Source organism: Euleptes europaea, chromosome 5 (assembly GCF_029931775.1).
Source record: "Euleptes europaea isolate rEulEur1 chromosome 5, rEulEur1.hap1, whole genome shotgun sequence".
Lineage (NCBI taxonomy): Eukaryota > Metazoa > Chordata > Lepidosauria > Squamata > Sphaerodactylidae > Euleptes > Euleptes europaea.
The window spans coordinates 53,500,838-53,789,195 of record NC_079316.1 but is presented as its reverse complement, the minus strand read 5'-3'; the positions used below and the strand labels follow the sequence as shown (position 1 = coordinate 53,789,195).

The 288,358-nt window shown below is 42.2% G+C and overlaps 2 protein-coding genes across 6 annotated transcripts; both read left to right on the top strand.

Moving 5' to 3' along the window:
* The first annotated feature begins 78,500 nt into the window (after positions 1-78,500).
* On the top strand, positions 78,501-218,775 carry BTRC (beta-transducin repeat containing E3 ubiquitin protein ligase). 5 transcript variants are annotated; one of them, XM_056849712.1, is made up of 16 exons: positions 78,501-78,602; positions 98,106-98,174; positions 112,909-113,016; positions 143,673-143,750; positions 153,264-153,353; positions 187,157-187,388; positions 191,885-192,071; positions 196,240-196,336; positions 197,483-197,620; positions 198,157-198,275; positions 200,775-201,024; positions 201,136-201,254; positions 206,789-206,899; positions 208,291-208,369; positions 216,920-217,113; positions 218,053-218,775. In XM_056849712.1, exons 1-15 carry the CDS (start codon positions 78,555-78,557, stop codon positions 217,079-217,081), a joined length of 1,887 nt encoding a protein of 628 aa, XP_056705690.1. In that variant the 5' UTR covers positions 78,501-78,554; the 3' UTR covers positions 217,082-217,113; positions 218,053-218,775. The 5 variants fall into 5 exon arrangements, with proteins under 5 accessions (XP_056705690.1, XP_056705691.1, XP_056705692.1 ...); XM_056849713.1 differs by lacking the exon at positions 98,106-98,174; XM_056849714.1 differs by lacking the exon at positions 112,909-113,016.
* A 14,824-nt stretch (positions 218,776-233,599) lies between these two features.
* LOC130477960 (solute carrier family 2, facilitated glucose transporter member 9-like) lies at positions 233,600-254,685 on the top strand. Its single transcript, XM_056850055.1, has 12 exons — positions 233,600-233,635; positions 236,678-236,776; positions 239,395-239,555; positions 240,734-240,858; positions 242,416-242,561; positions 243,581-243,713; positions 245,634-245,821; positions 246,394-246,504; positions 249,554-249,655; positions 250,666-250,741; positions 253,291-253,418; positions 254,458-254,685. Exons 1-12 carry the CDS (start codon positions 233,600-233,602, stop codon positions 254,683-254,685), a joined length of 1,533 nt encoding a protein of 510 aa, XP_056706033.1.
* Positions 254,686-288,358: the final 33,673 nt, after the last annotated feature.

Genomic DNA, 288,358 nt, shown 5'->3' with positions numbered 1-288,358 from the left:
TCAGCTACAAAGGTAGACTATGCCCACACCCCAAAGAGCATTATGCTCAGCTGGTAACAACTTACTGGTGGTCCCTGGCACCAAAAGTGTCTGGCTGTCCTCAGCCAGGTAGAGCTCTCTATCAAATGAGACCCGCGCCCTGCATAGGGTTGCCAGTCTCCAGGTACTAGCTGGAGATCTCCTGCTCTTACAACTGATCTCCAGCCGATGGAGATCAGTTCCCCTGGAGAAAATGGCCGTGTTGGCAATTGGACTCTATGGCATTGAAGTCCCACCCCTCTCCAAATCCCGCCTTCCTCAGGCTCCACCCCAAAAACCTCCCACCGGTGGCAAAGAGGGACCTGGCAACCCTGGCCCTGCGGGACCTGGTTCAGTTCTGCAGGGCCTGGAAAACTGAGATCTTCCTCTGGGCCCATGGTTGAGGACAGCAACGGTTCCACTCTAGCTGGCCTCTCTCCTCCTGCCCATTGCCTTCATTCCCCTCCTTCTTTCTTTCCCTTGTTTTCCCTACCTCTTTTCCCCTTCCCCCCTCCATTTTCACCCCCTCCCTGATTATTTTTCCCTTTACAGGTATTTGTCTCATGGGGGTGCTGTCTTGTATTTTATATTGGTTAGGATTTTAAGTGTTAATCTATTCATTTGTATAGGGTTTTCATTTGATTGTATATTTTAAATGCTGTTAGCCACCCTGAGCCAGACTCTGGTCTGGAAAAGGTGGGATAAAAATCAAATAAATACAAAACAATATTAATGAAGTAAATAAATAAACCCAAAAGATAACGATGTTGGACCATCTTCTTTACAAAGAAAGGCTAAAGCATTTGTGGCTTCTTAGTTTAGCAGAGGGAAAGGTGACAAGATTTATGAAACAGAGATGTATAAAATCCTGAATGGTATGGAGGCAGTAGGAGAGAGTTTTCTCCCTCTCTCAGTAGAACTTGAGGTCACCCGACAGGATTGCTTGGCAACAGGCTCAGCATGAGAAAAGGGAGACCTAATTTCATACAAACCAGTTCATTTATGGAATAAACTGTCTCAAGGTGTGCCGGACACTGTCTTGGATGGCTTAAAAAAAATTAGATAAAGTCCTGGTGGGTGGATCGATCAATATCAATTAGCCACGATAGTAAAATATTAACCCCCATGTTCAGATACAATAGACCTCTGAAGCCCAGATGATAGGGACATATATTGGGTTGCCAGGTCCCTCTTCGCCACCAGTGGGAGATTTTTGGGGCAGAGCCTGAGGAGGGCGGGGTTTGGAGAGGGGAGGGGCTTCAGTGCCATAGAGTTCAATTGCCAAAGCGGCCATTTTTCTCCAAGCGATCTGATCTCTATCGGCTGGAGATCAGTTGAATTATCAGATCTCCTGCTACTACCTGGCAGTTGGCAACCCTAGACATATAGTGAAGAAAGGCTGTTTCCTTCAGACAATATTTATGGGCATCTGACTAGCCACTTTGGTAGACTGGATGCTGGAGTGGGATGGACCGTCAGTCTGGTCCAGTGGGACTCTTGTTACATTCTTATGAAAGTTGCCAGTTGCAGGAAGTGTTTGTGAAAGGGGCTGTGCGCTCCCTGTGGCCCCTGTTTGTGGCTTCTGGCAGCTGCCATAGTGACACAGACTTGGCTTACACATGCCTGTCCTTTGCTGATTAGAAAGTTTGAGATTAATTAACGGATTAATTAGATATTCCTTTCCACCTCAGCATTCTGTTAAAAAAAGGCACAAAATGGGGAGCAGCTAAGAATTAATATGACAGCAAGTGAGGTTCCTTCTCTTTTGATTTGGCTGAGAGAGAAAAAAGAATGGGGAACGTTTGCTTCAAATTCACTGGCACAGAAAAGTAACAAAGTAAATTTAATGTATTGATATGTTTAAAAATGAAAACCAGTTCCCTTCCATAGGATGTGATAGCCAGCTATATAACTGAGTTCAGTAAAAGATTATACAGATTTACATAAGGCAAAAATATCAACAGCTATTTATTTAGTGCCTTCATCCAGCAACCAGTTCCCCATGTTTATAACTTAACACTGCAGTTCACACAGCTATTTCTAGTTTAATGCTGGGTACTTGGGAAGAATCCTGTGTACTAGGGAAGAAATGCTGTTGAAATCAGTGGGACTTCTGAGTTATCTCACTGATTGGGTGCAGATTGATCAGTACATTTATCTTGTAAAGGGATTTATATCGAAGATCACCATCCAAGCTTCTCATGCAATTTCATATTTCTGTGTGTCAAATCATCTTCTTGCTTTCTAATCACCTCTTTTAGTACTTGGAATCTATTTCAACAAGAGCCAGGTGAATTTTTCTCATTAACAGTTGCTTGAAATGTTAATCCATATTTTCCTTTTACTCAGAGCTGTTTCAAAGCTGCTTAGAAAGGAAACAGGTGTTAAATTTGTTGGGGGGAATACATACACACTAGAATTTTCTTTTCTCCTGATAGAACAGAACTTAATTTCCAAACATTTGGTCAGCATCTGACCTTGCAGACATACTTTTGTTATGGTACCAATCACCACCTATATCCAAACATACAGTTAAGAAACCCTAAGTTTTCTTAGAAGGGGATGGTGATTTCCTATGGCCCCCATTCCCACTGCAGCTCACTGTGCTCTCAGCCCCCTCCCAATTTTCTTCCTGGGGATCAATGGACCCTCATGAGCAGCATAGTGGGAAGTCTGCAGTGGAAGATGGAATCAGCAGTAATTGCTGCCCTCTCCTATGAAATTTAACTAACTACCAAATCAATGGCCTATGGTGAGATTCAGTCCAGTGAGTGTATCCAACCAAAAACATTTCCCAAGTGTCTAAAAGAGTACTCCTTAAATGGTGAACTGAAGTTAGTGTTGACTTCACATTGACCGTTTCTAGATCTGATAGAAGGTGGTGCATGGGAAGAAATAAAGGCTCATGTCTGCTGTGGGTTTTCAAGTAGAAAATGACTTCAGTCTATGTCTCATTTTCAAGTTCACCTCATGTGTACCCAGATGTGAAACTCCCTGTGTCAGGGGGCAATTCCTTTTCTGGGGGTTCCGTCTTCCTTCTGCCACGATAACATCGCACAAGATCTTTGAGGAGGATTACAGCACAGAGGAGAAAAAGATTACTGAACAGAATAAGAACTTTTAATTACTTGTCAAGAATTCATCTAGGTAAAACCTTTACCTCAAACAAGGTTCACAGAACAAAAGAGGACTTTTGATTTCTGTGTAACCGGTTATATCGATCCTTGGTGTTAATGTGTTCCAATGAATTATTCAGATGACCTTAATTGCTTGTGCCCTAGAGCCATGTACTTTGGTCTGTGTTTTGAACCCAAACCTGACTCTTTAAAAAGCATAATGTGGGGTATGTCCGTAGGTTTAGGCTCACTACACCGATGCAGACCAATGATATCATGGACCTCCATCAGCACACCACGTCTCTCCCCTGGCTGCCACCATAACTGCTGCAATGAGGAAGCTCCACATTTCCTTTGCAATGATGACAAGGACTGAGACATGCTAGGTCAGGATGTAAGTTGCCATTGTAAGGCCGTTGACCCTCATCAGCACTCTGGGTTGACCCTCATCAGCACTCTGAGTGGGATGCACTTAAAGCCCTCTATGCGAGGGAAGTCTAGACCCTTTCCAGACCATTAAGGGCCCGTGAATGGACCCCAGAACACCCTTCTGTGTTATGGTTGTTTTTGGTGACCACTGGCAATGCTAATTGTGATTAACAAGCGGGCATCGGGAAACTTCTGGCTGAATAGTCAAGGTGCCAGCAGTATTTTTAGCTTGGCACATCCACACCTAGGCATGCCAGGTAGCATTTTCTGGCAGTTGATTTGATTTGAGCATATTGGTAACTAGATTAATTCTTGGCATGTCCCTTCACCATAATAACCCCAGCATGTTCATTCCAGTGCTAGAAAAACACCAAGCTCTAGCATTTCAGTATTCGAGGGTCAATAGAAATGGTGAGTCTTTGTTTTGAATTTCCTCCACCTCTCTGTACTTCCCGCTATGGGTTGGAGAGATCCCGCAGCTGGGATACAGAGGCAGTGAATGCCATTCAAGAAATTGGCTTCAGACAGCAGTAAAATGTTTTTGGTAATCTCAGTTAAAAGGTGGGGAGCCATTGCTACAGCACGCACACACACTCCAGCTCAGTAGCCAAGGGGGGCGGGAACACTCGCACAGCTGCTCCCATTCATTTCAATGGTGATTGTGCAGGCGACCTTCCAGTCCATTCGCGTGTGCTTTTTGTCTCTCTGGCCCAAAAGACAATGCGAGGGATCAGTCCAAGACAGCGAAATGGGACTGGAGTCCTGTGTGGCTGACTCACAGCGCCTGATCGCCAGAGAATCCCCAGAAGGACTTGGCCCGCTATTGTCCCGGCTCCCCCTCACACCAATTAGCTTAATTCATTTTTCCTCTTGCCTGTTCTCAGCCTGAGAAGGGGGAGGGAGGGTTTAAATAAAAGGATGAGAATAGTCCCTACTTGACCTCTCTTTTCCCCACGGAGTTGGCAGGCAGGACGAGAGGAAGCCGTGAATAAAAAGGAACCCGTGTTTACAGGAGTGATTCTCCCATTAATAGTAGCATATGTTTGCATTTATTTAAACCTGCAGGGAAGAGTGTGTGCATGTGTGGGTGGGCAAGGGGGGAGGGGGCAGGGGCGAACGGCAGCCACAGTAGCAGCAGCAATATTGCGCACAGCATGCCAGGTGCTTGCTGTCAGCCTGAACAAAAAGGGGATGTCAGCATTCTGTGTGCTTGGAGGCAGGGTAGGGGGAGCTGGCAGCTTCCTGTCATCATTGCCTTCTGGTTTAATGCTCAAACTCTCATCTTCCTAAGCACAGGCGACCGGTTCAGCCTGGAGGCCAGCTAGCCCTGCTATTTTGGCTCCAAGAAAGGCCACGGCATCTGCTCTTTCTGCAGCAGCAAAGTAACTCGATTCAGACTCTAGCATAAATGTGCCTACCTTTGCCACTGGAATCATGCCCTGTGGCCACTCTAAGCATACTGCATATTCTGCCACTGCAGTTATACCCTTTTGGTCATTGTGTGGTCCCGGTCGTTCTGCCCTCCTATTCCCTTGCATATGCCCTAAGGAATCAGTATCTGTGTTCCATCGAACCTCCTTCTCTAGGAGTTGTTATCTGTCTTCTGCTACATGTTATCTGTCTTCTGCTACATCTTTCTCTTGTTCCCTTCCCCAAGCACCCCTGAAGAGATTATTCCTGGGGCTGCAGTACCTACATGGATGAATAGCCACACAAGTTGGAGGGGACCGTGTTGTGGAGAAAATCCCCCTCTCCTCCCTCTTTCATCAGCCCAGCCCCTCCTCACCAAAAGGAGACTCAAATAACCCAATCAGCTTACCTACAAAAGTATAATCTGCCATCTTGGTAGTGATGAGTGTAATGGGATGGTGGCAGCATGGTAGATGAGGAATGTCAGATGGGCCAGGGTAGACTTTTAATCTTGGCTGCCTTCAATAAGAGAAAGAGATTTTGCCTTTGGTGGGATTTTGCTTAGGAGATGAGGCTTGTAAGTAAGGCATTCTTAGGCATTTCCATTAAAAAAAATAGAGCATTTAAATTTCTAGAGAGGAACCATGTTTCTCCATATTTCAATCTACCTAGAAGATCTTCTAATAAAATAAAAGGCTACAGTCCAGTGATCCCCAACATGATGCCCAGGACACCACAGCATCCGCTGATTCATTTTTTGGTGCCTGCTTGCTTTCTTCTTGAGTTTTAGGGGTATATTTCAAGTACTCTTGAATGGGACGTGCTTCAGAGGAAGCATCACCTATGCATTTGCTTGGAGTGCCCATTCAAAAGCAGCTGCCTCCACCATAGGAAGATTCTTGGCTTGGAACCTCCCAATATTTTGTGACTTGCCCCAGCCTCCATGGTAGCCATATTGCAGTGTTATCCATTATCCCTTCTCAAACTGCCAAAAGTGCTTACAAGGTTGGGGACCCCAGCTATAGTGTATAATCTTCTTGTTTATGGTGTGCCACTAGAAGAGGAGGTTGAAGTTCACAACTGCAAAAGAGGCTCATAGAATAAGAAAACATGCCACAAGTAAGGCAACAGTTCTATATTTTATAGAAAAGAGCAAACTGAAAAATCTCAGTATGGTCTTTAGGAAAATCCTTTCCTGATTGTAAGTACTGTCAGAATAACCCAGGTCATCCAGAGTGACCTGGGACCTGGGACAAGAGACTTTTGCATACTGAAAAACAGTTCCATCCTGCCTCATATGTTGCTTCCCATGTGTTATCATCCCATAAGAAAGCTTTCATCAGATGGTACATGGAAACCTTGCTTTGCTTTCATTTGTCCTATTCATATGTTTCAGTACAATAAACATGCCAACTTCATACAGGATAAGGTATGTTGTTTTCCCCAGGCAAAGATGCTATTGCTGTGGAAAAACTGTCATGTGCAAAATAGCCCTTGGAGAGAACAAATCTCTTTGGGCATTATAGGATGATGGCACACACTGACTATCCGGTGATTCTGCCCTAGAGAGGTGAGCACTGCATCGTCACTCCTATATTACTGTACAGTAGCCAGAAACGGATGTGAATTGTAGCCCTGGATAACTCCACAAAGGTGATCTAGGAGGGCTCCTTTACACATTGCAGTTTTCTTACAAAGAGATAATCCATATGAGCTGCTCAATACATATTTGTACACTGCAACCATACTCTCAATATAATTCACACTTGACAATAAGCATGGTTTTTCTTATGCAAAGATCAGCATTATATACAGGAGGGAGAATCAGAATGTTACATATGTAGTAGCCATGAGTTTCCATGAGGGGAATCTGTACCTGTGGCTGTCTCCATTGTGAACCAGTCCCATAATGCAGACTACAGTAACATGTTCTGTTTAGAGCTGTCCCTGAAGACAACCTATAATAATTGGGATAAGTTGATATGGCAACATTACATCTATCTTGAATGGTGTCCATTGGTTGCTTATTTGTGTCCATGTTCATTTCTTGGTCTTTTATTTTTAACCTTTAAAACCCTACATGGCTTGTAAAGTGCCGTCAAGTTGCAGTCAACTCATGGCGACCCCAGCAAGGGGCTTTCAAGGCAAGTGAGAAGCAGAGGTGGTTTTTCAGTGCCTTCCTCTGCAGAGTCTTCCTTGAAGGTCTCCCTTCCAAGTACCAACCCGGCTTAGCTTCGGAGAGCTGATGAAATTGGGCTATACCATGCTGCCCTCCTACATGGCACTGGACCCACATATTAGAAGGACTGTCTTTCCCTGTAGAAACCCATGTATTAGTTGTGCTCCTCAGAATGTAGTTTATTGTTCCTGCTCTCAAAATGGTTTGCTCTATTGTTGACTATACGTAGGCTTTCTCTGCATTTCCCCCATCATACGGAATGCCCTCTATTGAGGAAGCTGGGAGGGCTCCAACTTTGCCAACTTTTGGAAGAAAATATAAGGCAATTATTTTTCAGAGGGCATTTGTGTGATTATTTCAAATGGAAACATGGGCGTTTGAAACTTTTGTGGGGATTGGATTTGTGATTCATTCTACTTCCTTTGCTTTAGTTACACAGCTGCAATTGTGTTTTACATTGTTAATTGCCTTTGGGCAGACTGTCATAACCCTTTTTGGGTTTGTTTGTTTTTAAAGAAAGGTAGGATAGTAATATAGTAAAAAATAAATAATCACATGATGTGCTACAGCTTGTCTTATGGTTTGGATCATTCTTTTATGTGCCAGCACAAACAATCCAAAATGAAGTTTTTGGAGAAAATCATTCCTCTTGCCACTACACAAATACTGAACACCATTCAAGCTGCCGCTGCATACAAATGACTTATCATATGATAACAGATGCCTTGGAGGGTGATTTAAAGCTACCTTCGCATTGTGGCCTTAAACTAGATTATCTCTGTGACCTCATCTGGCCATAAAACCTGTGAATGTATCAAACATTTGTCAAAGCTAATCCATAACTTGCATTGGCTCTGCTACTTGCTTTTGTTTCTTCACAAGGTTCTCTGGCCACACAATCTAGTCTTTTTCTTCTTTTTTTGTTATTTTCTTTTGCAGGCCCTTCTTTAAAAACCTCTCCTTTAACCTCCCAAGCCTGTTTTCCCTCCGGTGTACTGGGATACATTCCTGGTTTTCTCCTTTTCTTCCTGCAATGCTCAGAGAAAAGCATTTGGGTAGCATTGCCCTTGTCATATAAATCCCGCCATAATTCTCTCTTTCCTGTTAAGCGAAAGAAAATAAACGTGTACGGCTGTTACTGGAAGCCAAGCTGTGGGACTGCTTTAAATTCTCTTCTTATTGAGTCTGGGCTGAAAATCATTCAATTCTGCTGAGGACACAGATATGCGTTTGCACACACACACACATGGGCGAGAAGGGGGGGGCTGGAGAACAAGAGGCAGGCGTATATAAATATCTCCAGCTCTCCAGATATCCGTCAGATTTATTCCTCTGCCAAGCCTGCAGAAAATTGACTTGTTTCATGGAGGCAGGCTATTGACACATTACCGCAAGGAGGGTTAGGAGAGAAAGCAGTGAGACCGGCGCCCCCTCTATTAGACGATAATGTAATCAGCAGTGTGGGAAATGAGTGTGGGTAAAATGGCATCGCTGACATTTATATTAGAGGATATTGATGGTGGGAGCTGTGACCGCATCTATCCTACCTCCCGTTTGCTAGGATTGACACAGACGGCTCTTGTTTGGCTGGATTCTCTCTCTCTCCCTTTCTTCTTAGCTGGGTGGCTGGATGCTGTCACAGCAGATAGATAATTGAAAAATGGATCTCACCTTTCCAGCAAACAGGAGTGGTTCAGGCAATTACTGCAGAGGTTACCTACTCAGTCTGAAGGCTTCGTCTCCGAGAGAGATTCAGAGGAAATTGGATTTTACATGGATGTTTTATTCTGGCAGCAGTTTTAGTATAAATAAAGGCAAGGAGACAGAGAATAGGTGTAAGGATGAGTGAGAAGCACACAACAGGGACTTGACAGAGAGACAGCATGTGTGTGTGTGCATGCATGCGCGTGCGCCTGGGTGAGATTAATATACCAGTTTCCAGTCCTCTAGGGAATTTCTGGTTTGTTGTGCATTGCATGTGCACCTCTCTCTCTCTCTCTCTCTCTTTTAATCAGAGGCTAAAAGAGGTTAACTTCCTCAAGGCCGCACAACTAAACCTGCCCTTAGAATAAAAAAATGAGGGGGGAATTCCCAGAAGAATAAAAAAAAGTGGGAGGGAGGAGAGATAATAAGGAAGGAAAACAGAGCCCTCTCAACAAAGCACATGAGCAGTGAGCATCTGCCTGCCTCCCCTCCACATACACTCACCTCTATCCACCATCCAGAAGACTGAACCAAACAATGGCCTGAATTTTAATATGTCCTGCTGAGATAGACCATCTAGGCCACAATTCCACCACCTGTAGGGCAATGGCCATTACTTCTTGAGAGACGACCACACAATGAGTGGCTAGAAGAATCCTCTGGTGCTTGGCAATCGCTTCCACTTTCCAGGAGTCTGAAGTTCAGGTTCACCCCTCAGAATAGCCCACATGACCTCTATTTTAGCTGCTAGCTTTTGACATTCTAGGGGAGGGGTTCCTTGCTTAATATGTGGAAATGGGTGGTGGAAACTTTTCATGGAGGCAAAGAGCATCCCCTGATAAATGATGCAGATCAAACTGCTATTAAATGGGCAGCTAGAGGGACCAGTTTCAAAGCTGGCAACCCTACCCCTAAATGTGCTTATTCCTGTGGGGATTCCCACCACTGGCAAGTTCTGTCTCCTGAAGCTAAGGGTGCAATTGGTGAGCAATTTGATAAAACCAGATGGTTGCTTTATTTTGACCTTGTGCTGTGTTACTTCACCAAGGAGGAGTCTGGTCCTAGCACCATGTAGCGCTATGTTTACAGTTTACCTATTTCCCCTATTTTTGAAGTATTTCTAGGGGGAAATACATTTAATGGAAAGTTACACATCTGCTGTTTTTTGCAGATGGATGCAGGGCAAACAGGGAACCTGATCCAGATACTCAGGGCTATCAAGAATAGATTAGGGGGACAAACTGCTGGAGTCCCTGGTTGCTGCAGGGGCCAATGGAGCCAGGAAAGTCACACATTTGTTTCCATTTGATGTTTGGGTTGAGACTCAGCGACGGAGGGGGGAAGAGGGACTTGGATGGCTTTCAACAGCCCTGGGTACACAGCCTAAGAAAGTGATTTGAGATTCTCTGTCCAGTCCCCACTGAAATGTAGACGGAGTGGCCAACTTTCATCTCCATCATATCATGGAAAAATGTGTCACAATGGAAATTCCGCACCGGGCCAAGCATTGCAGTGCAGACACCACTCTGGATGTGCTTCTGCCACCAGTCTCCCTGTGTTGTTCCTGATCCAGCAGGGGACTCCGTGCACAAAAGCTGTTTCCGTGTGCTGATTTCACTTGCTGTGTCAGGGCAATGTTGTCTAAAATGCCCTTGAGTAAACAGGTGAGGTTTTATTTTTCAAATAAGGTTATTTTCACAATTTTCAGGCCTATAAAAAAAACTTGCTTACACAGTAAATCTTTCCCAAACAATACTTGATTGTTTGTACATCTGCCCCTTTTACGACTATTCTTAACTGAAGAATTCAAATCTGTTGTGTTCCTTTCCCATTATCTGTCTGTAAGTCTGATAATTTTTGGTGCCCATCTGTACATTTCCCAGTTCGATTGCTCATTTTGTTTAAGTTTAAGGCAGTCAAAGTGCAGTGTCTCTGACACCTTGAGATGTTTCCAAAGAGTAATTCACATTAAGTCCAAGGTCTCTTTCCTGAGCAGCAACAATAATGTGTATAACTTAGCAGTGTGTGTCCACTGTTTACATTCTGTGCGTTTGCATAGGTGCGTTGGGATATAGTCAATATGCTAAGATCCTTGCAGGCATATGTGTATAACTAAAAATCATGAAAGGAAAGGTTCCAAAGAATTCCTGGGGCTGCATTTTTAACAAAATAAATGGGCTTCTTAAATGTGAACTCATGTGGCTTGCTGTGAATTTTAGCCTCTGTTACTTCTGTGCCCTGCCCACGCCTTGGTCTCCGTCCCTAACTCAGTTGTTGCCCCTGCCACAGTCTTTCCCTAGTCATCTCATCACTCACTTTTTTTTTCCACTCTCCTCTACCTGTCCCCTAGTGTCAGTGCTAGAGATTTCCGTATCTCTCTGGCTGATTAAATAATCTCTGACATGCACTGAGGTAGCCTCAGCCTCATGGGGAGAGACTGTCTCTAGGTGATTCGTGCCACTCTCCGGCGAGGCCGTGGTGTAAAGCCAGGTTCGGCACAAAGAAGATCAGGGCACGTGCCAGTCACAAGTCCAGGAAGACAGCTGTGTTAGTCTAGTGATGGGGAGAGTCTTGTGGCACCTTAAAGACTAACAGATTTATCATTGCAGGAGCCTTGGGAGCCAACGCCAACAATTGCATGAAGTGGACAGGGAAGCTGTCCTATGTATAACCTTGCTCTGCCTAATTTGCTTCCTCAAACATATTCAAGCAAAAGCTGTACTTTTATGAGGTAAAAAAGCTCCCAAACTGAAGAAGAAGAGTTGGCTTTTATATGCCGACTTTCTCTACCACTTAAGGTAGAATCAAACCGGCTTACAATCGCCTTCCCTTCCCCTCCCCACAACAGACACCCTGTGAGGTAGGCGGGGCTGAGAGAGCTCTAACAGAGCTGTGACTAGCCCAAGGTCACCCAGCTGGCTTCTTGTGTAGGAGTGGGGAAACAAATCCAGTTCACTAGATTAGCCTCCACTGTTCATGTGGAGGAGTGGGGAATCAAACCTGGTTCTACAGATCAGAGTCCACCACTCCAAACCACTACTCTTAACCACTACACCACACTGGTTCTCCAAAATTTCCACAAAATTTTGCACATGTTGACACCTTTATTCCTCCAATTGGCTACTGCTTCAGCATCACTTTCCCCCTGTAACTTGCATCAGCTTTTCCTCATGAAATCCCACCCAATCAGGAATTGCTTCTTGTATTATTCATTTATTGTGTTTATAATCCTTCTTTCTTTTTCAACAGGAACCCTCAAAGGGCCAAGGAGGAAATATTAAATACAAATTGACGAAACCAGGCTGACAGGAGGGACCTTGCTGCCTCTCCTTCCCTCTTCTGTTGATGAGCTCGCTGCAGAGGGAGGGGAAAGTCAGTGTTGGGCCAGTAAGGCCAGCTGAAGGGGTCTCACACTGCTATGCTGCAGAACGGCTGGCTGCTGATGGAGTCATCTGATGTAGAGAGCATGATTGTATCCCAAAGCCGTGCAGTGACAAGTGAGGGCAAACAAAACTGCCCTGATTTGGGTCTAGCTGCACCTGAGTATGCATTGGAGCAGTGGCGGACCTAAATTTTTGGGCCCCTGAAGCTTGAACTGTTATGGGAGCCCCTTTGCAACCATCAACAACAGGGCAACATCCAACAAGGTCCAAAGGGCCTTGCTGCCCTTGCAAGGACCTCGGGGTTCAAATGGTGGAGAACAGGGTGGTGGGGTGGAGTCCTTGAAAATGGGCCATACAGTGATGAAATAAAACTACAGAACTATTAAGCTATGCACCACAAAGGATCTGAGTATCCAGCTGCCAAAATGTAGGCTGTGAATGGATTCTGGCGAGCTCAGTGAACCCATACAGCTGGGGGTTCGGGCCCTGCAAGCCCCGAAGAAAATTTTGAAATTTAACCAATTACAGGGACACTTTGAGGCCATATGAAATGGGTATTAGAGCATATTCTAAAGTCAATATTAAGTACTTCAACCCATTGGCTTATGATTCTATCACTTAAAAAACTCCATCGATTTTATTCAGAAATTCACTCATTAAAATTTTTTGCTTCAGGGGGCCCCTCCGGAATTAGGGGCCCTGAAGCTTCATTAGTATATTCAAGGGTATATTCAAGCATACATCCCATTGAGAGGTGTATTGCAGACTGCAGATGGACAAGACAGCACTGATGCACATTCTGTGGCCCCATCAAAATTCCTGCTAGACAGGCAAGACTTGCAGCATCTCCTGAAGATCTCTAGCAAAGAGGCTCCTCTCACCTCTTCACAGAGAGCCCATTTCACAGAGCCAGAGCCATGATGGGAAAGGTCTCGACTCTGGTTAATCCCAGGCAGGGCACCTTAAGTGGGAGCCTGAAGGCAAAAGCTGGAACACATCTGAGGAGAAGGTGGACCTTCATTAGGGTTGTCAACTTCCAGGTAATAGAGATCAGTTCCTCTGGAGAAAATGGCCACTTTGGCAATTGGACTCTATGGCATTGAAGTCCCTCCTGCCCTCCTCAGGCTCTGCCCAAAAACCTCCCACTGGTGGCAAAGAGGGACCTGGCAACCCTACATGATAGTAAAACGTGGATCATCTAGTTATCTTGGCTTGGGGATAACCTCATAGACGTACCACATACATAAACACTGTCTGCAGAGCATTCAGTCACAGGATGCGATGGTGTCATTATGCAATGATGTGCATCTAAGGCTTCTATGCATATTTCATGAGGTCTAGCATAGCCTCAAGATCATGCTAGACCTACTAGAGATCTGGTTTCAGTTCAAATTAGGGTTTCCAACCTTCACGTGGTGGCTGGAGATCTCCTGGAATTACAACTGATCTCCAGACAAGAGAGGTCAATTCCCCTGGAGAAAATGGCTGCTTTGGAAGGTGAACTCTATGGTATTATACCCTGTTGAGGTTCCTCCTCTCCATAAACCCTGCTCTCCCTAGGCCCTGAGGAGGGCGGGGTTTGAGGAGAGGAGGGGCTTCAATGCCATAGAGTCCAATTGCCAAAGCGGCCATGTTCTCTGAGTGAACTGATCTCTATCGGCTGGAGATCAGTTGTAATAGCAGGAGATCTCCAGCTAGTACCTGGAGGTTGGCAACCCTACAGCAAGGTCATTTCCCTGTGGCCTGCCTGGCCCACCTCCCAAGGGCTGCTCAATCAGCAGCTAACCATTCTGGAAAACAAAAGAGGAAGACATAGCAAGGCCATTTGACCAGTTTGCATTTAATATTCCTTTGTTAGCCATCTTGGAAAAGAAATGCAGGAAGCAAATGTAATTATACAACTGTAATAAATACATATGCTCCTAAGGCTTTTCCAGTAGATAGATCTTGTTATGCAGACCTAAGCTCTGATTCTCATCAAATGCATTGTGGAAGAGGGTGCATTAACTACAGGTCTGCTTCCGTACCCTGCCACTTGTATAATCTGCACACCTGAGCCATATGTGAACTGCAGGATAAATTTTAGTGCTGACACTCTTTTAGATTACTTTCTGCCTTTCTCTTTCCCTTTGCCTTATTCACTTGAACTGCAAGAGCTTTACAAGACACAGCTGGCTTAAACAATAAGCTTTTGTCCATTACTGAATGAAACCAAGGGCCTGTTTTGTGCCACCGTGATAACCACAAGATAGTATAAAAGCCACTGAGGTATTCTGAGCCTGAGTTCATCACCTCGCCACGAGGTGGAGCTGTAACGGCGCAGGGATCCAGCTGTGGGGCACTATGCAGACTCATTGGGAGGTCTTGGTATGTCACTGCTGCCACCTACTGGAAGGAATCAGACCTGCGCAGGCTTAGGTATGGAAAAGAAGCTTGGCTGAAAGGTGAAATTAGTAAGGAAGACCTTAATAATTCAGACCGCAAAGTAGTTTCCTCCAAAGTAGAGGCACGATCACTGATCACACAAAGTGATGTCTTCTGTGCTGGGCTGTGAGGGCATTTTTTTTTTTCATTTCCTGCTGTCAAACTCTTTTCTGTGGCTCCAACCTTACCCTTTAGTTCTGCATTTAATGTAGATTCTTTGCAAACAAATTTATCTGAGGATTTGAAGTGCCAAATAGTAATTACCCAGTTGCTCCCTCTCTAGCCATTTCCCCATCCCATTCCTGTGGCCACTCCTTTCCCATGCATGCCAGGAAACTCACTGTATATTTTACCTGAACAATAAATACAACAAGAAGACTTTTCCTCCTCCTCCTCCTCCTCCGCCTGCCTCTGTGCTTTTACAGTGACAGCAGTCAAGACATTTTAAATGGAATTTTGACAACTTCAAAGATGCACATGTGGGGGGAGGGGGACACAGAATATACTATTTTCTTCCAAGATGTGAACTGCATGTGTGTAAATGCAAAATACAGGCAGCACTAGCCAGATCAGGGCCAGATGAGACACTGAGAATGCTGTGCGTGGAGCTTTCAGGATGTTTTTCTTTTAAATGGCCAGTATGCTTAGGCCACAGCTGTGGTGCAGAGGGGGCTACTCATTCCCTCCTCTCCCCCCCCCCCCGGTGGCAATTTCCTGACTGGAAATAGTGCTCCAAAATATAAGTCCTGAATCCAAGTCTCCCCTCCAGCACCTGAGCAACTGTGCTCAGATGGGCCCCAGTCCTGCCCCACCTAAGCTGGAGAAGTTGTTAATAATTGCTTTGCATTAAAAAAAAAAACAACACTACAAAGCATAAGAATAGCAGATTCAGGACATATGGAGCCTCGTCCCCTCAAACAATCCATGCTGTAAAGATAGAAAGAGCCAGCATGGTGCAATGGTTAAGAGCGGTGGACTCTAATCTAGTGAACTGGGTTTGTTTCCCCACTACTCCATATGAAATCTGATGGGTGTCCTTGGGCTAGTCACAGTTCTCTCCAAACTCTCAATCCCACCTACCTCACAAGGTGCTCTTGTAGGGAGAGGAAGGGAAGGCGATTGTAAGCTGGTTTGAGACTCCTTAAAGGTAGAGAAAATTGGGGTATAAAAACCAACTCTTCTTTTTCCTTTTCTCATTGTTTATGGTTGCATCAGGCAGAAATGGAGAGTTCCCACAGTACTCTGATCAAATGCAAGATTTATTTATCTACTTCACTTGTACCCTGACTTTCTCCCCAGTGGAGACCCAAAGCAGCTTATTTCATTCTCTTCTCCTCCATTTTACCCTCACAACAACTCTGTGAGGTAGATTAGGCTCAGAATCCATGTCTGGTCCATTGAGCTTCCACAGCATGATCCTAGTCTGACACTGTAACCACTACACCATGCTGGGTGGGGTGATTTGAGAGGGGTTCCAAAGAAAGTGAAGCAGCTGATGTGCACAATTTTGACACCTGCTGTAACTCTGTCAGAAACCTGATAAAGTTCATGCATGTGCTCATTGTCTCCAATCTTTGTTCTGAAGGCTTAAAAGAGCTCAGTGGGGAAAAAATGGAAGTTTACATGTTGAGCAGCTGTGAGATCAATTGACACTATGGGTCAAAGGCCATGAATTCTGGAAGAACTGGAACTGGAGGAGCTTGAAGCCAGCAATCTATAGCACAGCTTCAATCTATAGCGACTTGAGATGGAACACGGAAGAAGGGAACCCTTTGACATGGGATGGCAATGTTTTCTCAAGAAATTAAGCATAAGTGGAAGGAAAGAGCACAATTTCTAAAGACGCTTTGCACAAAATCCCTGCATCAGGAATACCCCCCATAAGGGTACTAGTCACAGCTGTGTTTAAAGACACAGGCTGGATTTTAGACCATTTCATTATGGATGGTTCACACTGCCAGGTTGTTCATGGCCACATGGATAAAGGTGAATGTCAACTAGGCTGTGAACAGCAAGAGACATCGTGAACAGTTGGGGAACAGCATTTTCCCCATAATAGTGGCTGCCTTAGCAGATGTTGCCCACTTATCTTGTGTTCCAACCAATTCATGTTAACAAGAGATCATGTACATTAGAACTAGGAACATGCGCAACAGAACTAGGAACATACGCAACAGAACTCCCGAGCTGAAAATATGCATGAAAATCACTGTTTTGGGTCACTACTTCAGGTTCCCAGAACAGTATTAGGAATCCAGGATTCTTGGTGAAACAAAACTACCCTCCCTGAAAACCCATGTTGTTTTGAGTTACGGTGCTTACTAATTCAGCAGGAGCATGCACACATGCTTGTCGTGTTGTTCTTTGATTCTGCTGTTTTCCTGGGGAATGGCATCCATCCTTCCAATCAGATCCTGGCAAAGCTCTAACACTCCCAGCTAATCATCTTTGCAGACAACCTGCAGAGTAGGAAAACAGTAACACAGAGCCACTTTGTTTCATGTGGGGGTCTGGAGAGGCAAGGGAGGACTGCATTCCGTGCCATTTTGGTGGCATTATGTTCCATGACTGCTGCATAGGAGACCCTCAAATTGGCCCTGCATAGAAAAGAATGATGTCTGCAGTGTGCCTGTGCACAGAAAATGGTCCCAGAAATCCAGAATACAAAAACACTAGTGTTGGTTAAAATTCATGCCATAATGCCCTACCTGAAATGAAGCAATCACAGTAATTCTCCCAAACCCAGATCCGAAACTATAACAAAAAGTTTCTTGCCACACACCCCTAATAAGTACATGGCAGATTCAACAAAAGATCAAACTAGTCCAGCACTCTGTTTCTAACAGAGGGCAGTCAGATATCTTTGGGAAGTCCACTTATCATTTTAATTTAAGGAATAATTACCCTCTTATCAGATCAACCTTTTCTTTTCCCATGGTGACTACTTCTGTTTTTAGCAAGGTAACTGGGCTGTGCTAGGGATGTGTGGGCGTATTTCATTAGCCTGTTAAAAAATTAGGAATTTATATAAAATTGTACATCCCTTTCTTTCTGAAACACAGCAACAGCTGACGATGGCAAATGCATTGTAATGATCTGTGCAACTCCACAAGGAACCAACAAATAAAACTTGAGTAAGATGGAAAGCAGGCTTGGGTAGTTACACACATTGCTATGGGAAATGGACAGTGGAGAGAGTGAATTGAATGGGAAAAGGACATAGTGACTTCTGTTCAAACATGACAACTGGGATGCCCAAGAGAAAAGGTTATGTGGGCTTCATCTGTAAGCTGTAGCAAGGACATTTGGTCTTCTGCAACAAGAGACAATTAGAATTCACTACCCTACACCCATTTTCACAGTTTTCTTCAATGTAGGCACTGGTGATCAACTATACAGCAAGAGCAGTTGTGATCCCACTGTCTTCTTATAAGCAAGAAAACAAGCCCTGTGACTTTGTATGAGAAAAACCTGTGTCTACCAATTGGAAAGCAGGAGGCTAATTTTGCAAGAAGCCATCATGCTGCCTGTGCAAACCATGAGGACTGCGGGATCCTGGCTCTTCCCAAGCAAACAAAAGAAAAGAGGGCGGCACCAAACCAAACGCAGACAAAAAGCAGCAATTGGTGCAAGGGGAAAATATTTAATAATTAAATTGTCCCTATGCACTTCGCATATGCTTCCTCAGGGGGATCTTTCTTAACTCAAACGTCCCAAACAGGCAGGCAATGAAACAATCATTGTCTCCTCCCAAGAAAGCCATCTTCACACAAACAGCAAAAAAGACTTCCTGGGTGTCTAAGGGACCATAGAAGAGAGGCAACTAGCAAATTAGGGTGCATGCAAAAATGTGCGTGCCCATCAGCACTCCCTTTGCAACTTCAATCCCAATTCCTACCCACCCAGTCAGGGCCATCTTAACACTTGGGCACACTGGGCAGTTGCCCAGGGGCCCCATGCTACTCTGTATGTTGTGACTTGCTGTCAATGAATAAATAAATACTATACTAAACTATAAATATTTGTTATTGGAACATGCATGTTTAGCATGTGTTTACTACAGATAATGAACAATATTAATGCTAATTTGCATTTGGATAAAGAATAAATACTGAAGTATAATGTAAGAAAGGACTTGTTCATTATGGAAGCAGAATGTTTAAATATTCCTGTGAGTTACGGTTGCCAACCTCCAGGTACTAACTGGAGATCTCCCGCTATTACAACTGAACTCCAACTGATTGAGATCAGTTCAACTGGAAAATACGCCTGCTTTGACAACTGGACTCTATGGAACTTAAGTCCCTCCCCTCCCCAAACCCCACGCTCCTCAGGCTCCACCCCAAAAGCCTCCCGCCGGTGGCGAAGAGGGACCTGGCAAACCTACTGTGAGTGGTTGTGTGGGTAGGGGCCCCAGTGCACTGCTTTGCCCAGGGGCCTATAGTGCTGTTAAGACGGCCCTGTGCCCACCCACTCCCCCCTGGCCTTTGCTACACATTTGTGATTTGACTGCCAGAGAACCAAAAACTGATTCAGTCATCTGTCTTATCCTTTATTTAGGGTTGCAACCTCCAGGTACTGGCTGGAGATCTCCTGCTGTTACAAATTATCTCCAGCCGATAGTGACTAGTTAGTTCACCAGGAGAAAATGGCCGATTTAGCAATTGGACTCTATGGCATTGAAGTCCCTCCCCTCCCCAAATCCCACCACATTGGAAGAAGAATTGTCTTGGGCCGCACATAAAATACACTAACACTAACTGATTCATAATGTTTTAAGTAAGTTTACTATTTTGTGTTGGGCCGCATTCATAACCGTCCTGGGCCACATGCGGCCTGGGGGCCACAGTTTGGACAAGCCTGCTGTGGATGTACTGGCCTCCCATGCTATGTTAGGGTTGCCAACTTCCGGGAGGGGGGGGCTGGATTTCTTCCAGAATTACAACTGATCTCCAGACTATAAAGACCTTATCCTTCTAGGGGGAAATGACAGTTTCAGAGGGCTGAGTCTATGGCATATCATAGATTCTGGATGAAATCCTTCCCCCAAATCCTTCCCTCCACAGGCACCACCCCCAAATCTCCAGGAATTTCTCAGTGTGGAGCTGGCAACCCTAAAATCCCCATACGATTTCTGACTCTGAATTTTCTTCTTTCCAATAATAATGCAGCCACTGGCAACAGGGTTACCCGGATATAAGGCTACCAACCTGCAGATCGGGGCCTGCAGGTCTCTCAGAATTACAACTGATCTTCAGACTTCAGCGATCCAAACTCCTGGAGGAAATGGCACCTTCTGAGTGAGTATGGACTGCAACGTATTACATCTCTGCTGAGCTCCCTCCACTTCCCAAATTCACATAACGCTGCCTTACACTGAATCGGACCCTTGGTCCATCAAAGTCAGTATTGTCTACTCAGACCGGCAGCAGCTCTCCAGGGTCTCAGGCAGAGGTCTTTCACATCACCTACTTGCCTAGTCCCTTTAACTGGAGATGCCGGGGATTAGAACCTGGGACCTTCTGCATGCCAAGCAGATGCTCTACCACTGAACCACTGCCCTCCCCAGGCTCCACCCCCAAATCTCCAGTAGTTTCCCAAGGTGGAGTTGGCAACCCTACCCAGATACAACGTCGAATATCCCTTCTACTACCTGGGACTGCTGTACTGCTTCTCTTTCCAAGGTCAAACACTTTTGTGTCATATTGTAGCCATCCGCCCGGCTCTAATTCTATCAGAATCATGTGCAGCCATGTGACTGGTGGCTGCCGCGCAGTCGGGGGTGGCAGCTGCCCTAGCCGCCAAGAGCGAAGTCTGCCACTCAATCTCTCCACCCAGTCCAGATTCTATTTCTGAGCGCGCCTGGTTGGCGGTCCAGTTCCTTCCGTATAGGGCAGTAAGTCTGCTCTTAGGCATCGGCATGCAGCTGGGCTCCGGGAAAGCGATCATGCCGGACATTGATCGCTCCAGGGTGCAGTGGTTTCGTTAAGACGCTAATAAAGGCTTGGTGATGGCATTTCCTGCAGGACTTTACCTCCCATAGGTAAATGTGAGCAGCTGCTGTCTTCACAGTTAGAGCCTTGGCAGAGAGGGCCAGAGCAGGGATGGTTCCAGAGAAAAAGAACGATCGTGGGAACTACAGCAAAACATACGCTTAAAGACAGAAAAGAGCAGGTAAGAGTGCTTACTTTGCAACCCATTTATTTTTACAAACCTCCTGCACCAGCAAAATTGCTCAGGATCTGAAAGTGACATCTGTCAGGGTGCAAGATGTCCAGATAAAATCAGATTGATCCTTCCCAAAGCTGGAAGGGGGTAGGAACTGTGGAAGGTATCCCATGCCAAGATCAAAGCACCCATCTGAAGTAGAGAAGGGAAAGCTTGGAGAATCCCAGGTGCAGAGGTCCAGGTGCAGGGGTCCCGGGTCAGTGTCAATCACTCACCCACAGGGACGACGGCTGTGTGAGGCATGCAGTACATGATGTTCAAGTGACCAGATCTGTCAAAACCTTGGTCTTGGCCCAACTGGCCCCTGACTTGAGAAGCATGACCAAAGGGATTAGGCTGCCTGTAAGGTGAAACTTGGCTCGATCAATTAATGGGGGGGAGGGTGATCTCTGCTCTTGGATACAAAGGTGGCTTTTCATCCTTTTTCTTGGCCTTCTGGTCAGCTTTCTGGCTTTTTTTTTTTTTACTGGCGTTGCATATAGACCTATTTCCTGTGACTGCCCATTTAAAAATCACATTCCACATCTTCCCCAACTGGCCATATGTTCTTCCACTGGATGCTTCTCTCTCTGTCCTTTGTTTTCTAGATACCACTCCACAAACTAGTGTTGTCCATTAAGGGCATGCAAAAATAAAGTTACCAGTTCACCCAGTTAGCTCATTTTCTTGAGTCCTTAACATCCATCATAATATTGTAGTGTTGAGATGCAGAGCAGCCGATTGCCTTTCCCCCCAGCTGCCCGCATTCTCTTCACTCTGACCGTAACACTTATGCTTTGTGCCTGTGTGGCCAGTTCAAAGTATTTTGTTGCTGCTTTTGGACTGTGGCATGCAGGAGTATAGTGCAAGCAATAAAATGTGCTTTGGGGCTAGGACTTTTTGGGGGGTTTAAATTATGACAGAAAGTCCTTAGCAGAATCCCATACCTCTCCTTAGGTGAGGATTAACGTGCTGCTTCCTGCCACAGCTGAAGAGCCACAATGCTTCTAGAGGAAAGAAAGCAATGCCTTTGTGCCCAAGGAACTATTAGCAAGGAAGGCTCCTCTGTTGCAATCTGTCATAGGAATGGCACAACACCTTCCTTCCTACTACCATACCTTTCTTTCCCCATGCACAGCAGCTCTCTCTCTCTCTCTTTCTCTCTATGCACTGCAAGGATGCATTGGCAGGTAATTCCAAACAGCCCCAGCGGGAAGGAAGTAATCAGCAATTTTCTGGTTCTTGTAGCCACCGCTGGCTCCAGCAGGCTTATCAAGGTAACACACTGCTATGTCGGTAAGCGCTCTAATAGCCGTTTCCTCCCTGGGGCACAACAATGATCACATCCAGTGGCATTCCCTTTATTTATGGGTGCCATGCACACACCTAAAAATCTGTCTGTGCAGGGCTGCAGCCTTCTAACTCACCACCAGTGCCTAGGCGTTCAGCAATGCAATCTGCATTCGGAAGCAGTAGGGCTCAGTGTGCCTGTAAGAGAGTAAAGAGGGGCTCTGTGGGAGTCCAATTAACAACATGGGAGCTTCCCAGACTAAACACCTGGATTCTATTCCTGGCTCTGCCACCCGTCTGCTGGGGGTCCTCATTCACCTCTGCTTCTCCGTGCAATCTTTATCTGTTCTGATTAAAAAGGCACATTTGTGTCATTTTAATTGCATTATTACAATTATAGGATGTCCAATTCTATAGGTACTATTATATACAACTGAACCCTCCAATATACCTTTACAATGAAAAAACAGCACATGACAGAAAAATGAAAGATAAGGTTATAGAAACATAGTAGAATCATAGAGTTGGAAGGGACCACCAGGGTCATCTAGTCCAACCCCCTGCACAATGCAGGAAACTCACAACTACCTCCCCCCACAGCCCCAGTGACCCCTACTCCATGCCCAGAAGATGGCCAAGATGCCCTCCGTCTCATGATCTGCCTAAGGTCATAGAATCAGCATTGTTGACAGATGGCCATCTAGTCTCTGCTTAAAAACCTCCAGAGAAGGAGAGGTTACCATCTCCTGAGGAAGCCTGTTGCACTGAGGAACCGCTTTAATGGTTAGAAAATTCTTCCTAATGTCTAGATGGAAACTCTTTGGATTTAATTCCAACCCATTGGTTCTGGCCCAACCTTCTGGAGCAACAGAAAACAACTTGGCACCATCCTCTATATGACAGCCCTTCAAGTACTTGATGATGGTTACCATATCCCCTCTCAGTCTTCTCCCCTTCAGGCTAAACATACCCAGCTCCTTCAACCTTTCCTCATAGGACTTGGTCTCCAGGCCCCTCACCATCTTTGTTGCTCTCCTGTGGACACGTTCCAGCTTGTCTACATCCTTCTTAAATTGCAGTGCCCAAAACTGAACACAGTACTCTAGGTGAGGTCTAACCAGAGCAGAGTAAAGCAATACCATCACTTCACATGATCTGGTCACTACAGCCACAGATTTCTAAACCCATCCCATAGGATAACCCAGTCCCAAAAGTCAGCAGGGTGCACTGTTTTGAATGGTCAATAACTCAAGATTCCAATTGACCAGGTAGAGAATTCTGAACCTAAAGAATTCCCTGCCTCTGACTCCTATTCAGGTCCAGTTTTAATGTTGCCAGCTGAAGAACTCCAACTGATTTTAATTCCCGAGTTAGGGATTTAGAACAGATATAGATATGTAACCCAGAGTTGAACGGAAGTATATGTTATGGGTGAGTCTGTGCATTTCCTCCCCAGATGAGTGTTTTTAACAGAATGCAGCAGCAGGAGCTACAATTTAAAGAGGGAAAGAACCATAAGGGGAGAGAGGCTGTTTTATTCTTTCCCCTCACACCCATTTCCTGCAGAGAAGTGATTCTTCTTCATATGGTCTCACTCAAATTCTGATGAACATTGCCCCCATTTACTGTTTGGTTTTGGAAACAATATTGGGTAACAGTTTGGAGAGGGTGCACAGCAAAGAAACAGGAATGACCTGAAGAGTGAAGGGCAATGAAGTGTGTTTTTGTTTCTCAAAAGCAGGTTCAGAATAGCATTTGTTTGAGAGCAGGAGTACTTGGTACTGATGGAGCAAATGAAATAATGAATATTTTGAAGTTCAAGTGGACAAATCTAAATTTGAAACAAAATAAGTATGATCCTGTTCCCAAGAAGTGTCATGAAGCTCCAAACATTTAAATAGGAAAAAAACCACACCACTCTGTAAGAGAAGTTTGCAAAATAAATGGCTTTGCCCACCCATCTTGCTGCCTCTCCTTCTCCGAGAAGCTGATTAACCACTGGCGCAGCAAGGGAATAGATTCTCTATCACTTGCACCCTGCAAACCAAGGCTAAAAGAGGTGATTTAGTTTAATGGGCTTGACCTAGAATGTGTGTGTCCTCAAAGAGTCTGTTACAATATCTCTGGGCATAAGCTGCCCCATTTATCTCCATAATAGGGTTAATACAGATGCTCAGAGATTATGATTTGGAGGCTGACATTGTTAACCATTTTATTCCTCATGCAAGACCGGGCGGTAAAAGAATGACACAGTGTACTGCAAGCAAGGCCCTTCTCTTGCAATGCAAACGTGAAGAGGATTGAAAAGTGCCGTTTCTGTACGTGTCATCTCTCTGTAACACACTTTGTATCCACCCAAACTCCGAATTGCACAGTCCAGAAAATCAAGGCTGCACCCAAATATTATTGGACAGGACACTGTGTTACTGTTGCACCACAGTAATCATTAACCACCAGAACTATAGGAAAATCCAGTTGGAACTGACTGTTATAGTGTAATGATAACACAATACCCAATAATGTGTGGATGCAGCACAAAGTTAATCTTTTAGAATTGCATTGTGCAGATTAAGTATATTGGCAGAGATTAGTTTTATTTTATATTATTTATGCTGCTTCTACGGTTGGGCTTTTAAAGCAATGTGGACTTGAAGGGGCAGCAAGAAAATGGCTGAGGAGAATGTGAGATGTTTCCTTTTTCTTTTCTTTCTTTTTTTGCTAAATATGAGTAAAATCCAATTTTAGAAATGGAAAGTGAAATATTCAGGTCATCAAACTGGCAGATAGTTACTTTGCTCCCCGTGGCACAATCAAACCCATCAAATGCATGCAGAATACAAAAAAAAACCCTGACAAAGGACTGCTAATTGAACATAGCACACTGCACCTTTTATTTATATCTTCCTGCTCTTCCTGTAGAAAGCTCAGCTCAGTCACCACAACCTTGCAGTTCTCTCCCATCCAGGCAATAGTGAGGTCCAGTCTATTCCTTCTCTGCTTAAGTGCCCATTGGCCAACCACTAAGTAATTTTGTACTGTGAATAATATTGACTGGCTGATCTGAAATCTCCATTAAAAATGCTTGAGGAGGCTACAACATTTAAAATAAAATATAACCCCCAAAGCAACTGATAACATAATAAAAGCAGCAGTAAAATAACAGTAAAACCAACATTGCAATAACTCAACCATAGAGCTCAGTGAATTAAAAAGTGTTCACCTGGTGCCTAAAACTTAACAGGCTAGTTGCCAGACAAACCCTCAGGGGAGGACATTCCACAGAGTTGTATAATGATTAGCATGTTAGGCTAGGAGGACTTGGGAGACCTGAGATCAAATCCTGCCTCAACCAAGCAGCTTACTGGATGAACTTTTGCCAATCATTTGTTCTCAGCCCATCCTACTTCACAGAGTTGTGCCATGAAGTCCCAGCTTACTTATGGAGACCCCATAGGATTTTCAAGGCAAGAGACATTCAGAAGTGGTTTGCCATTGGCTGCCTCTGCATTGTGACCCTGGACATCCTTGGTGGTTTCCCATCCAAGTGCTAACCAGGGCTGACCCTGCTTAGCTTCCCAGATCTAACGAGATCGGGGTAGCCTGGGCCATCCAGGTCAGGCCCCTCTGAGAGTTACAGTAAGAATAAAATGAAGGAGGAAAGCTCCATAATGGCTTGGTAGAAATTGTACACACGGGGCAAACTATCAATATGTCTACACTCAGTATGAGTAACTCAAAAAACTTCAACGTTTCCATGAACTGTAAATGGTCACAGTAAGACAAAAGTCAGTGATGCAGACTTAAAAAGAGTAGAACTAATACTAAAAGGAAAGAGAACAAGGGAAGTAGCTAAATAGCAGTAGCTAAATAACAACATTCTCTCACACAGAAGATCAATATCAGTTTCCCTGGAGAAAATGCCTGGTTTGGAAATTGGCCTGTATGGCATTATACCCTGCAGAAGTCCCTCCCCAAGCTCTACCCCCAAAATCTCCAGGTGTTTCCCAACCCAGAGCTGGCAACCCTACTAACAGCAGATCAAGCCAGAGGCAGAGTAGTGAACTGCTTATTACAAAGTAACAGAATCTAAAAACTGATGCTTTTTTTTTTTCCAGCCAAAGGAATTGGGAAGGTCGCCAGATAATTTCTAGGCCATGTGGATGCGCAAGACTGAAGGGCAGCAATTGACTGAGACCTTTGAAAGGACACAGAATAATGCCAGAAGTATCTTGGGCCCACCACAGTACTGGTCTCAAACCGCCTTTGTCCAAGTCACTGTCAATAGTCCTGCCTGCAGGGGAGAGTGGGATCAACGGACAGCCTCAATGAATAAAAGCTAGTGTACTGTCATGCTGAGCATATTGGACTAGGATCTGGGAGACTCAGGTTCAAATCCCCACACAGCCATGAAGTTTACTGGGTTATCTTGAGCCAACCACTCTTTCTCTCTCTCAGCCTAATCTACCTCACAGGGTTGTTGTGAGGATAAAATGTAGAAAAGGAGAAAGATGTACATCACTCTTGAGTTCCTTGGCAGAACTCCTAGCTTGGTTGGCTTATTTTAACCTGTTGATATATTGTTTTAGATTGTAACGGCCTATGGCCTTATACAAAAAACTTGACTTGACTACAAGACTCCTCCTTCAGTCCTACCCACCCCCTAGCATTTCATAAGATGGTGTAAGACTTCAGGTGTTAATTAATCCTGAGTGGCCACTGCAACTGAAAGCATGTTCAGTATTTATAAAGGGGAAAAAACTGAGCCTGCAATTTAAGGAGGAAATGCATCTGCACAGGAAACGTGTTACAAGTTGTGCTAGGAAAGCAAGAGGCCAAAGTGAATAACAAGCCAAGAAACTGGAAGGCTGATGCAGCTTTGTTCTAGGTGCTTCATCATCACCTCTGCTTTAGAGTGGAGGGAGGCAGTGGGTGGTCATTGTGCTTCATTATGTCCCTTCTGTGATTGGTCTACTCTAAATCTGCTTTCCTCGGTAGTGGTTCTTTTGCATTTTGAGAAATGATGTTGTTGCTTTTGTCTGCATTTGCATACGATAAGTAGTCAGCCTCTAAATATCACTCTGCTCAGCATCATTTTCTGGTGATGGTCACAGGTAAAATACCCATCATGGCACGGTATAAGAATTCTGTGAATGAACCCCCAGTTCTTTAACCTTCCATTTATTCCTTTGGAGGTGCACCAGATAACTGCATTCCAACTGTACGGATACTTGCCAGGCTTATGTTGAAATATTCCCAGTGATATGAAATGAGATTTCATTTATCACATTTGTATCCTGTTTGTCCAAGGACATAAAAGTTAGTCCATGTTATCCTCACAACAACTCTGAGAGTCAGGTTAGGCTGAAATATAATGAGTTCACCAGTGAGTTCATAGCTGAACAGGAATTTGATCACCCCAACCAACACTCTGTTCGCTACTTCTCATTGTCTTCTTCTGTAAGTTAAAATTTATCCTGGAAAACCACACTGAATATGGGTCTCTTTGGAAAGAACTGAATGTGGCCCGGCACGAAAATAAAAGTTGACCACCTTGTGTGGAGGGACAGCATCGAAGAAGTCAGCGAAGTTTACCAGCTTACACCAGTGCTGAATTTGCTCCTTAGGACCCAGAACGTAGTTTCTTCTTTTTGCAAGTAGGCTTTGGCTCTCTCTCTCATTAACATTTCTGTTTCTTCGAGAAACAGATGAGACACAGGGGAAGAGGAGCTGGGGAGTGCCTGGATGATGGGAGTACTTTGATCAAAGTCAGAGTTTGATGCATCCTTGGTTATTTCCCATGCTTTTTCGTCCCCCACCCCCCGCTTCGGTGTACCAGCTAATAGAGTTGTTATCCCTTTTAGTTTAAGGGCCGTTCGAATTCTATTAGAATATTAAATTATCCCGCTTTGTGCTGCTAGCAATAACTGCTACACAAGGTCGTATGTTAGCCTGACAGATAAGCTGTCATTCTTTGTCTAAGTTAGCTACATTTAAGAGCCTACATCTTTGTTTTATCTGAGGAAAGAGAGGGGCGTGGGACTGGAGAGGACCAGAGGGAGCCCGAGCTGTCTTTCTCCCCCTTTCCAATCGCTGGCACAAATCACGGCTGCTCTGACATTCTCATCCAACCTTTCTTCCGCTGCAGGTTGGTAAATGTGTCTTCCTTGTGTTTGATCGTCAAACGGCTCCCTTTATTGCATTTGTCACAGATGAGATTAAAGTCCCCCACAGTTTTCCAGCCTGCAAATCACGATGGTGCTGGGTCCCCAAAGAGCTGGTGGCTTTCGCTGGGAACTGCGGTGCTCCTGCTTGGAGCTGCACACTGTGGAAAGGTGCAAACCCAGTCTAGAGATAAGCTATACCGCTGTATGGGTACAGCAAGAAAATGTGGCTCTCTCTGTACTTTCCAGGGAGTGGCCACAGGAAGAATTCAGCTTTTACCAGGAAGGGTCCGTGCCTCATGCATTGGTCCTTCTGCTGCACTGCCCCCCTTGGAAAAGTTCAGTGGCCCAACTGCTTTCCTGCCCAGGCTTGCCACACAAGATGGATCCCAAAACCCTCTGAGAGGCATCCATTTTGAGGGGAGCAGTGTCTTGCTCTTATGTCAGTCTTTGGCCTTTGTGGCACCCCTTAATGGGAGGAGGGGTTTGACTGCTTACAACCCCTTCAGAGCTCCCCTTCCCCCAAATTCTGCCCTTCCTAGGATGTACCCCCAAATCTCCAGAGATTTCCCAACGTGGAGTTGGCAACCCTACACGTCCACCATTGGGCTACCTAACCTGGCACCAGTCGCACAGACAGCTACTCCCTTCCTACCAAAGTTAATTTCAAGTTTTCAAAAAGGTTTTAAGGATTCATTGGATAAAAATCTGCCCTCATTCCAAAGGTAGTCACAGGAGACACCTGTAAACTGGATAAAAGCAATAGCTTTTGACCACTGTCCTGCAGCTAAGAGCCAGTTCACATGTTGCTTCCTGCCATTCACAGATTCATGAAACTGGAAGGTACTGGAAGGTCACTCAAGTAAGGGTCAGCCTCTTGTGTACTAAGGGGATCTGTGTATGTGTGCTCTAGCCCAAGTATGGGCACTTTGTACATAAGGAGGGGGAACATTCAGGAACATTCCTGTATTGATCTCTAGTGGGACAACAATTCTGATCCAAAGAAGAAGCAAAGAGAAGGCCTCCAGACTTTTCTGTCAGGTTGTTTTCAATTCAATTATCTTAATAATTTATGTACAATTCATATTCCCATTCAGAAGAGGAAATGGAAAAATGCCCTGCTTTTTACATTTTTAAAAAATAATCTGAGAAGAGGATTTACTACTGTTTCTAGCTCTTGGGGAAGTACACTTGCTATTTTCATAGAATCATAGAATTTGAAGTGACCAACAGGGTCATCTAGTCCAACCCCCTACACAATGTAGGAAATTCACAACTACCTCCTCCACACACACACACAGTGATCCTTACTCCATGCCCAGAAGATGGCCAAGATCTTTTATCTCTTAAGTCAGTCAGGTCCTTTTTTTAAGTTTTATTGAAATACGCAGTCAGTCAGGTCCTGATCTGGATGGCCCAGGCTAGTCTGATCTTGTCAGATATCAGAAGCTAAGCAGGGTTGGCCCTGGTTATAGATCACAATGGGTAGAACTGTTAGTCTGTCAATAGCAGTAGAAAAGCGCAAGTGTCCACATGAAGCCAGCTGGGTGACCTTGGGCTAGACACAGCTCTCTTAGAGCTCTCTCAGCCCCACCTACCTCACAGGGTGTCTGTTGTGGGGAAGGGGAGGTGATTGTAAGCCAGTTTGATTCTTCCTTCAGTGGTAGAGAAAGTCTGCATATAAATACCAACTTTCTTCTTCTCTTCTTAAATATGGTGCTATATTACACCTAGGACTGGAGTAGTTCTTTACCATATTATGGTTTCCCTAAGCAACAGAGCACCTAGGACTTGTTTAAACATGTTGCTTTCCCACTGTCTATCAATCTATATGAAGCCAGTGTTTAACTTTTAAAACGATCTTGCTTAAGCCTGCTTCAAACTTCTCATCAGCCTTTCAGAATTGGAAAGCCTTTTGACTAATTGTAAGCAAGTGGGAGTTGGGTTTAGTTTTGGGTGTGTTAAGTGCCATCAAGTCACTTCTGACTTATGGCAACCCTGTGAATTAATGATCTCCAAAACATCCTATCGTTAACAGCCTTGCTCAGGTCTTTCAAACTGAGGGCCGTGGCTTCCTTTATAGAGTCAATCCATCTCATGTTGGGTCTTCCTCTTTTCCTGATGCCTTCAATTTTTCCTAGCATTATTGTCTTTTCCAGCGACTCTTGCCTTCTCATAATGTGATCAAAGTATGATAGCCTCAGTTGAGTCATTTTAGTTTCTAGATTTCAGGCTTGATTTGATCTAGAGCCCATGTATTTGTCTTTCTAGCAGCCCATGGTATCCATAATACTCATCTCCAACACCACATTTCAAATTAATCTACTTTCTTCCTGTCAGCTTTCTTCATTGTCCAACGTTCACATCCATACATGTAATGGGAAATACTATAGAATGAATTATCTTGATCTTTTGTAATTTGTGTAATTGTGTAATTCCCCAGTAGTCATTACTTTTGTCTTCTTGATATTCAGTTGTAATCCTGCTTTGGCACTTTCTGCTTTAGCCTTCATCAGTTGTTTTTTCAAGTCTTCACTGTTCTCTACCAGTAATGTGGTGTCCTCTGCATACCTCAAATTGTTAATGTTCCTTCAACCAATATTCACTCCACCTTCACTTAAATGTAATCCAGCTTTCCTAATTATGTTTTGCATATAAATTGAACAGACAGGGAGATAAAACATAGTCTGACACCTTTGCCAATTGGAAACCATTCTGTTTCTCCACAGAGTACAGGTTTTGCATCAAAGCAATCAGATGCTGTGGCATACCCATTTCTTTTAAAGCCAAACATAGCTTTTCATGATCAACACAGTCAAAAGCTTTGCTCTAATCTATGAAGCACAAGCTGATTTTCTTCTCAAACGTTTTTGTAAATTTGCAATATGGTCTCTAGTGCCTCTTCCTTTTCTGAATCCAGCTTGAACATCTGGCATTTCTCATTCCATATATGGTAACAGTTTTTATTGTAAGATTTTGAGTATCGCTTTATTCCATGATGGTCCAATAGTTGCTGCAGTCTTTGACATCTCCTTTTTCAGAAATGGAATGTAAATTGAGCGTTTCCAGTCTGTGGGCGATTGTGTTGTTTTCCATATTTGTTGGTGTATTCTTGTTAAGATTTTGATGGACTCTGTTTCTGTAGCTTGGAATAGCTCTGTTGATATACCATCTACTCCTGGTGACTTGTTTCTCCCAATTGCTTTGAGTGCAGCTTTCACTTCACTTTTTAAAACTGTAGGCTCTCCTTCATTCTTGGAAAGAATCTGTCATCCTTTCATCTCTTCTGTATAGTTCTTCAGTGTATTCCCATCTTTTCTTAAAGTCTTAAAATACCTTCTGCTTTTACAAAATATCTTGCAATACTTTAAATTTCCTTTCAGTTACAATTCAGAAAATACCCAGTTACAACTATATATGACTGAGATCGGACACTACAGTGAAATCTCTCTGCTATTTAACTAGGGAAATTGGATTTATGTACTGGTTTCAGATTCCTACTGCCCCCATCTAAAATGTTCATAGATGTCAAGGTTTTTCCCTCCATCAGTCTTTCTCTTGGGTTCATCTTTCTCAGCCTGTTGTATGCTGGACCCTTCCTTCAGTCACTTCACCTCTAAGCTCCCTGCCCCTTAGCTTTCATGAGCATTGGGACTTCTCCCAAGTCCTCAGTTACCCTGATAACATTTTTGTTTTGTGTAGGGCCTGTGTGAGATTTTAATTTCAGACCTACAGACAATATCCCCTTCCTTCCCTAATGGAAGCTGGGCTGCCAACATTCTGTGATGGCTTTGTTCCTTGAGCAGTTGGAATACTGTAAACATATCACTACTCTTCACTATTGCCACTAGGACAATATAATATAGACCATATAATATCACAGGGTTGTTCTGAAGGTTCGTATTACTGCAGAATAAAACTAAAATACTGGATAAAAGAAGTAATAATATTCTCATGGTAATCTTTGCTTTTTGATGAATTCAGCAAGTGTTCCAATAGTGAGCCAATGTTTCTAGAACATTTACAGTATAATCCAAAGTATGCTTTTCTGGGATTAAGCCTCACTGAGTAGACCTAATATAATTCTGAGTAGACCTGCTTAGTATTGCTCTCCAACAGCACAGTCCTGAGTGGGGGGGTAGTTGTGTTGGGCCCGGGGACGGTGCAGCCACACCGCCTCCTGAGTGGCATGCCGGCCCAAAAGTACAAATTAAAAATAGATTTTTAAAAAAAACCATGAAACTCCTCCTGCCTTTGCTGGTGCAAGTTCACACTGGCTAAAGGGGGTGTTCCTGGGGTGAAAGGGCTTTGGGAGGTGACTAAAGTCAGTCCCCACCCCCAGGAATGTCTCCTTTGGTGATGGCGCGAGCCCTTGTGCTGGGGAAACACTGCCAGCGAGTCTGTGCCAGCACCCGTGGCTTGCGCTGCCGCACTGCTCCCTCGAAACAGTGTAAGTGTCCCTGAGGAGACGTCTGTGCCAGTTTAGCCGGCGCAAGTGGCACTTACACCGCCGCAGGGGTCATGCTGGTTCCTAAGAGCTTTCGCACGCCCCTTCAGGATTGCTCTGTTAATCTAGTTTCTAGTTTAACAGTTGTTTCCTGTGGGGTCCCTAATCTCCTACGAAGTACCTTCCTGCAATGAAAGAGAATTTCTTCATGTTTTGCCAATGTGGTAGTAGCCTTTTAGAAACAAGTGAAAGAAACACCAGCAACACAACCTGATTCAGTCAGCAACTGTATCCACAGATGAATGGACCCATGGCAGCCCAGCATGCCTTATTCTCCACTTTGCTAGTGAACTACCAAGGAGCAGCTTCTGATACACTGTTAACAAATATACTGATAGTAAGAACTGTATTTTTATATTACTAGGCAATCATAGTACTAGAGGCTTTTGCTGCTATCTTCTTGTGCTCTTCTTAATGCCTCTATGCAAGTCCTGAAATACCGTGCTTCTTTACTATTCAGTTGTGAGGTGGGCTCCCTTCCTGCCTCTATTTGTCTTGCTCATACACATTCATAACATTCAAATTTATAATGTAATCTTACTTGCCGTTCCATATTTATGAGAGGTTTTGATGGGTGTTTCTTTATGTGATAATATCAGGCGGAATGCTAACCCATTGCCTCAAACCACTGTAAAGTCGTTTTCTTACATAATTGACATCGGCATATTCTTTCATTATACAAGATTTAGCACGCATCTGCTCCACCATTGCACGGCAATAGATGACTTTTTCCAGTGCTTCCTATTATCAATTCAAATTACCCCCATTTCCCGAAGCTACTGTATGGATTTTACAGTTGACAGTAAGGGAAAAACACAGGAGCATAATAACTCTCTTAAATTATTCAGGCCTAGTTAAACCCAGTTTGGTCTCGACTGGAAAGTGGATGCAGGAGGGGAATCAGAGAGAGGGAGAGAGAGAGGGAGAGAGAAGGAACGAGAGGAGCAAGAACCTCAGCCTACCACTGGTTATAAAATTCAGCCATCTCCACAGTGAATTATGAGACGTGCCACCTGCAAAAGAGGCTGGAGGTCTTTAATCAAAGTGAAAACTCTGTCATATTACAACACGTTCCTTTCAGTTAAGGTAATTGGGTTCAGCAAGAGGCTAAGAGGAAAAGTTGGTGATGACACAGGCGTCTATCATCTTTTACCTTTCTGATATCCTGCCCTTTGAGGTGGAAGCAGCATCCTCCTATCTAGGCTTCCTGTCATCACACCTGTCTTTTTGCCCGCAGTGGTGTGAGTCAGGAAGGTCGTCATCAGTCACTCAGCCACCAATCTGCCTGTACCTCTCCTGTCCTTTGTTTCTGTTTGCAGGGAAATCAAGAAATAAGCACTGGTGCAATCACATCATGAAACAAAACATCAGTTTTCCACCACAGAATAGGGTGCTTATTTTGAGACCCGGTGATATCTATTATTGTTGTTGTTGTAAATTGTGGTCCTTCTTGGATGCCTATAACAACCTGAGTACATGAAAGCAAGGTATGCTAAAGGCAGGCTCCTTGGTGGAAGTCTGAAGACATCTTCGTCAGGCCTTCAGCATCTATTGTTGGGGTTCATCACTCTCCTAAATTTCAAGACCTTTACCGTATGGGCCTTCTCCTGGACATGTTCCAGTTCCCCTATTCTTTTTTTGTTTTTGTTTTCTGTTGTTGCTATCCCTAAAAGAGCCAGGGTGGTGTAGTGGTTAAGAGCGGTGGACTCTAATCTGGAGAACCAGGTTTGATTCCCCACTCCTCCACATGTGTGGCAGACTCTATTCTGGTGACCTGGGTTGGTTTCCCCACTCCTGCACATGAAGCCAGCTGGGTGACCTTGGGCTAGTCACATTTCTCTCTGAACTCTCTCAGCCCCATCTACCTCACAAGGTGTCTGTTGTGGGGAGAGGAAGGGAAGGAGAATGTATGCCAATTTGATTCTCCTTAAAGGTAGAGAAAGTCGACATATAAAAACCAACTCTTCTTATTTCCAAGGGAAAAAAACGAAAGCTACAGCCAAGCACCCACATTAAGGTTGATTCTACTCACAGAGTATGGATTTTTCCCCTTGAAGTATCTAACTCCAGCCTTTGATTGATAGATATTAGAGAAACAAGTCTCAAATCAAGGCCTGCACAGAGACAATACGAATTAGTAGGCTATATATTTTAAAACTGGACAGAGTGATTATTAGTTTGTGGACTCATTGCTATTGTATGTTAAGGCAAGCATTTGTAAGTATCTAAAATGGATGGATCACATTTATGGATCACAGTTTAGTACTGAGAGTTTCCTATTCATGAGAATACATAAATCAATAAATACATTTGAATAGTGTGAAATATTTTAAAACTGCAAATTAAGTTAAAATGGGAGGTCTATCAGTCATGTGACTGGTCATGGGTAAATCTTTATACTATTCATTAACTAGTGTTGTTTACTGATTAGCACACTAATTTAAAATTTAAAATGCAGATTTTCTTTAAGTTTTAATTGGAATTAAAAGTATTTTGTGTCCTAGTGTAACTGTTGTAAATCTAGGTACACATCTTGAATCAAACCCATTATTTAAGATCTATTTATTTATTTTAAGAATGCCTATGTTGCATTTTCCCCAAAACAAAATCTACAACAGCTTACATGATACAATTAAATCAGCAAAAATCTTATCACTAATTTAAACATATAGTGAAGAGTAGTTTAAAATCAAGCTAAGAGCAGTAAGACTTCCTAATTCCCATGGAGTAGGCAAAAGAAAGTCCCAAACATCAGATGACGAAAACAGATTTTTGTCTGGCATGCAGAAAGTGCCAGGTTCAATCCCCTGCGTATCCAGTTAAGGATCAGGTAGTGGGTGATGTGAAAGACTTCCCCTTGAGACCCTGGACAGCTGCTGCCAGTCTGAGTAGACAATACTTGCTTTTATGGATCTATGGTCTCATTATAAGGAGCTTCATGCATTTATATTATTTATATTATATTATTAAGAAAACCAATCTGGTAATAGATATTCCCTCTAGGCCAGTTTAAACCCAACCAAACTCTAACCAGCAAAATAATGTAAAGACCAAGATTAATTATGTTTTCTTATTAGTAGCAGTGATTTTATTAGGTTGCCACTATCAAGAACTTGAAAACAGGATAAAAAGATGAGTATAAATTTCACCAAAAGATCTAGGAGACCATAGACTGAATTCCCTGCTTTGCATTGGGCAATTCTAATTACTATGAGCAGTTCTGTCTTCAGCTTATTTTCCTGTTTATTTAATAGAGAGAAGAGCCAGTGGAATCTCACTGCAATACAAGAGAGAATGGAGAAGGACAAATTTTAGATGTTATACATTCATGAGACCTACCACTATGTGTTCACATAGTTAGCTGGTTTTCTACAACAAACAACATTTGTTACTCATTTGAGGATACAATCCCACAACAATTTTTGAGGTCACACTTTGGCTATACCAACACTAAAACTGCCATATTTTATCCCTGAGAAGTATTATTCTGTCCCAAAACAGCACATCTGCTTTAATGTAATTTCATGGAAGTAGCAGATACTTGTTGTCTATTGTCTTTGACAGCAACAGCAAAGTGACACGTCTTCCTCCTCCAATGGATTTATGCTGGTGCAGCACGATGCAGACTACTTGTTACTTGCCTCTTATTTGATCTTCAGTACTGCGTTGCTCCAAGCAGGCTTCTCGTATCAAACCATAAGGGCTTAATAAATAATTAGAATTATGTTTAATATTATGATTTTATATATATATAGATATAGATATAGATATAGATATATATTAAAGGTAAAGGTAAAGGTCCTCTGTGCAAGCACTGGGTCATTCCTGACCCATGTGGTGACGTCACATCCCGACATTTTCTAGGCAGACTTTGTTTACAGGGTGGTTTGCCAGTGCCTTCCCCAGTCATCTTCCCTTTACCCCCAGCAAGCTGGGTACTCATCAGCATTACTCGTAGTTGTATTGGGAAAAGAACATAGTTAAGTGGTAGGACACTTTACAGAAAGTCCCAAATTCAACCCTGACATCTCAGGGTTGGATTTCAGCTGCTGGGCTGGAAAAATGGCCACTGCCTGAGATCCTAGAGAGCTGCTGCCATCAGGGTAGACAAAGGCCAAATAATGCTTGGTTTTTAACTGCACAATCCGGGCAGAACTTCCCTAGGTCTTCTTTTGAGTTATTCATGATTTTCCTTTCAGGGGTCACCGCGCAGCTGCCCTGCACTTGTCCTACTGTTTCAGGAACCTCTTTTATCACGAATTTAAAATTTGCCTTGATCCCAAAGTGAAGCTAATTGAGACAATTTCCATGAATGGTCTCAGCTTCAGGGTTTCTCTTCCCTGCCCCTTCTCGCTTGTCCCGCCCTCATCTAAGCCTTCCCAGAGAAGCCATTTTTGTGAACGGTTTAAGGATCTGGGAAAGGAGCCAGCTCCCCCACCCCTTAGGCATCCTCTATGGTCAGTTTCAGCAGTGTGTAAACATCTCTGGGAACGGAGATGATCAAAGGAAAGATTCAGGCTGCTGGGCTGGTGAAGGCTGCCATGGGGCAGGAAGTCTCCAGCAGGAAGCCACAGCATTGGGATTTTTGGTGTGTTTTTTACAATGCTGTTTTATTAATATAAAAGGTAAAGGTCCCCTGTGCAAGCACCAGGTCATTCCTGACCCATGGGGTGACGTCACATCCTGACGTTTTCTAGGCAGACTTTGTTTACGGGGTGGTTTGCCAGTTCCTTCCCCAGTCAACTTCCCTTTACCCCCAGCAAGCTGGGTACTCATTTTAATGACCTTGGAAGGATGGAAGGCTGAGTCAACCTTGAGCCGGCTACCTGAAACCAACTTCCCTCGAGATCGAACTCAGGTCGTGAGCAGAGCTTGGACTGCAGTACTGCAGCTTTACCACTCTGCACCACGGGGCTCTTCCTTTATCAATATACTGCTTAATATATTAATATTTTTGTGTATTATCACCAAAATATTAATAAATAGTTTTATCATTAAACTGGCATTGTAACCAAAAATAAATGTTGCGGCTCCCCACTGGAGACTTCCCGCCTTATGGTTGCCGCCGCTGCCTCCCCCACCCCCGTCAGGAATGTGCAGTGTAATGTGTAGGAGAGAAAGTGACTGTGAGAAAGAGATTACGGGGGTTGGGGTTGGAAGACTCCACTATACTATTTGGAATATGTGTGTGATTTTCAGCGTAGTAGGATATAAAATGGCCACTTTGATCATATCCAATGAAAGAATCCTATGGCATGGCTGGCCATGTAATTTTAAAAAAACCACATCCAATCACAAGGTAGAGTTTTTTGAGGGGAGGAACTCAGGCGTTCCGTTTTTTTGTGGTGATTTCTGCTTGGCAGACATTTACTCCTGGTATTCCTTGAATTTCTTTGGGGCAAGAAGCCCCTATGCATAGGGTTTTTAAATTTCGGTTTAGAAAACTGTGTGTCTGCAGAATGGCAAACCCAGTACAAATTTCCCCTGCATAAATGGCCAATGTAAGATCTGACTAGGCATAAGACAACACCATATATTTGTATTCTAGATTTTTTTTTAAGAACTTCAGTTTAAGAAGAGCTATGATACTTATACATTTACTCATGCAACAAAAAGGACAAAAATTAACTTCCATTCCAACTAAACAGTAAAAATGCTAGACAATTTCAGATAAGAGAATTGTATTATTATTATTTGTTTACAAGATTTGTACCCCACCTTTCTGCCCCCATAGGGCCACGAAGATGGCTAATATATTAAAACATACAAATTAAAATATTATCTTAAAAACTATTAAAACCATCATGTAAATACATCATTAAAAAATTAAAACCAAAGGTTAAAACAAGTAGAAAAGATTTAAAAAACAGTTAAAAGCATGGAGGAGGAAAGGAGGAATCACCGTGGGAATGCCAAATGAAACAAAAAAAGTCTTCACCTTCTGGTGGAAGATGGCAACAGAAGGAATAGGTGACTCTTTCTTGGGAGAGTTCCAGGGTTTGGGTGCCACCATTGAGAAGGCTCTCTCGTGGGTTTCCACCCACCTAATCTAAGAAGACAGGTCACTTGAAGCAGGTCTTTTGAAGATGACTGCAAAGGTCATGTAGGTTCATAAGAGAATAGACAGTCCTTCATATATGTTGGTTCCAAACTGGGAACCAGTGTAGATGGAAGAAGATTGGAGTTATGTGGTCCCTACCACTCCAATTATGGTTGCCAGACCCCTACTGGGGGTGATGGATCCTTTGCTTTGGGCTCCCTCCCTCTGGTAACATCCAGCTGGCCAGAGGAGGTCTTACCAGGCATAAAATGAGGCTTAGGCTGGTGTGATGATGTCACTTCCGAAAGTGTCATGTCACTGCCTACAAGGGAAACGCTGGGTTGCCTCCTAAAACTGGCACAGGAATGCGCTGTATACCACTAAACCACGCTGGCTTTCTTCTTCATTATTACATGTGCATTTTCACCTTTCCACCAAGCCATGCTGTAGCTGAAACTTACTAGAATGTTGAGTGCAAGTTCATGTTGCACTTAGCTAGAAATCTAGAATTAGGGCTGCCCCTCACAAGGGTTTCCCATTACAAGACATCTTTCATTGGTTTCCCATCCTTGTTACAGCTCCACCCACCTTCCTTTGTGGCCTTTTAAAAGTCCCACGTGTTCATAGATAGCCCTCAACCCACTCAGCTTCTCACAATTTGAAGAGTAGGTACAAATCTGTGAAATGTTTAGCATCCTTCCTAATAAGGGATGCTAGAGTGAAAAGATCGTAGAGCAACTGAGGGGGCTGTAGAGGATAACTTACAAGGACAGATTTTTAAAGTGCTGTTTATGGGAACAATGAGTCCATGGGGGATGTGACTGCAGGCTACAAATATCTGCAACACATTAGCAGCCAAGAGCAGGAAGGATTATTCCATGAGCTATACGGGGGGGTGTATAGGATGGATTTCAGGAAATCATGCCTGTCCTAGAATGAAGCACCCAATGGAAGTGGAGTGATAGTTTATATGTGAAGGACTACAGAAAGGGCTGACTAACCTAGGGCTTCATTCCTTCCTTCAGCACCAGGCCAAATACAATCCCAAACCAAGATGTAAACCACAGTAATAGACCAGGAATAGGAGGGAAAGAACAAGGAAAAGAACACACAATCTACTAAATGAAGTTATAATACAGTTATAATACAGAAGAGCCCTGGTTAAGATCTCATCTCTGCCCATAAATTCACCTTATCAGCCTACCTTATGGGGCTGTGTGAAACAATGTGGCAATGAATGTGAAGTTCTTTGAACCCTATATAAACAGAATGCTGAATTAATGATAACTATTATTATCAGCATCATTAGAGAGAGCCAGGGTGGTGTAGTGGTTAAGAGCAGTGGTTTGGAGCGGTGGACTCTAATCTGGAGAGCCAGGTTTGATTTCCCACTCCTCCACATGAGCAGCGGACGCTAATCTGGTGAATTGGGTTGGTTTTCCCACTCCTACACTTAAACCAGCTAGTCACGCCTCTCTTAGAGCTCTCTCAGTCTCACCTACCTCACAGGGTGTCTGTTGTGGGGAGAGGAAGGGAAGGTGATTATAAGCCGTTTTGATTCTTCCATAAGCGGAAGAGAAAGTTGGCATATAAAAACCAACTCTTCTTCTTCTTAGAGGCACATCTGATAATCAGAGAACCTCTCCATCATCCACCTACACCCATGTTCAGTCCATTTGCCTCCTGCAGGTATTGTTTTTCTAGTGCAGGCTAAAGCATCCTATTAAGCACCACCTCAGGCTGTCCCCGTCCATTCAACTACACTGTGCTGCCTTTTTGCAATTCATAATTAAATTCAGCTTTAGCCATTTGAATTTGTGTTTAAGCATACTGTCACCCGCTCCCCCATCAGTAAAGGAAGGACACCAACCAAAATGAACACAAGCCATCACTGTTGTGGCCACCTCATCATCATCATCATCATCATTTGTTTATTACGGTCAAAGACCAGCTTGCACAAAAAGAAATATCATAAGTAATTAAAAACAAAATGTCTGAAATTTGCTCAATAAAACGTAAATTTAGTTACATCAACTCTTGGTGAAATAGTATGTTTAACATGAAAAGTCATTATAACAGCTTCTTCTGCCTTATAGCGCATGCCTTGGCACAGAATCTCACAACCTGATAGGTAATATCTTTAACAGAATCATCTAATAATAAAGTAGTATAGCTAACTCTGTCTCTATCTGAGCGTTTTACGTATGCCTTGATAAAATGGGCAGTGTAATAGAACATGTTCAACTGTTTCCACCATTCCAGATTGACATGGACAGAGGCGGAATTCGTAAGGGAGACGTAATGTGGCCACCTCACATTACGGGTAGATTGACCAGAAAGGTCACTGGATAATCTTCTGACAGATCTGGTAGAGTTTACTTTGTGTTGCATTGTTTTTTACTAGGACTCATGAAAATAGACTTCACAGCAATGTTTGAGCTCAGGGTCTTGAGATTTAACTCAGACACGAGGCTGGGGTTGAAAAATGAAAGAAGACAAAGGCAGATACTGGTGATAAATTTTACTTTGATTGATACAGAAGAGGGATCATCTGCCGCCATCAACAAAGAAGTAATATAAGCAGGACCACAAATCCTGCTTAAGCCCTCCGAATCATCTCCTCCCTTGTAACAACCTTATCGAGCCACTGTTTGTATTCCCACTTCCAAGTGCTTGCTATAGACATTTTTGCATCTTGGTGCTCCCGGAAGAAAATGCTACCCATATTAAACTCCTCCTGTTGGAGTAGGAAAGAGAAGGATTGGGGAAATGCTGGATGGAGGTATCTGATTGCAACAGACAGGTGAGTATCAAAGTTGTCTTCTCTCACAGCAGAACTGCAAGCAGTGGGATGATGTAATGATCACTTACCATGGGGAACATTGTGCTTGTAACATTAATTATGGTTACTGCAATCTTTATCCACAGATCTCTCCTTTGTAGATGTAATACTTCTTTATAGGGAAGACATATAATTAAGGACATCACAAGGAAGCATATTTGAATAACTATAATTAAGGGGTTGCATTTAGAAAGGAAATAATCATATTCAAGATGAACATATCCTGTTTGCTAATCTTGCAAGGGTAGCTTATCAGAATGAAATTATCTCCAGCTTTTGGATCCAAACTTAGTCAATATCTGGCCATTTTTCTGGTGGCACTACAGTTTCTGGAGTAGAAGAATAAGAAGAGTTGGTTTTTATATGCCGACTTTCTCTACCACTTAAGGAAGAATCAAACTGGCTTACAATCACCTTCCCTTCCCCTCCCCACAACAGACATCCTGTGAGGTAGGTGAGGCTAAGAGAATGTGACTAGCCCAAGGCACCCTAGCTGGCTTCATGTGTAGGAGTGGGGAAACAAATCCTGTTCACCAGATTAGCCTCCACCGCTCATGTGGAGGAGTGGGGAATCAAACCTGGTTCTCCAGATCAGAGTCCATTACTCCAAAACACTGCTCTTAACCACTACACCACACTGGCTCTTTGTTTTCACTTTGCATTTATCCATCATGTCTAAATCTCTGTTTCTTAGGGGTGGTGAGCCAGCCAGTGAGGTGATATGTGCTTGACAGGCGTGCCATCCAACCAGAACACTTCTTCCATATTCACACTGTACAGCCTCATTTCTGAATAACACACAGTATTTTCCCACTCACAGTACTAGTTTGCTGAGTTAAGGAATGACTTAAGGAGTCTATATAGGCAGAAATGTTCTTTCTTTGAGTCATTCCAGTTGCTCCATGTTAACTTGATAGCAGGAAAGGGCAAATGCCTAGCTTCCAGGTAGGCTCAAACAGAGGCAAAGGCTTTGACCTCAGCCTAACTCCCACCACTAACCCATCCAGGTAGAGTTTCCAACCTCCAGGTACTTAGTACAAAATCATACACAGAAACCAATATGCATAAGGAGTATAACAAAATGCAAAAATGTATTACATGCCAAAAGAGCAAGATTTAATCAACTATATACAAACAATGAGATGCAAAAAATATGATTATGAAAGTCTCATGTCTGACACTTCTTTCAAAATGAGGAGACCCAAAACACAACTGACAAATGCCTTAGTGACATCCAGCAAGGTCTACTGTAACACAGGCATGCCCTTAAAGTAGGGTTGCCAACCTCCAGGTATTAGCTGGAGATCTCCTGCTATTACAACTGATCTCCAGCCAATAGAGATCTATTCACCTGGAGAAAATGGCCACTTTGGCAACTGGACTCTATGGCATTGAAGTCCCTCCCCAAACCCTGCCCTCCTCAGGCTCCGCCCAAAAAACCTCCCACTGGTGGCTATGAAGGACCTGGAAACCCCACATCTAGGAAGCCTTCTGCATTCCTAGCACCTTTGGGGAAAGAGGAAAACAATTTGTGTGTGCAGTCTGTAAGGCAGAAGGGCTGCTGTGCTATTGGGTGTGTGTGTGTGTGGGGTGGCAGCCAAAAAGCCAGAGGCCTGGTTTTCCTATGCTCTATTTTCCAACATTACCACCACCCCTGACTTGGAGTCTTCTACCCTTCCAAAAGTTTTTTTTTTTTTTTTAAAGAAACATATACACATAGGGTTGCTAACCTTCTGGGGTTCTTCTGGAATTACAACTGATCTCCAGACTAGAAGGATCCTGGAGTAAATGGCTGCTTTGGAGGATGGATTCTATGGCGTTATAGCTGGCAGAGGTCCTTCCCATCCCCAAACCCTGCTCTCCCCAGGCTCCAGCCCAAGTCTCCAGGAATTTCCCAAGTAGGAGTTGGCAAACCTACACATATGCAGGGCAGGACTAGGGGTATCAGACTTTTCTATATGAAAGGATCTCTCTCATCCTCAAAAAAAAACCGTCCTGGGGCTGGCCTTCATCTGCTCATGTATAGCATGGTTGGGGGTAGATTGCCCCCCCCAAAAAAAATGCACACATGGGCAAAAGGAAGGAAAGTTCACACTTTCCTGTGCTCTAACTGCCCATCCTCTGCTGTTGGAAGGATTTGATTTTTCCATGCAAGCCCCCTCCCTCTCCACCTGAAAATGAGGACAATAATGTTGCCCTATTTTACTATGCTATTTTAAGGATCGCAATAAGATAATGTATGTGAAACTCTTAGAACACAAAGTATTGCATAAATACTGATGATGATGATGATGATGATGATGATAAGGTAACAGAAACCCAACCCTCTGAGCTGAGAACATTCCTGCCACAAGTCCCCTGAATGTGTAACCATCTGGTTACTGAAACTGGTTATTTACTTACTAATTTTTGTCTATGTCTTTTTTTTAATTAATTACTTCCTTGTTTTATGATAAAGGGGTATGCACTTTTAGCAAATCCAGATGGTTTGAATACTCCATCTGATATAGCCCCTAGTTAAACATTTTGTTCCTTTACTTTTACTTTAAAAAAAAAAAACATTTTACCCGATTAAAGCCAGCCTGAACATGAAAGAACATCTATCACCCCCTTTGATCACCTAAAGAAGGATTCTGTGTAACTCAAAAGCTTGCTTCCATCATTTTGTTAACTGACACAGTAAAGGGATTGCCTCACTTGCTTTGTGTTTTCCTGTGGATTGCATGGGCTGAAATCCTTAGCTAACAGGGAAGAACAAAATGAAGGACCAATCTCAGAAGGCAGCATGTTGACAAGCAAGGCAGATGAATTAGTATCTCAGTGTTCCAGAGAGAAAAGAATCCCTCCTCTCACTGACTGGGCTTATGCAAAGTAACAGGCACCTGCCTTGGGCTGGGGGGAGGTTGGTTCTAGCAACAGCTGTTAAAAGGCCTAAATATGATTAATTAATGCTGCAGGGGAAAAAATCACAGACGCAATTAAGATTTATGGTAGAGTAGGAAGATGCAGGACTTAGAAGAAGAAAGGAGGAGGCAGGTGAGAGTGCTTAATAACTTTCCATGCTAAAAGGTGTAAGGAGGAGGTCACCTGAAGCTAGTGAAAACCTGAAGGATTTCGTACATGCGTTCACAGGGATAGCACAGAGTGGGTGAGGCCATCAGAATAATACATCACATCAACTTACGGCTAGGAGATAGATGACTGTCAATCTATTTGGGAGTCCTGTTAGTCTCTTGCCTTGAGATCCCTACTGGGTTGCCATAAGTCAGCTGTGACTTGATGGCACTTTGCACACACTCAAGGGGTATTAGCAGGAAGAACACCCTGGGGGATTGTCACAGTGACAAATTTATTTTAAAATATGTATCTTATGACAATACTGTAATTTTATTTTTGAGAAGTTAGATGGAATCTGAATACACACCCTCTGCCGAAAAGCACCATCTGACTGAGCCTCCTTGTATAGCATTTGCCATTTTTAAAAACACTTTTTACTCAAAATGGCAGCAATAAAGCGCTAGACCCTAGAACAGCACCATGGGCTGATTCGCTCTCCTCAAACTCTGTAACTGATTTTTGATAGAGAATTTTGACTCTTGCTTATAACCTTTGCTAATGAGGTAAGAGGAGGATTTGGGGGATGAGCAGATTTATGGCTTTGGGAATTCTAAAGCTAGATGTATATACTATTTATGGCTTTTGCTTTGCCCCCTACAAGTCTTCAGTCCATCTCAGGGGTGCTAACAATGTCCATTGGCTGGCTGCCATCTGCAGAATGAGGGGGCATAAAGGAAAGTTCTATTCTGTTGATACAAGATTTAGATGAGAACCCCCTCTCTAGCCTCTCTACCTGTCTCCTCTCTGTCAAATTGTCCACTCTTCTCTCAGGAGCACAGAATTCCCTGTTAATCCTTGAGCCCCAATTAAACATGTTTGTGCAGAAATAAGTTTCTCTGCATTCAGTGGGATTCAGTTCCAAATAGTTTGGTTGAAATCAAACTTGTATTCAGACATCACAAATAGACCAATTTGTTTATGACAAGTTTTACTAGGTATATACTCATGCCTGTATGTTAGGATTGCCACCGTCCATGTGGAGATCTCCTGGAATTACAACCCGTGGCAGACTGGGTCTAAAAATATTGGTTGCCAGGAGACAAAGGGGGCCCACCCACAACTATAAGGCTATAATTTAATTTTTATAAGAAATAAATAAAATTTTCAATATATACATAAGTGGAAAAAGTACAATTAAATTTTTTGTGAAATGTATATGTTTAGTAATTACAGTGTACATATATTGTACATATTACTGGCAGTAAACAGTAGATACTAAATGTAAATACAGATTGTTATAATTGGAACTTCTATTATATTTTCAAGCTACTAAAAGGTCATTAACATTTTAACATATTGTCTAATGTTTAAAGGGGGCCCACTTCATCAGGGGCCCACAGGAACCACTTGCCATCGGGCAAGCTGACACCCTGGCCAGTCCGCCACTGATTACAACTGGTCTCCAGATTGCAAAGATCAGTTCCCCTGGAAAAAATGGTCGCTTTGGAGGGCAAACTCTATGGCATTATTCCCTGCTGAGGTGCCGCCCCAAATCCCACCCTCCCCAGGCTCCACCCCCCCAAACTCCAGGTATTTCCCAACAAGGCGTTAGCACATTCCATTGCTACTCCCTGACACACAGAGCCACAGCTGAATATTTTGTGGTTTAGGAAGTCTTTAAGCTAACTCTAATTTGCTATTTTCAAGTGCCAAAGCATTGTGGTTAGACTAAGGATTTCCTAAATCAGAAAATCTTCCATCATGGTTCTGTGTGTCAGGAAAAGGAGGGACGGTGGGAGGGAGCGTGTAAAGGAGCATGAATAAACTAGGCTCAAATAAGTAGTGTTTCCCCATAATGCCTGAGTACTGTCATGGGCCCTGCCTTCGGAGCTGAGGACCGGGAGGACTCTGAAGCTGAAGTGGAGGAACAGGTTGCCTCTGGGCCTTCAGTACCTCCATTGCAGTCAGTAGTACAGGAGCCTGAAACAACTCAGCAGGAACCACAGCTAGGCAGAGAGATGGAACAAAGGCAGACAGAAGCTACTCGTCCCCCAACTCCTGCAGTGGAAGCTGAGAATGGCAGCCCTCCAAGCTCACCTGAACCTGATAGGCATATCAGGACTCGCCAGCATATAGTTTTGCAGGGTAGGCGAAGGAGTGCTTGCCTGGAAAGCCTAAGCAGACAGAGAACTGGTGCTGAGTCGTTGCAGGATGAAGCCTAGCTTGGAAGTGCACTGACTGATAAAGGCAGTGCAGGCACGCTTTCACTTTGCGGAAGCAACCGTGCAATTTCCCTGCCTTCTTGCTACTGCTATGATTGATCTTTCCGGCCGTTGACTCCTGCCTGTTTTGACTACGCCTCTGAATACTGATTTTGGGAGATAGCAGAATCCTTGTTGCCTGCTCCGAAAGGGGCTAGATACCCCCCTCCCCGCACGTCTGAGGACTGCGGGCACCGCCCAGCCCTTGACCTACGCCGGCACAAGTACAGATGGACAGCACAAGACCCCAACTAAGCTCCCCGTGCTACTTCTTGCAGGCCAGTTCACTGAGCCGCATGTCACTCAAACCATCTTGTGCCAGCACGCAACACCCTCGCATGCCAACTAACCAACCTTACTATCTCTTCTCTCAAGCTTCCTCAGCCCTGCAGTGCCAATGTAAATCAGTGAGGAGAGTACAGGGAAATCTTGTTCCAGCTGTACCATGTGCTCCACAACCATAAGGACTCCCTCAGTGGCATCTCTCCACTACGCTTCCATTCCTTGCATTTAATCACATGCGCACATCTGTGGGCTCCAGCAGAGTCAGCGAAGCAAGTAGCAGCAGGTGTAAGAAGCTGCTGAGTCTGGTCGCACCATGCAAATGGGGGTGAGGAAAGCAGGGAGGGGAGAATGGGCTGAATTAGCTGGGAGACTTTGGCGGATCACTGCAAAGATGGAGCAGAGGCCACAGCTTGGGTTCAAGCCCACCTGCGTCCTGTGAAGGCTCATTTCCGGAGGAATGCCTCCTTCGGTGTTCAGCAGCAAACAGGTAACTTTAAAGTTTTCTAAAAACAGGTACAACTGGGCTCAGTGGAGCAGACTCTGTGCCATTGCTTCACTTTGTGTGATACAATCTTTGTAGCCCATGGCTCTGGAAGATGGAGAAAATGAAAAACAGAGTTCATGCCAATTTAGCTCCCTGTGCATTTGAATCATGTAAACCCCTGCTCAAGAGCTCATTAAGCCGTGTTCCTTTGTCCATAAAAAAGCTGCTAGAGAAAAAGGTTGTGGGCCATATCTGGGCCCCTCCCTGATTATCTGCAGCCCTCCAGGGGGAATTCCAAGTATTCATTGTTTGTGGCGCTTTCCCGGCTTTTTGGGGAACATTAAAGGCCAAAATAAGACCAGCAAAAATAGCAGTGGGGATGGGAAGGTTCTTGTATCACCACAACTCCCCCCACAAATACACACACACTGGATTCAGAGGCATAGGATGAACTTGGCCCCAGTTTTCCCAGCCTGTGTCAGGCAGCCAATCATATTGCACAGTCTACATGTGTCGGAGACTATCTTGCTGTGAACTGATGAGATAGTGGAGTAGAGAAACAATTTTAAAAAGACAAAAGAATAAGGGAGAAGGGCAGCAAGAGAGAGGGATGGGAGGGGTTGTGGCTCAGTGGGAGAGCCTCTGCTTGGCATGCAGAAGGTCCCAGGTTCAATCCCCAGCATCTCCAGTTAAAGGGACTAGACAAGTAGGTGATGTGAGAGACTTCTGTCTGAGACCCTGGAGAACCGCTGCCAGTCTAAGTAGACAATACAGACTTTGATGGACCAAGGGTCTGATTCAGTATAAGGCAACTTCATGTGTTCATATTTAACTGTATGAGGACATCACAGAGTGACATGTGACAATTTAAAGAAGATTTTTGCAAGGAATACCAAAACACTGTAGAAAAGCAGAGACTTTTCTACCATTGCTAAAACTTCCATAAAAAAAAAAAACACTGTGTAATTTTGGACTTTGCCCTAATTATAATGGGGTTGCAAATGCAGAGAATAAAAATATAGGCACTTGCTCATTTATATGTGTTAGCGACTTTAAACAGATGCAAATGTAAAATTGCCTATGGGCTTGCCATTAGAGGGTGATTTTTTAAAGTCCAGTTATCTCCCCCCTCCCCAACCCAGTCAGGCTGGTCTAAAAACAGCCAGGTGGCAACCATATACTCTGAGGGACAGATGGAGTGAAGACTGATGAGATAATGGCCGTAAAGTGCTTTGTGGGTTTTAAGCTCCATGTAAATTGTTTCAGTTTTTGCTTTAACATTATATACTGCTGCTCAGAAAGGTAAGCTGGGAAAGGAAATGGCCACCAAGCTATGGTATATCATGTTGCTTCAGCACAACACCCATTTTGAATTAGTTATAGCCATGGCCACTCAGTGGTATTTCAGCCTAGTAAAAGGAGATGTTCAGGGCTTCCAGAGCTTTACTAATTAAAGAAAGTGCATCCTTGTCAGAATTAATATATTACAAATGTGTACATTGCCGTACACACATACATGTATATAACACATGAATTCCAACATTATTATTTTACTTAGTACATTTTATTTCACCTGTCCTCCAAGCTGCTCAGGATGACACATCTGGTTCTTCCTCCTCCTCCTCTGATTTATTCAGGCCAGGGATTGAGGGCAGGATATAAATAGAAAAATAAAATAAATAAATAAAATCCTCACAACCATGTGACATAGATTAGGCTATGAGAAACCCGAGGCCACTGTTGCCCAGAGAACACCCCTCCCCATTGGGGAGAGGCTACCCAGGAGGCCCCAACCTTGGAATCTGGTACCTCCAATGTATCAGAAAGGGAAAACAGCCAGTGGGGTCCTTCCCTCATTTTGGAAAGGATATTCTCTGTGATTTAAAGGGAACTCTAAAACTAGCCATACTTACAGAAGGAATAGAAAATCTTTAACAATTTCTTCATTATCAACCTTAAAGTTGTGTAATTCCCCAGTTGTCATTACTTTTGTCTTCCTGATGTTCAGTTGTAATTTAGCTTTGGCACTTTCTGCTTTAGTCTTCATCAGTCGTTGTTTCAAGTCTTCACTGTTTTCTGCCGGTAATGTGGTGTCATCTGCTTATCTCAAATTGTTCATACTCCTTCCACCAGTCTTCACTCCACCTTCAGCTAAATGTAATCCAGCTTTCCTTATGATATGTTCTGCATATAAATTGAAGAGACAGAGAGATAAAATACATCCTTGTCTGACACCTTTGCTAACTGGAAACCATTCTGTTTCTCCATATTCTGTCCTAAAGGTAGCCTCTTGTCCAGAGTACAGGTTGCATATCAAAACAATCAGATGTTGAGGAAAACCCATTTCTTTTAAAACCAACCATAACTTTTCATGATTCACACAGTCCAAAGCATTGCTGTCATCTATGGCCATTTATGCTTGGATATTAGTAATTGATGTATGCTGCTCAGTATATTACCAAATCCTGCTTGCAGAAAGCCTGATGTTCTTGTTGTGGAATATAAATATTGCTAGCACTTGGCCAGGACTAAACAAAGCAACACATTTCCAGTTTCGCCATTCACAAGCCTTAGGCTGTTGGTCAAGCCCTTCTTTGCTGCTCTGTATGAGGGGCTACTATATGGCCACACCCTGGCTCTCTAGTTCCACAGTGCCCTCTGCTGGACAGGAAATGGAGCTGCTCTGGGTTTCTGTACTGGGCTTCTATACTGTCCTTGTAGCTTGAGATGTCACTCTGCAGAGGAAGGCAATGGCAAACCACCTCTGCTTAATCACTTGCCTTGAAAGCCCCTTGCTAGGGTTGCCATAAGTCAGCTGCGACTTGACGGCACTTTACACACACACACAGCTTGTGATGTCAGCTCTTGGATTCAACTGTGGCCAAGAGAGAGTTTTAGATGGTCTTTAGGGCAGGGCCAAAAAGGATCTATAGATTCCAATGCAATATAGATTGGTAACGATGCAGAGTAAGTCAAGGGTGCTTGGTTTGCCTAAGGAGTCAGAGCCACAGCTGGCTGTGTTGCTTCCAAACACTTCACCAACAGTCCCTGCATTATCGCTTTCCTGTACTCTTGCTAGCATCTCTTTATTGTCAGCTGCCTGTCAATCTGATCTGTACTGCCACTCTCTTCCAGCTCCCTGACATAATACCCTTTGACAAGGGCAAGGATCTCAAGTGCACCCGATTGGAGCAGCTGGGGCTGAGACGGAGCGGGGGTGCAAAGGAAGGGCCACGCTGTCGGCTCTGGGACTCCCATCCCCACCCCATGCCTGATTAGGCACTCTCACGCTTCCTCTGTCTCCCAGCTTTCTCCCTGCTGAAGAATTATGTAGCATGAAGGAAGCAGGCGCCACCATCTTGAACTGAGAGTGAACTTTGCTTTCTACATATAAATACAGATAGCAATCACACCCCAATCAGCGTGCAGGCTTCAGGGCATCGTCTCAGCAACTCTAACTTTCCCATTACGATAATGTGATTTTCACTCAGTCTGTAATATCACCAGCCATGAATAAAACAACTGGCTCCCTCTCTCTCACACACACTTTCTCTGTCTTTCACTCCCTTCACATTCTTTGCATACTAATGACAGCTCAGCAGTGCTGAAGAGTGGTGCTGGCTTTACCTGCCCCAGATGGAGAAGGGGGCGTCATCTGCCAGCATCCCACGTCTCACCTGGAGCCAGCTAGAGTTGACAGAACAGCAGCAGGGCAAAGGGGATAAACCCAACTGTGAAGCTTTTTCTCCACATGATTACCTGTAGTCTTTTGAAAAGTGCTGGCTTCTGCTTTTTTAAAAAATCATGTCTATTACTTCCTTTATCCAAAGAACTCAAGATAGCATCAACGGGGGGGGGGGGGGCTATCCCATTTTATCTGTACTATTAGGTGAGACGAAGAGTTGCCTGACCTGGCCTTATCGTTAGGCAGGGGGAAGCAACTCACCTCTAATAAGAGATTTGGGAGTGCTATCAAAAGACAGTGAATTATTTATGATTTAGTTTATTATTATACTTCCACACCCATGAAGATTCTTTTTTCCCCTTTTTTTTAGAAACAGATACCTTAGGCTGTCTCTGGTCCAAGGTTAACCAATGAATTTTATGCTGAATGAATATTTGAACCTCAGTGTTTTTGTTTTGTTTTGCCATCAAGTCATGGCCAACACAATAATGACATAGGGTATTCAAGGTAAGAGATGTCCAGAGGTAGTTTGGCATTGCCTGCCTCTGTGTAGTGACCCTGGTATTCCTTGGTGGTCTGCTATCCAAATACTAACCAGGACCGACCCTGCTTAGCTTCTGAGATCTGATGAGATCTGGCTATCCTGATATTCTACCAGTCCAATAATCTGTCCACCAACATTTGTTGGCTCCCAAGAAGGGATGGGCTTCTTTTTAAATTAAACTAAAAATATCTTACTATGATATTCAGCGATGTGATTAGGATTGCCAAGTCTGAACCCAGAAAGGATCTTTGCACTTGTAAGAGGTTGTAGAAGGGGGTGTATTACCAGGTGCAGCTTTCCCCAATGGATCACTGCAGTAAAACAAGTGATTACACCTGATGAAATTTCCCTTGTAACACAATTTTTAAAGGCACAAGAGCCCTCTTGGGGTTTGGGCTTGGCAACTTTGCTAACTTCCACATGGGGTTTTTGCTCTGCTTTCAGCACCCAACTGCAGTGGATTATTTTCAAGCTTTCACACAGCCTCATTGACCATCTGGTTCCCTTTTGCGGTTTCCCCATGCTTTCTGAAACCACTGTTGTTCTGATGATTCCTCCTGGGGCACAGCTGAAATGTGTTTGCCTTCCATCTGGAAAGTAAGCTGTGCTTCAAGAGGTGCAACTCACATTCAGCACTGCCATTTTGTGTGGCAGTTGAGTAGCCAAAACTTTTTTTTAGAAAGGTAATCTCATCAGAGGAGGGAAGGCAGCATGGTACAGCCCGATCTCGTCAGATCTCGGAAGCTAAGCAGGGTCAGCCCTGGTTAGTATTTGGAAGGGAGACCACCAAGGAATACCAGGGTTGCTGTGCAGAGGAAGGCACTGGCAAACCACCTCTGTTAGTTTCTTGCCATGAAAACTCCATAAGGGGTCACCATAAGTCGGCTGAGACTTGACGGCACTTTACACACACACACACACACACACAATCCCATCAGATCTCAGAAGCTAGGCAGGGTCAGTCCTGATTAATACTTGGATGGGAGACCACCAAGGAATATCAGGGTCACTATGCAGAGGAAGGCAAAGGCAAACCACCTCTGTTAGTCTCTTGCCTTGAAAACCCTGCTGGGTTGTCATAAGTCGGCTGTGACTTGATGGCACTTTGCACACACGTGTACACAGAGTGACTTGACCATTTGAAAGGAATTTTTACATTTGTAGAATGTGTATATTTGATTTACTTAATAATAATTTGTTGTTAGTTCTTATAATTAATTACTTATTGTTATGTACTTCATTGGGGTGGTTGTTTTAATTTTTCTTTTTGGCATGTGCCACATGATGAAGAGCCAACCAGAGAGGCCTTCAGAGAAGCCAACCAACCAGAGATGTTTCTCAAACATTTAATGGGCTGAACAACCACAGGAACGCTTCTGACAATCCAACTACCCCTACAAGTTCAGAGATAGGAAACCAATTGTTCAATTATAGCAGACTTGCAGGAGGGCGTCATCACCACCCATTGACAAATGCAGTGTCATCTGTAAGGGAAAGGGCGCTACAGGAGTGCTACAGGAACAAGGAAAGAGCATAATCAGGGACAGGATGGAAGCTCTGTTGCCTCTGCTTCAGCAGGAACCTCAGCAGCATGAAAAATACTATTGAATACTGTTGAAAGAGCATTGTGACATGGAATACTGCTTTTTGTACAAGGCAGTAAATTGACATAATTGTTTACAAGGATGACCCATACACAGTGGACAACTGCCTCGGTAATGGGAAAAGGTGCAGTGCAAGACTTAGGACCCAAGCACTCAAAGTCTTGCACTGCACCTTTTCCCATTACCAAGGCAGCTATCCACTGTGCATGGGTCATTCATGCATATTGCAATGAGCTGAACTGCATTGTGTGGAGGACGTCCTCCAGAGTGGGATTAAGAGAGGCACAAAGGGAAACGAGGCTTAGAATCCAATATACCTTCTCCAGAGGCAGGCTTCAAAAATTTAACGTGCCCCCTGAAGTTGCAATGAGCTGTCTGTGGGAGGAAAAAAGATAGGTAGTGTCTGTGCTTGTCTTTTTCCTCCTGTAGGACTAATTGTGGCTTCTGATGGGAGAACTTAAATCACTGGAGATGCATAGAAGAAAAAAGTGAAACATCCCATTCTCCAGTAACCCTTCCCTGATCTTCAAAGCAGCCATATGGGGCTGCTAATTAGCTTTAACAGTATCCTAATTACAGATCTCACATATCATGTCTGCTTGGACTCTGAATGCTTCATTCCAGACATCATTTGTGTAGCATGGTTCATCACATGGTTCTTCCTTTTCACACAGAGAATTTTCACATCAGCACTGAATATCTTAATGGTTTTTTGGCCAAGCTGATGTTGCTGCTATTATGCCTTGATCCAATCCAACCTTCCCACCATGACATCTCCTTGCTTCAGGTACTCAGTTTTACAATCATAGAGTATGGTTCAATGTGTTCTTACTTTTATCAGAGAGGGCTAATATTGTTGACTGAAAACCCACTGTTGGTAAACCATATGGTCTTTTTGACATGCACAATCAATCAATCAGTAAGCAATCTGACCACGCCAACAGATCCATAAACAGAGTCCTTTAATTTCTGGTCCATAGTTGCAGCTGGGCCTTGGAAAAAGGGAAGACATTTTGAATAAAATACTTTTCCTTTAGGTCACCTTCTTTCCGGTTTTCCTTTCAGAACCCAACCACTGGAGTGAATTCCCACTACCTCTTTCTGTTCATCCTTCAGGTTGAATGAGCTCCTTATCTCAGGGAGGATAATTAATGGTCGCAAATGTCGGCAGCTGGTAATGCTCTGATATGGGCTGTACTGTGAAAACGAAATTGCAGCACTGAAAATTAGAGTGTTCAAAGAAAAAGAAGTCAGAGCAGAAACAGCTATTTTCCCACTGACTGTTCTCTCTGATCTCTTGGAGTTTACTGGGCCTTGCCTGCAGATGCATCTTGGGGTTTGCAGCCACTGGACAAGTTATTCAATATTGATTGAAAGGGAATATGTCCACCAAGGAGCTGAAGATCAAAAAGCTAAGCACCACACATTCCCACTCTCATAGACTTCCCTGAGTTTCATGTACAGTGGACAAAGTTGGTTGCCCAGTTACTATTCCTTCATCCACCCACCATTATTAGGCAGGCATGTTGCATGATAGGGTTTTTTTTTTTTGGTCTATTTGATCTGTCTCTGGAAAGCAGAGTTTGACTGCGTAGTGGCTGTCTAGACCCTCAGGGTCATATTCTGTTAAAAGTGGGGGAAATAATCACATAACTACACCTTGAACTGAACCCAAAGACATACAGGTAGCCAGTGCAGTTGCCTAACTGTTGTAATATGTTTACACTGGCTAATCACAGTCAAAAATGGGCAGCTGCATTCTGCATTAATTGAAACTTCCCAGTTCTCTTAAAGGGCAATCCCATGCAGTTTGTGTTACAGTAATCAAATCCTGAGGTTACAAAAGCATATATTTGTGTGGTCAAATCATCATGATCTAGAAGGAAAGACGATGTATAGAACTTTCCCAACAAACATCCCCTCTCTATCATCTGGATTCAGCTTCATCTTGATCCTTCCCATCCACTTGTATGTGGCATCCAGGAACTAGAAAATGGTGATGGACAGAATAACAGACAAAATCCATAACTGAAACAACTATGAATCCTGGCCTCTGCATGAGTCCGTTGCTGGCTTTATGACAAAAACAACTGCAGTACTTTTTTTTTTTTTAGCTTAGGAAGCCAAACACTGAGTATCCAGGTAATGCAGCTTTCTTAAATCGGGTGCCAGGCTTGTTCCAGAAATGTAAGAAAGCTGAAGTAGTCTATGCAGTCCCTATAGAACAGGAGACCACACAATAACCATAAAAGCTTTTAGTTGATTAAAAAGATTGTGATGCTTAAAATATTGGTGATTTTTGAGTGGCAACAATGGTATCTGAGTTCTTAAGAGTTGAAAACAAGCACACTAGCTTGTATGATTCTCAGCATACTTGTAAACGTGAATAGTTGTTTTGTGAACAGACAATATACATAGCATGTACATGCCTGACCAAAGTAATTTCAATGCCCTTAGGTCTTCCTAAGTTCCTCAGTACAGAACTGTCATTCAGAGGGTTTAAAATGTCAGCGCAGTGCCTTCACAGTTCTGGAGAAGATTAAGCAGCAAACATTGAAGGTTAAGTAGGATGTGTACAGTGGGCAGATGGGGTGACCCAAACTGCACAGCGCTGCAGGACTCATTTTTAATATCAGAAAAGCTTAACATAAGAGAATCTGGAAGCTAATGCAGCATAATGAGTTTGTGTGGAACTCTGGCTTCCTTCAGTTGCGTGTGTGAAGCAAGTTCCTATCTTCAGATCTGAGAACAAGGGAGCATAGATAGAAAAACAGTCTGGAGTTTGAGGGGAGAGGAGCAGGGAAGGTATATCTAAAACAGGGCTAGCCAATTTCTGTAGTCTCAGGGGCTGTTCCTCCATATTCAGGGGCTGAAATTCTCAGCTCCATAATAAAGGTGGAAAATCTATGAGTAGGGAATGCAATGTATAGAGCACTTGTGCTCACATAACAGATATACATATAACTACATATTTTAACAGAGATTTCAGAATCTCTCATTCATACAACATGTTTGGTAGGGCTGCAAGAGCCCAGAAAAAATAGCTTTGGGGGCCACATCCAACCACATTGCATATCCCTGCTCTTTAGAGAGGAACAAGTTCAATTCATTTTATGGAGAGAAACCCAGAAGAACATCAGTTGAGTTATTAGGCCAGTGAAGCCTCTTAATGGTAAAAGCAGTTACCTATTTGCTAACCCTATTATGATCATGCATTTCTGCCATGATATGTGCATCCCCCCTAAGTGACCTGATAACAGCAATTATTTATCCTCCAAGTGTGTGTAAGTCTAACTGGGGTTTCTCTAATTCCTCCACGTTAAAGAATTCAGCCAGTATCCAATAAGTCTTCACCACGTCTATGTCTCCTCTTAACCTTTTCAACAAGATGAGTTGTTTTGCCCATTGATATGGAAATCCTATATATGTTTATGAATGTGTGAGTTCCACTGAATCAAAAGTGACTTACTGAGGAATAATTAACTGTCACCTGAGGACAACTACACAGTGGCATGGTGCCACCAAAGATCATTGCCATTTAACAAGGGCTCTGTGTGCCTTTTAAAACGTATGAAAGAAGATGAACCTGTGGCTCATCACTGTTACATGGAAGTTGCAATCCTGCTTTTTCCCCAAGGGCTGGTGGTGCAGATGTGAAGACATTCTGTGTGGCAGCACAAGTTCAAACTCACCTCAGCCATGGGCCAGTCATTATCTCTCAGCCTAACCTAACTTACAGGGTTGTAACAATGATGAAATGGAGAAGGGAACAACCATGTGTGCCACCCTGAGGAAGATCCTGACAAATGGATCTAACAGATATCTGCAGGTTATTTTCGAACACTTAAATTGTTTTCAAGGTTCTTTTTATTTACCTCATTTATACCTTTGTCTCTAATGAGGACCCAAAGCAGCTTACATCATTCTCTCCTCTTCCATTTTATCCTCACAGCAAACCTGAAAGTGTGTGATTGGCCCAAGGTCATCCACTGAATCTCCATGGCAAAGTCGGGATCTGACCTGGGATTCCCACAGCCTAGTCCAACACTTTAGCCACTGCCACACACTGGCTCTTTGATAAGTTCAGGATAAACAAAATTACATCATCACCCAACACATAGTTGACTTGCGGAACTCACCACCTTGAGATGTGGCAATGGCCACTGGCTTAGAGGAATTTAAAAGGGGTTGGACAACTTTATGGAGGACAAGTGTATCCTGATTATTAGCTATGATAGCCAAACAGGACCTCCATGTTCAGAAGCAGAATACCTCTGATTGTCAGCTCCTAGGGAAAGGTCAGCAGAGGAGGGCTGTTGCCAGCAGGCCCTGCTTATGGGCTTTCCTGGAGAATCTAACTGGTCATTGTTGTAAACAAGACACTGGACTACAAGGACCATTGGCCTCCTCCAGTATTGCTACTTTTACATTATTTTGTTTCCCCTTTGCCCCATCGATTATCTGATTGTCTCCAGAAATATGAGCAAAAAAACAGAGTACACAACCAAGTAACTTTTCGGCTATATCTGTGCCAAGAGAGGCAAGCATCCTCCCACTCCCCAAACACTATCTTCTTCATAATGCACCACACAAATTATACTTGCCACAATATTACTCTGATAGATCATATGTGGTGGTCTGCTGGTTGCAAGTACAAAATTATTTCTCAGGGGTAAGTCAAAACAAGCCATTTATTGTCAAAAGCACCTTTCCCATCTTCCAGAAAGCTGCAACCATCAAGAGGTACTTGAAGAGGGACCTAGTTCCATTCTTTTCATCCCTAGAAAAAAAACTGAATGTATTTGGAAAGTGTTATGCCAGACTGCAAAAACCCCATGGGAATTTTACAGGAAACAGCCATGAGCAAGAATAGGAAAGAAGTTTTTTTTCCCTCCTGCTTATGTAGCTTTTCTCAAAAAGCTACACAGCATCCTCCATGGGTATCTTTGCCATATTGCTGGAAGAAGATTATGTTCTCACAGGGAACTTTAGCAGTCCTATTTCTGGCAGGCTTGCTATACTGCACTGTAAAGATTGTGCTGATGTGCATGCATGCACATACATCCCCTTCCTCTGGCTGTCACCAGAACGTCTCGTTCTTGCCCTTACTCTCCAGTCTCTGTGTTCCCTCTGCTGTTATAGTACAAGAACAGTGAGAGTCAGTAACTTGAAAATAATAACATAGGTTCCCTTTGCTAGAGAATTTCTCTTCATTTTCAATATATCCCTTATTATTGGAAAGGAAGGATATTATCCTGCCCATTAGAAACAATAACCAGAAGTTTCCACCAGCCAATGTACTTCTGTTCTGCCCCACCTCTCCTGTCAAACATAATCTCCAGTGGACAGTCAAACCCAGACCAGGCTGGAGCAGCCCCTCAGTATAGGAACTGGAGCTGGGTAGTAGGAGTTTGAGAGCTATAACCTTCCTGCAAGTTTTCCAGGATGAGTACAAGTCAGGATGAGTACAAGTCATCAAAGTCAGTATTGTCTACTCAGACCAGCAGCAGCTCTCCAGGGTCTCAGGTAGAGGTTTTTCACATCACCTACTGGCCTGGTCCCTTTAACTGAAGATGCCGGGGATTGAACCTGGGACCTTCTGCATGCCAAGCAGATGCTCTACCACTGAGCCACGGCCCCTCCTCAAAGTAAGATACTTGTGCAAGAAGCAAGAGAGTCAGTAAATAGGTGCAACTGAAAAGCTATGCATACACAGGAGAAAAGAGGAAGGGCAAAGGAGGAAGGGATTTTGTGATTCTTTACAGTTAGAGTGGGAGTCAGAGGAAGAGAATCTAAGTTACAATTAAATAACTCTCGTTTGTTCTGGCTGAGCTTACCCCATCCTCTTTCCTCACACCTCGTAGTGCTGCAATTCTTACTTAACCTATCACCACTGTTAAGGTAACTTTTGGTGTGTGCCCCCTACTCAAAAACGAAGTTTAGAACAGGATCATGTGAATGTCTTATTGTCTCCAGAGACCAAAGTTGCCCTCCCATCCATAGCATTTTGAGGAAAATTACCATGCTGGGCCCAAGGTGTAAATGAGAAACAATCAAGGAACAGGAAGACTTTCCAGAGTTAAAGACTGCGAGTGTAAGGTAGAGGAGCCACTGACATATTGCACCCCCACAGGGAGCAATTACTGCTGTCTAGGCTGCGACCATTTCTCATGGAGGGGCTCCATTTCCCTTTCCATTACGGTGCAACCAGGGAGGGTTAGATATACAACCTGCTCCCCCTCCCCAAGACAAGGCACAATAATCAAAGTGGCTAGGGAGCTGGGGTCATTCAGCAATACTCCCATCAGATGTGGAATCCGTTCAGCTCCCCAGCAAACCCCTAGTGAAAGGCAATCAGGCTCACCGCCGCCCAGCTAATTCTGAGGGTATAAAAGCGGTAATGAAATTCACGGCAGGATTAGCCTCTCCATCCAATGGGCCGGCGCGGCGGTGACATCGCTTGCTTCTCGCCCGAATGTAACACACCAATCTAATTTACGTCGTGTAGCGAGCGGGAATGAAATGTTCATAAAGAATGGCTGCATCTTGTCACCTTAACTGCGGCCCCGGGCTCTGAGGCATCTGTCAGGCAGAGGAGCGCTGAGGAAGCGGGGCCTGCTTTGCTGAGCAGGGGCCTGGCGGAGGCAGGGGAGGAATCTTTGGATTTTATAGACACTACTAGGGGCTGAGTGGGTGTGAAAGTTCATCATGGGGGGAAAAGAGGGGTGTGCAGATGGGCAGGCAGGTGTCAGTGTACATGGAGACGTGACCAAGCAGGTATCAGTTTTGGTAACATGTATGATATCAGGGCACTCTGAGTGTGACCCGATGCCTTTTCTCCTCCTCCCCACCTACACTACATCTTATGTGAGGCAAACAAGTTGTGAGAATCATTCATTATGATTCTGCACTCTCCCATGAGACATTTTAAAAGTTCCAAACATCTGGAAGGTTTGTGGTTTGTATTTGCATCAAGTGGTTTAGATAACCTGCTTGCCACCAGTGTGATGTAAACTGGTCAGGAGAATAAAAATACCTAAATGTAGCAGTCAGTCATATGAATCAGACATATGTTAGTTTCCCTAACAACCTAAATAAGATTGTGGAAACAGAGTTCTTTGCTGCATGGTTACAATTTTGAAAGCTCTGACATGATTGCTCTAACTATGTCAAGACATTGGTCATCCACTGGTTTTGGTCAAGTGGTGAGCTAAGTGTCACCATTTTAGCTATTTTTCTGTCAACCAGAACTGTCAAGAACACCCATGGGCCTCCAGACAGGGTTTTCCCCTAGACCTTTCTCACCCCACCTAGATCTATCCCAAGCATTGCATGAAAGCAAATCCCATGGCCTCCCAGGTCCATGGGTCTCTGAGATCTGTCCCCCCCCCTGAATTTTGTCCCCTAAGACCCTTCCCCACCCTGACCTGGATGGCCCAGGCAAACCCAATCTTGTCAGATCTTGGAAGCTAAGCAGGGTCAGCCCTGGTTAGTACTTGGATGGGAGACCACCAAGGAATACCAGGGGTCACTATGCAGAGGCTGGCAATGCCAAACCATCCCTATGGAGTCACCATAAGTTGGTTGCAACTTGATGGCACTTGACACACAGAGAGAGACCCTTCCCCCTTGACAGTCCTGCTGGTGAAATAGTACAGTTTAGCTCACCTGTCTCACTATATAACTGGAGTCTAAAAACAACATTGTTAAAAACAACCATCACATGACATGTGCAGAGGAAGTAACTAAAAAGTATGTCGTCTGTTTTCATCCACTAAGAAAGAATTTTTACCATTTGCCCAGAAGTGAACTTCTCCTCCAAAATCAGTGAACCGAAGGCTGAAGTGGTGAACAAACATTAATAGAAGGGTGGTTATCACATCTCAAACAGACTCCAGCCTGCCAAAGATCTGTGGGGGGGAGGGCAGGATTTCAACAACTTTTCATCCCCACAAATTATCCTTTTAACACTTGCATTTTTCCAGATTGGGACATGCTGTGATTGAAGGAGAAATGTTTGCATACTTGTACAGAGCATGTGCCATTCTGCTGCTACGCGTTTGCAACATGCCTTGCGTGTGTGGATGTGTCTGCTTTTGCAGTACCCTCCTGCCCTCTGGCTCACTCCTGCAGCCTCCTGCACATTTCTTTGCCGTTAATTTCCCTGGATCCAAATGGCTTGCAGCCTGCTGTGGGATGGGAGTTTCTCTTCCCTGCCTCTTCAGTCAGAAAGTTTGCAGCAGTAAAATAGCCCTTCCCGTCGCGTTAGGAGTAATAGCATTTTGGTGTCCGGAGGCGAGTTGGCAAGACAACAATAAACTTTATTAAGAGCAGGAGATTAAATTCTGCAGTGCTTAATTGAAATAGCATGAGTGAGCTGAGAGGGGGTGGAAGAGGGTCCTGCTAAGTTCCTCTAAAAATCCTTGCCCACCACCCCACCTCCTCAGTGGGAGGCCAAGTTGCAAAGTGGAATCTACAAGGAAGAGGATCAGGATGCTCTGTATGTCTAGTAGGTTTGGGCTTGTTACAATAGATAGCTCATTGCTCGGATTATTAAATCTAATGTACACAGAAAGGCAAGCAAAACAAAGAAACACCCCCTCGGTGTCTCTTAGAGGCAGCGGCATCTCCTTCTGGGTGCCTCAGAGCCCAAGATTGCATATTAAAAGCATTCAAAACATTTTCAATAATGGTAAAGTGCTTCATAATTATTATTCCGTTCTTCCTCACAAGATGAGAATCAAAGCCAAGCGTTTCCCCCACATCATCACAAAAAGCATACCTCAAGCTTAGTTTAGCTGTTGCAAGTAGGGTGGCCAGATACAAAGGAAGACCAGGCTCTTGTGCATTTAATTGTTGTGCAGCAGAGGAAATGTTAGCAGGCAAAGCTTTTCTCAACCTTGCATGACAAAATTCATAACCATAATCATGAACACTTTTGGACAACGATGAAAGACAGAGGAGCTTCTTTGCAGAGGTGGACTGACCATTTAATTGACAAGGAAATGTCCCAATGGCTCGCTGCCCTGGAGGGCTACTGGTGGCCAGGAGCAAGCAGTCAAGCCCCAGTAGCTTTCCTAGCACCACAGGGGCTACTTGGCCTGGACTCTTCTGTGGCATCAGTGATGCACTGGCTCACCAGCTGCCACCTCCAGCACCGCTGCCAGTAGGGGAGGCAAAGGGTACACTGATGCACATCACTGGTTCCATTGGGAGGTTCTGAGCAGCTGAGTGGCCCTTGCAGGGCTGGCTTGTACAGCCAGTAGAGGCTGCTCAGCCTGGCAGGCTCCTGGGCCATTGTAACATCCCAGCCCACCCCTGTGCCTTTGCAGCTGATCACCATACTCCCCAAATTCACTTTTCATTGACAGCTGTCTGCATTTAATGGCTCTGCATTTAATGGATGTGCACCACTTCAAAAGAAAAACTAACTAGATGTGGGAGGAGAGGGGTCTGAAGGAGGCCAGACAAGGCCTTTCTTTGAATTTCAAGGCCCTTGAAATTCAAGGCAATTCTTTGAATTTTCAGTGGTCATTTTTTTTTAAAGCAAGATTCTAGTCCTTTTACTTTGCAAAATTTTAAAGGAAAAAATGAACTTTAAACGTATCAGATGCTTTTAAGATGCTTACATTTTGCATGATGTTTAAAATATCACTAGAGTGCCTGCATTAGAATGATAGTGAGGAAGTGCACCAGTCTACAACTTTTTATTTACGTTCAGAAAATGGTAGTTGTTACATGGGGTTAGGGACGTTGATTTACCCACTCTTAGAAGAGCAGCGGTTCTTTGAGGGATGTTTTTGGAACTGCGCACAATACAATAAAGGCCTCAACATTCCCATTTTTCAGATTGGGGAACTGAGACAAAGGTGGTGGGAGAAAAAGAGGGAAAGGTTGCTCTCCAGATGGCCATATCCAGTTTTTTTTCTTTTCTGCTTATTTTTAAATGAATATTGCTCTCTATTTTAGGCCTTCCATATTGGTTAAGGTATATTTCCAAATAAGCAAATAATAGCTTTGTTGCTCCAGAACCAAGCATTTACTCTACTGCAGAGGAGTACCCCCAACTGCCTACCACTTTCGGCAGTGGCACTTTTCTGGCACACAGATGGTTCTTGCAGTCTGGCATATCTCCCCTTCATTGCTTTTTGATGACACATCAAAGAGTCTTTCTCTTTGTTCTCTCGCTATTGTCTGCTAGTGAGCCTTCTGACAACAGGGAACTCTATTCAGGACTGCCAAAAGCCACCCCAGACACAGATTTCATCTGGAGCATCTCCTGAAGAACACATATAATATCCTTGGTTAAAAAAGGTATGTTGCTATTAGCCCCCACACTGAAAGGAAATGGTTAGAAATGGTATGTTGCTATTAGCCTGGCACCTGGGGGCTCACAGAATTTTGTATCTCTAGTCCCCACCCCACAAGGACTGATGGTAACTTTTCTGTACATTAGCTCTGCCAGATCTTAAGTCCTTGGAATAGAATGCATTCCTTTCAATAATTTTAAGTAAAATAAATAAAGATTGTAACCGAACAAGGATCTGAACTCTTGTTTCTAAGACAAAGGCAAACTCTGGATTACCCTGGCTGCCTTGTTTTGAGATTTCATCGTTTGCCTCCATTGTTCATCATGGCACATTTCTGACTGGGTAAATTGTCATCTATCTCCTGTTTCCGCAGTCTGGCACATTTTCTCTTCATTGCTTTTTGATGACACATCTTGTACAACCCCTAATGAATTGAGGAGGCATTTTTCCTGATTTCATTCCTATGCAATGGCAGCTTTGTGAATGAGAAATTACTTAGATGCTATAAGCTTGGAAGTCATCTTTCGAATTAAATAATGATGCCTTCGTCTAACAGTGAAAGGCATTTTAAGCCTAGCTTCCTTTTATTGCTTTATGTTAATATGGAACAATTTCAGGTTTTAAAAATAAATTTCTGGTACAAGTTGCAAAATTTGAGTTCCACACTCCATAAGGAAATGAAATCTACACTGGGCAAGTTTTTTTAAACTGGAATTTCTTATTTTATGAACTAATTTATTCCAGATGTAACGTGATAAGTTAAGCATTCTGATGTTCTATTTGAAAAAAAGACTTTATGTATGTTTCCATATTTTGTAGCATTTGTAGCCTGAGAAGTGCAACCAAGTTGCACTGGACTTCCTCACTAGTAAGAAGGCTGAGGATTATGATTGCACTTAGAATTGTTTCCACTAAAATCTGTTGGGTATAAATTCCCAATCCGAGTATAAGGAACTCTTTAGATCGCATCTTAAAGAACTGAAAGCATTGGCATTAGTCATGCCAATCTACAGAGACATATGCAAATCCTACTAATTTCTAGTAAAAAGCTTGAGATCTTTAATAATAATTTTGGGATCTTCAACATATCTGTGTAGGGTCTCCCCCATTTAATTTTTATGTCTGTAGACAGAGATGGAACTCATAAGGGGGCACGTATAAGAAAAACGAATGTGAGACAATGTCAAACAATGCATGAAAATAAAATTCCATTGAATTTTCTGGAGAATAGTACTCTGGAAAATAACACTTGCATAGGAACACAGACGCTCCAGCTCAGTAGCCAGGGACATACAAGTTGCAATAGCAGATTCCTAATGTAACTACACCTTGACCTGGATGGCCCAAGCTAGCCCAATCTTGTCAGTTCTTGGAAGCTAAGCAGGGTTGGCCTTTGGTAGTTCTTTCATGGAAGACCACCAAGGAAGTCCAAGGTTGCTATGCAGAGGCAGGCAATGGCAAACCACCTCTGCTCATCTCTTGGCTTAAGCATCCTTTCCCCCCTGGCAGGATTCTGGGCATTTACCAGCTGCATCAAAAGAAATCCAACCGTGTCACCCTAAGCACAGTTAGACCCTTCTAGGGCCATTGACTTCATAGCTGGCCTCCCTGCCCCTTCCTCTCCCCTAATTTCATCTGGGTTGGTTTGGTGAGGCCCCTCACTGCCCTTTCCTTGGCAGGCTACAGACCCATGTTCCAATGGATGGGTGCCAATTGGATTTTAATGTTGAGACATGATGGTTTTAAATTCTAAATTATTTTTGTGTTATGTTATTGATGATTGTATTATGTTTTAATGGATGTTACCCACTCTGAGCCTGGCCTTGGCGGGATATAAGTATAAATAAATAAACCTAAAAAGAGCCCAGCTGGATCAGACCAGTGGTCCATCTCGTCTAGCATCAAGGCATAGAGGCCAAGGCCTTCCCCTGATGTTCCCTCCTGGCACTGAGGTTCCGTTTAGCCACCATGGCTAGTAGCCACTGGTAGACCTATTCTTCATGAATCTGTCTAATTATCTCACTATACTCTCTGTGGCTCTCACTATACCCTCTGGAAGCAAACCCCACAAGTTAATCACTCATTGTGTAAATAAGTATTTTGTTTTGTCCATCCTGAATCTACTGCCCATCATCTTCATTGGATGACTTAGAATGGTGCCACCCTGTTCAGGATTGTATTGACTACTGAACGTCTTTCCAGAGCAATACAACTCTCAAACAGGGTTGTAAACACCTTGGAGGAAAAATAATCCTGCCCCTTTAGCACAGGCTTAGTGAGATATTATTTGCCAGATTATGTCATTTACCTTCAAACCTTGGAAAGCTTCAGCTGCCCATTTCTACATTGTAAGCCTCTATTAAAGGAACAGGATGTTTTTCTCCAGGCCTGTTGGCAACTTTACTCTCAAAAATAATCATTTATTTAAACCATTTATATCCTGCTGCTTTCAGCATTAGAAGGTTGAGAGGCAACTTCCAGTAAGTAGGGAAATATTGTGACATGGCTCATTCCAAAGTCCTATCCCATGCATATGCATATAACAGTGATGGAAGATACACTGTTCAATTTTGCAAACAATATCAATAAGTGACTTGTTTCAGATCAGTGGTATGAATCAAGTCAAGGAGTGAGTCATGAATTATATCTTTAATGTTGAGAATTTTCCTGCTGGATTATATTTTATATGGTATTAAATTATATTTAGTTGCTTATGTTGTTCAGGTTTGCTTTTTTAAAGTGGGGAGATACTTTTTATTAACCCCCAACTTTTTTTAGTATAACAGTTGAGTCAGGCAGAAATTCAACTAATGACGTTTTTTCCACACAAAAGATGTGTTGATAGGAAAAGATACACCGCCTCTCCAATGCAACTGACAAATGAACAGAGCCTCTGGTAAGGGGGAAAAAAAAGAAAAGTAACTCATGTAGGATTAACATATACAGAGTGGAAGGGGTGTTTGTGGGCTGCAAGGGGACCTAAGGAACACTGGGAGAGACACTCACACACAGCCTGACTAGCTGTCAGTCACAGCTCATAGGAACATTCCCTTCCAGCTGCAAAACAGTGGTCAGCGCTATTAACACACATTTCTTCTCTTCCTGCTGTGCCCTGATCTCCTTTCCATAACGATGGCTCCTCACCTTCTTGCAGACCCTTTGGAGACTGTGATAGATAGCCAGGGATGAACTTCCCTCCCTCACCCACTCTGTCTTCTGTACTCAGCATGTTCCATGATGAAGAGGAGAAAGGTGAGGAACCATGAGAAAGAAGAGAGACCAAATCCATACTTGAAGCTGTGGATAGAAATGCAAACCAACTGAAAATTCAGACTTAGTTCTATCACAGCACATAAAATTTGCAGGCTGATTTTAACAGCCATTGCTCAAAATTAAATCCCAGTTAGCTGAATGGGACTTATTCCTATGCATCTCCCAACTTCCTATTTTGAACTTAAGCAATGTAAGCCCTATCCACTGATATGGCATTCCCACCTCCACTAGAGACCAAAAGATAGAGAAACACTTTGTAGTTAGCTAGTATTTGCTGAGCAAACCCTGAATGGTAGTTAATATGTAAGCCAAAAGTATTTACAGGAGATCTCAGCGTCTGTATCTTAAAGCATTAGCAAAACAAATTGGAATTGCCTTCTGGAGGCCGTTGTTATAAATTACAGGCCCAACATCTGCCCACATCTGCAACGTCTAGACAGATTGTCTCAAAGACAAGAGTAAGGAAGAGATCAAAATAAGATAGTGGCAAAAGACTAAACGTTATAGAGAATCACATACATAAAACTACAGCCCACTTCCCAGAGGAAGTTTGAAATCAGGATCTGTCTGTATTCCTGCCAGGTGAGATCTAATTCCTGCCCATACTAGGCAGACTCAGAAGTGGCTTAAGAGATATTAAAATCTGAAGAATGATGTCATAGTATTTTAATCCACATTGTTCCATGTAGTACCCAATGCTTTATCAACGCTTACAATCCTCAACCACTACCACACTATTTCTACAAAGTCACACAGAACCCCCAGAATAGCACAGAGTTTTCAAAATGTTCTCCGTCAGAAACATTTTGTCCCCCTGCCTCTCCTTTTCCACTCCAACCTAACCAGCTGAGCCACGTTCCCATCATCTCTTGCAACACAGTTAGGCCTGCTTACCTGTGGAAGGAGACACCTCCAATCTGTGAATTGTATCACTGCCTTCCCAAGCCTGGCTCCAGCTGTGGTTCTTTTCCTTCCAGTGGTTGCTGCTCTATGGAGGAAAGGGGGTGTAATGATTATGTCCTTCTTGCTTGAGATGGCCCAGGACATTCGGAGGTTCTCCCTTCAGGGCTAAGCATAGTTAATGAGCACAGTGGCAAAAAGGAGAAACTGACTGTGCCCTGACATTTCCAAGCATTTGTTAACTAGCTGGATTTTGAGGAGGCCAGGCCTTTGGTGTCCTCAGGCAAGTTTTAGTCCCTCCTTCCTCCTGGCCCCAGTACTTCAGTCAGATCAAAGAGGCCAGACCCTGCCAGTGAGTGACTATATTTTTTTTAACAGTTCCTAGCACAAACCTTCTCATTTATATGTAAAGTAGCCATTAGTCATAGCTCCGTTCCCTCAGACTGCCTGATGTACAATCACATTTTGCAGTGGATGAATCTTTCCACACAGCTGCTCTGCTATGAATAATCCGTCACTGGGCCCATAAATCAGAAAAAAATCATGCACCTCCTTTGCCTGATCCTTACACAAAGTCATATATTTTACATGAGGACAAGCTAAATATTCATGAGGCTTTAAAAAGCCTCTTCTGGCTCTAAGGGGCTTGTTGGGGTTGTTTTTTGTGATGTTGGACTGAACTGGCATTTCTGATCTTTTTTTTCTCTCTTTTGCTCTAATTTAAAACAAAGCAAAATCTGTATTCTTTGCAGCCATTTCTATCACATTTGTTATTCTAAATAATCAATACTTGTATATCCTGTGAAGTGTTACTATATTAACTTGTTGGGTGGGCTGGATCTACCTCTTCACGGGGCATCATGTGGGCCCCATCTATTTTACTATACCTGCTGTTCCTATCGACCAACAGCAGCCCAACCCCCAAATGATATATGTCCACACGAACATTGCCTATTAACATTTATACACAATGTTTAAAAAGAGGCCACTGGGGGGGAAATGGTCTACTGAATGTAGACAAACATAGGCAGCAACACATTCAGTTATATAGTTACAGTGTTGTAAAGCAATATAGTTACTGGGATGCTGGTGGTCACGGAGAACAGAAATGTGAAGAGGAGAGAATGTGAAAAGGCCCAAAGGGACGTTTTCAAAGAACTATTATGCTCTGGTGCAGTGGTGCCAGATGTGTCATGCAGGGGCATGTTATTTTAAGTTCCTGGGAAACTTCCTGGAGGGCTACTATCCTAGAGGGCAGCTTGCAGCCAGGTACAAGTTGAGCCAAGCTCCAGTAACAATGACAGTGCTGCAGCCATCGCTCAGCTCAGATCCAGCCAACAGGCATAAGCTTGGCCCCTGCCATTGACTAAGTCCAAGCCAAGTGGCCCCAGGCCATGCCAGTTATCCCTGCCACTGTGGAGAGAGTCCAAGGGACTGCTCAGCTCAGCTCACTCCTGGGCTGTTTTAGTGTCCCATCCCTGGATCAGTGGCATGATAAGGAAGAGATCATTATACTAGAACTCTGTGCATTGTATAGGGCATAGGATTGCTGCCGTCCTTGCACAGTTGCTTGGGAGTAGGAAAGAGCAAGAGTCCAGTAGCACCTTAAAAACTAACAAAATTTCTGGCACGGTATGAGCTTTCGTGAGCCACAGCTCACTTCTTCAGAGACAAGTAGAATGTGAGTCCATCTATCTTTAAGTAGAGAAGAGTGAACTAGACAAAACAATGGCAATGTTATTGTCAAATCAAGTAAATGACATTAGCAGTTACTTGGGAGTAAGCCCAACTGAATACAGAGGAGCTTTCAAATAAGCATGTGTAGAATCAGGCTTAGGATTCTGAACACACTCAAAGCTGTCCTACACTGAGCCACACCACTGGTCTTCCAATGTCAGCCCAAGACGAAGCCATTAAAACACTTGTTTCCATTTAAACAATCATCCATCGAAACATACCCACAAACTTCATCCTCATTGATACCAGTGGTTGGGGGTTGATGCTGGAGGGCACCACATCCAAAACTGTATGGTAAGTCATTGATTTGGATAAAGAGGAATGCTAATTGCATAAGGCTATCCTCCAGGGCTACATGTTGAAGCCATCTGTGCCATGATCCAGAAAGAAACCCTTACATCTTATTGAATTCAGTGGGAGATAGCTAAGCAATCCTGACATAGTTATTTATTTATATTCATTTACAAAATTTATATCTTGCCTTTTTTGCCCTTACAAGGGACACCAAGGTGGCTAACAATTTAAAACATTGGCTGCAAAGATTTAAACAGCCTAACTGCAGACCCTCCAAGATGTCACAGATTAAAATTGTTACACTTCGGTTCTCATACCAAGACCCCACTTCCTGAGCTTATCCCTTTGCCACTTTTATATATCAATGATGGCTCTATTCAATTTTTCTGTATGCTGCGTTCATTTACTCTGCAACTGCCTGTCTTTCACCAGTGTGAAAACTGGTGAAATTTGTTCTTTTGGTAGAAGATAGATTAAAAAAAACACCACTGTAATCCTAGAAGGTCAACAATTCATTAGCGCCTGCAGAGTGTACAATGACAGAACATGTACTATATGGAGTGTTAGTGCTCATTCGCATACAAAACTCTAGAAGTGATGCATCCATTCCTATCTAGAGGACCTGGGGAAGAAGCTGAAACCTAGAGAACAGCAAATGTAGCAACTCACACTAAATTTTTTAGCAAGTTGCCCTAAAATGACAAAATAGAGACAATTATTTAAGAGGAACAAGAAACTGAAAGCACAGATTGTCCCTGGTAATCAGAGGCACTTATAGTTTAGGTTAGGATTGCAGACATGGAAAAGCTTGCACACTGGGATAAATGGAACAAAAATGCTTAATTTGGTCTCTGTTGTACTTTTGGACAGTGAACTCACTAAAATTCAGATGAAAAGTCTTGTACCACAGATAGAAAAATTCTAATCATAAACCCACATAACAATGCTTGGGATGGATATGGCACTTTTGAATGTTCCAGCTGCTTCAATAGGGAGGGCAAACTGTCTGCTCCGCATCAGTTCTGCCCACCACTGCTCAGCTTAGTGGTGAGGGGGAAAGCTGGTAGAAATTGGGGGCGGGAATCAACATTGCACTTCCGACATCATTGTGTTGGGCGACACTCTAGCACTTGCCCCAAATGTTATGATACTGTCACTGAGCCCCCCCCCCCATTGTAAGTCTCCCACCTTGCATAGTCATTGCCTACCTTGTAAGGTAGGCAAAATCACTCCATGAGACTAGAGCTAATGGAGGGGCTAAGCCCACTGACTTAACAGCAATCCTGAAGGCTGCCAGAGCCATAGAAACTACAGCGCTGCTAGTCTGCTCCATATGGAGTAAAGTTAGGCAGCGGTTGGTAGGAAAATTGCAGGTTTTGTAGGTTGTCTTAGGGAGCAACTGTGTCAGCGTCCCCAGCAACTGTGCTGCTATGGTCTGTGCAATGTTATGGGGAGGTGGCGAGGCTCCAATGGACAGGGCATCCGCAGCTAATCAGAGACCAAGAGGCACAGGGGCCAAGCCAAGCAGCTGCCACAGCCAAGGGGCAGAAAGGGATGCATCCAGGGATGCTAGCTGATTGTCAGCGGCACCCCCACCCCCAAGTTCAGTCACAAGACCCTGGGCACCTGACAGTGTTGGTATGGGCTCCAGCATTCCCCCCCCACCCGGACACCCAAAGTTGGCCCCCTGCACATAGAGCACAAGTGGGTATGGGAGAACATCTGGTACAGGAGGTGCCCTGCCACCAAGGACATGTTTTGGGGTCCTGCACCCTCTGGCACCCTTGGGGAGGGATGAACTAGCAGGCGCGAAGTGATCATGACCCCACTCACGTGCTGCTTTTCATTGGGGCTCTTCACTATCATGACACTCTACTTCCCCCCTTTCTATCCCAGGTATCATGCTTCCACCACGATAATGGGGATCACTTGCCACGAGCAAGGTGGACAGATGACAGGGAGGCATCCCTGCTTCATGAGGACATAGATTTGTTTCTGCTGGCTAAGGACATTAGCAGAATCAGAACTTTTTAAATTAGCATCCAGCCAACTTGGGACTTAGAAGAACCCATACATTCCATGTGGATGGCCAGTTCCTCCATGGTGAGCTCCCGTGCATCCTCCTCACAAAGGGTGGGTGCTCCTAGGATGAAATAGAGGGGGCTGAAACTTGACACACCACCTATAGCAACGGCGTTTATTGTTATGGTTGGCATTTTCCCCAACGCAGCCAGCTGGAAGCCTGACACACGCAGTGGCCACGGCACTGATCCTGTTTTGAAAACAGCCCCCTACGAAGACCAAAGTCAGGAGCTTTCTCTCACTCTGTCCCTTCATTAGCATACCCAAATGGGGGCAAGGTTTCTGGGATCCACTTGGCTCTTCCAGGCCTCCATAGTGCAAGAGCCACCAAAACTGACCAGCATTGTTTGCAAGTGCTGAAAGACAGGCTTCCAATGCAAAAGGCGGCTGCAAGACATTTCAAGCAGTCTGCTCCACCCGCTGCATGCCCACACAGACAGAACAGGGACTCCAAGGTCCAACCCAGCTCTGTGGACCCATATAGCTCCTTCCCCGGGTCCCTCCAAACAGCTGGAAATGTTGGCCAACCCTAAATCTGATTTGCCCCATCCCTCTGTGCTATTGCTCTGGCCCCAAGAACCCAGCTAATTCTCAACTGATGGCAGCTGCCATGGAGCTGGTGCTTGAAAATGGCACAGCGGTGCTGGGGGCATGTGCTGGCATAGCTGTCAGTCCACTCCCTCTGCCTGTCCCCCCCTTTAGGATTGCACTGTAACTAAACTAATGGCAGAAGTGTTATTTGGACTGGTTCCCAACTCCATTCCACTAAGGGTTACTAGATTCAAAGTGAGCCTATAGTTCTCCTGGAATTATAACTGATCTCCAGATAACAGAAATCAGTCCCCCTTATGGGGTGCCAATTTTTGGTTGGGGAATTCCTGGAGATTGGGGGTGGGACCTCAGCAAGGATGCGATGCCATGGAGTCCACCTCCCAAGTAGAATATTTATCTAGGAAACTGGATCTCTGTAGTCTGGAAATGAGCTGTAATTCTGGGAGATCCCCAGGGCCCACTTGGAGGTTGACAACCATAGTTCCCCTAAAGGAACTTGCAGCTTTGAAGGGTGGCCTCTATGACATCACATCCCTGCTGAGCTCCTTCCACTCCCAAACTCCACCCTTCTCAGGCATCACCCCCAAATCTCCAGGAATTGTCATCCACAATGCCACTAGATTTCAAAGATTCTAGAATAAGTAGAATTGAGGGGGTGATTAAAAAACAAGTTCAAGGACAATGCACAAGGCTGCAAGTGAGAGCTGTATGAAGCTGCTATAGATCACTAGAAACAGAGTTCTAAAAGCTACACTATAACAGGGCCTTCCACTGTATATCACCTCCTTACAATACTGCTTGTTTTGAGTCTCCATTATTTATTCACAACACCACTATCCAGACTTAAAGGCTATAATAGTTTTATAACCTTTCCGCCATCAGAAGCTATTCCATCTCCTCCTTTTGCCCCATTACAATTACGTTTGTCCCTTTACTTTCCATTTTCTTCTTTGTAACTGAACATATATTCTGTATGTTGAGCAGAGACTGTGACAGCCACATGTATCCCTCTCCCAAGCTGGCACGTTCAAACCATCCACATTATGAAATAATTTGCCCTCTTTATAATTCAGAAAGCCCTATATTTTACATTTAGCACTGACTACACATACACAACAATTAACACTGCCCCCTCACAATAAGCTTTGCAAGGAACTATCTTATTAACTTCCTATTCCTCCTCACACGACTCCCTTTATTTCTCATTTCAGTCTGAAAAGAATTAACACAAGCAGCTGCCTGTGAGGATGGTAATAAAGTCTGAATGCATGCAGATGGCAGGCCTGCAAATTTAATTTAAAACCATCCTTCTTATTATTCAAAATATTATAATGTGGGGAATAATGCCCAAAGGACATGAAATGATGGAAACTTGCCAGTGTTTCATGGGTTAATTCTATCACATCCCCTAAAGGGTTATTAGTAGTGCAATCCTAAACAGTGTTACGCCCTTCCAAGCCCAATGGGCTTGGAATGGCATAACTCTGTTTAGGATTGCACAATAAGACCAGAAATGTAAAGCTGGGAGCAAAAGCAGCAGACAAATACCTGAGATAGACTGTTCACCAAATAGCTATATACCGATCCCAACGTCTTTGCCGCAGCATATTACCCTTGAGTTTATCCCAGGGATGACCATGGCCAAGGGACTCTTAGAGGCACTGAGCGACCTCAAGGCAATAACAGTATGTGGATGCAGCAGCTTTCACTTGGGATAATTATAAAAGTACATGGGTCACCTTTTCTTTCAGCACTAAAAGTAGCCTGCTCTTGAAGTTGTACAGATGATTGAAAAAAATGGGACTGAAAAATTAACTGCATGTTTATAATGAAGACGTATTAAAATGCACCCAAAGCTCAAAGGACTTTATACACATATACTTAATCAAAATAAATATAATAGTTAATAAAGTCATTAAGGGGGAGTATTGAAGACACAGAGTTAAAGATAATAGGTGCCCAATACACTAGTTTAGTTTGGGGAGGGGCTGTGGCTCAGTGGTAGAACATCTGCTTGATATGCAGAAGGTCCCAGGTTCAATCCCCAGCATCTCCAGTTGAATGAACCAGGCAAGTAGGTGATGTAAAAGACCTCTACCTGAGACCCTGGAGAGCCGTTGCAGGTCCCAGTAGACAATACTGACTTACATGGACCAAGGGTCTGATTCAGAATAAGGAAGCTTCATGCATTCATGTGTGTACTGGAAAAAGCCTTGTTCCTGAGGCTTATCAGAAAATCTTCAGTAAGATCTGTGACAGCAAAGAACCCTTACTAACCTGAAGTTTTCTTTCCTTCTCACTTCGGGTCTTACCCTGTAATAAACCTGGGGATGAGAGCAGGCTATAAATTTGAATAAATAAGTAAATAAACAAACAAACAAACAGCTGCTGGGAATGTTGATTGTATTCAGCACCATACAGTCTCAGTTCACACAGGTGACACTAAGGCCTACCAAGCCTAAGCTTGGCCAGTTCTCTGCACGAACTAAGCATAAGTGCCCCAGAAACGTATTCTGCTGCAGATGAATGGATGAGGAAAGTGTGCTGTGAAGGGTGAGAATGTGAGACCCACTGCACTGAAATAATATTTATTTCAAACATTTATCAATTTGCCTTTCTCCCAGAAAAGTGGAACCTAAGGCAAGTAACAATCATACAACCAACATATTATTAAAACATCAAAAATAATCATTAAAATGGTTAATAACAAATGTTAAATCAATGTTTAAAATATTCCTTACAACTTTATTTTAGTTAACAAATTGGAATGCTGACAGACAAGATGCCAATTTATAGTGCCAAAGATGCTAGCTTTTGGCTTTGGCTCCCTAAAGATGGATATTAGAAGAGATTATCTCAAAGGCTGCCAAGTCTCAAAGCATGAAGGGCTTTCTAAATGGAAGAGAATACCCAGAATTCGTTCTAGGTTTCTCAATGTCTACAGAGTCTTCTGCACGTTAGTTATTGCAGACGACTAGCCAGTATGGTGTAGTGGCTAAGAGCAGGCGGGATCTAATCTGGAGAACCAGGTTTGATTCCCAACCCCTCCACAAGAGTGGCTGAGTCTAATCTGGTGAACTGGGTTTATTTCCCCACTTCTACACATGAAGCCTGCTGTGCTGGGTGACCTTGGGCTAATTACAGTTCTCTCAGAACTCTCTCAGACCCACCTACCTAACAAAGTGTCTGTTGTGAGGAGAGGAAGGCAAGGCAATTGTAAGCCGGTTTGAGACTCCTTAAAAAGGTAGAGAAAATCGGGGTATAAAAACCAACTCTTCTTCTTCAGAAGTGTCTCTTGATTAATTGAAAGATGTCTGTGTTGTCACAGATGTTCCATATGATCATTTTAGCACTGGAATACCTTAATCGATCCTGGCCAGACAGTTACAGCTGCTGCTAGAGAGTATGGTAGATGTTCCACTGCTTTGGGGAAGCAGCAGGTGTTCTTACCTGGGGCCTGAAATTCTTAAGACAACTATGGAGAAGGGGGGAGAACTAAATAAAGTTTCTGGGAGATAAGAAAACCTTCTCCGCTGCATTCTAATCACAGCTTGCTCTAAAAAGCAGTTTCTGCATCTTCAAAAGGCCTTAATGCATCATTATAATAATCTTATAATAACCTCTAGGGCAGGTATTATTATTTTCAGACTGCAAGTGGGGAATTGAGGCAGAAAGGGGCTTGCCAAAAGTCAAATTGTTTTTATGATTATATAAAGTGCTACCTATGCTTACGATGCCTTGATCTCATCAGATCTCAGAAGCTAAATTGGGTTAGCCCTGGCTACTACTTGGAAGGGAGATCTCCATAGAATACCAGGGTTGTGATGTAGAGGCAGGCCTCTGAATATCTCTTGCCTTGAAAACCCTATGGGATCACCATAAGTTGGCTGTGACTTTACGGCAAAATAAGTGCTTATGATGCAATAGGAACAAAAATATAAATAACACAAGTGGGGGACCTGCAAGGATTTTCAGGAGAAAATAATTTCCCCCTGTATCCCCAGTATTTCCTCTTTTCCTCCTCCTTGCAGCCCCCATATTCTTTCCCCCTTTTCTGCTCCCTTCTCTTTCCCATCTACCAGCCAAAGTATCTTTACTCTCTCCCCCCCGCCCCGAGTTCAGCTTTCCTTCCTTCCAACCCCCCAGAAGCTTCTCCTTGGGAAATTTCTACATGGTTCTAGCCACTAGGCTGGGCCCAGTTCTGCAGTAGGCAACTGACATGGTTCCCCTGTATCCCACTTCCCCACAATATTTCCTTTTCTTCATCCTGGCAGCCTCCATACCTTTCCCTGCTTCTTTTTCTCCTTCCCACCCAACAACTAATCAACCTTTTATCTGCCATCCCCATAGTCAGCTATATTTATTACTAAGTTCATTTATACCCCACCATTCTCCTCTCCTCAATCTTATCCTCACAACAACTGTGAGGGAAGTTAATCAGAAAGAGTATGACTGGCCCAGTGTCACCCAGTAAATACCATAGCAGAGTGGGGATTCAAACCTGGGGGGCATGCTAAATGAAGCAAGAGTCTTCACCTGCAGGCAGAATACACTGATAGAGGGAGACAGACAAATCTCCCTGGTGAGGGAGTTTTGATGCCATGATTGAGAAAGCCACTTGGGTCACCACCCATCTAGCCTCAGATTGTCAGATGACCTGAGTGAATGGGTAGGTTCATATGGGAGATGGTCTTTAAGGTATGTTAGCCCCCACCATACAGGGCTTTAAAGGTCAATACCAGCAATATCAGTTGGCAGCTCAATATATAATTGTACTGAAGTTGGCAAGGAATATCCTAAGAACCTTTCCCTATTGAATAGACTTGAGTAGGGTTATGAGTAGTCCTTCTTAAAATTGTGTTATTAGTCTTTTAATCCGTAGACCACCCTGTTGAGAAAGCAAAATGTAAATATCGCTCAAATAAATAATTCAAAACTTCAGTACGCTACACAAGACTAATCTAAGTATGCCTGTGCAGCAGGCGACTTAACATTTTCGTGGGCTGCAGTTTTACAGCCTTATTGGGGAAATTGCCTTACAATAAAACGGCAACCCAGGCTATAAAGCATCATGTTGGAGTTCCTTACTACATAAAGTCTAACAGGAGTTTTTTTTTCCGTTTTTTTTTTAAGTCTTCAACAGAATATGGGTACACCTTTTGGTGCATATTTAGTTCCATCCAAATATACATCAACCTGCAGACTTCTAGAGCCTAAAAAATGGACATGTCTAAATAAGCGGCGGTGTTCTCTCAGCTACAAGACTTAGCTTACATTCACGTAATCCTAAAGAGCACAGTGGCTGAATATAGGGCCTGCTTTGCCTCCTCCAGTTAAATTAAGCTGCTCAGCATCTGCGGAAACGACAGCTTTCACTAGACCCTTTTATCGTAGTCTCGCTACATGAACCGCAAGAGATAAACCACGCTTCTGCACGTTAACTGACCCTGTCTATCCCTTTCGAATACTACAACACCCACCGGCCCTCAGTTCCACCGCCTCATACGAGGCGACAGGCGCAGTCTCGGCTTTCGCAGGGCTTCCTGGGAACCGTAGTTCTTTATGTCCCTTTCTCCACCACTCCGGAGAAGCGTCGGGACTACATTTCCCACTTGCCTGAGCTGCAGGAAAGCCCAGGTTTCTTATCTGACTGTGCGCAGGCTGTGGCCTTGCATTGAGGGAGAGGGTGAGGGAGTGGGGGGAGGCCTAGGCTCAGGCCCAAGCCTGGAGCTGGCGGGGAAACGGCAGCCACAGCAAAGGTGCTTCGGAGAAGGCTATGGACCCCGCCGAAGCGGTGGTGCAGGAGAAGGCCCTCAAGTTCATGGTGAGAAAGGAGACTTGGGAAGGGACGACTTGGGTTGGCAAGGACTATTTGCTGTTGGAGAGGAGGGTACAGAGGGGTGGAATTAGGGTGCAAGAGTGGGGCAAGGTGTGAAGAGAGGATGAGAGACTCTAGGATAACTGGGAGGGCCTTTGGGGGGGCAAATCAGAAGATGCTGCGGTGTGTGTGAGTAGGGAGAAGAAGGGTATCTAGCTCATACATTTCCATATCGTTTACGTGGAAGGGCACTGGTCTGTTGTACCGGGTTTGATTTGGGGTTTTCTTAAACAAGGGGTCCGGTAGCTCTGGAATGGAGTTTGTGCAGCCTTCTGGAGTAAGAGTGGTTGGAAGATTAAGTTCTAATGAACGGGGATGGGTGGTGAGGAAGGAGGAGGAAGACTGTGGTTTTGGGAACATTACATATAGGCCTAAATAGAAGGACTAGTTGAAGAAGTGGATGGGGAGGCTGGATGTAGGAAAGAAGGAAAGCTGTGTTTTTGAGAATGGGGTAGGGGTCAATCAGAGGCTTTCTGATTGGAGAAATACGAATAAAAAAGGGATGGAGTTTGCTTGTCTGTTTAAAGGTGGAATTTAGTAGCAAAGTTAAACTGTGTGCTGGGGCTGTGTTGAAGGATACCAATTTTTTGGTAGGGACAGGAGGGTGAGATGCTGGAGAAACTGCAGTTCCCCAAATGAACCATTAAAAGGAGAATGCTCACATCTGGAATAATTTCTGGGAATGTAATGGTCACTAAACCATTTGAAAGGGAGCATTGTACCGACAGGACTGTTTGTAGGGAAAAAATGTTCAGAAAAAGTTGTATAGTTCCATACTACAATTAAAGGATGACCAAGCATTACAGCCTAACGATTGATGGATTTTTTTACTAGGAATGCCAGTGAGCTCATCATTTGACTGTAGTCAAGTATTCCTTATAATCAAGAACTCAATTGTGTAAATGCCAACCTTTCTTATTGTATCATGATCACATGAGTCTCTTCTTCCCAGCCCTGCAGGGGAGTTTTGCATTCTTCATCGCCAACATGGTTCACTTTCTCCTGCTGGTCATGTGTTGTAACTGCATCATCCTAGCACAATATCCTACAGTTCCTAGCAGAGCGCAAAGGTTCAGGAAGGATACATGAAGTAACCATTGGTATAGATCCACAGCTGCCAGCTAGCCACAATATTATTGTCTTGCCCAATATATTAGTCTTTCAGCTCACTGCTATAATTTGAGGGTACAAAGATGAGAAACTTCCAGCTGAGCTACCATTGTTAAAGTGCATGTTGCACTGTTATAATGTCCACATAGAAATAAGGCATCACATAGGTGGGAATGTTCCACACAAATGTGCACTGAAAATGTGCTATGGACATACAGTTATGTCCCTTGTAAGAACCAGGGAGGTGGCTGGCACCATTTTGTGTCATGCATTTGGCAAGACTTCATGCATATGCATGTTTGCTGCACTTGCAATGTGGGCAGACAAAAAGTGAATCCTAGAATAGAGCTCGGATGTCTTTCAGTCAAATGGCTGCTTGCCCAAGGGCACCTCCAAAACAACGTTGCATCTGTGAGGGCTCTGCATGTAGCTCCTTGATAGGCATAGTGAATCACATAATATCAAATGCCACCATCTCTAGATAGGCATGCAAACATACCATTTCTAATGGAAAGGCTCAGTCCATTTTGAAATGCTGTTTTCTTGGCAGGGAGAGACTTTTGACATGGTCAGAGGCATTCCATTTTGGATGGTTTTTAAACTAAAGGTGGCACAGGTCTCTAGTGGGCAGGAGTCAGAACCTTCACAGAGTTTGTTACACATTGAAAATATGGTATATAAATATTTAAAATAAATAGATTTGTGTAGTAAGGAGGGACTTCCATGTGGTCTGGATTTATGTACTGTACAGTTTCTCAGAAAGCCTGCATGCAGTCTTTTGGAAAAGAGTAGTTTTGACAGGTAACATAATTCCCTGTGGTTTTAACTGGTTTTAAAATTAATTATTAATTTTTGATTTACAATATTTTACTTTATTTATTAACCCTCCTAGTGAGGGTTAATTTATTTAACCTTAAATTTATTTTACTGCAAATACAGAAAGATACTTCCACTAACAAAGGCCAAAGGAACGCACAGGGAAGGGGCTGAGTTGTTCATCTCACAGATCCTCTGAATTTCACTATGCGCCAACTTCAGATCCATATTATGAGCTACCACATACAGCTGGCTCGCTTATGGAATAATATTCATATAATTGTTGGGAACAACCATGTGGCTATTTGTCACTGGATTCCAACCAAAGACATTAGCTGTCATTAGTTGTTTTTTAAAAAGTGTCCCTTCTCATTCTGTTGGTAGGGGAGCAAGCATGCAGCAAAATGTTAACTTGTCCACTAGAAGGCAGGGCCAGCAAAATCTGTCCTGTCCAAAGGAGAAAACTCTTGTCTCAGTTTTCTGCCAAGAACTTCCAAAAGAGACCTGGGTCTTTCTGCTATTCCTAAACTGTTTCTGGGAACATAGCCAGTATTTTTCCACCTCAAAGCAGCAGTCTTTTCCTACCCTCTTAGGCAGACAGGAGACAGTCTTTTTCTCCTTAGGCAGAATAAGCCCATCTCTGGTGGATGCCTGAGAAATCAGAAGGTTGTGACTGGAGAGCCAGACCTTTCTGTCCCGCCCCCGTTATTCTCCTGAAATGCACCAACTGTATTTCATCTGATGGATCAGCAAAATGGTGGTAAGAGACACTTCGGCCACTTTTGCCCTGGATTCAAGGTGTGTAAGCAGAGGATAGAGGACAGAATTATCTGAGTCAGATATCGGCTCTTCTCATGTTCCCAGTCACAGCTGAAATGACACGAAAAGATCAAGCACAGATAGTAGCATACCCAACAAGCTTCCTTGTCAGTCTCCCTCTCCTGTCTAGGACTCCAGAGGGCAAAATCCAGTTGGCTCTGCTGCCTCACTTCAGTGGTCTTATGTTACCCTAAGGCATTTCCCCCCGCCCCCAGTTTGCCAAGGCTACAAGAACCAGTATGGCTTCCCTCTTTCATCTGGGAGGGATAACCCCTTCCAGCTTGACCCTTAACTCTGGAGTTGGTGACTTCCATCCCTGTGACTGCTGTTAGCATGTAGAAGAGCATCACTCTAAACTGGGGAAGGAGAATGTTCTCTTGCCTCTAGCCAGGGTAGCTTTTTAGTGCAGATTGTTTTCCCATCATCCTATCCAAAAGAGCCCCTTTCTACTGTCCTCAGAAAGGCAACAAAACTAAAAAAGAGTTCCTACTATTTCTATAGACTATTTATTACATTAAATGAGCCTTCAGTCCTTTCTGATTGGGATATCACTAAAATGCCAAACCTTTGTCTTTGCCCTCCAGGTCCAATTGAGGAAGTAGTCCACCAGAAAAAAGCTATCTCACCCTGATTGAGTCAGTGAAGGGTTGTGGCTCCTTCAGTTGGTTCACTACATTTGGGAATCTGCCGCCTCGGACAGATGGGTGCTATAGGTGATTTGTTGAGGCTTGTGAACTGTGTTTCTTCTGAAAGACCATTTTTTTCACTCCCTGTACCTGTCCAGAAGCTTTTGCTCCTTGGAGTGATTTTAGGCACAGTCTCAAAGAGGATGTTCTTTCCCACAAGTGGCAAAACAACATTGTGTTAACTATATACAGAATCCTGGCAAAAGGTTCGCGAATCTCATGCAGTTAGACCACATTCAGGCTACTGTGAGATCCTGTGCAGATAATCAGCCAATTTACCTGTAGGTCCTTAAGGTGAGATTATATGTCTACTGCTGAGCTGTACACTGCTTATCTAGCTAGGGGATGCCTCTGAAGAAACCCTTGTACATTCAGATGTCCATCTTCTGAGTTTCTTGGGATGGGGGTTTAGTGCTAGAGTATTGTAGTCCTAGGACAGTGGAGGATGCAGCTCATTTGATCCATTGTTAAAACATATGAAGCGTACATTGAGTCCATCTGGCCTAGTACTGTGTACTCTTACTGTGGATCTCTAAGATGTCAGACAAAGTATAGAGAAGTTTTTCCCAACATCTTTTTACTTGGAGGTTTCAGGAATTGAACCCAGGACCTTAAGTAAGCAAGTATGTGCTATGTCATTGAGCCACTATCATATCCCAGTTAGGGCTGAAGGTGACTAGAACAACCTTGCAGGGTTTTTTTGGCAGGAGCCATCTCAAGCACACACTGATTTGGATGGACAATGACCATTGAAGCTCACATTGCTGTCCAGAATGTATTGGATCCAGTGGCCCTGCTAGAGGAAGCATACAGTCTTTGGGGTAGAGTGGCTCATATCTATTGCAGTGAACTTTGCCCAAGGTGCATGCAGATTGGTAGAACTGGAATACCTGGAACAAGGGAGAGCTTGTGCTTTATCCTGAGGTTTCCAGCTTCTAACCCTTCAGTGGAATACACTGATCATCATCCCCTTTTTACTCTGAAATAATGCCAAATGGCTTGGTTTTCTCCATGTTCTGGAAACAGCATGCAGGGGTAACGGATGCAGTGTCTGTTAAGTGGTCACACAGACTCCTCTATACTTGTCCTCTCCCTTCTTTTCTGGCCTAAAAGATAATTGTTCCTGGCTCTAATGAATCATAAGGTCCTTGACTTACAGTCCTTGCCAACTAGACTACTTCTCCTCAGCCAAACACCAAGCATGGCTACAACTGAACGGAGAATGAGATATAATCAGTATGCTCCTATGTCAAGTTACTCCAGTGTATGCCTGTTGATGTCAGTGAGTATAGAATGTGGTAACTTTGCTTAGGATTGCAGCATGAATATACTACCTTAGCTCACAGGTCAAAGGGGAAATGTCTGCCACAGGAGTATGACGGCCACTTAGGGCAGCTGTTACGTGGGTCAGACTCAGTGCCTTTTTCGGTGAGTGGGTCTACGAGTGGAGTCAAGTGTGTATCTTTCCTTGGGATGTAACAGGTTCTCCTGACAATCTCTTTGTTGATGGCTCTTCTGTTGGCTAAATGAGAACAGAAAGTTGTGCTTACTATAAGTTTTTTTTCCTGTTTATCAGGCAGGTGAGCATGAAGACATACTCAGTTGTTGTTGGGGCTGTTTTGGAGAGGGGCGTGATTGTATGGACCCTTGCAGGATTACCTAAAGACCCTTGCAAGGATTACCCAAAGGACAGGTAATCCTTGCAGGATTACCTGTCCTTTGCCATTTGGATGTTTTCTCTGCTGTTTGCACCTTGTTCACCCTCATTTGGATGCTTTTGAGGTTAGTTTATCTAAGTTACTTTTTACATATGGTAAGTTTCTCAGCTGCAAACAACTACTGAACTAGGATAGTTCTACCTTCTGGAAGGAGGTCAGGTTTTCTGTCTCTTGTCAACTTTTCTTCCGTTATTAAACTTGTTTCTGCCTGCTTCCTGCTCAACAGAAGCTTGTAAATCCAGATGTGCATTTTACAGTCCAACAAATATGGAGTTGAAGCAGAGGGTCTAATTAAATGTGACAGAGATCTTTTAATGGCATAGTACAGCCATTCATATACTTCCACCTCTTCCTGGTTTCACTGATTAAATTCACTACCCCCTTTATTGCTGTTAGCCCTTTAAAGGAGAGGAAAGGCAGGTATAACACTTTCGACCATCTTTTAAAGGACAGTGGGGAGACTGGTTTCAGTTTGCAAGAATGTATGGAGGTGTGAGAGTTACACACTTCTCCCTCCCAAAATAGCCCTAATCTGAACCTGAGTGGCTCATGGCTGTAACTGAGCTTTAAAAGATGCAGGGAAGATCCAATCACAGATCTCAAAGTATCTCATTTATTTCGATCCTTGGACAGTATTTTTAGACCTCTGAAATGGAGAGCAGTGTTCAGAATGACAGTTCCTGTTTTTAGAATACAAGTCTATTATAGATTAATAGTTTTATAATACAAAATCTACTTTGTCACAGTATAGAAATTGGTTAACCCCAAACTTATTTAAATGCTTGTATAGTGAATATACTGAAACATGAGGTATGAGTTTTAAGTGGTAGCTGCATTTCAAAAGCATAACAATTTATAAGTCTTATTAGTTAGCTGTGCTTCAGCAAGGAGCACAAAAAGCAACTTACAGACAGAGTAACACATGTATAAATCAAAATACTGGCGCGTTTTAGTAAAATAATGATGTAGCACAATTGGAAAAACAGCAGCAGCTATAAGACCAGGACTGAGAAGCCAGACAAAGGGTTTTAAAAATTATAAAAATGTAGTATTTACTTTTCTGGCAGAAATAAGACGGAAGTGATGTGGTGAGGCTTCCTGTGGAGGGAGCTCTGTTCTCTTGTTAATGAAAGAGGATCATGAAGCAAGAACTCATCCCCTAATCTGTCAGGTTTATAAAAGGTATTCCCTTAGTGTTACCAGTCAATTAAAGATATATGTGACCCAGGAAATTTAGAACTTTAAATGTTATGATCAGCTCTTGAGCATGGAAGTAAGTTGGAGAACTAAAATGGGAGTGATACACCCTTCTCTTGCTCTTTCTTCTGTAAGAAGTGGTCCATACAATTCTGAGCCAGTTAATGCTTCCAGATCATCTTTAAAGACAGCCATTTACTACAAACACATTGTAAGCAGGTAGCTTGCCTCCTGCCACCTGAGAATCCAGCAGCTGGGTCCGGGAACCCTCAATCTCCAAACCCTTGGGTCCATAGGTCTGCCAGTTATCAATATCTCTGTTTTGTCTGGATCCAGCTTCATTTTATTAGCCCTCTTGCACCATTACCTAGGGCTGGTTTATGGGGATCATCATTGTTTCTAGATGAAAACAGAACAGTAAAGTTGAATGTCACAGTAATAATTAGCTGCTCTAGCTTGCTAAATGGATTTTTCTCCCTTTAGACCACTGGCCTTTTTGAAAGCTGGGGTATTTAACAAGTGTGTACCTCTGACAGTAAAGGCAGAAAAGTAAAACAATTGTCAAAAACTACTGGAACCAGAAGAGTTCCACTGATTTCTAATTGTTGAAGATTATCTCTCACAAGCTACAGAGCTAAAGTTGATATAGTCTTGATTCCATAGGGCATATGATAATTGTAGCTTTGTACCCTCACTTCCCATGCACAGAGCCACTAGTGTTTCTTGTACCTTCTGGGTTTTGACTCCCATGGAATTAGTTCAGCTCCATGCAAGGTCAATTCCAATCCTACTTTTCAAAGCCTTCCGTAAAATAGACACTGCTCCTGGGAATAAGTGACATCTTGAAAACATCCTAGGCACAGTTTGCTGTAATAATAATAAAACTGGTAATCAATAGGGAGAACATGTGTATGAACTTTTCTAGGGTCTAGATCAAATAGTTGAAGTTGCACTACAAGAAATAAGAATGATTAAAGGCATCATTAGTTTGAAATAGCCTCAGCAACCCACTCTATGAACTTGTATAGCAATTACAACTGTTGGTTGGAAAAGGAATGTGTCTTGTCTTGCCTACGGTATAGTCTTGGTTGATTATTGTACTGGTTAAGTATCTTGGGTTGGCAAAAACAAGATCCTTTTTTTGGGGGAGGGAGAACTTTGCCAATTTCCTTTCTTTTATCACACGGCTCTTCACACATCCTAAAACCAGCAGAGCCCTACCATTTCCCAAAGTAATCTCAAACAAGCTCTATCTTTTAGACATCAGGACTCTGACTTAATCCACACCAGGGCACAAGCAAACCCCATTCAGGCCTTTACCAGATGGCCCTTTGTTCCCCTTGGAAGAACAAGAGTGCCCACCACAAACCTAGGTCCTTAGCTTTGTCAGTGTTCTCCATTGAGCATGTCCCAAAAGTAACTGGCTCATTTCAGTTTCTTACCCCTTAATACACAGTAAACTAGTAATGCGTCATTAGCAAAATGGTTATGAGTACACAGCTACTGCTGCTCAAGCCTAGGACATACTGACCTGTCTTGGGGACACTGTCTTTTGGTTTCTAATGCTTGCTTAAGTCAGTCTTTAGGCAAGTTTTTGGTTTTATTCAAGCCCTACTGTGGTTCCCCCCCTTTCCTTCCCTGCTCCACTTCTTGTGACTGATTCCATTGGGAATCTCTACTAAGGTGTTCCATCTAGTCCCTTCTTTGGACAGGACAGATAAACATTTTATTGGCAGAGGGATTTCTCTAACAGTATTAATAAGATAAGACTAGGTGCTTAGAATAACCTGCAGAGGTGGGATAAATTGTGGGAGCCTTCTTGACATTCTTAGGCAGGCCTTTCCAAAGAGTGCAAGCCACTACAGAGAATGCACAAGTACAGGTAGTTGTTGTACTTGCCCATTTGTAGTATGGGCAAGAAGGACTATTCAGCTGAGTGAAGTTGTGGTAGTGGGGCACAGGAGGAGAGGTGATCCTGCAAATATGAGGGCTCAAGGCCATGAAGGGCTTTGTACCTAATGGCCAGTACCACGAATTGAACCAGGTAACAAATGGGCAGCCAATGATATGACTACAGAATGGGTTTAAAAAACATGCACTGCTTAGTTCCTGATAATAACCAGGCTGCGGCATTGTGGACTAACTGAATTTTCTGAGTTGATTTTGAGGAGAGATCTATATAGAGTGCGTTACTGTAGCTCTAGTCTCAATATTACTGTGGCATGGATTTGGGTGGCCAAATCAGCTGTGTCAAAGTAGGGGAACCTCCACATTCAAAGGCAGTAAACCTCTGAATGCCAACGCCAGGAGGAAACATCAGGGGAAGGCCTTTGCTTTCATGCCCTCTTGTTGACCCTCCAGAGGAACTGGGTGGCTGCTGGACTAGAGGGACCTCTGGTCTGATCTAACAGGTCTCTTCTTATGTTCTTATGACCATCTTCCAGGATAAAGTTGGAAGAAAGCATTTTTGCAGCTGCATTAATTTGCTTTGCTGATAGTAATGCTAGGTCAGTATAACTGCTAGGCTCTTAACTGAGTCAGCAAGGGTCAAAAATGAGAGGCACGGTGTCCTTCGAGACCTCAGTCTTCCCAGCCAGTATTCTCTCCATCTTGTCTGGGTTCAGTTTCAATTTGTTCACTCTCAGCCATTCAATCACAGCTGTCAGGCAGTGGCTCAGGACCTGCATCCCCAGGAGATTTGGATAGAGAGATACAGAGCTGGGTGTCATCAGCCTACTGATGGCATCCAGTATTAAAATTGTGAATGATTTATCTTAATGGCTTTACATAGAGAATGAATAGCATCCTGTGGAAATCCACAGGACAAATCCCACGTTGATGATAACTGGTCTCCAATGGTATGTCTTTGAGTCCAGTCTGAAAGGAACGATTTAAACTAATCCAAAGTACATTCCCTGATACCTTCTTCTGCCTCCCAATGTTTCAGCAAGATACTGAGGTCTAATGTATCAAAAGCAGCAGATAAATCCAGTAGAAGCGACAAAGAGGCACTGCTGTTGTATAATTCAGAGATCATCATACACTTTGAGGCATTCTAAAATATGGCAGATGAAAATATGCCGTGATCTTGATTTTATAATCACTAAAGTCTAGATAAAGGCACCTCTGATATTTCTGTCAGCAGAACTGTGCAAGGATTGATTTGCCAGTTATGGATGCTTTCCCATTTAGAACAGCATACACTGTGTGGGCTGTAAACTGTCTGGGTTGCACAGTGTATATTGCTGATATGTCTGGAGGAATCTGTTTGAAATCTTTAATTTAGGAAATCCACAAAACTCAAAATGATTCCTTAAATTAGTGTTGGGGTTGTTTTGTTGCAACCATTTGCAAGCATGCTGTGGATGTGTTTAATAAGCAATGTTATGTATTTGAATAAACTACTAAAATGCAGATACAGTACTTAAAAGCACAATAGAATAGCCTTGGCTGGGACTTTGATTAAATATCATCTAAACTACACTACATATGCCTGCATCAAAAAAGTTTTTCCCCCAAAGAAGCTTCAAATGGTTCTGTTAAATGTAGGAATGTTCTGATGATTATCTTTTTAATTAAAATGAGAAATCTTTGTTTAAAGTGGCATTCTTTTTTACGGCCTCTTACAGTCTCTGTAACAATCATTTCTTAAGTCTGAACGTTTTTAATTCCAGGAATCCATTTATATAAAACTATGTTTAGACTTAATTAAAGAACAATTTCTTACAAAGCTTGTAAATAGCCACGAAAAAAGGGGACAGAAAATAAAACTGACATTCACACTTAACAAACTGATTCTTACAAGGTATGTAATATGCTATAAAAATACAATAAAGCCCTTTTTATAAGAGTTCATATTTTCTGATCCTTGTTTTCAAAGGTATTTAAGAAAGATATCAAGGTTCTGTTAAACAGCATCTGTTTTCATGAATGGCCTAGCAACAACTTCAGTTTCAACTAATTACCAATGCATGGACCTAAACCTTATTAGTTTAGATTTCTAATTAAATACCTTTTCCACTCACTTTAACTTTTTTTCTTGGTACCTTTAATTTGGCATGTTTGATTATTCTTGTACTTTTTAACACACAGGAATTTATACTGTAATGAATGAGAAGGCATCAGCTTTCTACCAATTCTCCTTTGTTCTCTCAATCACATTTCCAGATTTATGTAGGATCTCACTCTAAAGAAGACTAAAGCACTGAACTTTCAAAGGGGATGAGAACACTAGCACATTTTGGCTAAGTGATCTCCCCCATACCAGTTCACAAATTGTGTCTTTGTAACTGCTGTTGTGGAGCAGCACATCTCTTCCCCAAATAGTGCTGCTAGAGGGGAATTGTGTTTGTGCAGATTCTGAGATGTGCTTTGCTCACTTGGCCACATTATTTTTTTAAAAATTGAAATTTTGTTACCACCCACTAGGAAAACCTGACAAATCTGGCAGCAGTGCTAGAGACTGTGACCTAATTTATTTTATTATTTATTTACAAAATTTGTATCCTGCCTTTCTGCCCTTACAAGGGCTACCAAGGCAGCTAAAAATTTAAAACGTATGTGATAGAATCACATTTTAAAATAATTAAAACTACCCCCCTTCCCAAACACACAGCATTAAAACAATTTAAAAAATGGAGTTAAAATGCACACAAGATGTAATCTTTAGTAACATGGCTAGTAGACTCGTGCTGATCCAGCATGTGTATAGCTATAAGTGTAGGAGGTGGCTTTCTGTTGATGTATCTTGCACTTGTGTGATGGAAAGGAGGCAAGTCTGTCCTGCTATGCTGCCTGTCAGTTATGACAGTATACGTGATGAACAGGAAAGTGCCAATGCCGTCCAACTCTAAACATTTCTTAGCTCCTAATTGTGCTAATTATGGTTTTATACATTGCCACTAAATCCTATTGAATGGCAGTGCGATTTTGCATCACTTACAACAGGGATAGGCAATCTCCAGCATGCATGCCAACAGCAGCACACCAGACCCTTTTGCTTGGCGCCCAGGGTCAGATCTCTGCCCAAGCTTCTGAGGTACTGTTGACATTGCTGAGGCCATCACTGTAGGAGAAGGCAGCAGGCATGGCTTATGCCCGTCATCACCTCCAGACCTGCCCAGACACCAGCCAAGTCCAAGGTGAAACCCTGAGGTGCTGGCAGTGTCACTGGGCCTTGGCTTGCTCCAAGTATGTCCGGTCAAGCCCAGTACATCCCTGTCCCCCTCCCACCCATTTTGTTTGCCAGCATCTTCACAGGCAGACATTGCATTGTTTATGGTACTTGGGCCTACCCCAGTTTGCAATGAGCCATGCTAGCTTGACATTTTGGGTCAGTTTATACAGTAGACACCATTCCATAGGAGGCTTTGAGCCTGCCCCAACCTGCTTAATTGCTAATGGTCCAGCAAAAATACTTGGTCTGCAAAAGAGCTTAAGTTAGAAGAGATTCCCGATTTGATCGAGTAGGTTGTTCTGATGCTTAGTCAAGACACTTTGCTGAGAGAACAGTGGTCCTTATATCCAAAATACTGACCCTGCCTTGGTGGCCCTGATGAGAGCAGCAAGATGGCTAGCAGATTAAAAATGCACATAATAAAAACACATCTTAAAAACCATTTAAACCAACAAGAAACCATAATTTAAACGGTTAAAACCAAGTTACAATGCCCATACATGAAAAAGGTAAAGATGAAGACAGAAGAGGACAAATGAATCTCCCTTAGAAGAGAGTTCCAGAGTTTTGGTGCCACAACCAAGAAAGCCCTCTCCTGAGTTGCCATCCACTCTCAGAAGATGGGGGCACCCAAAGCAAGGCCTCCAAAGATGACCATAGTGGTTTGGTAAATTCATATGGGGGAAGGCAGTCCTTTGGAAGAAGAAGAAGAGTTGGTTTTTATATGCCGACTTTTTCTACCACTTAAGGCAGAATCAAACCGGTTTACAGTCACCTTCCCTTTCCCTCCCCACAGCAGACACCCTGTGAGGTAGGTGAGGCTGAGAGAGCTCTTAGAGAGCTGTGATTAGCCAAAGGTCACCCAGCTGGCTTCATGTGTGGGAATGGGGAAACTAACTCGGTGTGCTGGTCCCAGGCCGTATGGGACTTTAAAGGTCAACACCAGCACCTTGCATTGTCTAATCTAATCTAGATTAATCTAATCCAGATGTAACCTAGACATGTAACATAGTGGCCAGATCTTTTCTGCCCAGGGAAGGGTGCGGCTGGTTAACCAGCCAAAGCTGGCAAAAGGGTCCACAATGGCCACCTGCTGGCCCAGCTGTAGGCCTGGGTCAAAGAGTATCCCCAGACTGTGGACCTGTTCCTTCAAGAGGAACCCTCCAGGTAGGACCAGAACAACCATATGTTCTCAATAACAGACAAATGGTTTGTTTGTTTTGGGAAGTCATCAAACACAGACTCTTTAATCCTGATTCCTGGCTGTGCTAGTTTAACTACCCTCCTCACTTTCTGGTGCCTCTTTAGAAATTATTAAAATGTGTACCAACCTTGGGTTAAGGTTTATGTCCAAGACCCTTTCTTGATTTCCTCCCTTTACTTCTGCTGTTTGATCCTGTTCTTCAGTTGCTCTAGGTCCAGCAAAGGGAAGAGTGGGGTTCAAGCTAACAACATTTTGTGTAATCTTTTTTGTTTTGTTTGCATCATTAAATATATGCAATTAGTAAAAACAAATGGTAAATTTGCTAACACATCACTGGACTATTTAGCTTCATGGATTTAGAAAGTGGAATTTGGTACTCAGTGCCCTCTCTTTTAGTATGTATATTACAGGCATTGAGACGAATTGGCCGACCTTAATATTTGCTTTCCAGATTAAATCGCCGCCTTGCAGCAGTTATTTTCTACTGAATAAAAAGTTTAATTTCACGCCCTGATTAGTGCTAGTATATGCAGGTGGATATTTATTTTATGTAGCTAAACGGATCTTTCTTGGCAAATTACTCACCAGCCAGAAGCACTATAATTCCTCATGAGTAGTTAGTACTAAATTATAGTTCTTGTTAGTGAAGTAAATCAAAACAATATAGCTGCTAACCTTTTGACTAGGAAGGAGTTATGGGAAAGGTAGAGGTGAAAGAAACAGAAGCACATGGATCAGACTGAGGTGATGTGAAAGCTTCTGTAGGAACGCTGGAGAAAAAGACTGGAACATAGAGACTGCTCATATACTCTACATCCTCCTCCAATCCAACTGTAAACTGTTAAAGAGTGTGTACTATGAAACAATGTTTTCCAGATGGGAGGGGGGTGAGTGAAAGAGATGCAAGCAGTGTCCGAGCCATTATCTGTGTTGCGTTCGCAGCTAAGTAATGGAAGAAATGAAATTTTGTGGGGGAATCCTTCAGTTCCTAGGTGTTCCTATTTTGGCACTTCATAAACATCATTATATAACTAAGTGGTGATGTGTGAATATGTTGGGAGGATCCTTATTGCAGATTAATAAAGGTAAAGGTCCCCTGTGCAAGCACCGGGTCATTCCTGACCCAAGGGGTGACGTCACATCCCGACATTTACTAGGCAGACTTTGTTTACGGCAGGGATGGGGAACGTCAGGCCTGGGGGCTGTATAAGACCTGTGAAATCATTTGATCCGGCCCTTTGTGGGTCCTTGCAGATCTCTAGCTCAGAAGGATCTAAGACTGGTGATCTGCCCCTCCCGCGGACAGGAATAGCCTCTATTCAAGGCGGATGTTTGTTTTGCTGAGAAAAGGAACTTTCTTTCCCATTGCAGAAGAGTCATTAGCTATGGAGCTGCTAGGACCGCCCAAGAAACTGTGTTATCCCTTTCCCACCCGGGCCGTGGAGAAACGTATTCCCTCTGTACTAAAAGAGGTATTGGGGCGGAAGTTGCGACAATGGAGGGGTTAAAGGTTGCAGGGCCAGAATGCACAGGGGCGAGTTCTTAGCCAGTGTGTCCTCATTTCATCCCTGCAGGTGGAGGTAGCAGGAGCCAGTTGTACAATCCGGCCCCGACCATGTGACAGACACTCTGAGCCGTCTCCGGTCGTGCTTCTTGGCTAAATTTTTAACCAAATATAGCAGGCTAATTTTTAAGTTGATAATTTTTTATGGCCCCCGAATGTTATAAATATCCAAATGGCCCTTGGCAGAAAAAAGGTTCCCCACCCTTGGTTTACGGGGTGGTTTGCCAGTGCCTTCCCCAGTCATCTTCCCTTTACCCCCAGCAAGCTTGGTACTCATTTGACCGACCTCGGAAGGATGGAAGGCTGAGTCAACCTTGAGCCGGCTACCTGAAACCAACTTCCGTTGGGATCGAACTCAGGTTGTGAGCAGAGCTTGGACTGCAGTACTGCAGCTTACCACTCTGCGCCACGGGGCTCTTCTACATGATGATGTTGCATTGTCAACACAGTTGGTTTTCTGCCCTCATTTGCAAGTGCTCTCTAGAGTTTTCCATCTGGCAGTATTTCCTTAGTTTTGTTAAGTCACTTACCTTTTTGCAAGCTATTTTTTTCTTCAGGAATCTAGTCTTCCTTGGAGTTAGTTTTTATAAGGTTTTGAAGCCAGTGTTCACTGCAGTCTGCATGTCCACATGAACAATAGATCCATGTCTTAAAAGATAGAGCCCACTTTGTAGCATTTGGTTCAAGCATTCATTGAAGGCATTCCATTGAAAGGTTTTCTTATGAATGTTTAAGATCACTGCAGCTTCTAATAGCTTGTTTGTTCTGTGAATGTCTGGCAGATCCAGGGTGTCCCTGAGACCTGTCTGTTATGAGCTGCTGTGTCCTAAATGGCTTCTGACCCACTGATGTGGTCAAGATGCCGCATTTATACAGCTTTTAGTTATAAAGATTGATGTGACCTCTAAATCAGGATTGCTTTGAAGTAACTCTTACGTGAGACGAGAAGGTCATTTTTCATCTTTTTAAAGACATGGTACATTCTCTGTCACACACACACAAACACAATGCATACATATGTAGTATAGATTTTCCATGCATGCTGCAATATTTATATTTCAGCCATGTGAAAAAGTCCACAGATATTACTAGCCTATCTGCTCATGTGTATCTGTAGTCATTTTTAGTGATAGCCTAAAAGTCAGGAAAGTGGAATCAAAGTCCCTTCCAATTTATAAATGGTCACCTGCAAGTGATTCTTGCTTAGAATCATAGAAGAATCATGGGAACATAGAGTTGGAGGGGACCTCCAGGGTCAAATGCTTGCCACATAAAACTAGGTGGTTGGCTGTGTTTGGGCTAGTAATAACTGTAGTTATTTTCTTTCACTTAGATATGCATACACCTCCCACACACACACACCCATGATTTTACCAGACACTGAGATGTAACCTCTAAGTTAAAACTTGATGTACAGCTTTCAGGGATGTTGTGAAATGCCACTAGGGTGCCATGACAGTTTAAAGAGCCAGTGTGGTGTAGTGGTTAAGAGTGGTGGTTTGGAGCAGTGACCTTTCATCTGGAGAACCGGGTTTGATTCCCCACTCCTCCACATGAGCGGTGGATGCTAATCTGGTGAACTGGGTTGGTTTCCCCACTCCTCCACATGAAGCCAACTGGGTGATCTTGGGCTAATCACAGCTCTCTAAGAGCTATCTCAGCCTCACGTACCTCACAGGGTGTCTGTTGGGGGGAGGAAGGGAAGGTGATTGTAAGCTGGTTTGATTCTCCCTTAAGTGGTAGAGAAAGTCGGCATATAAAAACCAATTCTTCTTCTAAAGGTACAAGGCTGCTTCATCTGATTTGTAGCGAAGGAAAATAAGGTATAGAAAAAGAGCCTGATATTTCCCCAGAGCCATGCTGCAAATTGATAGCTGGAACACTATTGTATTTGCTTTTCTAGCATTTTTCTGTTCCTTTAACTATGTTTTGGTTAATTTTACAATTGGCTACCCACCTGTTATAACACATTTTATCATTAAACAAAATTAATTTTAAAAATGGTCTGGAGCTGTCTGCTTTTAATGGGATCTGAGTTTCTTTAGTCCTATAATCTGCCTCATGAGGCTTGTCTGTCTTCTAGGAAGTGCAGCATTGCATCATTAAAATATCACCCCCTGCTGAGAGAAACATCAGTCCTATTCACTAAATGGAAATGCTGAAGCAGTGACAAGTGTTTCTAAAAACTGTATTAAAAATTCATTTATTCTTAGCTAAGCATTTAGCTAAGAATAAATGAAATTTACCAAATAGAGGATTGTAATAAATTATAATAAATTACTGTGTTCTTGTGAAGGAATACATCTGTCTAAAGGACGACATAAAAATAATAAATAATCTGCCATCCCAGCAGTTGTTCCACGGTGCCAAAAAAGAGCTGCAGTTTTGATTTCTTATCATTTCAGAATTGGCTGGTTTAAACTTGAGATGCTGGGTGAAAATAGGCTTGTTCTCTGGTTAAAGAAGTATATGATCAGCTTTTCATTGCCACACTAATGTGGCATAGTATTCACCTACATAACGTGTTTCTATAAACTGCAGTCCTTCTGACTCTCACGTTTTAGGAATACTACTGGAGCCATGTATTTTTTTCTCTTCTGTCCCCCGTGCCAGTTTTGGCCAATAATTTTCCCAGCTGGCTTTATTTATTCGTTCTTCTGAGAGTGGTGAGGCAGATATTTAAGAACCTTTCTTGCACAGAAAGCCCTATTCTTGCCTGCTACTTAATTAGCACTTGTTTATGACATAGCCTCTGATTTGATTTTTAAAACAAATTGCACAGTAAAGAAGCTGATATTTAAACTGTATGGTAACCACGGCTCCAGCTGTGATTCAAATATTGTAAGCCTTCAGGGGTTGTGTTAGGCTTAGAAAATAGGAACTGAGGCCTGTAATTTAATGTCTGTCTTTTAAAGGCTGCACGTTTTTTAGGGAGAAAACAAATGCATTCCATAGAATTTAAAATATTGACTCATTCTGAGAGAACTGCCTTTTCAGACCTCGCTAGAGAGTACTTCAATCCATTAAGTTAAAAATGAAAGAAGGGATAAAGGAAGATAATAAAACAAAAAGTCAGTTAAAGATTGCAGGGGAAAGATGGCCAGTATGAAATTGGAAGGAGCTAATGACTTAAGTATGTTGTGGGAGGGAGACTGTTGAGGAGGCAGCTCTAGAAGTAGGTTACATGTTAAATGAAAGGTTAGGTTGTGGTGCATTACAGACTTAGAATTTGGCTGGTGTTAAGCTGGAGATACACACCGGATGATGTGGCAGCCCCCCTGGTTGTAAACTCATGTGGCACATTTTTTGTGTAAACAACCCCCCTGGTTGTAAACTCATGTGGCATCTTATTTTTGTGTACCACCAAAGCATAATGATGTTGACTACTGTTCCTGCAAGTTCTGTGTAAATTGTCATGACAGTCACATGTTTAGAGCAAAGTTTACTAGCATGGTCTGGGTTATTCAAGCTTATGCATGACCTATGTTGTTGGATAGCATAGCAGTGTTGAGTTATCTTCTGTATTTCAAAGGAGCCTTGGGATTTTAGACTGCAAGAGTGCCTCAAATCTTCTTTGAGGTAGTTACTTGGGATGAGTTCTAATAGTTCTGAATAATGGGATTTCTACTTTTTAAAAATATTTACGTCCTACCATAACTTTTTCTGCTTCTTTTGTTGCCTCATTTATAAAATTATTTCATTTTTAAACTAATAAAGCTTACTTGTTTAATGTAATTTTTAGTGCTTATAAACTTTTCTTCCATTCTGCTTGACTCTTTAAACAGGTTCTTTTGACAACAAATGGGTTATTCCATTACTACAGTACCGGAACCCTCTGTGTTTTTTACCAATTTGGTATTTTATTTTGTTGGGGTCAGAGGTAAGAAGTTGTAGGAAGTTAGTCTCAACCAACACTCTGTTGTTAGCACAATGGTAGTGCAAGACTTTGAAGAAGTGGGAAGACAGAGTGCTTGATATAGGTAATTGATCGAGTTTGGCCTGATGGCAGAAAGAGGATGTCAGATGCCTGGACTAGAGTCTGCCTGGAAACCCCATACATGTGTGTTTACGTACTTTGAAAGAAGCGTGGCATGCAGATACAGCAAAGAACTGTTAGAGTGAATCAGAAAAAAGTTGTGTGTTTTCATTGGTGGAATGTATAAAGGCAGCTTATATACTCTGAATTGGCATTTGGTATTCCTGGTATAAGCTTGCTGGGTTTTGTCATATATTTTTATTTTACTCAACTTGATTTTGGCTAACAGGTGTACTTTCACTGCTTGTTTACTTGTGGTATTCTACAAAATGGATGGGCATACTTCATTCTTCTGTTACTGTTCCCAAAAATATGTCTGACTGCTAGATACTAGTGCCAAATCACTAGAGCTGACACAGTGTTCCACAATCCTAGACTCTTCATAGAATTTTAGGATTCTGGGCAACCTGGCATTGAGTTTTTCAGTCTGGTTCAGGGCTCACCAACCTTTTTTAAAAAAATGAAAAATATTGCTGAGTAATGAGGAATATCCCAAGCTACTCCCACCTGCCTCCCAGCATGTTACTAAATTTTGTTCTGTTCTAGAAATGGGATATGAAATAGAAAGAACACTAGAAATGAAACTGTCAGCTAAGCAGCCCAAAGAAAATCCCATAAAATCCTTTTCTTAAAGTCTAGAACACATCTTAGCACAGTCTTTTTCTGAGTCTTCTATGGGCAGGCAAGCTACTGTTAGCTCACAGGCCATCTGTTGGAGACCCCAGGTCTAATTACTTACAAGATCTCAGGATGTCTTAGTCTGTTCTCAACTCAGTAATATCAGTGGAAGTATGTAGCTTCTTGGCTTACCTTAATTGTGAGGGCCTGGATCAGAATTCTGGTCCCAAACAAGACCAAACACAAAGTTGACTGAGAAGTGCTCTTGTTTCCCTTTGCATTCATCTGTATCTGTTGAAACTACAGTTCTGTTAAGGGTTAAAGCTGGTTAGAGGAATTTGGACAAGATCATATTCATAATTCTTCTGTGTGGTTCTATAATTATAGAACGGTCATAGTTTTCCTGGGGAATTAATCATGATGTTTAAGAATGTGTTTGGTACTGGAAGATAGGTTAGCCAGGTCTCAATATAAAAGTAGGTCTCTTATGTCTATTTTCTCCTAGCCCAGAATACACATGCCTAAAGATGGATTCCAACTTACATCTTCTGGATACCAAGCATGGCTAAAGCAGGTTGGATTGTATTACCATTTCTCATTTGTTGTGCAGAACTGCACCAGAAATTTGTGCGTGTTTCATTAGTAAAGTATACATAAATATTTGACACCTCATGGTGCTGTGTAACTTAGTATCCACAACATCCTTATCTGTGTTTTCTGTCTGCATGTTGTGTGCATCTTTTTTCCTTCACGACCCTTGCACAGTTGCACTTCTCGTGAGTAAAAGTTCAAACAAGGATCATCAGAAGGGAGAATGAAACAATGTATAGAAAGATCTGCAGCAGCAGCTTAAATTGCTGAATTAAAATTAGCCTTCAAATGTGAAGGTCTGTGGTAGCGGTAATAACGGGGAGGCCAGTGGGTTAAGACACAGGAGGCTCGCATCTAGAGCCTAATTCACATTTGATTGGGTAAAACAAGTGTGGACATTTGCTCGTATCCCATAACAATCCTGCAGTTTGACACAATCTGACACTGTTGGGAGTCCCTGCTCAGATGTGGCCTGGCGCTATATTACTTTGGTGATTATTAAAGGCCAAGTTTTAGATGTTTCGGCAGCTAGGCTCTAGCAATTGCTGTCAGCATCTCAGATCTAGTATAACAATTCTCCCCAAAGAATCTTGTTTTAAACTTTGCATGTAAGACACATGCACGCTCACAACGCATGTGTATCGCTGCGGGAGAATGTCGCATCCTTGAAAAGGAAATGGAAAGTTCTTGCATTGTCAGAATTGGGAATGATTGTGTCATAGTGTTAAAAAATGAACATAATGCAGATAAGCTGCATCTTGTCGTTGCGGCAACTACAGTTATAAAGATGACAGGCAGAAAGTAAGTTTTGCTGCTACTCTGAGGCTGATGCAACAAACGGACAAAGAACCCATGGACTGGGTGGGAGAGAAGGAATGAAATAAACTTACATTTCACCATTTTTAGTAGGAGACTGGATGGTCCTGGGGTATCTCAAGCCTTTTCTGACTAGCTGAGTAATATATGTGTCCTGCTCTGCAAGCAATAAAGCAGCCAAAGCAGTCATTTGTTTTCAGCGGTGTTAAGAAAATCTACTAGATGCATATCTCAGTCAAAGGAATGCAAGCCTTCTGTAAGGAATCACCCTTCAAAATGTTGTGCTATTATCTCTCACCTGATGTCTGCAGTACCATTTGTGACCTAGTAACTGGAACAAGGCTGTTGCAGTGAGAGCTTAGGCCATGCTTTCCTTTTCTGACCAGGAACTGGGCTAGTAGAACTGCTAAGAGATGGATTATGTCGTAAGTGGTTTACTTCTCTCACTCCTTTTTCTGCTACCACCTTAAATAAGCTTACCTATGTATTGGCTTGCTCGTTAATTTTCATGTTAATGAAAACATTCCTGTATCTTTTCATTTACTAACTTAATTACCACCAATACATGTCCAGGCACAAACCGTAGCTATTAACAGTGATAGACATGGGATAGGATTGACTGTCTTTTTTCTCTCTAGCAAGGTATGTTAATGACCTGTTCAGTTCCATTCCTGCATTTAATAGTTTGCCTGGGTGGGTGAGTAAGCTGCTTACCAAAAATTTAAACCTAGATTTTTCCCCCATTAAAAATGTGGTGCACTCATCTCTGTTTCTCCTTTATATGAAGCTGTGGATGTCCTGAACAGATACTGGGAGTCATATATGCAAGCGAGATTATCAGATCAAAATCTGAGGCCCTACTGCATCCCCCTACCTCTTGAGCTGCAGCAGGTTAGGATGCAAGACAGGGCCTTTTCAGCTGTGGTGTCAACTATGGAATAATCATTCAGTAAGCAGTAAAAACACTGCTATTCCAAAAGTATTTCAGGACTAATTGATGCGTACGGCTCTGGTGCAATAGTTTAGATTGTCTGTTAGTAACTTGGTTCAATTAATTTGCTTTTTTATTTTGTGTTTATACAGTTTTATAATGCCTTGGAGATTTTTCCTGATGTTAGTTGCTGATATGGTTGAACAGGCAATGGGTTTGGGGCCTATTCCTGGCAGGGTTTCACTTGTGATCTACAGCTTTGGGTTGCTGTTAGGTTCAGCCTTGCAGGTAGATACTTGGGTGTTATTTGTAGCAAGAAGTGCTTTGGTTGGTTCACTACCTGTTGTCTTCCTGGAAAAAACATGACACAATGACTGTCATTCATCCTCTGGTAATACTCATGTTAGATTACTGTAACATGCTCTTTGTGGGACTGGCTGTGGAGACCATTCAGAAACTTTAGCTGGTTCACAACATAGTTGCTGTGCTGTTAATGGAACCATTTTGTATTGGTGAAATTTCACCAGTGCTTGAGGAACTTCACCAGTCACCAATTTGTTTTGAGCACAATGGATCATCTAGTCCGTTTATGGACTATTTTAACCCAGTCACCATAATGGATGTTGATAGGCTCTTAGGATCTGTGAAAGCTACCACTTGAGTTCTGGAGTTTTGTCCATCCTGGTTGCTGAAATCAAGGACCATTACCTTTATAAATCAGTCATAAACTAGAAACTCAAAGAGGTGGTTATCTGTTTGCTACTTTAAAAACCATCTTTATGAAAAAAATGTGGCCAATTATCTCCCCTTTCTGGGCAAGGTGATTGAGGGAGCAGTGGGGACAAACTCCAGGTTTTCTTGGATAACTCACTGCTCTGGAACCTATTCAGTCTGGTTTCAGGCTGGGCTTTAGGAAGGAGATGACACTCATGGCCTTAAGTTGATGATCACCATCTGAATGTAGACAAAGTCGATGGCCCTTTGTTTCTCCTACTGGATTTATCTGCAGCCTTTAACACAGTGGACCATGCCATCTTATTGAGATGTTTAAAGAGAGAAAGGGTATGTGCTATGGATTGGTTTAAATCATTTCCAACAGACCGGACTCAAAGGGTTGCCAATGGAACCATTTGTCATCACTATGAGATTTATCCTTTGGGGTTCCTCAGGGCACAATCCCACACCATTCAATCTTTGTAATACCATTTTCTGCAGTGTTGAACGTATATCTGATACTTTGTTTCAGACTGCTGTAATCTTAGTCCCGTTACATTGCTTATTAGATTCTCATCCTGTTGATTGCATTGAGTTACTGTATGTAAACCGCCTTGTGTCTCAGTGACAAAGGCAGACTATAAATAATTTAAAGAAATAAAAAAGCTATGACACCAGGGGATCTGAAAGCTGACGTGCTTCCTTATGAATCCGCCTCATTGTTAAGGTCTTAGCTTGAGGTCTGGTTCTGTCCATGAGGTAGATATTTACCGATGATAGGGCCATCTCGGTTGCCATGCCTCATTTGTGGAACTTCCTTCCCCTATCAAACCAACTGGTCCCAAACATCAGGTAAAATCACTTTTGTTATCCTGTGCTTTTAATGACCTTTAGTATGATTTTATTTTTTAAAAAATACTGTTGCTCTTAAATGTTCATTATGTTTTATTGCATTTGTTACTCACCCCCCATTATGTGACTTTGAATGATTTGTAATCTGTTTTTAGAATCAAAGATTGAAAGGTGGGATGCAAACATCTTAAAGCTTGTGAATGCCATGATAATAAATGTTTATTAATATTTTAATAGGGCTTCATGTTTATCTGAATACCTGTAGTTTTCAGTACATATTTTAGAACTGACGCCAGTGAAAGTGAGTGACCCATGTATCCTGACAAGATATTAAATGGAGACTTATTGCAGAATTATTTTTCTAGGCAGATGGATAGTTACTTACACCCTTAGGATTAACACATATTTTTTGTATTGATTCAAAATGGGGGAGTAAATAGGTCCGAGATTAATCTGTTTACTGTATTTCATGGATGTTTTTGGTAATGTCCAAAAGTGCCTCCATTGTTTCAGTGATTTCCCTTGCCTCCCCCATCCCACAGTCAGCATTTAGATTGTTACTCCTTAGTAGTGGTGGGAACCCCCCCCCCTTTGGTTTATGTTTATGAAATGAAAGGTCCATTGATTAATTTAAAAGTTTATTGGATTTAAACATCCGCTAGGATGGCTCTTTTGGATATTATTTGGTGCTCTCATATAATTATGGCTTAGTAGGCCAGGCATCCATTGTATTACTTTTTAAAATCCAAGAAAGAGCTTACTCATTGCAGACTGTAGTTACAGGTGCTGGTGATAGCTGAGCATGTGCCTGGGAGGGGAAGCTTAGGGGACCTATGCAAATCTTTATGTCAGAATCACAGAAGTTTGAGATTGCTAAAATTATACATCATCCAAAGTTAATGCTAGGTGATAGCCAACCCCCTCCCCGAGTTTTGCAGGGTCTTTATATAGTAAATTATCAAATTGACTGAAACTTATTGGCTTCCATGTAATTAATTTTTGGAACTGAAACTTCCATGACTGCATTGGTGAAGAATTTTTGCAAAGAGATGGATGAATAACCCTGTCGACTCTCCTGGATCTCTCAGCAACATTTGGTTTAATCTATGGTGATATTATTCTGGATAGCTTCCTTGGGCTCTACTGGCAGTAAGAGTTTTCCCACTGATGTGAGTTGCTACAAGTTTCTTGGCACCCTGGTACCATAGGGGATACAAATTTCATTATGACACTAGTATTTTCATCAGTCATTTGCTGTAATTTATTATGTATTGTATCCAGTGCCTCTTGGTGATTCTCAGAAGTAGAAAGCTTATTTAGGAGAGGAATAGAGGTTAGCTTTTCATTGTGATGACATCAAGGGTTGCCACGTGTTTGTTTATACATTACAACACTTTTGTTATAGCTTTAAAAAAACTACAAGCATAATTAGGAAGTGTGGTCATCATCAATAATTCTCAACATGGCCAAATCTGTGGATACTTTAATTTTAAGCAAGATTTATTATTTTTAAAATTTAATATTGGGGTGTCTAAAACCTCCACAATTATAGAAGCAACACCTATAGTGTTAAGAAACAAATGCCCTCAGTAGCCATTGCTAGGTAACCAGCACAGTATTACCAGCTTTCAAGCCTTGGCATTTGTTAGGACGAGGCAGGGGGAGGGCCCTTTCCAGGACTGTTTTGGCCTTTGAAAGAGGACTCTTCAGAACCAAGCAGCAATCATCTGGCAACTTGCTGCCACCTGACTTGCATGACTTACCCAGGCCAGGCTCCTTGCTACTGTTCAACAGCAGTCACCCCACAATAGCCAGTGCGGTACAGTAGTTAGGGTTTCAGAATAAGATCTGGGAGACCCAGGTTCAGATCCCTTCTCTGGAAGCTCTGGATGATTTTGGGCTAGTCACATGCTTTTGGGCAAACATACCACACAGGGTTGTTATGAGGATAAAATAGAGGAGGAGAATGATGTAAGCTGCTTTGGGTCCCTGTTTTGGAAAAAGGTAGGGTATAAATGAAGTAAATATCCATACAGCCAAAATGAGGGGCAGATAAGATAGGTTGGCTGGTGGTTGGGAAGAAGAGAAGGAAGCAGGAAAGGCGGAACGGCAATAGGTGCTGCCAGAGAAGGAAAAGAGGAAACAGTGGGGGGGATTAAGTGAGGTGGTCCCTGCAAGTCCTCGTGGGTGCCCTGCTTGTTAAAATAGAAAACCCTGAAGGCTGAAAAATAAGTCTGGTTCCTAATTTTTTTTGGTGGTGGCTTCTAAAGCCAAATGCATATTTGTCAAGGCCTGTTGTACACTTCATGCATCTAATGAAGTGAAGTCTGAATCATGAAAGCTTATGTTTAAATTACAGTGCATTTCTAAGGAGAGTTACTCCATTCTAAGATCATTGAAATGAATGGGCTTAGACTAGAGTAACGCTTCATAGGAATGCACTGTTAATGTTGTTAGTCTGGCATTCTGATTAATTTTTCTGCCCCAGAATAACACAGCTATCCCTCTAGAATTTTCATGTGGAAGCTTCCTTGAGGAGAGGCTTCCACAAGGGATGAGGTGAAAGCCATGTTGTTGAATTACTCAGTCTTTGAGCCACTTTGGGAACCGCTGCCTTAATGGAACACAAAGTGGGCAGTACTTGGGGGGCAGTGGGATTACCTGGGGGGGCACTAAGAGGCAAGGGGGCAGCAGGGGGTGCTAGAGGTGGGACCCTTCAACTGTGTTGTTCACTAATTTACAATAGATTAGGCTATAGTACCATGCTGGAAAATTTTGTAGAAACTATCAGGATTTTTTTCCAGACTTTGAAGAGCTGGTACCACTGGATCAAGTTCATCAGTTTTGTTTTAATTTGATTTTGAATGCATGTGCAATTAATTATTACTTTTTTGAAATTTTATTGTTGCTATCTTCTTTAGTGCATCATTCAAACCCCTATTTTGAATAATGCTTTTTATAGGCTAGGGTAAGGGATGCTGGGGTTGAGTTTGTGGAATCAAGGGGGCAGTGGCCCAAAACGTTTAGGAACTATTCCGTTAAAGGATGAAGAGACCAAGCAGACCTCATGAATTCAAGTATCTCAGTGAAATCTTAAGCATATTGTGGATGTAGCAAGAGTGAATGGAAATGAAATGGTTAAATAATGCCTTGAAATAAGAAGGCTTGGGTTCCATTTTTGAAGGTTTGCTTTGTGACCTCTAGAAAAGCAATTAACCTTTATCCTTCTACGAAAGGAAAGGCAGTTATAACAATAATATAGACATATTGTTGTTACCACAGAGATGGTATAGATTTTTTAAAGAATAGTTTGGATGAAGACTAGATAGGAATTACTTTTTTTCCTCTGTTTAGCATCATTCACTTGAATCCCTTAGTAAATGTGTGTGTATTCTGCCATTCTCTTACCAATGTGCAACAATTCTGGTATTGCATTGCATTAAAATATGCCTCATGCTTTTAAGCCAGCAGTGATTTGAAAGTAGGTAACAAGAAGGATCCATTATTGTGTCATGGAAGTCTTATGGAGCATGTAGTTGCTTTGAGTGTTGGGGGATGATTCTAGGACAGTGATCTCCAACCTTTTTGAGCCTGCGGGCACCTTTCGAATTCTGACTCAGGTTGGTCAACCACAAAATGGCTTCTGCAGAAGGCAGAGCCAACCACAAAAAGTCTGCCACAATAGGTGGCGCCAACCACAAAACCTACTATTAACACCAGCATTTCAGGCAGAAGCTCTGTTTAACAGGATGCCTTTTAAAATGAACATATTGTTTAAAAATATTTTATTGTATATACACCACTTGCCTTCCATCATACAGTGAAAATCCTTGTTTAAGCTGAGTCCGTAACAACGTATTCCTGAGCCTCCAGGGCGAAAGCCTTAGGAGGCGAGGAAGGCACTGCACCAGCGTTTGGGCCTCCTGCGCCAGCGTCCAGGCTACTTACACAGGTGTTAGTGGCCCGAACATCGGTGTGAAGGTTTGGATGCTGGGCGCTGCAGTGGCAGCGCCTTCCCAGAACACCAACAGGGCCTTCCAGTGGCGTCCTACTGGCGTAAAAGCCCACACCGGCATCCTGGGAGGCATTCTGGCATCCCAGAAGGCATTCCTGGGGTGGGCCGGGGGTAGGAGCTGCCGTTAGACAACTTCCTGTCCCCTTTCGCCCCGTGAACGCTGGTGCATAGAAGACCGAAGCTGCGCCTGCTTTTTAGCAGGCATAGCCTTGCTTTTCTATATGGGGTGAAAAGGCCCCATTTTACAAAAAAAAAAGCCACTAAAAGGCTTTTTTTTTTTCCCAGCGTACGGGGACAGCTTTAGGAGGCGGCGTGGCTATGCCTCTCCCCGCCGTTCCCCCACCCTGAATCTTAGGAATGTGCTTTGAGTTTCATTCACCTGGAAAACAAGAGCCTCTTTATATTTCTTTCTCCCTCTCTAGTGAAATGAGTGTGAACAGAAGGTGGTAACATGACTGTTCTACACTCTTTTCCTTTCCTACCGTTTGGAAGAGGTAAGCTCAAAGCCTTTTGTCTCAGCCTCTTCCTTGAAGGGGAAGGGGCTATACAGCATCCTGTTCCTCTTGCTTCTCCTTCCTGGCTTCGTGACCCACCTGCCAAGAAGATCCAGAACCATTTGATGGTTTGGCCTCCAGTTTGAGAACCACTCATCTTTGTTTTAAAGAATGGTGCTTGTTTTTGCCACCTGCAAAAACCTGTCCACTGTTATAGAAACGTATGTCTAGATACGATATCACAGTTATATTTTTGTTTTTACTTTATGTGTATCTTTTAAAAAAGGTACCTTTCTTTGTCGTCTGTCCCCCCCCCCCCCCGATTTGAGGGGCGGTAAAAAAAGGGGGAAAATTTAAAAAAGTTGAAAACTATGATTGTGTCAATGAACAATTATCATCAAGTATATTGTAGCATATTGCCAAATCATTCACATTTAAACAATATCTTTGAAATATTTTGTATATGTTTGCCTATAGTGTACACAGAAACCTCAATGGATTTCATCCTTCCCAAAAGAGAAAATATTTGAGGTTAGTTCTTTTCAGTGCTCCCCAATTCTTCCAGTTTTTCCCAGGAAAAATGGGGGCTGTACTAGTGGATATTTTCTGAGGAGGAGGAGAGATCTAACTAATTGTTCTCCTTGGAACGCCAGGAACATTTATTTATTTATTGGATGGAGGAGCATTCAGTCATGTTAGCTTTCAGAAATGGTACAGTCCAGAAAAGAAAGGCCTACATTTGCTGTTCTGTCAAGCTGTTTTCTTCAAATCTGGATCAAGAAAACTGTGGTATTCTGAAAACTGGTATTCCAGGAGCAATATATGTATTCCCTGCTTTTGCTGCAAAAGTGAGGAGACTCAGCAAGGTGCCCTAGGTCAGTGTTTCCCAACCTGTGGGTCACGAAGCCTCTGAAATTAGGTCTCAGGCCAGCCCTCCCTAATGGTGACTCCTGCCCTTTGCATCCTTCTCTTTCTTTTCTCCTTACCAACTTATCTCATTCTCATAATTGTCTCCCTCTTTGTGACAATGAGGAGGGGAGCCCATCCCACAACCAGTAACTTCATGCAGTAGCTGAAAGAAGGGAGCGGGAGTTTGGAGACTAAGTGGGAGCTGTTCAGCATGCCATGGAAAAACCAGAGGAGGATAGGAAGAGATGTGTGTTGTGTGTGAGAGGGGGGCTCTGTCTTGGTGCTGCTCCTTCAGCAGCCCAACCTCTTACCCAACCCCCTGCAATGCCTCACTGCCTTCCATCTGCTGTGGGAGGTATACTGTACCAAGCCCCTTGCTTCCAGCTTCTACACTGCCATCGGCCATCTTCACTTATCTCCTCAACCCAGTGTACCTCAAGCCCCCCTCTTCACACTCCAGCTCTGACCCAGCTGGCAGAGGAGGAAGAGATGAGCTCCTATTTGCTTGGGGTTTGAAGTGGGGGCAGCTGCACCCTTTGTGGGATGCTTGTTGTTTTCTCAAAAACACATGGTTGGGCACTATAGAAAATTAAATGCTGGAATAGATGGGTGCCAAGGTCATAGTTTGCCTAGGGCACCAAAAATCCTTGGGCCAGATGGATGCTATACAAAGTAAATTTAGATTTGTGGGTCACCATACCAAAAAGGTTGGGAATCACTGCCCTAGGTGATAGCAGAACAGGGCAAGAAAGAAGGACTTAATTTCTGCTTCTGTCCAGGAGCAGCACGCCTGTGTACCTTCCCCTCTGCCATTTGTTTTTGCTTTGTAGATGAATGCTGATGTTTGTTTGGGCCCAAATGGGGCTGAAAAAGACCAAGGCAATAATTAATTAGTCTAAATCAGTGGTTCCCAACCTTTTTTTGACCAGGGACCACTAGGACTTTTTTGTTCGGTGCAGGGACCCCAAGGTTCAAAAGAAAAATTCTGAGAATTTGAAAATAAACTTTAATCATAACTGTTAGTTAAACATTAAACTTAGAATAATATTTGAATATCTATTTTTATAATAGAGAAATTTTAATTGAAAATATTAATTTATCTGTGGTTTATAACTTTGTTTCACAGACCTTAATTTAGTTCTCGCAGACCCCTGGGGGTCCATGGACCCCTGGTTGGGAACCAGTGGTCTAAATAGTGAAAAAAGGAACTGCTTGGGATGAGATAGGATGAAGAAAATGGGGGTTACTCCAGGGTACCAGTTAAAATAGTATTGTATTCCAGTTACTGTTTGGTTTAGTTTTTTAAAAATAGCTGTAGCTGACTTGGATTCATGAGGAGATTTTGTCAGCCACATTCCCTGTGGCAAAAGGGTATGGTAAGCTCCTTGTTTGTGGAACTGTCAATGCAATGCTGAGGCACACAGTTTGACCAGTAGGTTTGAGTAGAGCCTGTTGAGTTTTCTTACAGTCCACGCTGCAAATGAAGTTGTACAGTTGGGTCACCCCTCTGATTTACACACATGGTGTTTCTGTTGAAGCACCTGAGGCCTTTATTTGAGTTTGTGAATGAGCTGCTTTCAACACTGATAGCGATTTAAAGCCACTGGATTTTCTCTGGTGGGCAGAAAGCAGGAACAAGAATGACATTTTGCATCAGTATATGTTCTTTTAAAGACAATTGTAGAGGTAAATATAAATCTTGTGATGTACACAACAGAAACCCCAAATGACTGCATTGAGTATGAATTCGTTTACTTCTTTCTCATCAGTGATAACACGGAGCCAGTGTTACCTGAGACCCTGGAGAGCTGCTGCGAGTATGAGTAGACAATACTGACTTTGACAGACTGATGGTTGGATTCAGTATAAGGCAGTGTCATGTGTTATCCAACTCGACTGCATATGCAAATATACATGTCTTGATAGACTTTCAGCCATTGCTGTGTAACAGTGCATTCCTAAGGGGAGTTACTCCAGTCTAAGCCCATTCATTTCAATGGGCTTAGACTGGGGTAACTCTCCTTAGAAATGCACTGTAATTATTGTCAGTCTTCCACTCATGTGGAGGAGTGGAGAAAGAAACCTGGATCACTAGATAAGAGTCTGCCACTCTTAACCACTACACCACTCTGGCTTTCAACTTGCATCTCCTTGCTACACAATTACACCAGACTTGCTATTTGCATTCTTTTAGCCTAATATGTCTCACTGACTTAAAGGTAAAATGAGTAGGTGGACTGTATATGCATCCCTCTGAGCTCCTAGGTGAAAAGACAGAATTAATACTCAAAAAACAATCCCCCAGATACCTGAGATGAGTAAATTTTATTGATGCTGGTTCCAAATTCTGTCTCTCAAGTTTGACAAGGAGTAAAAATCTGAAGGGAAAACACTGGGGCTGTACACGCACAAATCCTATCTGTAGACAACTGACTGAAAACTGACCCATAAACAGTTCATGGTGAACATATTGTAGCTTAGATTTTTCTGCACCTTGGTTAAGAATTCCACATTGCCGTGATTATTGGATAGATTGCTTCTGAGGTGACCAATTTTTATAGAATACAGCTTAGTATGAGGTTTCTTCAAATGCCACAAATATGAGGTGTTGGACCAATACTAAGCATTGATTTATGAATTAGTTTACATGCAGTAATCTAATTAAAACTTTAAACCTCCATTGAAGTTTTGCCCTGTGGTTGAAAGTGCAAACAGGCCTTGGAGCAGGAGGTGGATTTGAAGAATAACTTGTAACATTCATCCTAGGTTTTGTGAGGCTAAAGTTGGCCATAATGTCATACATGATGCCTGTGGAAACAAGACTACCTTTCCTTTCAAACAAGCAAGACAGCTTTGATAGGATCTGTCAGTCCATGCACTGGAGCATATTTAGGAAAGATGCTAGAATATTCAAAATGTAATATATCTTTTAGTGTAAAGCAGGGATGGGGAACCTCAGGCCCTGGGGCCGTATGCGGCCCCCAAGGACATTTTTCGTGGCCCTCAGGAGCTCTGGGGCCGTGTGTGTGTGTGTGGGGGAGGCATGGAGGCTGGGGCCTGGTCGCGTGGGGGCGGCGTGCGTGAGTGTGCGTGAGGGGGGAAAGGCTTTTCTTTCTTTTTTTCTGTCACACTCCTTTCTCTCCCTCTCCCTCTTTTTCTGTCTCTTTGTCTATCTTCATCCTTTTCTTTCTTTCTCCCCTCCCTCCATTTCTTCCTCCCTTTCTCTCTCTTTTCCCCTCCCTCCCTTTTCCTCTTTCTCTGCTTTCTTTCCTTCCTCCCTTCCTTTCCTGCGGATCGGCTGCGGGCTGTGCCCCCCTGGCACCTCGTTTGCTTGGGCCCACCACTGGCTGCCCTCCTGCCTGGGAGGGGGGAGAATGGGGGAGCAGGGGCACCCTCCAGGCCTTCTCTGCGTGGCCTCCCTTGGGGTTGCCAACCTCCAGGTGGTACTGGAAATCACAGGCACTTATGGCAAAAAGACAAATTATAGACAAAAGTATGCTGTTACAAGGTCTATTCAAAACACAAAGTGCACATACCTACAAAATACAATCGATGCAATTACATGAAATACATGTGTGAAATCCGTATGGTAAAGCATCAATTGCCCGTAAGACTCTAGGTCCTTTAAGCTGCGTGAAAGCCAAAATAGGTCTCCGGTAAGTATCCTATTTCGCAAAACGCTTTTTCGTCATTGGCAGTCCCCAGAAGCTGATCAATCAGAACGTGTGTTCCAAATTGCAGGCACGTAGCCTTCCTGTAAAGCTGGATGGCGAATCTGCGTCCAGGTGGTGGCTGGAGACCTGGCAACCCTAGCCTCCCCCCCCCCCGCCGGGAGATCTACACCTGGTTATGGCCCCCAAATGATGTTATAAATGTGCAAATGGCCCTTGGCAGGAAAAAGGCAGTGGTGTAAAGGAATTGGATTTTTAGTGGCTTAACTGCTGCATTTAGACTTGTTTCAGGATGTATGAATTATAGTCTGCATACTACTTTCTACCTGCAATTTGCAACTTGTAGCTGGAGAAGGAATTTTAAGCAGGCACTAAGCTTCTGCTCTTCAAGCTTGAAGCCCACCCTGGCTTTCAGGTCATGTTCAAAGGAGGCTACAGTCTTCAGAGGACTAGTGCCAATAATCAATTACTTTAATCAGCCATGCATGTTCAGCAGTGGTAGGCTGGGGAAGAGGAAGTCATGGATTCTACCCTCCTAGGGAGAGGGCAGAAAGCACGGGTATGCTTCTGGGCATGGGCACTGGCCTATTGTTGCCCTTGGAAGTCCCGACCTTTGTTTCTGTGCCACTTAGTAGCACCATTTGCTTCCATCATTTGTTTCCATTCAGAAAGTACGGAAATGGGACAAAGTATCAAAATGCTGCCATTATAGCCGTTGCCTTTTTAAAATTTTGCATGCCTGTTCTTCTTGCTTTTTTTTAAAGATTAAAATACTGTTGAGAGGGAGATCACACAAAGGCTCAAATAATTAATCACTCTGTTTTCTCCTTTCTGTCCACATATATCAGCATTTGACCAGCGTGACCAATAAATACTTCAGGATACCTGTATTAAAATCCTTTCAAAGATAAAATCCAAGTATAATGTCTTTATTTTTCAGTTAATCAATCCAATTCTCTTTGGTGACTTCACACACCTTTCGATAGTTTTAGCAACAAGAGAAGAAATCTTCCTGTTGCTGAACATCCAAGCAAGGTTAACCAAACAATAGAACTGCTGAAGGTTCTCTCCTATCTTCTCTGTCATTGAATTTATTGTCTCTTTCCTATTGTATGCAATATGATGTTTCCAGCCTGCTTTCTGCTTACACTGCAGAATTATTTACCCTGTGCTGAATGGGGTACACTGCATGGGGGAAGACAGCAGATGAACTGGAGATATTATGCTTGGAAAGGGTATTAATTGGTGCAGTGAATAGATTGATTCCTAATCCCCAGGTAAGAATGCAGTGTATGTAGTGCACATGACATCTGTATGAATCTCTTTATTCAGGTGATACCTTGGAGACAGTTTTCCATTGTGGAAATGGTCCATTGTGTTCAGGTAGCAGAAACTAGTACCTTCATTATATACCCTTAAAATATTATCTGGGTTGAAATTTTGGCCTTCAGCAAATGTAATACTGCCCATCCTTTAGCCAGAGTTAAATGGAGCATGCTACAAAGCTGTGCACTGTCTTGCATAGTCCATCCATCCCTAATGGCTTTACCCTTGCAATTTTTTTAACCAATATTTATACTAATCAGGGTCTGAAGCTGGTTTCAGACCTTGGTTAACATGATGTGTGGTTACTGTAGCTGTTGACACCATGACTAACCATGGTTAAGGTCAGTGGGTGAAGAGCAGAGTGGATCTATGCTAGAGAGAGCAGAGAACCCATGATTCTCCTCCTGTTGTCTTAAAGGTAGTTGAAGCATGGGCAGGGTTGCACCTGCATCATTCCACTGTAATCTTTCTTTTGATTGGATAATTAGTTAAAAAGCTAGCAGTTTAATCAACTAAAATCCTTGAGCTGATTACCTTGTTTCAGAGCACTCATGCAAACAGGACTTAAGATCTGGGAGACCCAGGTTCAAATCCCCACTCTGCCATGGAAGCTTGCTAGGTGATGTTGGGCCAATCGCGCACACTCAGCCTAACCTACCTCACAGGGTTAAATGGAGAAGAGAAGACTATTGTAAACCACTTTGGGTCCCCACTGGGGGAGAAGAGTGGATTATAAATGAAGTAAATAAAAAAAATATAAAATAGTAATAAGCATTTACTCAGTGTGTCCATGCTATGTGTGTATGTTCCCCACCTCTTTCCCCTTGTTCTGCTTTTCTCTAAGGGGGACATGCAGATCAGTAGCATTTGTGGAGACTGTTCAAATCAGCAAGAATTTTGCTGAGAACTTAATTGCAGCCTCAGACTTTTCTGTAAACTGTGCCATCCTGTTCATATAGTCCCATCTCATAGTTGTCCTTTCTCTGCAGTGCTCTATGCCCCGGTCTCTGTGGCTGGGCTGCTCCAGCCTGGCGGACAGCATGCCCTCGCTGCGATGCCTGTATAACCCAGGGACCGGCGCACTCACAGCTTTCCAGGTACTCTCTCACGCTCTCTCTCTCTTTCTCTCTGTGGGTGTGTCTGCTGCTTGTGATCTTGCTTGCTTTCATTCATTAACTTTCTTTTTTACTTATTTACTTAACTTCATGGTATCTGTTTTCTTCAATTCATTCAAACTAACAGATACCTTCCTCATTTTGCATATACCCGGAGCTTGACCACCAGTGTGGAAATGGCAGTGATTCAAGTAGAACTGAATATGTTTTGTCCAGGTTTGTAAGGATGCCTAGCCAAAGGAGGAGGCAGTCTTGCAACCTCTCTGGTCTTAGATGTACTTTCAGTAGCTGGGCTTGTTTTATTGTCTCAGATATTTTTCTTAGATTTGAATATTAAATTGGGCACTGGCACACTGAGAGTTGTTGTCTTGTGTTCCATCTGCTGAGCGCTGTTCAGTGGCGAGATAGATTTTATTGAACTTTCTCAGGGAGAAATGGGAAATCCAAATTTTCAAACTGACCATATTTATGCCCTGTTAATGGGCTTTCATTAAGCCTTCAGTTATATCAAGCCTTTTCAGCGATGTTCTCCTTGGTATCTTATTAATATGGCAAGATGTTAATCCAGTCCACTGCACCATCCCAGACCCTTTTGGAATCACTGAGTAAAACAGCACTGTGGTGACTATTTAAGCATCATTATAAGGAAGATACTAGGAGCTGAACCTAGTCAGACAAATAAGTGTGGTGTGTGGCTTCAAAACAGTCAGTAGAGAAAGCAGTCCAGGGTGCTAGTCCCTGGGGAACTCTGGTGGTATGAATGTTCCAGCGTACTCCTAAGGTCCATGAATCATTGTGACAGACAGCCATTCGTTTGTGGCCAAGAACGTATGATTTGATTTAATTATAAATCTGGCTTTTTGCCCTGAATGGTGTGAAAATTTTGCTGACGCTTCTTAGATCTCTCTGTAGCAGCCCTTCTAGCTGTACTAATACTTGGTGTTGGTGAATTCTCTAAGATGCCCTCTCAGCTACCCAAGCATATGGCACAGCTTTACAAGGTACAAAGAAGAGGATGCAGTATCGGCTTACGTGTGTAAAAATATGGATAAAATCTTCAAGCACTCCTGTCTTGAATTGCTCAGTCTTGAATGAATCCAAGCTGAATTAAACTTCGGTAAGGAATACATCCAGAGTGCTTCTAGTTTAGGACGCGTACTTGGTGGCATAGGAAAATACTCTTTTGTCTGACATTTCTTCATACATGATTTCTCAGCAATTGCTTGTTCTTCTCACAAAATCAGGCAATTATTTTTTTTACATTCAAAGATGCCTCACACATAAAGTTGCTTGTGTATTATTTACTAGAGGTTATGTATGTGTTTCTAAGCACAGGAAACTAGGAAACATTTGTCCACTTTGGAAGGACAGAGATTCTGGGCTGTAACTTCAAAATAAAAAGGAGTCCAGTGGTACCTCGAAGACTAATCAGATTTATTTCAGCATAAGCCTTCAAGAGTGAGCTCTGACTCATGAGAGCTTGTGCTGCAATAAATGTTGCTACACTATAAGGTGCCACTGGGCTCCTGCTTTATTTTGCTTGTACAGACTAATGTGGCTACCCATTTCAGCCATGTCTAGGATAGTATTAAAAAACTCTTCAAATACAATGGAGCACTACCATATTTGCTTGAAACTCACCTGTTTCATCTCAGATCTCAGAAGGGGAAGTGAAGTCCATGTAGCTCCTTGTGCCATTCTATGTGAAATACACGAAACTGGGAGGCCAGGCGGAAGGCTTTCTGTATGACTCATTATTTCAGAATTACCAGGAATTCAAACTCAGTGCTGAGAGGGATCAGTTCCCTTATTTTGGGATATGAATATAAGACCAAAATGTTTTTGGAGTTGGAAACCTGATGTATTCTGATCAGTAGATGAGCCAAAGACACCCTTTTCACTTGGTAGAAGGCGCTCAGTTAGGAGTGCCAGGAGTTGTGTGGTGGATTGAAATACTTTTGCTCCCTAACCCACATTGTTTTATCATGTCCACAAAATACTACTACATGAAATAAATATATCACTCCCTAGATAAAACAGCTAAAGACACTTTCTGAGAAGTAGATACTGCATTATCTACTGTCAAGTAGATTGGTCAATTGTGTGAGAGATGTGGCAACTTTTTATAGTGTCAAGGAAAAGTTAAATTAAATTTTCCCCCTTTTGAAGTGTGAAATGATAAATGAATAGTCAATGTCTGTTAAATCTAGGGAAAGGAATAGAAATATATTTGAGATAAAGATATTGAGATGCTGTTCTGCTTTTTTCATAGGTTTGTCTTACTGTCTTATACGGATTTTAACTAACTTGGCACGCATATTTTCTCTCATTAGGTTAGGCATTTTCCCAGAAAGCTTGAAAGAAAGGCGAATCAATAATTTTGCTAATTGCAATGAATAAGATGCAAATTCTAAGGCTACTTACAGTGCAATCTTAAACATTTACTCTAGTCTGTCCATCGATTTCACTTGGCTTAGATTGAAGTAACTGTATATAGCACTGCATCGTTAGTCACTGCCAACTATTGAGTTATTTTTATGCTTTCCTTGAATGATTGTAAAAACCTGAAAAAATAGCAGCAAGTGCTGTAGCTTTTCATAGAAGTAGTGGCAACTATTTTATCCTTGCCTGTTTCAGATTTGTCAGATGAGGCATTTGCCAGTTCTACCCACTTCTCATTCAACAGTTGGCTGAAACTATGATGGTCAGAAGGCCAACTTCTGTTGGAGGTACCTTCTAAGTAGGGGTTACTATAAAATATATTGCATTTTAGGAATGCCTGTGTTTTGAACACACAATGAGGTGCCTTCTACTAAGGGGGTTACTGCACTTGTATTCCCAGCAATGTATTAAGAGTTTGAAAATGTTATAAAAAATACTGTTTGCACTTTCTATGTATTCCCACCGATGTATTAAGAGTTTGAAAACGTTAGAAAAAATACTGTTCACACTTTGTTTGGCCCCTTTAGCTGTGAAGACGTCTTCCAACCATTTATAAGCCGTGGTATCCAAAAACCCTTTTAAAGCGATGTTTTTTATAACGTTTTCAAACTCTTAATACATCGCTGGGAATACAAAGTGCGGTAACCCTCTCTATCAAACAGTTTGGTCTATCTAAGACAGTATTGTCTATTCTGACTGGCAGCAGTTTTCCAGGGTCTCAGATAGATGTCTTTTACATCATCTCCTGCCTTGTCCTTTCAACAGTAGATGCCAGGGATTGAACCTGGGACCTTCTGCATGCAAAGCAGATGTTCTTCCGCTGAGTCACAGTTCCTCCCAACTGTTGGATCATAAGATGTTTATTTAAATATAGTTTCTGTGAGCATGTAGGTGATCAGCTCCAGTTTAGAGTATCCATCAAAAGCCAAACTACCCCTAATAGCCAGTTGTAATGCAAATGCTATTTTTAATGCAGCAGTTACCATCCAGAATAGCAAAACTGTCCCCTTCTCCCCCCCCCCCAGCTTAATCTAGCATTGGATATTTAAACAGTAGTTCTTAGATATTAAAGGTAATTTGGCAAAAAATGGGAAGGTACTGAAGTGGTTCCACTGAATCAGTAGTATAGCCTTTGAGAATAGGAACCATGGTTATGTCCTTATCAATTAATAATGAGGAAACCTAATAAGGAAAGAGTCACCTGACACTGGCAAATAAAAGCCAGAACTATACTGATCCTATCCACAGAATAGTTTCAGTGGACAGTTGTGTTGGTCTGCAGTAGAACAGTTAGATTTGAGTCTGATGAAGCTTTGACTTTTGAAAGCTTGTACCCTGTTGTTGGTCTCTTCTAAGGTGCTACTGGACTTGAATCTAACTATCCATGCAATGTTATGCAGTGTACAGATTAAGATTCTGCAGTTCAGGAGAGAGACTGAAGATAAAACAGCTAGTATTGTCATGCCCCTATAAACATTCGTGGTATTTTGCATTCAGTGTACCGGCACACAGTTCTAGTTTCTACGTTTCAGCTATAGGATACTGTAGATATGAAAAAGTTTCAGTCAAGCGCAATCAACAGTAAGGCGGGAGTATGACTGTTACCGCACTAGGTATTCCCAGCGATGTATCAAGAGTTTGGAAATGTTATAAAAAACATCGCTTTAAAAGGGTTTTTGGATGCCACGGTTAAAAAATGGTTGGAAGACGTCTTCACAGCTAAAAAATGGTTGGAAGACGTCTTCACAGCTAAAGGGGCCAAACAAAGTGCGAACAGTATTTTTTATAACAGTTTCAAACTCTTAATACATCGCTGGGATTACCTAGCACGGTAACAGCCAAAGATTCCCTGTGGTGGAAGATGTTAATTGGGAGGACTAAAGGAAGAATGTGATAGAGAATTATAAAATGCCCTTTGGAACCCGCCCCAGAATGACTTGCAGCATATTGGGTTCCTTGGTAGGCAATTTAATATGGAAAGGGTTCTCTTGAGGGTCAGAAGTTCTGAAATCCAGTAATGTGGATGTACTACATCCGTGTTGGCGAACCTATGGCACGCGTGCCAAGTCTGGCACACAGAGCCCTCTCTGTGGGCACGCGACTCCCCGCCTGGCTTTGAAGGGCTCCGGGCTGCCTGCAGGCAGCCCGGAGCCCTTCAAAGCTGCCCCGCCCCTGGACTCCCTGCCGCCCAACTGCGGAACCCTGCCCAGGGACAAAACAAAAGAAAAAGGTGGCAAACTTTTAATTTAAACAGCTTCCCCGCCCCAAAAGGCCCTCCTCAGGCTCCACCCCCAAAACCTCCCGCCAGTGGTGAAGAGGATCTGGCAACCCTAGCTTCCCACACACACACACACCAGGAGATCTACGCCCGGTATGGCCCCCGAACGATGTTATAAATATGCAAATAGCCCTTGGCAGAAAAAAGGTTCCCCACCCCTGTTCTAAACTAACACCTCAGTATTCAGGTTAAATTGCCGCATTGGCACTCGGCGATAAATAAGTGGGTTTGGGGTTGCAGTTTGGGCACTCGGTCTCTAAAAGGTTCGCTATCACTGTACTACATCATGTTTATTTGTGTCATTCACTACAGAGTTACTGCAAATACCTCCTTAATGTTAAGCCCATTTAACCTCAGTGTATACTGTACTACTTTTGTTTCCCCCTTATGGTGGAAAAATGCATTTGCACCACTACGTTTAGGATAGGAAAAGCATGTTATATACATCTTAGAACTGAAATGTTTTATGGAAGCTTGTAGAGATTTTAACAATTTGGAGGAGAAAACAATTAGGTTTATAAAGTAGAAATATTTTGCACTAGTGGTTTTTAATGTAATGGGCAAAGAAGCCATTAGAGAGTCTGAGGCTGTAAATGCGTCTTTGTAAGCAAACTTGTTTGTTTTGGTGAATGGAGCTTTGTCTTCATCTTGCCAACTGGTCTGTGAGTTAGCTATAAGTAGTAAACACATTTAAGTTGTATTTCAAATGCAACTTATTCTTGTAACTTTTTGTAGAATACTTCTATCTGCTTATGTCAGGTTTGCTTTCTAGTGTACATATATATAGAAGAAAAGCAACTGCTGTCATGGCTGTTTCTCTTCTACAAGCTGGTCAGGCAAACTCAGGTACAACTACATCTATCGAAGACTCCAGAAATGGTGAGGCTTCTCTTGAAGAAACAATTTAGTGAATGAACCAGTTTATTAGTACAAAAGGCTCTTGCTATTATTGAAAGTGGTCAGAAGATTCCATGATTACAGTGGAAGTACTGACTGTACTTGTCTGGAATCTGTATAGTATTGCCCTCTCTGATTCTGCTGAAGTGGTCCTGATAAAGTGCCTGCAGGTTGTTTGTAGGGCAGCTTTTAAACCCAAATCCTAATTTGGGGGGCTAGCAGCCAACGCCTGTGGCTCCAGCCCCTAGGTGGTAGCTGGCTTGTCCCCTATTTATGAATGTACTTAGATGGCTCCCAACTGTTTACAAGACAGCAGAGGTGAGATCTTTGATTGACAAGTTAGAAATGCATTCGATCATTCCCTCTGCCAGTCTCTGGTTCATGCTGTTAAAAATGTCAGCCTCTCCAAGTTTGAATGGCAGCCCGAGGGCCTCCAAAGCTTTTTGTTTTCTGAGATGGAAACACAAATTGGATGTGTGCCTGAGCGCACCATCTTGGGTTGTAATTTCATCTTTTAGCTAAGAACCACAAGGTACATGAACAAAGCACCCTGTAAACAATAATACTGGAGAAAAAAATAAACAAGGTCGTGTTTCTGGTACGTTGATCCACTGGTGTCCTGACCTCTATCAGGTTGAACATCTCCACTCTGATTGCTGCTCCCTCTGGCATTTCAATGAGAGGGAGAGGCTGACATAGGGGATTTACCAAGATTTAAAGTTGCAGCAGTGTTGCTCATTCCTTGTATTGGCTATGAAATATTGAACTGCCATTGTATGTGACACTCAGATTTAAGCAATGGTCCTCATTTGAGAGGGACTGCATACAGGCTGAGAGATTCTCTCTTCTCTTTCCCTCTTTGCCACTGATAAAACTGAAAGTTGTAACTGCGAAGGGCAGAAATGCAACCAAATCAGCAGTTTGTTAGTCATACCTAAACACAGCTGTAGTGGATAAAGATTAGCTTTATAGCATTTATAGACTAAAATAAGCGAGCAGGTTGCCTAGGGGGATGTGTAGTTAAAATGTGTGTGCTTTAATATTTAAAGAATAATAAAAAGCTGAAAGGCTTATACCTGGAATGTTTACCTTCCAAAATATACGAGGTAAATGTGACCCCCCCCTGACCTGGATGGCCCAGGCCAGCCCAATCTCATCAAATCTCGGAAGCTAAGCAGGGTCGATCCTGGTTAGTATTTGGATGGGAGACCAAGGAAGTCCAGGGTTGCAATGCAGAGCCAGGCAATGGCAAACTACCTCTGAACATCTCTTGCCTTGAAAATCCTACTGGGTCACCATAAGTTGCCTGCAACTTGACGGCACTTTACACACAAACAAATATGACACATGTGAAAGGTATGTTCCAACAGAGTGGTTATTTAGCATGTCATGACTTTTAAAAAATCTGTAGATGTTCCTCCCTGCTTTCCTTCCTGTTCAGTTCTTCTTTTTATAACACATTGAACGAATGCAGGAAGCCCCATGGTGTTTGCTGAAAAAAGCCAAATTATGTACATCTAGTATAAGGCCTGTTTTTATGATACCAACACAGAAAACACAAAGAATCTTATAAAAGTTTCTAATTCCCCTTTTTACTTCACTGACCTTGACTTATTTTTGTATACTTGGAACCACAGTTCCATCATTACAGTGTAAGGAATCTTCTGTATAGTATTTTCCAGGATAAATAAATTACTATTTTGGAACAGGAGGAGAACATAATTGTTCCTGGATTGTCTTAACATTCCAGAGCATATACCATGTCATCAAAGTAGTAAGGTGTTGTTGTTGAAAAACAATATTAGTTGAATTTAATAGTGTCAGATAATTTTTATAGGCTGCTTTAATCTCCTCCTACCCCAAATCTAGTATGTCCCTGAAGGCATCTAACATGTTTAACACTTGAAAACACTACCATTGCAAATTTGGCTTTAAAATAAGTGATAAAAATTTGTCTCTTCAAAAGAAATTATATCACTCAAGCAGTGGATTGGCACGAATTATTATGAACACCATTAACGTGCAGATGGATCATAATCAATTGTTTCCTCAATAGAATAACCCCAAATTCAACTTGGAATGAATGTCAGCATTATATAATATGCATTGTTCTTCTTGAGAAGCAGTATTCTGAGGCCTAATCCATGTTTTTAAAGGGGAGATTCTTTGCCTTCCTCCCCTAGTTAGAAGTCAGAAAAGTGTGCACAGCCATTATGACAAGTGACATATGTAGCGCCAACCGGATGGGATACAGGTACTTTTAAAGCTAGCTCCAAGTTTCTGAGGATTGTGAACATCTGCTGAGAGGTATTGCAGAGCCCCACAATGCACTAATTGAATTACTCTTTTCTGGAGTTGCAGTCTGCGCTAATTGAATTAGAACCAGCTATTTTGTGTGTGCGTGCTCTCTCGTGTGCATGTGTGTTGAAATGAGCAAGAGCAAAGCTGTGGGGAAAAAGGAATGAAGAAGCATGACAAAAGATCATGTATACTATGCTGCTCCCTAATGGTAATTTGTGGAACTGTGTGATTTCCGGAGTTTGCCTGTTACCTTAAGGAAGGACTAGCAAGTGTTTAGGCTCATTCCCATGATTGCAGTATGGATTTGTAAACTTTAGGCTTCATTATTTAGTTACCAGGCTTATTAGCAGCTACACATTTGTGTAAAAATCCTTGCATCACAAAATATACCTTGAGACAATAGATCATTTTATTTATTTAATATTTTTTCCATTTAAACATGCACCAAAGTTCTTGACCTTTCTAGAAAGCATAGATTTGGTATGTGCCATATGGAAAACACCTCATAAATGCAGAAATACCTCTTTGGCCATTGACGCCAGTGCTGGGCAGTCTGTTATGACTCTGCTATCAGGGAACTCTGCTCAGAGCCAAAGTTATTGTTGGTAACACAAGAATAATTTTTGATTATCTTTTTTGAAGAGAAAATTAACACATTTAATTGTAGCGCAAACTTGGGAAGTTTTGATAAAGCTTTTTCTTCTGCCTTTGAAGTAAGTTCTAGTTTCAAATTACAGATTGCAGACAGATTTGAACGAATCTCTAGGGTTTTTTTTCCCTTACAGAGGAGACTTGGGTGTTGATGAATTGCTTCATGAATCGTTTTCCTGAGCATCTCAGCTTCCAACAATAATTACGAACTTGCCCTATTCTTATGCTCTTGGCTTTAAAACAATTGGGTTAATATAAAAATAGGTAAATATAGTTATACTTTTATTTAAGATAATTGCGAAATTGCCATGAAAAATGGAAAACTCTGCAATTCCTGCAATGCTATTTCTCAGATTAATGGTTCTTGCAAAGTAATATCTCAAGGATCTACTATAGGCTTTGCAAGAAGGAGAATTTATTTTACCTTTCAAAATATGCTAAAATAATTTATGGTCCTAAGTATAAAGCAATGTCAATATGTGGTGACTTTTTTGTTTGCTGTTTAGTTTGTAACTTGGAAGATCTGACTTTAAATTTGTTTTTTGGTTCAGATTTATACAGACTTGCTATGGCTTTCTTTTCTAGTCCAGTCTTAAACAGGATTACTTGAAGTTCAGTTCTGCTGAGTTTAATAAAAATATTTTTTCAGCAGTAAGTAAGGCCTAAGGCTATAATGCAAGCCTCCTTCTCACTGAGGAAGAAAACCATATGAAACGTTCCTTGCACTTTAGATGGGCGCTTAGGGTGGGCCGTTTGGCATCGACCAGAGCCCAGGCCTTTTCCAGTATGGCTTCGGCTCTGTGGAATGGGCTCCCTGAAGAGGTGAGAGGGGCCCCTTCCTTGGAGATCTTCAGGAGGCTCTGCAAGGCCTGCTTGCTTGCCAGGGCTTTTGAGGGGGTTTGAATAGCAGGCATCTTTTAAGAGGGGGAGGGATTTGGGGCTTGTTACGTTATCTTTGGTTTTAATTGGGGATGTTTTAACTATTATTCTAAGCTGCCTAGAACCAAGAGGAAAGGCAGGATATAAATGCTATAATAAATAAATGCAAATAAATAAATAGCCAGCATGGTATGGTGGTTAAGAGCAGCAGATTCTAATCTGGAGAACTGGGTTCAATTCTCTACTCCTCCACATGAAGCCTGCTGGGTGACCTTTGGCCAGTCACAGTTCTTTCAAAACTCTCTAGGCCAGGGGTGGGGAACCTTTTTTCTGCCAAGGGCCATTTGGATACTTATAACATCATTCGCAGGCCATACAAAATTATCAACATAAAAATTAGCCTGCTATATTCGGTCAAACATTTAGCCAAGAGGCACGACCAGAGACAGCTCCAAGTGTCTGCCATGTTTCTCCACTGCCCGGGTGGGAAAGGGTTAACACCGTTTCTTGGGCGGTCCTAGCAGCTCCATAGCTAATGACTCTTCTGCAAGGGGAAAAGAAGGTTCCTTTTCTCAGCAAAACAAACTCACATCTGCCTTGAATAGAGGCTATTGCTGTCCATGGGAGGGGGCGGATCACCAGTCTTAGATCTTACTGAGCTAGAGATCTGCCAGGACCCATGAAGGGCCAGACCAAACAATTTTGCGGGCCTTATACGCACCCCTGGCCTGACGTTCCCCACCCCTGCTCTAGGCCCACTCAGAGACAGGCCACGGCAAACCACCTCTGAATGTCTTTTGCCTTGAAAACCCTATGGGGGTCACCATATGTCAGCTGTGACTTGATGGCACGTGTACACACATAAATAGAAAACTAGCATGACAGGGAGAGGGCATGGCTTTTTTTCTCACTTCTAGTTTCCTTTGTGAAGGGATGTTTTGTATGAAGGAGCATTCAATCATGTGAGCCCCCAACTGCATGAAATGGTACAGATTAGAATACAGGTTTACTGCCCTTTACACATTTATTTGGGAGTAAGCCCAATTAAACTCAATGAGTTTCCAGGTAAACACATAGGATAGGGTTGTTCGTAAGTTTTCAAGTAGTCAGGCTCTTTTACAGGGGATAATGATTGTCATATAAAGCGGTCTTCAATACTTAAGACTGTTTTTTAAAAATATCCTCTGTATAGAACTGGAAAGAATGGCCAGTTCCTTGGCAATTTTAAGTAACCAGAAAGAAAAAGCAGATTTCCCCCCAGCAGTTTCTTCAAGAAAAAGAATGTGTTTGTCTTAAATTCTCATACAAGTTACAGCTATGTACAGTAATTTAAAAAACCTTTTGTGTGTAACCTTTTTAAGGGAGATCATCTTACTTTCAGGGTCATCTTCCTTTTGAGTAAATATGGTATATAGGGAATCTCCAACTATGTTTAAGTATTTGTTTTGAGAGAATTTTTTTTGTTTCAGATGTTCATCCTTTAGCAGCTGAGATCTCCAGGTTACTATACACAGATCCTTTTCTAGAAAAAATAGCCAGCAGAGTATAGCTAGGCTGATAGGATAATTTACCAAGCCATTTCAACTAAAATCAAGAAGCTGCTTTAAAAGGAAAGAAGGGAAGGGTAATTCTGGGTCTCTCCTTTAAGAATCCAGTTTTAATCGAGTAGAAACTACAGGTGAAACATATTATAAACTTGTGGCACTACTTAGTCCGTTAGCAGAAAAACAGATTAGCTTCTGGCATGGGCGTCATTCATTAACTTCAGTAAAGCATTCTTTTCTTCAGTGAATCTCACTGCCTCCTGCTGGTTGGAGTTTACTGAATCTGGAGTCTTTTTGTAAAGAGTCCAAGTCGCCTTAATGCCTGTAGGGGAGTGTTAAGCTGTAAATGGTAAAGAATCCATTTCATACACTGTGCAAAAAGCTTTTTAAAATAATCTATTTCTGAACCTAAATTGTCCTGGGACCAGCTCTTGATATAAAAATTCATAGAAACCTCCCCCCCCCTTGTGGTAACTCCTTGCCTTCGTGCTATAATGTTAGAATTCACATTGGCCAGGTTGTTCTGTAAATTAAACACTGACAGCTCCCCTCAGGGGAACAGCCAATGTATTTATGATGATGTGCTGATTACACAAAATACACTGCAAGCAGAAAACAGCTGCAGAGAACAAACCTCTTAAAAGAATACAATTACAAATAGCACCCTTAGTATTTCTAGTGGCGAGGGTAAAATACAGCATGCTAATGTAAGGTTTTTAGCTGGCTTTGCAAGAGATGGGAGATCTGAAGGAAAAGCCTTAAAATACAATTGGATTTGCATGTCATTCCAGTGCAGCTTGCATGTGTAACCTGTTCCCATAGGTAAGGAAGACCAAGCTTGTGCTTCATTGTGTTGCCTGTGGCAAACGTTTTCCCTTAAAGTTTTCAGCTAGACTTGAGCTGCAGTGGGGTCTCACTGCTGAAGCTCAGTCATTGATTCTGTGCCTTTTTAGATCCGTGTTGTACGCGCCCCCAGTTCCAGACTGGTTGGTACAATAGTGTTCACAGTATACTTGGTTGCTCTTTTCAAAAAAATATTGGGGGATGGGTGTGGAATATTATCGTTAAGTTGAAAGGAAATAGTGCACTCTGGCTGGGTAGATACTCATTGGCCCTATGCCTTTCAGGAGCTACTGTTGAATGTCTTTCAACAGTAGCTCCTGAAAGGCATAGGGCCAATGAGTCTTCATGGGGCCAATTATAGCCTTACAGTGCAATCCTATTCAGAATTATTTTAGTCTAAACCCAATGAAATTGATAGGCTTATACTGGAGTAATGCTGTATAGGACTACGCTGTTGGACATTTATGCACCAAAAGTGGAACCATCTCAATAATACTTCCCTGATCAGAACTGGAACTGGAAATACAACATACACACATGTGTGAAAATCATACTTCTGGAATTTACTCTCTGAAATGAGTATGTCACATTGCTTCATGGCAGGACCACTCCTGGATTGAAAGTTCATATTACAATAAATCTGTGTTTCTTTTTTAAATACTGCAGAACTTGTTGGTTTTTTGTTGTTGTTGCAACCAATTAATTTGGCAATGTTTTCAGAATTTTCTAATACTAGTTCTGTATTCAAGATGTGAACTGGAATATCTATAGAGCTGAATAGTGCTTGCATCTGTCCAGCAGTTCTAACCACTAGATTACAAAGAGGCTCATTCTTGCATTGACAGGTTTCCTATGCTAACCTGGGTGGATGGCTTTTCTTATAGAAACAGGATGTGTACTAAATTCAGCGAAGAAAGCTGTCCTAAGGCTGTTTTTAAATTTGGAAATCAGTGGAGGGACAGGTGGTAAGAAATTTTGGTTCTCTGAGAAATATATGGTCCAATATTGGAGTATTATTTTTCTTTTGGCTTCTGATTCTGAGGCCTTTTCAACTATAAGAGCTAATTTACGGTACTTCAATCTGAGATGCACTTATTATATGAGGCAGCCACTAAGACTTGTTCACCTCTTTATCATGGAATTTTTCCTACGTCTGGTGAAATTGCCCTGTACTTACATCAACTGTATACCCCAGCTTTACGCAGGGCTTTCTCTTTAGCCAGATTTAATGTACTACCATCAGCTTTATTAACTGGTCGTTATCTTGGTGTTCCCCTTTCGGATAGATTTTGCCCTTGTTCAAATGAAGAGGTTGAAACTATCCAACATGTTTTTTTTCCAGTGCCCCTTTTATCAAACTTTACGCTTAAAATTCTTAAATTCTATCTTAACTCAGATTGAGGAATTTCCTAATTATTTAATGTTTCGCACTCTTCTTAATAATCAGGACCCTAATATTATAGAAATCGTGGCTAACTCTCTTGTTGGTATGATTTCTATCCGTTCTGCCTTACAATAGCTTTCTGTGTTTTACTGTATTTTGCCAAATGTTGTTATGCCAATAAAGGTACCTGAACCTGAGTATTATTTTTCCCAGGAGCTAGAATTCAAATGTTGTCAGGCCCACAAGTGTCAGGTGGGGAAGAATCAAAATGGCCCACCAACCTTTGCTCAGCAAAGTGATAATAATTCTGTTATGACTGGTCATGCAGAAAAGTTTCATAGCACAAATGAACAATTAAGTTATTCTCTTTAAGTATGGTATAAATTGATTGATGAAGCTAGTTAAGGTAGCATTTCCAAAACAAAACTCAAAACATGATTGGGAGAGGGAAGGCTGGAGCTGTATACCAAAATGTGTAATAACTGCAAAATGTCAGAAAAATCTGTGACTGACGCAAACATCATGAGCGAAATTCTGTTCATTTGGCATGTAATTACCAACCTATGTACCTCAATACTGTAATTGTTACATGCTGTTGTGAGTGAAAGTCAGATGGGCAAGATATGCTGTGACGGTAACGGCGATGGAAGAGTACTCTGGTGTCCCTGTCACAAGCAGAATGTGGGAAAGGTGGTCTTTCCCAAAAGGGAAATCATGCTAGCTTTTTCATATGTTTACACCTCTTGATTGGAGAGTCCATGTTCTGGCGGGCTAGAGCCCATGGACCTGGGGTCTGAAAAGGGGAGCTGTTCCTGTGTTTGGGGGTCAGTTGTTGGTTAGTCTTTTGGCTGTCACTCCTGTGTGCATTTGAAATGAAGGACAACAGAGAGGAATGACGCTAAAGATTTTTGCAGGTGTGCCTGGGAAGGGGGACATCATGCAACCAACAAAAACCAGAAATGCCGTGGATTGTAAGTATCTAGGTAATGACTTTTCATTTCCTTTATTTTGCTGGATGTACCTAGAGCCTGTATTATAGTTACCCTGAGCTTGTGTCTTGTAGAAATAAAGTTGTTTGACTAAGAGTCTGCACACTTCCTTACCCACCTGCCTTGGCTACTTGGCATGCTAATATACCCCATGGCAGCAGCTCAGGCAACACCATGAGGGAGAGGGGGGTTGATTTTATCTGGGGTGGTAGTAACTATTGGACAAAAAAAGACTTCCTTACCCCAGCTTCCCTAATGGGCTGTGAGCTGGCTGAGGGACTCTAGGGAGAAAGTTCCCTCGCCCTAATGGGGCAGTTAAGCAGTTCTGCTACTGGGCGGCAGCCGTCCCACCTCACAGTGACAGCAGTGGTCTTCACTACACATGCATTTCAGCTTGTCAAAAAACAATATTGTTAAGGATCTATTGACTCTCTTGCAGCTGTTTTTTCCGGGATACACAGACTGCTGCTTAGATTATGCAATAAAAATCAGTATCTCAGCATGAATGAAAACTTGTTTTAATGGTGTTTCTTTGAATATGCTACCTCATCTTATGTTTATCCACACCTTATATAAACATTAAACAGCATACAGTTCTTTAGATTGAGACACAAGCCTTTGCTGTATAACTGTTCCTAATGGCATTATCGCTGATACTCTGAGCAAAGGGTGCCAGCCATTTTGATTGCAACCCTCCTGCAGCACTTGTGGGCCTGGTAACATGTGGATTTGATTGTTGATTGGGGCAAAAGATCTTCAAGAATGATCGTACTCTGTATTGTACCACAGATTTCCCATTGAAAACCACTTGCTCTACCATTAAATGGCAGAATAAGAAAAAAAGCAGCAGTGAAGCCTGGAAAGGTTGAGGGGGACTCTGCTAAGGTGAAAAAAAATGAAACTTCAATCCAGGATGAGGGTGAAAAATGTGCTTGAAATTCTGTTGTAGGTGGCACTTATCACAGAAGAACTCTTTAACTTAAGACTAAGAATGTTGGCGATGATGATGATGATGAATTTACTTCATTTTTACCCCCCTTTCTCCCCAGTGGGGATCCAAAGCAGCTTGCATCATTCTTCCCTCTATTTTACCTCACAACAATCCTATGAGGTAGGTCTGACAGACAGGGTAGGTTCCACTTCTTCCTAAGAGTGACCAATGAGAGCTGATGGAATGTTGGGGAAGGAGAGTTGGAGAACAGCGCTTGGGAGTTGGCAGCTAGGGAGTTGAGAGGGAAAAGGAGGATGTCTGACTGAGTGAAACTGTGGAAAAGAGCTTGTTATAGTGGGCTGAAAATAGTCATTTTTTAAACAAAGATCCCAGTTGCTGGAATAGGACCACAGTTCAAATGTTCAATGGAAATTATGCTTTCTACCTGATTTTCTTCATTGTTATGTTCATACCATAAATGAAAGTAAACTCTTGTTTTGTTTAACCCTATGAGCTGGGTGTCTAAGGGAAAGAAACACACATACACCATTTAATCTCCCTCTCTCCAACCCCAATAGCTTTGTGTGAGTGAGGGTCTGTTGTTAAAGGGTGCTGGCTACCCTGTATGCGGATGTCTCTGTGAGTAAGAGAGAGGACCTGAGAGGAGAAATGTTCAAGGCGCTCTCTATATTTTAAAACAGATGAGAAGGGTGGCAAATGTGATATCCTGACGTATTTGTAACCCGGAACCTGAGAGAGAGAGGTGGTAGAGGGTGAGTGGAAAAGGGGCGTCATAGTAGGTTAAGCTGAGAGTGTGTGGCTAACCCAAAGTCATTCAGCAGGTTTCCATAGCGGAGTTGGGATTTGAACCTGGGTCTCCCAGACCCTACTTCAACACTCTAACCACTACACTACAATGCTGAATCCATGATTTGTGGGGGAGATTATTAAATATATGCAGCACTTTCAAACTTAATCTGTATAATAGTATGAATGTGAATAATATTGTGCACAGCATAGCACATTATTTGCTTAAAAATCCTTTAATTACAAATATACTAGAGAATATTAAGAAAAAGAAGAGTTGGTTTTTATATGCCGACTTTCTCTACCTTTTAAGGAGAATCCAACCATCCTACAATCTCCTTCCCTTCCTCTCCCTACAACAGACACCTTGTGAGGTAGGTAAAAGGTAAAGGTCCCCTGTGCAAGCACCGGGTTATTCCTGACCCATGGGGTGACATCACATCCCGATGTTTACTAGGCAGACTTTGTTTACGGGGTGGTTTGCCAGTGCCTTCCCCAGTCATCTTCCCTTTACCCCCTGCAAGCTGGGTACTCATTTTTCCGACCTCAGAAGGATGGAAGGCTGAGTCAACCTTGAGCCGGCTACCTGAACCCAACTTCTGTCAGGATCGAACTCAGGTCGTGAGCAGAGTTTGGACTGCAGTACCGCAGCTTACCACTGCACCACAGGGCAGGTGGGGGGGGGCTGGAAGAGTTCAGAGAGAACTTAGGAGCCCTAGGTCACCCAGCTGGCTTCATGCATAGAAATGGGGAAACCAACTTGGTTCACCAGATTAGTCTGCAGCTCATGGGAGGAGTGGGAATCAAACCCAGTTCTCCAGATCAGAGTCCCACCGCTACACCACACTGGCTGCCTTATATTAAGATACAAAGATTACATTTCTCCACCTTTCCTCTAACTGAGCTTAAAGTGGTGTACTTGCCCCCCAACCCTCTTATCATTGTAACAGCCTTGTAAAATACATTAGTATAATAACCTTGTAAAGTACATCAAGCTGAAAGACAGTAACTTTATTTAAAATAAAATTTCTCTCTTGAGAAACTAAAGACAGCTTACAATATAAATAAAGCACTTATAAAACACAATAATGCTATATAAATAAAACAATTATAAAAAGTCATAATTTAGAAACTGCAGTAAGCCTGCCAATATATAAGAACTAAATCAGTCAAAAGCAGTACTAAATAAATCTGTCTTCAGCTGCCTCTTGAAGATCAACAGTGAGGAGGCCCGGACGCAAATCACCTTTGTGGATAAGTATTTGAACCCAGGTCTTCCTGATCCAGCACTCTAAAATTGTATCACACTGTCAGTAAAGGTGGAGCTTTTTTTGGGTATGGTGACCCACTTAAAAAAACAGCATGCACAAATCAATAAAACTGCAATAGCCTGGAATCTATTTTAACAGGCTTCACAAACCACTTTTGGGTTGGAACGCTCAGGTTGGGAAGTACCTTGATGGTTGGTCGACTGAAGAAAAGCAGAGAGTTGTAAATAGAAACAACCAGCATAGTTGTAATCAAAAAGGAATGCACTATGTATTTGGCTTTAGAAACAGAATATATACCTCACTATTATCTTGCAGTTCAGTAATGAACACTCCTATACTGTAACAGACATGTTGTTCAGTGAATATTTAACGAAACATTGTAATTGTGGATTCTTTAATAATGTGTCATTACCATAAAGTACGAGTTGTACTAACCATAGACAAAATTGTGTTGTGTGTGTGTTAAGTGCCGTCAAGTTGCTTCCGACTCATGGCAACCCTATGAATGAAAGTCCTCCAAAATGTCCTATCTTTGACAGCCTTGTTCAGATCTTGCAAATTGAAGGCTGTGGCTTCCTTTATTGAGTCAATCCATCTCTTGTTGGGTCTTCCTCTTTTCCTGCTGCCCTCAACTTTTCCTAGCATGACTGTCTTTTCCAGTGACTCTTGTCGTCTCATGACGTGACCAAAATATGACAGCCTCAGTTTAGTCATTTTAACTTCTAGGGTCAGTTCATACTTGATTTGATCTAGAACCCATTGATTTGTTTTTTTGGCAGTCCACGGAATCCATAACACTCTCCTCCAACACCACATTTCAAAGGAATCTATTTTCTTCCTATCAGCTTTCTTCACTGTCCAGCTTTCACACCCAAACATAGTAATAGGGAATACGATGCCATGAATTAATCTAGTCTTGGTGGCCAGTGACACATCCTTACACTTCAAAATCTTTTCTAGCTCCTTCATAGCTGCCCTTCCCAGTCTCAATCTCCTTCTAATTTCTTGGCTGCAGTCTCCCTTTTGGTTGATCGTGAAGCCAAGGAATAGAAAGTCTTGAACAATTTCAATTTCCTCATTGTCAACCTTAAAGTTGTGTAATTCTCCTGTAGTCGTTACTTTTGTTTTCTTGATGTTCAGCTGTAGTCCTGCTTTGGCACTTTCTCTTTTAACTTTCAGCAGTAGTCGTTTCAAATCTTTACTGTTTTCTGCCAGTAATGTAGTGTCATCAGCATATCTCAAATTATGAGACAAAATTAGCCACCCCAAATCTTGAAATAGCTTGAATTTTTTTCTTAAATCAGAATCTATACCTGAAGGAGCCACAATTTTGGATTTTAAACTGTCAAGAGTTTGTGTGTCCCCCACACACACATTTCCCTCAAAATCTTTTTTTTATTTTGGATTTCAGAAAATCGGGTGGGTTATGGTAAGTAGAATTTCCCCACATACATTTATTTGTGCTTTCCCTCCTGTTAAGGCTGCACTATGTTGATGGTAGCCTTGCTTCTTTTTTGTTTAGCATCCTCCACACCATCTTATGGTGCCATTAAATTGTGCAACTTAGCTAAAATCTGATTTTTTAAAGAGTGAGTTTTCTTTCGTTATTAGGCATACAGTTTTTTATTTAATGTGGGGCGCCAGTGAAGAGAAGTCCAGTGCTATAGTTGATCTACTTACCAAGCTCAATTGGTTGCTCATATAAAGATGCTGTTAGATACTTAAGAGACTGATCAGGCAAAAGAAATTTTATCTTTGGTGCACTGTAGAACTAGCATCTATAAAATATGTCAGGTACTAGTTTTCTACTTGATAACATAGACAAAACATGTCTAAAATTTCATGGCATGCATTTTTAACATTTCACTAATATGGCATAATATGGATCAGAAACACTCCTGTTACCCTGAAACAAAACAAAACAAAATTAATCCATCTGCGTATCTCAAGTGAGTTGTAATGAGTTCATATTGGTCTCTTCCTTTTTGCAGTCTTTGAACCTTCAGAGTTTGTCTCTCTCTGACGTTTATCCCATATGGGAAAAGAGCCTTGCATAATCACCCCACTTTAATCAATAGAATAATTGATAAACCAGCAAAGATTTAAACTGATTATCTCCCCAGTGGAACTCCCCAGGGGGTCTGGGGGTCTCTTAATTTTTGACGAGTGTTGTGTACCTTATGTATGAAGTGTGGTTTGAATTATCTGTTTTTATTTGCTTAATGATGGGAGGGTGTTAAAGTCAAATGTTTAATTAACCCAGCAATGGGCTGCGCTGTCTCTTACACACGCACCCAGCTGATTGAGATCTCTCACAGAGAATACTGAATAGGAAGGATAATGTGGCACTCAGACGGAAGATTGCTTTTTCAATCCATTTGCTGGGTCACTGCTTTGAATGTCTTATTGGATGAAAGGCATTCAGCCCAAGGGGCGGGGGAAGCCCAGCATTTAAGTACATTTTGTTTCTCTCCAGGCCCCCTCCCCTCCCAGAAGTTAACTAAAACAGATATGTTGTAGGTTTAATAGGCCATTCATGTCCAAGCAAGAGATTGTGAATAGTGGATTTCAAGACACTGGATTAAAGCAGTATACTGTTCTTTAGATACCAAAAAATCTTATTGGCCGTGAAGCACAGGGATATGATGTGAACATAACCCTGTTCTCCTTGCTGCAATTGTTTGATTACTCAAACTCTCTTTGCAGGAGTCAAAGAAAAACTAACATACTGTGTCCCAGTCAATAGGGGAATATTTTTACCTTCTGAAACCCTGTTGCTGAAGAGATTGTTACAAAATTGCAGTTATGTTGCGTGGAATCCATATTTATAAGGATTTAAGTTCTGTAGAATGAAATGTTAAGTGGGTGAACAGCAGACCAGGTCAGAAATTATGTATCAAATGTGGCCTCATGGTCTACATCACAAGGGATTCTGTTCCATGTTAGGCTAACTATCAAATTCCCCTTCCATTAAAAAAAAACTTAATTTTTTTCTTTAGAGTAATTTACACGTGGCATCCACAGTAGTTAGCAGTGGCGGAGGTAGTTAATGTGTATGTTCTGCAGCTGTTTTGCTTATGTGTGCATGTGTGTGCTGTTATCTGCTGTCATAGTCTTCTGTATTTTTTGCCATGTCCCCACAAACACAATGCATTAGTAGTCGGCTAGCTTGATTGCTAGTGTGGAGGGTCAGCTAACCCCTTAACCTGACCACGCAGCAGCTTTTAATTACTGCACAATACCAGGGTGGGGGTGGAAATGGTTCTACTCCCTAACGATTTGAGCTGCTTTCCCCTACATTGTTATGGCAGATCTTCTGGGTAATTGTTGTGCATCTTCCAAAATATTCAACAAATTTTTATATTTTCTAAAGCCATATAAAATATATGTATAAACCGTTGTCATAGTAGGCGCTCTTTGGAATGGGATTGAATTTTGCTGTAAAACAACTGTGTGTGATTCCTTACTTCAGACAGCAGTGCTAATTTCTATACTTAAATCTAGAAGAAAATTAATAACTGCAGATACAAAATTACAGCTTGATTTCTGTAAGTTTGATGCAGAAGTCCAGTAAATGTGATTAGTAGGAAGCAGGATGAACAAGAATGGACACAAAATTAGATTATAAATGGAGAGAGGAAAATACAATTTGGTATTGAGGAAAGCATGTCAAAGATCGTCTTGTGGTATGGCTTAGATATTTCACGGAGGAAATGAGAGGTGAGGTATTAGTCAGGAACCCTCAAAAGGAACACAACTTGGTGGTCCAGAATTGAGCTAGCCAATAGTAGGGATTTCCATCAGCAGGTCACATGATAAAGTGGGTCCAAGAGGTGCAGCTTAAAAGGAGACAGGCTAAGAGAGATTGAAACCCAAACAGTCTGTTCTTGAGTCATGAAATCTCCGCCTTCTGTTGCACATCGCAAAGATTCATTTGTACTGAGCTTTATGTCCAAATCCTCCTCTTCGCTGGCAGGGTCGTCCAAGTGTAATGCCCCAGCTGCCATCTTCAAACCTTGGCTGTGGCCCATTATTGCCATCTGTTCAAAGATGATCTTGTGGTTATGGGTGGAGTGACTTATCTGTTCAAAGATGATCTTGTGGTTATGGGTGGAGTGACTTACTTTGGAACGTAAGGCAACAAAACACTTAGAAAGTGTAAAGTATGTTCTGTGGTGATTGGAACCTAAAGGTGATAATGAAGTAGGCATTAGCAGAAGGAATACTAAATATGCTTTCCTGGTAATTTATGGGCGATTGGGTTTGAAATTTTAACATAGTGCATTGCAAGTCTTTATTATGTATGCTTCAGTTAGAATTTTTGTGCTAGAAGTTAGAAAATAGTATTTGAAGAGGGGGTACAGAGTGAGTAGAGAAACTAGCCAACCTCATAATCCATTTATCAAGTGCCTATAGTTCCCATGCAGATGAAACTATAATAAATACTGAGCACAGAAAGAAAATCTGAGTCTAGAGAATTAAAATTAAACGTTTTTGTTTTTTTAAAGGACACTCCCCAGGCTGGTTGTTTCCTGCTAACTCTTGTCAGCGGTAGAAATATGTTTTGGCCACCTCTTTGGCATATTACTATAGGTTCACAACCTGCTTTGCCCTGTTCTTTACTGCTTGGAACATGGGCTCAAACAAATCACTCATTTTAGCCTTCACCAGTGTTCCTAAATGTTTAAAGTTGCATGACGAAAGAAGAATGAAGTGACTATTTCTTAAGTTTGGTACTTCTATATGTTGGAATTCAGCTTGTTATGTGTTCAAACAAAGATGTAAAACCAGAGTGAACAAGCAACTAATAATGGCATTACTTTTGTGTTGTGCGGGGGGAGGCAGCTTTTTATATGCTGTTGTTTCAGGGTGAAATTAAGTCCACAAATTGTGTGTTACAACACTTTGCCATTTTAAACACACCAATCATAACTGCAGGTGGCAATGGTAGGTTTAAAGGGGAGCTTGGAAAACACCAAAGTATTACCTTGGGGGAGAAGCTGAAGAAGATGTAGGGAATAAAGACGAGTTAATTTAGATGTAACCAAAAAAAAAAAAAAAACTGACCATCATTGCATGGGTATAGTAATACTAACAAAGCATGCTTAAGGATGGTTCAAAAATATACTGTGAAATACTTAGGTTTTTCAATTATAAATAATTTGTAGCCCAAAATAAACATAAATATTTGAATCGATGTTTACATTTAAAATAGAATATTCAAAAACACATTTTGATACCTTAAGATTTCTGTTGCTCTAATCTAACCTCTTGTTAGGAGAAATTAAGAAACAGCTCTGCCTAATGCAGATGTCTGAGCTACAAAAATAACCAGATGTCCTGATTAGCAGAAGCAAATGTTCTTTCCTTAATATGTGGAAAATTATATTCAACGGCTCTCTGGATATGTAATACTTGTGTAAGTAAGAGGCTAGCAAAAATGAATCTAAAAGGCCATTATCAGGTAGCTTCATTTAAGCATTTTAACATGTACTAGTGGTTATTCCTCTTAAATTCTTAGAAATAGGAAACAGGGCTCACTTCTTGGAGCGAGGTTAGTAATTAAATTCCTACTCATAAAATCATCTAGACTCTTACTTTTAAAAAATTTCAGACTATTAATCTCAGTTAGATCCTTGTGAAATTTTTGAAAATCTTTATCATTTTCATAGATAGTCAGGCTTTTAGGCATGCAAGAACAGAATGCTGAAGTTTTTAAACTATTTTATATCAATCTTTCCAATAAATTACTGGGAATGATTAGGAAGTCACATAATTGACACCACCCTGACTGTGAAATGTTTATAACCTGTTTCATTGCAATGAAGCATGTTAATGTGACATTTTTAGACATGGCTAGAAAAATACATATGTATATTAACTTCATGGAATATTTGAACCCCTACAGAAGAAACATAGAAAAGGATGGTACAATAACACTCAAATCATGCTAATTGCTAGTTTGGTTCTTGAAAATTTGTCTGAATAGCTCAGTGAACAACTGCATTTCTGTAGTAGTCCAAAATCCCATCAAAGATGGGCATGCTTTTTACATTAGCATGAAACAGTTATGTTTTAAACATGAGCCAATTGACTGAAATAGAAGCCTTTTACATATAAGGCAAGCATTTATTTATTTTTACATGAAGCTCATGAGAGCTAGGAACTGCAGCCTGCATCTCCTGTTTGTTGCGTTGTGTAGTCTGTGGGCAGATCAGAAGAAGGAAGGCACAGTTGCTGTGATCCTTATTTCTGTATCCCTCTTGTTGGGGGTAATTTTTTGAGGTCAAAACTGCTCGATAGATTGATCTTGTGCTTTGATTCTGTCGCCTTGATTCTTCTCTCCAGAACACAAGCTTTGCAAAGGCCACTTGCCTCAGACAATGACTTATTCTTCTTAGGACATGAAACGGAATCCTTCTCAATGGTTTAGTTGGGCATTGAGCCCATAATTTTTGTAAAGATGTTTATGTTTGTTTTGGCAGGAACAGTGTCAGTTTTCATACTACAGCTTTTGAAATAGCTGAGATTTATAAACTGCCAAACTGCATTTATGAAATCGGGATGCTATCGGTCCCTTTACAGTAGCAAGGCTCTTGGACTCATCTATCACTTACAGAGGTTATTGGAAAGGGACGACTGAAGTTTTACTCTCCTGCAGCCATTAGACAGGCGTTATTCCACCCACCCCCCAACAATCTATACTGTAGCAGAGTTGCAAAAGTAATTCAAATGATTTTCCCCATCCCTCTCTTCCTCACCCTTTGCATTGTCCCACAGGATGATGCAATCCAGTTTGGATGCAAATATCTATCCCATAATACCAAAAAACAGAGTGCGAGCCTACCAAAATATCTGGAATGTTATGTTTGACCTTTAGATTGTCCTTAGGCTACTTATGAAATTAGCTGTAAACTGGCTGCTGCTGTTGTGTTTTTTTTATAGACAAGAAATGTTCATGTGGAGTTACACACACTTAATCCCTACCAATGTCTCCATTTCCCCACCCCCTCCTTCTCCATTGACGTTGAACTACTATGTATTCATATGTGTTGGCTTGCAAATCCTACTTGTGTAGAAGAGATTTGCTTTTCACTGGGAGCTCTGCTGAAATAGGAACTGCACTTGACAAGGTATTTGTAACTTGTTTTCTTTCCTTCAAAGCAGCATGAATTTTCCTTATTGGATCCAGGCTTTAATGGCAATATCATGTTTTAAAGGCCAATGCTGCACAAATTCTGGCCTCTGGGATCATGACAAGTGTTTTGCCTGCATAAACAATATATTTTTTCCCTTTGAGGTCCCCACACACCTAGTTTCCCTCAAGCTCATCATCTCTGTCAGGTTAATCAATAGGCACCGTATGGCAGAGGGTCAGTAATCAGTGTCATCGTGCCTTTAAATCGTGTTGAAAATTTGCTTAAAGCCTGGGCCAATTAACATCGAGATGATGAATGGATGGGTAGATGGGAAGAGCCTTGTGCTTGGGGGCTTTGTGCAAAGGAGATGCTCAGCTGTTGAGCAGCCGACACCAGCGAATAAAATCAGCCATTCATGTGAGCTCAGTCCACCCACTCTTAATGATAATGTCAATCTAGCAAAATATATACACATTGGAGTTGTCATGAGTTCATAAATCAAAGGAGTTTGTCAAAGGCATTCAGATTAACGAGGCAGCAGCAATAACAAGTCAAATTTGCATAGAGAATTGCCTGAATCTCGGTAAATTATGATCCTGTTTTTCATTTGATTATTTGCTAATGTCTCAGGAGGGAGAATGATTATATTAGCATGCAAAATCTACTCCAGAAGTAGGAATTGGAGGTACAGCCGACCAGCACATGGCGACAATTAATCAGTTTCTGCATACTAGCATGAACGCGCAAGGCCCAGAAATGAACTCCTTTTATTATTATTTCTCCTTGCTACCGATCCAAATGGTTCAGCTTGACAGCGACTTTATATTGCTTTAACAGTGTTCTGAATTGTGCCTGCAGGCAAGACATAGTTATGCAGCTATAACCGACCTATCCATCTGCCAACCAGATTGGAATTCTCCTATCCAAAGCTTCCATTAACCCCCACTGACAGCTCCAAACAGGATTAAGGATTTGAAAGCATAAAAAAGCGCTCTATGCATAGACATGGCTTCTCTCACTCTTATACTCACACACACACTTGAAAAAGTGCTGCATCTGTATGGCTTTATAATTAGAATTGGCAAGGGCAGTCCCTTTTCCTCCCACCCCCGGACAAAAAAATTATAAGCACCTCCCCACTTGGCATGGTTGTGATGCCTGCTGTGAGACAAGAGGCAATCTTAAATGTACCTCTTTTCAGATGATAGTCCTTTAGAATGTTTTTATCCATTTATTACATCTGATTCTGGTGCTGGTTTAGATGGGCAGGCTATAAGAATGTCTAAATATGGTTATTTAAAAAATCTGCTTACCCTGAACAGCAGGGACCATTTGGGTGTCTGTGGTGAAAAATGGTGCACTGGGTGTTAAGGTGGCTACCTGCCATGCAGGAGTATTCCATTAATTACAGGATGAAGTCTTTTTACACAAATGAGATCTGCCAAGACTCTTTAATGGCCTGTTTCCCTTCTAAGAATACAGAATAGTCTTGATAGCCTGCTATTCTCACATCAGCTTTGGGAAACAGAAGTCTGCCTCACTGCTAGTGCTTAAATTGCTGCATACCTATTGAATTTAAGAATGAGGATCTCAAACCTCATTCACTTGCTTGGCTTCCCCGTAATATTCAGGAGGCTTCTGTGGGATGTTATGTGCTGCAAAGGGAATGGGGGTGAAATGCCATGGAAATCTTGTGTGATCAGAGAGGCTAGGGAATTTACAATGTCCTAGTCTTTCTTGTAGCAGAGTTATTCTCTAGTCTGAGGGTTTCCCCCCCTCTTCCATACCATACCCATCATATTCATACCCATCAGTGATAATCCTAATCACTGGCTTTTGTCAGAATGAGCTAAGTGTATTGGGGTCTGAAAAAGTTACTTAGTATAGATATGGACAAGGATCACAAGAGCATATATTCTGAGCTAAGCTAAACTGATATCAGGAAAGATTCATAGTTGTGCCCTTAGGTCCATGGATGAAGATGCACATATTGTGCAAGGCCTGCTTGCAAGAGACTCCATATATTACAGTAGAAGCCTGCTTGCCTTATCTTGCTTTGATAAGGAAGCTTGTCAAGGAAAGCATCCCCAGTCAGTCATGAAAATAAATTCAGTGACAGAGTTGTCTGGATTTTCATCCACTTTTGTTTCGTGGACTTCCGCTTGTAACTTCTGCTAACTTAATGTCTCTGTGTAACAGATGCTCCTGGAGACCTTTTGATGCACACTCTGTCGCTGCTGCTGGAATACTGAATTCAGTGTTTTTTGAATTCCACTACTGGCAGCGCTTTATTGGTCCCTGGAAGGCATCAGTAATTTTTTGTTGCTATTCAGAGTACATCACCTTCTTGCTGAAGTAAATCTCCAGTGCTGAGTTCAGCGTGTGTATTCAGAGAGCAGCTCAGTGAGGACGTGGGATGCGAAGTGGTGGCCTGGCATCCCTGGCAGCTTTGGGGACAAGGCAAGGAGTGGAAATGACGTTGGGCTACATGCCAACATCAATCCAGGCAAAAACCCAGCTGTGATGTCAGTGTGTCAACCACCCTGGAAACTCTATGGTATAACTATAAAGTTTCTAGAGCTTCTGCCAATGTCATGTCCAGGTTTTTGCCCAGACATGATATTGGCGTGAAGCCCAACATTATTTCCACTCCCACTGTTTCTCTCACCTGCCCAAGGGCAAGGGCAGGAGGGAAGGCCCTGCGCCAAGAGATTGCCCACCTGAAGCAGGCACCTGGCATGCCCAGTGAGGAGGATACTTACAGGTATGAGTATCACTCTAATGTACATAGCAGACTTAAAGGATACCTACTATGGAGAAGAACTTGCCATTGGACATATGCAAATAATATCAGAAATATTCTTAAGCTTATTGTCTGCCCATGGGGAAAGGATTTTCCATTTCCTAAGCTATCAGTTCTATTTTTTGCTGCTTCTTAAGGAGTGTAATGTTTTGTAGACTTTCAGCCTTTTGCCAAGCGTAACTTAACTTGCTGACAAAAGTACATGAGCAGCTCTCCACTTTAATAGTCTGCTGTGTTGGTGCAGTAGAATGGGGTGATGGCAAGCTGTGAGCCACCATATGCACTTGGCAGTCATTGTCTGGTCTTTGTTCAGCCAACCTCTTAGTCTTGCCACCTATAATGATAATGAATTAAACAAGGGCTGCAAATTAGCTGTTTACTTTCAAGGAAGAAATTGGTAAACTTGAAGCATGTTGGGACAGGCAACATAAAGGATGTTGAATTCCATGGCTTTTGATACTGAGGTTGACCTCGAAGGAAGGCTAATGGGGCAAAGAGGAGAAAGGGCTGCAAAGAAGAAATTCTTTTCTGAAGCATGCTGCAATTTGTAATATTCAGTTTGCATTCTAAAAGTACAGTGAATATATTTCTTGTATGCTCTTTCTGCCATGTTTGTTCATCTTCATGGCTTCTGTGCAGTCCCACTTGGGAACTGTGCATGCTCAGGCCAGCCACAGAGATTGACTGATGAGCTTCTGGAAAGATCGGCTCCTCAGGAGCGCTCCCCCTCCCCTCTGTCAGCGTCCCAGCCACAACAGCTTTTCCCGCCTAAATAACACGTGATGGAGGGGTGGGGAAGCACTCTTTCCCTCAGTTCTCTTTCCACCGCCATGGGGAGAAGACTTTTTTTCAGCTTTGTGTGTTTTCTGTCACAGTTATTGCCCTTGAGGCAATTGAGTGATTGCCTTCCCATTCAATCCCCAGTGGCTCCCCCTCCAAATTGTATCTTATTTGTGGAATAGCATATCCCTTTTCTGTCTTGAATGGTTCTCCTTTTCTGTCACTCTTTCAGATCCATTCTTCAAATACATTTTAATCAGAACAGTGCAGACAGCAAATGGTAATCTCTTGTGTATCCATCCCCAATATTCACTTCATCACTTTATCTTCATTTGGATTAATCTGAGTAGGAATTCTGTGTCTCTCTTAAAACACATAGAATCTGTGTGTAACAAATATTATCAAACTACCAAGAAGTAATGCCACATTCTCTTGGGTCTGCAGTTCTGAAGGGCTTTATTCTTCAGTGGTACATGCTAACTTTTAAAACTCCACTTTCTGAACTTGAAATGCTTGTTTGGAAAGTACTCAAACTCGAAGTGATAGGTTTCCAGTTTTTGCATCGTTTCTGCAAGTATAATGCCTATGACATTTACTTGAAGTGCTGTAAGCTCAGAAATATCTAGCAGTCCACTGGAGCAGTAATCTTCAACCCATGGGTTGAAAATGTCAAGCTGGGTTGCGGAGCACCCACCTGCTGAGTTGTGAGTCCCTGTTTTTGTGCTTTGGGGTCTTTTAGAAAGACCTGCTGCTTGTGTACATAAGAAGAGAACAAGCTGGTTTTCTTTGTGCATGAAAATACTGAGAGAGAAAGCGAAATTATGAGGTAAGGTAGCTAGGCAAAGGATTCCTTCATCTCTATTACCCTTGGCTTGTTACTCATTATGGTAAGGGTTGCTGGCTTGTTTTCTGTCCCTGGCTCACTTGATCTGCTATCCCTACAATGGTAATGTCATCATTCTGGCTTCAAGAAAGAAGGAAAACCATTGTATTAGAGAATGGCCTGAGTTATATGATGCAGTTTCACAGCTGAAACTGAGTGTGTCTGGCTCTGAGCATTGTACTAATAGAAGTCGTCCTAGGAAGCATGTTGTAGCCAGTCAGGGCATTTTGTAGGAGCGGCAAGTAACTAATATTAATGAATGGTATCTTGCATGCCACCCTTATATCACACACCTTTGATGGAAAGAGTTTTTTTGAATGAGAGGTGGGTGTGGTGGTGCCAATCTTAAAATCATGGCATGTTTGGTAGGGGCTATATCTCAGTGGTAGAGCATGTCTTTTACGTGGTTTGATCCATGGCTCTTTCTTTCTTTCTTTTCTTTCTTTTCTTTCTTTTCTTTCTTTTCTTTCTTTTCTTTCTTTCTTTCTTTCTTTCTTTCTTTCTTTCTTTCTTTCTTTCTTTCTTTCTTTCTTTCTTTCTTTCTTGCCTTCCTTCCTTCCTTCCTTCCATCCATCCTTCCATCCTTCCATGCTTGCTTGCTTGCTTGCTTTTCTAGTACATGTTTATTTTGCCCTTCCTCCTTTTCCAGTTTAATTCTTACAATGATTCTGTGATGTAGGTTAGGCTAACAGTGAGTGACTGGGCCAAGACTTTCTACAGTGTGGCTCTGAACCCAGATCCCACCGACCCTAGTCTGACCTACTACAGCACACCGGCTGCCTCCAACTAAGGACCTCATGACTAGGTTTGCCAATCTGCCTGAGGCTAAAAGCCACCGCCAATTGGAGTAGACAATACTGGGCTACATGGCCCAATGGGCTGGCCCAATGGGAGGTAGCTTCCTATGTTCCTGTACTATTATCACAGCTAGTACACACTGAAAACACTGCACACCTGGGAATTTTACCTAAATAAACATTCATATCTTTTAAAAGATTACTTCAGGAGCAGGTACACATAAGGCTGAAGTGCAAAAAACTGTATTACCATTGTAACTGCTGTGGCATTAAAACTACAAAATCACAGCAGTGATCGGCAGTTACATAAATACAGTGATGTATAGGAAGATGCTTGATAAACTGTTTACGGCATAAAACCAGATGACTGATACATAAAAGCCCTATTGAGTATGTAAAATTAGTTGCATGGCTTTTGGATTTTGGTCTCTTGTTTAGAGGAAGCTGCCCTTGACCTACCCACTATAGCATCAATAATGTCATTGTCATTTCTGCTGTCAAACATGTATTACTATTGTGCCCTTAGCTAATAACCGACAAAGATTATTTCCAGTAATTTCTATTTGGATTATCTACTAGTCCTTCACACACAAAATGGCTGCCTTATTGTACTGTTAGTTTCATCTGCCTAATTCCAATCCCATAAGATACCTTTGTTACATTTGGTTGGGGTATCAATTTAGTTTTGTAGAAGAGCCACAAGCCAGCATTGTGAAAATGCTGGGTTGAACTTGGAGAATTTCAGACTGCAATATTTTGAAAGCCGATTAAATTGTATTGGTAATTATCATAATGGATCATGTCTATAGTACATTGTTTTATTCAGTGATTCTTGATATGTTATGAGAATGCATGTCCAAGATATTCCAATGTAGACATCAAAATATGTGTCACAAAAGCAAAAAAAAAAAAACCATAGACCTTACAAGAAATTCACCTACAAAAGAGAAGGTAATGCTGTTGGGAACATCGGGGGAGGGAATACATGAATTATTATTTTTCTTTTCCCTTCATCTTAGAATTCCTCTGAGAGAGAAGACTGTAACAATGATGAGCCCCCCAGGAAGATCATTCCAGAGAAGAATGCACTCAGGCAGGTATGCACTTGATTTGAATCTGCAAAAACTACTAGGCTCCTTCACTCAAAAGATATGGATCCCTCCAACCTACTTGGGAAATGAGAAAGACCTAAACCATATGAGGCAATGGTTGCATCATTGTCTTTTGCTGAACAAGTTTCCACACTTTCATGCTTAGCAGCACTGTCCACAAGGTGTACCTTAGGGTTCACTGATACTTTTTCATAACAACATGGGAGCTTCATCTCTGTACAGGTCGTCTTGCTTTTGCCCGTGAAGAGAAGCACTCTGGGTCAGGCAAATGGTTCTTGTCTATGCCAGTTTTATTTGGCTGCTATAGCTCTATCTTATGTCCAACTTAGACGTCTGTGTGTTCTGCAACCTATTTGATCATTGAGAAACAACAAGCGTGAACTGACACCAAGCAAGGTTTCTGACAATTTGAGGGATAGATGTGGCAAAGGTAAAGGTGAGGTTTTGCTGGCTGTTTGCAAAGGTAAATCTTGCAGGTTGTTATTCCGTAAGGTAATGGCCTAGGAGGTGTTACCGCACAGAGGCCAAGTCACTCTTTCTTGCAAAAAAGTAGGTTGAATGTATATTCTCCTTTATTCTCAAGAGGGCAAATTTGTTGTAAATCCAAAATCAGTAAAGACAATAAAGGGGAGGGTTAACTCCTCATTTGGTATTTTACTTTTTTAAAAAAATCAAAATTTACCTTGAAGGCTTTTGCCAAGCTGTATTTCTTTGCCTAAGTTGTTCCTAGAACTCACATCATTCCGTCACATTCAAGTTTGGGATCTTATAATTGTTAACAACAAGTCAGGACACAGCAAGGGAGACAAAAAGAGGATTGTTTTATGGAGCATTGATGGCTTGTAATTGCTTTTGGGGAAGAAAAGCCTTTGAATTGGGGAAAACCAAACAAATGTAAAACATTATGTTTATACTGATGTTATAAACATTTTGTTAGTTTACTAGTGATGTGAAGAAGGAACAAAATGGGGTGGGAGGGGAATAGACAGTTACAGTAAGGATAGATTTCTTTCTTTTTTATTGTTTATATTATTAAATGAAAAATGAATAAGTTAAATAAAAAATAATTCCTTTACATTCAATTACGTTATTTTTAGCTGGCAACTTCTTTTGTGAGAATACCAAGCTTCTTGTTCTTGTCAAACACCAAGAAAAGATTTTCCTGGGAACCCATATATGATAGATTATCTCTCATGATGACCCACCAGCCCCTAAAATACTGTGTAATTTATGGTCAGCATTTTATTAAAGGTGTACCAGGAGCCAGTTCAGCATTTTTCTCACATATAGTTGTCATGACAGGGGGGGGGGGGAAATTGTCACTCGTGAAGAGCAGCACCAGTGTATACTCAAGCTATAGGAACATGGGCCAGGGAACCACTGTATCAAATGCCTCACTCATCTGTGTACACGTGGCAGATGCACAACCCTACTTGTTATGCACTACAAAGTAAACACCTTTTTCTAATAGAGACACATTTTCCAGTGTAGAAGTACCATATGGTGTCCTTTATTTTTGACTACTTTCCATTACTCTTGCATTGAAGACATTAGTGGACAAACTGATTTAAATCTATGTGTAGTTTAGAGGAGCAGATACGATTCTGTGAGAAGAGTATTCTATGAGGAAAGGTTTGGGATAAAAATTGGAGTGGGGGAGGCTTGTAGGGGTCTGACTGAAGTCTGAGAAAGCCATGATAAAGGGACAAAGTTTTTGGCAACTATGTTTAAGCTAACGAATGAATTTTCTCAGTGCTAAGTTATAAATTAATTTTAATAGGCTGATCCAGATGGTCCATTTGAAAAATGAATAGCTTGATCTGTTGAAAATTAAACTAAATTTATCTCTCTCATACTTCAAGCTGAAGATAGTGCGAGAAGAGTGCCATTAAGTCCAGCAAATACAGATGGACCAGCAGGTCATATGTGGGACTAATCTGATTCATTTTTAAAATAAATGTATGAATTATTGAATCTGGCTCCTGGTTTGAGACCTGTTCTGGGCACGTATGCAGCCTTTTTCAAAGAGACTTTGAAATGCTTCAGTGCCTTTTTAACCTGTGTGTTTCCATTTTAAATTCAAAAACCTTGCCAAAAAGCAGTAATTAGTTTTCAGTGCCCATCATTTAGCATTGGATCCAAATGGTAGGTTGATTAGGTCAGGCATTTGTGATTTTAAGGGCTTCAGTCTCCATTTCTGAAGAACTGTGGCTTAGCAGCCTTGAGAGTTGGCCTTTAGAAAGCAATGAGGGGGAAGCTCCCCAAGGACCTTTGAGTCTTTTGGCTTTTTGGTGTGTTAGACAGAGCCATGAATGAAGATTTGTAAATTTATTGCCGTGCCATCTGGGCTCCCCTCCCCAACTTTCTGCAGGAGCCATATTATTGTTGGCTTGTAGCTGTCTATTGTGGTGGCCACTCGCCGGGAGCTTGCCCTTATACTCCAGAGGAATATAGAGGAATGAATAGCAAGGGTCAGCAGGCATAGGTCACAGGGCAGCTGTCCAAGGCTGCCCTGAACTTGATTACCCTACTGTGTTTTTAGAAGATTGGCACAATGCAGGTTGTTTAAAGAAAGCTTCTCCCTTTGCTTAACTGGGGTAATAATGATGTGCCTTTTTGCTGTCAATGCTTGTTCTATGGGGCAGGGAAGAGGCTCTGTGGAGAGGAAATCCTGTCAAAAGGTGCTGTGTGGGGAAGCGCTGACAACAACAGGATCGCAATGGCGTGTGTGTTGTTGATCGTGCCTCACTGCAATGCCTTCACATGAAATTAAAGAGAGGTGGCCGGACACCATCTCTCTCCCCTCCCCACTGCCATAGAGCTATTTCTCTCTCCTCTTTCTCCTCCCTGTCTTCCTGCAGTAGTTCTTCCTGGAATTATATTGCTGAAACATGTAGAGATTTTGGAGGTCTTACGAAGGGTGTCTCTTTTGCAGGGGGGTGGAGTACGGAGTCCCAACTTTAGGATGCTTATAAATATAAGCAGGCTAAAATGAGGATTAGGCAGAATAAGAGATGCTTCTGTTTGTGAACTCCTGTGGTCATTTCTGTATTAATTAATCCAATTGCATTAATTAAGTTTCTTCAGCAACCACAGCAAAAACAAATACTACTTGAAAGTACACTACAAAGAAATGCTGTTTCCTCTTTGTCATTTCATAGTTACTGTAGAGTGGAGAGTATTGTGAGAGGGAGGAGGAAGAATCAGTGCTAAAATTATAATTTTGTATCAGTATTTAATATTAGGAAAAATTGGCCCATTATGAATTCAAATAAGTATCTCACATGTAATTTTGTTGTGTGTATGCTTTCCTGTTAACAATTACAGTTCTTTGAAACTTCTTTCCTTTTACACCAAAGATCTTGTGATACCCTGAACTCTGGATGGGCAGAAATTGGCTGCTCAGCAGAGAAGTTGTCACGCAGCATAAAAACCCACTGCTTCTCTCCCCCCCCCCCCCGCTTTAATGCTAATCGGGTCTGTCAGATGCACTGCTTTTCTGTAATGGAGTAAATTGCAAGCATTGTCTGTTCGCCTGACCTTTTGTTTCTGTGTCCACTAACAGCCCAGTGAACGTGGATAGTGATAAATAAAGCTCTGAACAGGACTCTCAACTCTTTGAAAGCAGCATGTTGTCTTCTCCCTAGTTATATTTCTTTAAGTGTTTATGTGTATGCTGAATTCTTTTCTCTTGTGTGTGGCTGGAACCCTGGGGCTTCAGAGCCATGAGAGAGGCCAAGAAGCTAACAAAGTAGCTGTCCCCTTGTTAGCTTGTTCCTTTCTTTAAAAAAACAAAAAAAGCACAAGATGAAACCCATCTGGCTTAGGGCATTACATTTTCCTCCCCCATGCACCTCTATAGATGGAGCACTTCACCTGCAGTGAGGGTTTACATTGATTGGGGAGGGTGCAGTAATTCAAGTCCGGCCATCCACTTCGGTGATACTTTGCAGTCTTTAAAGGTGCTGACCCATTGAGTTAAACTGTCAAGGGGAGGATAAAACAGGAGCTCCGTCCCAGGAGGTAACAGCTGCCAGGTTTTCAACACCTTGCGCGCTGCTGGAGAAAATGTCACCAATTGTCAATGGGAAGAAAAATGACTGACTTGGCTGCCATCTTCCCCTTTAATGGCTGGCCTTATAAAATGAAGGATTTAAGCCTCTGAATGTTGGCAATTGAGCTGTCATTGGGAGGAGGAAAATCCAAAGCATTTTAAGTGGGTGTTTTCAGATGAGTCCCTGGAGCAAGGGCGCAGTAGCCCAAGCGGCTAGGGTGACCTGTTTATGATGAGGCACTAGAGTAAAAGTTTGCTGTTGCTGCCGCCACACACAGAAGCTTTTCTACTTTAAAAAAAAGTCAGATTCATAAGCCAGTGAACTGAGAGAAAACATACTGTATTTCTGCTCTTTGGAGGACAATTTGTTTTCAAGCAGCTACCAGATGGCTAAATACCACGACATTTCTCTTTTGTTTTGGGGTTTGTTTGTTGTTGAGGGTTTTTTGGTTGTTTCGGTTTTTGTTTTACAAGCATTTCAATTCTCCTTGCTTTTGTCAATGTTGCTTCACTGAACAACTTGGGAAGGGGGGGACACTGGGGAGAGAAACTGGCATTCCCCCTTTTTCTTGTTTTCTTGTTTTGATGAGTAAGAAAGCAAGAACAAAATCTTAAGATAATGAAGCCTCAAAAATGGGCTTACTATTCCCCCCTCAGTTTGTTTTTTAGGTTAGTCATTTTAATTGTACTGAGTAATTAGAAGGTACATACAGCCAAGGGAGCATTGTTATGGAAATTGCTCAGGAAAACCCATTCCCCCACTCCCATTGCCATGTGTTGAGACAATTCTTCCCTCTAGTGGCAAAATTAGGGACTCTGGCTCCACAGTAGGCAAGGTGTAATTGCAATATGACAAACCGAGCTTCGGGGACATTTCTGTAACAGTTTTGGCTGGGCTAGCCTATATTTTGTCTTACTGGCTTCCTGCAGAGATCTTTCTCTCTCCCCACAAGCATTCTGAGTTATGGAGCCTAGGAATTTAGCCTTAAATATAGAAATAATAACCGCAGTGGATTCTGGGTAATGTTTTGCAGCTTGCCTTTATTCTCATCTTCCTTTTTTTAATTACCTATTTATAAAAACGCTTTTAAATTTGCAGGCATTATTTAATACTTTCAGAAGAAGCACCTCATTGGAAATAAATAAATAAATTGCCTTTTTTTAAAAGGAGTCTGTGTGAAAGACCTTAAGGGTAATTAATGGAGGTCTCCCAAGACCCCATAAATGAGCTGAAAGCGATCTCTCTGAATCTGCAGGAGTGATTTGTTTATATAACTTCCCACTTCTACTGAATTCTTCAGAGCCTAATAACTATTCTCTTCTCATTCAGCAATTGGCGCTTTGCTACAAAAGCCCTTGTTTCAACAATGAAAAAAAAGAGTTTAATAATCTTGTCTCTGGAAATGACTTGAAGGCTATACTGCTGAATTTTTGTTGTCTTTTTATTACAGTGTTATCTTTCTCTGATAAATCATGTAATTATTGACCGGTGGGAAGAAAAATCTTACTGAATACTTAGGTTGCTGCGCCTATTGAAAAGTGGTCTTTGGCTCAGAGACGGGTATGCTCTGGACAGATTGCCGAAGAAATGACTTTCCATTTAAAGTCCATACAATTGTTGAAAGGATCCATTGATTTAGATGGAAAGGTAGATGAGACGGGGCATTTAAAGGGTGTTCCTTTCTAACCATTAGGCTTCCACATTGCCATTTTTTGCACATTGTTCAGTACTGGGTTTATCACTCAGCTGCAACCAAACCTGGCTGTCCATGTATGTTTGTATGATGTATATTTTCTAACGCCTATTAGTTATATGTATACTTCATTTTAAATGTACATCCAAAAAGGGATGCGTAAAAAGAGCCCAATGAAGCTTGTGGGTGAAATGTAGACAGAACTGTTACTGATTCATGTGAAAGTGTGGAATGTGGATGGTGATACAAAATGCATCCCTGAAGAACCTGTTTCTGCTGGTTAACAAAACAAAAACAAAACCCAGTTTCTAGTTCGTATGATTGCTGAGAAAAGGTTCAACGTATATTAGCACTTACAGGACAGTGATACAGGACAATGATTAGCACATTACTTTTGATACTTTTTGCAGGACAATGATTCAGCTCAAACCCAACCCCTTTCTGACTATATATTACTCTTCCTACACACTTGACACTGAGAGACATTGTCCTTCAGTGTTACTCCTCTGAAGATGCCTGCCACAGCTGCTGGCGAAACGTCAGGAAAGAAAATACCAAGACCACGGTCACACAGCCCGGATAACCTACAAGAACCAATATATTAGCACTGTTTGCTCAAGAGTCAAGTCAAAGTGAATCGTTCCGTGCTGCATAAACTTTCTGTTCTTATGTGTTTCTTAAACCCTGTGTCCCTTTGTTTTGTTCCTCCATCTATGCAAAAATATTCTGAAATAAGCAAAAACTGAACAAAACAAATCCCTTAGTGGAACCACATATTAAGTAAATTTTCACCAATTGTTCAAATTGTGTAATTTTGAATGGTTTTACAGATACTGGGTTTTTTGTCAGCAGCATACTAGTATCTGCCGGTAGTTTAAACATTTGTCTGGGGATGGAGGCAGCTTCACACTGCTCGGTTACTCTCATTGTATTCTTGCTGCCAACATGATTTGAACTAGCTGTAGTTTTGTAGATATTTTTCCATTACTGTGTGTGTTGCTATAGGCTGCTTAACGCTCATCTCAAACAGCTTTTGCAAGGTTAAAGGAATGCAGCTTGGTAACAAGTTTGTGTCATTTTAAATATATACCTTCCAGTAAATAAGGAGGAGCCTGGCAATCAATCCCTTTTAGTGTGTTATATGTTTCACCTGACAACTAAACCCTCTATTGATTAGCCATTACTTTGTTAGATAATCCTGTGTCATTGAAGCCACTGTAAAAATTAAACTCCTTAAAATGTTTTACCCTAGCAGCAGTGCGAAAATTGAAAACTTGTTCAGAATTACAGCCAGCTTTCACTAAAAGGGTAGTTTTCAACAAACTGGTTTATGCTTGGATTCTTTATATGCGGTATAAAATGGCATTAAAGCACTCCAACGCAAAGCTATCTGCCTGTGGCACAGACTCAGGCTGCCATTTCAAGCAGTGCTTTCCATGGCCTGGAAATAACTTCCCTTGGTGATCAGGGGAAGAGAAGTTTGCCCAGTTCATGTTTGTGGGCTAGAACCAGAAATCCTTCTGTTCCAGAAGTGGAGTTTAGACTTCTGTTTGTCCTGTGGAAGCAGCGTAGCTGACTTTTGTGAGAACCACAATGAGGGAATGACAAGGTATTATGTCAGCTTAGAATATTGAACTATTTCCATTTGGGCTGCAGTGTTTAGTTGATTGATTTTAAAATCTTTATATGAGTTAAAAAGGTGACCCTGATTGATTTGGCAACAGATTTAAATAATAAATAGAATAATAAAGAAACGAAAAAGGTGATAACCAGCCACTTTAGGGGAGTTGTTTACCCTCATTCTCACAGTCTTATAAAATGTTACATGTTGTAACATATGCAGTCCTCATATAAAAATCCTTTTCTCTTCAGAAGCATTTCAATGCAGATTTAATCAGTTAATTGACCAAAAGTCAAACCATTACCGTAATCAAGTAACATTTCTTTAATTGGTTGACAGTTCTGGTTTTGCTTAATTTCACTGTATGACAAGAACTTTGGGGCAGAAATTGGTGTTATGAGAAAACCAATTTCTAGCCCTTTCTAGAAAGCAGAGGAAAGCTTGGAAAACTCCCTGCCTGGCAGTCAAAAATTTTAGTAATAAATGTCAGTGCTAAACAGGTTCCTGTATCTTTCCCAGACTGCTTATATATGCACACATCTTCCCTGTTCCGAATATTGGCCATAAGCTATCACAAAATGTACAAGTTTGCCAAAATAATACTAAGGGTACTAAAATATACTAAAATACAGGCACAGTAAATAAAATCCAGAGCTTCAAATAATTTAACGATCATTAGATATTATATCTACAAGAGAGAAAAGTGATATGCAATTCATAACATATCAGAATCCATTATTTAATTTAATGTTGGTTGCAGCCAATGTAGAATGTATGCCCATCTGGTTGTCTGTCTTTTAGTTAGATAATCACAGTGGCTGTAGGGGAAACTTCCAGTGCAGCCTTAAGCAAAGTTACACTTGTCTAAGTCCATTGGCTTTGATGGATTTAGAAGGGTATAACTGTACTTAACTTCTAAATAAAGATAGATCTCCCAAAAGAGCTAAGATGGCACGACTTTATTTTTCCATGTTTAAAGCCTAGGGTAATAATGTCTGAAAAGCCAGTATAGCCCACATGGCATATGAGGCATTGAAAGCAGGGTGTTGGAAGCTTTATCACAGTGCACCACTCTTAAGTCAAGAAAGCAATAGTTCACACTTTCTCAAGTGTCATTAAACTAAGGATATATGAATATGGCCTTTTCGTTGCTTTTTTGTTTTCACAATAGGATGCTGTGATCTTTTTTTTTTCCAATCACTGTTTGTTGCTGGGGTTGATGGTTGGTAACATAAGTTAAGGACCAAATATACACAACCGATGCAAAAAAATAGCATTAAAATTGTGTAAATATGACATAGGGAAGCAGAAAATGGTGTGAAAATAAAGACTAGTGGTTTATGTTTATATTTGCACAAGGGAAAAAGCATGGGTAGAGCTCAGTTTTCCTGCCAAAATTTGATTTGAACAGGGTTTTATTCCTTCTTCCTCAATAGTAAAACAGGGACTCAATTTACATTTGAAAGGAGTTGGGATTCTTACTAAGAAATTATGCTTGATAGTAATTAGCACTATGTTATGGAAGAATTAAGTTGTGAGTATCTTTATCATGGACAAGATTTGCATGAATTGCAAGTAACGATCCACCAGTATGCCAAGCATATCATTGTGTGTTGCCACTATTTCTGTAATACTAGGGCACTTGAGACGCTAGGACACGGTGTCTTTGGCAGTTGTGGGTTCCATGTCCCCACTGTGTTCAAGTGTCATGAACAGAGGCAGTAAAACACACTTCTTTGCATCTGAAGTCTCTGTGACAAAGTAATTTAATTTGAGTTCCTCAGATATCTCAAATATTTCCGCTTGTGTTCTTACATTTGGGCTTTTCTGTCTCTCTCCTGGGGTCACTCTCCCTTCTTTCTCCTACTATATAGCCCTCCAGTCTATCATGATGCTTCAAGTATGAGGCTCTTGATTAAAGAATACAGATCTCTTCAAAGGGGATGGGGGGTGAGAGAGAAGCACATCATGCTCATTACATCTGTATGGCTATGCACTACAAGCTATTTTCAGGTTTGTTCATTTTTAGCAGTGGTAACGTGAATGCAGTTAGTTGGACTAAATACATAGAAATACATTTGTGAAAACGGTACTTCCTTAACCAGAGCCAATCTTTTCTGTCCTTCCAGACTTACAACAGCTGTGCCAGACTGTGCTTAAACCAAGAAGCAGTATGCTTAGGGAGCACTGCTATGAAGACTGAAAATTGTGTGGCCAAAGTAAGTGAAGCTACAACTTAACCTCTTTTCACTGCGTTCTGTCTTGCATGTGGAGGCATTGTTATGAACAAATTCGAGTAAGCCTCAAAAAAAAAAAAACCCATAACATCTCAGTATATGCCTAATTCTGTGACCCAGTATTTTTCTGTTATTCCTATGGCCTCCTACTTTTCCTGAAAGTGTCTCTCCAGCATTTAGTTTCCAAGGCACCTTTTGAAATTCTGGGGGTAACATGTTGAAAAGCTTAGAAACAAGGCAACAAGTTAAAAAGGGGCAATTTTGGTTTTAAAATATCACGTCTTGTAGGCACATAGAATAAATGCCACATGTCTGCTAGGCGTGGCCTAGTAATGACCGTGCTCGTGTGCAAAATATTGTAGTGGCTTTTCAGCTGCCTACCTCCTCTCCTAAGGCAAAGCTTTTGAACTTTAGCCCCCAGCTTTCCAGGAGTGTACTTGTGCTAAGCGTCAACATGCCTCTGTGATGTTCTCATGCCCCCTCTGCTGGTCAGTGTGTGGAGAGTGTGTTGGGGAGGGATCTCAGTGCAGTATCCAGGCTTTGTCAGCTGGTGAGGAGGGGTGGAGAGACAATGCTGAAGAAGCTTCTGATTTGAAAACAAAGCGCTTCCCAAGGGATAGCAAATCAGGTATGTTCCCTTTTACATAGGCACATCAAACGAGGCATTCTCAGGGAAATGCACATCCTGTCGTTACTTTCCCTGCAACTAAATATAACTCCCATAAAACAAGAACCGTGTCCGAGGGATTGTGAATGACTGGAAAACATTCCAGCCACGGTGCAGTGTGTCTAAAAGGGGCATGTTTAGCCTTGCTTAAGCTTCATGTTTCCATTGGAAGGAAGTTCAGGATAGCCCTGCAGGACAGATCAGTGCATGCAGCCATCTGTTAGCAAAACCAGCTGGCCCTTTTACCGTTTCTCTCTCCCCTCTTCCCCCCACCCCAACAAAATGGCTGGTAGGGAAACAACCTCATTCCAGCTTTCCTGAAATCCTAGTTTTCCATAGAATACACTAAATCTATATAGGCATTCTTTCTGTGCCACCTTTCTTAGGCTAAACTTTAGCAAAAAGTGCTTTTATGGACTGTGGGCAGACAACAGTTCTATGGGGATTTCTCCAATTGCACAGCATGAGTGTCAATACTGGTAACCTGAGTCTGGTGCCAGTGTGTGATCAGCCTGGGCAAAATGCTGATGGGCCTCTGTAGGAAGCTTACTAGTGCCAACCTGAAGAAAGCTCTCTCTAAAGCTGTGTTGTTATGCGCCAAAATCCAAGCTAAGTTATCTACAATGCTGCAACGAAAGGTCAAGCTTAAGTGGAGCTGTACCCCATGTCTATTCCTTTAGGGGCGCTGCACAGATTGAGTGCTAAGGATTCGTTGTAGCTTCCAGGCTACAGCTAGATGTGACTTACTAGCATGTAAGGCAGAAGTAACGGGGCCAACTGCAGTAGAACTGGGGAAAGAGTCAGTCTCCACTCCATTGTGTTGTAGGGATCCAGTGGAACAGCTAAGACGTTTGCAGACATAGTCAGAATTTGAATTCTTACATTGGGGCAGAGGGAAGTAGAAGCCTGTCTTTGAAGAACATGGATCAAGACTATGGCAGATGGGGAGGTCTTTGAATGTCGTCTAATGTTTAAATGCCACCTAGTTCAAGTGGTTCTCCATGTACTGTACTGTCTGAGCATCACAAATCTTTTTTCTTGAATTTTACTACATTTTTTGTTTATATACAAATGAGGGGCTTAACTGCTCCCTTCTTTGGAAACCCATCAGAGTTCTTGGTTTGCATTTTTCACCCTGAGTTTATAAAACGGTTTGGCAGAGCTTTCCCAGCATGTACCGGCTCCAAAGATAGGCTTTTGTTCTGTTCAGAGCTCATTGGTTTGACCAGAACTTTTGTGTGGCTGGCAGGAAAACATGAGGGAGATGCACTGACTAAAAGTAGTTTGTAGCACCTTTAATTAAAGGTGTGCCCTCAAAATGGTTGCCCACAAAAATTAGAACTCTCTTAATTTCCCCTGGGATCTTGACAAACATCAATGAGAAGAAAGCCAGAGACAAAAATTAGGTAATGAATTCTGGTCTCAGATAAAAGATATGTTCCTTCCAAGCACTGCTCCTCCAGGGTGTTTATTCTTGGGCATGTTTTGCATATTTATAGGTTGTTGGGGGTTTCTGTGTGTGTGTGTAGTACTGTATATAGGAAGTAGATATTTCCCTAGATGGTGCATATAGCCAAACTGTCAGTGATTCAAAAGCTTTCTGTTTTGACACAGGAATTTACTTGCTCTGTCATGTACTTTGAAAATAAATCACTTTGCACAATTACCACCAGGATAGCAGCCATGAATATATACATAGAAAGATAATTCACAGGTGAAATGCATCCTGCTGTGTGAAATTTTCTCAGTGTAAATTGAGCCTTCAAGGTCTTGTGGCCCACACTGGTGCATAGCAAGCATCTCTGGGCCTTTTGAAAACATGCAAATGCAAAACTTACCCAAGGAAATAAATTTTCAGAAACAATGTAGTTTTGTGCCAGTCATTTCTACAGGAAGATTTTATTGACATTTAGAGAAGAATCGAATCACTATATGACTGGTAAGAATCTGCCAATTCTGATGAAAGAGATAAAAAGCCTCAAAGGGAGTCTGAGCTGGTCTCTAACAATTAACTTGCATCGGCCAACAGCAAAAAATATTTCAGCTTCTCAAAAGCAGTGAAGTTTGGGGCACTGTGTGATGCAAGGTTCTGCGTTCAAGTAGTGCAAGGATCTGAGCCAATATGTTTCTTTGATTCTAGGACTATTGAGAAATGTCAATGCATTTTACAGTACTGCAACTTGAAACTTATCTGTCTTTTACAGAGGATCTGTTGGGTGTGAAGGCTATCCACTTAAAAATGTAATCACTTAAACAGACTCCAATTATCAATTCAAATTAATTAGCAAAAAAAAGCTTGCCCTGGCTGTTAAAGAGTGTTCTGTCTGGTCCTAGTGGTCTTGTTGTAACTGTTCCAGGTGGGTGGCCTCTCAGAGTAGTCATGAAACGTCTTAGATTTCCCAGCAACTTGTGCTGCATCTCAAGGATAACCTAAGTGACGATTTTAATGAAGCACTGGCCAAGCAAGCAGCTGTTCCATTAATTTTTAAGTTAGGTTCTCCAAGCTAGGTATTGGTGATCATGGTGACTTAACTGTCCAGGAGGACGGTGTGTAGCTATGCAGTGCCTTTTGAATTGGGGGGTCTTCCATGAGAGGGAGGCTCAGAACTCCTGAAAGGAGATGCAAAGACCCAGGAGAGGTAGCATACTAAGTCAAGTAGAAGCTGTCTTCCCTATACTAGAAGAAGAAGAGTTGGTTTTTATATGCCAACTTTCTCTACCACTTAAGGAAGAATCAAACCGACTTGCAATCACCTTCCCCTCCCCACAACAGACACCGTGTGAGGTAGGTGGGCTGAGAGAGCTCTAAGAGAGCTGTGACTAGCCCAAGGTCAACCAGCTGGCTTCATGTGTAGGAGGGGGGGAAACCAACCCGGTTGACCAGATTATCGTCCACCACTCATATGGAGGCATAGGGAATCAAACCCGGTTCTCCAGATCAGAGTCCACCACTCAAAACCTTAACCACTATACCATGCTGGCTCTCACACCACGCTGGTTGTCGTATTGAGCCAAGGCTAGGTGTCCTCCAGCATTTGATTTGTGGGATGGCAGCCCTCCCCACTTCCCACCATCACAACCTAATTTGGGGAGAGATACCTTTTTGTTCCAGTGGTGTTTCCTTGAATGTGGTTGAAGGAAAGGGGTCACAGTTGTCTTGTTCTGTTCCCCTTTCTAAAGTCCTAGTTGCTCCAAAGAACAAGCAGAAAACACGCGCAGGTGTCATATTCAGTTTTATTTATTTGCTTCATGTATATCCTGCTTTTCTCCCGAGTGGGGACCCAAAGTGCTTACATCGTTCTCCTCTCCTCCATTTTATCCTCACAACAACCTTGTGAAGTGGGTTAGGCTGAGAGTATGTGATTGGTCTAAGGTCACTCAGCAAACTTCCATGGAAGAACTGGGATTTGAACATGAGTATCCCAGATCTTAGTCCAACACTATAACCACTATACCACATGCCCATTACTGGGCGCAAGGATCTCTGCATGCTCTACTATGGACAGGTGACTGATCTTGAGAAGGTAGAGGGGAATATTTAGAACAGTTTGAGGCTCAGTTTGTGCTTAAACTTTGAACCTTCGGACCCTTGGATTAAGGCCCTTGGGTATAAGTTTATTGTCTGTCTCTTCCACTGCTGTCCTTGACTCCAGAGGTATCTTGGGAAGCTTTTCTTGGATAGAATGGCCATTAATTAAGAAGAGTTGTTTTAAACCCCGCTTTTCTCTACCTTTAAGGAGTCTCAAAGCAGCTTACTATCACCTTACCTTTCCCTCCTCGCAACAAACACCTTGTGAGGTAGGTGGGACTGAGAGTGTTCAGAGAGAACTGTGACTAGCCCAAGGTCACCCAGCAGGTTTCATGGGTAGGAGTGGGGAAACAAACTCAGTTCACCTGATTAGAATCCACTGCTCATGTGGAAGAGTGGGGAATCAAACCTAGTTCTCCAGATTAGAGTCTGCCTCTCTTAACCACTACTCCATGCTGGTTCTCTTGTGATTTTTCTGTATTCTGTGATATTGTTCACAGCTCCTTCAAGCTAAGTCAACTAGGGTCTATAGTTTGCCCAGGTTCATGCTACCTTTGTAACAATGAATGAGGAAACAGCTGTGCCTCCCATCCAGGAATGGTTGCATTTCTATCATGGTGGTGATGCAGTCTTCTCAGAATTGGTTTATGAACTGTGGAGTTAGATTCCAGCCTCTTACCCAACCCCTCCTTCTGATTAGTAGCAGCAATAATTAAAGTATTTGAGGGAAAGTGCATGTCTGTTAAATGGAAGTAAAAGTCTTTAAGTAATGAAGAAGTGGTGTGAGGTTTAGTTAATATTCATAGTATTCTGCCTACATAAAACATAATTAAAATGCTCAGTGTTAGGCTTTTTTACAATGGCTAAAATGTGAGTTTGAGGTTCTGATGCCTTAATTTGGAATATTTTACATTTTTGTTCCCCATTCTCTTGACCTTCACCTTCCACCCGCCTGTCAGAGTTATTTGCAGAGGGATTGAAGCAAGAATGTGCAAGTCCCTCCCCCCTTCCTTCCCCCTTCCCACATTCTCCAGATTTTGATAGAATACTTGTTTTATTTATTTCCAAAATTATATCCGCAGGAAACAAGCCGTTTAAATTCAGATTATGCTGAATCAAAATGGTACTGGTATGAGACGCAACGTGCTGTTTTATGAGCATGGAGTCCCTTTTCTCATAACTGATTGATAGTAAATATTTTCCTGAAGAGTTATTGCCAGCCATGAACAGTGCAACTGTTTCACTGGTTGTTTTTTTTCCTGTGGAACTTGCTGTACCAGCCATTGTCTGTAATTAAGATCTACAATTCACAATGCAGACGTTTGCACTTCCTCTGGGTCTGAGCTATTTATAAGGTATTTCAGCTGTTCAGAGTTTCTTTTGAGTGTTAAACTACATGTTAACAGGCATCTTTAGTCTCCCAGATGCACACATTGTATATCATTCTCCTTTATTTTTACCCCCTTCCATTTTGAAAGCTGCTTTACATGTTGGATTCATCATGAATTAAATAAGGACATAAACGTTTTGTTTTTCCTTGCAATCTCTGGAAACCGCACAAACTATTAATCAAATCCCGTGCCCTCCAACAGTCAGCTTTCATCCAAGGACCTCTTAAATGCTCTACAGATATAAAGCTACTCATGAATTTAGCTGATGCATGTACTGAAATAACCGAGGAGGAAGCAAAAGGATGGGCATGCTGAAGCTTTCTGCACTGGGAATGGAAACCAGGGATTCAGTGCTTTTGGGTTTTTTTCCCCCCGCCCCTTCAGGAACATAAGTAGTGCCCTGCTGCACCTAGTCCAGCATTCCTACAGTGGCTAAACAGTTGCCCTGGAGGGCCACTAAAACAGGGTATGGGAGCTTCTGTCTCTCTGATCATGCCTCTCTGTCTCTGATCCAGTTCACATATGACATTTTTTCCTACAAGGGTATAGTCTCCTCTGTGTGTCTTTTGCTGCACATACATATGTTTTGTAACCAATACAAAGGAAATAATGCCGTCTAGTGTCCTCCTAGTTGAATGTGGCCGATAAAACCTTATTTTCCTGGGGTGTTGTGCATGTTTTTTTTTGAAAAACAACACATCTTAGTTTAATTGATTAAATCCTGTGCAGTTAAGTGTTGGGGTTCTACCACATTGATATTAAACGGAGTGTCTGTTTGCTGTTCTAGTATAGTTCTATGAAAACTAGGACCTTCTTGAGTAACGGCGATCAGAATTCAGTCTGCATGTTTGTTGTTAACTGTGCTGCTGTTGGTCCATTCATTGCATATTTCAATGGTAACATACACAAGTTTTGTGGACAGAACATTGACCTGGAAGAGTTACATTTAATTAAGAACTCAACTCTGGAATAACTGCAGACAAATTGTTAGCTTGTTGGTATTTTACGATTTGCAAGGTGGAAGAATAACAATAATATACTTCATTGGGTGATTGTGAAAATACATGTTACTGAGGTTCTAAAATATTTTGATAAAATTTTCTAGGATAAAATTTTAGACGTGCATGTAATTCAGTTTAAACATTTTTTTCTTGCTTGAGTAAAGGCGACAATCTTGGGCCCACACGTTCGCCTTCGATTCTTCGAAATTTCAACAACACAGTCAGAAAGCTCTGCTTGGAGGGACAGAAAAGGTAAGTTGAAGCAGGAAGCATAGTAAGGTGGGGGCAGCATAGGCTTCCTCCCTGGCCTGAACTGCGGAAGGAAACAGTAAAACTGACTGGACTTGTCAAGGCCTGCACTACTTCTAGGCATGCCATTCCTGACTTGTAGTGCATTCAAGCTAAAACATTGGAATGACCTTTTTGGACAGCAGCCCAGCACATTGCAGGAGCATCACCTGACCCAAATAACTGACTGTAGAATATTGCAAGTGAAAGCCCCTCCTGACCTTAGTAGTTAAGAACGAGGCAGTTCAGACATTCCTCTGGGCAAGCATGGAGGGGCTCTGGTGCCTTTGTCCCTCGGAGGGGTAATGATGAGAGCCATGTTCCTCATCAGGCATGCATTGCAGCATTGCCCACTGATGCATGCCGGATCACCCGCACACACAAGAGGGATCACGTGACCGCTCCAAAAGTCAAACGATCAATTCGCCTCGTTTTGGCTCTGTAGTTAATGCACAAACAGTGCGATCTGCAGGGCTGTAATTGCATTGTTAGGGCCAAGGAACAAGCCTGTGCCTTTTCAGCAGACAGCTGGCAGGGAGAGAGGCATGTTGTTAGGAAAGAGAGAGGCAAGGCAAATAAAATTACTGCTAACGCTCAGAGATCGGCAGGAGTCCTACTTGCCTAATCTTACCGGTGGGAGCAAGCGGCTGTTGTAATCCAATTATAGCAGCATAAGCAATTTGTTAGACACTCCGCATAATGTAACAATTTCCCAATAAACTCTGACTTGTAATAACGTCGGCAAGAGCCCACATAAATCTGCCCGAATGGTGGGGGCTGGAGCATTCGGCTGGGGGCTTGTAATTTGTGCCATCAGCACGTTTCTCCGACTGTGGCATGGTGCAATGTTTTCCATGCAGGAATTCTGGGGAGTAAAACCTTGCCAGAGAGGAGTCCATTAGGAGGGGAGGGGCCAAACAGTGCATAGAGCAGCACAGTTCTGGTTTACCCAGAAGGGTTAAAAAAAAAAAACTTCTGAAAAATGGATTTTTAAAAAGAAAAAAAAAAGAGTTAAAGACAGTATAGAAAAACCAGTGACAAGGTTCTTTTCTTATGTCTTAGAATTCATGAATAACTGTTGATGAGGCAGGTTTGCTGTGTGCTAGTAAAGGCATTAAAATGGCCGAGCCTCTGTCCCAACTGTGTAATAAATGACTGAAAGATGTTAGATTTTTTTCTGGAATCCTCGGTCTCTTTTGTTGTTGCTTTTAGCTGGTATAGAGTTGGATTTGAATTTCCCGCATTCGATTCAACTTGTTTGGCTCAGTAATGCTCGTTCCCCACTGTTCCGCCCAGGCCTCTGCAATGAGCTAATTGAATTTAGATATTTGTGTGGAATCTGTTTTCCATGCCCTGTCTGTCACAGTGAGAAAAAGACTGTTTTGGGGATTGATGTGCTTGGCATATAAGAATTCCTGTTTTGCCGCTGTACTTTAATAATTTGACCATGGATATAGGGGAGTCATGGTGCAGAACACTGGTTTGTCAGGCTATGGCATCACAGCAGTTTGCTGCAGAACAACTTCAGCTTTCTGTAACCTCTGAGGATGTCTGTTTCCACATAATGTTGGGGCATCAGGTAGCACCTTGTGCTGTGCAGTCTCTGCAGAAGTTGAACTTGCTCTCTTATCGATCAAGCAAAGCTTATACAGTCTTTGACCTTCAGAGAATCTGCAGACTCCTAGGTACTCAGAGCAAAATGCCTGACCTTGGGAGCACCTCCCTGGAATATAGAAGATTATTAATGCTTCCTAGGTCCTCTGTTGTGCTGGGATACTGCTTAATGTGTGGGGGGTTTTTTGGGGGGGGATGACGCATGGCATTGCATTACAATTTTTAAAGGAGTAGTTGAGTGACATCAGGAAAGTCACATTACCTTGCCTCCAGATTTGTCTGTCTTAGTGCTTAAACTGAAACATCATCATTGTTCCTAATCTGCTGTACACATCAAGATACCAATTAACTATGTCATGCTAGCAAGCTTTATGTTGCTCACGGAATTAGCCTAATAAATATTGCCTTTCCAATGAAGCATCTTCCTTTCTGTGGTTGAAAAGAAAAAAAGGCAATCTTAGTTTGTTGGAGCTACACATCAATAAGCTGCAGTGTCCTAATAAAGCCACTCAATGTCTGGGTTTAACTAATGACTGATTTTCATGGCTTTGACAGTGAGCTGTGTGCGTTATTTTCTCCTGATATTGTAAAAATAATGAGAGCAAATTAGAACAATCAGTTTACACCGATAGCTCCTGATTGGAGGCGATGGGCAATATGGCAGCAGGTAATCCATCTTCAGACTCCTGTCACATTAACTTCAACCGCGTGGAAAAGATCAGGAGGAGCAAACGGGGATCCTGCCCAATCGGAACGCTGAAATTAATGAGAAGAGCATTGTTCTGTGATCAACCTTTTAATTAGCAAGACGGGAGACAGAGGGAGTGATGACGCCGGCAGCACAGCTGCGCAGTGACAGGCATGCCTCCTGCGAAGGAGAAGGGAAAAGCACGAGTTTTAAATTACCCTGCTCTGTGCTCTTTGCCCACCAGCAGCGTAACTTCATTTTGAACCCTTTTCTTGAAGCTCTGCAAACAATGCTTGTATTCACTATAATACTGCAAGCAAGGCCCTTCCTTACATGAACATTGGTATCAGCTCCTGGTGTAGTTCTTTTAGGGAAAGGGTTTAATTTAAAGCTTTGCTGTATTTCTGATCTAAACTGAAGGGGGGTTGTGCTATAGTAGCTCACGGTCCCCTTTTGCATTCCAGCAGCTGTTTATAGTAAGTCTTCTGGATTCAAAGAAGCGACATACTGCTTGTTTGTGTTAAATGGGAGGGGGGTGGCAGAATGTGTTATTGTTGGTCCTGCTGACTCCGTAGTACCTTTTCTCACTACAGTTGTTTTTTCCTTTCTGGTGTTAAAGGGCTTCACTTAAATGCTGTGGGTGAAAAGTTCAGCCTTGCGTAGTATGCAGAGGATAGATATAAATTCAAAAAGGTTATCAAGCTTGTACACTGAAGTTAATAACTTCCTGTCCCAAGGCCTCCTTTAGGAGTGGTGCTTGAAAGAGACAGCATGAAGGACAATAATGAGGGAATGGGACTGGATTTTTATTGCTGAAGAGAAGAAAAGCAAGGAAACGTTTAATACTAAAAAAATAAAAAAGAGAATAAAAATGTCTGAGAGCATCTTGAGTACAAATTTAGACAGTGTCCAGATATTCCCAACACGTTTTTCAAACCTAGCTTTGCTTTTCTGTTTCTGCTTTATCCCTGCTTTTTTCTGTACAAATTATGTGCACAGTCTCAGCAACTGTGCTATTTGAGAACAATGAAGTCGAAACGTGTTACTGTGCATATCTTTGTGGCGCTTCTGGTTTGTATATGACATTTTTGATTGATCTAACTCTATGAGGTACCGGACTGTAAAAAAAAAAAAAAAAAGTTTAACAGGATCCCCTCTCCAAAGCAGGTAGAAGCTGCTCTGTTTTTGTTTTGTGCAACTGAAGCATTTTTCCTTTTAATGGAAGTATTACTGGATGCTTATTAAGAAACAGGCATAATTTCAAAAGGTTAAAGAATATAAACATGAGAGGTTTTCATCAGTGACCAGCTAACTGATTTGCTGCTTGCTTTTCTGCCTGTGTGTGTGTGTGTAAAGTGCCTTCAAGTCACAGCCGACTTATGGCGACCCCTTTTGGGGTTTTCATGGCAAGAGACTATCAGAGGTGGTTTGCCAGTGCCTTCCTCTGCACAGCAACCCTGGTATTCCTTGGTGGTCTCCCATCCAAATACTAACCAGGGCTGACCCTGCTTAGCTTCTGAGATCTGAGGAGATCAGGCTAGCCTGGGCCATCCAGGTCACAGCCTTTTCTGCATAGAGTGCTCCAAAAGGCAGGGACATCAGAAAATTTTTAGAACTCCATATGAACAAACCAAATTTTTCTAGAACTCTTAAACAAAAACTATTACTATATTCTTTGCAAAGAAACATACTCACGGGTTGCAACTAAATGAGAAATTTTCTTTCCACAGATAACAGTACTTGGAAGAAGTTATAGGCATGGGAAATAAATGTAAGAATGTATTGGCTCTTGGGATTTGCTGGTGAAATTCCTTATTGGAATATGACTGGGAGGTGTCATTGTTTATCTGGTGAATATTCTAGGAAGCTACATGAGGATAATTACATCCTTGTGTGAGAGGAATTTTTACTTATTTGGTCTTGTCTAGTGCTTGGTAGCTTGGTTCTTTCAGACTCAACATGGCTGCTGTATGCCATATGGAGGACTGTAAAGAGTCTCTCCAAGAATTCCTGTTCCTTTCACAAGTAAGTAATTTATTTATGTTGATGTGTATTGAGGCCCAAAGATGCATTGTGATAATTTGTTTTATTTTCATGCCAATTTTTTTTGGCACCAGTGCAAGTACACGGTCTTCCCCCTCCCTCCCCTTCCAGAATTTGAGAAGGGAAGACATTCTGTAGGTCTCCAGTGGCTATCAAAAAACTGCTTGTCTGTGCTCTAGTGAACAGAGTGGAAGATTTGATTCTTATAATTATTACGTTACTTTGATTTTAACTTTTAAGTATCTTTTTTTCCACTAAGTTCAGCCCCACAGTATTTATGCTAAAGTGCAATGCTCCAGTTAGACAGGCGAACAAAACCGCTTCTCTAGCTTTCACCAGGCTCACGCAGAAAAGGCTAGAGAAAGAACTGACACAGCATTCTAGCCTGGGTACTAGGGAGCTACCAGTTTAACAGATGACATGACGGGTCTAATAGATTTAATCATCTATTTTCCTTCTCACTGTGCTTTGCTCTTTGTGTAAAAGAGTTCTCCAGTGTTTTGTCCATCTATAAATGTTAATTTGGACATTTAAAGCCATTCTGTGATGCTCGGATTTGTTTTTACTTTTTTTTTTAGATTTATGGCTGTCGGGGAGTTCAGGCTTTAATGTTTAAATGCGCTGCCTTGAACCACAGTCATATTTCTTGAAATCAGTAACTAGGCATGAACAGCTGCCATCTGGTGGTCACTTTGAATTGCACTGCATGGTGGCTGCCTCCATGTGACAAGCTGTTCATCTGGAGCAACCCTGCTATACAAGGAAGCCTAGGATCCCACTAAAAATGAGGAGAAAGAGGGCAGTGTGCAGTGGCGTGGTGTAACTAGGGTTCTCCCTCATAGTGGGTGATTCCATACAAATGTTTCACATTATAGAGGCCCACTCCACATTCTACAGTTTAAAATGGACACCATGCAGCTCCTGTGAGAACACCAAGAAATGAGCCTACAAGCTTCTTTAGTTTTGGTCCATCTGCGATTCTACCATTTCCTGAATTTCCAATTTTTCCATCAGGGAACAGACATCTGGAATCAACAACATAAGAGTTCTATAATAATTATTATAATAAATGGATGCTGCATTTCTGCCCAGCGTGCATCCACAGGTCCATGAACAATCATAACATTTCAATATATTTTTTAGAACAGATGGTCATACGTTTAGCTTCATCCTTTACTAGAAGAATTTAAAAATTCTCAGAACAGGAAAGCAAAATGTCTCTTCCTGTAAAAGTCTGAGTTTGTGAATTCATCCACTAAACCTGCTTTTTCTTCCCATTTCCCATCACTGAGTGCCAGTGTTCTAGGGCTGCTTCACAACAGTAGGTGAACTTGATAGTTTCAACACATAAGCACAACAGGGTGAGTTTAGCAGTTTCATTTCTTAATTTCTTGCTTTTGTAGGTTTGAATCAGCCCCATAGTATGTTAATAAAGAAGAGGGAAGGAGTTCAATTTATACTGGTCATTAAGGATCCCTTGGTGCTTATCGCAAGAGTGAGGTTATTAACCCTGATGTTCTTCTGGCCAAATTCAACTCTGATGATTACATTCTGCGACCTAAATTACTTTTGTAGTTTCCACTAGAGAGATTGACTTTTTGTAGTTTCCGTTGGAGAGATTGACTTGTTTCTAAAAATCCCCTCTAACGACGCAGTTGCATTCCACCCTAGAAGTGGGTGCATCTTCCTAGCAGCAGCATTGCTCCTTACTGTTTTTTCATATTTCATTTGTCTTCCTGCCAATGTGTTAGTTTGTTACAATTACACCTGACAGATGGAACACTGTACCAAGGCCACCTACTGAATCCATGCAGAAGTAGAACTTGAACCTAGATGACACATATCTCTACAGAACCATGTTGGTGTTCCAAGACTCTGTATGATAATTTTTCTTTTAATTTAGAGCATTTTTATGATACCTCTCCAAAGACCCTACTAATCAACTATTATTTAGTTGATTAAGGGCAGCTAAAGCTTTGCATAGTACCAATGTTTGCATATTGCCAAGTTCTCGGTATAGGCACCTTTTTTAACCTGTTTGAAGAAAGTGTGAGAATTCAGTTTAATAACCAACCACCACCCCATTTATTGGTAGTGCGCAAGGCCATCTAAAATGCTTTCATTTGCTTTTATACTGATGCAGAAGAGCCTCAAAGCAAGAGATTCCTTATCTCAGTAATACTGATTATTTGCCTTCGCTGATTTTTTTTTTAATGGTCCTGATGGCTTTAGTTTATTAATCTCTTATTCTGAAATAGTGGCTTTGTTAGAATTTGAAATCTAGCAAATAGATGATGTTAAAGAGGGGCGCCAAAAGAAGAAGTTTGGCTTTAAAATATATCCAAACATGGCCCTCTGAAATCTTAAACAAAACAAAATATTGGCCAAGGATGAGATGACATAATTGCTGCCTTTAAAAATAAAAAAACTTTAAAAATAATCCTTTCCAAATGAGCAGTGATGTTTTTAGAATGATTCTCTGCAGCTGTTCCGAATACATTTTAGTAAGCATTTTGTTAGTGAGTTGAGCGTTTACAGTTCTTCTACTATTGTCTCACGCGCAATCTGGATCGCTACATGGTGCATTGCAATATACTGTTGAGGCAATTGCTGCCATCATTACTGTAGTCCTTCTGTTATACGTGGCTGCTTGCATTATCTGGTGACCTCTGTCCTGTAGATAGAGGACTTTGGTGTGGAAAAACATGTTATTACAAGGCAAGAAGCTACTACTGGAATTGGTGGAAAGCCTTCTTCATGGCCCCCTCCCCAAAAGAATTGGAAGCTTCACTCCTTTGGTCTTGGCAGGAAGAACTGTGCACTAATGTTCATATTTTCAGCTTTCTGAACTGTACAAACATTGCAATTCAAGACTGCAAGTTGCAGGTGGTTTGGAAACATTTTCTGATTAGTCAGGGACTATGATTGATACAAACATTTGTGTGTGCATTTTTTACAGACAAAGGTAGAACTTTTTGTATGATAGTCCAATGAGAATATCATATTGTGTATCTCCCTGCCAAAAAGATACAGTAGTTTTCATTTACAGTGTTGAATGAATTGCTATAATTTTTCATTCTTGGTTAGTTAAATACAAGTTCTTGAATAATTAGTGTGTGGGTCTCCTCTTTTCGCAACATTTCCATACATCCCCAAAAGCCAAGACATTTCTCTTGTTTGGTGTAATGGTAAGAGCAGCGGACTTTTATCTGGAGAACTGGGTTTGATTCCCCTGTCCTCCATGTGAAGTCTGCTGGGTGATCTTGGGCAAGACACAGTTTTCTCAGAACTCTCTCAGCCCCAGCTACCTCATAAGGTGCCTGTTGTGGGGAGAGGAAGAGATTGTGATTGTAAGCCACTTTGAGACTCCTGAAGGTAGAGAAATACGGTGTATAAAAACCAACTCTTCTTTATTATCTCCTTCTGAACATTTCAGTATTACTGATAATTCAGTGTGAATAGACTTGTATTTGGTTTATATGTGCAAATGCTTCCTATTATCCTGGGAGCTGCCTATCACAAGGTGCAACAACCTCTTTTGTCAATGCCAGCATCTCAGAAACTTACTTAATGACTAAAACATTTCACTGTTAATTCTCCTGACCTCAGGATTCCTGTTGATTCCTCTGATTGCCTATGTGGTTGGACTGAGCTCTCCTGTATTACATTAATTTAGGAGATATAAAAATGAAAAATACCTCAATTAGTGGTGACACCACACACAAAAAAGTTAGATTCTTAATTGAGTGAGGCTTATAATTCCTTAGCGAAGCTGACTGGTAAACCTTCCCTGTAATGCTTTGATAATACGTAATAAAAATGTTGCTTAATTAACGCCAGTGTGAGTTCTATTGAAGTCATGGTACAAAACTGAGTAAAATGAGTAAATCAAAGAAATGAACCAGAATGTGTGCTGTTAATTTAAGACTGTCACGTCCGTTCAAAGTCATGATTTATATTATTCAGTATTGATTAGGTGAGATGCAGAAAGAAAAACAAATGCAATTAAGCAACTCAGTAAGTGAATCCATCATAGCCTGTGATCTCATTCTCTACATTGTCTTGTATCTCAGATAAGGTTTGGGTGCTGGTTCACAGGGAATATTTCCCTTAAACTGTAATTCAAGATTGCCCTGACCTGGATGGCCCAGGATAGCCTGATCTTGTCAGATCTTGGAAGCTAAGCAGGGTAGGCCGTGGTTAGTACTTGGGATTAGAGACCACCAAGGAATACCACGGTTGCTGTACAGAGGCAGGCAATGGCAAACCACCTCTGAGCATCTCTTGCCTTGAAAACCCTATGGGTTTTCAAGTAGGCTGTGACTTGACAGCAAAAATAAAATTAAGATTACCCACCCCATTGTGAGACTCATGAGTTAAGCTCATCACCCTCCCAAGTATCAGTTTGAGGAAAAACACTGTGGGGGAAAGGTGGTGTCAGTAGGTCACCTTGATGGTCTGTCTGGCTCAGTATTCTTCTGGGTGCTTAGCAGTAAAGTATGCTAATGCAGTAATCAATCTGCGTTGATTACATACGGCTAATACAGACTAAGGTTTGGAATACTGTTAAGAAGGGGTGTACTGTTTAAGACTAATTTGCAAATAATCATTCTCCTGGTTGCCTATAGTAAACAAGAATTGACTCCAGGTGACCAGATTAAGAATCTTTAAACAGATTCACTCTTATTTTTCTTTTAAATCACAAGTGATGAACAGATACATGTGGGTACATGAGCAGCTGCTGCTTTTTTAAAGTAACTTTTGTGGGCTAATATTTGCAAGGCTGAGTTTCAAGCACTGATATCTGTCATCCATGAATATCTGTTGTCCTTTTTGAACCCATGTGGTTGGCTGCTACAATGGTAACAAGCTCTCACAGTGAATATTTCCCTCTTTGATCTCTTTGGGTAACCTAGCCTCCCCATGTGCTCTTGCTCATGCACCTCAAAAAGTTAGCTGAGTGGAAAGAGAAGAATGATTCTTGTTGCCTACTGCAGTGCCTTCATCAGTGTGGTAAATGGGCAGATGTGCACCATCTGGGTGATGCCCAGTCTGCTTCATCTCATTTATGCCCCATGATATCATCCTGTACTGGTCTCCCAATAACCCTTTAAAGTTAATCAATAGAGGCCTTCTGTCACGCAGGGGATGCTAGCCTACACTGAAGGGAATAACAATCAGGTATGCTTTTAGTTTAGCAACAAGTGGTATAGAAGCATTCATTTTCTCCAGTGTAGTGCCTCCAGAATGTCTTGGCTCTAGCTGTTTTCACTTGCTAGTCTTTTCTTTCCTATCAAGTTCTCAGAGGGACAGAAAAGTAAAGAAAAATGTATTTGTAGTTATCCTAACACAACCTATTGTACTTATCGCTTTCTCTCTGTCTTTAGATGGCAGAAAAATTAATCATTAACTTCAAAAACTCAGCAAAGTTTGGAAATCCCCTGATGGTTAAATATCGAACTTGCTGTGATAAGTAAGGTAACTTTACTAAAGTGCTGCCTCTCTAGGGCACTTCTCTGAACTCCAAGAATTTGTTAGCTGGTTTCATATTGGTATTGATTTTAAGACAGCTGTCAGAATGTAGCACGTCTATCAGGAAGAATCATGAAACTTGAGCAGCAAAAAACACAAAGTGCCATTTGCTCAGGCCCTCGTTGCTCAGCACTCCAGAAGATTTGGAGATATTCAGGCAGCTCTGTCATAGAACAAGCCATTTCTAGTAAAAAGAACTTTGAACTATTGGTATTGTTTCTCTAAATGACAGATGCCAGTCTTCAAACTAAATAAAGTGTAGGAAAAAGAACACTGGAACCAGTCTGAGCCGTAAAATAGTGTGGGAAGAGAAATGTTTGAAGAGAAAAGTTGTGATAGATAAGAGCCAGAAAACCTACGCTGAATGAAATTGTAACCTAGAATGGCTCTCCCACCAGAAGCAGTCTCTTCTTCCCTTTTGTAGGGCTTTTCATTCAGGAAGCTAAAAGTCAATCCCTTCTGAGCTGAAGGATTTAAGAAGGGTGTCACCATTCTGTGACTGCACACTATGTGGGGAGACAGATGCACCATTCCACCAATTCGCACTATTCCACCAATTCATTGTCATCACTAACACAGTACCTGTTGATTTAAAATTGAAATACAGCTGGTTGAACTTTGCAATAACGTATCATTTTGCCAACAGTGAGTGGGCAGTACCCAGTCCCATTAAGTACAAGTTTTACTACTAGCCATGTGGAAGCTCCCTGTTTCTGTCAACATACATAAAAGGGCTCTGAAATAGTCATTGTATCTTTGTAGAACACCAGCTTCTGTTTACAAGAATATGGGAACATTCAAATAGTAGAGAGAGCTTTTAGAAGGGAAATGAACAAATAACAAAGTCCCACCTGCAAACAAGACAGACTTATTTCTAAAGGTAAATACATGTGGATATTCCAGATAGACAATTGCCTGATGAGCTGCATAGCACCCCAATGAAAAAAGAGATAATTATCAACACAAAAAACTATTATTCAAAGTGTGTACGTAGTGGAGCCTTGTACTTTGTTATCATGTAACTTATCCTTTCTGTGATTGATTTATCCAGAACTCATAGCAACAATTCTTTTTACAATATTACTATAGAATGTCTTAGGCAGAACATACCATAAGGAAAGCTGGATTCATTATAGATGAAGGTGGAGTGTAAATTGGTGGAAGGAATATTAATGATCTGAAATAGGTGTGAAAATTGGACAGTGAAGAAAGCAGACAGGAAGAAAGTTGATTCATTTTAACTATGTTGTTGGAGGAGAGTTTTATGGATACCGTGGACTGCCAAAAAGGCAAATAAGTGGGTTTTAGATCAAGCCTGAACTCTCTCTAGAAACTAAAATGACCAAGCTGAGGCTATAGTACTTTGGTCACATTATGAGAAGACAAGACTCACTGGAAAAGATAACCATGCTAGGAAAAGTTGAAGGCAGCTGGAAAAGAGGAAGACCAAACATGAGATGGATTGACTCAATAAAGAAAGCCACTGCCCTCAGTTTGCAAGACCTGAGCAGGGCTGTTAACAGTAAAACATTTTGGAGGTCATTAATTCATAGGGTTGCCGTATGTCAGAAGCAACTTGATGGCATTTACACACAGACAGAGTTAAAAGAGCAAAGTGGAGTTTATAGCTTATCCAAGCTTGGCCATGACATTTTGGAATGCCCCAATTCAAATAAAATGAAGCATCAGATTTTGATGGCTAAGTGATTTGGAGTTTTAGACACTCTTCTCTCTCTACCCGAAGTATTTGTTTCCTGAATTTCAGAAGAACTGGTGGGAGAATAATGTATTTGTATAGTAGCCAAAGCAAATTAAAATGTTTAATTACTGCACATCATGATGGGCTAGCATTAACCATTTGAATTATATATATATATATATATATATATATATATATATATATATATATATATATATATATATATATATATATATTGTAGTTTGATCAATGAAAGTCAAATTTATATTTCTTTTTTAATCTTACAGTAAAATTGTGATTTGTATTGAAGCTGTACTTTCTTATTGCTTCTGAAGGCTCACTCATGTTGTAACCAAATGAGTTATGTTGGTTTTAGCACTAGATATTGCGTGTTAAGTGCCGTCAAGTCACTTCCGACTCATGGCGACCCTATGAATGAAAGTCCTCCAAAATGTCCTATCTTTGACAGCCCTGCTCAGATGCTGCAAATTGAAGGCCTTGGCTTCCTTTATTGAGTCAATCAATCTCTTTTCCTGCTGCCCTCAACTTTTCCTAGCATGATTGTCTTTTCCAGTGACTCTTGTCGTCTCATGATGTGACCAAAATACGACAGCCTCAGTTTAGTCATTTTAGCTTCTAGGGTCAGTTCAGGCTTGATTTGATCTATAACCCACTGATTTGTTTTTTTGGCAGTCCACGGAATCCATAACACTCTCCTCCAACACCACATTTCAAAGGAATCTATTTTCTTTCTATCACTAGATATTGCCTATGCTAAATGTCCCCTAACCTGTGGAGTAAACGTGGAAAGAATACTCAGAGAGGAGTTTGATGGTTGTGTCTTCTGTATTCCCTTACTTGCAACAGTAGACTGAGGTAGCCATACATTTTTCTCTGTATGAAGTGGCCATTGAATCTCAGTGGGCATGTGCATGTGCTACAGAAGTAAAGGCATTTAATGCTATGTGACCATGGAAATATAATCAGGCTGAAAAACGGGTTTAAAAACCATGTGTACAAAAGCAGGTAGCGATGCCTAGCTTGATTAATGATCAGCTGCTGTCAGCGCAAACAAAAAGAGGCTTTTCCTGGAGATGATTAAATTAAGGAACACCCTATGAGCAGTTTGGAGGAGATTGTGGAGGTGGGGGGCAGTGCCATGCTTGTGTTAGAAGGAGGCTTGGGTCAGGATTGTTCTAATCATTCTCTAATGCCAGGTCTCTTCTTTGTCCCACAAACGTTTTGGTATCTTCAGGAGACAGCAGCACTACTCTATAGCAGTTGGTTGTGTTAGGGATATTCTTATGATTTTGCGGTTAATTAAAAGAGGATGTAACCTTCATGTTTGAAAAAGACCAAAAGTCACATAATCGATTTTGTTTCCCTTCTGTAATCCTTAACTCTCTCCTGGGATCTGAACCAGAATCTCCATGGATTTGGCCCCTGCTTCTCAGCCACAATACTGCTACCACAATAATGGAAGTTCTCCTGGAGGGTGGAGTTGGTGTCTAGAGAGAGAGTCACATTCATATGAGACATTCTTCTTGGGTGGGGTGGGTGGCTGAAATTCCGTGGGGACAGATTTGACCATATGAACCAGAGTCAGTGTTTTCAAAGAGGTATTTAGCTCCACTGGTCATCATTAGGGCAAGATAATTCTGTTTCAGATTATCCTTTATGGATCAACCTGGAGTTAAAGTTTATAAAATCTTCCCAGTTCTTTTTTCTACCCAACATCACAGAGATTTTATTTCAGTGGTTTCACCAGCATTTAAAATCCAGATGGGAGACCTATATCAAAGGGAAGTTATACAGTAAGAGTCACCAGATTCCAGACAATTAAATTTTATTAGTCTGTCTGAAACATAAAGTAGTGCCTCTTAAAAGTATAGTTTTTCATCTCTCCCTGTTGCTGTTTACTGTTTAGCAGTGTGGGAGAGGCACTGCTCTTTTGTGAAATGAATACAAGCGTGCATTTTCCTTAGTCACTGGACAAATTCTGCCGTAGTTGGCCTTCCTGCTGGTGTGCTTAAAAATCAGACACTGGTTCCTAGATGTGATATTTCAAAGTTCCTAAAGAAAGCACTTTGTCCTGCACCTCTGAGGCCAGTGGTGGGTAGCAGACAGACCACATGCAGCTGTAGAGCCATTTTAATGCAGCTCAGGGCCCTTATTAGAACCATAAGAATGCAGCCATTTCACAAAGAATGTCTCTAATCCTCATACTCACAGATATAATTCTGAATATGTTATAGCAAAAATGCTAAAGGCTCTTAACTAGGTCAAGATTACTTCAAATTCCTGTTCATGTCACAATTTCCCCACATAGCACGCACACACATATACTGCAAACAGCTTACAATTGAAAGTTGCATACCATAAGGAAATTAAAAACCAGAGGAGCAATAATAGACCAAAATTCAGATATCAGCAGAAACCAAAATTGAGCTTCAGCAGGGTATTTCCGCCACCATCTCAAACTAAAACCCTGTCAAAAACATGGAGCAATTGATCTAAGTGGGCAGGTGCCTGCTAGAAAAGGCAGCCCTTGAGAGGTACAGTTCCCTGGTCACGAAATATTTAGAGCAGTGGTGTGTCGTGACTCTCTCACATGTGGGTCATGAGGTAGGGCTGTTGAAAAAAAAATCGGTATAGTTCGGCTTCGGCAAAATTTGGCCCGTTTTTATTCGGGCCGTGCCGAAGTCCGAACTCTCCCGCTTCGGATCCCCGAAAATTACACTACCCCAGTTAATAATCATTGTTTCAAATTATTTCCTAATGAGGAATTGTTAAATGAAAGCAAATGAATTGTTAAAGGAACTGAGATGAATCTATAATAATAATAATAATAATTTATGATTTATAAGGCACTTCCATTGTTCACTGTGCTTCACATAAAAAAATCACAGCTGGGAGGCGCAGATCTGTTCAAAGGGCCCCCACGCGCCTTCAGGGAAGCCCCCTGAAGGCAAGTGGGGGGCCCTTTAAACAAGCCCCTCTGCGCTGTCTGCGCAGGCAGCGCAGAGGGTTTCCAGACCCCCCCAGAGGGGCTTGCCAGCCCCCCGCCAGCCCTGCTGGGAGTCCCACCGGGCCCGCCGCACGCCTCCAGGGAAGCTCCCTGGAGGCGCGCGTGGGGGGGGGGGGGAACAGATTTGTGCCTCCCGGCCGGGAGGCACAAATCTGTTTAAAGGGCCCGCTACGCGCCTCCAGGGAAGCTCCCTGGAGGCGGGGGGGGGAACAGATCTGTGCCTCCCGGCCAGGAGGCACAGATCTGTTTAAAGGGCCCAGCGTGCGCCTCCAGGGAAAGTCCCTGGAGGCGCGTGGGGGGGGGGGAACAGATCTGTGCCTCCCGGCCGGGAGGCGCATATCTGTTTAAAGGGCCCGCCGCGCGCCTCCAGGGAAGCTCCCTGGAGGCTCATGGGGGTGGGGGAACACATCTGTGCCTTCCAGCTGGAAGGCACAGATCTGTTTAAAGGGGCCGAATTCGCCGAATTTATTCAGGAACACCCCGAACTCGGCGAATTCGGCTCCCCGGTTCCCCCCCTTTTCGAGTTCGGTTCGTCCGAACCGAAAAACCGCCGAATTGCGGGAAATTCGGCTGTTTTTCGGTTCGGACCGAACTGAATCAACAGCCCTATCATGAGGCTCAAACTCCTGAACTGAGAGAAGAGCTCTAAGCCCCTTTCCACACAGAGGAGGGGAAGGGAAGAGGAAGAGGGCAGAGCTCCCAAATTCCTCCCCCCCCTCTTTTTGCCCTGCATCCTCATTCATTCTTAGGGGTTCAGTTTCCACCCAACGACAAACCGTGCAGATAATGATGGTTGTAGACTTATACCCATTGCCTCTTCCATCCACATGGCTGGTGGGCTGTGATGCGGATTCATAAAAAAGAAGGGTAAGTTGAGAAGTATCTCCTCATAGCTTAGGGATTAAGTTAGAATTCAGAATTCGGTCCAGAAACAAACTGGAGGCCAGTGAAGTTGAATTAAAATTGGAGTAATATGATCAAAGTGACTTATTCCTGTCAGCTGTCAGGCAGCCACATTCTGGACTGGTTGCAGTTTCCAGTCTCACATAGAATGCATTACAGTAGCCCAGTCTAGAATCAAGGCATATATGTGGTTCAAAGGCAAGGAAACAAATGATGCAGAGGGAAATTGATTCTTTAATAAGAATTTGTTTCCCTTTGCACCGTTTGTTTCCTTGCCTTCATTTTGCCTTGGTGCGGCCCCCTTCTCTTCTTCATATATGTAGTTCAGCAGAACAAAATATTGAAGAATAAATGATGCTGGACCCCAGTGCCTACTGTGTCATTAGGGCTGCTATACCTTGTGGTGCTAAGACTCTGGGCAGTGTCCAGTCTTTATACTTAAGTGGAATTCCAGGAATGTGTTCAGGAAAAAAAATGAATAAATTCATGTAAGCTAAGAAATTTATCTTACTAGTATTTGTTGAGATTTTTCAGTTCTTTTCCACAAACATGATGGCTGGAAGCTTTTTTTAAAAAAATGAAAGCAAACACTCTCAAGATTCCTTGTTCTAGGCCTGTGCCAGCAGCCCTGACTTTGTACCCACGCAAGCCTTATACCATAGTGTCTTACAGTTTAAAGGAGCTGGAGTGGCTGTTAGTTTCAGTGTAATTCCGCAAGCCATTTCACTGAGATGCGTCAAACCTCCTGCTGCATAATTACAAGCCACATGTGTGGCGCAGAAGAGTCTTTCAGAACTGGAGATAGGGTTAATTTCAGTTGGCGTATATTTTGTTTTTCCTTTCTGAAATAAATAGCAATGAAGTATTTGGTTTCTTTCATGGTTGTTCACTTTGACTTTCTCTCAGATGATTTACTCCTCAGTTACCCAGGGTTTTTTAGATGTTTCAGTGAGCTCACAGTGTGGAAAGGGTGATTCAGCATTGGGTGAGCAGATTCTTGGATTCATTAGCTAACCTCCTGGAATGAATTTGAACAAGCTGGGCTGAAAGAGGGAGGTAAACAAATTGGTAGCTTCCAAACTGAGTTTCTGAAAATAAAAGTAAATGGACTGAGTTGTTCAAAGATCTAGTGCTGTTCCTTTTGAGTTTGTCAAGTCAAATGTTAGCAAAATAAGGTCAATTCATTCATTTAGCAGAAAAAGAAAAATGAGAGTATAATTTCTGCCTGAACCTCATAGAGCTGACTCCTTTACCACCTGCTATTGTATCTCAACTAGAGCGCTAGTGGATGGCAAACATTGTCACAGTGAGCCTCCCCATCAGAAGTAAATCTTTTCAAGCTTCCTTTTATATACCTAAAACACAGAGGTTGCAATAGTTTTAAAAAGTTTATAAAAATCATCCCTAATGACATGGGTTAAATCATTAAAATGGGAAGAAGTCAGTGTCCCTTGTGTCTCAGCATATATTTATTTAGTGCATTTTTATCTCACCTTCCTCCAAGGAGCTCAGGGTAGTGTATGGGGTTCTTCCTCACAGCAACCCTATGAGGTAGGTCAGGATGAGAGAGAATAATTGGTTCGAGGGTCACCCAGTAGGTTTCATGATAAGCAGGGGTTTCAGCCCAGGTCTTTCACTCTCAGCCCAGGACTCCAACCACTGACTACACCACACTGGCTCTATAAAATTCACTTTTGGTACCCAGCACAAAAAGAAGACTTGGCTACGAATCTGTTGACATTCCAGTTTCTGATGATATTACAAGAGAGAGACTAAGGAATGTTTTTTACATAAAATAGCCAGTTCCCAGCAATCTCTCTTAGCTTCTCTCTTTAAAAGCCATTTTCTATTGTTTGTGTACTTGAGGACCACAATCTACACTCCCAGGGATTTTCTCTGCTCACCATGGCTAGTAGTCACTGATGGACTTAAATGCTTCATGAATCTATACACCATTGAGTTGGATACCATTGAGCATTTCTGCTGACTGAAAGATTTCCATCTGTGCTGTATGACTTTCTCACCATTCCATTCTTCTGCAGTCCAAAATATTACTCCCTAAGGGACAGAGAACCTCCTGGAGGAGAATTTTGGAGATCATTTTGGGCTGCAGTGTGTGGGGTGAGATGAGGAAGTAGTGCTCCATCAATGGAAATCCTTCAGTCAGTGGAAATGCTCTGTGGGATCCAGCCCAAACCAAATGTGAGTGAGATAAAGAAGTTTGTGCAAGTGGACTTTCTCTGCCTTCCACTGTTCCAGCAGCCACCTGCATGACTCAGAAATCCTCTGCAGAGGATCAGGGGTCCTTCGTAAACAAAAACCACCATGGCATGAGCAGTTGCAGTGATAAGTCAGGCAAAATTACCCCCTTGCTTTTGTGCCAGGAGATCAAAGCCTCAGAATTGAGCAACATTGCCAAAATGGCACATACACACTTGCCTACTCTTGTACTTGCAGAGCAAAGCTTTGAACTTGCTTTGCTATTGGAAGATGAAGGGGCAATTTTGCCCAAATTCCTTAATGCAGTCCTCTTTGCCTGTGATACGTTTTGTTCCCAAGGATCCCCGGACTCTCAGCAGTGGAATGTTTGGGTATACAGCAGGCTGCTGGGGAAAGAAGAGGGAGATCAACTTGCATGAGCTACTTACGTTCACAGAAATTTGGATCCAGCCCATTTCTACTATATCTAATGACCAAGTTTTGTTGGCTTGTGCCAAACACTTAAGCAGCAAAACCAAGCCCCTGAGGTTATAGAATCCAGGATTGGAAATATGTGGGGAAAGGATTTTCCAAATAATTTATTTCCCCATTCCTCCCCCTCCCCCATTTAATTGTGGGCTCCCAGATTGTTCCCTCTTCATAGTCAAGTGCCTGTCATAAAGACAGCAAACCGGTTCCAACTACAGACAAGATTTGTGCATATATGGGGAACTCACTATCATGCAGAAAATATTAGCTTATAATTTTTAAAAAGGGAAAAATTCAACAAGAAAGGACTGAGCATGCTCATTGCCCTCAAAAGGTTGAGAAAAAAAATCTGGGGGAAGGGGGAACAGAATTGGCTTGCTCAAGGCCATAAGAGCTTCAGTATCCAAGGTATTCTGTCTTCCACGGCCCCCCTCCCTAGAACTGCATTACCCTTCCCTCTCCCTTTTTCCCTTCCTGCGTTTACTTTGGTAGGATCCCTAATGCTTTTTATCTTCTCAGCAAAGTTTGAACAGTACACAGAAAGTTAACTGCCTGGAGTCTTTTAAATATAAGTAACATACACCCAGTAATAAGCTGTTGGTTGAAGGTTTTTTGTTCATTTTTTTGTTTCTGTTTTGTTGGGTTTTTTTGCTTCCTGCAAAGAAACATAAACACAGCACTCATTTCTGGCAGGTTTTTACTGTCAGAGTTTCTCCTATTATATTTATCTTACAATTTGCCAGGGGGTGAAGTTATTAAGTTTTAGCAGCAGCCATCGATCAAGTTCACAAGTTAACACGATAAAGGCTCTGTGCCGCTCCGATCCGGGAAAATGATGATCCTCACTCGGTAATTAACTAAATGAGAAAGTTAAATCTTACTTGAGAGCTGGGAGAGATGCAAGAGAGGTGTTTGTCAGTTTCTCAGTGGAAATTAGAAGCAGTTTTTTTGCAATTCCCTAAGCTGCTGCTCTGTCATATTTTACATAAGCACTGGGAAAACGTCTTGTAATTAGTGCTGTCATGGAGGATTTTTTTTGCTGAAGGATGTTGGAATAATTCATTAGATTATCAAGAAAGGCTTGTGTCCTGAAATGATTAGCACAGTGAAATTTAAACCATTAACGATAACAAGTTTAGAGCTTGCTGCAGTGCAGAGGCACCCGGGGTATGTCTCTGCCTATTTCAATCATTTCTTATAATTAAACATTATGTCCTCTCTTCCCTCCCCCCCCCACTCCCTTCACATGGGCCCATCCAAAAAACCCTGTTAAGGTGGCTCTCTCCAGATCATCATGTTTACCAGCAAGGACCAGAAGCTGCTCTAGATAAGAAATGCAGGAGGGTTTGAGACAATTTTCTATCCTGGTTTTTTTATTTGTATTTTTTATTTAGAGCACCAAAGCCTTAATTTGAACTCAAGGCTAGCATTGGATGTAGCTTGATTCCTTCTGGGGGTCTTGGAATTATGTACAGATTGCTGTATTGTGTGAGACCATTATGGTGGCATTGTCTGAACACATAGGTCCCCAGTCCTTCTGCTGCTCTCCCTTATGTACACAGCCTTGTAGTTGTGGGCAGTGTGTAAAAGACCACAGTAAGTGTCTGCAAGGGTGACCTTGACCTTACCTTACACTTGAAGTGCTCTGGTTACAGAGCGTGTTGGAAAGTATGGAGACAAAGGTAAGTGCATCAAGTAGCGCAGAACGGGGAGGGCAGTCCACGCTTCCCTCCCCCGTGCAAATCTGGAGAGTGTGCTGCTTCTTTGGAAGACACATGCTAGCACATGACAATCCTTGGTTCCTCTGTCAAGAGATAACTAGCAAAATGTTCCTTGATGGTTAATGTCTGCATTATAAAGTTAATAATGCTTTCTTAACCCCTGATGTATAAAATCGTGTGGCACTGCTTTATGGGACCAGAGTAAATACTGGGGAGGCATAAGCTGTATTTTCTCAGAATACTCAGATGCATCTAGTTAAATATGCTGTGCATTATCTATTAATGTAAATTGTGCTTGCCTCGGAGTAGCCTCCACCAGTAGCCAAAAGTATAATACTTCCCGGTTAAGCGAAAATATTACAGGGGAACTGGACCCAGCAATATATTGTGGGGACAGATTGTTCTTGGGAACTCAACTGTTTGCAGCTACAGTACAAATTCTCATGATCAGTTTAATGACAAGGTGCTCTGCATAAGCTCTGGCAAATGTGTACGAAATATGGTAAAAACTCATTTTTTAATTTTTGCTGTCAATTTGGTAGTCCAGTAGAGAAGTATGGCACAGAACTTCTTTGCTCCAGAAAGCTCCCACTTCCCTTAATTTAATTGAAAGTATGCAGCATTGGGTCACAGCATAGATTCTTGCAAAATTGTGTGTGTTTTTGTGTGGTTTATTCTGGGATTAAACTTCCTGTCCCAATACATTTGCCCATTCCATTGTTACTATAGGCTCCAGCTATAGTTTCCTCCTGTTAATGTTTTGCTTACCCACTGAGGATAGTTTACCTCTTGTTCACATTATGTGTTGGGCAATTTATCTCTTGGTATATAGTGTGAGTTCATTTAAACATGTTGCCTGCAAATAATTTGCATTACAGCTATTCCCATTATGCCTCCTACACTTCCTGTAAATATAACAGGGAAGCATTTGGCCTTAACCCTTCCTATCAACGGCTGATATTCAGCTAATGGCCACTATCAAGCAAGCCTGTTAGGCATGTGGATGGGCTTGTGCACACCCAGTAAAGCGTTAAAATATATGTTGCAGTGCCCTTACTGCATTTCAAATGACTGGATTTTAAAAATGACTTGTAATACCAGTGGCAACTTCAGTGAAAGAAACAAAGTATCAAACTAACATAGGAAGCTGCTTGATATTTTATCAGACCTTTGGTCTATCTACTTAAGAACTGTCTGCTGAGACCTGCAGCAACCCTATAGTGTCCTATTGGGAAAGACTATGCTCTGCCATCCTGTTACCAGAGCTCCTTTGAACAGGTGATGCCAGAATTTGAATCTAGGATTGTCTGTATACAAAGAATGTGCAAACAGAATTAAGCCATAACCCCTTCCCTAGGTCAAGCCACATGTTTCTGTTGACCTTGGCCAGTTTGCCATGGGTTATGATATGGGACTTAACAATTGGAAATTTGGAATCAAGCTAGTTATCTCTTGGTAGTACTATAAGCATAGGGATGGAATTTTGTGACATGAAACATGTGCTGTTCTCAAGTACTGGCTAACTTTAGATTAATCCTTTTTACCTTATTCTCTACTTTATTGTGCCTATAATATGGTTTCCATGTTAAATACTATACCTAAAGGATCTTTCAATAGACAGCTCAGCAGAAACATCTTGTGTCCTTCTTGAGATCAATAGAGTGCCCTTGTGTTCTGTACTGTTCGATTTATCTTCAGAAGGCCCCACTGAGAGACCTCGGCAGCACAGAGAGCTGCATTGTAGGTTGAATTCTAATAAAATGAACAAAAAAACCCCAACAAAAATATAGGGCAAGAAATGAGGCTCATAGTCTCAGCCAGTCCTATCTCACCTTAGAAATGGAAGCAGGAAAAGGTAAACAAGTTGAGGTTCTTCTAGAAATATTGCTATTGTGAGATACCTTTTTGATGACGGGTACTGAAGCAGATTGATCCATCATCATTTCGACAGGGTTCCAAACTTTCAAGCTAACAGTTTTTAATAACTGTGCACTTGTACATCTTGTGTCTAACTGCACTTGACAGCAGGAGTCTTTAAACATGGGTTTGCCTCATTTATGTGAAAAATGCTTTAAATGTCTGCGTGGGAGTGGAAATAGGGGGTCCCAAAATGCACATCCTGCCTGCTACTGCTACCCCCTGCAGTCCATCCCACCAAATACCCTTTTCCCAAAAGGCCTTAAGAATCAGGAGTGAAAAGAACTTGGGGTAGCGTTGGGCGTTGCTGCTTAACATCATGCCATCTGTCCCCTGTTTGCCCTGCTACTATGCAGTATTGACCAGTGAGGACTGAGGAATCTCTTCCAGTTACTGCTTAGCACAAGATGCTCCTTATTGCATGATTTGTTGGAACGGATTATATTGTTGTGATTTGTCTCGGGCTTACAGTGGAGAGGCATCATATAAATAAACAAATAATGTTCCTGACAGTTCCGGTGGCGGGGGGGACTGTGGAGGAGAAAATAGGAAGGGTTTATACCCCTGCAGCCATGCTTCTTTGTCACTTTATATCTCTTCCCTTATCCTCAAGGTTTAAATGTAAGTGAGTCACCATCCTCCTGCCACTATCATATAGTTTAGGCCTGACAGCCAGGACTTTTAAAAGTTGCTCTGAAGGGCACAGGACTCAGCAGATGTTGATGTATACTCAGTATTGCAGCAGTTAGTGGGTTGAATTCTGCCTAGATTTCCAAGGCACAAGTGGTGGGGGCAAATTTTGCCATTTTCCCCATCGCGCAGCAGCCCCAAACACCCATCAAAATGTTGCTCTTGGGGAATAGAGGATCCACCAGTAATAGCATGGTGAGAAATTAGTGAAAATCCCCAACTCCTTGTGCCCTTGGAAAATTAGGCTGGATCCAAGCTGATTTCTGTTACCAGTACTTTTTCCCCTGAAGATGTGGAGACCAGCTAAAACAAGAACTGACACCCACTCATATATGTACACCCAAAGCTACTGTTTGCCTTCCAATGGAAAACATACAAATGCATGTATGTGATTCACACCTTTGGACAAATAGCTGTTGGGAGAGTGATGATTTGGAAAATGGTTATTGGAGGGGGCGATAATATCTCCAACCCAGTTCACCCCCTCCACACACACACACACACACACCCACCCCTCCTAGGAGATGCTTTGATCTAGGGTCCCAAGAGATTAAACATCATGTCTAGTTTAACCTGTAGAAACAAGCAGTTGGGTCATTGGTTGTTTTTCAGAGATTCAGTCAATTCTGTCACTGTTATAAGCTTCCTCCTTCCTGCCTGTGCAGGAGAAAACCAAATGATTTTTGTCTTTTAGTCTGATAGTTGCACCAAAATTCTACAGAGATTTTAAAATATTTTAATGCTTTAGAGGTGGCAGTGGAGTGGGAAGACTGCTTTATGGTTTCTTCTAGAGATTAAAAGACAGGCAGTGAGGGTTAGGATTGGGGGGGGGGGCAGTCATAAAGCGTTATACTGCCTAGAACCTACTCAGCACCTTCCATAAACAAAAGCAGGGAGGGTTGAAATGACTGGCCCAAAGCTATGAAAAGTGCATCATGTAACCAAATGGGGCATTTCCAGTTCCAGACATCTCTTCTAATTGTGCTTCACTCCCTCTCTTCTTCATGTATTGTTACGATCTTCATTCATTTCCTCAATCTCAGTACCAAGCAGTAGAGCATGCTCAATTCAATTGGGTCTCATTTGAGGTCATGCAAGGAAAGTGTACATCGAAGGAAGAACAAAATAAGTGCTGAAACAATAGAGGGTGGGATTTTGCTAACAAGATTTAAATTTGTTATCTTGAGAGAATCCCTATCTGCACATATAAGAGATTGCAAAGTTTTCCAGTGTGAAATCCTTGATGACTGGTAGGGTTGTTTACCAAGTATTGTCTTGCTCTGTGGAATCGCACATTAGAATTGACAAACACTATTATTTATATGGTTACTTATTCAGAGATGGAAAAAGAGGTGAGCCAGGGCCACCTGATAATACCAGGGATTATATATGCTTGTTTTCAGTTTTGAAATCTTGGTGTTCCATTACTACATCGAACTATGTGTGAAGCAAATAAGAAATTAAAAAAAACTGGCCCTTGCTCTTGAAAGAAGACATTAAGGGTAGGAGATCTAGAGATCCTTGTTTACTTGATAGGAACATTGTCCCTGCTGCAAGTTACTGATTTCTCTTGCTTATGTTCACACTTTAAAGGCATATGGTTTTGAGAAAAGAGTAAGTAAAAAGGCAGACGCTGGTGGTTTTAAAAACATGCTGGATGAAGACAGCCTGCTGTAAGATTGGCTGTGCAGCAAATGAAATGGGAAATGAAATGAGGTCAGGCTTATAAAATACACCATTTATCAACTATCTAAATCTTAATCCAGCGTTTCATTGGTTTTTGTGTTCTGCAAACAACTGAACTGCTGTGAACACAGCCACTGAATCCCTCCAGGCCAGTGTTCAATAGAGTCCAACCTTCATGGTTTAATGCCAGACCATCACCAGCAACATTAGTGCATGGAGAAACCAAGCATTGCTAGGCTAAGGAATTACGTTTTATCATTTCCATAAAGACTGTTGAGGCTTCAACATATAGAGAACCCAGTTTTGTTTATGATGTCTCTCAAATGCTGAAAGACTACTTATCAACGTGGGTATGTTTTGTAAAGTGTAGCATCTGATTGTGTCAGGATCTGAATCCGGGCAGTATGTGAAGGCATGCACAAAATCTGTTTCCATTTTTAAAATAGGAAATGTCAAGCCCTCATAACTGAATAATAAAGAAAAGCAAGTAGAGCCTCCCCAGTAAAGATACAGCTTTTGAAGCTCCCAGTTACCTAGGGTACAGGTGCTCATTCATAAAGATCAATCTGTGATTTTCTGTGTACTCAAAATCACCCATTGTCTGTACAGTAGTCCAAATGCTGCAGCTGCATCAGTGTGGAACTGATCCCCGCAATTGCACATTGAAGCGCATGATTCTGTGAGTTGTTGCCTCATTGCACTGGTTTACGGGATTGGGACATTAGTTTCCTTTGTTTTGTAGCATCACACATTACAATATTTTAGCAAGTCGCTTATTTTTCGGCTATTATTAAGTGTTTATCAGAATGCTGAATCACTTTCCTGTGTCATTGTAAGGAAGTATTTGGTTTTTCCAATATCCTTAATGTTTTTGACACCCCAGGACATATAGCTATACAGGTTAACACTCTCTAACTATATTTCAGTGTACTATTTTTTTGAAGGAAAAGTTCTCCACTGTAAATGGCTTTCAGTTGTGCACATGGAGACTTCAGAAGCTAATTCACTTTGTTGGGAATGCAATATGTCTTCCTATCAGTGAATGCATGCAGCTAAATCAAGTTAAGTTGCTGCAAAAACTTTTGGACAAGTCTTTCTTCTTGACAGTAGATCAGAGGAGGGCATTGTTTTTATCAAGGCTTGCCCTACCCTAGCCTGCATCTTGGAAGAGGACTTCTCAAAAGGTCCCCACTGTGCTTAATTCTTCATGCAATTGGGAGGCTTCAGGAGAAGATCTCTTTCCTGCTCTCTAACAGCAGTATCCTAGAATCATAGAGTTGGAAGGGACCACCAGGGTCATCTAGTCCAACCCCCTGCACAATGCAGGAAATTCACAACTACCTCCCACACACACACCCAGTGCCCAGAAGATGGCCAAGATGTCCTCCCTCTCATGAACTGCCTAAGTCAATAGAATCAGCATTGCTGACAGATGGCCATCTAACCGCTGCTTAAAAACCTCCAGGGAAGGAGCACTTACCACCTCCCGAGGAAGCCTGTTCCACTGAGGAACCACTCTAACTGTTAGAAAATTCTTCCTAATATCTAGATGGAAACTCTTCTGATTTAATTTTAACCCATTGGTTCTGGTCCAACCTTCTGGGGAAACAGAAAACAACTCGGCACCATCCTCTATATGACAGCCCTTCAAGTACTTGACGATGGTTATCATATCCCTTCTCGGTCTTCTCCTTTTCAGGCTAAACATACCCAGCTTCTTCAACCTTTCCTCATAGGACTTGGTCTCCAGATCCCTCACCATCTTTGTTGCCCTCCTCTGGACACGTTCCAGCTTATCTATATCTTTCTTAAATTGTGGTGCCCAAAACTGAACACAGTACTCTAGGTGAGGTTTAATCAGAGCAGAGTAAAGCGATACCATCACGTCACGTGATCTGGACACTATACTGTTCAAGTTCCCCTAGAACTTTGAATATGAACTTTTGTGAGATTCAGCTCCCTTTTTCACATATGTGAAAAGAAAAATCAAGCAGGGAATTCTTATTATGGAGAAGATTATCAGGGAGGGGGGAACCAAGCCAGAGAGGCTTGGTAAGAATTCCACCATGAAATTTTAAATTTCAGGGGAATTCACACCAATTCACTTTATGCCTCAGCTTGCTCCAGTTCCAGTCATCTTCTCCGTAAGAATTCCCAACATGGTTTTCCCTTCACGTATCTCTGAAGAAGTGATCTGTGACCCACAAAAGCTCATATTGTATTGACTCACTGTGTGTAATCCATGAGTCCCAATATGAAAGGCAGATTATGAATAACAGAAAAATTGAAATAAGTGTTGTTAATCTTTAAGGTGCCACTGGACTTAATGCTGGAATAATATTTACCATGCAAGTGGACCTTACATTATAGTGTTTGTGTTCTGAGTTATGCTGATCAGCACCAAGAAGTTTGTTCATTCTTATATGTGGTGTATTGTGCATTAATTTTAGTAGCAGCCCATTGTGGCCCCAGAGCAAACAGTTAGAAGCAAAGTGTTAGAAAGGCAGCTGTATGCTGAGGTGTTTGGTGACGGGGATGCAGGAACCTGGTAGCGGTTTAGTCTGAATATTGCTAGTTAAGACCCAGATATATTTGCTTTCTCCATCACCTGGATGAGCGTTTTCAAAGTGCATCTTATGTTATCTTCCAAGGATGTCAAATTCTCTACTCAAAAAATCATTTTTTTCTTTCTTTCAATAGACAAAACTTGCCAATGGCACTTCAAGCATGATTGTGCCCAAGCAAAGGAAGCTATCTGCAAGCTATGAAAAGGAGAAGGAGCTGTGTATCAAGTATTTTGAACAATGGTCAGAGTCTGACCAAGTGGAATTCGTGGAACATCTCATCTCGCAGATGTGTCACTATCAGCACGGACATATCAACTCATACCTCAAACCTATGCTCCAGAGGGACTTCATCACAGCACTGCCAGGTATTTCAGTGGGACAGCGGAAGGAGGAATACTCATTCTGGCTTTTCCCCCCAGGTTTTTTAATTACATTGGCAGTTAGATTCAGCTATATTGCAAAAGTCTGTGGGGTGTTTTTTGTGATTGATGGATGATAATTGATTGTCCACTTTCACAGGAGTACCAGAATTGTTAAATCAGGGACAGTTATTTGTGCTTAGACACGATCTTGTCTGTTTTTATTTCTGTATATAATTGGTTCTGTGTATATATCTAATTCTCACATGTGACCTCTGCCTGCAGATACTTAAATCTGCAGATAGGGGTCATGCATTCCCCCCCCCCAACAGTTTTTCTGCAGACTTCGGGATCCCCTGGGTCTGCAGAAAACTCTGAAAAGTAAAAAAAGAAAAACCGAGGGCAGGGGATAAATTTCCCAGATTATTTCAAAAAGTGCATTGTCTGCGCATGTGCTCTAGGCCTGGGCACATGGAGGAGGAAGGGGGAAGGGTAAGGAAGCCGTAACAGCCTTGGCAGCAAAGGCTGGGAGCCTCGCTGAGGCCGGCATTGGTGGCGGTGGCAATGGGTGGTGGGAGGAAGCTGCAGCAGGCCCGGGTGCTCCAGAGGAGGACACCAGCAGCTGCTCTGGGCCCACCTGAGGGGGTAGGTTGGGAGATCAGCCCAGAGTTGCTTAAGTGGTGGTCTGCAAAACTCGCAGGGGGGAATCCCATCTCCCCCATCGCTTCTCCAGGCCTCCTCCCCCCCAGCCCCGCTCACTCACTGGCTCGCCCAGAGTCGAAGGGGGGAGTCTGCAAAACTCACAGGTGGGATCCCATCCCCCCATCCCCACCGCTCACTTTCCAGCCTAGCTGCAGCCCGGCGGGTGAGCCCAGAGTTGATAGTGGGGGTGAGAGGAGTGCCAAAGCAGGGGCTAGATGGGGAGATCAGCGAGGCTGGGGGGGAGGAGAGTATTTAATGTTGGATGATAGTATTTAATAGCCTGTTTGCAAGAGACTGTGAGGAACTCCTTCTGTATAATCTGTTACTGACTAGAGTTCAGTAACTTCCAGTTTTAAATGGGATTTAATTTTTTTCTACCCAAGCTGTTCATGATCTATTTCACAAAAAAACTAATCCCATTTTCTTTTTTTATTCCAGTTTCTTAAACAGTAGTTTGCAACTTTGTTGCAGTTGGTTGCTTTCTTCTCATCAGCCTGACTTATAGTACTTTCTCCTTTGTATCTGTTGGACAACTGCTCTTTGGAGGTTGTTAAAGGATTCATCGTTTGGGAATACTGTGACTCCACAAAATTTATGTTCTATGAGTTTTTCTTTAGTGGCCTTGTGATTTGAATCAGTTGCTTTTCAGTTGACACGCATGCCCATTTCAGTTAAAGAACTGGGTCTTTTGGATCGTAGAGTTGAGTAGCGTTTAGAATGGGATCATAAAGTCCCCATTCCTATACATATTTCTTCAATATTTAGAAGTTACAGGTGAGGAAACTAAAGCAGAAGTGTTCTGTGGCATACAGAGATGACTTTTCCTTGCCACAATTGTGATGCACAGTGCAAGATAATTGTTGCTGTATTATATAACTATGCCATGCCTTCAAATTGATTGGTACAGATATAGTTTGTTGGGTTTTCGTCTTCTTCCCTACTGATTTTTCTCTTTATTTTTTTAAAAACCTCTTGAGCCCTTCCTTTCAGAGAGACATCCTATGTTTACCTCCACTTTTTTCTTATCTCATCTTTCTTCTTTCAGCTCCTTGCTTACCCGCTTCTCCCCACTGTCTTGTATTTCAAGAACCACTGTACCCACGTTCTGTAAAGTCAAAGCTGTGAGATAAAGTCACATTTTATTTTTTAAAAAGTAATGCATAATGAATTTTTCCAAAGACCATGAAAGAAATGAACAGCCATGCAGTTACACCACTTTCATATATGAGAAGCTCATTATGGGGCTCTTTGCTTGTCTACCGTCAGCAGCAGAGGCTGAATACATGATGTCCTGCATTAACTTTGATAAGAATCATCTGATAGGCTTCATTGTGCATCTGTCTGCTTAAGTGTAGGCATATGACCTCAGTCAGCCCAAAATGCATTTACCGCTTCCTATACTCCTCCTCTGCCCCGACATATGATGCTTAGTCTTGTGGGTGGCTGTAACAGGAGCAAGAAAAAGAGCATTTGATCTCTGCAGATGTTCAGTGGCTTTTTACTTGGAACCAAGAAAAGTTGCCTGTAATGCTAATCGGGAATGCTTGCCCCTTTCCCAAGTGAAAATGGGCAAGGGTGGATTTGATCGAACAGCTAAAGTAGTCTTGCAAAGAGATTTGACAATCATCTGCCCACTCAGAATACCCAAGGCCAAGTTCACGCATGCAAGAGAATGAGGTGTGAGTGAGGTAGAAGAGCTCTCATGTTATAGAATGTGCCACTTCAGAATACAAGTTGTGGAATCCAGTTTTTAACGTTTCTTTGCATAAAACCCTCCCTACAAATAGAAAACCAAATCAGCACAACAAGCAAGGAGAAGGAGTAGAAACTTTTTCCCCTGTCTCACTGGAATTCTATTTGAAGGGAGCTTTTATCATAGGGATTAATTCCAAAATATGATCCACCCACTCATTTTCCTGCATGTGGAATCAGCTCATGTTTACTAGATACCACAACAACCTCTGAATTGCCCACTGTTCCCACTGATGATCTCCCTTTTCTTTGCATCAGCTTCTCCTTAGTTTGAAAACTAATCTGTTTACTATATTTGCACCCCAGTCTTCCTCCTAAGGAGCTCAAGGTGGGATGCACATTATATTCCTCTCCTTCATTTTAGCCTCAGAACAAGCCCACAAGGTGAACAACTAGCCCAAGGTTGCTTGGTGAGTTTCATGGCTCAGTGGGGAGTTCATCCTGGGTCTCCCAAGTCACAGTTTGACACTAAGTACTACATCACACTTCAGATCTGCCCCCTTCTCTGAATCCTGCAAAGGCATATTGCTTGCTTCCTGTGCCCAGTTTGCATTCCAGATTACTGAGAATCATCTGTGAATCATGTATATTATAATGTAACAGAGCTTATGTGAGTGCAGTTCTGCTCAAATTCAAGCCTCAGGAATCCAGTGCTTCCCATGTATCAAAATGATCTCCACCTGTATGCTCTCTTCTCACCTTGTTATAAGTGAGAATCAGGCCTCTCTATAAGGCCTATAACTGGGGTATTGAGTCTCCCTCCTGACTCTGCTTGCTCTCACTGAGATTACAGAAAGGCAATTTCCACCTCTAATTTGGACAATTTATGTCTGAATCTCCTGTACTTAAAGCCCCTTCCTTCCCCTATAGTTAGGTTCAGGGTAGGGTTACATGCGTGGCTGCAGAAATGCCTCCCTACTATGCCAACATAGGAGCTACATTAATACAAACACTCCATGTGTCCTTCCAAGATTCTCTGCAATCTTCTGGTGCATTTTTTTTAAATGCATGTATTTTGTAACCTAGGTAAAGCTTCCTGCTTCCCTGTTTGACACAGCATCTGCCTGTTTACATGTCTGTCAAAATGCAGCTGTCAAAAGAGAAATGCCTTCTCAACTACCTCTGTCTCTGATGCATTACAACAGCAGTCAAGTGAAGCTTTATTAGTGGAACCATCTTATTTTATAGGCCTGCTATTCTGAGGCTACTGCCTGATTAGGCTTGAGTGGAAGGTAGTGAGTTTAATGAAGGAACCCATCCAGTTTGAGCAACCCATGGTGAATCCAGTCAACACATTCATATCACATATCTGCTTATGGGGTATTAACCAGCTTATTGCTGCAGTGCCCTTATATTTTAGATGATTGTCACCTTCCTTCCAAACATTTGTGAGACACTCTCTCAGTCTCTTCTAATTGCTAGACTGGCAAATTATTGCAACTTGCAGTATTTGTTGCATGCTTTCTTCTACCTGGCAAAATAAATAACACCAGTAAAACTGCTTTTTTTGCTCATTCTCTCTTTCTCTCTTTATGTGCAGGCAGCCTCGCCGCACATCTGTGCATATACACACACACCCAAATACTGTTTTTAGGTACCACTTTCCTTCAGGCTGCACATTAGGAATATATATGTTTTCTATTCTTCATTGCATCAAAAAGCTCCTGTTTTAGCAAAAGTAGCTTTTGGAGTACAAGAACAGCTGTAGCAGCAGAATGAGAAATGGGCTTAATATAGCAAGATTTGGGGGGCTGTATCACCGAGTAAGAAAAGCCCTCCACAGAACATCCTCCTAGTGCTAAAATCCGCAGAAATAGATCAGACCAAATTGCTGGATCTTTTATCATCTTTAATGCTCTGCTGTTTCTTATCCAAAAGAAGCTGCTGTATCTGAACTTCACAAGAGACCAATTTCTGCTCAGTCACCCCAGCTCTGCACTGCACTATCAAGAACAAGCAACAATGGGGATGAAAATGTATCTTTAACGGACATGTGCTCCTGGTGCACTCCCCCTGTAATGGCGGGCTGCTTTTACTTTTTCTTTCAGCCCGAGGCCTGGATCACATTGCTGAAAATATCTTATCATACCTGGACGCCAAGTCATTGTGTGCTGTTGAGCTGGTATGTAAGGAGTGGTATCGGGTGACGTCAGATGGCATGTTGTGGAAGAAGCTGATTGAGAGAATGGTCCGGACAGACTCACTTTGGAGGGGTTTGGCAGAGCGGAGAGGATGGTAAGGACGTCTGATATGCAACTTTCCCCTTGATCCGTAAAGTAAATAAGTGCTAGTGATACCTTGTTTCTATTAATAGCATGGCCTTCAGTGTGGCAAGTTATATTACCTAAAAATGTGTGAGTAGGGATGTGTGCTCGGAAATATTCGGTCTGAATATATACCCCAAAATACTGTATAGGTATATTCAGGTAACTGGAGCAGTGTTCAGGATTCTCAGGAATACTAGTGTCCAGGTCCAATGTATTTCTGGAAATATTCAGGAATATCTGGGGCTGGCATTTTAAGGATCCCAGGCCTATCTTTCCCCCTTTAAGATGTTTCCCAGGCACAGGAAGGTGGCTCCCAGCTGGCACAAGTCTCAGGTGGCTCCCAGAAGAGCTGCAGGTCTGGCTGGCTCCTTCACCTTCCCTCCATCCTTTGTGGGGGTCAGGCCATTTTCCAGGGCCATTTTTTCCTCCCGGTCTTTGTCCCTGTAAGTAGGATGGTGGGGGCACTTTTTCATGGACCCATAGAATTGGACCCCTTTGTCCAATTTGCTTGAAGCGTGGGGGGTCTTTAGTGGACAAGCAGCACTAGCTCCCCTGCAGTTTTTATGTCATTTGGTTGAAAAACAGCTACTCCAGCACCACCACCCCCAATTCCCCCAGGTAAGATGCAGCAGCTTTTTTCATTTCTTGAGTGGTCGGTTGTGTGTAGTATCTTCCCTTCCCATTATTAAGAGAATCTCATGCTGAAATCTAACAAGAATTAGTATCCTTTTTGAATGGAAAGGTAGATGCATTTTCACATGTTATGTGTACAGCTGGTCACTTTGTTTTCCTCAGCAGATTTTTGCAATTGGAGATCAGTTTAATCTTTAGTTATCAATCTCAGAATACAGACCGCTGAAGATAGGCACACCGAAACACCGATTAGTTAATCAGATGGAGCAGTCTTTCCATTATGCAGGACTTGCCCAAGTCTAGAGAAGCTCTGTTAACATTTCATTAGATGCTTCCCTCTCTGGGGTAATCTCCTTAATACATAATTTTCCATCCAAGAGGCCTCCCTAGCATGTTGTCTGTGAGAAAGCTGGTTATGAATGTTTTATAAATGAGACAACAGTGACAGCTAAGGAATTGTAACAGCTATTAAAAAAAATAAAATCACAAACATGCAAGTGCAAATTCCGTTAAGGGTTTTGACATTAACAGTATGCTGTAGTTTAGCAGATTATCAAGACATAATGTTTGAAATTTTTAAAACTTTTAAACTATCTAAACGACAGCTCTTTTTCTAGTACTGACTACTGAAAGTACCTGTTCCAGGGCAGCGTTGAGCAAATGAGACTCAGCATGGGTCACTTATAAAGGGAACAAATCTGTGGAATCCTTGGGTTCTTGCTATGCCACCCCTCCCTCTTCCCCTCTTGCACACTTAATGAAAGACTTCCAAACCTGTGGCAACCCACAGTTTGTTGTTACATCACGTCCACAAATTATGGTTTGCTCTCTTCTCTGCAAACAAGGATGAGGAGGGTACACACAAGCTTGAGGGATTCCCTGGGCTGATCTCAACAGTAGCAAAGCCATGATTAAATCCTTATATTTGAACCATGCCACATCACTGGTTGCTGCATCTCCAGACCTGAAGTAAAGAATAGTCAGTTTCCTGTCAAATACCAACCTTTGTGCTCCAGTAGCATTACAAACCATGTAATGCTTTGAAATTGGTGTTGATTTCCAGTTTGGGTGGCAAACTGGCTACATCATGAGGTCATCTTGTGTTACACACTGGAGTAATATCTGCCACCAACTTACATTTGAAAGACTGCATTTGTGGCTACCGAGGAGCATTACAAATATTCAGAACAAAAATCTGGACTAGGACATACTCTTTCATCTTTGAGAACAGTAGTGTTCCTGTACCATTGTACTTCCTTAACCTTTCCCAATGACCTGTTGAGTTTTTGCTTTGTTTGCAATTACTTACACAGTTCTTTCTGCCCCTAAGTATTGTTTTCCATAGTTAAACAATATGGACCCAGTTAGACCAAGGAGTGAGATCTTTTTCAGCTCTGATGCCATTGAGTTCCACTCGTGCAGTTTTTGGTGGCTCATAGTTTACACACAAAACAGCACACTGGCAAAGTGAGTGGGCCGTAATGGGAATGTTTTGCTTCTGCGCACCTTCAGGATTCTAACAGCAATGTCTTTCCTAAACTTCTTTTCCCCAATACAATGGGGGGGAAATTATACATACCCCTTCTTGCGTCTTGGGAAGTAGGGAATGAAATAATTATGATACGTTCTTGGATAGCAGTTCAGTATTAGAGCTGTCTTTGATTTTCACTAGGGACAAATCACTGTAGCAACAGGAGCATCTCTACATCTGTGTCAGTCTGTAGTGGGTACTGTAGCATAATTATAATGGGATGCTGAGCTACATGCACAATGGGGGAGGATGGTTTACAAGACCATACTGGTAGATTTTGAATCGTGGAGGCTGTTATATTCAGTTGATTCACACACACACAACCCCCCCCCCCCCCGGTAATTTAATATTAAAAAATCTGTCTTTTCCCTCATCATGATTAAATTAATTAATTCAACTAATTTACGGGTTACCAATCTAAGAAGACTGATTTATTTCAGTTACAAAGTAATATATAAATATCCTAATATTATCCTAATGTTTTGTGCTCCATGATTCTTCCAAGCACCGAAAAAACTCCAACAAATTAACATAATAATACAAGAGCCAGTATGGTGTACTGGTTAGAGTATCCGACTATAGGATCCGGGAGACCCAGGTCTGAATCCTCACTCTGCCATGGAAGGTTTCTGGTTGACCTTGGGCTAGTCACAGACTGTCAGGCTAGCCTACCCCAAAGGGTTTTTGTTCGTATAAAATAGAGAACAAAACCCCAAATGCTAGAATACCTGAGCATAACTTGTAAACATGCTGGAAATAAATCATTGGGAATGTCAGTCCTTTGTTTTACAGTTTTGGTTCTTCACAGCAGTAAAGAACTCATGTTTTTGCTGAATAACTTGCCAGATGACATTCTTGTCCCCCACCCCCCAGTCACACTATAGTGTGATGAAGGGAACTTGTTTTGAGGATGGGAGATATGGTGCTGAGTTGCACCCCAGAACAGAGCCACTTAGTCAAGGTGGATAGTGACAGAACTTTTTCCATTGTCTATAATGTAATCTGGGAAATCCAAAGCTAAATTTTGGAATAAAATATTAAGTTTTTACCCTGGTTTGAGTTAGATATAACCATGCAAGAGTCAAACCTTCATTGGGGTCAGGGGGTCTTGAACTGTTGGATCCTGAGCCTTACCCTACACATTCCCAGATGCGCAAGGGAGCTTTCATACTGATGCTTTTCAACAGAATTTCAACATAAGGGAAAGAAGCATAGGGGGAAAAAACTTGTCAGTGTGTATTGTTGAAGTGCAGCAGCAGACAGAAGAGCCGAGAGCTCGCCTAAGCTAAATGCCATGCCTCGGATGCCAGGAGTATGCTCTAAGGCATTTGTGCCCATCTCCGCTTCACAAGGCACATTGCCAGGCTGAAGAATGGTTAGTACACCCATGGTGGGATTTACTAGTTTCCGCACAGTATTTGGTGGCTCCTTAACTTTAGGATGCAGAGTTAATTTTTTGTTGTTGCACAGCAGGAAGTGATTGCAATTTGCTGATGGGTTTTGGGTTGTTGTTGTTTCCCTCCCCCTCCCCTTTTCTTTGACAAAATTCTGGCGTGAGATAAGTGGATTTCACATCAAGGCTAAGTTGAGGAAGAATCCAGTGATGTTTGCTAGAATCAGCAGTAAAATGCACTGCTAATTGCCTACCGTTTTTTGAACAATCATGTTGTGGGGAAGTAGCAGGCTTTTTCAGCCTTCTCCTGTTGCTGTCAGTTTGGGTCCCTCACCACCACCCCATCCCCATTTGCACTTGGGAAGGTTCACCATGTCCCTTTAAAATACAGGGGGGCGGGGGCTCTGTATATGCACTTAGGTGCTTCCTAGTCTATGAATCTGCCACATGTCTAAAGATAGTAGTGTTGGGTGTCAGAGGGTGGGAAAGATGCCCCTCTTAATGTCTCCCAAATCTTTGCACAAAATAAACAGACCAGACAGCTGAATAATCAGTGCTGCTTATTTTGTTTTCTTTTAGGGGGCAATATCTATTTAAAAACAAGCCACTTGATGGAATAGCCCCACCAAACTCCTTCTACAGAGCACTTTATCCCAAAATTATACAGGATATTGAGGTAAGAGCGAGAAAAGAAAATGTTGGAGGCAGTCAGCTTGAGTGGGATGGGAATACTTCACTTGAACTAGTGTTCTTTAGAGTTGCTTCATTCACAACAAATTCCCACACAAATATCACACCCGGTTGTGCCTTCCTACTGCATGTGCAAAGAAGCCATATCTGTTACAGATTATCACTTATGAACTGTCCCTTAAGACTGATGTCATATACCAATCCCATTTATAGTTGGTCTCCCTTTCATTGTAAGTGAACAGTGCTCAGACATTTGGTGATAGGTTACCCTGTCTGCCTGTCTATAAATTCGCATAAAATTGAAGATATATGACCTGGTACAACCTTATTTTCACAATTACAATTCAAATGCACTATAAATCATGAGCATTCAACTTCCAGGTTATCTCTGTTTCCACTTCAGTGCTTACAATGCATTAAATATGACAACTGTTCCACAGAAGCAGTTTCTCATAGTGCCTCGCTCTTGATCGGCAGTTTTGAAACGTCATCACAGTGAATCTTCCCATATCAAAGCTTTCCCTAGTGTAGCTAAGACGAAATCAAGACAATTTATTGGTCAGTGCCATCACTGCCCTTAATGCTGAAGGAGCTTGTTCCAAAGAAAGGGAGTGGAATAAGGCCAGAAGAACATATATTTAGAGTGCGTAAAAGAGCTGGAAGCAAAGGGAGCAGAAATTGTTCTCTAATAGACTTCAGAGATTGACAGTCAACACAGGGGAGATGAACAAATAGTTTGATGGGGAGAAGAGTGGATTTTCACTTTGCTTTTTGACCCACTTACAGTAGAAGGGCTCAGGAGAAGTCACACCCCACTGACAACTAGCTCTGTGTCCTTAGACATGCCTGCCTTCTATGTTGAAGACCTCTGGAATGGATAGCTGGCACTTTTGCCTTCCTAAGAATGTCTTGAAATCCCCTTAGGATTTGCATCACTGTGGATGCTACAGACTGCAGTGGGCGGGGGGTGGGGAGAGTCTGTCCCACTTCTAGCAAGCTCTGGGACTATCTAATAATAAATGGCTTCAGCATTAATGCTGTGTCTGTCGTCCCAGGAGTCTGGCAGGCTTTATTGTTGCAAAATTTCCATGATGATTGTTCCACACTTTATAATTGTTTCTCTCTCCCCCAGACGATAGAATCAAACTGGCGGTGTGGAAGGCACAGCTTACAGCGAATCCACTGCCGGAGTGAAACGAGCAAAGGGGTTTATTGTTTACAATATGATGATCAGAAGATAGTGAGTGGCCTCCGAGACAATACCATCAAGGTGAGAGCTCCCCAGTAGGTGATGGCGAGGGGGAAAGGGGGCAGAGAAAATGTTGTCACAGAAAGAATGTGGCTGTAATTTGATTTAGGGAGGGGCAAAGCAGGAGAGAGAGGTAGTGAGGGTAATCCTTTTCTTCCTGGCTTTGCTTCTTCCTGACTAGGCACACAGGATCGGTCCTTTGCCTCACCCAATCAAGTTTGTTTTTGAACTGCATAGGTTTCCTCCCTCTTTCCTGAAGAGGAATGATAAATCTATATTATCTGCTTCATTTTCTTGCACATTGTTCATTGCTAGCTGTGTTATTGGTCCTTCAGTAATTAAAGTCTTCCTGTTCCCTAATGAGAAGGGTAAAGACTATGTTCATATTAAAAACAGAGATATTAAGGATACATTATATTGCTCCAAAGTGCCTGTGGAATACAAAGTGCATTGCGTGCCACTTAGAAGTTCTGCTCGCCTTAGTAGATAAAATGCTGTGTTGTAGAAAACAAAAGGAGCCAGACTGGCAATACATTCCATTCCCTTTGCCCTCCTAGATCTGGGACAAGAATACACTAGAATGCAAGCGGATTCTGACTGGGCACACAGGATCGGTCCTTTGCCTTCAGTACGATGAGCGGGTGATCATCACTGGATCATCAGATTCCACTGTCAGGTATGCACATCTGGATTTGAGTTCAGTCGTGCAATTTTCTCTGTGCAACCTTCTCTCCCTGTTACCATCTGTGGCCTCTTCCGACTGGCAAGTAGTATTATCACCATCTTAAAAATGGCAGCAGGTGTGGAGTGTGAATTATTAATGGTTTACCAGTACCGAGCGCATTCCTCACTGAATTTGAGTTTTGAACTTTAGGCTACATTGGCATTGGCTACACCCACTATGTGGAAGTGGGGTGGGGATGGGTGGATTTGTTCCCTAAGACCTAGTCAGATTTCACTCTCAAAGCCAAGGAGATTAAAGGCATGCAAAGCCAGTGTGGTACAGTGGTTAGAGTGTCAGATTAGGATCTGGAAGGCCAAGGTTCAAATCTTTATTCTGCCATAGAAGAAGATCACCAGGTCACCTTGGGCCAACCACTGTTTCTCAACCTAACCTACCTCACATGGTTATTGTGAGGATAAATTGGAGAAGGTGACAAAGTTATTGTTGACCACTTCAGGTTCCCATTGGGGAGAAAAGCAGGGTATAAATATCTGAATAAATAAATGGAAAGGAATACTGTTTGTTTTCCCCAAGCTTTCATAGGAATAAGTCTTTAGTCACCAGTGGCAATTTTAAATTTCAGGATTAGCAACATGCATATAAACGTGCTTAAAAATCCCATTAGGCCATGTCGTAATTTAGCAGTACATTAAAAAAAGTTACATTCACTGGAGGATGAAAAAACAATGTATGCTACTCTAAACTCCTTTAAGGAAGGCTCTGATAAAAATGTGATGGATTTCTAAATTATGTTAATTATTCCATATTTATGTACCAGACTTGTGCAGGATTAAATAAATATTTCATATCCTAGGTGCCATTTTTAAAAAAACAAACAAATACCCATGCCACTAAATACCTAAAAAGTTTCCAGACTTATGGCCTAAAATGGGGAGGGTGAAAGAGAGGTAGAAGGAACATAATATTTGGCTCAATTCTTTGCTAGGAATAAATGTCAGGGATCTGGCTCAAAATTAGTAGAAATCAAAAGGAAGAGTGGAATGTGCAGTACTGGCTCAATACATTTTGCTGCCTAAGGCACCAACCACAACTGTCACCCCACTCCCCACTGCTGCTGGCTAGGAGCCAGAGCTAGTCTTCCTTGCCTTTTCACCCCCAGCCTTAAAAACACTGTAACAAGGCATGCTTCCCCAACTCGCGCAATACAGTTCCTTCTCATGAGAATTCAGAATAGGCAACACTGCCAGTTACCATAGTTGCTTGGGTCAAATTATTTACAAGAGGAAGAAATCTTCTAGCAAGCCCTATCAGGTATAAATGGGTTGCCTAAGGATGATGGGGAGAGAGAAGGCAAGGAAGACTAAAGCCTTTTATGCATGGCTGTTTCCCTTACCATCACTCCTCCAACGACTTCAGGTCTTTGTTTTGATTACTCAAGCCATTTCTGACTGTCAGAGGTCACCTTGCTCTCCCCCATGTTTCCCCCCTTTTTCCTGCATTCAGAGACCTGTTTTATCTCAAATTTGAAAACACAGGCAAAACACTAGGAAATGCAGAGGGAGAGCAAGGCAACCTCTGATGGTCAGATGCGTAATCAAAACAAAGACCCAAAGTCATTGGCGGGGTGACCACAAGGGAAACAGCCATGCATAAAAGGCCTAAGTGTTCCAGCTCCCAGACTGAAGTGTGTAGAGATATCTTGGGCTAAGAACTGCAGGAGGTTTCTACCCCATCCACCCCCATTTTTCCCCTGGTAGAGCCAGCCTTGAAATTTTGCCAAAGAAGAGTCTGGGTTGAAGGAGCTATGGGTTAAAAGACCACAGAGGGATGGTGAGCTATCTAGAACACAGGAGACCTGACCTTCTGTAGCTTTTGACCATATTCTTCTCAATAGCCAGCACAACTAAAATGAAGATCTTCAGAAACCAAATTCTAGAGCAGAGACAAGACATTGTATTATACCCACAAGCACAGACATACACTTCCTATAGCAGACGATTCCTTGGTCATTCATCTTGCACCTTCCACACCACTAAATAACCTGTGTGACATTTTTGCTTCTGAAACGCTGTAGCTCTGTTGAAAAAATACAGAAGTCCAATGTGTGATGTTGAACTTGGATTCAAATACCACTTCAGCCACAATTCTCCATGAGCAAATTTCACACTATTTAAAGTTTCAGTTCTAAATATGAATAAGACTGCCGTGCTGCACAGAATTGCTGGCAGGTGGAATAAGGTTATTATTGAAAGGCTTTTTTCATATCAGACTTGCTGCATAAATTACTAATTCAGCAGGTATAAAGATGGCTGGAAAGGCTTATTTAGCATATCTTTTCATGATGGTGTTTGGCATGCTTCTACAGTAAAATCACATTTTCCCCCTGATAATGTACTCAAATATTGGTGGACCCTTGCTCACTAAAAAATAACTCCTCTCCCCCCACCCTTTTCTCTATTTTCATTTTATCCTCTATCCTACACTCTACAGAGTGTGGGATGTGAATACAGGTGAGATGCTGAACACCCTGATCCACCACTGCGAAGCAGTCCTGCACCTGCGCTTTAATAACGGCATGATGGTGACTTGCTCCAAAGATCGTTCTATTGCCGTGTGGGACATGGCCTCCCCAACAGACATCACCCTTCGCAGAGTGTTGGTTGGACACAGAGCAGCTGTCAACGTGGTAGACTTTGATGACAAGTATATTGTGTCAGCGTCAGGCGATAGAACTATAAAGGTGCAAATCTTGGAGATTTCTGGCAAAATCAACAGTATATGTCTTTCTCGCACAAGCCCTGGACTGGTAATAATCAGTCCCTTCCTTTTTATATATGTGTCTCTATTTCAGGTATGGAACACAAGCACCTGTGAGTTCGTGCGTACATTAAATGGCCACAAGCGAGGCATTGCGTGTCTACAGTATAGAGATAGACTAGTAGTGAGTGGTTCGTCAGATAATACAATCAGGTAAGCAGTGCCACATTTGCGCGGAGCATATACTGCCTCTCTTTAGGCCAACCTACAGCTCCTTACAGACACACACATGCATGGTAACGACAGCCTATTATACGTCGGGAGGGAAGTGTTCAAATTCCCTCTCCTGCAGTATGGCGTGGAACGGACCGTTTTACTACTTTGACCTTTCAGTTTACTAAATGTGTGAGACCAGGCCTGAGAGGTAGCTTTATCCAGTGTGAAAGAGGCTGGATGGAGGGCGTACCTAGGAGTTTCAATGAACCACAGACTCTAAGGCCACCTTGAATTCAATAATGTTTAATTTATGTTTTAGTTAAACTTTTGAGGCTTTGCGGGAGTTAGAATATTTTGGAAGGCTCAAGCGTGAAAGTACTCAGTGGGTTCAGGAACAACACGAGCAGTGGACAGCACTGCAAGAAGCATCTTAGCCCCTTTCAGGAACATTCTCAGTAATCCAGATTCTACCCCATGTTTCATTCGTGCTTAAAATGACCACAGACCCAACACCAGAATGAGAAGAAATGAAACACTTGTGTAAAATTGTCTCTTTTTCATCATGGAAAAGCTTCAAAAAGCTCCAAACCCATCCATCAGTCGTTAATCAAACAATTGAGAATAGTATATAATTTAATTTTATATGATTGTTTCATTTAATCTGGACTTTTTAAAGTACAGCTGCCATTGATTTTTTTTAAACTAAAAGCTATAATGGTTGTTTTCTCAAAACGTAGTACATGAAAGAGCTTATTGTGGGCTGTTGTGTAGGATAGTTCCTAGCATGATCCTTTAAATTGGTCTGTGTGTCTACTTAAAGGGCTGGATTTGCAATAAGAGGCTTTTAATCCAGCACCGAATCCTGCTGGGATCTTGCCAACTAAGCTCTTCTCTTATGGTGTTTGGCCTCAGGCTCCATTTGAAACAGGTGGCTAGGAGTCATGGAGTCAGCTTGCTCTCTCTTTATTTGAAACAGTCTAAACCTTAATCCATTATGTATAAGGCACTGAGGATTTTTGAAATGCCTTTCAAATAGTGTCCCTTGGATGGGACTTGATAGCTTTCAGTAGCATGACAGATACCAGTGAAAAACTAAACTAACATTGATTGGTCAGATTTCAGCAAGTTGTAACCAGTGACTTCATATATCTCTCCCATTCCTAGAAAGCCAGTCTTAAGCCCTCTGGCTGTGCTATGGCCATGAGTTTTCTCTACAGAAAACTCAACCTGCTTCCTTGTCCAGTCTTCTTGTTGATATTTACTTTGACAGGAGGTCCAGTTTAAAATGACCAACATAAAGGATCAAGCTAGGAGGAACTCAGTATAATCGCCTGGTACTCTGGTTCTATTTGCATTTTTTTTGTTCTCACAACAGACAGTGTTAGCCCAATGTGTACATTGCTTCAGTTAGGAGTTTCTTTCAGTTAATGGTCATTACCATTTCAGCATCAACTCTCCATTGGGAATGTGTTGACAGCCTTGTTCTAGTTGATGCCATGGGCAATTTAAAAAGCAGATACAGTTGCTGTTGCCAGCCCAAAATTGTAAAGTTTAGTGAGTTTGCTGAAATTTAAAAACTGGTAAGGGGATCCCTTTAGTCCGGCCAGCGGAGGTAGGTCTAATTAATAGTATCGTCTTTCCTCTTCTTTGTGTGTAATTCTTTAGGTTCAAGGTCAGATGTACCAAGCCACCAGTACCCAAATAAAGATACAAAACAAAGAAACAAATCCTTTCGATAAGGGACTTTAGAGGCTGGTAATTGACTGGTATAGCTTTAGAGAAAGCTAGTTACTGAGGGTAATTGCAGTAACATGAGTAATGAAAAACACACAGATCAGAGTGCTGCAGCCGACAATTTAAATAAGAGACATGGGGAATTGTGATGGGGCAGTTGAAGCCATTAACCAATTATCGCCTTCACTCACCAGCTGCATTCTGTTTAACGCCTTGTAAAGATCAAAGGGATTGTAAACAGCACCACAGCTTTGCTTGAAGAAATGCTCACTTTGTGGTGTTGACTTTGAGGTGTGACTAAACCGAAGGCTGATAAGAGCACCAGTATTTGTGGGAGAATTGTGTTTGTTAAATATGGTGAACTTGGGTCAGATGTTCCACTGTAGCAAGAAGCCTGCCTGCTCTTTGGATTTTAAAAAGAAAGATAGACAAACCTATAGTCCTTGCGTAACAACAGAAGCTGTAAATGGGGAAGGCACAAACATCAATAGAATCTGAGCAGGAAACAGTTAAACATTACAGGGCTTAGAAAAACAACTACAATACCATACATAGCAATAACCAGCAAATATAAATGTCAATATGGTTATAAATTTAAAGAAGAATACAATTACTTTTATGCTTACACTGAATAAAATCCTTGTGCTAGAATTTTGCAGAGGTTGGCAGTACATCCCAGCAGAGTCCAGGTTGGGTAGTATTCAAAACAGGCCTATGTGCTTCTCAGGGATGGTGCTGAAAATTTTGATGAGGTGTCCTTTTCTTCAGTTCCTGTTGTGTCAGTCAAATGTGGATTGTGGACCCACTGGGCAGGGACTGCATAACTGCAGTGTTCTGTACAGCACCTCACACTGTTGGGGCAAAAGAAGTGTTTGGCAGTAAGGTATATGGTAATGGTGGAACTGCTAAATAAATATGTACTTGGTTTTTTGTTTACTGGAAAGAACAATGTGGTTATATCTCAGAGGCTTAGCACTGAAATTTTCCAAAGTGGTATTGAATTAAAACTATGTTACTCTTCCGTAGCTGGCCAGGAATGAGCAGTAGCTAGAAAACCAGTTTTTCCTCCTCGATAGTGCAGTCCCTATTGCAGGGGTAACAGGAGTGATCAGGATGCAAGGCAAGGCTTGGAGTAAAACCATTGTGATGCCACTAAAACCGATATAATGACAAAATCTATGCAATACCATGTCAGACCAACCAAAATGACACAAAACAGAGTGCAAGCTTTCAAGTTCTTCAGAACTTTTTTCCAAATATACTTACATATGCTGACTTCACATATTATGCTGGTAACATCCATTTTTGTTTGGGGAGGAGAGCCACGCTGGCTCTCTAAACATGGACATAGTCAGCTGCAATTATAACTGCCCTTAAGGTGAAGGTTAAAAAATCAGCCTGTAAGATACTGGAACTTCTTCACGTAAACCTCTTTCCACACAGAAACACATGGTTCTCCTCCTTATGAGCAACCTTCTTTCTATTCCAGTGGAAAATGGGCCTTTGCGTGCCAAAGAATGGAATTTCCATTGCAAGTTTAGGACAAACTAGACATTAAAGTGGCAGACACATGTGTAACGTCAAGTGTTCACTGAAGTTATATGTGGAAGGAGGAGGGCTGGCAGAGAGAGCTAAGCCCTCCTTCCACCTACACCCCCCCCCAAAAAAAACCCTTCTGCTTTAGCCATTTCTTTTTACTTGGTCGGTCTCCAAGACTGAAAGATAATCAACTACGGAAGAAAAGTGAATGAGAGCTAAGCAGTTTTGAAGGGAGGGAGAACTTTCGTCTCTACCATTCTGTGCTTTAAATCCTCTCACTTTAGCATGGCCAGAATTGACACTGCCATGACATCAAGTTTGATTCTTAGCTGCAGTCCTTGTGTGTGTGTGGGGGGGGATTAAGTAATCCAGGCAAAAATGTGGAGACCATGAACCTTAAAGCAATAATTTATTTTTTCAAGAAGTATTTTAAACCATCGCTCCAGCTAAAGCTTCTCAGTGCAATAAATAAAACAATATCAGTCAAGTCAATTAAATAAGGAATATCATGCACCAAGTAGCAGGCCTTCAACACAGAACAATGCCAGTCAGTGTAGAAATGAATATATTAAAATGTATAAAGGAAAAACTGGGTGGGAGAAATTGTGGTACGGTGAAGTAGCCGGTGGGAGGCTTGTTAGGAAGAGAATTCTACCAGTACAGGGCCACCACACAATAGGCCCTGCTCTGCACACTAATTTCCTGTGGATGCAGGACTCTGATCTCCATGAACAACTTGTATGTTGAGGATTTTTTGACTGAATGACCAGCACCTTCATTTAGGTCCAGAAGCAAAATAACAAACACTGTCGCTGGTACAAATTGGTGTAATGCATTCCTTATTACCTGTTTCAGTTATAACCAACAGCTACAATCTGCACTGATTAGACTGCAGGGGTAATTCAGTGTACAGTGCATTGCCGTAATCTACAGCTGATCCATGCAGCAGTAATCAAAACATGCAATTACTGTAATATGCTTTATATGGAGCTGCCCTTGAAGTCCACTCAGAAACTGTTGATGTAGAATACAGCAGCCCATTCATTATCACATGCTGGCTGCGTGGAACATACTACTCTCATTTTATGGTCACTCTGGGTCAAGAAACATGTAGACAACCAGTAGAGTGATCATAAAATGAGAGTGCCTTGTGGAACAGTCTCCCAGATGAACTAAGGTGGAATTCATCCCTCTAGCATTTTCATAAGGGGCAGTAAGTCCAAATCCTTTAAGAGAGCTTTTGGGGCTATTTGAACGTTTTACAGTGTTACAATTTAGAGGGCAGGGATCAGTAAATGTTTATCACAGAATCATAGAGTTGGAAGGGGCCACAAGGGTCATCTAGTCCAACCCCCTGCACAATGCAGGAACTTCACAACTACCTCCCCTCCCACACCCCCAGTGACCAGTGACCCCTACTTTGTGTCCAGAAGATGGCCAAGTTGCCCTCCCTCTCATCATCTGCTTAAGGTCATAGAATCAGTATTGCTGACAGGTGGCCATCTAGCCTCTGCTTTAAAACCTCCAGGAAAGGAGAGCTTACCACCTCCCAAGGAAGTCTGTTCCACTGAGGAACCACTCTAACTGTTAGAAAATTCTTCCTAATGTCTAGACGGAAGCTCTTTTTATTTAATTTCAACCCGTTGGTTCTGGTCCGGCCTTCTGGGGCAGCAGAAAACAACTCGGCACCACCCTCTATGATTTTATGATTTATTAAACTTACTGGCTCTTTTTAATTATTGATTGTCCTTGTATTCTGTTGTTTAAAATGATTTTGTTTGGTTATCCGCCTTGGGTCTGAGCTGTCTGGGAGAAAGTTGGGCCTATAAATATTTTAAATAAATCACTCTGAGAGGTGATCAAGATGTGGTTGACAGAAGCAGGGTCTATGTCCTCTGAGAAACTGATGTAACTTGGGAGGGGGGAAACCCTCTCCTTCAAAGAGAGCGTAACCCAATCCAGAAGAGGCAGTCTTACTCTACTTCAAGATTGTGTGGGCCCCTGTCTCTCTTTCTGTTTTGTCTGGATTCTCCTATGGATTGTTAGCCTTCATCCAGTCCAAAACACCATGCAAGCAGTGAGTCAGAGGCAGTAAAGAAAAATAGTTGGGTTAGAGTTTGGATTCAGAAGGAAAGTGAGCATTTGAAAGTCCTTCCAGCCCTTGGTTGAGTCAGGTAGGTTTGATTAAAAACTTGCATTTCTCATGAAAAATTTCAAACCGCTACATAATGGCAGTTGTTTGATTTGTCTTCACCCAGGTTATGGGACATCGAGTGTGGGGCATGTTTGCGGGTCCTAGAAGGCCATGAAGAGTTGGTGAGATGCATACGCTTTGATAACAAGAGGATAGTCAGCGGGGCATACGATGGGTAAGAATTGGGGGAGGACTGGTCTCTCTGTTTCCTCTCTCAACCCACTCTACACCACATTTTCTGTGATTCATGCACCGAATACTGGAGCGTGAGAAGCACTTTATGGGACCAGCACCCTACTGTTATCAAGGAACTTGTCTGCAATTTGTTTTTATTTTTTTAGTGGAAGTCAAATTTTCCCCATTCAGTTACAAAATTTGGAAGGAGGAAATACCTATAGTAATGTAAGCAGGAAGGAATAAAATATCTGCAGGTCTTGGCCAAACTGTATCACTTACTGCCTGCCATAATAATCAAGCTTGCTGTTCACTTGACCTCATGTCATTACAGGAACAAGTTCTTCCAACCCTCCTGTTAGATTGATTACCTCTTATCTGGGAACAAATTCATTGATCTTTTTTTAACTCTCCATTAGAAAAAGGAGATATGGGTAGACACACTTTTAGTCATTGTGGAAATCCAGTCCAGTTATGAACAAACCTGCTTTACCGTTTATGTTTCTATTGTACATGTCTGTTTCTTCTTTGTACAAGAACACATGCACATCTCATATTCTTCTTTGGCACCATGTACCTTAGCTAAGCATAAGTGCAAACAGTGAGTACAACAGAGATTCAGAGTACTTGAAGCTAGTCTGCCTCCTTCCCATCTTCTTATATTTGAACTTCTGTGCCCATCACCTGCTCACTTACAGAACTATTTGTGGTGTTCTGGTTCAAATTTATTATGGACTCTGCAGAATGAAAACTGTCCGTTCAGAATTGGCCAGCCATCATGGCAGGCTGGCTGCTGTACTCATTTACCTTCACAGTGCACCTTTCCCCAAGCAGAAAGAAGAATACAACTGCAATAAGACAAGAGATTGAAAATACAATTTGGGAAAAGACAGTCTCTTGGTTGTATTGTGGCCAGGCTGTTTAAGAATTTGAGGATAAGAAATACTTCCACAAACAGAATGTAACTGTAGGTGTAAAGTGCCACAGGTTAGGAGGCAGGCTGAACCACAGCAGTCACCAAGCATTTCAAGAAGGGGCTGGAAGGTTAGGTGTACATTTGATCATGTCACATTTACACTGCTGCCTCCTTGCTTCGAAGTCACAGTATAATACAGAGTAACCTTTCTCATTGCTTCTTCTTTAGTCAATGTCGCCGCTTTAGTTTTGAGTTGATTTTTCTGTCACCATATACTTTCCACCTCCATCAAGATCACTAAGCTCTACACAGGAGAGAATGGGGGAATCGAGTTGCAAGGCTTAAATTATTCTTTTTGCCCCTGAACTGGATTTATCATCTGAGTTGTGTTTGATGGCTAACTTCAGATCTCAGAAAGTGTTTGCTTTCCCTCCAGTGGGATCTTGATTACCTCTCTTTCTTTCTTTTGTCATCAGGAAAATTAAAGTGTGGGATCTGGTGGCTGCCCTGGACCCTCGTGCCCCTGCTGGAACTCTCTGCCTACGCACTCTTGTGGTAAGAGCCTTCAGTTGCTGAGTGGCTGTATGAGGGATTTGTTATGCCATTAGTATGTAATGAAATCTTAATGGTTTGGCAAAGAACAGTTGCCACCAATACAATATGGCTCTCCTCTATCACTGAGATCCATTTAAGCCTGGATCTAAGGAGAATACTCACAACGGTTTAGAATTCAATTTGGTTCCACTGCAAGAGAGAAAAAAATTCTGGTTCAAGTGAGTTTATAACAAAATCGGAGAAGGTGGTAATACTGCTCTTCTCTTCATTGCCTGCATTGTGTAGATTTTGCCACTGCATTTTTATAATTATACACAAAGTAGAGAAAATTTAGAGGGTAAAGACAATGGATTGCATTTGACTGCACTGCTCAGCTAGACCTGGCCCATCTACCAATGCAAGTCACATCCTGCTAATTCAAGTCATTCTCCAGTGGTGGGACACACCATGCACTAACAAAGAATGCTGCCCTTAGCTGAGTGTAGGTTGCAACCTAGTAAAGTTAATATCGTATAGTTCATAGGAACTTTTTTTTTACCATGAGGGTGATTGTCTACTTAGTCTTTCCACTTCTATGTCCGGTATGTTCTTAACTTCCCGCTGTCAGAAGGATGCAGTTCTGCTTCTTCTACAAAGAGCTTCTGCTAGATATAATTGTGTTTCTTTAAAAGGTTGTAGGAACATGGCCACTTTGGCTGTGCCTTGCTGATACAGCAGACAAAATGAGGAAAGCTGTGTAGAATTTGTTGGGAATTTATAAGGTTCTAGGCAGTTGGTGGTAATTACTCCTAAGTTAACTGTGCCTATGCTTGCGCAAAGCCTGGGTGGTGGATCTGCTGCTCATGGCTAAGTCTGAGACATAAGGCCTAAGGCTTCGCTGCCTCTTAAAGGTCTTTCAGAGCTAAATCAGACAGAATGCTGGAAGATCCATGATTTGATCTCCTGTGTGTTTTATAATAGATAGCAAGTCTAAGAAACCCCAATTCAGGCTGGGGAGAGGGGTTTAATTCTTTACTCTTATGCCATTTTTCTGAGGCCAAAGAGCTTCAATAGCTGATATTTTCTTGGGGAGGACTTGCCGTCCAGGGGCTTAGCCCTGCCCCCAGCTGCTTATCTGTAAAAGGACTTGAAATCTAGTAGCGTTTCATGAATTACTGGTTAATTGTTCAGGTTTTTTCACATTTTATTAGTTTAGTTTATTAGATTTATACCCCACCCTCCCCAGGCAGAGCCAGGCTCAGGGCGGCTTCACAACATAATAAATATACAACATAATTAACTTTAAAATATTAAAACATATAATTTAAAATCCTAGTCTTGTTTCTGATAATTTCTAGATGGAATCCAAGGCTACGTAATCTCTTCCTATAGGTTCAGCTGATCTTAATATGTAAAATAGGTCCAAGATGATAATAGGGAGACCGACAGCAGCTGAGAGGTCACAGGTCCGTGGGTAGAAAGGAAGGAAACCAGGGACAGGAAAAAACCAAAGGAAAAGAAAGGGTGTGTGTGTGTAAAGTGCCGTCAAGTCGCAGCCGACTTATGGCGACCCCTTTTGGGGTTTTCATGGCAAGAGACTAACAGAGATGGTTTGCCAGTGCCTTCCTCTGCACAGCAACCCTAGTATTCCTTGGTGGTCTCCCATCCAAATACTAACCAGGGCTGACCCTGCTTAGCTTCTGAGATCTGATAAGATCAGGCTAGCCTGGGCCATCCAGGTCAGGGCAAAGAAAGGGAGGGAAAAGGAAAGGGAGGGAAGAAAGGTTAAAGAGCCCAGCCACAGGACCTCCGTCTTTGATAGGTTCAATTTCAGGCAGCTCTGATTCAACCATCCTACCACAGCCTTCAGGACACCTAGCCAGATTTTCCGGAATGACATCCGGCTGGCTGTCCATCAACAGATACAGCTGGTTGTCATCTACAAACTGATGGCAACCCAGCCTGAAACACGTGACTAGCTGGGCACGTATAGATGTTAAGGAGCATTGGGGATAGGATCACCCCCTGTGAGACTCCACAGTTGAGATTTATTAGGATTCTTGGTGTTTGTTAGCCACGTTAGGTGTTCTTTTTGAACAGAGAGGCAAGATATAAATATATTAACTGAATATTTGCCCTGTTGGGGGAAACATACAGATTGCCTACAGAGGGTGTCTGTGTATTTCCTCAGTGAGTGGGGCAAATAGTCTCTGAGAGGGGACTTTTGAGATAAGGAAACCCCTTTCACACTTTTACAGCCGCTAATTTACACAGATGAGAGAGCCACATGCTGGAGAGCCGGTTACAGATTTTACAGCATCTCATTTGGTTTGGCCTTCATGCTCTTAGCCTAGAAAGGGCGGGCAGCAACATTTTTGAGGCGTTGAAGGGCATCCTGCTTTTCTTGTTCTCCTCACTGCCTGAAATTAAGCCTGACTGCACAATTAACATAGCATTCCTCGTGCTGTTTTATGTTCAGTTTCCAGAACGCAAGCGAAAAGTCCACACAACTACTCTTCATGGTACATAAGAGCCCTGCTGCATCAGATCATGGATGCATCTAGCTGAGCATCCTGTTTCCCGCCCTGGTCAGCAGATTTTCTGGGAAGCTGGCAAGCAGGGCATGAAGGCAATGGCCATCTCCCACTGTTTGTCCCTCAGCATCTAGTATTGAGAGGTGTACTGCCTTTGATTATGGAGATCCTATTTAGTAGTCATGGCTACATGGCTTTAATACCTCATTAATTCCATTAATTTATCCTCCAGTGTACTTCTGTGTGGCAGCTCCATTACTCAGATCATGCCCTGTTTAAGGTGCCATCTTGTAGGTGTACTCAAAAGTTATCTGCCCAGACAAAAGCCTGCTGTGCAGTGTGTTCTGTGTGGTAGATTGGCCTTCCCGAATACCTCAAGGTGGCTCCTCTTTGCTGGTATTCAAGCACCGCTGTAAGATGGAATTGTTCAGAAGAGCATTTCCAGAGTAGCAGCTGTTTTGATGTCTAAGTTGGCTTCATATTGTGATCTCTAGTTGCCTGAAGTAATTTTAATGTTGTATTTGTTGATTTTAATGATGTTATATTCCGGTTATGTATTTTGATTGACATTGCAGTTCATCTCCCTGGAGGTGAGGTGGTTACATAACACCTTAAAGAAATCTGTCTGGTCCTCATTGTATGCTTGCAGCCATCACAGCAACTTGTGGCTGTGTATTCTGTAAGTTAATATGTGTTGTACAAAAAGGTACTTCCTTTTTCTCTGTCCCAAATCTGTTACCAGTCCCTTATGAGAGAAAGCAAACATGTTCGCCTCACCATTTATAATTTCAAACATGTTCGCCTCACCATTTATAATTTCATAATCTATCTCCAGTACTTCCCTTTACATTTTTTCTGAAGGAACAGTAGCTGAAACAGTTAAGCAGGAGGTCTATAGATGGTATTATGAATTCTAGGCCTCTGTCCTTTAAAGCCTTCCTCGCCAGGTCTGTTCCTTAACAGCTCTTGGCACTGGTGCGTGTGTGTGGGGGGGGTGACCCCAGAAATGAGCCTTTAAGTATATTGTCTTGGTTACTTCTGTTGTTTGTTAAACAGGTAAGTATTTTATGGGGAGAAATACACACTTGCAAGGCACTGTTCACTCTCTAAATTCTAAAATGCTATCACATACTCCTTTTTATTATTTTTTATTTTTTTGAATATAAAACAAAACAAACAAAAAATATAAAATAACATACATAAGAGTACATACCAATTGATTTAACTACATGGTACCGTAAAAATTCCGAAATTATTAGTACTCTTAAAACCCACCACCCACCTTGTTACAGTGACCCATCACCAGACTTCCAGAGAAGTGTGTTAACAGTTTACAAATATTTCAATACTAACAATAATAAAAGATTAAACACATTTATTTCTATAACTCATTAACTATAACAGTAAAATTCATTTTTGCCAGTTTATCTCAATATGTGGCGGCCTTCACCCATGTTTTCTTAAATTCTTCCATATCTTTTCCATGTAGGAAATCAGTTAATATGGCCATCCGCATATAAATCCGTAATTTCTCTCTCCAGTCCTTAATTGAAGGTTTATTTGTTTGCTTCCAGGTTTTAGCTATTGTAATTCTTGCAGCTGCAAAATTGTATTGACATATGACTCTATCACATTTTTCCATTTTTACTTGGGGGATTCCTAATAAACAAAAAGCCGGATCCTTTTTAACTTTTATGTTAACCAAGTTGTTGGTTTCTTTCATTACTTTTCTCCAAAAACTTTTTATTTTTTTACACAACCACCAGGCATGCATAAAGGTTCCCTTTTCAGTTCCACATTTCCAACATAAATCCGAGTCCCCTTTTTTCATTTTGCTTATCAACACGGGAGTTATATACCACCTTAAAAACATTTTATATAAATTCTCTCTAATTTCATTGGTAATTGTAAATCTATATTCTTTTTTCCAAAGATTCTCCCAGGTTTCCAAATCAATATTATATCCTAACTCCTGCATCCATTTAATCATCAATGGTTTAATTTTTTCTTGATTTAAATTTACTTCAATTAATAATTTATAGATCCTATCAGTTCTTTATTTCCTTTGTTCAATAGAATTTCTCATTTGGATTTATCTTTACTGAATCCTATTATCTTATCTTTATTAAATATATCTTTTAATTTATAATACATAAACCAATCTTGAATTTTAAGCTCTTCTCTACTCCTCAAAGACCACTCCCCTTCCTTATTCTCCATGATTTCCCTATATATTCCCATATCCATATTTAATTGTATACCTCTTTTCATAAATGCTTCTACAGGATTAATCCAACCTAGCGTTTTATTTTCCAGGAATCTTTTATATTATCTAACAACATGAGAATTAAATTCTTTATTAACTCTATCTTTTCCATACCATAAGTAAGCATGCCATCCAAAATGCAAATTAAATCCTTCCAATTCCAATAATTTAAAATTGTCTAATAGAATCCAATTCTTTAACCACACAAAACAGGATGCTTCGTAGTACATTCTTAAATCCGGTAGCCCCGTGCCTCCAGTTTCCTTTAATTCAATTAAATTATTATATGCTATTCTATGCCTTTCTTTACCCCATAGAAAATTTAAGATATCTTTCTTCCAACTTTTAAAAATGTGTACTCCTTTTATAATTGGTAGAGTTTGAAAAAGAAAAAGCATTTTAGGTAATACCATCATTTTAACTACTGCGATTCTACCCCATAACGATAATGGTATTTTTCCCAATTTTTAAAATCTACAAGAATTTGTTGCCATAATTTAATATAGTTATTTTGGAACAAATTAAGATTATTTGATGTTAACCATATACCCAAATATTTTATTTTATGTTCAATACTACTAAAACCTCTTTTCTGCTAATTCTTGTTGTTGTGATAGAGTCATATTTTTAACTAATAACTTAGTTTTATGTCTGTTTATCTTAAAATCTGCAAGCTTTCCGTAAACCTCCACAATTTTATTCCAGTTATCAATTTGACAAATAGGGTTAGTCAAAAAACATACAAGATCGTCTGCGTATGCTTTTATCTTATGGTTTCTCCCAAATTGAATTCCAATTAAATCTTGAGAATGTCTCATCTTTTTCAATAAAACCTCTAACACTAAAATATATAGCAAAGGTGAAAGAGGGCAACCTTGTCTAGTGCCCTTTTGTATTTCGAAATATGGTGATAATATACCATTAATCAACAAACCATTAATCAACAAACTAGCTGATTGATGTGTATATATTTTTTCAATAGCTGTCTTAAAATTTACTCCCAAACCCATATGTTCTAGTACCTTCTTCATAAATTTCCAATTCACATTATCAAAAGCTTTTTCGGCGTCCAAAAATATCATAGCCACAGGAGTTTTATCTTGATTCTGCATATTCCAACAGATCTATTACCATTCTAACATTTTGACTGATCAGTCTCCCTAGTAAAAAAACCCAGTTTGATCTTCATATATAACGTGGTTTAAAACCCTTTGTAATCTGAATGCTAAAATGGAAACAAAAAGTTTATAGTCATTGTTCAATAATGAAATGGGTCTATAATTTTTCACTTCTAACAAATCCGAATTAACTTTTGGTATTAAAACTATATGTGCCTGTTTCCAAGTTTGGGGAATAGATCCATTCTGCAAACAAGAGTTCATTACTTTTAATAGGTGTGGGGATAGTTGATCTTTAAAAGTTTTATAGTAACATGCTGTAAAACCATCCGCCCCTGGTGATTTGTTTAATTTGCTTTTACCTATAGCATCTTTTAGTTCCTCCATGGTTATCATGGAGTCTAATAATTCCCTATTTTCTTGTGATAATTCTTCCCAGTCAAATTGATTCAAATAAGCATCCATTTCTTTCTCTGAAACTGGATTTTTCTTATATAAGTTTGTATAATAATCTACAAAGACTTCCATAATTCTTTGTTTATCTATTATTGTTTTGCCCTCCTTCTTAATTTTCAATATTGGTGCTTTTTTATCCTTGTGTTTAAGCTGCCAAGCTAACAACTTACCCGGTTTATTAGCATGTTCAAAAAATCTCTGTCTAGTAAACATTATTTTCTTTTCAATTTCTGAGGTTAATAAAAATTCATATTGAAGTTGGAGCTTTTTAAAATTATTTATCTGTTCCTGTTTAAACAATTTGTCTTGTGTTTTTCTTAATTGTCTTTCTCCTTGTCTGATTTCTTCTAGTATTTTTTTCTTTTGTGTCTCCCTCTCTTTAAACCATCTTGTATTTTGTTGAATTAAGAGTCCTCTAAACACTGCTTTGCCAAACTACCTGCTTTGCCAAACTACCTCGTCAGATGTTCCCTTGTCTACATTGTTAGAAAAAAAAAATTATATCTATTTTTAATTTGTCTACTATTTTTTAATTTTTTAATAAAAATTCATTTATTGACCAAGGTCTATTTTTCCTATCTCCTAATTTAACTGTAACTGAAACCGCATTGTGATCTGATAACACCCTGGGCACGATCTCTGCATTGTCCAACATGTTTATTATTCCTTTGGAAAGCCATAGCATATCTATTCTCGAATGGGTAAGATGTCTAGATGAAAAATACGTATATCCCTTTTTATTACCATTGACCAATCTCCAAATATCAAACATTTCCCATTGATCTATAAGATCATTAAAAATACCCGGTAATTTACCTTCAGAGTTTCCCTTTTTTTTTCTTTGCAGATCTATCTAACTTAGGTTCCATTACCCTGTTAAAGTCCCCCAAATCATTTTTTCTTTGGCATGTTCAGCTAATATTGACGCCAAGTTATTATAAAATTATTTTTGGTTTATATTAGGTGCATATATACCCACCAACAATACTCTTTGAAAACCACATACAATTTCTGTTAACAGGATCCTCCCCTTATCATCTTTATATATAATCTTAGGTTCCAATACCAAAGGAATATACATAGCTATTCCATTTATTTTTTTCTGTTTGTTAAAAGATGTAAAAAGTTTTCCAAATTTTAATTGTTCCAACCGTGATATATCCTTTGGTAAAATATGTGTTAGCCTTTGTATTCCCACCGATGTATTAAGAGTTTGAAACTTATAAAAAATACTGTTCGCACTTTGTTTGCCCCCTTTAGCTGTGAAGACCTCTTCCAACCATTTTTTAGCCGTAGTATCCCAAAACCCTTTTAAAGCGATGTTTTTTATAACATTTCCAAACTCTTGATACATCGCTGGGAATACCTAGTGCGGTAACAGCCTATGTTAGCCTTTAAGGTGCTGCTAGACTCTGCTACAGACAGACTAACATGGCTACCCATTGTGATCTAGTTACATATGATGCATCTAATTCTTCCTAGTGTATTTCACTCATAAAATGTAGAAGGTTTGGGGGCTTTTAGTGGGGACATGAGTTCTTGAAAGAGAGGAGACGACTAGGGATGGTCTGGACTTTACATGCATCAGAAAAATAAGTTGCATAGTATAGATACAGGCCTCTTCTCTAATCCAGTACAAATTTCTGAGGCTTCTGTTCACATCTTGTTCTTTATAGTCTCTGCAGGCTCACGTATAGATTCTGTGCTGGCAGAGAGCATCCTTTGGAATTTCCTAGAGACAAAGCCATAAGATTGGTGGCAAAGCACCTTCTCCTCCCACCCTCATGGGGAAGAAGCAACAATATGCATACCTGGAGAAGCAGGGTGGCATGATCCCAGTTAGTTCTCTTTCAACCACAGCAGCATCGCTGAAAGCTTTCTCCTGTTATTCAGTGGGCGAGGCCTGCTTTTTCATTCTATTATCTATGTCTGTTCTTCTTATTTCATTATTCAGTTTTCTTCTTTGAGGTTTTGTGGTTAATTTCCCTTAGGATCTTCCCACACATTTCTGAGCTTGTGCATCTGTGGCTCTTTACAACTGAGTGACTATATTCAAAAATACATTCATCATTTAACTTTGTAAGCTATGGATAAGGTCTAAACAGAACTTGCAGTTGACTAGCATTAAACTTTCGGCAATTCCAGAAATATGATCTGCATTGGACTCATCTTTCTTTCTTCCCTCTCCCCATCTCAGGAGCATTCTGGCCGAGTTTTCCGGCTCCAGTTTGATGAGTTTCAGATTGTCAGCAGTTCACATGATGACACCATCCTCATCTGGGACTTCCTGAATGATCCAGCTACCCAAGCAGAATCAACCCGCTCCCCCTCCAGAACGTATACTTACATCTCCAGATAAATAGCACTACACTGTACCTCACACTTGCACAGGTAAAAACAAAGAACCCTCGGATGCTACAGTTTGTTTGTATGGGGGGGGGGCTATAAATGGCCAGGTAGTTCTCTGCTTCCTACAAGAAATTGGGAGGCCTCCTTCATAGCTTAATAGCCAGCCCAAAGTGAGACTACATGGCCAGCCTGTCATCACTTCAACTAGTCAGGAATATAGTTTCCTGCCTGTAAGGTCAGCTGACCTTTTGAAAATTGCAGCAAAGGGAAGACGCAAGGCAAAATGGAAAGTGGAATACTTTGTGTTAGGGTTGAGATGCTTTAACACAACTGTATAGTTAAATGACTTGCAGAGAGCTAAAGTCCCATTCTACGATTATATAACAGTTCTGAAGTTTATTGAACACCCCCCCCAAATGCTAATTGGAATTTATATGTGGGAAGGATGAGGGGGGATATATGTCATGGAGACTGAAGAGTACTAGGGGATTATGACATGCTGGAATGTAGAGAATTGGGTTAAAACCATATATATCATGGAATTAAAAATTTACTTGCAGTTGTAGAGAACAGGGCAGGAAGTTGAGTTGGTGAAGGTGAAGAGCTTTGACTGAGGAAGTGGTATTGAGGGAGGGGGGGTGCAAGGTTTTACATAATCTTGGATAGAGTTCCTTCCTCCATAATCCACTTTCAGACTGTCTTGGGTTTGCTCCTGCAATGACTGTTGGACACTAACAAATGGGCTGGCGTTTGAAATTTTGCAAAGAATAGAGAATTAGGCAAAGAATCTGGAGGTGGGCAACTGCTGCTACTTTGGCTGGTGGGCATGTTAGAGTCTGCAAAATCGACTACATTTATTCATCTGGCTCTATCAGTCTTGAATTTCTACAGCAGCTAATAATAATCTTTTCACTAGTCACAAGGTTCCATTTGCGAAGATGTGGATGAAGAACTCTTCTTCTTTTGTCTTCTCTTCCCCAGGACTCATTTAAGCTTCGATATTTAAATTATCTGCCAATGCCAGGGCAAAAGAATTATTCATGTAACAGATACTCCTGAAGAGAGAGGCTCTCAGACAAACTTCTGGAACCAAGTTGGCATGCGGTTGATCTCGATCAGGGTCTTCTCAGCACGGCTGACTGCTCCAGTGCTGCTATATCAGAAGATTTCTTTTGTCTTTCCTAAATGACTGATGTGCTAAACTTCCCCCTTTGCACTCTTTCCCCTCTCCAATTCCCCTCTGTTGTCCTGAGTACACAGATCCTATAAATATATTTAACATGTTACCAGGATTTCTTGCTTTGCTCCTAAGCAGTAAAATCATTGCCACCATTCATTCAGCTGGGAAAATCACCTCGTGTTTCAGGTGGAGGGGAACAGCAGGCCGATGCCTTTACTTTTTGGGATTTGTATAAAGGGCATCTCTGTTTAGCTGTAGAATGGCCTGAGACTTTACAAAAGGGGCAAATTAATGCCAAATGAAGGCCCTGGTGGCCAGAAACCAGTTGGGAGGAAGTTATAATGAAGTCCAAACGATTTCATCCAGATCTTATGGAATAGTTCCATCTGTACAAGTTGTTGGTTTGGTAGATACCACCAAGTGAAAGCTCTCTTTTGCCAAAGTCTACTATCGCTTAAGAGGTGAGAGTTACTGGTGATATTAAATCCTTAAGATTGCGAGAAGTTTGTGGATGTGGTGAGAAAAGTTTCTCTATCAAAGGGGGAGAGGGGTGTTCTACAAAAAGGTAGGTTTCTCTGTCCTCCTACAAAGCACTGTGTGCTGATTGTCCTTTCTTTTTGCCTTTCTCAAATACACCATATTGCACCAGTACTCTTTATGCCCAGCATGAAAGCAAAGCTGGAAACCATCCTGGATGGTGCCTTCATCAGCACTGAATGAATGATTTGGTAATTCAGACTTTTTTCCTGCCCACCTGCTTGTATCTGTGTTCATGGGCTGACATTAATTACTGAATTACTGTCCTTCCCAGTCAGTTGCAAGGATGACTATGGTGACTCCACATCTCAGCCCACAAACAGCAAGGCAGATGTATAGGGGAAGTGTGGGGGAAGAGTGAGAGGCCAGGGGAGCACAGCAGGATGAGCAGCAAGCCTCTGGTACTAAGTAACTCTCATTACTTTAGGGAACACTTAAGAAAAACTCTGACCTTCCAGTGGAAATATCAGACCCTTTGTCTCCTGAAATGGGGTTAAGAGTAATGGGATTACTCTTTTGGTACAGTTTCGTTTTAATTTAAGAAAGAAGAGAGCTTTACTTCATGCTGCTAGGCAGGCAGGCTCTGTCTGTGCCCTGCCTTTATTCATTGGGAGTAGTTGTTGTCCTGGTAGAATCCATGGTAACGTTTGGCAATTGGCACAGCAGGCTCCGGAGGTTGGAAATTGTTGGGTACTTAGTATAAGTGGGCAGCTGGTCCTGCCCTTGTTCACAATACTGGTTCGAAAGGGGTACCCAATCCAGGGATTTTCAACCTACACATGAGCCAGGGACATATTATCACCAAAGTCATAGAGTCAGAGGCATTTCTTCTCTGAACAGAAATATTAGTGCTGGTCTGATTTTTATTTTATTTTTAAGCATTAATTACCATGATTAGGAAATTCAGAGCTGCAGGTAGGAATTTTATTATTGTGTGCTGCCCTTCAGTGGATGGGAAATTTTGCCGTGCACAATATATTTTTGCAACTCCATGCATAGCAGGAATGGAAACGAGAGGAACAGAATTTCCCATGTATTATTCCCCATTATGATTAGTGGCTCTCTCTCACCTTTAACATTGCCTAATCACTATTCCCTTGAGTCCTGTGCTTACAAAGCTTGCAGTGTTGGCTGTGTATGTGGAACAAGACTGCAGATCTGCTACAGCTGGAGCATCGTCAAGTTATTCTCTTGCTTGCAAGCGGGGCTGTGAGACCACAATGTTTTCTTCCCTGAATGCTACAGACTATCAATTAGCATTTTTTTAAAAATAGTGACTGACATGACTTTTGATTTGCTGAGTTATGTGGAGCTGGAGATCAGAAAAGAGGCTGTGCCATTGTTGAGGCAGCTCTTCCTTGACTGACGTTGCCTTGCCTGGCTGCTGTTCTCAAAACATTTATAAGCACTGAACTTTAAAAAACAAAGATGGTACCCGAGAATGAGTTCTAGTGCACAGAGCATGTTCTCAAGGGAGAAGTAGCAAGATTTTGCTATAAGCCATTTCAAAGGAAAAAGTTGGAAGTGGTTTTTTTTTCTCCTGATAGACAAAAAGGCTACCACAAAGCAAAGGCCTTCCCTCACTACCCACTTGAGGTGCATGACCTTGAAGGGAATTTTGAAGTTTACAGCCTTCATTCTATTGCATCTCCAACTATTTGGGAGGGGGTTAATGTTCAACGGAAGTGATTCTAAATTTTTATCTGTGTATATGGATGTTTTCTGGATGAGTAATTCTCAGATCTGAACTCAAAGCAGAAAAAGGGAAATTAAATTATTGTCATGGTTCTTTGAAAGATCTGTAAGCCAGAGCTGGAGCCCTAGCATCTTGCTTTGAAATGAAATGCCAATCTGGAGTTGCTGCTTACGAAAAACTAGCCTTGCCCTCTCTCACGCTGGAGCAGAGAGCTCTGCAGGCAGGTTTTCAGAGGAGGCAGAGCAGTTCACTAGGAGAGATCCCTGTTACAAGAAAGTACATGTCTAGCACCAGAGCAGTTGGCTAATTTAAAGTTTGTCGAGAGAATGTGGGTGCACAATGAGATATGTCACATAGGAATCCCCTGCAGGAATACCTGCTGAGTCACTTTCACTGTACTTATTTAAGCTTCTAAGCAAGCATGAAGGTTTGATGACAATTACAAGGGTTGTTTGTGAATCTGAAGATGATGAGATCCCATTGCTGCTGGAAAAAAATCCTGTATTTAACTCTGTAGGACAAAATAAGAAGGCAGGATATCTGTGTGTCCCCCCTTTTCTCTGGGCTCCCTTATGTAATTCTGCCTGTTTGAGCCAATATGAGTGGCAGGTATTCTGGCATCTCTTGACATGAGGCCCTTTGGATCCTGGGGGTTTCCTCCCTCCAGGCCAGGCATATCTAGCAGTTAACAGTGTTACTAAAGAAATAACTGTGTGCGTATTATTATCTGCTATTAACCCATTCTAGAGAGAAGATATTCTCTGCAAGATTTAAAGAATGGTCAAAAGTTTCCAGTAACTATCCAGGTTGCTTGTCTCCCATTTAGTGTATCCCCCTTTCCCTAAAGGAAGATCTGGGAAAGTCCCTTAAGTACCTGCACTGCCATGGCCTCCTAAGCGGCATGTGTGACGCGGTGCTGGGTTGTGATCCAGTTTATATCCTTACCCTTGGTCAAATACTTTCCTTTCCTGATACAGAAGAGATCTATAAACAGCTTCCTTGTCCTCCAGGTTTCACTTCTGGATGAGCCTCTTTCACATGAAATAGATCCTGCATATCCAGCCAGGAGTGAACTTACTGTGGCCTTGGAAGCAATACTCACTGTGGGTCACTTTGGCCCAAGAAGCCTCCGCACAAGTTAAATGTTGCGTACTTAGAGGTGCATATTCTGAAAGCACCGTATATCTGTTGTAAGTCCCTTTTAGCTCCCTCCTGGGCTATAACTTGGCTCTTCGTATAAAGCACCAGTGTAGCCTCTTTACAGCTGGTCTCCCTGACGGAGGCTACAGTTGATCAGTTACTGCTTCTGTCTGCCTCTTCAACTCAACTTTCTTCAGGGCTTTGCATTATCATTCATCATGAGCATCACATTGGAGGGATGACCTCCCCCGCCCCCCAATAACGCAACATGCAATTGGGCTATAGCTCAGTTGAATTCAGGTTCTTTGAAGGAGCAGTAATCCTATCAGTATTTGTAATCGCTTTTTAGTGACTCTTCAATTATGTGAGGCATGCATAGGATTCGGGGCCTTGGAGAAATTCACACCCATTGCAAGCACTGGAACATTATACAGGTCCAGTTCCCACAAAAGTCACTAGCTCATGATTCTAAAGTCACTGTAAACATTTCTCTAATATCACCTTTCTAGAGACAGGAACGTTTGTTCTGGAATACTGCACAGCTCTCCTGGTGACAATATGAGTGGTCCGTTATTTTCTCATGTGCGTACACAATTTAAATCCAGTGCTCAAAATAAATACAGATCAATAAAATGTACACAGATTTTCTTAATTTGTATCAGTTTGCATGCTTCGTTCTGAACATGGATTTGAGTTTCTGCACAAACTTTGGGTGAGGAGTGATGGGGTAACAAAGGGAAAGTGCAAAGTGAGGTGCTGAACGGGAGAGAATAAATTGAGTGCTAAGAAGACAGACTGCAGTAAGCAGAGGCATCCCCTTTTGACTGGGTAATTTCACCGTGCTTCCTGCCTGTTTTCAAGTGTATTTTGACAATAAAGAGGGATGGTATTTTTACTTTTAAAAGGGGGGAGGAGCTGAGATCCTCAGGAACCCAAAACAAATATCTGTGCACAGAGACTTGCAGAAAATCTAAGCAGATTGTTCATTAGAAGAAGGCTGGACATCTTAAATGGCTTCTACGCAACCAATGTTTGTTCTTCAGGTGTCACCGCTGCCTTTACTGGTAAGCAAAGAGCTCTCCTTAGTTCTGTGGAACTAGAAGAATGGTTGCAAATTTTTACTTACCAAATGATGAGTTCTGGTTGAGTAGGGAAAGGGCCAAGAATGCCTGGTCCGTGTAACACAGGAGGTTGCCTTGCATGAATGTTGCTGCAAATACAATAATGGACCATTCATAGAGGAATTTTTTGTAACACATTTGGAAAGGATGCAGCTTTGTCCAAAACCTCACAAAATAGAATTAGCACCTGGTGACAATTCCCCTAATCTAATAGCATGTTGCTCTTTGAAAGTACACTGCAGCCCGATAACATGCCTATTTCAACTGCAGGACGCTCAGAGAACTGTGGGCACAAAAGGTTAGGAAGTAAGCATATGATCTCTGAAATTTTATTTGTAACTGCTCTCTCTGTTCTCTAGATCCTTAAAGTAAATGAGTGCTTTGGAATTTTTGTGATTACGTTCTGGTGATGTGTAGCTGATGTACTAATGTTCACTTGAGCTAGGATCATGGTAACAAGTGTGGTTTTTTTATAATTTTATTTTAACTGTTAAGAAGATAACGTAAATACAAATATAAGATTAAGATGTGAACCCAATAAGTGTTTTGATTTCTTGTATTTTGAATGAAAAATTTCTTTCCCAGGCATTCTGGCAAGGAACAAACTAGTGCAGAAACACAACTTCATCTAGTTAAGTCTATTAGCTGTCATTCATTCACACTGAGACAAGCTTGTTCATCAAATTTCTGCATACTTTGTACAAAATTCCATTTATTCATGTTGGCTTCCAGCTGAGAGCACTGTAAATTGATCAGGATGCACATGAGCATAGGCAAAGCATTTTTAAAAGGGAGATGCTTTTTATTAATGAAACCAGAAACATACACAAGTGGCACAAAAATCACAAACTTGGTTTTAGAAGTTATTCTCAGTGCAATTGTTTAATATTGGTGGTTGAAAGAAGATGGGCTCCAAAATGATTCAGACATGGTGCCATTTAATCTGATCTACTCTTGAATCCATTCTGAATGCATTCAACTTTGGTCTAACCTTTCTCAACTAGTATGTTTTTGTGTGTGATCACTAGTTCAGTGCTCCCCTTATCCTTCCTTTAGTTAGTGTGCTTTGTGACCTGAAAGCTTGCTCCTTTGCCAGCACACTTTGTCCACTGAAATGTATAATCTGGATTAATAAAGAGGAAATTGATCTAATACAGCAAAAAAAAATATGGCAAAACAATGTAGGTGACTTGGATTTGTCTCAATTTTGGAGACTTCGGGAAAGAGACCTGAGATGTCCTTTGGCTTCTTCTCTCCTTTTCTTTGGAACTTTCCTAATGGGAAAAGAAAAAGAGTGGGAAAGGCTTTAGAGATTTTTGTGGAGAGTAGTGTCTCAAGTCATTGTTATGCCGCAGGCATTGCCTGTAATTTACTCTGGAAATCCCCTGTAAATTGCTCAGTGGGTTATAATTTATTTCAAAGGATGTGAAAAAAGAGCAAGAGTCAAAGGCTGAGAGTGGGAAAATGTATATATTCCAGTTTGATTTCTAACTTCAGTAGTTAACAAAAAGCAAGATTAGCTGCTGAAATGGAATTTCCAGAATCTGAGACCCTTCATGTGATCCACTGTTGCACAGGTGACTTAGTTAAGCTAGTTATCTGGTGGAAACCTCGTTTCAAAACTGCTTGGAGGGTGATGGAGCCTGTACAGGGCAGGGGGAGAAAGAAAGGGCAGTCTGCATTCCTGTCAGCCACCAATGTAATTTGCTTAAGGAAGTCAGTGCCCACCCCTTGTATCTTTTGACTACACGGATAGAGGATGTGGGCATTCATCTTTGCCTGACTGCCTTCCTGGGTTGTTTCTGTACCTCATGACTCAAGGGAAGGAATTTGGGCCACGTCAAGTAGTATATTCTGGGTCGTTACCTGTTGAGGCCTCCCTCCGCTCCATTCAGTTGACTGCCATTTCAGCAAGAGGCTGAGTGATAAGGAGAAGTGGCAAGGGTGTCTAAATCCTTAGGATGTTGTGACGGGCATCCTGAATAACAGCATACCTGACATACTGCACCAGGGAAAATGGCTTGATATTCCAGACTAGGCAATGAATTGCTCCTTTTGCAGTAGACCCTTTTGCCACACTATACATGAGTCACATCAGCCTTCCCAACTTGTTCTGAAAGCCCACTGCCATTCACCTAGAATACAGTTTGTAATCTGATGTGCAGACAATAGTGGAACGTCCTTTAGCCTCATGGACTATCTGAACTCCCACATCAGAATTATGGGTAGGTTTCAAAGTGTTGCAAAGAGTGGTTTTCTGTATTGGGGGGCAGGGGGGTTCTGAATATGATTAATGTACGTAAAAGGATGGGATAAAGGCTGTGGACCGTAATCCCATAGCATATAGTTTTATTAATTTCATAGATGCACATTATCATAATCTTGTGCATGGATGCAGACTGAAGGTATGCATTGGTTAATCACTGTCTTTACCTTAAAGCAGTGGCATAAGAAAATGATACTAAAATATAAAACTATTACCTTTTGATCATGGATAATATATTGGTGTGATCCCATCTTGCAGGAAAAATAAGTTTACCTCTTGTGAAATTGGCAGGAAGCCTGCAGGTTGGAAATTTAGATCTCTCATGCATGATGAACTGGGGCTGAAACAGCAATGATATGGGGCTGATCTTCAGAGGATACTATGCTCACGTTGCTGTACAGCAACCTGATATGTGCTACAAGTTGATTTTGTGGGATAACAAGGAATGTTCCAGTTTGGCAGAATGCCCAGTTTCTTCTCCCCCCACCCTTCCAAAGTCTGGCAAATACAAAATTGCTCTTTCATAGCTAATGAGTGAAGAGCCACAGGACTGGGAAGGGGGAGGCTGCACAGTATGAAGAAAATAGTGTTCCTTTGTTCCTGTGGATTTTCAGTCTCATACCTTGCTGCCTGCACTGTAAAGTCAAGGCTGGTGCCCAAATCATCACTGTCTCCCAGAAGGAAATTTCAACCTTTAATAACAGTGGCCTCCTCTTTGCCTGTCCTACAACCACTTCTTTCTCCTTGCCACTGCAGTTTCTTTCAAGCTCTGCAGATCTTCATAGCTCTGAGTGTTGCATAGCCCACTAGCCCCCACTGAGACCGGTATAAATGTGCACTCCCAAGAGCCTTTGGCTTGAGATGAGAACAGAAGTGTGAGAGGGCACCCCCAAAACCTCATGATTTTCAGATGACATGAATGTGTGATGTGTATATGATTTTGTATTCAAGAATTTTGGCCTTATGTCAGGAGTAAGGGAAAGTGCATCTATTCTCAACTATCCAAGGTATACTTTCTATGCATGTGTAAGTCTCCCTTCTACCACAGGTTGGTTACATTATCTTATCACAGCCCAGATCTTAAATTTGCACAGGTAGGGTCCCAGATCTGAAGATGCACCAATCAGACCCTGGGCGTTGTAGTGGTTAGAGTGTCGAACTAGGATTTGGGAGACCCAAGTCTGAATCCCCACTCTGCCATGGAAGCCTGCTGGGTGATCTAGCCAATTGGACGGAATACAATTTGGAGTAAAATCTAACTTTAATTGGGTATCTAGCTTAAAATAACACAACTACTCAAAGTAACTGGTTTTTGTGATGTAATTACCTATGCTTGCATTTCTTTTTCATGCTGATTCCTCATATTCTGGTCTGTATCTTGGTTAGGGTAAGCACTTCCATCATTACTTTATATGAGATTTATTATGTCCAACTGGGAGTCATAAATTCAACAGACTAAATGATTTCTTTTGCCCCCAAGTTGTGTCTTGGCTGTTCATGTATACAAGACACTCTTGAGTGACGTGCCTAACATTGGGACTGATTTGGGTAACAGTATACCTCTGCACTTTCAGTCAATGCAGAGAGAGAGAGAGAGAGAGAGAGAGAGAGAATATGACCCAACTGGCACCACCTCCTGTCTCTGAATGATCATCAGCTCTGTGCTGGTACGTGGAGGAAGTGTGCACATATGCCCCTATGACAGAGGGGGTTATTTAGAATAATAAGCTGGTCAGAAATATTTGGCACTCGGGACACTTTTTGAAAAACAAATATAGTTTTGTTTGTCTCTTTTTTGTGGGATTTAAAAGTCAGGTTAGCAAACCTTCAATAACAGGAAATGTAGATCAATAGCAGGAAATGTAGATTGTAACAATAACAGAACTGAGAAGTTTGGGATGGTTAAATTCAAGCGATATATTGTACTTCTAAATGCATCAAGGAGTTTTACATACAAGTATCTAAATCTTGATTTTCTACTGAGATGGCTTTCCCTTGGCAGTCTCTGATTTGTTTCTTAATCTTAAATTTCTTTTACGCTTTCTTAGGGTTCTTTATTTTTACACAGTGGTTCTTGTAGGAGTTAAGGCACTTTAACACACTTCCCCAGTTTCTCTCTTAAATTGGCCTGGGATCACTCATTTCACAAGAGCTATCTCCCATTAAACTCTTAGGAACCACTCTATAAACCTTAGAGTTATTTTCCCAATATAACTGGTTAGGGGCCTTTTCTGATCCAAAACCCCAAAAGGTGTTCCTTTTAACCCCTGAGGAGAAAATCCTCCAACAGGCAGCTTACAGCTTACGCAGCTGTTTCCAAGCTCTGTCAACTTCTCCCCCAGTCAATGGTCAGTTCTTAACTGTCAGAGTTCTAACTGCCATTCTCAGAATTCTATTTGAACGCCCTGTCAATCACAGGTGTTCTATGACCGGGACAACTCCTTGGAATGCAGCTGTCTGTCACAGCCTCCATCCTATGATTAGGGATTCTGTTTTCTAAACTTTGCAGGCACATTTCTCCAAACATAAGGACAGTGCTGGAGAGTGGGCAATCATGTGGAGGCAGGAGGTGAGGCTACTGTCCATTCTCCCAGTCTGCATGCTGACTGAATGTGTGGAAGGGTTGTGCGCTTTAAGCTCATTTTTTTTCTCCCTTTTTCTCCCTTTACAATAGGAGTACTGATTCAGAGGAACCAGAATCTGCTAGGGATATGTGCTCAGAAATTAATCAGAATCTGACTCAACTGTCCTGTATAATATCTTCAACATAACTAATCCATTCACTAAAAATAATATGGTAATATTTGGAAACATTTAGATCTGGCTGTAATTCTAGTGCTTCACTGTCTGCTTTTGAAGATGCAAGACGAGAGATAAGTGGGAGGGCAGTGAGGGGAGAGAGTTAACTGGACAGAGGAATTTTCTGCCCAGAGCTAGCAGATTATTTCAGCCAAAGAAAATTGTCCCCATACGCATCTGTGCACAATGATTTCGCTTTCCCACCAATCATAGCATTATCCTTACCAGCTTTGAGAGGGCTTTCCTGGTTATATAAGCAGTAAGTCCTGGTTACCTCCTGTCCCATTCTCTGTTGTGGCACTATGCTGAGTTCCCTATCTATTGTGGCAAACATTTTGTTTGTCATTCTGTACAAACAGGTACTGCAAATTCAGACATCACACCTGCAGAGGAGAGACAGACTATTTTGCTTATACTCCCTGAAAGGCAGGCAGCTCTAGACTAACAGAGATAAAGGCAAAAGCAGGGCATGTTACATCTCCACACATGTTAGGGAGTAAGAGCTTTTTATTTGTTTGTTTTTTAACTGCGTACAGAATAAGAAACTTACTTCTATTTCTCTGAAACTTCACAGGAAGAATCCTGAAGATGAGAAATACAGTACTGAGACTGTCATCCCTTAAAAGAAACCCAATATCACACAGTTGGAAAAAGTATATGATCTATAATTTAAAAGAATGAATAACAATATTAAAAGGAAAAAAACAGACTGAAGAAAATTTCTATGCACATCCCTAGAACCTGGCACTTATTTAACCTTCCTCTACCACCCCTGTCTTTTGCCTTGAAAACTACTGGGTTACCATAAGTCGGATGTGACTTGACAGCTCTTCACTCACACACACACACCACAGTTTCTTCAGATCACACATTACTCAGGCATAACCAAGCAAGTCTCTACTAAGGTGCCAAACAATAAAATTAACCTATTTTGTTCAGTGCATGATGAGCTACATCAGGAGGAGGAAATGTGAGGCAACTGGTTTTCTGTGCTGCTGCTGGCTGGAAAGGGAGTGCCATCCTGCAGGAACCATGGTCTTTAAGGGCTAAGGGTGGTATGAGTGGCAGAACAATGGATCTGTTGTATAAAATATTTGCTTAACTAATGAATCTATTGCACTTCCTTAGATAATTCAGGATCTGCAGCTGAAGCCACATCCAGCTGGATTTGTGTGTGTGTGCGCATGTGCTGTCAGGCCAAAGCTGACTTATGGCAACCCTGTAGGGTTTTCAACGCAAGAGACATTTGGAGGTAGTTTGCCATTGCCTGCCTCCGTGTCAACGTCACAACCCTGGTGTTCCTTGAAGGTTGCCCAAATACTAACCACTGCCGACCCTGCTTACATCCTGCTGTGGGTTATCCTAAATCACAAACCATGCTTATAATAACTATTCTGACCTTTGTGCCAAGAGTATTCAGTTCCTCCATGAGCTCATTAAGCCTGCTTGTATTTGCTGTTATTCTCTCTTGTCAGGAATCATTCAGTCCTGCCCCATTGACTTTGATTTATATATTAAACTTGTATTCCGCCCTCCCCAGCAAAAAGCCGGGCTTTTTCAAATGTCCAGGGGTAGCCTCAGAACCCCTGTATTTACCAGAGATGAAGAGGAAAGGGCCAGCTGGAGCAACTTGCCTTGTAATAGCCTGCACACAGCAGAATTTGACCCCACCTCTGTCAGTAGACATAGCAAGACAGTCTATCCTCTGGGTGGTAGGACCATTGAAGTAGGGCCTGCCCAAAATGCCTGTGGCATGCTCAACCCAGTAGGGTCAGGCAACAGAGGAACATAACATGGGGGGGGGCATTCTGAGCCTTAATGTACCACCAGCTGCTGGTTGGGGGCAGGCAGGGAAGCCATTTAAAGAAAGTAAAGGGTGAAGCTGCTCTGGCCCAGTCACATCCGATTGGTAATAGCTCCTGCCAATCTACCCAGGAGGGTGGGACAATCCTCAGGGAGGCATGAAGTGGAAGAAGTAGGCATATCCCTGGAAATCTCCCTCTTCAGAACCAGGGACTTCTTATGACAGGATAGCCCTTCTGTTAGCTAACTGGCATGACAACAGAAAGAGAGGGGGAAGACCTAGGGTATTATTAACCCTGACCCCTCTAGTTTGAGGGCTGCAACAGAAACTCTGGAATGTGTGTATGCCCTGTCCAACCCTGATGATCTAGCAGAATCTAGGGTTGGTAGATCCTTCCTAGCCACCAGCTGAGGGTAGGGTTAACAGCTCCAGGTTGGGAAACTCCTGGAGATTTGGGAGTGGAACCTGGGGAGGACAGGGACCTCAGTAGGGTACAATGCCATAGAGGTTGCCCTCTAAAGCATCCATTTTCTCCAAACTGATCTTTGTATTTTGGAGATGAGCTGTAATTCCAGGAGATCCCCAGGTCCCACCTGGAGGCTGGCATTTTTAGCAGATGCACAGAATTATTTCCATGCCACCATTCTGCTTTACAGCTTCACATGCCAGTGTGGTGTAGTGGCTGGAGTATCAAACTAGGACTAGCTGCCATGGAAGCTTGCTGGATGACTTTGGGCCAGTCACACACATTTAGCCTAACTGAATTTCACAGAGCTGTTGTGAGGATAAAATGGAGGAGGGGAGAATGAAGTAAGGCACTTTGGGTCCCCAATGAAGGGAAGGCAGGAAATGTATGATGTAAATAAATAAATAAATGCCTCAGGTGTAGGAAGTGACCACATCAGCCCCTCCTTCCATGACTTACTGCAATCACAATGTTCCTGTAGTAGACAATTTGCACAGTGTTACGTGAAAGTTGATCAGGGCAGCTCACCCAAGATTAATATGCAATAGGGAAAACATTCTTCTTGTAAGTTAGAGAAGGAATAACTCCCCACTGTGCAATCCTCTATTAGAAGGCTCAAACCTGTCCCTTTTAAGATGCCCCAGTTCCAGAAGGTAAGTGTCTCCTTTTTCCCCCCTCAGGGGCCAATGGGAAATGTCATTTTTTTAAAGAGAGGCAAAAGTACAAAATGACACCCCCATACATTATATACATATTTGTCTTTGTATATACATATATAATCAACAACTCTTTAAACAGAATATATTGTGTTGACTTCTATGAATTGTTAATGCATAATTACACTTTTACATTATCATCTATGAATAATTACACTTGACACTTGTCAAAAGTGTAAGCTGATAAGGCTCACAGAGGAAGGGCTCTTAGGATTGGGACCATACTATCTGGTCTATTCAAAAGTATGCAGTGTTTATTTTGTTGTTGTTAGGACTGGCTCTCCATGTAGTTCATTTTGATTCATTTTTAATTTGCACTGTAGAGCAATTTGCATCACTGCACAGTTTTTGCATCATTTGTGCTAAGCGTAGTGCCTTTTCTGTCATCTACTCTTCAAATGAAGATGGCAAAGAGTTCCAGGCCCAGAACTATCCCAGAATATAATAAAGTTCCTGGGCAGATGTAGGTGTGGCTTGGCAACCCTATCGAGGTGGTGTCTGGAGTTCTTCCAGAATCATAACTGCCCTCCAGATTACAGAGATCAGTTCTCCTGGAGGAAATGGCATATCTTCAGTGGGTAGATTCTATGGCATGGGAGCTTCCGCCTCTCCCCAGACTCTGCCTTCCTCAGGCACCATTCACAAATCTCCAGATATATGCCAAGCCAGAGTTGGCAACCCTAGTGCCATGGCCTTTATCTTAGCAGGCAACATATAAAATAATTGATCTGATATCCCACATATGAATTCTAGTGCTCCCAATTTCTATAATTATTAACGTCAGGGAATGTTTCTCTTTAGATCACAGCTACAGCAGTCTAGTAATTGGTGAGGAAGATTATTCACATATCTCTGAACATCTTTTCACTTGTTCTTTATACTATTTAAATTACAAGATGATTTATATCTTGTAAACAATACAGTGTAATATCTCAAATGCAGCACCTAAAAGAGAAGAGCCATAACAATATTAAAAAGACCATGTACTTATGAGAAAGGGGTGGGATCTGGCCCCAGGGAAAGGGGGAAGGGCAAGAGAAAGGGGAGAACGGGCGGTGGAGAAGAGACGAGGGGGGCGGCTCGATTGACTGGGCTTGGAGCCATTGGGAGCCTGCAGAGCCACATGTAGTATTGATCCGCTGCCCCCTTTCTGCCACCACCCCTTCTCTTCCTGTGCTCAGGGAAGCTGCCCCCCCCCGCCTCTCCCCCCAAGATCCAGCCCTGGGAAATGTAAGAGCTTTTAATTAAGGTGCTACTTGTAAAGCACTTCACTAGCATTTAGAAAGCCTGTGTGGTCAGAGGGATATTAGGGGCTTCTCTTAGAAATGATGGGAATCTAATCTAATCTCCCTTATTTTGCTTTTGCTGCAACATGCTCTGGATCCTGAATACCTATGGTTACCAACCTCCAGGTACTAGCTAGAGATCTCCTGCTATTACAACTTATCTCCAGCTGATAGAGATCAGTTCACCTAGAGACAATGGCCGCTTTGGCAACTGGACTCTATTTCATTGAAGCCCCTCCCCTAAACCCCACCTTCCTCAGGCTCCGCCCCAAAACCTCCCACTGGTGGCGAAGAGGGACCTGGCAACCCTATGAATACCCACCCTTGGGATGAATGCTCAGATGGGGTAACAGGTGGACATTGCTTGTTGGTACTCTTCCACAAGCTCTGTGCTTGTTTTTGCTCTGGTAGGAGTTTCTCACTGTATAGATTAGCTGGGCTGCCTGCATCTCCAGGTCTCTTCCCTTATCACCAAAGCAAAGATCAATTGTCACGTTCACAGCTGGTTATATTTTTTTTTATTTAATTTATTTAATTCATTTGCACCCCGCGTTTCTACCCAGTGGATACCCAAAACAGCTTACATTGTTCTCTCCTCCATTTTATCCTCACAACAACCCTGTAAGGTAGCTTAGGTGAGAGTGTGTGACTGGCCCAAGGTCATTCAGCAAACTTCCATTGCACATGTGCGGATTTGAACCTGAATCTCCCAGATACTAGTCTAACACTCTTAATCACTACAAGACACTGGCTCAAAATTCACCTTGCCAGCATAAGCAGCTGAACAGTCTGCACTGTAGGGGCAGGTGTGAGACCCCAAGAAATGCACTCCGCTCCTACCACCATATATGTGAATCTGGCAATGGGGGCAGCATGCCAGTGTGAGAAGACAGGTTTGCGAGGCTTCCCAGCTTCTTTTATCTAGCCCTGCTGGAGCTCTACAAAACACCTCTGCTTCTCATTGGCATTTGGTTTTGCCTTTGACATCTTTATACTGCCAGAGCCCCACGAATCTCAACTTCAGCCATCCTACAAGCACAAAGAGGGTTAATTATGCCTTGGGTAGTTGCCGGAGCCGGAAGGTCCTAGCGTCTCCAGATCTTGTTCATATATCTATTTCTCAAAAGGCTGAAGTGAATCACATTAATCATCATGTGATTGCATGCTGCTTCTAAAGGCTTAGCTAAAGAGAGCCTTCGCCCGCCCCCTGCCTCTTTCTTCCCTTACCCTCCCTTTACTGGCTTAGCCCCAATGCCAGTGGCTCTTAAAAAAAAACTTTGACCATCATTTGATGAAGTCTGACGGATTACGGCCTCTCCCTGGCTTGGCGCTCTCTAGAGGGCGTTATAAAATCAAGCCCTATTTTACTTTGTTTCCAGACGTTTTCTTCTTTCTTCCTCCTGAGACAGTTCCACTCATAGGCCACTGAAATGAGCAAGCACACCACAACCAACCTGCTTCACTTCTTTTTGCCTGTTACTGTCTGGGCATAAGAGAAAACGGGTAACCTTTCCCAAATGGATGACAAACCCTGCCACGGGAAGATGACCGGGGTAAGTGATTTTGAGAGCCTTCAATATGCCACAGAGCTACCTCCTCCTTCCAGTCTGGCCTGCTGCTGTGCCTGGCATTCCTCAAGGGATTAGTCAGGATTTTAATTGCACACGACTTGAGGACACTGGCAAGGGCTATATTCTCAGCTACTGTGCTTTGGGCTATTTGGAGTGACAGTTTCCTGCTCTCTTGGGTCTGGGGCTTGATGCCTGACAGAGGTACCTAGGGCAATGGGGAGGGGGCTATTTTCAATCGAGAATGGACTTCTTGTCCAATTGGAAAAGTCTTTCCAGCTGCAGATGTGCATCAGCCATGCTGCTGGGTAGATCTTTTAGTAAACATTGCTGCAGCCGTGATGCATTTCAAGCCCCATTTCACTCAGCCTGCTGCATGTTTTTTTTCTATTACAGCCGGTCTTGCTCCTTCTAACTTGGCCATCCAAAAAAAATCTTGTTTGACATTGGGCTTTGTAATTTTTCTGTTGGCTTCTTTAGCTTTTGCTGGGGAGTGGTTTCTTTTAAATTTGCACCTATTTGTAAGGATTTGCTTTATGCCAATGAGCAACTATTAGGGTTTGGGAGGGGGGTCCATACAGAAGAGCAGCCCAAATTTCTTCCTTTCCCCTCAGAAAGTTAAATCATATATCTTCCCTGAGGATAGTCCTGAGGTCCCAATTACTCATAATCCAGCACAGCACAGAAGTAAACCAGGACAGGTTGCAGTATGAAAGAGCAAGTTCCATTTAGCCTGCAATGTTGATAGCCCCTGATTTATATAGCTCAGAAGGAAGAGGGTAGATTGTCCATTTCCCACTGACTGCAAGAGATACTGAATTCCTTGCAAAAAGATGCTAACCTGGCTCAGTGGGTTCCACATGAATGTAACCTTGTCAAGTCCTAACTGTGTGTGTGTGTATGGTCACTCATGCCAATATGCTGTGTCCTTCAGGTGTATGTACAGGTACAACAAAGTAACCTGGGCTGGGTGGGGTAGCATGAGTTTTACACAGGTGCTACATACCTAACAGATGCTAAATTCATGTAAGTGACTTGTTTTTGGAAAGATACAAGATGGGTGAACATTTGGAATGGGGAATGACAGGAACCCCAGTTTCCCATCTATCACTTGTAACATGCAGATGTTTTGCTTTGTTCTCATAGTGAAAACGTGGTGCTATCATGCCTTGCTCACTGAAACTGTGCACTCTCTCTGGCTCATACAAATACCCTCAGATGCAGACATGTTCATGAAGCATTCAGTCATACTCTGCCCGTAGAGTTATAAAATTCCAGGTGGGGGCTGGAGATCTCCTGGAATTACAGCTGAACTCCAGATTCCAGACATCAGTTCCCCCTGAGAAAATGGCTGCTTCGGAGGGTGGATTCTATAGCACTATACCTTGCTGAAGTCCCTCCCCACTTTAAACTCCACTTTCCCCAAGTTCCACACTCAAATCTCCAAGAATTGCCCAATCCGGAGCTGAAAACCATATCTATACATGAAGGGAGCATATCATGAACAAATGCACTACATGTAAACTTTAGGTTAACTTCCTGAATACCAGTCCCCTCTGTTTTATTTATGGGTGTTTTGTGTTGTCCGTATTAATACCTGTTTAACAAAGCCCACCCAAACACTTTCTAAAAAATGCAGACACCACCTTGGGTGAGGGGACTGTGCTTCCTCCTTGCAATCATACAGATCAGCTCTGAACTATTTTATGCCTGCTGCGTTTAAGAATTTTGTGTCTCATTTTTCTTACAGGAGCAAAATTGTAACTGAAATAGTTTTAATCATTTCCCAAAGCCACCTGATTACAAGGCTCAACTTGAACTGAGGTTTCTCTTTTAAATGGAAGGTAGCATTTTCTTTGCAAGAGACTGCTTTTTAGAATTCCACAGTGAGATGCTGAAAGAGAGACTTATTTTTGCATTCCTGATGAGAATAATTACACTTGCCTGAAACAGATTACTACCCATTAGTACTAATCTAAATACTGCCCTGTTCCTCAGCCTTTTACCATCTAAACCAGTATTATGGATTAAATTATAAGCATACTATTTCGGTGTTTTCATATTTGATTTATGTTATGTTCTCTCTGTTTCTACTGAATTCACTATCCATTTAAGAGTACTTCTTAGTTTTGCCCTTGGCTGTTTAAGAGGTTTGGCCTATGCCTACATAAGTCTCTATACTTGTCCCCTATGCTTATTTATTTATTATTTAGATTACTTATCTGCCACCTACCCAGTATATTTACAAATATATAGATATGTTATTCTTTAGGGGGCTGAGTGGTAAGATTCATTAAAGTAGGAAAAGAATAGTTAGCATCCACTTCTCCAAATACCACCAGTTTGTGCTATGATATCCAGTGAACTGTTACCTATCAGGACCTAAATAAGCAAACTGGATCTATATTTGCCATGATTCCTGAGATCTGGCCTGTTCCCAGTTTCTCTAGACCAAAGATGCATTGTAGAAGGCAGCCTCACCGGCAGAGCGCTAGGAAACCCATAGAGTTTCTGGTGGTTCCTAGAGCAGACTGAGGCCATTTCTAGGTTTTCCCTGGAAGTTATGTAATACTGTTGGCCAACAATGTACTCCCTCATATCCCCACCTCCTCCCAGACCCCTGCTGGCAACCCCACAAACATCCCACCTTAGCCCTAGGTTCTCTTACTATACCATTACTATAAGTGTCAGTGTGAATAAAAGACAGTGTGTGTGAAGTGGTTAGATAGTTTCCTATCAACTTCTTTAACAAGCTGAGTAGATTCCTAATAAGTTGAGCTCAAATTTCTTAGCGCTTGAGCCACTTTATTGCTGAGCAAAGATATTCAAGATTGGTCTGTAAGCTGCTATTTTCTATTCCTCTATGGATCCTTGTAGCTCTTGATTTGTGCTTTTTTTTCCCACACCACCAATGCCATATCAATCTAAGCCGTATCAATCTAAGACACCTCTTGAGAGCAAGATGAGATATCTGGGTTTCCCTTGGTACATTTCCATCTTTTTCTTATGTGTTTCTTTCCCTCCCAGCACCTCACCTTCCCTCTGGTGGCTGTTTCACTCCTGTCATCCTTTGGATCTTCCATGCTGTATGGTTACAATCTGGCTGTGGTAAACTCTCCAGCCGCGGTAAGAGGTTTGCCTCTTTCTTGGTCTTTTGGGGAGCTTGATGAAATCAAGGAGGCTACAGTGCAAAACTCAAAGTTAGGCATATTAATGAAGTATCCTGACACTAGATATATTAGAAAGAAGAATTGCAACTGAATTGATGCCTTTTATGAGGAACACTGTCTGAGGGAGAGCATTTTATAGAGTTCTTATTTTATTTTATTTTTTGTTGTTTTCATAAAAAGGCCATGGTAAGAGTTTGTTGGGCAGCACTGAAGGGATGAGGGGCCGCTCTTCCATTCGCTATGCATAGTTCTCCTTAAGGGTCTCATAAGAAGTGCCTGCCCTTGGAACAATATGTGCTGTCACTGCATTGGCTTATCAGGTTCCATTCTGATTTGCAGCTGAATAGCTCTGCCTATTCAGCCCTCCATCCTTCTGCCTAAAAGCATGACATCAAAGGTGGCAACTTTGGTGGACTCCAGAGACAAGGCCTTTTCAATTGTGGCACCTCAACTGTGGAACTCCCGCCTCACAGAGATCTGCCTGGCACGTAACATGCTGAGTCTTAGGTCGGTGCCAGGCAATTACATTTTTATGCCCCCAGCATTTTTGCGGATTTTGGCTCTCGCCATTCCTCTTATGCTCTTGGTGGCCCTGAAGTAATATTACTTTCATTTTATTGGAGCTTTGTTTGGTAGTCAAATGCTGCTTTTAAATGAACTGAATTGTATACTCTTTCTAAGCTGCTGTGAGTGTGTTTTGGACTTCTGTTGTGTTGCTTTGGCAGTATCTTAATTGTTTTTGATGGTTGGAAACTGCCTCGGGAGTGGAAGCTGAGAGTGCAGGGGGTCAGTGTTTTCAAGACATAAGATACAATGGCTAGCACTTTAATAGCTCCAAATGAACATTCCATCCTGCTCCCCAGTTAGAATCGTGCACTTCTCCCAGTGGGGTGGGGAGGGAGATGGAGAATGGAAGAAGAGCCACTAATTGTTTGGATATATTCATTCACTTAAAACCACACACCTGTGAAATAGATAATACAGTATTCTGTCATTAAGACAGGGCTAAAATAAAGCTCCTTGGTGCAATTGGGGGGGGGGAGCTGATTTAAATCTGGTATGTGGCAGCATAACCTGAGCTGACTATGCTGGAGAACTCCCCCCACAGTAATGAAGGAGCAGGTGAAACAACTTTAGGACTCTAGAAGTTACACAATTACTCCCATTATTACTTCACTGTATTCTGAGATTCACCCCCAAAGTTCCCAAACGCTGTACCTTTCAGGAACTTCATCTGGCCTGGCCAGAGAAGCCTGGACCACTTCCATCTTCTGAGGCCCCCTATTTAAAATGACCACAAGTTATATCTTACACCAAATCACACGTCTTATTTGCTTACGTTTGTAGCTTTCATACTGAGATAGTGTGTCACCTTTTGGTCTGATAGGGATGTTAAAAAAACAGGTTGTAAAACTCAAATGGCAAATAATTCACCACTGTCTAAATTTCAGGCCTAGGACTGCCAGGTTGCCTGCTCCCTTTGCCACTAGATGGAGCAGTAAGAGCAAAATGGGGGGGGGGTTGGGGGGTTGGACAGGCATCATGTCATACCATGACATCACTTCCAGTTTCGGACCTGGAAGTGACATCATGGCATTGTGCAATGCTCTAGATTGTTTTTGAAGTCTCTGCCTGCTCATTGTTCTGAGGGTTGCCAGCTGGAGTGCTGCCAACTCTACTGTGGTGCCATTTGAGCCACCCTGGTCCCTACTCTAGAGTGGCCCTAGACTTCATAAAAGAGACACAGCCTCCCCTAATGCTGTCCTGGGATACCAGAGACAGTGCTCAATTGAAACAGAAAACATGCATATCTACACACGCACTCAAATGGTCCATACAGTCCTCCATAGGAATGTGCATATCAATATGCCAAACTGGAAAAAAAACCCTGAAAATATATATTTTCAGTATTTGGGGGTGGGGGTTATGGTAGCAATGAAAGGGAAACAGAAAAGCGGGTCACGGATTATACTGAATTTATTCGTCATTATTCAGGACCGCTATGGCTCTGATGCCATTTTTTAAATCTCCCCCTCCCCCCTCCCCCACTTACCTGCTTTCTGCTTCACCGCAGCAGCCGAACTCCAAGTGGCATTCAGCTGGGCAGTGAAGAACTGAAGACAGGACTTGCTCAGAGCTTTGAACTCCATGTGGAGTTCAGTTGCGGCGGGGACGCAGAACTGAAGGCTTGGGTCGCTCCGAGCCCAGCCTTCAGCTCTGTACTGTATTTTTCAGGTTTGGGTTTATTATCCCGAAATTTTCAATTATCTGGGAGAAACCAAATTAAGTATTTAGCTTTTTCGGATTTTTCAAAAATTTCCAGGTCTATTACAACCGAACCCAAATAAATACTGAAAAAAAATTGGTGCTTACCCCTAGTCCTCCATCCCTTTCCAGAAACTCGACATTAATTAGGAAGTGCGGAACTCTCATCTTTGCCTACTCATTCTGGATGTCACCCTCCATTCCTAACATCATGGGGCTTCAGCTGCTTTGTGGTGAATGTGGGGCTAGAACTCACTGAAATTTCTGACATTCGCCCCCCCCCCCATGTTAAATCTTTCTTCCTTGCAGCACATCAAAGCCTTCTATAATGCCACATGGTCTCAGCGATATGGACAGGGCCTGACCACGAGTGCACTCACCCTCATGTACTCCCTGACTGTCTCAGTCTTTGCCCTGGGAGGCCTAGCGGGGTCCTTCCCTGTTGGAATGCTGGTCAGTCGATATGGCAGGTAAGAACAGCACCAACAAAGCAGTGATTCTGCAAGCTCAGGGACAGAGAAAAGTGATCAGATTCATCAAATAATTTGGGAGAAAGTGAGAATTCTTATGGGTGTCACCAACATGTTAGGCTCCAAACTGGCATCCTGAGGAAGAGGAAAGAGCTAAAATGGAGTGGAAAGATATGATCAAGGCAGACAAGAATTTGGAAGGAGAAGAGTTAAAAATCATAGAGATTTTGCTAGATATAGAGCAGGTTGCCAGTTATGGTCTGAATCCTCTTTGCATCAGCCTACAGTAATAGTGGCATTCTCTCTCTCCTTTGCTCTGCCAGTCTATATTTGTAAAAGTCTGAAATCAAGATAAAATTACAGTTGTCAAAACCCACTCACTTTCCCCCCCTGGCTATCAATTTGTGTCATGGATTCGAGTGGAGTATTGCCACATTTCATCTGTACAAGACTAATTATCATGTATTCTAGCAAATATCCCTACCTCCATTTAAACTCTGGATATCACAACTATCCAGCTCATTAGAAGATCACTCAGTGACGTATTTTCTATCTGGCTAGTCCATTCTTGCCTACATGTTAAAACAATTCTCAGAGGAATTGAGAAGAGGAAGGGGATCACTGCTCCAGTGGATGGTAAGGAGGACAGAGGACAATGCAGGCATGGAGCTGGGGGAAGGAGCACCCAGGGCGGGGGGGAGGGGGTGTGCCACATATGCATGATCATTTACACATGCACTGGAGCCAGGCGCTGGGGGGCCCAGGAGTGAAGAGAAATGTGCCCAGTATGGCGTATGGTGGCCGCCCCCGCAGAAAGAAAGTGAGGGAGAGAAGCCGCCAGTATGAGCTGAGGGCGGGTGGCACACACACCAATCAGGCCGCGGGCAGGCAGCTGCGCCCCTGTTGCAGTGCCATTCCTTCTCCCCAAGCTCCCTATGCCTGCACTGGCACCCTCCCTCTTCTTGTGCCTGGGGCAAGTGCCCCCACCAGACCCCCCCCCCCAAGATCCAGCCCTAGGACAATGTAACTGTTGCACAATGGCAGCTGTGTTTTATGCTACGCTGGAAAAACTGGGGCTTGGAACAACAGTGTTAGGGAAACTAAAGAGGAGGGAACTCTATGGTAGGATTTGAAGCTTTCTAATCTCAAAATATCTCATTCAATGTCCTCTCTAACAGGAATGGGACCTTGATACGTAGCAGCTTCTTTGTTTTCTTGGCTGGTGGGCTAATGGGGTTCAGTCGATACATGGAATCACCTGAAATGGTCATAATTGGCCGATTCATTACTGGGGTCCACTCTGGTAAGCAACACTATTTTTTCACCATACTTGGGGGGCGTTCAGAGGTGTAGCTCATGAGACATCCAGTTGCACCAACATTCAGGCCTATTTCTCACAAACAGTAGATGAGGAGGTGAATCATGCAGCCCCCACTTAATGAAGTAGTACAATCCAGAAACAGATTTGCCTTCTCATCTCTTTAGAGCATCCAGATTGATTTTTTTGCCAGTCAGCTATGGATGATCTGACAAGGGGGTGATTATGCCAAGATCACATTTTACTACATGTCACTGTCTTGTATGTGTGCGGGGAAGGGGTTTGTGCAAAAGTCCGCACTCCATTGTAAACATACACACTGTTGCATGATTGGGAAGGTGTGTCATGGTTTCCCACTCCCAGGCCATTGTCCAAAACCCCAGCCCCAGTTTCATTTATTCAGTCACTTTTCCTTATAGTTAATCTGTGCGTTTGCACCCATTCACAGTACAAATCTTATGGGTTTTTTTTTATCTCTGGCTTGTTCATTATCCTATCACAGGCATTTCACCCCTTTACACTGCACCAGGCTGATGAGGTGGAAATTCAAATACAGCTTTTATTAAGGAAGCCAATCCAGGTCCACAGTTTGGGTAGGAAGAAGTGCAGTGAAAGCATGAAGATTAATGCTAGAAGGAAAAGGGTTGAATGTGAGATGAAGAGAACGTGGCAAGTTTCCTGAGTTTGGCAGGCTCTTTTATGACATGGCAACTTCTTTTCACCCTCCTTCCTTCCCTGCCCCCACACTTTGTACTGAAACTTTGTTCCCCTCAAGTAGCCAAGTAATATTTAGTCACTGAAAACTCCTTCTTGAAGTCATTGCTGCCCCTTTTTGCTGATGAAGCTCTATGCTGAACTTGATGTTCAGAAAAATCTGGTTTTTAATCCAGGAGTTGTGCTCTGTGCTAGAAAATGCTCATCTATTATTGAATGTCAATTCTGTTCTATTCAATGCATTTTCTGAATTAGGATATTGCTTGTGGAATGTCGCTTCATACAGCCCTTGTGTTACAAATATGGTAGCTACTTTAGAATTATGTGCTTAGTTACTCCTAAACGTAATTAGTTCTTATTTAGCTGAAGCTCTGAGGCTACTGGGTGTGTGTCATCTTGGCCTTCACACAACACATAGTTAAATTGTGGAACTCCCTGCCCCAGGATGTGGTGATGGCTGCTGACTTGGAAGGCTTTAAGAGAAGACATGTTCACACAAGATAGGGCTATCCATGGCTACTAGTCAAAATGAATACTAGTCATGATGCATACTTATTCTCTCCAGGATCAGAGGAGCATGCCTATTATCTTAGGTGCTTGGGAACACAGACAGGACAATGCTGCTGCAGTTGTCTTGCTTGTGGGCTTCCTAGAGGCACCTGGTTGGCCACTTTGTGAACAGACTGCTGGACTTGATGGGCCTTGGTCAGATCCAGCATGGCTTTTCTTCTGTTCTTAGAACCTTTTCCCCGCCTTTGCATCATGTCTGCTGAGTTGCCTTTGGTCCTCCTGCCATCCTCCCTCCTTTTCTCTCCTCCTTTCCCTCAGGGATCTCTCTCAGTGTGGTGCCCATGTACCTGGGAGAAATTGCCCCCAAGAACCTGCGTGGCTTCCTGGGCTTTGTACCAAGCATCTTCATCTGCTTAGGGGTCTTCTCTGCACAAGTCCTAGGCCTTCCAGAGCTGCTTGGGGAGGTAAGTGCCTGCTATCCCACGCTGAATGGCATGGAGATGTCCATCCCAGTGCCACACTAGCAGTCCCAACTTAGTTGCTGTTAGAAAGTAAACTGAAGAAAAGGTGAGGCTGGGACAGCATTTGCCATCCTTTAGGCTCACAGTATGTACTGTCCGCTATAGGAGTAAAACAGTCTCTGCTAGGAGTTCATAGAAAAAAAGATGTAGGTAATAAATGAATAAAATGTCCCTGCCATAGACAAAGGAAACTAGAGTTGCCAACCTCTAGGCACTAGCTGGAGATCTCCTGCTATTACAACTGATCTCCATCCAATAGAGATCAGTTCACCTGGAGAAAATGGCCACTTTGCCAATGGGACTCTATGGCATTGAAGTCCCTCCCCTCCCCAAACCCCATCCTCAGGCTCCACCCCAAAAACCTCCCGCCGGTGGAGAAGAGGGACCTGGCAACCCTAAAGAAAACCATCAATTATTATGCTAGAGATTGGCAATGCTGGTTGGATTGCTAAGGGGTGGGGTGTCTGTCCAGGTCAAGGCCCAAGCACAGATACATTCTGCCCAGGGATCTGGGAGCAGCCCAGGTTACAGGCCCAATATGGTCCTTTGCTCGTTTTATGTCATTTCATAAACAAAATATTTTGTGATTAGTTATAAGATTGCATGGACTCTGCTGGAGGGTGGGGGAGCTCCAACACAATTTCATACCAGGCTTGGAGAAAGGACATTTGGCTTTGGTTCCCTTCCAGTCACTTATTTCGCTCTGCATATGAACCCCTCACAATAATACTGCAGCTCATTCCCTTCTTTGCATTTAGAATGTTGGCCCTTTACATTTCCTGTAGTCCAGACCTCAGGAGAAGCCTTCCCAAGATATTCAGGGAATGAGAGAAGAAAATCAGGAGGAAAGAGAGAGGAGGACAAAGAAGTGAAAGAAATGTGTGTTTCAACTTCTGTCTTGCATGTCCTCCTTGCCAGCATTCCTCCTCCCACCTCTTGGGAAACTCTTCTTTTCCCCCTAGGACCCTTACTGGCCTCTCTTCCTTTCGGTGGTGGTTATTCCTGCCCTCCTGCAGCTCTTGCTGCTGCATTGGTTCCCAGATAGCCCTCGCTACCTGCTTATTGAGAAGGACAATGTCTATGGGGCTACTGAAGGTGAGTGGAATGAGTCCTGCTACCTACCCCCAGCAGGGGTTCTGTACTGAGACACGCCTGTACTAGCCATGCCTAGACCCAGGGGGAAGTGGGGTAGGGTTGCCAACCCCCAGGTACTAGCTGGAGATCTCCTGCTATTACAACTGATCTCCGGCCGATAGATATCAGTTCCCCTGGAGAAAATGGCTGCTTTGGCAATTGGACTCCATGACTCCCCAAACCCCACCCTCCTCAGGCTCTGCCCCAAAAATCTCCAGGTATTTCCCAACCCAGAGCTGGCAACCCTAAAGTGGAGCCTCACCTTCTCCTACTCATGCTATGCTTGATCAGACTAAACACCCAGGTTAATTGGGCCAGCCCCCCCAAGCCGAGTGGGTATGAACCATCAAGTTCTGCTTGCTTCACTTAAGCATATTAGTTTGGGATACAGCACGGGAGGCATCATTAAAGGCAGTGTGGGGAGAAGAGTAGCTGCCCAGGAGCAAGGCAGACTCTGAGCCAGTTTCTCTCCCCTTCAGAATAGTTTTTTACCCCTTGAGAATTATTTAAATGGAGAGTAGTATTTCTGTCTGTCCCAAGGATTACAGTTCTCCTGCTTGTAAGGTGGGCTGTGAGTTCCTGACATTAGGCCGCTGTCTTTTTCTGAGGAGGGTCTGATGGTGCCCAAGTCACCCATATCAAAGATTTGTTAGCAAATTGCAACTGGGAATAATTTGCTTTAGTTTATTTATTTTAATTTTCGAATGTATAGTCCACCCTCCCCAGCAAGCCGGGTCAGGGCGGGTAACATCATCAGGGCGGGTATCATCAATAAGGTGGGAAACACTGAAGGGCATGGCAATCTCTCCCTCCTTCTCACTTTGCAGCCCACAGCTACACAGTAGAATGAGACACCGTCCTGTCATGATTAGAGTGTCAGACTGGGGCAGTCATTGGGCGAAAACGCATGGTGGCTTTAGCCTCCTTTATTCCCTGTTTCAGCCAGGATTCAGCCAGGATCGAACGCACGTTCGGCGAAATGCATGCATTTGATCCTGGCTGAAATATGGAATAAAGGAGGCTAAAGAGACCATGCGTTTTCGCCCATTCTCACTCAGCCTAATCTACTTCACAGAGTGGTTTATGTGCAGATAAAGTAGAGGAGAGGAGAATGGTGTGGCTTTGGTTCCCCGTTATGGAGAAAAGCAGGGTATAAATATACAAATCAACAAATAGATCAAAATTATTCCCATCCGTTAGGGGAATAGTGATCTTTTTGGCCTTTTTTGCACCCTTTTGACCTTTAACTATTCAGGTTTGTTTGTGTGCCATTTTATTGCATCACCCAGCAATCTCTGTATTTTTGTTCAAAATACTCCAGAGTTAATTTCAAAGAATAAAAATGTATTGAAATGTGTTGTGTTCTTCTTTATTGGTCAGTAAGTACATTCATGTGCTAAAATCATCTATAACTTACAAGAATAGTAATTCTTGAAAGGCAGTATGAGAGGACTTGGTCTTTTATTTTGATATGCTCATCAGATGGAAGCCCTCATATTAAGGACAGCATCTACAGGCATTTGTACTTGTACTGGTGACTTGATAGGATGATTGTACCTTTCCTCTGCCCTCTTCTAGTTAAAAAATGATTGACTTCTCTAGTCCCAAAGCCCACCATTCCCCCAAGGGTGGTCCTGGGACTGGAAGTGATCAGCTCCATGATAAAATTTGCACATGTAGCAGTAAGTATACCATGAGTACATGTATTCAGTCATAGAATAATATATAAATCCATATTAGTTGTAAGATCCAAAAAAAAAAAGAGTGTAGAGTATGTGTTCCTTACAACCTGATAACACTTTTGGCATTGGCAAGCAAATCTGGAGCTACTAGTTGGCCATTACACCATTGTTTTCACCCCCATTCACCTTACTTCCACAGCCCTGCGCTGGTTCCTTGGCAAATACGACGTGGCGGATGTGATTGAAGAGATGCGGGAAGAGCAGCGCTCACTTGCCTCTGTGAAGACTGTGTCCGTGTGGTATCTGCTGACAGACCGTTCTGTGCGATGGCAGGTGTTGTCCATTGCGGTGATCAACATGGGCATGCAGCTTTCTGGAATTGATGCTGTAAGAGCTCGCAGGGTCATAGCTCTCAGGGCACTCCGTTCATCCACAATGTCTTCCTCTTGCCCATCTCTTCCACCTTCTGCATCTTCACATTCAGTGTGCCCTTTTGTCATACTTGTATCAGTAACCCTAATACACATCTATCTACAGCATCTCTGCTAACTGGAGCTGAATAAAACTGAGCCACCAAAGACATGCATCACAACTGGGGGACATTTACCCACCACTGAATTAGTCTCTTTTTTAATATGGTGTGCTAAAATGGATGTCATTTCCCTAAGACCATGTCTTGTAGATAATTATTCCCATTTTACAAATGGGGTACAGAGGAACACTATCTTGTTTATGGCTATTCAATCCCTCCCCCCACCCCCGATTGTGTTCTCTCTTGTTTGTGTTCAAGGATTAAGCAGAAATTGTATGTGGGAGCTTATACATATGTGTACATGCCCAAACTCTGTATCAGTTCCTTGCCTCCCTGGATGCCTAGCAACCAAAGAGAAGAAAAATGGTCAAAACAGAATATAAATTGGGTCTGCTTGAGCTCATGGCTTTTTCTTCTTCCTCAACAGATCTGGTTTTACACAAATGTAATTTTTGAGAATGCTGGCATCCCTGATCCAGAGATTCCCTATACCACAGTGGGCACTGGAGCCATTGAAGTTGTTGCTGGCTTGATAGGTGTAAGTGTGGGACATTCAGGATTGGGTGCTGCTTGCTGTTACAGTGACATGGTTTGAGTGCTACTCTTTGGCCACTGTGAATACACTTGTATGTCTTCTTTAATAGTGAGCTGGGACACTGATCTTTTGGCTTGAAACCAGGCCCTTTTAAATGTTTAGGGCACAACTTTAGGAAGCAAAGTCTGCTCCCCACCATTATTCAGCAGGAAAGAAAGGACCCACAATTGGGTGGGACTGTATTGTTGCCTCTGTCCTTTTAGGTTTAATATTCATCTCTGCGTGCCAATATTAAGGGAAAGATTGCTGGGCTGGGTGAACAGATAGGGTTGCCAGCTCCTGATTGGGAAATACTTGTAGATTTTGGGGGTGTAGCCTGAGACGGGTGGGGTTTGGGGAGGGACTTCAGTGGGGTATAATGCCATATAGGCCACCTTCCAAATTGGCCATTTTCTCCAGGTGAACTGATCTCTGTCACCTGGAGATCAGATGTAATAGCAGGAGATCTCCAGCCGCCACCTAGAGGTTGGCAACCCTATGAACAGATGAGATATCAGAGGGCAACTGTAAAATCGCTCTGAGTTTGTAGGCTAGAGTGACCTTCCCTGGCTGCAAAGGGTCAATGCCAGATAGGGGAATGAAGAAAGCAGTGGGCTGGTATAGAAGACAGGTCTGAATGATAGCCAGAGATGCTCAGGGAATTTTGGAAGAGAAGCTATAGTAGCATTTTAAGGGGATCAAAAATATGAAGAAATGCAATCATGCAGGTATTGAGTTCAAGGTGAGACTGACAGATGGGAAATTCGGAATGGTTTAGTAAGGGTCTGAGAGCCAGTGTGGTGTAGTGGTTAAAATGTTGGACTAGGACCTTGGAAACCAAGGTTCAAATCCCCACTCATGCCATGGAAGCTAGCTGGGTGACTTTGGGCCAGTTACACACTCTCAGCCCTAACCCTGGCTAGTATTTGGATGGAAGACCTGCAAGGAATACCAGGGTTGTGACATGGAGGCAGGCAATGGTAAACCACCTTTTAATATCTGTTGCTTTGGAAACCTTACAGGTGTCACTATAAGTCAGCGGTGACTAGACAGCAAAAACGGGGGTCCGTAGAAAGTAACCTTAGAGGGCAACAGCATAAAGGGAATGGAAGGAGAGGCATGCCCCCAGCATCAGCTTTGCCTGGGAGAACTAAGCCGGATCTTCCACTCTGAAGCATGAATGGGTCCCCTTATCATTGCATGGTCCTAGCAGAGAACACTTTCAAGCACTCATTCTCAATTCTCCTCTCATCTTGCCCAGCACCTCAGCCAGTAAACAGCTAGCACTTCTCCCTAACTTGGCCTCTTCCTCATTTATCAGTTGCTGCTGCTTTTGGGCTATATCCTTTACAGTTCCATCTATTCTCCTCATTTGCTGCTGCTCAGTGAATGAAGGCAGCAATGCTGTCCTGGCCAGAGCATCAGATCAGACAAGGGTGGCTGGAAAGCTAGTTGCTTGGAGAGGTTCACTAGTTGTCTCTTATTCTCCACTGGCAGAGGGGAGGGATGGAGAAGGTGGTAAAAGCATGATCATCTGCAGAGTGAAGCCCTGTTCCACATGTCTCCTTCTTAAATAGGAACTTGTGAACTAGCCCTTAGACACCCCGTGTTTAAAGAAAAGATGGGTGTGAGGGGTGGCTGGTAGGCGAATTTGTATGGTGACATCAGCGGTTATATAGATATTGCAGGACCAGTCTTCACATATTCTCACAAACTCAAGGGTCTAATCATAGTGCGGCCAATCAGACTTTTTTGCCCCTGGGAGTCACATAGACTCTCAATTATATACATGGCCCTTGTCGTTTCAAGGAAGAAGGGTAATCAATGGTGTCTCCTGTCTACAGAGAGTGACTTGTCAGTAATACTGAAGGGCAGAAATTATTTATTGAGTAAATAGTTCACTTCTTGCTACAGGAAGAAATTTGTAACACTGATTTGCCTTGGTAGGTGGTTCAAAAGGGATCTTCTGTCTATTATCCCATAATTTTTCATGGAGCGGACTGGTAGAACAAGGGCTTCTGAGGGGCGCAGGAGTCCCTGTCAGATGCAGACAATCTGAAGTTCAGGGTTGCTGGTCACGTTGGTGTGCTTTTTGTGGTTGTTCTTAGACCAGAGGAATGAACTAATCCTGTGCCTAATGCATCTTGAAGTTATCTCTTTGTACTAGAGGTGTTACACTCAGCTCTGTCACAGCCTCTCTGATTCTGAATCGCAGCATAACTGGGACAAGTTTTCATCCAGGTATCACCCAGGGCTGTTCAAGTGTCAGACCTGAGTCTCCTGCTATTACACAAATGCTCAGCTCCCCCACCCACCAACCACCTTTGCTGCCCATCAGCAATGCCTGACTCCAGCAAGCTCATCGCTCCATCAGCCTGATTGCTCCTAAGTGCCAACAAAAACAGCCCCCAATGGATGCACTGAGGTTGGTTATAAAATTACAGGCATTTGTTCTGCTGTCAGCAGCTTTCCTGCTTTGGCTTCCTTCTGGCAGCTCCTTTCACCCCCATCCTGGCAATTTGAGGCTCCTGGATCCCAGAACATCCCCTCCCCTTCCCCCACCAGACCTAGCCCCCTCCTATAGCTGGAGCAGAGCCAGGGTCCTTCCTCCCAGGCCACAGCCAGTCTGCTGGACACCATTCCTCTTCCATAAACAGATTCACAAATTACTCTGTCCAAGCTTCCTCTCTATCAGCTTTAATCAAGCAGGCCCATTTCTTCTTCCATATTTTGAATCTAACTTTTCTGGTTCATTGTAGCACCTGCATTTAATGTGCCATATCTCAGGCCATTCCCCACATAAGGAACAAAACCAAAGAGTTCTACATCCTTAGGACCTTAACCATTCAGTCTTGGAATGCATAATTCAGGAGAGCTGATGCTCCTGTTATTTCCTCCTTGGTCTGAAGATGAAGCCCTGAATCTCTACAGGTCAGCATTCTGGCCCTTATATAGACAAGAAGACGGATGTATACACACAAAACCCTAATGTAACCGTCTTCATTTCTTACAGTGTTTCACTATTGAGAAGTTGGGGCGTCGGCCTCTCATGATCGTTGGATTTTTCTTCATGGGCATCTGCTGCTCAGGTATCACCATGTCCTTGGTGATGCAGGTATGAACATCCTTCTAGTTATGGCTATGTCCGTAGTACAAGTTGGTAACAGAATCCCTGCCAGTTTCATCCCCCCCTCCCCGAGATATGATTTGGTGGTCCTCAGTAGCCCCTTCCTGTCCTCTATGCAGTTCTTCTTGGAAAGGTTCTTTTCTCTTGTAGCTAAAATGTACACACAAAGGCTAGGAAATAGAGCAGGATACAAGACCAAAGATAAATAATTTGGTCCTAGTCAAATGCGGATGAATTTAACATAGTAACAGATCTTTGGGTAATGAAGTTTGATGGGTGTATATATGTGAAGCCCAGCTAAGTACAGAAAAGAAAGAGGGCCCACTCCAGAAAAATCCCTCTAGGTCCCCTGGATTGTTCTCAAATCTCTTCTTTGGGGTCAAGGTGTTTGCACAGATGCTAGCAACAAACTCCAGCTTTCAACATTGTTTGGATAGTGTTGCCCTCTGGATTGGAGACTTTTCCAGGTTAAGTTTTCACAAGCTAATCTACTCTTAATATTCTTTAAAACATTATCAAGATCTTTGTTGCTAATATTCCTGTTTTAACTACTGTTGGATTCTCTGGCTTTTAAGATTTTGCTGTTTGACCATTTAATCCACAATTATTCTTCTGTAATGATTTTATTGTGATTTTTTTTAACATGCTGCAAGTTGCTTTGGATGTTAGAAAACAGTTGGATACTAACGTTTTAAATAAATAATGTATGTGGAATCCTTCTTGAAATGCATGAATCATGCAGATGAACGGTGGGTATAAGGATGGGACAAAGAATCTCAGAGCTAAGAAAGTAAAGAGCTGTGGATCAGAATGTTAGAGCTAAGGTGTCCAATCAAACAGGCATAGGATAGCCTGCAATGTGCAGGCTGGAACTCAGCTTATCAATGGAGCTTGTTGCATGCAGACCTGGCTGGTGGAATTTGAGAGCAGGAGAAAAATACAAGGTACCTACTAGCACTTCTGCTAACTATTCTGCTGAATGTCTATTCTTCTTGCAGGCTAATGTGTCCTGGATGCGTTATGTCAGTGTGGCATGTGTCATTGGGATCATTGCGGGATTCTGCATGGGACCAGGTAAGTCCCTGGTGCCAGGTGGAAATGCTGAGGAACTAAAGAGCAGGATTGTGAGGGGCAAATGATGAGAAGTAAGTCATGGGATACAGGTTAATTTGGGCTCTCAAGAATTTAGTCTGTGCCTAGGAAATGAATGGTGGGGGACTTTCTTCTTGTGAATTGTCCTCTAATGAGTGTGTTTTACCCATGTAGGTTTGGTCAAAGGTATGAAATGTAGGTTTGGCTGTGGAATTTTGAGTGCTCTAAAGGTCATGGATAGCGAGACAATGGCAGGAAGTGATTTATATTTTGATATAGTTCCGTAGCTTCCTGTCATGCCTTAGAGGTGGTAGAATCTGGACTGTCACTTGAAATTCCAGAGGCCCTGTGCCATCTTGCTGTGGATTGCAGTCAATTCCTTTCCTTGCTGCTAACAAAGGGGTGAAAGCACAGCACTCTAAATATGATGGACGAGGCAGCTGCTGGTTTACCCAATTGATATATTAGTGCAGCCGCTAACAGATCCATAACTCATTCTCAGCCCAGAATTTATTCGCTGTAATTACATCTTTAATTAGGTTTTTAATGGCTCATTGTTCACAAACAATGATGAATCTGACTTTTAAAATAAAAATATCTCTCTTCCCACTTTGGGTGATCTGTGAGCAATGCTTGTTCAGGGGTTCTCTTAACACTCCCTGGATGGTTTTGTTTTGTTTTAAATTAAAGTTGTTTTAAATTATTTGAGGAAGCAAATCTATATGCTCCTGAAAGAAAGGGATGGTGCTCAAACTGTCACAGTCTATAGAGGCAGATCTTAGTACACAGGGCAATTAGTATGGAACGGAAACATTCCTGATCAAAAGGTTTTTGTTCATCTGTATGATGGACAAGAGAAGTCTCCAGTTACCAGAATGTTGCATCACTAAGAGGACAGATGAGCCAAATCCTGGGGGACATGAATCATTAACATTTTTGTGACCCTCTAAAAGTGCTTCTATTTTCAATTATTTTTCAGGGGGCACTCAGTAAAACTGTTCACAGGGCCCTGCCCCACCTCCAGCCTACCCACAGGCCTGCTCCTAGAGAGACAGAAGGAAGAAGAAGGCTTGCCCCTGCCTCAACCCCATGATGTAGGGAGGGAAGGAGCAGACTTGTTATGGGCCACCCACCAGGGCTGGAGGTACCACTTGTGGCTGCTGCTTGCTGTGGAAGACCCTGGCACCATGGGCAGCATGGCAACAGGACTGGTTTGGCACATCTCCACCTAGGGTTGCCAACCTCATGTGGTGGCTGGAGATCCCCCAGAATTACAACTAGTCTCCAGACTATGGTGATCAGTTCCCCTAGATAAAATGACTGGAGAAAATGTCTATAGCATTATACCGTGCTGAGGTCCCTCCTCTCCCCAAACCCTGCTCCCACAGCCTCCATCCCCGACCCCCAGATATTTTCCAACCCTGAGTTGGCAATCCTACCTCTACCTCTGGTGACCTAAGCAATCACCTAAGTGGGCCTAATTGATGGGCTGGCCCTAGGTAGGCCACATAAACACTCAGATATGTGTTCTAGTTAGGGTTGCCAGCTCTGGGTTGGGAGATACCTGGAGATTTTTGGGGCGGAGCCTGAGGAGAGTAGGGTTGTGGGTGGGAGGGACTTCAATGCCATAGAGTCCAATTGCCAAAGCGGCCATTTTCTCCAGGTGAACTGATCTCTATCAGCTGGAGATCAGTTGTAATAGCAGGAGATCTCCAGCTAGTACCTGGAGGGTGGCAACCCTAGTTGTAGTGTGCATCCAAATGTGCATCTGAGTGTAGTTGTGTAGGAGAAATACCCAAGCCCCTGCAAATGGTTCAGACTGGCTGGACTCAAATATGAAGCTCATCTAGCTCAGTTTTGTCTGCTCTGACTTTCAGTGGCTCTCTCTGGCTTACAGCAAAGAAACGTCTTCCTCAACCCTTCCTACTTTAGATGCAAGCAAAGCATGTGCTTTTCCACTGAGCTGCAGCAGTGCTTCCCCTACAGGACACCTGATTGACTGGGATCAAGAGAGAGAGAAACATATTAACATTTTTTTAAGTTAGTGCAAAAAAAAAAAAGAATTAACAGTGAATTAGCAACAAAACAAAACCAGAGAACGAGTGGATTCAAATATGCATGAAAAACAGCACAAAATTGAAGATAGGAGTCAGGAGATGCTATTTGCACTCTTCAAAAGCACTTTTTCTTGAAAAATATTCAAAGATGAAAATTTGGTGCAGATCTATTTAAGTTGGCTTCTTTTTACAATTGCCATTCTAGTTTGTCTCTGAAGAAGGCAGTGGTTTGTAAATATCCTCTCTAGTGCCAACAAGGTGAGCTATAAATAAAGCCATGAAATAAATAATCTTGTGGATAATTGCAATATTTTAGGAGCCTAAGATTTAAAATTGTCTCCTTCAGTAGAAATTGAACCATCCCTCAAAAGTCACTTGCAGGATCCAGCTTTGTCTCTCTGCCGACAGTCTGGCCCTGCCAGCAGGGCCTTGTCTGAAGCCCAGGTTGACCTAAGCAGTGTCTTTCTCATGCAGCTGGGGTCCCCTTTTTGATGACAGCTGAACTCTTCAAGCAATCCCACCGCCCAGCTGCCTACATTGTGGGTGGATCCCTCAACTGGCTCTCAAACTTCACCATTGGGTTTGTGTTTCCCTTCCTGCAGGTAATGCATGGCGCTTTGAGTGGGTGGTGGGGTAAGGATCTAGGGACAGAGATTCTCATGTGAGAGTTCTCAAATAGCACCAAAATGATCCAGAGTGCTGTATCTTCTGTCTGATTGAGAGCACCCCAGCTACTGCACCGTATAATACTTTCTTGGGAGAACACAGCTCCATCCTTGTGAAATGAAAAAACAAACAGATTGTTATAATAGGCACACTACAACTGTTGGTACTCAAGAAAACAGCCAAATTACAACTGAAGGAAACAGTGTTGCAGACAAAACCCTGAAATGGGCTGTGTTTTACCAAAATTCATTTTATGTTTTATACTGAGGCTCCAAAAGAGCTCAGGAGGACCAGTTAGTACTCTTCAGATTACAAGGAGAGAAAACTTGCAACAAGTCCCAGCTGGTCTGAGCAGACCACTCCCTAATCCAGGTCACAAGAATGCACCAAATGGCAAACCAGCCCTACTTCAGGTGGCAAGTTTTATAAATGAAATTCACTGCCTCAAGACCAGAAATCACTATATTCTAAAGGCAACTGGATCTGCTCTCAGAATAAGCAGCATTGGAAGACTACATTGGAGACCAGGTTGCTTGCTGCAAGGCAAGACAAAGATACTGGTATTTCTCAGGCTAGAACTATACCTCTGGCTTCACCAGCTGCCATCCATAGGACCTTGCAGGCACATTGACAACAATTGGGAGAGTCATCCATTCAACCCTGCTATATGGTCAATTAGGGGGTAAAACATTCTAATTTGTTTTAGTCATAGTATTTGGGCTTTCTGGCTCCAAATTTTAGAGCTATGCATTCTAGAAAATCAAACCCTCTGCTAGTGAGCAACTGTCAGTGAGGAATGCATCAAGAGTCTGTGTGATGGTTAGGAATGGTAATCAGGTCTGAGTGCCCTAAATTCTTAGAATGCTGGAGGTTGCTTCCTGTATCGTTGGACAAAGTGAATGTATTACAGGACTGGGAAAGGCCTGTGTGTGTTTACCTCCAAGTTTCCTGATCCTACTTTGTTTCTATCTCCAGATGTCAGCTGGTGCCTTCAGCTATCTGGTCTTCTGTGGTATCTGCCTTCTGGTTGCTTTGTATGTTTATTTCATTATCCCGGAAACCAAAAACAAGACATTTATGGAAATCAGCCACATCTTTGCCTCTCGCCACTCTTTCTCTGGCTTGCCTGACTCTGTCAAGATGGTCAAGTTCAATGGCTATGGTGCCCTGGGAAACAGCTCCCTGGAGTTCTCCAGTTCTTGATCCAGCCCAACAGGATGCTCTCCCATTTGCACTTTTGGGAGATGGCTGCCCTTCCTGTTGGGAAGCCCAGGTCTTCTGCCATTGAGCAAAAAGAGCTCATTGAGAGCTCATAACGATACTCTTCCTTTGGTGCCTTTCTTCCTACCAGGGTCAACAATATAATGGGAAAGAATTTGGGAAGAAGTCTCTAATTCAAATCTAATGAGGCTGCCCCCCCACCCAGCACTTCTGTTCTCCTGGGAGCTGGAAATCAAAAGAGCTAGGTGACAAGTCATTTTCAGGAAACTGGTCTAAACAGACTTTCTGGAATTTCACAGATGGGACAGATCATCTTTCCTGTTGGATTAAAATGTAGGGGACTTTAGGAAGATGTACTGATGAGCTTGCAGGTTTGGGCTGCCTGTAGCCACACCAGCATATTAATGTGTAGTTTGAGGCCAGAGAAATCAACAAGAAGAAGACACTCCTGTTGTACTACAGCTGAACAGCAACCTCAGAATCTCATTGATAGACCACATGAAATTTACATATATTTCAAAGTGTACAGTAACAGATACACATCTTGTATTTGTTCCCAAATGCAGTCAGCCGACTTTAGAAGAGCATCTTCACACATAATTCAGGTGGTAGAGCCTATAAACCTGGAAGATCAAAAGTTTAAAAAACCCTTTCAGACAGAAGCTAAATACATTTATCACACAAGAACAATTTATCTGTACTCTTCACACCCCACTCCAGTAAATACAGAAATAATCAATGAGACCTACTCAGAACCTCTTCAGAACAAGCTGCTTTGTTGATGGAAGGAAACATGTCCAGAGCATGGACGGTTACAGCCCAGATTCTTCTGGCATCAATGCAGAGTGTTGCAATAGGAGACTTCAGCAGCTAGACTGCCAAGCATTTTCCTTAAAAATAATAATAAAGTGAGATATTGGCTATTGTCTCTCAACAGCAAGAGAGAGTAAAGAGAGAGTAGGCAGACTTGCTCCTGCCTTTCTGACCTTCCATGTCCAAGGCAATGGAGGGAACTGGGCCAGGCAGAGGTGCCTGAGTGAGAGACTGGGCTGGAAAGTACCTACGAAACAACTTGTGACTTTAAGCTATTCCCTTCCTTTTGGGAGGCCTCCCTTGTGTAGAACTGAAACAGGGATAATGGCTGTTGCCCCCAAGTAAAACCAACCCTTCAAATGCCCACTGCTTCCCCCACTTTGTTACCTTCCTGGAGACTTCAGAGTAATGGGAACAAATACAGTTTACTGAGATATTGAAAAGCAGAAATAAAGGGCTAACTCCTCTGAACAAGTAATGTGTTAGAAGGGGAGGGACTTGTTGGTTTTCCTTCCTTTCTCAGCTGTTGGAATCAGAGTGTGTACAATATAGATTGAGCTTGAATTTGTAAACCGCATAGACAATTAGTTCCTGGGAGTGTACAATATGTTTTGAGAGCGAGGACAGTTAATATGGCTAAGCAAGTATCTTCCCCACATCATTGCATGATGTTTTGAATGTGCAGACATTTTGCCATTCAAAATCGTTTGTCTGAAGGTGGTATGCTGTAATTTTTTGATGGTTAGGACATGCTTTCTGCACACTATCATTTTTTATATTGTTCCAGGGCTGAACCTTGGCTCAAATTAAGCCAAGGTGAGTAAAGAGTGATCCTGAAATAATATACAAATAGTAGCACAGGGAAGGTGTATGCATAAGTGAGACAAGAGTAAGACAGAATAATGTGACACGGGAGGTGTGTTAAGAGGTACAGAATTGTGACACTGGAGAAATAGACATGTTTGTAGGAAGATGTTAGAAAACTAGTATGGTACTAGTTTGTGTCTTTGTTAATAAAAGGCACACGTTTGTAGGAAAGGGGAATGGACTATATCTGACTTGAATGAAGTGCTGAGAAGGTACAACATGTAGTAGAGGGAAAACTGTATGAGAGAGCACTAGAGTGAGTTATATAGCCCAGAGCAAGGAAATCCCAGAACAAAAAAATGTTTGGATAGAGAAGCCACAGCAGTGTGGCATAGAAAATAGTCAGTGTATCAGGCAGGCACTGGAAAAGCATGCCAACATCCACATCCTATATAAGTGGATTAAACCTGGGTGGATCCCATGCTGCAGACTCTAATTAAAGGTGGCCCTGAGTACTGGAAGACAAAGATCACACTGTTTGGCAGTGATGGGCAAAATCCCCTTGGCTTAATTTGGGATCAGCTCAGCAGTTATGAGCTTTCTTGGCAAGTGCCTGAGAAAAACTTACAACAAGGTTGGTGTGTGCATGCTGGTGGTGCACTCACTCTCTCTCACACACACACCTTATCACTGCAATCTCTGGTTCACAATACCAGCCACAGCACAGAACCACTTGGAGATTCAACCAGCCCTTCCTCTGCAACTAAACACACCCAACGTGAACAAGCAAGACAGAGTTTTAGGTGTGGATGGAGGGTGGCAGCTGCATGAAACATTTGCAAGGAACAGTCAAGAGACTCCAATAGAGAAGATACTCACCCAACAAATGGCTGCTTGGCCAGGTAGTTTGGTTATATGATTCGCAGCCATCAACAAGAGTTTCAGTGCAGTGCAGGGTTTCACACTAAAGAAGTTTTGAACTGGCAGCTACAAAGCCAAATGCTTTGGACATCTGGCCTGTGGAATGCTGACTCTGCATGTGCAAAATCTTGCAGAATCTGGAGGAAAACGTTAGTGGGGAAAGGTTCTTGATTTGCAGTATAATTGAGGGTCAAAAACTGGGCCAATTTGTATTTTAAAATGAGGTATAGTAATACATATTAACACCATCACCAATATTGAAATAGCCAAACAGATCTAAATTTTCTGTACCTTGTAGCTTGGACTGGTGATGCTATTGTGTGCATGGCATCAGTCTTTATTATGTCACGTCATAGATAGTTGGGCTGTCTGAGAGCAGATATGCCCTTTACCTAAGTTCTGGATTAAAATTTCTGTTTTGTTCCATCAACCTTATTATGTTATGGTAATCCAGGAAGTGGAGGTAGTGGTCCGCCTTGTCAGGCTAATATGTCTTCTAGATGTCTGTTCCTGCCTCTCGACAGAAGCTACTCCTCAGGCCACAGGAACAAGTGGCTGAATCAAGCCTTGCCTTTGGAATCACAAGTTCTGATTGGCTGGATTCTGGAAGGAAGTTTGCATGCCAGGTGGACAGTGGGGAAGGAGATCCCAGTGGCTGAAGCAGCCTTATCAGGAAAGTTCCCTGCTGAGACATGTCCAAGTAACATGGGGGTAAGGCAGTTAACTGTTGAGCTGAAGCTCCTGTGTGTTGGCTAAGACAGGAGAAGGGACGTTCTGGTTCCTCTGGTAATGGAGATCCATGTTCTACTTGTCCAAGGCTTGGCTGTCTCATGGGGATTCTGGGAGACCAAAGTCAGGCCACATTTAAGGGTGACAGACCAGGAAGGATTCTTCTATGGCTCATTAAGGTGTGGTATCTAAGGTCAAGGAGGAAACCTGAGCTGGAGATTCCCCACCCCCCACCCCAAACTAGAGACCAGTATGCCAAGAAAAAGAGGCATTCTCTGTTCTTCCAGTGCCTGAGCCTTACTATGGCTGGTGATCTGGGAGAGACTGCTTTTATAGGACTGCCATGATACAACACAACATGGTCTCTCATGGTATGAATTTATGCACTGGCTGTTCGATGCTCGCTTGTTCCCTCCATCCAGAGGGTCCACACACCCTCTTCAAGAACTCAGGCTTTCCCAATCATTCATTCAGCAACCTGTAATAGTTTGCTGGAAGATGTGCCTAAAGCTGTTAGCTAATCTTCTTTCAGAAAGCTCATAAAAGAACTCTATTACAGAAGGCATTTCTTCATTTTATTTGTGTTTACAGAGGTGCTAAATTACGTCTTTTGGGGAGCAGCCTTTTTTGTAGGATTTTTTCTTGTTGGAGGTTTTATTTCTTCGATGAATGTATGTGTTGTGATTTTAATGATGCTTACTGTAAGCTACCTTAAGCTTTGGAAAGGTGGGCCAAATTTCAAAGTGTTTAAAAAATGGAAGAAGACAGTGAGTGATTTTTAGCAATGAGGTGCCTATTAGTCAATAAAAGTCTGGATGTACTGTGGTGCATAATGCCTTTGTCATTTGCGAGAGGGACCCATTTACACAAGCAAAAACTCACATGGGTGTTTTCCCTTATCCATATCCCCCACCAAACCAGGTGGGGGGAAAAATCTCTTCTGCCATATTTTTCCCCTGAAGGTTCTCCCATGTCATTGCTGTTTGCAGGGTTGTGATTAGTAATGGAACAAACACCACTTTCTTTGAATTGCAAGCAGCACTCTTGAACAGTTGAAAATTGTTCATTTCCAAACTGTTCTAAATAATAATGTAAATGTTTTATCGATGCACATTCTTGCAGTGCTTTCCTGCACCTGCACCTTTCTCCCTCCTCTTCCATCCTTTGCTCAATCTACTCAACAGAGAAAATATCTGGCATAATAAGTGTTTTCCTTCGTTGAGGGGAAGCTGTGGTGGTTGCCTCACTAGTACTCTGTCCTTTCCCATTGTACCTGCACGACTTGTGTTAATTGGCATTTATTTAAGCATGGACAACTGCAACCATTCCCAGAATGTTAGACACTATGCACAATTCCTCACTTAACTATAAGGGTGATAGTGGCCTGATCCAAGGACATCATACTGTGTGTTATTTATATTTATTAAAATAGTTATACCCCACCTTTCCCATTCAAAATAATAACTTAAGGCAGGTTTGAACTTGGGATTCCAGTCTCTTGAAAGGTAATCACTTGAATCGTTAATTTCTTACCATTATTTATTTACTTATTTGGGGGGAGGGAATTGCCATCTCTCCTGGGGAACCAGCCTGAGGCAGCTTACAAAATAACATAATAAAACATAACATTAAAAGATATAAATTAAAACCTAGCATTAAAAAAAACCTCAGCCAGACAATAAAAAAACAAATAATTGAGCAGCCTAAAATTTATTTAACAATTTTCACATTAAAAGCCCACTATAAAATTATTTTAAAAGATGCTTATTTTTATTTAAAGGAGAATTACATAGGCACCAGGCAATCCTCAAAGGAAAGGCCATTTCATAGATGAGGTGCCACTGCTAAAAAAGTCTTTGGCTGCTACCTATCTCACCTCTGAAGGCGCAAGGGCCCAGAGAGCAGGTCTTGTGAGGGAGATTTTAACTGGCAGGCTGGACAGTATGGGAGGAGGCAGTCCTTCATGTTTGCAATATATGACATCCAAAATTCTTTCTGAGCTTTCTCCCTTACTATTTGTAAAGGCAAAGGTCCCCTGTGCAAGCACCAGGTCATTCTTGACCCATGGGGTGACGTCACATCCCGACGTTTACTAGGCAGACTTTGTTTCTACGGGGTGGTTTGCCAGTGCCTTCCCCAGCCATCTTCCCTCTACCCCCAGCAAGCTGGGTACTCGTTTTACCGACCTCGGAAAGATGGAAGGCTGAGTCAACCTTGAGCCGGCTACCTGAAACCAACTTTTCAGGTTGTAAATTCTATTTACTATTTTTGGCATGTATAAATAGTTGATGCATAATAGCAGTGCTCTTTTGTGGCAATACTCACTGGTACTGAGTATCGGGCACCTTTGGTGGAGGGATCTTCCAAGTCCTGGGGGGAAGGGAATGGTGGAAATCAGTGCAACTTATATATATGAGCACCAGAACCTTTTCTTTAAAAAGCCCTATGGAAGAGAAAAATTGATATTGGTTTGTGGGTGCACAAGTCAGCAATTTTGCTGAACCTAAGTAGATCTGAGTCTTGTTAGTACTTTCATGAGAGACTGCCAGGGAACCCTCTGTAAGCTGTCTTGAATTTAGGGTTGCCAACTCTGGGTTGGGCAATAATTTGATTTTGGGGTGGAGCCTGAGGAGGGTGGCATTCAGGGAGGAGAAGGAGCTCAGCATGGATGTGATGCCATAGAATCCGTACTCTAAAGATGCCGTTTTCTCCAGGAAACCTGATCTCTGTAGTCTGCAGATCAGTTGTAATTCCAGCAGATCTCCAGGTCCCACCTGGAGTTTGGCAACCCTACTTGAATTCCATGGGGGAGGAGACCAAATATCAATGTAGAAAATGAATTCTCATCAAATTAAGGTTGATATTAACATTATAGATTGATTGAAACACGAATTTAGCCTCAAAGGTGAAAACATCCAGTTTGATTAGTAGTCTAGATGTTTGTGAGAAAAAATGCACGTTTTAGAAATCTGTATAAGAAAAAAGTGGCTAGGGTGAGGCAATCTGCAGTGGACAAACAGTGAAGAGGAGAGAATTAATCACCCCTTTCCCTCCTTCTGTGCTTCATATTACCTCTGGCTGCTTTTTTTTTTTTTTTTTGGTTAGAGTTACTACATGCATTTGCACTTTAAACTCTGGCTCTAGCGATCTCAGGACTGAAGCAGAAATAAACACCCCAAATCTTAATTTTCTTCATGCTGTCTGGATTTACAAAGTGTGACCACTAGATGTCGCTGTTGGTCGGTAATCTCAAATGGAAGGTTGCAATAAAACCGGGCTGCAAGAATCTGAAGGTTTAGGTGGCAATTCTAACAAGGCAGTAAACACCACTGAATCCATTAGAACTTACTTCTGAGTAAACTTATTTAAGATTGTGCTAGTAGAATGGCTGCTGGTTTGTTGGAATAATGATCTGCTGCAATTGTCAAAGGTTTGTCTTTATTAGTCTCTTAAAATCTGACAAGGATGGAGAATAGTTTCGGGGGTGGAGGTTGCCTTGCTGAATCCCGGGCTAAGTTTCTAAGGGAACAGTGAAGGTGGGGATTCAGGGGACTTTGTCACCTGAGGGGCCATGGAGACAGGCAAGCCATATGGTTTGTTTTCATAGATGGTTTAGGTTGAGGATGGTGTTGGGGGTTGAGGGAATCTTTGGTGGCCCTGGCCCAGAATGTGGTCCAACTTTGCTGATGCTGGGCAGGCTTCTGTGCAGGAGCATCAGATATGTGAAAAGATGGGGTACAGCCTACTGAACAGAGTAATAGCCCCCATCAGCCATGATTACAGGCTGTTGTAATCTAGATGGATCACAGAAAGCTCAAAGTAATCCTATGGACAGAGAGATGCACTGGCCACCACCCCATCCATACTTTGAGATTTAGTCCATGGTCCCCATGAAGAGAAAGATATGTTGCAACTGACTTGTCCCACTAATTCAGTGACCGTTGGAAGCCACATTGGGGTTCTTTGTCACGCCATCCACAGCTCTTCTGAGAACCATTCCCTGTGGCCAGCCACTCTGGGGTACAGGAAAGTGGGCAGTTTCTGTAGAAATTAGAATAATTTCATTATGGGCCCAAGATAAAACTGACAGCTTTATTTTTAAAACACTTAACATACCTGTGATGATCATATCAAGGTTATGAAGATACAGGAGTTCTGTGTATGAGGCTGGGGCCAACATATGCAGCTGAATGAGGTGGAGGAATGGGGCATGCCACTATTGAATGTCATTCCATAAATCAAACCTCCTTGCAGTTAGAAACCAAGCAAGGCAGAGAGATTCTAACCCTCCTCCTCCTCCTGTGGAACTAGAGTAAAACCTGGAGAGAATTTAACTTGTGGGTACAGCGCTTTCAAGTCACAGCCGACTTAGGGCAACCCCTTATGGGGTTTTCAAGGCATGAGACTAACAGAGGAGGTTTGCTGTTGCCTTCCTCTGCATAACAACCCCAGTATTTCTTGGCGGTCTCCCATCCAAATACTAACTAGGGCTGATCCTGCTTAGCTTCCAAGATCTGACAAGATTGGGATCTGCCATGCTGCCTTCCCTCCCTGAATTGACATAGAGAAGCCATTTTTTAAAAAAAAACATGCAGCCTAATAATGAATTCTGGAGAACTGGAAATCTCGCACACTGTCTTGCATCATCACCATGACTTGCAAGCCCTTTCCCTCACTCCAGATACACAAAGGCTGGCTAAGATCAGCAGTGGAGCTAAGATTCAATAGCTGTACATACTCTGGCAATTAAAAGGTTATTATGGTTATTGCAGGGTATACAGCAGTCATGAGGCTCTTTTAGTTGATGGAGATTGTGAACATGGTTCTCCATGATCCATGGAATAAGTACCACAGTGCTAATTTTAAAAATGGCTGCCTCTCTAGACTGTGGCCTATGTCAGCAACAATCTACTTAACATGTTATAGCTTGCGCTTAGGGTGACTTCTAGCTTTGGTTCCTACAAGATTTCCTTGTTTGAAAATATCCTTGGTTCAAAAAGGGCCATCTGCTGCATCCACACATTGTTGGATATTGTGCTATAGAAGTCATTCGCCTCCTGAAAATCCAGTTGCAAATGATTACTATCACACAATATCCCAAGATATGTGTATGCAACCTGTGTAGGAGTCTTGCCTGTTTGGGGAACCAGAATGGCTGGGAGCAAGATTCCCCACTTCTTATCCAAGTACAAGGGTGAACATCGTTCCCAACCTTGTCTCCTACCCACTATCTGGCAGAATGGGTGCTGACCTGTGGTAACTCCAGATGTACAATAAAGAGTGTGTGTGTCTGAGGAACACAGTTGCTTCTTATACGAGATTGCCAGGGTCCCCACAATGCTTGTGATTGAGATACTATACCATAACTGCTTTGGGGTTTGAAGCCCAACTCTGTTCTGTCCATCTTCGTGGCTTCTGTGCAGTGCCCATGTGGGGCTGCACAGAAGACCACTTGAAGAACAACAGTTACAGGTAAGTGCAACGCTGTTTTTCCCCTTGCAGACATTCGGCCTTAGAGACACTGGCAGGCCAAAAGTGAACTAGTTGCAGAGGATGCAGCAAAACGTACATACAGCACTTGCCGCATTTCAGAGCCAGAGACTTGAAGCCACACTGCGATGGAACCAGGCTGACCTTCCTCCATCTCTTAACGACACAGAAAGCAGGCCACGCATTACTTGAATCGCATGCTTCCCTGTAGCTACCCCCCATGGGGTGGTGTCACTCGTAGTAGAAGGAGCGGGTCCCTTGGCCCCTCCCCCAACAGCTCTGTCCGCCACCGAGCCAAGCAGTAAATATGTTCAACATTACATATGTATAATGGAGTGTAAATAATCCCAAAAAGTGCCTTGTAAATAGACTCCAAGTTTATCCTTTATTAATGAGCCGCTGAGCATCCCGCTGCTTTAGAGCAGCAAGGCTTTCATAATATCAAACCCTAAATTACACTTGGTGTCTCTCATTCCCTGCAAACGAGAATCATTTCAGGCCTCTTTGCTGCTTGTATTTATTTATTCATTTATTGATTTTTGCCAGAGCGAGCCCAGCATTCTCTGGGCTGCCATTCAGTAGCGTTACAACCCCCGTGAACTGGAACTCTGTCCCCAGAGCAAGCACAATGGCAGATGCTAAGGGAGACAAGACAGGCAGCCGGCTGCTTGCTCTCTAGCCCTGCGCTTGCTGGATCTACAGTGAGATATTTATACCGTCTATGGAAAGGAACGTACTTTAGAAAGACCAGGAGAAGGGAGGGGAAGGGCTGGCATAATACCATCACCTCTTCCCCCTTGCCCGGTCTAATGTGTATGCCCCCATAGCAGTTGCACTACTCTGAAGTGTGGTGTTAGTAGTTAGAGTGTTATACTAGGGCCTGAAGAGTAAAAAGTTCCAATCCTCACTCAGTAGGGTTGTCAACCTCCATGTGGTGGCTGGAGATCTCCCGCTATTAGAACTGATCTCCATGCGATAGTAGGGTTGCCAGCTCCCTCTTTGCCACCGGCAAGAGGTTTTTGAGGTGAAGCTTGAGGAGAGCAGGGTTTGGAGAGGGGAGGGACTTCAATGCCATAGAGTCCAATTGCCAAAACAGCCATTTTCTCCAGGGGAACTGATCTCTATCAGCTGGAGATCAGTTGATTAGATTTATGCCGCTCAAGATCAATGCATCAAGGAGCTTCTAAGGGATAAAGGAAAGGAGATCAGTTGTAATAGCAGATCTCCAGCTAGTACCTGGAAGTTGGCAACCGTAGGCGACAGAGATCAGTTCCCCTGGAGAAAATAGCCACTTTGGCAATTGGACTCTATGCTCTATGGCATTGAAGTTCCTCTCCTCTCCAAACCCCACCCTCCTCAGACTCCACCCCCAAAATCTCCAGGTATTTCCCAACCTGGAGCTGGCAACCCTATCAATTAGGCATAAAGCACAGTGGGTGTCCTTGTGCCAGGCACTCTTTAATTTATATCAGTTTATTTACTTATGAAAATCTTCATAGCCTGCCTTTCTTTGTGGTTCAAGGTAGTTTATACAATAATAGTTAAAACATTTCTAGTTAAAACCAAAAATAAAATGGCAAACCCCAAATCTCTCCCAACTAACCTACCTCACAGGGTTGTTGTGAGGAATAAAATGGAAGAGGGGAGAATCATATAAGTTGCCCTGAGCTCTTTGGAAGTGCGGGAATACAGTGGATAGTGTGGGTCAAGCAGTGGCGTAGAGCACCATCTACAGAGTTAAAATAAAAAATTAACTTGGATTTGGAGAAAGGCCCTTGGTAAAGCATCTGCTTTGCATGCAGGAAGTCCCAGGAGTTCTCAGGTTCAATCCCTGCTGTGTTCTATTAAACGGATCAGATAGTAAGTGATGTGAATGACCTCCACCCTGGAGAGCCACTGCCATTCAGAGTAGACAGTACTGACCTTGATATACCAGTGGGCTGACCCAGACAAGGCATCTTCATGTGCTCATGTGCACAAAGTTGTCAATTTAGAATTTTGGTTTAACAGGCTGGATACACAGGGCCATGAGCAGAACTCTGCTTGTGGATTGGAGGCTTCCTACTTCCTCCAGCCTGATGCAGCCCAGTGTATCCCCCCTCCCCAAATGCTGCCCAGGGGTTCAGGGGCCCCTCACACACAGCACTAGGGTGGGATGGGGATCTGCAGTAGGAGAGGGAAATCTTTAAAGTCGTCTCCCACTCCCCTACTGGCAAAAGTGTCCTTCTGGTTGCAGAAGACTTGAATCTAAGCCTATGTTTTAAAATGTAAACATTTTTTTCTTTTGAAATGCAACTAAAGGTTAATTCATAGTTGTGGGGATTCGAAATCTGTTTTTCTAACCACCACACTGCAATGGGCCCCATCTCCAGAAAACCTGGGGAGGGGTTGTGACTCAGTGGTAGAGCCTCTGCTTGGCATGCAGAAGGTCCCAGGTTCAATCCCCGGTATCTCCAGTTAAAGGGACTAGGCAAGTAGGTGATGTGAAAGACCTCTGCCTGAGACCCTGGAGAGCCACTGCCGGTCTGAATAGACAATACTGACTTTGATGGACCAAGGGTCTGATTCAGTATAAAGTATAATTCATGTGTTCAAGTATAACCTTTATAGGTAGGATTTCTTCAGGAAAAGTCCCAACCTTGTAATATAAAATGTGTGTGTGTGTGTAAAGTGCCATCAAGTCGCAGCCGACTTATGGCGACCCTTTTTGGGGTTTTCATGGCAAGAGACTAACAGAGGTGGTTTGCCAGTGCAGGAAAGTTATATAGTACACACACACACACACACACCACAACTGAAATCTTTAGGAATCCAGACAAAAGAAATAAGCTCAAAATCTACTATGGTCCATTGCAAAATCCAAAAATAAAAGAGAGAGTAAATGTGGTGTATTGATTAAATTGGCGTACTAGGATCTGGGAAATGCTAGTTTGAATCCCCACTTATGCCATGGAAGCTTAACCTACCTCAGAGGATTGTTGTGAGGATAAAACAAAGGAGAGGAGAATAATGTAAGCTGCTTTGAGTCCCCATTGGGCTGAAAGGTGGGATATAAATAAAGTAAATAAATAAGTAATACCTTTTATTAAGACAAATCACAATCATGCAACAAAGTATGCAAGCTTTTGAATGCTCCAGAACTGTTACGGTAATCATACTGGATGTTCATAAACAAAAAAATTGGGATGGGGAGGGGAAAAAGGACCTTCCAGGCCATGATCTTAAGGCCCCCTTGACTTCACCTGGGGTAGCCTGCTTTCTGGATTTCAGGAGGTGCAGAGTGTGGGCTAGCATTGAGCTCTACCCATGACATTCTGGTAAGAAGGAGCAAAAAATGAAAACCATTTAGCTGTAAATATAAAACCCAGTAAAATGTTTCTCAGAAGTCAAAGACCTGGATCTCTTAAAATGTCCTAAGACATTTTCACATGGGAGGGTTAAACTGATGTAGGTATAATTTCCATTCACGGTTTCAGTGAAAGAAAGTAGAAGGCTATTTGTTATGCTAAAGAGATTCCCAGCCAATGTTCTATATTTGGATTATATTCAATACACACTCAGAGTATACTTCTTGCATTTGACTAGGTGCCTTACAGTGCATTCCTAAGGAGAGTTACTCCAGTCTAAGCCCATTGAAATGAATGGGCTTAGACTGGAGTAACTCTCCTTTGTGTGTCACACTTTCTGCTTTGGGCTCAGGAAAGCAGACATCTATATATTATTCAAAATGAGGGGGTAAAGTGAGCTGGTTGCAGCTGTGAGCTACAAATAGGGGTCATTTTTTTTAATGTTCTTCCACTGAGCCCATATTATAAGCTCACCACATGTAGTAAAGTAGTATATCAGATGAAGAGCAATGCTCAGCTTTTCTTCCCAATTGTGCTAGTTTGGTACACAGAGGAAACTTTTTATGTGGGGAAGATTCCAATACAGGATTCTTCCCCGCTCTGCAACTTGAAATGGTGCATTCCAGAACTCATGAGGATAAGCAAGACATTTTTTTCAAGCTGCCAAAAAGTAGGTCTGACAATGAAACTGAACGCTGACCCATCTGCAAAAACAAGAAATATGTCTTAAACTGATTGCCACTGAGTCTCTCTTGCAACTAGGGATTCTTGAACATGCCCTGGTTCAACTCATTTTCTGTTCACTGGGCATGAACAGCAAGCTCATTTTTTAACAGATTGTTCAGCTGTTTGGGAACAGTTTGACTCAAAATTTTGGGTTATTTTGTACATATTCAAACAGTATGGTATGATACAGCTGGCAGCATTTCACCCATGCATGTTCTCACATAGCCCTACTTTCCTCTATGAGGAATGGTTAAAACACTTAGGGCTGTCTAGCTTAGTGGGTAAAGGGAGACATGATAGAGGTCTATAAAACTATGTATGGTGTGGAGAGAGTGGAAAGAGAGAAGCTTTTCTCCCTCTCTCATAATGCTAGAACGCGGGGTCATCTGTTGAAACTGAAGGGGGAGAGATTCAAAACAGACAAAGCAAGTATTTCTTCACACAATGGATAGTTAAATTGTGGAACTCCCTGCCCCAGGATGTTGTGATGGCTGCTCACTTGGAAGGCTTTAAGAGGGGAATAGACATGTTCATGGAGGATAGGGCTATCCCTGGCTACTAATCAAAATGGCTACTAGTCATGATGCATACCTATTCTCTCCAGGATTAGAGGAGCATGCCTAGTATATTAGGTGCTGAGGAACACAGGCAGGATGGTGCTGCTGCAGTCATCTTGTTTGTGGGCTTCCTAGAGGCACCTGGTGGGCCACTGTGCAAACAGAATGCTGGACCTGATGACCCTTGGTCTTGATCCAGCATGGCTTTTCTTATGTTCTTATGTTCCACCTCCCTCAAAGACTTGTACTTGCTGCTCATCACTTAGCCAATCCCAAGTGGGCAACTTAATCAGTCAGTGATTATAAACACTGTCTTTTTATAAAGTCTTACCATTTGGTAAGTTTGTGTTATTATGGATGTCCTTTTGCACATGTGCATTTTTACATAGCCTTATGGAAGTCATCTTCCCACCACTTAATGAGCTGACCCGACCATCCATAACCCTGGGGGAGAATTGACTGGAACATCAGTAGCATCCTTGGAATTAGCTGTGAAAGAAGGTAGAGCTGGGTATCACCAGCATATTCATGACACCACAGACCAACTCAGTTGTCAGTTTTGATTACTGAGAAGCAGGGCAACAAAGGTGCTGATTACTAGAACCCAACATTATTCTAGGGGACAATTCTTTCCTGGAAGTTTGGGATCTGAGGCAGAAAGGAATCCTTGGCCTCACATCTTAGCTGTTCTTTATGAGATCATCTTAATGATCCCTGCAATGAGGCCTGCCAAGCACTGTCACATTGTTGCCTTAAAGGACTTTTCCAAGTTCCAGATACCTTTTCCAGTTGTCCTGGTATGGGATGAGTTTGCTTGCAACTGTTTGAAGGATCCAAAATATCCTTAATAAATGCAGTCTTAGCCAAAATGAGCTTTACGGAGTATGTTTGAGCCAATATTTTCTTAAATCAGCACTTCTATGTCAGCCAAAAGCTGCTCTTTCTTGATTTCAGATGTTGTGGGGCTTTTTGTGGCGTTCAATGCTAGGGAGGCACTATAAATCAAAAATGAGAGAAAGTCCCTACCAAGTTAGATATGTTTCCATTGTAAAAAAAATCCTCTGGAACCATACCACTTCATGGCTACTAGTTAAAATGGATGCTAGTCACCTATTCTCTCCAGGATCAGAGGAGCATGCCCAATATATTGGGTGCTGTGGAACACAGGTAGGATGGTGCTGCTGCAGTTGTCGTGTTTGGGGGCTTCCTGGAGGCACCTGGTTGACCACTGTGTGAACAGACTGCTGGACTTGATGGACCTTGGTCTGATCCAGTATGGCTTTTCTTATGTTCTTATGAGCTGTTATGTGAGCTACCTCAAACCATTGTAATGGTGTAGGGAGCCTCCCCTCCATTCCAGTCAATGGGCAGAGGCTTCTGGTACTTTCCCTGGATATCCATGTGGATGAAGAAGGTGTATTTACCTCATGATCTCTTGCTGCTCCCCCAAGGTTGTGTACCAGGCAGATAGCACTAAAAGGATTTATTGCTACACCAAGCTGCCTCTCGGAGTTCAGTCATGTAGGAGATGTCCCATTATATGGGCAGTTGACTTTAATAGTCATTGTGTGCTTAAAGCACAGCAAAACAACAGTGGGGGGGGGAAATCCCCACTCCACACTTAGATGGCCCTTCCCCCTCTCCCCAAGCCCTGCAAGTCTATTTGCACAGTAAATTAAAAATATGAATCACTTCTCTGTACTGCCTCCCCAAACACTCATCCTGTCAGGCTCTGGGTTGTCTTCATTTGTATTACCTTAATTTAATGTTAATTATGTTCTTCATTTACAAAGAACAAGCATTTACACTCCCCGTCTGGGGATACGCTGCACTTACCATCTCAAAGGATTTGGCTCAGGGGAGGGGGGAGGGGGAGGACTCGTTAGCACACCACACAAGGTATGAGAGGGGTCTATGGCTGCTTCCCTCCCTCATCTGCAGCTCTCCCCCTCTGCCTATGCCGCAAATGGACTTTCTAGATGAGAAACGCAATCACCTTTCAATTTATGAATGGGCGCTACCTGATCTTTGAAACTGAATTGCAAAGGGCAGATGGTTAATGGGAAGGTATTGATTATTTTGAGAAAGGTGGTTTAGGTGAAACCCTGTGGTCAACACAAGGTCATCCGTTTGGATACAGTGAAAATGGAATCCTTGTCCAATTGCTGTTGAGACAAACATGTCTGCTTGGTCAAATCTCAGTTTAAATGTTGATATTGCTGCACCACGTTTTATCCTACTGTGGGATTTCTAGTGGTGCCATGTCATAACTGGAATGCTGGGGTGTAAATATGGGACAAATGAAAACATCAAAGTAGGGAGCTCACAACAATGCAGAAAGCATTTCAAAAGCAAGTCAGACAGGAAAAGGAGATTATAACAGGATGGAGAGATCCCTGAATGGAGGATCCAGAGTCAGACAGTTTGGTCCTTGAGGGTGGCCTAACACCAGATTCTGCTGACATTTCACCTAAAATTAAGCACCTTGTGATAGTGTAGCTCTGTGAATCACACCTTACAAGGAGTTCACAGTTCTTGATTACAATGAAATTATTTATTTTATTTAAAATATTTTAATGTCGTCTCTCAGGGTCAATCAGGGTCCACAAGGTGGCAAACATAAAAACATATAAACATTTAAATAATTAACATACCATTAAAATATAAAATTCAATTAAAAACACATCGTCTTCGCTATATGCCATATCCACCTTGTTGGACACCACCAGTTTTCATGTACCATTTTGGATAGTTGAGGGGAGTGCCAATCTACAAATGCATAGACATTGCTATTAACTTTTGGTAGATTAATGCCAGAATTACATTTTTAAAAATGTTTCTGCAAACCTGAGAGTTCCCCCAGGTTTGCCAGTCTCTAAATAGTAGCTGTGGCTCCTCCCGTTGCATGGATTTTCCCATCCACATTGTACCAATTATTGGCTGTTACAGTGATGTTGATCTAGTGAAAGCAATTTCATAATTACTGTTTGTCATAGAAGATGCTGTGTTTGGGTCACAGGGACTATATCACTCCAGCCTTGGCCCACCTATGCTGGCTTCCAATTTCTTTCCAGGTGCAACTCAAGGTGCTGATCTTGACCTCCAAATCCCTATATGGTTTGGGGCCAGCATACCTGGAGGGCCGCCTAATCCCTTATGAACCTACCCAACCACTATGGTTTTCCTTGGAGGCCCTGCTTCAGGTGCCCCCACCTTCTGAGATTGGGTGGGTGGCAACCTCAGAGAGGGTCTTCTTGGTCACAGCACCAAAGTTCTGCAACTCTCTAACCCTAGGAGATTCGTCTGTCCCCTTCTTTTGCCACCTTCCCCCGGCAAGTGAAGACTTTTTTTGTTTGTTTTGGTGTTCCCCCAATGCTCCTGCCTTCCTAACAAACGTTTTATGTGTTGTATGAATTTTTACTGTTTCATATATATTTTTATTCTTTTAAAAGTTATTTTAATGAGGTATGTTTGGGAAGGGGTTTATTTTAATGGTTTTATAATGTAATTTTATCATGTATGTTTTAAATTGTTAGCCACCTTGGCGGCGCTTTTACGGGCAGAAAGACAGGATATAAATTTTGTAAATAATAATGGTTGCCTATGTGGTGTAGTGTCCAGAGGGTTGGGCTTAGTCCAAAGACACCCAGGTTCAAATCCCTGATCAATCATAAAGTTCATTTAGTGATTTAGGATTAGCTGTTCACTGAATTTAGGGGCTAATATGAAATCTTCTAAGTATATTTTTATGTATGTATAAAAAGCCTGGGTTTGAGTTTGAGAAACATATTGGATCAACAAGATCAGTTTTTAGTCTGTAACAGATGCTTTTAGAGAGCTCTGTGGGGGTTTTTTTGGTTTTGGTTTTAAAATGCTATTTAATATGGCAGTTTGGTTTCTGTGGGTGGGATGAGACTTTTCTCTCACAGTAAGCACTACACCCAAGTACAAAGCAGTGTTTCAAGGGGCGGGGACGCAAATGCTTCCTGGTTTGAGCTTGGAGACTGCTGGTGAATAGATTCACAACAGAAAAGTGTGGGTCCAGCGACCAATGAACCTCAGGTAAAACTTCCATGCATAAACGACCTGAGTTCATCTTTAAGGTGCTACTGGTCTCTTGCTCTTTTCTACTGCTAATAATCCCTGACATTGCATTTGCTTTTTCCACTGCCAATGCAAACTGCTGACATTTTCATTAAGCTGTCCACCAAGAGTTCAAGATCTATTTCACAGATGCTGATTGTTCAGACCGATCAGGGTTGTATGGTCAAAACTTCATTTTTGGCATTTAATGATATTCAGCCTCATTTGCCATTTTGCTACCCATTTACTCCACTTCAAGAGATACTTTTGGAGCTCTCCACAGTCCATTTGGGGTTTTTACCATCATGAATAATGTGGTGTCAGCTACAAATCTCTCTCTCTCTCTCTCTGCTTACCCCAACTCTAGATTATAAATTAAGTAACAATGAAGCCAACAGAGATGTAGATCCCTCTGCTTATTCCCCACACACACACACACACACACACACGCACTGTGAATTATCTCTGCTCTGTACTTTATATTTTAATGCATTACTGATCCATGAGAAGGCCTGTTGTTTTATCCTGCAACTGCTAAGTTTATTGAGAAACCTTTAGTGAGTCATTTTGTCAAAAGCTTTGTCTGTTGGATTCCCACTAAATACACATTGCTGACGCGTTCAAAAAATTCTAACAGATTAGCAAATGGGACTTTCCTTTGCAAAAGCCATTCTACATTATTATAGGTTTAATATTTCTAGTTTTAATAGTACCTTCCACACATTTATTTGGACAGATAGTAGGCCTTTAATTTCCTCACTTCCTCAGGTTTATAGTTTTTGTTGGAACATTCACTTTGAGCCCTGACCTGGATGGCCCAGGCTAGCCTGATCTCATCAGATCTCAGAAGCTAAGCAGGGTCAGCCGTGGGTAGTGTTTGGATGGGAGACCACCAAGGAATACCAGGGTTGCTGTGCAGAGGAAGGCACTGGCAAACCACCTCTGTTAGTCTCTTGCCATGAAAACCCCAAAAAGGGGTCGCCATAAGTCAGCTGCGACTTGACGGCACTTTACACAGACACACATTCACTTTGTATTCCGTAAGAACTCTCAGGCTTATACTGCCCAGACTCTGTGACGTGTTAATGCAGAATTTGTCAATTAGCCCTGGAACTTTATCTCTCACTACTTCTAATTAACTTCAGATACCTTCTTCTGTAAAAGAGCTTTAGATATATTTATCCATCCCATCTTCCGCAGTAAAGACTAATGCAAAAAAAAAATCATTCAGCTTTTCTGCAGTGACTCTATCCTTGTTCAGTCTGACCAGAGTATTCTACAGGTCATAAAATGAACCAGATTTGCTAATGCTACTTGGCCGTTTCTCTGAAGACTCCTCAATGGAAAAATCAGAGTCCACTGTTTTGCCATATCTCCCAAGGTGCCGCACACCCCTATAAATTCCCTGTCAAGAAGCCCACGAGTGCCAATAGAGACTTCATCAACACTGGAGTGTGAGGGTCCAATCCATAAATAACAGTCCCCCTTTAATTCTTGCTAGACTTGCAGCTGGAGCTGGCCTGTTTAGTTTCACAGTGGAGTTCAGACCTTGGTCTTAACAACTTCTGTTGCCACAAGGAGTTTTGCACTAGGAGCTGTCCAACGTCCTGCCCTGTTCGACCTACCCTGAGTTATCTGCTCCCTGATGCGGGGCTCCAACCACAGGCTGAACTTCAGTAATCCATTTCAGTACTTTGGGGGCTTGCAAGTTTGCTGGAGCAGATTATAATGTCAAATTCACAATTTTTAAAATTTATTTTATTTTATTTCTACCCCGCCCTTTCCCAGCATAAGCTGGGCTCAGGTGACTTGCAACAGTATAAAATTTACAAAGTTTATCAACAAGTAAAACATAAAACATAAATTCATTCACATTAATAATAAACCTTAAAAACAACCAATTAAAATGTTGCCCAGATAGTGATTCCTTCCTATATATAATTCAACCCAACTTAAAGGGGGGGGGGTATCATCCTTAATATGGATGAAATTAGCCCTAGGGAGTGCAAAGGGGGAAACCCAGCAAACAACAGTAAGGAATATAAGGGTATAATAGGGTCCAGCAAGGAGGGAAAGGGGAAAAACAAGGGATGAAAATCAGGGAAAAGGGGAAATTGGGGGGAGGGGAAACCAGCAGATGTAGAATTGTTGCTGTCCACAACCATAGCCCTGGTGGAACGTTTCCATCTTACAGGCCCTGCAGAATTGAGCCAGGTCCCACAGTGCCTGGTTCTTTTTTGACAGGGAGTTCCACCAGGCTAGGGCCAATAAAGCCCTGGTAATGGTTGAGGACAGCTGGATACTCCTTGGGCCAGGAACCACCAGAAGATTGTTTCTGGTTCAGCATAACAGTCTTTGGGGGGGGGGGTGTAAAGGGAGAGGCAGTTCCAGAGATACACTGGTCCCAGACCATTTAAGGCTTTAAAGGTCAATGCCAGCACCTTGAACCTGATCCAGCACTCAAACTGCAGCTAGTGCAGCTGGCAAAGCACCAGTTGTATGTGCACTCTCCAAGAGGTCCCTGTAAGGATCCACGACACTGCATTCTGGACCAGTTAGTTTCCAGAGTAGCCCTGCATAGTACGCACAACATAGTTTTACAACCAGATAAAATGTCTAAACATTTTAAAATAATCAACTTCAAGTAACAAGAACCCAAAGAATTAAACTCTTTTATAAAGTTGACACCTGAGAAGATAAAATATTGGTGATTGCAAATAAGACTGCTGACCCCATGGATGTGGGGGTTTCCTTCAGTCACTAGCTCGTAGCCACTAATGGTCCTACCCTCTATGAATCTATCGAACCCCCTTTCAAGGCCATCTCTGCTAGTGGCTATCACTACTTCCACTAGCATCTCTGAAGGTGGGAACAAACATAGCAAGACCTCTGCAGGCAATCTTACTTAAAGACAAGTTCATATTGGAGCAATCAGTACCTTCCTTCCTGCTTCTTGCAATATTTCATAGAGACTTACTATTTTATTGTGCCATGAGCTTTAGTAAGGCCTAGTTCAATAAATGTTCCTTTACTTCATTTATGTGTGTGTTAAGTGTCGTCAAGTCGCTTCAGACTCATGGCGACCCTATGAATGAAAGTCCTCCAAAATGTCCTATCTTTGACAGCCTTGCTCAGATCTTGCAAATTGAAGGCTGTGGCTTCCTTTATTGAGTCAATCCATCTCTTGTTGGGTCTTCCTCTTTTCCTGCTGCCCTCAACTTTTCCTAGCATGACTGTCTTTTCCAGTGACTCTTGTCGTCTCATGGTGTGACCAAAATACGATAGCCGCAGTTTAGTCATTTTAGCTTCTAGGGTCAGTTCAGGCTTGATTTGATCTATAACCCACTGATTTGTTTTTTTGGCAGTCCACAGAATCCGTAACCCTCTCCTCCAACACCACATTTCAAAGGAATCTATTTTCTTCCTATCAGCTTTCTTCACTGTCCAGCTTTCACACCCATACATAGTAATAGGGAATACGATGGCATGAATTAATCTAGTCTTGGTGGCCAGTGACACATCCTTACACTTCAAAATATTTTCTAGTTCCTTCATGGCTGCCCTTCCCAGTCTCAGTCTCCTTCTGATTTCTTGGCTGCAGTCTCCCTTTTGGTTGATGGTGGAGCCAAGGAATAGAAAGTCTTGGACAATTTCAATTTCCTCATTGTCAACCTTAAAGTTGTATAATTCTCCTGTAGTCATTACTTTTGTTTTCTTGATGTTCAGCTGTAGTCCTGCTTTGGGACTTTCTCTTTTAACTTTCAGCAGTAGTCGTTTCAAATCTTCACTATTTTGTGCCAATAATGTAGTGTCATCAGCATATCTCAAATTATTAATGTTCCTCCCTCCAATTTTCACTCCATTTTCATCTAAATCTAATCCAGCTTTCCTAATTATATGTTCTGCATATAGATTGAAGAGATAGGGAGATAAAATACATCCTTGTCTGACACCTTTGCCAATTGGAAACCATTCCGTTTCTCCATATTCTGTTCTAACTGTGGCCTCGTCCAGAGTACAGGTTGTGCATCAAAACGATCAGATGTAGTGGCACACCCATTTCCTACTCCTCCATTTTACACATGTTCCTCTAATATATAACAAAAAACTTTTTGCAATATAAACTTCTGTTGCAGCAATAGAGAACAGTTGATTGTATCATGTCCAACTACTCATTGTTGTTGTTGTTTTGCTGTCAAGTCACATCTGACTTATGGTGGGGTTTTCAAGGCAACAGACACTCAGAGGTGGTTTGCCATTGCCTGTCTCTGCATCACTACCCTGATATTCCTTGGAGGTCTCCAATCCAAATACTTGCCAGGGTGCTTAGCTTCTGAGATCTGATGATATCAGGTTAGCTTGGGCTATTCAGGTCAGGGCAATCATTGTTTGGTCTCTGTTAAATCGGGTCAAATGAGACAGCTGTTTCAAGTACCACTGCAGTTTCTGAAGTGGTTATGGGCTTGCCACATCCTCTGTCCGAGCATTTTGAGGACTGATGGGTTCTGATATGGAAAAGGGATGAGTCACAATATTTTGAGAAGATGATCATGGAATATAGATCTTAAGTAGGAAAGAGCTGCACACGTGTCTGTAGGGAGGACATCCTAAGCTACTGGCTTCTGTCCCAGCCTATGAGAAGAAAGTAAGCAAGCAGTGACAAGCATATGAGTGCCTTGGAGCAGCTGAGCAGCTAGGGACCTTTATAGACCTGTGGCCTAAGAGAGAGGCACGTACATGCAACCTGGTCCAACTCTGCCTCTGACATCTTTTGACCCTTACCCATCTGGCCTAATTCTTCTCACACTCCCTTAAAGCTCAGCTAGAAATGGTTGTGAACCATTTATTCTCACTGAAATGATTTAACTGGATTACCCTATGCAAAAGAAAGAAATAGTCTGAGAGGGGAGAAATCAATTTTTGTTCCTGCACTAACATTCATTCAGGCTGTAGCATCCTGACTTGTTTAAAGCCACATCTCATTTCAAAGTCCTTTATCCCTTTCATTTTGTCAGCTCCATCCTGAAAAAATTCAGTAAAGCAGGCCAGTATCATTATCCCCCTACTGCAGATTGGGGAGAGGTACAGGATGAAGCTGAGAAATTGGCAGGTGTAAAGTTGCCCAGTGAATGTAATGCCCGGGCTGAGGTCTGGCCCAGGGTCTTCCCAGCACATGTTAAGAGCCAATTCCACAGCAACTCTGTGCCTCTCAGCTCTGCCAAAACAGACTTTCATCCTGATCTGCACCTCTCGTACTAGCCCATCAGACCTCTTATACGAAACTGCAATATTAAAATGGCCAGTCACACTAGTTTATAGGCTTTGTAACTCAAATCTGTGTTGCTTTCTGGCTAGGAGGAAAACTAATCCCTGTGTTCTTAATGCAGAGGTTCTTTCAATCCCTACCTCCCCCAAACCTGCTCTGCAGTCTCCGTTTGATATTATGGGCTCGGATGGAGCCTTGGCAGCCAAATATATCTGGCACTTGGATGTCCGTGAATGACCGACAATAATGTGATAGAGCAAAGACACTCCAGGGGAGGAGCGGATAGGCACACATGCTCTCTCTCGCTTACACACACCCTCTCTTCCTCCCTCCTCCCTCGCTTATTAACAATGACCTTCCTATTCACCATGCTCTGGATTCCCCAGTCCCAAATAGCTCTTAAACACACTTCACAATCCAAGTGGGTGCCTGATAATAGGGGCACATGCAACCACACGCAAGGTAATATGTACGCTTACAGGCAGCCTCATGCTCACGTGAGCCGTGGCACACTCAAGCCGCCGGCATGTACACATCTGCACACCCCACCCTAACATTTTAATTAATGACAATGGTGTTTTCTCTTCTGTCCCCTCCTCGGTGCTTTAATGTGTGTCCGTGGCCCGCCCGGTCCCCACAGCCATGGAAATATTAGCTTGACGGATGTGCTGTGTCGCTGGCACTCCCTCGATGGGCCTGGCTGTCAGCTCGCCGATGATGACATTAACACAGGCAGAAAGTGATGACAAATGCCCGTTATCAGCGAACGAGGCCTGTGACAAATCGAACGCCGCCTCGCGAGCAGCCCCATTACGCTGTAATAAAAAAAGATGGATGGCTTTGCGCGCCGGGGCCTGGTGCTAATGCGATTTCGCCTGGTCTCGAAGGGTTCCAATTAAGGCAGAAAAGAGAGAGCGAGGAGACCCAGAAAGCTCTCTCTCTCTCTCACACACACACACACACGTCCCCGGCCTTTCTGCCAACATCGCACTAATCGAGTTAGATCACCTTGAAGGAGCAAGATCACACACACACTCTCTCTGAGGCTGGAGAGATTCCCAGTTCCAGGTGGGATGCTGAACTGTAGGGTGCTGTGGGAAGCAGGGAGGCATGGACAGAAGGAAGGCACAGATGGGGCCTGGGAAATGCGTTTGTATACCATCCTCCTGCCCCTGCCCAGTTTTGGCAGTTCCTACTGCATCTGGCTGGCTCCATCTCCAGCAAGTGAAGGGCTTAATTAAATCACTGCCTCCAACTTCCATTGCAATGAGAGCCAGGGAGGGGGGGATGCAGCTCCTCACAGATTAGCGTCACCTCCAGGAGGTGCTTTGCTAGTTTGCAAGGATGCCCAGGGATCTGTAGGGAAAGTGATTTAAAGTGGGGGTCAAGGAGGAAGCCATCCAGGCCAAATTGTGAGGGAAAATTTATGCCTGCATCATTTTCTTCCAGAAATGGACTGATCCCACTTCTGTGCAACCCAACCCATGGCCAGAATAAAGTTAAGATCACATGCATTACCATTTACATTCTCTATTCTAACAATCCCAAGCTATAAGTTTGTAAGGAAAAATACATTTCATATGTCTCTATATTAAATATATTACTATATATTATGGATGAATATACCCCCTAATCACAAAGTTATAGTGTGTTTGAAATTATTACAATTTGTGTAATTAGGCTGCTATTTGTGTTACTGGCTTCAGTATTTGTATTATTATTTATTTACCCAACACCACCAATCTTGTATTAGAAAGTAGCTTTGTTCTTCACATAATAGAGAATTAGTGGGTTTTCCCCTTTCTATCTGATGAAAGATTCTAGTAACCAAAGCACTTTTCAAATTCTAGCTCCCGAACAACTTTGCTTAGCAAAAATAATCCCGTCTCACTTTGCTTTTCAAAATCAAACAAGTCAAGCCGCAATATTTTTGAGAGTGGGAATGATCAGCCATAATATTAATAGTCAATAATTCTGGTATTTTTATTGTCATTTGGTAACTTTACACGGCACTTAACAGGCCAGTGTAAGCAAAAGGTTGGGTTCCTGTTCTAAGGAAGAGCTTCAATGATAGGGACAGGCAATATCAGGAGGGGAAAGGAAAAGAGGAGCTAATCAATGTAAGCAAATGCAGTTATATGCCCTCAAAGTTCATCTTGATTGGAATGAGGCCAGAGAGGTAAAGCCAAAGTCATCACAGAAAAAGTGATTTTTAACAAAGGACTTGAAGGAATTTTCTCCTTTAAAACCCTAATAGTAGAGTGGTGGAACCAGTTTCTAGCAGAGAGGAGGCTGAAGCATTAAACCCCAACACCCTTCCCTGCAGAGCCCTCAGGCAAACTGAGGCTACAGAAGCCTGTGTTTTATGTACAGTCTGGAGACAAGTGGTCCTCATCTCCTCTGAACCCTCATGGGAGGAAGTGTAGCAGTCTCTGACATGATCATGGTATCTTATGAACATGTGCAGAATTAATTCCATATAGAGCTTAAACACATCATACACATACAGAGGTTTGTGTAATGTATAATGAAAGTCTGTGTCATGCTGACAGGCTAAGCTCTGTGTCAGGCTGACAGACTACTCTCAAAGTTAGCTCTATCAAAGCTAACTACTAAAGTTACTCTGGCTTTGTCCTTGAAGGGGCAGTGTAAAAGTCACCTTTCTGACTCAGCTGCCAGATGTCAGAATCTTAAATGGCCTTTTCAAGATATCTTAATATACTAAGAGTACATTAATAGCTGAAATTGTGCTTAAAATATAGCCTAAAGACATTATAGTTCTCTAAAGATAAGAGTAACAAGCTTTCTTGCCTTTTGTAATCTGCCCAAGGCTGTCAGTTACTAAAAGATGTTACAAGTGACAAATGTAAACAATAATTGTGTTTCATGAGTTATATAGTTAAACGTTGTGCTACAGATTTCTAAGTAGTCTCATTTAATGCGTATAGTCCTAACGAAGAGGATGGTATAGAAATTAAATATGTAACTTGATCATGTAACTCAGAAATAAGGATTTATACTTTAGGCACAGAGGACTGAAAGGGAAGGATGTCCATATTTGGACAACAAGATATCAGAAGACAGGAAAAGAAGCCACTAAGCTCCTGGTATTGGATAAGAAAGGGAAAATAAAAGTACCCTTTTGAGGGCTAAGGAAGAGGGAAAAGGAACAATCTTCACTCTTAATGGGTCTAGAAATTGTATAAATACCAGCCACAGTCCAGCTTGCATTTTAGAATGCTATGACTGGCAGACTGCAGCTGTCTGATGTAGCACTTCTCCATCTCAAAAGGCTTGAGATGTAAAACATTGAAACTCTGATCCTTGCGTGGACAGAAGTTCTCAGATATCTTGAAATATCAAGATCTGGATATTTCAACATATCTTACTTACAGTCTTCTTGTGAGACTGCTCTATTCCTAGAAGAGGATAGAGACCCTTAGAATTCCTATTCTTTGAATAGGAATCTAAGTGCAGTGATCTTTCCATGTATTGGAACACTGAGAGTCCATTGTATTTATGGATTCTTACAAACTAAGCCTATTTGGCTTACCAATGCTAAGAAGCATCCTGAATACAGGGATAATAGCTAGACCTCTGAGATTGTGTCAGAACGTCCTCTACTTAACAGAGGGACTTCTGAACCTCCTCAGAGCAAGAGACCAGAGAAGTTCCTGAAGGGAAAGGAGATTCTCTGTACTCTGTGAGATATGCACAATGCACATACACAGATTGGCACAGTCAAAGAGACTGTAAACAGCTTTAAGCTAACACATAGTATTTATATATTCAGCATTGCTGTCTAAAACTAGAAAGAGCATGCATAGCATGTACATACACAATGCCTGATCTTAATGATGATCAGTTAAGAATATTAATAGAAGTCTTTAAAGGACTCCAGGTGACACAGATGACACAGCAAGGTATAGTGTGTCTTCTGTACAGAAATGTTATGATGTTTTGAATGATTTAAGTTAGGATGTTTCTAACCAAATCTTTCTCTAAAGAATTAACCATATTTTGACAGGATTTCTGTAACCTTATATTCTGAATGAAGGTGCATTGCACTAAGGATACTTTATGAGTATATTCTGACTAAGATACTCCTTTATGGAGGCATAGAGAATGTGAATGATTACTTGCTACATAAACATGTTTAAGACTAATGATGTCTATCCTTATATGATATTTTAAGGCTTTGCAACTAGAAAGCATATATTGTATAATGTAAATAAATGTGTTTTTTATATACTTCTACTCTTGTCCATTATTATAAATTTATTGGCGTGTTCAAGAGATGTCCTAGAAGCAATAACAAGTTTCTAGGAACCGTTGATTCCGGTCTAGTGGTGTCTCGCTGAATAAGATAACTCCATTTCTCAGTAAATGGTACATTCTAAGAGTGTAGGCACTTAACGGCCCGAACCGCGACAGTTGGCGACCGCGGCAGGACAGAGCGAAGGGTTTGAATCCAGACGTGGGTTCGAATTCAGTGTGTTTTGTAAGCACACAATTTAAACCATTGGTATTTATTCCTGCAGGATCCTAAAGCATGGCTTAGGAGATTTTGGCTCTATATATTTGCAAAGCTTGTAGAAGAGACTACAATGACAATACCACAGTCAGGAATTGACTGACTTCATAAGGTGAAGGTAAAGGTAACATTACTTTGCAATCTACTGCCCTTTGTATACTGTACATTGAGCCAGGGCACAACTAAACCAATGGGCATTTCTCTAAGTACTTATAGAGAAATGAAGGCTACTATACTGTACTAGCCTTTTCAATAACAGCCTACAGGTGGCTGAGCAAGTAAGCAACTCTATGTGATAACTGTATGATATGCAGTCAGATATATTAAGATACATTAAGATGTATTGATGATTGTACTAAGGTACATAAGGTTTTAAATGTATTGATATGTTGAATTGAAGTACTAAGGTACACATACAATGCTATATGCCAGATTAGAAAATATCTGGAATTACTGAAACATGTACTTATATAAGAGAATGTAAGACATGAAATAGAATGTATGTTTCTTTACTTGGTTCTTAACCCACGAGTGTTCAGGTGGTTGAAGAGATGTCTGCTACTCACTTTTCTGTTCCTCATTATGCTATTATGAGATTATTGTACTAAGGACAAACAGTTGTCTGCTGGATAGACAAACTGAGACCTGGGCAATTATGATCATAAATGCAGGAGCGTTTGTCACACCCTAAGTAGTGGGTAAGTGGAGCGAAAAAAGGACAGAATGACATGTAGTATGATTGAACTCCTATTTGTTCCCCAATGTGTAATTACTAAGTAAATATCATGCATTATAAATATGATTGAAAGAAAATATACAATGATTCATTGTAAAAATATTTCGTTTTTATCTCCAAATAGAGTAAAAGGAATCTTGGTGTCTAGGAATTTGGATAAGGTTCAGCTGATGTTACTCAGACCAATGATAATGTTCAGAAACATGAAGATATTTTATATAAGTATATGTTATACTTTTCAGAAAGTACAAGTGTTCTAGATCTTACTTTCCAGCAGATGTGAAAGAAGAATTTGGTGAAATGCCATCACCAGACTGAGGTCATCTGAGAATAATGGACCATATATGTATGAAGAAAATAATTGAACAATGATCTGAAGAGAATATTTTGAAGAGTTGTGAAAACCACATAGTGGAACATAATATGGTGGAACACAGCCCAAAGGGATCATTGTTAAAGAAGTAAGTAAAACTGTATTTACTCCACAGCTATAAACAACAGACAGATGTATAAGGCCTACTGATGTGCCAAAAGAAGTACACAGAGATGTATAAGGCCTACTGTATCTGAACTGTACTGGAATCCATCTGCTACATAAGATGTGCAGCTGAAGAAGAGAATATACAGAGACTAACCTGATGAGTCTCTGATTGAATTGGCAGAAAAAGTCACCCCCCAGACTAAGTGACTAACTCTGATCTGGAACCTACCCCTGCTTGGTGACTCGACACTGGTTATCCATACTAACCATCAGAAGCAGGTATTGATGTCTGAAAAATGATGTGATATATGTTATTCGTGAAAACAACTGTTTATCCATCCAACCCATTTATATACTCAGAAGCAAGTATACCTCTAAGCTTGTGAGCAATTGATGTTTTGGATACCACCCAGTATGTGTACATCGGATTGCAGCAAGTAAAAACCCCTGCATAGAGGACCTTTTGAGATAAGGACTCTCATGATAGACCTTTATGAGTTTGAGGCAAACTCCCCAGAGACTGTCTAAAATGCAAACTTATATGGGCTGGAGGAACTGATGATACTATAAATGTGATGAATCAATATTCATGTCAGAAGAAATATGGAAGAAACAACCATATCAACCATATTCGTCATTCAACAAAGGATTGAAGACAGCCTTGATAAAGGTACAGTGAACTTTTTTATATACTTTGCATCCAAGAAGAAAATGCAAGACTAGCATAAATGCTTTATGATAAAGAAGCAAGAAATACTTATGCTTCAGTATATTACAGTATATTCCAATGCCATTGGAAAAAGAATTAAAGATCAGTGAGTTTGTATTATGGAAGCTCCATATACAAGAGAAGCTGGAAGCTTTAACCTCATTCTATCCTAAGGAGAGGGACTTCAGTTTAGGAAGTCCAAGATATGTAGCTACGTAAACGGGACATTGAGACTCTTTTTTGTGTTATTCCTCTTGGAGAAAACTTCGTGAATGGCCCACAAAAGAGTTCATTGCAGATGATTATCCAAGACTAAACGGCACAACAAGAAGAATTGTATTATGATGACCAGAATGAGAAATAATATTTTTTACAAAATGATACAGAAAGAAAGAAACTGTAATCTTATTCTTCCTGAAGATAAACTTAAAGTGGAAGATCATAGAAAACCACAACAAAGTTGTAGGTTTATGCTCCAAAGAAGCTTTGGTGATAAGAAGGAATAGTCAAACAAGACTGTATAGATTTCTATATATTGATGTTCATATGCTGGCTAACATAGCTGAGAAAAGCTCACAGTTCAGCAAAATATGACTACAAGCAAGTAAAGTGCTTCAAAGAAGATATGTTTCCAGAGAGGGAAATAGTATGGTCTGGAGTTTTGAAAGCTGAATACAAAAAGATTACGCCAAGGGTGTAAACAAGAATATTTCCTAGAGTATTTCATGGCACCAGGTAATTGGAGGTAAAAATGATATGTTTCCCACAGGGAATGTATGGCATAATTGACTATATGCCTAATTAAATGTAATAAATATACAATGTAATGTGAGGTATTGCCTATACTTGTATAGTAAGAATGTGAAAGCTTCTCACACTTACATTTTACAAACATAAATTGTTCACCCATAATGAGTGCTGCCCACTAAGGGAGACACAAGTTCCTGGTCTCTGCAGTGAGCAGGTCTTAAGTTTATGGGTGTGTGAGTATATTATAAATGTACTATTCATGTTTGTTACAATTCAGAATGTATTAGTATTATACAGAATTGAACTATAACTGTACGGATGTCAATCTGAAGAACCCAAAACATGGTCTTTGACATATTTTTGTAGATGTTGCAATGTTAACCTTGCAATTCCAATTTGTTTGAGACAAACGTTTGGCCATGCTTCTAAACCAAAAGCCAAAAAGACCAATTCTGGAATGGGTTTAATGCAACCCTACGAAATTATACATGATTGAGGGCTCATCTCAATCTACATGAGATTAACCTTTTTCAAGAACGAACGAACTTTCTATCATTTACAGTACATTTTAAAACGACCACTTTTTTCCTGTGCCGAGGCTTGACTTTAGAAAAAATGAAGAGAGCTGTGTCTGGGCTTAGAGCCAACAGCTCCAGATAAGATATGGGTAAACTCTCTACTCTCTCTCGTTCACTGAATAAGCTTTTATGAAACTGGGGTTTCCAATGCAATTATGACCATTGCTAAACGGAATGGTTTGCAAGTAAACTGGTTTGAAAAGTAAAGCTACTGTTAAATGCTTTGGAATTATAATTAACAGATTGTTTTTAAATACTTTCCTCCACTGAGGTAGGAAGAACTATGGATTTACAGATGCAAATGTTTGAAGACAACTGATTAAAGAAGACATTATATTATGGCATGAAGACTTATGTAAAGGCATCTCCTTCATTGTACTTCATTGTTATTTTGTAATATTTTGTAATAGCCTACTTGTAATGGCTCTGCTGTATAACAGTTTGATTTGTATTGTTATATGATAGTGATACTGTTTCTCACTGCTACTTAATTTTGGTGATTGATTCTATGGTATTCCATAAGCATGGGGGGGATTCATGAGGCATGCTATGCTCATGGATTCCCATATCATATTCTTAAATGTATAAAATGAGGTAGAATACTGCTGTATTCAATACTTGGTTTCAGTACTTCTCTGAGATGTGCAGAGAAGCTTTATACAAAGTTGAGTTATTTTACTGTCTTGGACCCTTTAACTAAGGGTCTCTCTCTCCTTTAAGCCTCGGAGTGAGAACAGATAAGAAGATTTGCTTATGGACTATTTCCTGATGAACAAATGGATAAAAATGGAGGATTCAAAAAAATTGGAATGACAGATCCAAGAAAATTGAAAGACTCTACAACTTAATGAATGTATCTAAGTTGTGTTTTTATATTTCTGTGACATGTTGAATATTTTTGCGGGAATAAATACTGCAAATGTTCATAGGAGAGGGTGTAGCAGTCTCTGACATGATCATGGTATCTTATGAACATGTGCAGAATTAATTCCATATAGAGCTTAAACACATCATACACATACAGAGGTTTGTGTAATGTATAATGAAAGTCTGTGTCATGCTGACAGGCTAAGCTCTGTGTCAGGCTGACAGACTACTCTCAAAGTTAGCTCTATCAAAGCTAACTACTAAAGTTACTCTGGCTTTGTCCTTGAAGGGGCAGTGTAAAAGTCACCTTTCTGACTCAGCTGCCAGATGTCAGAATCTTAAATGGCCTTTTCAAGATATCTTAATATACTAAGAGTACATTAATAGCTGAAATTGTGCTTAAAATATAGCCTAAAGACATTATAGTTCTCTAAAGATAAGAGTAACAAGCTTTCTTGCCTTTTGTAATCTGCCCAAGGCTGTCAGTTACTAAAAGATGTTACAAGTGACAAATGTAAACAATAATTGTGTTTCATGAGTTATATAGTTAAACGTTGTGCTACAGATTTCTAAGTAGTCTCATTTAATGCGTATAGTCCTAACGAAGAGGATGGTATAGAAATTAAATATGTAACTTGATCATGTAACTCAGAAATAAGGATTTATACTTTAGGCACAGAGGACTGAAAGGGAAGGATGTCCATATTTGGACAACAAGATATCAGAAGACAGGAAAAGAAGCCACTAAGCTCCTGGTATTGGATAAGAAAGGGAAAATAAAAGTACCCTTTTGAGGGCTAAGGAAGAGGGAAAAGGAACAATCTTCACTCTTAATGGGTCTAGAAATTGTATAAATACCAGCCACAGTCCAGCTTGCATTTTAGAATGCTATGACTGGCAGACTGCAGCTGTCTGATGTAGCACTTCTCCATCTCAAAAGGCTTGAGATGTAAAACATTGAAACTCTGATCCTTGCGTGGACAGAAGTTCTCAGATATCTTGAAATATCAAGATCTGGATATTTCAACATATCTTACTTACAGTCTTCTTGTGAGACTGCTCTATTCCTAGAAGAGGATAGAGACCCTTAGAATTCCTATTCTTTGAATAGGAATCTAAGTGCAGTGATCTTTCCATGTATTGGAACACTGAGAGTCCATTGTATTTATGGATTCTTACAAACTAAGCCTATTTGGCTTACCAATGCTAAGAAGCATCCTGAATACAGGGATAATAGCTAGACCTCTGAGATTGTGTCAGAACGTCCTCTACTTAACAGAGGGACTTCTGAACCTCCTCAGAGCAAGAGACCAGAGAAGTTCCTGAAGGGAAAGGAGATTCTCTGTACTCTGTGAGATATGCACAATGCACATACACAGATTGGCACAGTCAAAGAGACTGTAAACAGCTTTAAGCTAACACATAGTATTTATATATTCAGCATTGCTGTCTAAAACTAGAAAGAGCATGCATAGCATGTACATACACAATGCCTGATCTTAATGATGATCAGTTAAGAATATTAATAGAAGTCTTTAAAGGACTCCAGGTGACACAGATGACACAGCAAGGTATAGTGTGTCTTCTGTACAGAAATGTTATGATGTTTTGAATGATTTAAGTTAGGATGTTTCTAACCAAATCTTTCTCTAAAGAATTAACCATATTTTGACAGGATTTCTGTAACCTTATATTCTGAATGAAGGTGCATTGCACTAAGGATACTTTATGAGTATATTCTGACTAAGATACTCCTTTATGGAGGCATAGAGAATGTGAATGATTACTTGCTACATAAACATGTTTAAGACTAATGATGTCTATCCTTATATGATATTTTAAGGCTTTGCAACTAGAAAGCATATATTGTATAATGTAAATAAATGTGTTTTTTATATACTTCTACTCTTGTCCATTATTATAAATTTATTGGCGTGTTCAAGAGATGTCCTAGAAGCAATAACAAGTTTCTAGGAACCGTTGATTCCGGTCTAGTGGTGTCTCGCTGAATAAGATAACTCCATTTCTCAGTAAATGGTACATTCTAAGAGTGTAGGCACTTAACGGCCCGAACCGCGACAGTTGGCGACCGCGGCAGGACAGAGCGAAGGGTTTGAATCCAGACGTGGGTTCGAATTCAGTGTGTTTTGTAAGCACACAATTTAAACCATTGGTATTTATTCCTGCAGGATCCTAAAGCATGGCTTAGGAGATTTTGGCTCTATATATTTGCAAAGCTTGTAGAAGAGACTACAATGACA

Excerpts from the sequence above, each read along its gene's own strand:
- BTRC (XM_056849712.1), top strand. The coding sequence starts at position 78,555 with ATGGACCCCGCCGAAGCGGTGGTGCAGGAGAAGGCCCTCAAGTTCATG. Across the intron at positions 98,175-112,908 it reads ACCAAGCATGGCTAAAGCAG|TGCTCTATGCCCCGGTCTCT; the intron begins GTTGGATTGTAT and ends CTTTCTCTGCAG. Across the intron at positions 208,370-216,919 it reads TCTGCCTACGCACTCTTGTG|GAGCATTCTGGCCGAGTTTT; the intron begins GTAAGAGCCTTC and ends TCCCCATCTCAG.
- LOC130477960 (XM_056850055.1), top strand. The coding sequence starts at position 233,600 with ATGGATGACAAACCCTGCCACGGGAAGATGACCGGG. Across the intron at positions 246,505-249,553 it reads TTGTTGCTGGCTTGATAGGT|TGTTTCACTATTGAGAAGTT; the intron begins GTAAGTGTGGGA and ends CATTTCTTACAG. Across the intron at positions 250,742-253,290 it reads GGGATTCTGCATGGGACCAG|CTGGGGTCCCCTTTTTGATG; the intron begins GTAAGTCCCTGG and ends TTTCTCATGCAG.